The sequence below is a fragment of the Stigmatopora argus genome, chromosome 9 (assembly GCF_051989625.1).
Source record: "Stigmatopora argus isolate UIUO_Sarg chromosome 9, RoL_Sarg_1.0, whole genome shotgun sequence".
Classification (NCBI taxonomy): domain Eukaryota; kingdom Metazoa; phylum Chordata; class Actinopteri; order Syngnathiformes; family Syngnathidae; genus Stigmatopora; species Stigmatopora argus.
The window spans coordinates 16,495,903-16,784,260 of NC_135395.1; the positions used below are offsets into that span (position 1 = coordinate 16,495,903).

At 37.8% G+C, this 288,358-nt stretch overlaps 7 protein-coding genes across 26 annotated transcripts in view; 6 read left to right on the plus strand and 1 right to left on the minus strand.

Moving 5' to 3' along the window:
• The first annotated feature begins 1,148 nt into the window (after positions 1–1,148).
• On the plus strand, positions 1,149–34,337 carry LOC144082715 (pro-neuregulin-2, membrane-bound isoform-like). Of its 4 annotated transcripts, XM_077610034.1 has the most exons (13): positions 1,149–2,297; positions 2,384–2,589; positions 17,711–17,873; positions 18,875–18,993; positions 19,829–19,952; positions 23,645–23,703; positions 25,298–25,321; positions 27,146–27,248; positions 27,390–27,552; positions 27,797–27,924; positions 29,060–29,272; positions 30,262–30,445; positions 31,527–34,337. In XM_077610034.1, the coding sequence occupies exons 2-13, from the start codon at positions 2,481–2,483 to the stop codon at positions 32,001–32,003; spliced, it is 1,866 nt and encodes a 621-aa protein (XP_077466160.1). In that variant the 5' UTR covers positions 1,149–2,297; positions 2,384–2,480; the 3' UTR covers positions 32,004–34,337. The 4 variants fall into 4 exon arrangements, with proteins under 4 accessions (XP_077466160.1, XP_077466157.1, XP_077466159.1 ...); XM_077610031.1 differs by having other exon boundaries at positions 1,149–2,589; XM_077610033.1 differs by having other exon boundaries at positions 1,149–2,589; positions 27,390–27,510.
• Positions 34,338–36,067: 1,730 nt separating this feature from the next.
• On the minus strand, positions 36,068–38,191 carry LOC144082658 (homeodomain-interacting protein kinase 1-like). The gene is made up of 7 exons (XM_077609942.1): positions 38,098–38,191; positions 37,703–37,842; positions 37,455–37,634; positions 37,197–37,378; positions 36,977–37,100; positions 36,748–36,858; positions 36,068–36,088 (listed from the first exon to the last, which is right to left on the minus strand). Exons 1-7 carry the CDS (start codon positions 38,189–38,191, stop codon positions 36,068–36,070), a joined length of 852 nt encoding a protein of 283 aa, XP_077466068.1.
• Positions 38,192–67,656: 29,465 nt separating this feature from the next.
• LOC144082869 (X-linked interleukin-1 receptor accessory protein-like 2) lies at positions 67,657–228,002 on the plus strand. 5 transcript variants are annotated; one of them, XM_077610331.1, is made up of 19 exons: positions 67,657–68,490; positions 94,804–94,915; positions 169,290–169,459; positions 170,994–171,097; positions 181,948–182,134; positions 182,219–182,372; positions 202,272–202,346; positions 210,816–210,948; positions 212,954–213,099; positions 218,706–218,846; positions 219,311–219,371; positions 220,909–221,021; positions 222,166–222,311; positions 222,631–222,708; positions 222,793–222,909; positions 223,824–223,946; positions 224,255–224,497; positions 224,633–224,663; positions 226,175–228,002. In XM_077610331.1, exons 2-19 carry the CDS (start codon positions 94,810–94,812, stop codon positions 226,261–226,263), a joined length of 2,217 nt encoding a protein of 738 aa, XP_077466457.1. In that variant the 5' UTR covers positions 67,657–68,490; positions 94,804–94,809; the 3' UTR covers positions 226,264–228,002. The 5 variants fall into 5 exon arrangements, with proteins under 5 accessions (XP_077466457.1, XP_077466459.1, XP_077466458.1 ...); XM_077610333.1 differs by having other exon boundaries at positions 220,912–221,021; XM_077610332.1 differs by having other exon boundaries at positions 67,657–68,412.
• A 4,419-nt stretch (positions 228,003–232,421) lies between these two features.
• Positions 232,422–261,470, plus strand: LOC144082330 (mitogen-activated protein kinase kinase kinase kinase 4-like). 3 transcript variants are annotated; one of them, XM_077609401.1, is made up of 33 exons: positions 232,422–232,568; positions 233,690–233,755; positions 239,500–239,556; positions 241,079–241,204; positions 241,319–241,429; positions 242,279–242,369; positions 242,462–242,592; positions 242,851–242,905; positions 243,011–243,089; positions 244,349–244,521; positions 244,914–244,986; positions 245,193–245,316; positions 245,701–245,796; positions 245,875–246,009; positions 247,193–247,252; positions 248,279–248,611; positions 249,377–249,508; positions 249,718–249,852; positions 251,054–251,124; positions 251,581–251,657; positions 251,904–251,992; positions 252,320–252,414; positions 252,642–252,729; positions 252,854–253,006; positions 253,282–253,378; positions 253,465–253,620; positions 253,756–253,899; positions 254,035–254,169; positions 254,283–254,383; positions 254,662–254,811; positions 257,227–257,386; positions 258,480–258,619; positions 259,092–261,470. In XM_077609401.1, the coding sequence occupies exons 1-33, from the start codon at positions 232,512–232,514 to the stop codon at positions 259,173–259,175; spliced, it is 3,774 nt and encodes a 1,257-aa protein (XP_077465527.1). In that variant the 5' UTR covers positions 232,422–232,511; the 3' UTR covers positions 259,176–261,470. The 3 variants fall into 3 exon arrangements, with proteins under 3 accessions (XP_077465527.1, XP_077465528.1, XP_077465530.1); XM_077609402.1 differs by having other exon boundaries at positions 254,104–254,169; XM_077609404.1 differs by lacking the exon at positions 248,279–248,611.
• Positions 261,471–261,493: 23 nt separating this feature from the next.
• LOC144082660 (uncharacterized) lies at positions 261,494–268,713 on the plus strand. Its single transcript, XM_077609944.1, has 10 exons — positions 261,494–261,498; positions 261,615–261,698; positions 261,907–261,972; positions 264,998–265,163; positions 265,230–265,289; positions 265,385–265,526; positions 265,759–265,782; positions 266,959–267,078; positions 267,208–267,385; positions 268,641–268,713. Exons 1-10 carry the CDS (start codon positions 261,494–261,496, stop codon positions 268,711–268,713), a joined length of 918 nt encoding a protein of 305 aa, XP_077466070.1.
• Positions 268,714–274,926: 6,213 nt separating this feature from the next.
• LOC144082983 (myotilin-like) lies at positions 274,927–284,627 on the plus strand. The gene is made up of 10 exons (XM_077610503.1): positions 274,927–274,966; positions 275,044–275,966; positions 276,831–276,981; positions 277,064–277,165; positions 280,962–280,999; positions 281,454–281,592; positions 282,185–282,392; positions 282,496–282,661; positions 282,746–282,879; positions 283,517–284,627. The coding sequence occupies exons 2-10, from the start codon at positions 275,050–275,052 to the stop codon at positions 283,657–283,659; spliced, it is 1,998 nt and encodes a 665-aa protein (XP_077466629.1). The 5' UTR covers positions 274,927–274,966; positions 275,044–275,049; the 3' UTR covers positions 283,660–284,627.
• Positions 284,628–288,088: 3,461 nt separating this feature from the next.
• The window catches only part of LOC144082862 (peptidyl-prolyl cis-trans isomerase FKBP3-like), a 2,255-nt gene continuing 1,985 nt past the window's right edge, over positions 288,089–288,358 (plus strand). For 10 of the 11 annotated variants that reach the window (XR_013303367.1, XR_013303368.1, XR_013303366.1 and 7 more), the window contains exon 1: positions 288,089–288,358. This exon is cut by the window's right edge and continues 107 nt beyond it. Coding sequence is in view for 3 of the 11 variants with exons in the window: in XM_077610319.1 (XP_077466445.1) it covers positions 288,195–288,358 (164 nt within the window). In the remaining 8 variants the exon portion in view is untranslated. The other variant, XM_077610321.1, reaches the window with a different exon arrangement.

The following is a 288,358-nucleotide window of genomic DNA, read 5'->3' on the forward strand; positions in this document are numbered from 1 at the left end:
ATGCATTACCAAATGAAATATTTGTTACTGTGCTGATATGTAGGCTGATGTTATGCACCGCAATAGGTTGATTGGGGTTGCAGTACCATTTTTGGTCAAAAGACTTACATTTGCAATTGCATTTTTTGGAACGTGGGAGGAAACCAGAGCACCGAGAGAAAAGCCATGCAGGCCTGGGGAGGACATGCAAACTCCACACAGGAAGGTCCGAAACCACCGTGGAATGAACCCTCGATCTCAGAACTGTGAGGCAGATATGCTAAATTGCTAACCAATCAGCGCCAGTCTTACACATTGGCTATTTAAAATAAAAATGTTAATTAATCTTTAAAAAAAAAGTCCTAAACAGACTATGTTGACATTGGGCAACGCAGACTATCAGTGAGGTCCACGCGAGAGGTTTGCACTAAATGCATGAGGATAAAGAAGAATGATTAGTGAATAAGTAGACAGCAGAGAAGGGGGTGGGTCACTGAACTGATTCCTGGAATTGGAGCAGCAATCCCAGTAATGTGGCTCTCATTCAATTAATTGAGATTTGGTAGTATTCTTTTAAGGGGGGTGTAGCCGGTATTAAAAGCGCATTATTAATTGGATCTTAAAGAGGGCAACCAAACCTTCATCCAAATGATGTTCCTAAGGCCTTCTATATGTGATTGGTATTAGGCCTAAGCGCTTTCAGAATCTTGGACAAGCATGTTGCTCGCGTGATCCTCTGGTGAATCAGATGGAGGAAGCTGTTTAGTTTTGGTACACTCAGAAAATGTCCTTGCCTTCAATTTTCCCATCAGGTGCCCTGTATGACCGTGAATTCATTGATCACGGGATGGTCAATGAAAGGCTTTCTGACCTCTAGTAAAGGACGCTTGGCTGTTGACAGTGTTAAAAGGCTATGTCACGATGAATGGCTCCAGCACGCAGATGGATACAGAAATTGGATATTGGATGGCAAATTGATCCTGAACACATGAGATGTCAAATTCTTTTCATTTCCAATAAATGTCTTTTTGCCCTCGACAACTGCAACATGGCATTTCATCGCCAAACAGCACATTGTGCATCAGTCGCTGCGGCGTCTCTCTCTTTACATCACATGCTGTAGCCGAGGACCCCATTGAAAGCATTTCGCAGCGTTACTCATCGCAACCGCAGTGTGTAGCAGGGAGCACTGGAGAGCCACACTGGTCACCTATACGAGAGGCTTGGCAACACGCTATTGTGTCTGTGCATTGCGTACTGCAACCAGGCAACGAGGGGGGGCTCGACCGCCTCGCATCCACATGCACCACCATCGCTGCTTTCCAGCTGTTTCTCCGGGATTTTAGAGCGTTTGCGCAGGAAGCGGCGATCGGACGCCAGTGGCCGGGCAGGTGATGCTTGCTCACGCAAGGCGCACGCATGCGATGAGGGGCGCAGGGGACGCGGTTGGAGGGTGCGCGCTACTGTTGCACCGCCTCACCGGATAACCGCTATCTCATCCTGTCTGGTCTTCCCCGGCATCCTCTCTACTGACTGACGGATTTGGCGAACAGAGACTTCTTCGTGATGTATACTTTTTTAAGCGGATCAAAAGCCTGAGCTGGCGTGGAGTGTTTATCGTTTATTGTGATTCCCACTACACGCGCAGAAGATTTTTTTTTTCCCACCCGGGGAGGCAATGCGCCCACCCATGCGATGCTAGCCTATTAGCTGGAGAGAGAGAGAGAGAGGGAGGAGAGAGAGAGAGGGAGAGGTTTCAGTCGTGGATTGAAGAGAAGACTAATTTACGAGTCTTGCTTTGCCTTTCAGGAAAGAGGAAAGGAGGTGGAGGGCGGTTGGGAAAGGAGAATGCAGCAGTCACATTTTTTAAGCATGCAGAAGAAGCGGGCCGTTTCCGGTTCCTAGGCTGGCGTGTGAGAGCGTGTGAGTGCGTGCGTGCGTGCGTGCGTGAGAGTGTGTGTGCGCGCGTGCGTGTGTGTTGGAGTGTGCGTGCTAGTGTGTTATTGAGTGTGTGCCCCCCCATCCGAGGCCAGCAGCCGTATGGGGAAAGCGGCGGCTCACACAGATGGCATGGACACTTCCACAAGGTCTGCCGCTTTGCCTCTCCCCTGCCGGAGCTCGTTCGCCGCCGCCGTCTCTCTCTTGCAGCTCCCTCCGCCGCCCAGCAGCACTGCACCACAGCATAGGCTGACGGTATGAGGCTTGATCCAGTGCATTTCTCCATGCTGGTCATCGGGGTCTCGTTCGCCTGTTACGCCCCGAGTCTCAACTCCCTCCAGGACCAAGCGTACCGATCAGCTGTGGTCATTGAGGGCGAGGTGCGCTCCTCCTCCCCGGAGAACGTCTCCTCCCGGGAGCCCTACAGTGTGAATGTCAAAGTGCTGGACGTGTGGCCCGTCAACAGCGGCGGCCTCGAGAGGGAGCAGCTCGTCACCGTCGGGGACTTTAGTTCCGAGGCCCCATGCACCACGGTGGAGAAGGACCACAAATATATCTTTTTCATGGACCCGACCGGGGAGCCCTACGTCTTCAAGGCGTCTTACGCCCCCGTGGATGCCAGCGAGCCGGAGCTCAAGAAAGATGTGGAGAGAGTGTTGTGCGAGGACTGCGGTAAGTTCCAACGCCGAGTGAGTGAGGGCCACTGGAACTGAAGGCGAAGGGGGACCGGCTCGCGCGTGCACGTGCAGAGTCTATACAGGGGTCTGCGCGTGCGCATGCGCCAGCCGATTGACACTTCAATACCGCCATAACCCGGTCACCCATAATCAAATGAGAAGCATGCTAGAAATTATGTGTGTGTGTGCGCGCGTGCGTGTGTGCGTGTGTCATATGAATGCGCGTGTGCTAGTAGAAACTACCCCTTCTCTCTCCCTCCCTCCTTTCCATCCACTGCAGACTCCTGCTGACTGGTGATCAGTGCATTCTGACTCTTTGAGCAGAGCCAGCAAGATCTGCACCATCACAGATTAGAGTGGAGCTTCTGTGTGTGTGTGTGTGTGTGTGTGTGTGTGTGAGAGGACAGCAAGCTTGCTTGCATTGAGGTGACCTTTGTGTCTGTTGCTGAGGACTGTTGCCAGGGGCCAGTATATCAGATGTCAAATCATGACATGTCTAGCAGTTGTGACTGCAGTGACCTGTGAGCACAGGGTTAGGATAGGCCATCCCGTTCCCCGGGTATCTGACGGAAATAGTGTTTATGCAGATGCATCTGTTGCACTTTTAGCTTTTAGCATTTTCAAGCAAACTCTCATGACGTACTTCAGGAATGGATTAGGAACTGGGATGGATATGTTTGGAACTCATGGGAAAAGTTTAGGGAATGCCTCTCACTCTTCTGGCATCATATTGTACATAACCAGGACCATAGAGGAAGAACCTTAAAGCCCTAACAAGTTGAGGTCAAGCATTGGTAACTAATGAAAATGAATTCTACAAACAGAAATAATGTAAAAAGTACTCTACCAACATTGAACTTTTAATAGTCGTAATGACGGAATGTAAGATGCCTATCTTGGACATTTAGAATTATTGGTTTTTTTTCTAAACCCTATTTTGCAGACTTAACATCCCGCCAAAAATATACTATGAGTTGGTTATGGGTAAGAAAAAACGTCACAATGCAGGGTAAATTGCATTTCTAGGGGGAAATTTATGTTATCAGCAAGCAAGAATAAACACTATACATATGTTAAACTCACAAAATTAAAATTGAGAACAATAAGCACCCTGTTGATGTACCATTTGTTCAAATATCTACATAAAAAACACACATCTCGATCTCACTCCAAATCACTAGCCAATCCAATTTCCTTTATTAGTATCACTTCTGTCGACTATGAAAATAGAGGGCTGGACTAGAATGCTTTGTCTCTTTCATCCTGCTGTCACTTGGAAAAAAATAAACATATAAGTCACACCCAAGAATAAGTCGCAGGCCTAGCCAAACTATTAATAAAAGTGACTTTTATTTAAAAAAATAAGGTAATAATGGCAATGAACATTTCCCTACAACAGCCTACCTCTCATTTGTCTTCCTAAAGAAACCAACTCTGTAGCTCGAATCAAATCACTCCATGATACAAATTGTACAGCATGCCATCTCTCACCTAAAAGTGTTTTTTTTTCCACCTTCCAAGTTCTTGTTTTTCTTCAGAATAACATTCCATCTGCCATCTATCTGTCTTTGGTATGTTTAATTTTGAAAGCAAAATCAACACTGCGTGGCATAATTGCGATGAACACCAGTCTGTAAGTGTGAATGGAAAATGCCTTGACTTTTGTTGTGCTGAAAAGACACTGTATAAATCAAAAAGAATCTAATTAAACCCTTGGAAGGAAGTTGGAACAGGAAGGAAGTCAAACGTCTGTACAAAGAGCTCATCTAACAGGCCAGCTAACATTGTGATGTTCTATTTTTAGCTCTGTGACATGCTAAAATGATCAAGTCATTTATTTATGACATAGCTGTTGTAATCAGGGTTCAGTGTGGAACACACTTTCAGGCAGTGCAGAGATTGGCACTCCGAGACACAAAGGCAAGGGAAACAATCCATTGTAGACTTTAAAAGCGTGTGTTAACATTATAGATTGGATTAATCAATCTAATATATTATAATTCGATATAATATAAAACCACATCGAGCTGGCTTTCATTAGAAGCAGCTCAGCGGCTCTCTGCAGACACACACCCTGAGCCTAACCAATCAATGTCCCGGCCTAATACCTGCCAGCCAATAATAGCTGTCTTCTGGAAACACATACAATTCTAATCTATGTATTTAAAACTCTGATTGTGCTTTCGGATTTAAGAATTGATTTGTGCTCAAATATTTTCAAGAACAAAAACGAGTTTATTTTGTGTTGCTGAGACTTGGAAAAATTGAATATTTCATTCATGGAAACTGAACCCTCTCCCCCTGTAATTCCCCCATTTCCACTGAATTGGCTGTTTCTTGAATGAAATGGAAAATAGTGTAGGTCTTCAGCGAAGCAAATCATTTTCCTACAAATGATCATAATTTGCTACTGCAAATGTTTTCAGAGAACTTGTACATCTCTCTTTTTTTCTTGTTACATAGACAGCACCATCAAGGCTTGGCGACTGTCTATTAAATGTTAACATTTACTGTGGAAAACTCTGAAGATGATCCATTTGTAATGGCAAAAAAACATCACAAGGGAGCGTTTTTCTTTGCATTGTAAAGTTCTGCATTTAAAGGAATGGTAAAAGTGATAAGTAGGTCTGTTGATAAATCGAATTTACCACCTGCTTTTCCCTCCAACACCCAATCTTAGCTTTATTACTGTAAACAATAATATGCACACATTTCCTTTTTGTCCAGATGTTCCCAACTATAGTCTTGCATACCATACTTTGTATCAGCAGTGGTTTGAGCCTGCACTTCATTTACTCACACTCATGTTAAAATCTGGAGAAAATAATGTTGTTAACACTAAAAGCAACCATTGCAGTTCCTTATTAATATAGTCAAATCTCAACTCATTTTTAACAGCATGTCGACCTCACAGTTCGATCCCAGGTGGGTCCTGAGTGTGTGCAGTGTTCATGTTCTGCACGAGCTTGTGTGGGTTTTCTTTAGGTACTCCGGTTTACTCCCGCATCCCAAAAACATGCATGGTAGGCTGGTTGATTGATGAGTCGGAGTGTGAATGATTGATTGTCTGTCTCCTTCTACCCTACGATTGGCTGGCCACCAATTCAGCATGTCAACTGCCTTGTGAAGCCACCCGATGGTGCAGTGGTTATTCCGCCTGCCTTTGGTGCAGGCAGTCTAGGTTCAATTCCCTCTCAGTGACAGTGTGAGTGGTTGTCTGTCTTTCTGTGTGCCCTGCGACTGACTGGCGACCAGTCTGGGGTGTAGTCTGCATGTCGCCCGAAGACAGTTGGGTTAGGCTCCAGCAAACTCCGCAAGCCTTTTGAGGATGGGTGGTATGGAAGATGAATGAATGAATGAACCTGCCTTGTGCCTGTAGTTAGCTGGGATAGGCTCCACCACCCATCACAACCCTTGTGTGTATAAGCGGTTCAGAAAATGAATGAATTAAAGATTCTTCCTAAAATACAATTTTTGAAGGCCATAAACTCCCGTCACTTGGGTTTCCTTCCCTGCTGTGGCTGGAGAGTGTTCCAAGTTATGACTGTCCCGCAGTTAGTCAGGAAAATTGAGGAGTGGAACTCAATGGTGAGGAATGATCTGATGCTATGACGGGACCACCAGATGCGACTATGATTAATTCATTCACTCCCATTGACAGTGAAAGACATCAAATCTGTATCAACTGGTTTAGCTGGCTTTAAGGCACCTGCTTCACTGCCATTGATATTGTCCAATCCAAATTCAAGCCTAGGAGGCTGGATTTCTATTGCTTCCAGCCCCCCAGTCAAATTAGATTGGGCGTCTCTCGCCGTCAATGGCAGCCACTAAGTTAATGTCCTAAAGCTGATAGTAGCCAACATTTTATCAAGTGGAAGAACAAATATCATTACTTTTAATATTCTACCATAAACCGCAACAAGCTAGAGGTGACTCAAGGTGAGGTCCAACTGTCACGATTTTTTACACTCTAATTAAATTAGTAAATCTTGTCAAAGAGTATTCATTAATGTATTATCAAGACTCATACAGATCCATAACTATTGAAACTGTACAATAAAAATTCTTTATGGTATGCCTCTGCATAGTTGAAATCAAATCAAAAGCAATGATTCCGGAGGAGGGCATATGTTGCAATGGAAAACAGTAGTCGAGAGTTATTGACTTTGTGCGGTGAGTCAGAAGTCAAAATTGAAAGTGTGCCAGCGGAGGAAGTAAGTCCCAAAGAACATGTTTTCAGGGAGATTTTACCGTACAAGTTCAAACCAGAGGCAGAATGACCATAACACTGCGAGTGAGAAAGGAAGAGAGAGAGGGCCTGACAAGGAAACATTTTGGGTTTCATTAATATCGGATCACGGGCGGCTACTAAAAGCTAAAAGTTAAAAAAAATCATCTGAAAATATTAAAACCGGGATTTTATCTGGTGCTTTTTTGGCGACACCGGTGTCAACAATTGCTAATATTTAATTAACATCACTATTCAAAGCAGTTGTCTGTAATTTTTTTAATACATTTTTTTTGGCTACATACCTGGTCCACTTACTTCTGTGTGCTCAATGCACTCAGTTTACCGATTGGTAGGGCGGGAAAAAAAATTGCCAGTGTTGGACTAATTTCTTACATAACACGTATTAACAATTTTTCGAGATTGACTCAGAAAAAAACAAAAACGCTGCCCACCACAGCCATGAAAGTAAACTGAGGAAAAAAGGCAAGCTTCCACTACGTCATTAACTGACTGCCAATGGTAAAATTGTATTAAAACTGTGTTTTGTGCTTTTTTTTTCAATTTATCGAATTCAGCAAAGTCTCCAAATTCCAAAAAGAAAAACAAGCACAAAAACGATACAAACTTACAAGATGTAAAATTAGCTTTTTACACATGCTTGTATTCCGGGTAGGCCATTATGCTAATAAGCAGTGCTCTCTTAGCTTCTTCTTCCGTCACTGTACGTATCACCTACAGGGCAGAATCCCTTATCAATTGATCTGAGAATTAGAAGATATCTGCCCTGTTGCAGCACGTTTAGACAATTCTCACAACAGGAGTCGTAACCAAAGCCACACCCTTAACTCGCTTTCATCAGTATTTTCTCTTCACACAGACACATTTTTGGTCAGAAAATACAAAGAAGTAGTTGCGATAGTTTTTTGGTGCTTTAATAATTAACACATTACAATCACCATTACGCTAATAGCTTGTCAAAGTGCCACTCAGACTGACAGACACACTGAACATAAATGGGAAAAAATATCCCTGAGGAGTTTAACTTTTATTGTGTGTGCGCATGTGTCTCCGGAGAGTCTTGTCACATTTGTCTCATTGTTGCGTACCTGTGTCTATTTCAGTCACACTGTGTTCTATTTCTGTCGATGGCCCGGCAGTACTCAAGTGGAAAAATGCATGCATCTGGATTTTCTTGCAGGTCCAACCCTTACACACCATTTGGGAATTTGGTTTATCACTGGTTGTTGCAGTGTAGCAAGGGTTTGTGCTCAAAGATACTCTATGTCTGGTGCATTGACAATTTCAAGGCAGAAAAATGATCCAAAGCAGATGGCAAGGTTGGGCAACCTAGTGGGCCAGAAAATAATATCAGGTATAATTGTGGGCCACGAGGGTTAGCATATATTATCAATTCAATACATCTGAGTAGTTGCTGATGCCATTACAAAATAACTTGGAATGATCAGTCATATTAACTCAGTGACTCCCATTCACAGCGATAGACATCCAGTCCATTTGATGGACATTCATTCATTCGCTTCCCGACCTCCAGTTCAAATGTACTGAATGTCTATTCATGGCAAATGTCTAGCATCCTCAATGGCACTGAAGGAGTTATTATTATTGAATAGCATAAGTATGGCAGCAATGTTAAGATATGTTAAGAACCCATGATCATTAATATTATCATCATTATCATAATACAATGAATACAGTAACAATCGGGATTGGATTGAATAACTTTATTCATCCCGTATTCAGGAAATTTCATTGTGACAGTAGCAAGAGGGTGATTAGACAGAACAACAAAGCAAAAGCACAAAGTACAAAGCAAATCAAAGTAAATGGGATCATTAAGAATCACCAAATCAAATCATTAAGACAGAAAAGCAGCAAAAACACAAAAAGGAGCAAGAGTGGGTTGAGATACAGTAACGTGGACACATTTAAATACCTAGCATTTATCACCAGGGTGCCCACTTTTGTTGTCTCGTACCACAATGGCCAGGTGAACTGAAAATGATCTCAACACAGGGGTAGCTGGGAAGTCTTCCTTTGGAGATAGCGCTATGTGGCATGTAAATCCCTCACATTTAAAGGGAATGAGAGACTCGCTTGGATTGGCAGCAAATAGAATCAATTGCACCTGTCCGCACCAACACACCCGCTCTATAACCTGTTTGTGCTGGGTATGAAAACTGAGCCCGCTGTGTTTCTTTCTCTTCTTTTTCTGTCTTCTTCGATCTCTCATGCTGTCCTTGCCCCATGTCCCCTCACCATGTGCGCATCCACCACGCACACAAACACCCTCCACCAAGCCAGTCAGCTGTTGCTGCTGTGCTGCAGATGCCCTAGTGTTCTGTCATTAGTGGGGAGATCTGGGGATGCTATAAATTATGCACACGGAAAAACAGAATGCTGAAAATTTCTCCCTTCTTGTGTGTGTTTGAGACTCCATATGATCGTATCACCCCGACGAAAAGTACATCAATGCTTATGTTCCCTGTGACATTACGCCAATGGCTTCATATTAACGCACTTCTTTGTGGATCTTCTCGTTGATGATTGCCTAACTCGTTTTCTTGTCCTTGCTTGTGTTGTGTGTGAGAGTGTTTGTGTATCGGCACGTGTGTGTGTCCTTGGTGGTGAATAATGTATCGGCACTCATCTTTTTCCAAGAGTCAGCCTCAGTAGAAAGCTCATGCCTCTTAAAGGGGCAGATTCACTGCCACATGGCTTAGTTTGTGAATGAGGGAGGTCTTCGTGAAACCGTGAGCGAAGGCACACACGAGCGCACACGCAGAAGCACACGTTACCCACACGTGCCATCAGCAAAGTGCATCTTTTCAGCAGAGATGGGCTTTCTCCAACCTCCTCATTTAAGATTTTTGCCCTATAGTAGAAGTGCACACTTCATTTAAAATTTAATAAATGTATGAGGTACGCATTTATGGAAATGTGTTTGGCATGTGCTTGTGACCAGCAAGCTAACGCTTGATATTCATGATTGGTCTATTTTATTCGAGCAACAAAATAATTTTATGATGTTCTTTCTTGAGAAATCATCGGCGCACAAATGTATTCTATATTTAGTTTCTTTTAGTCTACTGGTGTTTGATTGTGACAGGCAGCGTATCTTTTTCTGTCTACCTGGTGACATCTTCTCTAGGACCTAATATTGACTCTACTCTGTGGGTACATTGTGAGCAGAGAGATAAAGAGAACATTAAAAATAAATAGAAATACTACAAGCTGAAGAATGAATATATAAAGCAACATTTTTTTTACCTTTCTCTCAGTGTCAGGTATTGAAGTATCACAGATTTTAACACACTAATTAAATGATATCTTGTCAAAACGTATTCAAGCACACTATCAAGACTCAGAAAGATTCATAACTATTAAAATTGTACAGAAAATAAATAATTTATGCAACAATGTGGCTCATTTAAAAAAAAACGATGATGTACTGGGAGAACAGGATCTAGCAGCAGGCATAAGAGTCAATGAAAAAGCAGCAAGTAGGGTTCGATCCCAGTTTCATGCCTTCCTATGTGGAGTTTGCATGTTTTCCCTGGGCATGCGTTGGTTTTCTCCAGGTACTCCGGTTTCCTCCCACATCCCAAAGACATGCATGGTAGGCTGGTTGAACACTGTAAATTTCCCCTAGGTATGGGTGTGAGCGTGAATGGTTGTCCGTCTCTTTGTGCTTGGCTGGCTACAATTCTCATAGACTTCACCCCCCGCAGTATGGAGAACAACTGAATAATTCTAATTAATTTTCATTTTCATTATGATCCATATTATCACTTGTCTTTAATACAAAGTGAACGCGCCATGCTTCAGACATGAAATCTTCTGTCAGCCATAACGGAGGTTTCTCAAGTATCATGCTAGGTTTATTGGTTCATACTTTTCAGGCACCGTATTATTCTTATCTGATCTCCGCAATAAGAGTCTTGACACAAAAACAACATCAGACAACTTCAAACAATTGTTTCGGGTGTTATGCTCCCTTGTTTTTAAAAGCATTTCTAAAATAGAGGAACACCAGTAAGGACCCTGAGGCACACCACAAGATTTATATTGCCTCTTAATGGCACTTCTAAGTAGCAACAGGGTAATCCACTCCCAGTAGTCCACTTTCAGGCTTTTCAAAGGACCAATGGGACATTTTTGTGCGATCGAACCATTCACTACTGATGGAAAACAGATGTGATCAACACCTGAACTGTGCTTGTTAGTCTGCTCCACCTGCCTGAAGCTAATGTTGTGTGTGTGTGTGTACATATAAGGTAGGGCAGGGTTGTTTGAGGTTAAAATGAGAGGTGAAAAAGGGTGAGGTGAGAGGGGGATAAGCGTTAAAGAGGGGTATGGTTGTGGGGAGTTAAGAGAGCAGAATGGATGAACCAGGAATAAGACACAAGTGAAAAAGAGAGGAAAAAATGAGGGGTGAGATTTGGAGGGGGGTGGCTAAAAGAGGATGGCATACTCTTAACCGAGTGTGTGCCTGACAAAAAGGAGGGGGGCAAGATGCAATAAAGTCTGATAAGAGCTACTCTGGAAACAGGTGGGAACCAAAATTCATCCATCTACCCATGGATGGATCAGCAGAGAGGTGAGAATTTCAGTCATTTTTTAAAAAGGACAGACAAATCAGAACTACCAAACATCACACGTTAAATATAAAAAAGAAATCCTGCAAGTGTGAGATTTCCATAATTCTTATGTACAGAAAAAGTCATTGCACTGATGTGCAACATGACTAACTGTTACTTTAGCACATGCATGTGCTCATTTTTTTTGCACAGAAGGGCTCATTGTTTTCACCAATTGAATGTAATGACAAATACTATCACAAATTGCTCACATGGTGAGGGCTTCTTTTCCCCTCATGTTGCTGCTGTGCAGAGGTTAGTTGGGTGGTACTGCATGCAGGCCTTCTGTGGCTGTTATCCAACAACTGACACACATACACAGTGCACACACACCCTCCTTTCTCTCTTTTTCTCTCCGGCTCATTCTCAATCTCATTTTCCCTTTTCTTTCTCCCTTACATCCGCTATCTCCGGCTCCCTCCCTGGTTTCCATGGTGACAGCTGTGCGCTGCAGAAATCACACTGATCGGCGAATGAGATAGAAGAGGCTTCCTCTTTTATACATGAGCAGAGACACAGACATGCGCACAAATTTAGAAACAGGAAGTGTGAGTCGAAACATAACTAATCAGGCTCGTCAATAAGAGAAAAGACGTGACGTGGGTGCTATAAAGCGGACTAACTCACAATAGACACACGTTTATTTAACCTGACTAGCATCTGGTGTTCAGGCCAACAAACTTACGTGAGGCCGTACAAACCCCTGCAACTAGATGATACTTTGACAGGAATTGCGAAAAGATGTCACTTTTGTTGATGTCGACTTTACTGAATGGGGGAAGGGGGCGGGGTGGAGGGAAAGGGGTACAAGCGTCAGCTGACCTTGAGAAAAGGACCTCTTGATGGATGGCTGTTGGGAGCGCTGGTCACGTGTGATTGGCTCGCGTAGAAGGCCACTCACAGACTATTGGCCGCACTCTGCCGTCCATTTCAGAATCCCCTCAACCCCCCCAGTGCTCTTGCTGAGGAATCCTCCCATCACTTAGTGATACAGAAGGCTTGGATCAGCAACTTTGAGTGCTTGAATGCACACACACACACATACACACACACACACACAGACACACACACACGTACATTGACACATTCGGGTGCGCACACTACAGTAAATATTTATAAATGTATGACAAATGTTCCACTTAAACATTGAGTAGTTTCTGTGTGTCACTCGCAGCTGCAGATTGAACCTGGCTTTGGTAAATGTGCTAAACATCAACGTCACACGCAGCTTTTCATTATTGAGCCACTGCAAAATGGTTTCACTCTAATCCGTCTAATATTTCTCAGTACACCTTTGCCAAAAATAGATTATTTCACAAGTCCTTAAGAGAGATTTTGACAGAGTTCACAAGATGGATGTTCTTTTTACTAATCCCTCGGTGGGCTGAGATTGAAAATATAGTTACTCTATATTAAGAGTCATTCAAAGGTCAGCATCACCCAGTAATATATTCTGCGTCACAACACAGCTGTCGCTTTGGTATGACTTTTGTATACCCAACACTGGCAGTATTTCTCTTTTTTTTCTTCATTGTTTAATTGTATAACAACTAGAGGTGTTTTTAAAAAAAAATCTGCGTTACGTCGTCGTATTATGTTGCACAATTCTTGTATCGATTCAAAATCCTTCTGAAACAATCTTTACACGTGTTTTTGATGGAAATAAACAATATCTGGCAGCACTTCTACCCCGTCCACTAATTGGATGTACCCAGTCGCCGTGCCTTGCAATCTTCCAAAATAACTACAAAAAGGAGTTTGCTGACATGTAATAATTGTGCTCCTATACACGAGGTCCCATATAAAATTTTACTACATACATTTATTCAATAAGTAATGCCCAAACAATATATTGAGTACATTTATTTTTTATTTTTTATCTTTTGGCCTGGTGGTGGTTGATATACATGAATGCTCAAGCTAATGTTTTGACCTCCCATTTTTGTCTTAAACAACTGTTCGTTATTGAGTGCTATTCATTCTCTAAAATGTTTTTTCCCCCTAGTATTTAGAATCCTTTCTTTAGGCAGGTTTGGACTAAAACTGGTTTGCACAAAAGCAGGTATGCACAAAAAACTAAGAACATTTTATAATGAAGGCCTTGTGTTGTTCAAATATAAAAGAAAAAAAACATGTTTACTTTGGTGATTACTGAGGTTTCAGAAATAAATTGATATAAATGTATTTTCATGTAAATCTCAATACTGGTCTTAAAGTGTAATATCGGGATTAATCGGGACCGGATTGAATCATCACTTGTGTATCGTGACATGAATCGCACCGCCAGATATGAGGCAGTACACACCCCTAATAGAGTCTATGTAGATAGCAATTTAAGATTGTTTTTATCTGCAAAATTGAGATTATATATTGTATTTTAATGTATAGAAGGCTGTGGTAGGAAATGGTCAGTTAAAACCCGCCAGACTAATTTTTGCATGACCTTAATTCTTACTCAATTATTATTGTACCATTTCGTTGATCACATCATAACCTGGTTGGGACATCTGAACATTTCTCAATTCTTTCCAAGCACATTGTTGTGAAATTGGTTGGGAGATTTATGGATTCATGCACTTTCATATTTTGAGGATACTATATTAAGGCATTTTATGGGACTCCAAGAACAGCAGTAGCTTTGATTACTTAATTAATACTCACCTGGAATTTTTAACAGCTTCTCTCTCAATATGACACATTTGCCTGACATAGGTTTTCCATAAAACCTTACTGATACCTGAATTAGGCTGTTTGCTCTCCGAGTCACATGCAGATGATTTAATAGTAGGATGATTATCGTGATGCGTCCAGTCTATTCGCTCTTATTTTTCATCCTTGCTTTGGAGAAAAAGCAAGAAATTTCTGCTACTCTTCCACAGTTATGCATGAAAAAAACAACTCTGATTTGCATCACTGCATGGAACAACCACCTCACCTGGAAACTCATTATCACAGTTGACATTGATTTCTGCAATCTAAACAAAGGGAAAAAAACACGCAAAAACCTCTACTGAAAAACAAACTCAATTCGTGATTATTCAACTTCTAAATCAAAAACAATTTAGTCTATGCCACCTGTGTCAAAGTGGCGGCCCGCATCATTTTGTGTGGCCCGGGAAAGTAAATCATGAGTGCCGACTTTCTGTTTTAGGATCAAATTAAAATGAAGAGTATAGATGTATATTAAATTTCCTGATTTCCCCCCTTTAAATCAATAATTGCAATTTTTTCATCCATGTTTTCTTTGTGTTTTTAGTTCAAAAATCATTTTATAAAATCTAAAAAATATATAAAAGCTAAAATAAACATTGTTTTAGATCTATAAAAAACTGAATATTCAGGGATTTTAATCCAGTTCTTTTAATCCATTTATAAAAAAATATCTAAATATTATATCTAAAATGGTCCGGCCCACGTGAAATCAAGTTGACGTTAAAGCGGCCCGCGAACCAACCCGAGTCTGACACCCTTGATCTATGCAATATAAAAGGTGCAAACAATATATGGAATACTGCATGTTTGGAAACGTTCAAATGAAAAAAGTCTAAATAAAGCCTTGATAACCACTATTATTGCTCTGATTAGGATGTTGAGAGTAAATAAAATGAAATGTGTAATATTACCTCTCCTTTTGCATGACAAATTGGAGGTTATATGTACGGGTCGGGTTCAGCGAACATTTGCCAGCCGACAAAAGCATCATGGTGCCCGAGGAGTGGTACCTCGGTAAAGGATGAGCACATTTGTAACAAGATTCACCTCCTCTTCCACCTGCTTCAGTTGTACTACTCTTCATTTTCACACTCATAAAGACATAAAAGTCTCCTCTGAATGACTGCTTAGGGCAGCCTCAGCATTTCAAGCCAAGATTCTAGAAAATGCTAATACCGTAAATTTAAAATGTGCAACATTACATTATTATTTAGGACCAATGCCTATTTTGAATAACTCATCTTGCTTGGTCATCAGGACAAGATAAGAACATTAATATCATGGTAAATGACATGACACTTGATCCAGGCCACACATATATGATTTTTGTAGTCTTGGCTTTATGATGTTTAGCCTAAGGAAGGAAAATCTCAGTCCTTTGGTAGCTTATGGACACGTTTTTTTTTTACCCAAGATTGACATGTAATGTTTTGATTTGTAATATTCACAATATCATATATGTCGCTTTCCAGTTGTCAACATTTTCCTTTTACTTGTGAAGGATCATCAGAATTTTCTAATATATTTACTGACTTCCTAATGCACATTTGAAAAGTCCAATGCAAAGAAAAATTATTATTATCGGAAATATTTTGTCACTGCGATGTCTAAATGTCACATCCATATATCTGGTCCTCCCCTTTCCGTAATGAAATCTTAACTGCACGTATGGTACATTGTTATTAAATTTCAGTTTCCATGATGCCCTTATTGTGTCCTGCAAAATATCCAAGTAAAACACCGGACCAAAACACCAGACAGACTGCTCAATGTAATTTATAAAACAATTTCTCATGAGATTAAATTTCAGGCGCTGATTCAACATATGGGACTAACCAAATGTCAATGTTTCATTGTGATGCTTTTAGCTTCTTTAACGTCGTTGATAATGAATAATTTGATTTGTTAATCACCTGATAAAAATGACACAGTTTTGATGCATTAATTCATCATTTGGTTTATGCTCACAAGGGTCACGGGGGCGCTGGAGCCCACCCTAGCCAAATATAGGCAGGTGATTGGTTGCGTGCCAATCGCAAGGCATGGTGAGCCAAACAACTATTCACACTCACCTAAGGACAATTTAGATTGTTCAACCAGCCTACAATGCAAACTTTTGAGATGTGGGCCGAGTACCAGAGTACCCAGAGAAAACCCACACAGGGATGAGAAGAACATGCAACAACTCACTGTAAACAACAAAGGAAGACTGATTTTTTTCAATTGTATCTGGATCCCTTGATTCAATGGCTGTTGTTGACGGTACTCGGACGTTTGGTCGCTGGACGTTTGGTCGCCCGGACGTTTGGTTGCCCGGACGTTTGGTCGCCGGACGTTTGGTAGCCAGACGTCCGGGCGACCAAACGTCCAGCGACCAAACGTCTGGTCACGGTTGTTGACCGGGGTAGAATTCCAATCCACTTTCAGAGGGGGGTATGCTGGAATAAATCGAACAATCTCTGCCAGACCCTCCCAGTCAAAATGGATTCAATGCCTACCACCTCAGTGGCAGAAAGAAACGTGCATTCTATCCCTTTCAATGGAAGTGAATGAGTTAAATAGTTGTATACTAGCCCTTTGTTAAAATAGGAAGAAAGCTAAATTCGAATCGAAAAGCCTGCTCTAGCAATTAACAAGACCATAACACAAGAACATCTGGACCTACCTCCAAGTAAATATTCAAGCAGCAAGCAATTCAGACTCTAACCTAGCAGCTCCCTAATGTGACAGCAATGATATTCTCTTCTTTAGTACAGCTCGTTTCAAGGCAGAAGTCATAAAGAGAGGCAGCATCTGCTCATATTGAAATGATTTACTTTGGCATGACTGGGAATTATACATCACTAGTGTCTCGGCACAGAAACAGCATCATTCCTGGATATAACAATGTGTTGAAAGATTGAATTCCTATAATTATGATAGAAAGGGTGTTTTTTTTGGCTTGTGATAATATCTCTGTGGCCCACCACCACACACATACATACAAAGGCCATGCAAAAGGAAATTTTCTATTGGAGTATACAGTACATTTATTTCCTGACTGATTTTGAGTGAAATATTTTTTTCGGGACACACACATTCAAATACAGTTTAAATGGAATATGTGAAGATTTCTATTTAAAAGATGGAATATTAAAGATTTTTTTCCCCCCTGCGGCCATCAGCAAACTTCAAAGAGAAGCTCTCCACTAAGTCAGTATTGGGATTTACTAGAGATTCTATTGTGCTTTTTGATGCTACAAAGCTGTCTTCTTTTTTAGCTTCAGTGTTAATCTGTAGGACAAAATGTACTTGCGGCAAACTGCCTTGGAACTTTTTATTTTGCCAGGGCTACAGTGTTTTATTCTCTGTCGAGGAAACACATTTGATTGTTGTGGCATAAAGTGAAAAACGTGGTTACATCTATCACAGAAGCATTTTGTAGAAACAGCACAGTGTCTTGGATGAGTGATAACTTTTAGTGCAAATTGTTTATTCGATCAAACGAAATCTGACGCTAAGTTTTTCTTTGCCAGCCTCTGTTCCAAAGCTGCGATTGATGCAAGGCCAGTCTCTGATGGAAGGGGACAAATTGTACTTGAAGTGTGAGGCGTCAGGGAATCCAAGCCCTTCCTTTCGCTGGTACAAGGATGGACATGAGCTTCAGCGAGGGAGAGACCTCAGAATAAAAACCAACAAGTAAGTCCACCAAACTCTTTGGAATTTTAATTAGTTAACATTTACATTTAAGACCTACCGTATGCATGCATGTACATCTGTGTATGTATGTAAATATGTGCTTATATATGTTTATGTGCATGTATGTATATATATGGTCGTCTTATCGAATAAGGCCAAACAACAAGGCCAGAAAGTAATACATTTCTCTTTATATTGATGCAAAGACATGAGAAAGAGATCATGAGCAGAATTACAATGTGGTAACCATCATTTTCTGAAAATGTCGGAATTCTTAATTTCTTACATCATAATTGCAGTGATGTACATTCATTCATTTTTAGAACCGCTTATGCTCACAAGAGTCGCGTAGAGTGCTGGAGCCTATCCCAGCTACCTAGGAGCACCAGGCTGGGGACACCCTGAATCGGTGCCTTAGCCAATCACAGGGCACAAATAGATGAACAACCATTCATGCTCACACTAATACCTGAGGGCAATTGAGAGTGTTCAGCCAGCCTACTCTGTATTTTTGGGGGATCTGGGAGGAAACCGCACTACCCGGAGAAAACCCACATGCAAATTCCACACAGTGAGGACTGACATGCATTTTAAACTGATTGATATTTTTAGATTCTAACACAAACTAGCTCGATTGCTGTTGGTGGCGGTCTGATTGTGGGCGTGAATGGTCGTCTGCTGTTCTGTGGGCCCAAAGGCTGACTGGCGACCAGTCTAGGGTGTAGTCTGCCTTTCTCCCAAAGTCAGCTGGGATAGGCTCCAGCAGCCCCCGCAATCTTTATGAGGATGCGCGGTATTAGAATATATATACTATAATACATAAGGTGTGATAAAATATGGAATAGGAATAACATTTTGTCTTTTTGTATGCTTTGAAATTTTTTATATCACCAACCCTCAAAATAATTAACATATTTTAAGTATCAAATCTCAATTGGGTCTAATCACAGATAACATCTGCTTCTTTTCTTCTATTTTTGCTGTCAATATTGTTTTTAAAGAAAAAATTCCAAGGTGCTGATTAGTCGGGTGCGTGTGGAAGACTCTGGAAACTACACCTGCGTGGCTGAAAACTCAGTTGGACAAGAAAACGTCACAAGTATTATCAGCGTGCACATATGTGAGCATTAATCAACTGAAGTGTTACTTTTTTTTTATTACCATTTTTTTGGTTGAATTGTGTTACTGTACTGGTTTAGAGCAGAAGATTGAATATAGTTCTTTACAACTCGCACTATAAAAAGTTTAATAAAAAGTTAAGGTGCTTTATTAGCCACGAATACGCTCTATACTTTTAAACTATCTTTAAGCACCAGTGGGAATAAAAATATGTAACCTAACGGTTCAGATTTTGTTTTAGTGCTTTGGTTAATGAAGCTGAACCTTGAACTAACTGTGCGACAGAGGACCCCATAGAAAGCCAATCCTGGGGAGACTAAGTAAACACAGAAAGGCCTTTTAAAGACCCTGAGTGTTAAATAAACTGTTAAAATTTCCTGAAGTGTCTCTATTATGTGGACCTACATTTTCAGTGAGGTTTTGACATATTGGACGAGCCTGCCACTGAGTTTTAGCTATAACAATTAACAATTAATGTTCTAAACAATTAACTTTGCTTGACGTTCCTCCGTCTTGTAATGTATACGTGACAACGTGACAAATTTAATTCATCACTACCTCGTTTCATGCGTCACTCAGCGGTCAAGTGTGCCTGTAGTCCACAAAAATGATACTTGCGCAGTATCAAATTGTTCAGAATTCTCTGTTACTTATTTTAAAACATATTTAGAAACAAATCATCAGGGTCTTTAAAGTCACTCTGGGTCAAAATGGAAGTAAACATTGTCCCCTATGCTTTGTAATACACATTTTGAATAAGTAGTTACAGCTAGTAGCAAGACATGCAAGTGGCTTTCATTGTAAACTGAAAAAAACGTTTACCTTGTACCTTTTAGTAACTACCACCACTTTGTCATTGGGTGTGAGCCATGTGAGGCACTGCAACGAAACGGAAAAGGCCTACTGCAGCAACGGTGGAGACTGTTACTTCATACATGGTATTAACGAGCTTTCTTGCAAGTAAGTTGACTCTGTTGTTTCCATCTTCTCAGTCAGTCCTCCAGTCTCACCTCTTGTTGTCTAGCAATCTTTTGTATTGGGCCAAGGACTTGCTTTATGTCATTCTTTTCTTTGTCCTCTGTCCACTGGTCGAAATATACCCACAAACCTCTGCAATGCCTTTTTTGTAGTGATTCTATTAAATGCAGTAGACAACCAAAGTCCCAGCCATGAAGGATACCATTTTCAAAGTGCTGTTACCACGAGTCTATACATTTAGTGCATTGTAATAGTGATTGAATGGCACAGCGTTCTTCAGCTTTATGTCCAATGAATAGAATATCAACTAAAGCAGGGACAAAAGCATATGACTTGCAGAGAATATATATGTATGTAGTCTCATAAGTCAGTCAAACCTATGTTGTGCCTATGTTTCAAGTACTTCAAACATATGTAATGCATTTAGAAACAATTCAAGAAAATCCCTTCACAAGGTCATTAAAAATGTATTTATTATAAATATCATTGAGCTACCATTAACCGTTTCATCAGTTCACCACTTTGCACAGGGATTAAGAATTGTAAACTGAATTCACCTTTTAATACACTATTTTAAGATAGTTTACTGTACATCTCTAACAAGCCAGATTATTTATAATTAATTAATGAATTAATCAGTTAAAAACGCTTTAAAGATAATTAGAATGGGATTCTGGCACCATCAACAATCAAACTACTTTTTTTGTTCTTAGTTTTTTTTTCCTCACAGAATTACGGAAATAAAAATGTGATTTTGGTGATTTCGGGCAGCTGTGGGCGAACCTTACAATTGCTTCTGTTGATATTATACTGTTGCAATGCTAGTTTAAAAGTAGTTAATCGTATGCTAATTATGATAGAATGAAATTTTCACAATGTTTCTTTTTACGTGTTTGGCTTCAGGCAAGAATGAATTGTATAATGAATGCAATACCGCACCAAGATAATTTGACATGCTATTCATATGGGCAGACACCACATTATGAAAAGTTGAGCTCACGTAGAAGTTTTTTCCTGTTATCCATAGGAAAAGAATTGTTCATGTGACCACATTTCTTGAGAAGAAGAAAAAAATACATGACTTGAAAGTAAATACAAAAATAAATAAAACTACAGTTGCCTTCCAAAATATTTTTTTTAGGATCAAGGTCGTTAGACTACCTTGTTCTTACAAATTATGACAACTTTTAAACCAGCTCACATACATTTTAATTTTATAGTAAGGTACTCAATGGGTCTATACTGTAAACATGATTTTACAGGACCTGGGGTACTCATGATTATGTAAAAAAATATTATATTGCATTTTACAGTATTTGTACATTGGATTATTACATTTGATTACAAAATTTAGTCTGTTTTTTTTACTTGCAGTTATAGATAGATAGACAGGTTTTCAACTCTTCTTGAAGAGTCCTGAAGACAGAATGCTTGCAAAAAACAGAACATAAAAGGTTGGAAAAAAACACAAGAAAATAAGTTCTGAAAGCCTCAAATACAAGCAAAAACAAGAAGAAAAAACATTTTTACTGTTGCTTAGAGGAGGATAATGTTTCCATTCTATTTGACGACACTAGTGAAGATTATGACAGGGTTAGGGTTTCAAGGAATTATCTGCTGGCTATAACTACTGTATGTCGACATTGAGGAAATGTACGAGTGATTGAGATCAAAGCAAAATTACCAAATGGATGGATGAAAAGCACACCTTGACATTTCAGAAAATGAGGGGTCAGAATGTGTACGACTTCACTAGCTTGTACCAGTAGTTGTAAAACCGGTGTCGGGATAAAATAACAAAATGTGGACAAAGAAAGCAGTGGAAGTTAAATGGTAAGGAGTGAGAAAAACAACAACAAAACCTATTAATTCCATGTTGGTCTAAGGCTTTTTGTGTCTTCCACCTCACTCTGCTCTATTTATAACTCTGAGAAATTGCTGTGCGGACATTTTTAATGGTTTTCGCTGTAATTGATTAAAAATGCCAGTTATCTTTAAGAAAGAAGAGAAAAAGGGTACTCAGCCAATTTTTTGGACCGCATATATATGCATGAGGGGAGAGTGATCCTTACAGTTTTAATCTCGTTATGTTGACAACATATTGTTTAGGCTATAGAAATGTATCGCGTGGCTGGCTTGCTCTGTCGTGCTCTGTTGCTATGTAGTGGATTTTATGTAGTAGGAAGTTTTGTCTGATTGGGTTTTCTCTGCCCCCCTGCAGGTCTGGAGGGGGGCAAGTGCATCTTCCTGTTAGTTGACTTGACAGTGATAATTATGGGGGAGCCAGCAACTTAAAAAAAACAACAACTTGTTTTGTATTACCGTATTTTCACGACTATAAGGCGCACTCAAAAGTCTTAAATTTTCTCCAAAATAGACAGGGCGCCTTATAATCCAGTGTGCTTTATATATGGAAAAAAATGTGTCATTCGTTGAGGGTGCGCCTTATAATGCAGTGCGCCTTATAGTCGTGAAAATACGGTACATACAAAAACTTTATCTGATACAATTGGCGGTATGCGTCAATTTATCTTAAACCTGGGACAGCACAACTGGAAAACTAATCTGGTAATGGCTAGGACCAATTATTACAGTGATGTAAAATTATCCAGACATTAATATATGCAGACTTTTTTTTAATAGATCAAATGCCATGGCTCCTACTTGTGGCTGGCCCCAAGCCAACCCTTGTATTATTCAGGAGCTTCAGAACTGAGGATATACCATAATATTTGTTTTATGCATTCAAATATATATATACATCAGCCAAAAAGTTTGTTCTCTTCATCTAACCTTGCCTATTTGCAATGTGGTGCCGTTCACAGCTGACTTTCAGATTTTAAGATGCAAAATCAGTTCTCAAAATTTGTCCGAGGCTTTATCAATCACATGCTAACTTCACCTTTTTGCATATATTGTACTTCTCCCAGAATGTACAAAATAAACTACATGGAATTTCAAGTGTTTGGCAGATTTAGCTCCCGATCTTTAGTGGATCAGAAGTAGTTTTATCTCTGTTTTTGAAACTTAAAACCTTTCGAGAATCTATTTCTTGGTGTCTGTTGGTCATTGTCTTCTGTTTGGTTAAGAGAAAGTCCTGCACAAGAAATTAAAATTCCTCATTCAGTGCCAATATAATACTAATTTTGTGAGGTACTGATTTAAAAACGTATTATTCTATTTTCAGCCCGTCGTGGATTAGGAGCTGCAGTATCAAAATTACTTTAGTTATTTTGATCATTTTGCTCACTAGGCAATGCAAATGTTCCTGTCAATATTTGCACTTTACATGTTTATGTTCGTCTGTAAATGTACCCTGTAATTGTAGTACTAGTTAGGTGTTTGCCACTGCCACATTAATTTCCCATAGTAGCATCACATGACCTTCATTACTGTGATGATATCCTCATTGCATCACTGTTGTCATATATAAATGACAGTTATGTGATAGTATACAGGTCATCTTTTTCCTGTAATTAGTGAATTGTTTTTGTTTCTAATTCAGCATTCTCTGTGCTTTCTTGTGTCTCCTCCCTCCCCCTTTTCTCCTCCTTTCTTATCTGTCCGTATTTGTTCTACTCCTATTTATTCCCAATATATCCCCTCTCCCGCCACTGTTATCCTTTACCCCAAACCCTTTTCTTTCCCCTCTGTGTCCTGTTTCTCTCCATCAGGTGTCCCAATGACTATACGGGGGACCGCTGTGAAAACTCTGTCATGGCCGGTTTCTACAGTATGTTCATTTGCTCTTGTCTGTCTCCTTTCATTATAATGCAGCATGCTACATTAACGGGGTGGTGCATACTGTAAATACTCTAAATGTGTGTCTGCATGCTTTGTGCTCACTTGTTTCTATGCTACCCTTTGAGACAACAGTCGTTGTTATACTTGATACGTGTACAATTTCAAATAGTTTCAAAGGTTACTTTGGATTTCACTCAAAGTTAAAGTCCAATTTGAAAAAATCAAGGCCAAATTGCAACCCTGAAGCACAGTACGCTACTATATTTCTTTTTTCCCCCCTCATATAGTCGCCAGAGGCTTTTTATTTTATCCGAAGTTACACTATTTAATGGGGACGCTCTTTACATTAATTCTTCTATGGTTTATTATATTTTACTAAGTATTGGATTGATTGAAGTATTGGTTGGAGAAGGATAAAGCCTAGTACTGCGATTGTTGTTTTCATCATCACTGTAAACACTTTATCTGTTATGTGCTGTCATATTTGCATGAAGCTAAATTGTCACATCTTGCTTTGGAATAACATTAAAGTAATTGTAAAACAAAGATGAAAACTTGAATCACGGAGCTGGTAGTTGAAAGTTATCTTTGCATAAGCAGCAAAAGTAAATCCTTAAGCTGGGCCTAAAAGCACATATTTTTTCGGTACAATTTTGAGACTTCTACTGTACATGTATATTTAAGTAATATAACCGTAATAGACTTATCTCTGTGGTTTCATTTCCATTGCTAATCCCCACTGCTTATGTGAGCTCACTTTGTTTGGGCAACTGTTTTCTGTGTTTTCTTCTCTGAAATTAGAAGAAAAAACAGATTGCCAGAAAGTACATAGACTGACAAAACTGTCACATTTAAATGTGATTAATATAATATTTGATGCCATATTCAAGACTTGCCAGTCTTGTTCAATATTGCTTGTGTCCCCTCCCCCCAAAAGTATATAAAAATATAATATATATATATATATATATATATATATATATATAATATAAATATATATTATATATAATATATAGATTTATATATATATATATACTATATAAAATTAGTCAAAGGAAACAGATCTCCATAGTTTGTACATCATCTTTACTTAAGTAAGCATTTATGTTTTTCACTTCACTGTTATCTTCACTTTATTGTATTTTTGTACAAATGTCCAATGTTATATGAATAGGCTTTTGTCAATATGCCAGTCAGTGATGTGGCTGTTTGCCTTATCTTGGTCCGTGTTTCTCCGCATGCCTTTTCCTGCCTGTTTTTTTTTTTTTTTTAAATTTTGGTTTGTTTGTTGTTGATTTGTTTCATTTTCTCCCTTTTGTCTTTCATTTCTGCGTGTTTTAGTTTTTTTCTGACATTTTTGGGGTTTACAGAACTGAGGCTGTGTGACTTGTCTGTCTGTTACTGGACGGCACATGTGTCAGTTACCCTGACTGACAGATTCCACAGCACTAATTAACTTCCTGGTTCAGCAAATACAGGGAAGGAACATAATATACAGCAGATCCTCTCCAAAGTGGACATTACCGCTGACCCTTGTCTGTCTCTTTCCTTTTTTTCACCACAACAACTTTCTGTGCTGGCAGAGCTTCTCAGAATTGAATTTATGGGTATGGAACATTATTATTTATTTTGCTGTGCTTTAAGCGTTTGCCAAGATTGTGTCAAAGTCACACATTATTGTGCTACCTTCTTTGTTAAAGCAACAAACCTGTCCCTCCTTTTTTTTCCGCCCAGCAACCTGATGTTAAGACATGCAATCCCTCTTCTTCCTTCTCTGCATGCACTCCTTTATAGACTAACTTAGTTAGGGAGAAAGAAAAATGATAATTGAAACAAATACCTTCCAGCTAGAAAGGCAGAAGTAATTTCTAAGGGGTTGTAAAGGGCCTAGAAATGGACTGGATCACTTGGAAGATTAGAGCCACAACCCAAAATGAGAGAATCTGAAGAAATGCTATGGGCCAAACAATTTTGAAAAGTCTTGCCAAAGACTAAATAAGGCCATGACCACATTGTTTGTCCTAATTTTTGTGTCCTTGATTGAGACAGTGTCAGAGATAAGACCAAAAGCGAGTCTGTCCTAAATCACAAATGCTGTCAGCTCTGCTGTGCAGGCGAGGTTGCCTTCCCAATTCTCTTTGGTTTTCTGTATCAGTACACAGAGACCCATGCACAATTCAGGGTCAAGGCTACTAACGGCTCATTAATTCACAATTAGGTCCTTCATTTCTAAACGATAGCCTCCCTCCTAAAGTTAAATTAATAAATTGGGTTAAAATGATATGGACTTACCTCTGGTTATGTCGAATAATAACAAATTTATGTACTTTTCAAAATAGAACTCATCTTATATACAACACTGAACTCTACTTAAGTAAAGTAAAGTAAAGAGGGCTTGACCGACAAGCTTTTCAAATCCTATTTAGGTAAGCACAGTCTTATGTTACAGCTTCTGGGGACCAGTTCATTTTCCTGGACTATTTTGTTTCTCTGTAGACCCTGTCCCTATCCTGCTCCCATAATGTTTACCGCTGATGCTTCTTATCTTATTTTTCTCCTTTCCCCTCTTGTTTTCCCAGTTTGTTTCCCCCATCATTGTGTTTTTGCATGTGCATCCTCAGCTTTCACTGTTACACCACAGTAAAGCAAATTCAAATTACTACATTGATCTCAGATATTTGATCTCATAAATTCACATGGGCTGTGGACAGATTCAAACAGCATTTTATTAAACTTGGTTGTACTTGACTATGTCATTGTAGTGCAGAATAGTTTTCATGCATACTACAACACCACCACCACCACCACCACCAACAACAACAACAACAACAACTACTACTACTACTACTACTACTACTACTATAACTAATAATAGTAGATAAAACATAATTGGTAAATTAATCTGAAAATATATGTTTCCTATTGCCCCAAATTCAGAGGTTTTACAGAGCATGAGCAAATTTAATGCTATTATTGTGGTGTAAATAATTTTTCATTTAATTTTTATAATTTTGCTTTGCATCGATGCAACTGTTTCTGTTCCCTCTCATAATAATGTGTAAATGTTGTCTTTAATGTGATAGAATATTTTTTTAACCGGAATATACATAGAACTAGTATATTATATAAAGCTAACAACGATTTAACAAATTTGTAAATACTTCATACACTATGATTTGACTCTGGTTGAATTTATTTGTTCAATGTAATATAGGTGAATGAGACATTACGCAAAAAAATCTAAATAATATCATCACTTTTTAAAAAACATTAGTATGTATTATCTAAAGCACTGCAACTCATTTATGATGTGTTCATCATGCTCATGTCTTATTTGTGTTCTTGTGTATCTGTACTGTCTCCAACACATGAATGTGTGTGTCGCGTGTGTACGAATGTGTGTATTTGTACGTGTGCCTTTCATTTCACAGAGGCCGAGGAGCTCTACCAAAGGCGGGTGCTGACGATTACAGGAGTCTGTGTGGCCTTGTTGGTGGTTGGCATTGTCTGTGTGGTGGCCTATTGCAAAACGAAGTATGTCCAAACAAATATTACACACTTTTGAATGTTGTTAAACCTTCAATTGGACTGATTTAGAAAAAAATAAATAAAGAAACCCACAAAAACAGTCATCTGTCATTTAACCACTTCCGTTGCATATTTTGTGACCTACAGGAAGCACAGGCAACACCAACTGCATCAGAACCAGAATCAATGCGTGGAACAACCTAACCGCATGTTGGCCAACGGGCCCAACCACCCCGGGCCTGGTCCCGAGGAAATTCCCATGGTTGATGTGAGTCCAAACAGTAGAAACTTACAGCAGAGACAGGTACAGGTAATTCTAATGTCAGACTGGTTCAATAGACAGGACATTGAGTACAAATGGAAACATACAAAACAACCCATAAATCGGCATTTATAGTTCCATTGTCTGTTGTTTATCTTTTATATTCAAACATAATGGAAGCATAACCAATTAAAACCACTTCATATCCTAATTTAACTATAACTTAAAAAACGTCTAGATGTTTATCTTTTTTTTTTATTACTAAAACTAAAACCTGGTTACATGTTTACAGTACATCTCCAAGAGTGTCCCTACCACCGAGTGTGTCATCAGCCACGGAGCTGAAGGTGCTGGCAACTATGCTGGCAGCAGAATGTCGACGCGCTCACATCATTCGACCACTGCCTCACATGCATCCAGGTAGCTCTTACATGCACTTTTTCAGTGAAAATGTGTTTTATTCACATGCTCCTTGCACCCCCAAACCAACTAATTAATTTAATTTAGATAATCTAGGAGCCAAATCATATAGTATGGGGAGGTCAAGTCTGATTTACACACACATCTATGTCATATTTAGTGGTACCTCTACCCACAAAATTAATTCGCTCCAGAAGTGTTTTCCTAACTTGGATTTTTTTGTAGCTAGAGACACATTTTAGATGTAAAATCTCTAATTTATTCCAACCAATGTCAAGTCCCCACTACCACATCCGAAACCCTTTAAAAAATTATAAAAGTAAACCAGTTTTGTACTAAATATGTGCCAAACACAAAATATGGAGGAAAGCGATAACAAAATTATTCATTAAGCTGTTAAAATTAATGAGACACGCAGAGACATTTTCCATTGGGATCGATGGGCGAGTGTGTGTTTGAGGGTGGAGGAGGAGGCAAACGTTTGGCAGCTGAGTAAACATATGTACACATGCATATAAACATACAACTTAACAACTTAAAATTATGTTACAATTGGTGGAATATCGACTGCCATTGATGACTTTTCATAATTTTCCTAAAATGTTCAAGGCATTCCTCGTCAAGCTGGGTGATAGCAAGACTGATGGACACTTTGATAACAGCATGCTTTTTCTTTTCCCTCGTAGCATAACTTTCCTTGGTAAAGTGATGAAAAACAAAGAATAAAGCTTAATTAAGCACACTAAGAAAAACAAAAGAAAAAAACGTGTTAGGACTCTGCGACTAACGAGGCTTGAAGGCCCTGAAATTCTCCCCTGTCCCATATGGTGGCCACTACTGCCCTCGGCCGGTTTTTCGTGTTCGCATACAGCGCACTACCCTCTGGTTCGGCATCATGTAGAGGCACCTCCCTTCTAGGCAATGGGAGGCCAGCATAATGTTGGGAAAGTAACCCTATCACGAAAATTTCAAGATAAATTACAGGATGATATAAGAGAATGTCCGAATAGAGAGACATTCATATGTAGAAGTACCACTGCACCATAGTCCCCATTGTCATCTTGCTTTAGTCTGTCTATCTGGTTCACCGGTGCTACTGTAACCTTTTAAAGTAGGACTTCGCTTACATCCACAGACATGAGGAGCAGACATGGAGCATGGAGCGAACAGACAGCATGAATTCGGACTGCCAGTCAGGTGGCCTGTCCAGCTCTGTTGGAACCAGTAAATGCAGCAGTCCAGCTTGTATGGCAAGGAGGGCACACTGGGGCTGCACAGATGTAACTAGTCCGGGAATGCACTACGGAGATTCCTACGAATCACTAAGAGATTCCCCTCACAGTGACAGGTAGCGAAGTTTCATGTATGCATTCGGTGACATTTTTGTGAAATGTATACATTACACAAGTCCCTCTATTTATGTTGATAATAATTTGGAAATGTGTGTCAATGTGTTACAAATGTATTCCATACTATTACAGTGTTATCATATGAAGTTAATTTCAAGACACCGGTTCCCTCCCACTTTCTTTGGTCTAATTTACTATCATTATTATTATTATTATTGTTATAAGGGCGGCCCAGTGGAGCGAGTGGTTAGCGTGCTGGTCTCACAGCTCTGGGGTCCTGGGTTCAAATCCAGGTCACATCCACCTGTGTGGAGTTTGCATGTTCTCCTCGGGCCTGCGTGAGTTTCCTCCGGGTACTCCAGTTTCCTCCCACATTCCAAAAACATGCATGGTAGGTTGATTGGACACTCTAAAATGCCCCTAGGTATGGGTGGGAGTGTACATGGTTGTCCGTCTCCTTGTGCCCTGCAATTGGCTGGCCACCGATTCAGGGTGTCCCCCGCCTCTGGCCCGGAGTCAGTCGGGATACGCTCCAGCACCCCCCACGACCCTAATGAGGATAAAGCGGTTCAGAAAATGAGAGATGATATTATTATTTTTATACCTATCTTCAACTCAGTCAGTTTTTAAACAAATGCATTTGTGTTGACTGGTTGGCTACATGAAATACACCCTCCAAAATTAAAGGGGGTGCCTGAGAGTGTAAAACAAACACTTATTCTGCACTGTTTCTCTAAAAATGTGTCTCTCGGAGACAGTGGTCGCAGAACTCTATTTAGTTTCTGGCGACATCAAGTGGCACGAAATATGAACAGTTTGATTCTTTATTCTGTGGTTTAAGTAGGCAGTAGCAGTTGATAAACTAATAACAGAGAGAATGCTAAAGTGAGGCATGCACAATTAGTTTTTACTGGACTGCATATATTATGCTCAATGACCCTTTTCAACTCTGTCGGTGTCTGGTGTTTTCCCGTCTTTCCCCATTCAGATACGTGTCTGCATTGACCACACCAGCTCGCTTGTCACCAGTGGAGTTTCACTACCCACCGCTATCCGCCCATGTTCCAACTTTCCACATCACCTCACCCAACACAAGCCACGCTCTCTCCCTACCACCTGCCGCTGCAACCTATCACAGAGATGAAGACCAGCCGCTACTGAGATGCCCTGATGTACGTTCACAAGTTATCTACATAATAATCATCCATGATAGGACTGTATATAAAACATTCACTTTCAGGATTCAAATTACATGCCATAAAACCTTGAACAATTGATTTTTTTCTGTCATAACAGTAAAAAAAAATCAATCCAGATTGTAAATTCTGTGTGTTTTCAACACATATTGTTAAAGCTATAATAAATAATGATAATAACAATATAAAATGAAGAGAAAATGTTCCAGATTTTATGTCATCTTATGTCAGGTTAGCCACCTGATGGTGTGGACTGTAGAGGTTGACTCGCCTGACTTTGGTGCGGTTCAACTGCCGCTCAACAAAATATTTTTCCCTCTCTTTTGTTCCTGAGAATTTCTCAAACTGTGAACTTTAAAAATTCTCAAACTGTCAAAAAGGACACATCAAGTCTTGTCACTCACGGAATGACTATTTTGAGATTAGAAACATATTGACACATTCATCATTCATTCCAATCAAAGTCAATGAAGGCCAGAATTATTTTTTTAATGTCTGTACGTATGTTACCCAACACTTAGTCGTGTGGTGTTTCTGGTGGTACTCGGTCGTTTGGTCGCCGGTCTTTTGGTCGCCCGGAAGGTTATTGATAATTACCATTTAAATTGTTGCTCAAATTCCCTAAATACAAACTGCGAATTATTATTTAGTCATACTTAATGCCCTATTAATTATTAGGCCAAAGAAAAGCTCCAAATTTCCCGTACTTTTATTGTGTTTTTTTGGAGAACTTGTTAAGACCCTGACTGACGCCGCTTCTTAAAGGGACAACGCATGTACGTACAAACTCTTATACACTCACACGTCCACTCAGTGAAACTGCTCAGGACCATTGTTGGCTTTTATTGATGCGTAGACCGTGTTATTTTACCTTGTTTTGTCGCCGGTCTTTTGGTAGCCCGTTGTTTGGGTCCGGGCGACCAAAAGACGGGCGACCAAACGGCCGCACACGGTTTCTGGTCATGTAAAAAATGTGTAGCCCAATTTGTAGACATCTAGCATCTGGGTTAAATATGCATCAAATACTGGTGTAGCAAATCTATATTTTGTGTTTTAGGATCGCAGTTTGTACAGGCAGCCTCGACGACCGCGTCGACCCTACCTGACAGAGAGCACAGGAAGTCTCCCATCCAGTCCCTACCGACTCCCCGACGAAGAGGCCTACGAGACCACGCAGGAATACGCTTCCTCCAGGGAGCCCATCCGGAGTCGACGGCGCCCACGACGCAACCGCCTCAACGGACAATCTCAGAGGTCAGCGGGCCTACGGGACTACAGGTCACAGAGCTTCAGCCAATCAGAGGAGGAAGAGGAAGAGGAGGAGGAGGAAGACGAAGCTCAGGGGGAGAGCACACCTTTCCTCAGTATGCAGAACATGAACATGGACCTGCCTTTAACCGTGCCGGCTTTCCACTCATCGACGGGGGCCGACACGCGGACTCACCGAGGGCTGAGTCGGCCGGGGAATCGAAGCAATGGGCACAGTCGGAGCTCACAGTCGCAGCGATTCAAGTCAGACAACATGCCCCTTTAAGATTCCCTCCCAAAGCCCCCCCACTTGTCCACCCATGCAGCCCCCCACCCCCTCCCACACCACACACCACTCCACCTCGCACACACCTCTTCCTTCTTCTGGACTAGAGACCTGCACCAAGGAGAAATATTTTTATTTTGTATAACAGACAGATATTGTAAACAAATGAAATATTTATTTTCATTTCAGCAAAAATTGTCTACTAGCTAACAGCAAAGACTTTTTTTATAAAGGGGGGAAATATTTATATGTAAAGGTTTTTTGATTTACAGCAGTACGAGAGATGAAAATACGAGAATTACGTGCCAATTTTTTCACAAGTTAGATAAATAGAATAATATTGTGGTGCCTTTTGCTGTACGCTGAAGTCGGAGGTCCCATTGAGTTTTGTAGCCTTTCTTATAAAGACTTCTCATTTTTATAGAGACCGATCCTCTTCCTTACTTTTGCTTTGTTTTCTTTTCTCTGATTTGGGATCCTCCTCTTTTTGAACTGTGATCTGATTATGTCATCATGCAATATCCAGTCCTTCTGTGTAAAAAGTGTCTGTTTACATAGTTTTGATTCACGTAGCGTGCTCGTCTCACAGGGACATCGCTGGGTAGTTTTGTCACTTTGGCTGAACGCGCATCCTTCATTTTGCGTCTCTCCCTCACTGCCTGATGTGGTTATCCCGTGAGAAGTGGAATTTGAATGAGGATGCGGCATCTCATTCTCACGTACGCGATCAGGGTGCTGTCATAACACAGGGGTTGGTTTTGAGAGTATGTGTGTACAGTATGTGTGCGCCTCATCAAGCCTCATGTGGTTGGTGTCTTGTTTCATTTGCGAGTTCCTTTCACCGACCCTCGCGCTGCCAAAACTTCCATTGCACTGACCCTTTCCACGTGAGCAGTCATTGATTGGCCAGGGAGCCGTCCGTTCAAACCCACCAGTTGAAATCCAGCCTGACTCTGGCCTCCTGTGGACTGCCAAGCCCACATCTTTCCTATGCCAGCAGCTTAGAGCCGCACTGTGTCTCAGGACTTCCTCATCACATCACACCTAAAAAGACTTGAGCAGAGAGAGCCCCTCATCTCGACAGCCTCTCCGTTTGCAGGCAAGAATCACACCCCCCCCCCCCCCTCACTTTCCTTGACCAAGTCTGATGCGATCAGGTCAGGGCAGCGGTTTAGGATGCGTGGGTAGAAAAAGTGGACAAAAGCTTCCATTTTGAGTTATCATTTCCGTTCTCCTTAAAGTCCAAAAAGGCTGCGTGAAAACAGGCATGCATGTTGCAAATGAGACTACCCCATTCTTACTTAGAGTTCAGTTCTTTTTTTGCACTACTGGAAAGTTTTCTGTGTGAAGAGTTCACCTTTCACTGCTCGGAAAGGTACATTATTACTTTTAAGGCAACTCTGGCTTGACTTTTCAGTAAGCTCAATTCCAAACACTGGTGTTACACCAATTACTGCATCCTTGATATGTATTTCAATACTTTACTTGGTAAATTTGTGTTGCTTGGTCATATTGACTGAATGCTCTGTTATACACGTCTTCGCCCACCCCATTCCTCTCCATCCATCCACCCGCATCCACATTTTTCTTTAACCCTTAGACAATTTCTGAAGCATTGGCGAATCGAGGCCCCATCTTCTGCGCATTATTATAGTAGGGCGATAGTGCCGGAAACCCTTACATTTCAGATATGTACAGTGCATTGGGTCTAGAGAGCCCTCCGGGTTCTATGTGTCAGATACAATAATCTTCACTCTTATATTATTTTCACACAGGAGATGCATGGATCACGGTTAAAAAAAAAGTATTTTTAAAAAGAGAAACCCATTCAATTAAGGGGAATCATATTAGAATTATATAAATATATATATAAAAAAAACATTTGGCTTTAATGGCTCCAAGGTCTGCCTAGTTTTGTCTTATTATCACTGTAATCAATCTGGGATTTGCAATGTGGAAATAATGCAAGTGAGGGTAGTGTGCTTCTAGAGCTAGTTGAATTGTTAACACTCCAACCCTTTCTCCCCAAACCTTTCAATCTAGACATACGTGTGACACACTTCGCATACACAATCAAGCATACATGTATAAGAACAAACATGAAGCCCTTTCACATCTGTGTATGTCACGCAGTTTGGCGCTACCATTTTTGTTTCTTTTTAACCAATTCCCTTTCTTCTCTACTCTCAGCTCCTCCCCCTGCATGTCCTAGTGGTACTGGTAGTTGGGTGCATGGATAAAGCCGTCAGCAAACTTTCTTTTTTTCACTTGGTGAAAAAAAAATGTGTCTTCATTTTAACATTCAGCAATAAATCCCCTTATCTTCATGCCCGACCTTTTTGGAATATGCTAGATTTTTGTTTGTTTGCAAGTTTTACCGAGAAACAAAAACCTGTAAAAGACAAAAAGTCTAAACTCACTCAATTCATATGGAAAAAATAAAACTTTATTCCTACCATTGAAAAAAAGCCTGCCATCTTTACAAAAAGTAAAGATAATTGTTTCTTTTACTTCCAGTTTCATCTGATAAAGTTCAGTATAGTAAATTAAAGTATTTTTTAAAAATGTTCTGATCCAAGACAAGGTAATCAGTACATCTTGCCAGTACTCCAATTGTAAGACGAAAGCTAGTGATGGGCATAATCATTGATTAGTCGTCGAAATTGTTTTTTTTTAACGCGAGTGATTTATGACCAGTATATACATTTTCTTCCTGTTTTTTTAAACAACTTTATTTTTAATTGTTTAAACAGTTGCTCATTCGGACAAACATTGTTGGCATAACTCTACCCTACACCCGGGTTCAAATAATACATAAACGAGAGTATTCAAATATTGAAAAATATATATACTACTGCATTATATAAAAATATTAACAAAATCATAGAAACATGTTTTCACAAATAAACAAATTGGCAAAGGAAGAAAAAAAAACCAAGAATGACTTACTCAAGTGTTGACCAATACACCACATGATTCATAATTATCTAAAGTCCATAAACCTATAGCCATAATAGTCATAAATGGAAAGGGAGCGGTTTGGAAAATGAATGAATGAATGAATGTTAGCACAGTTAGTCTATGATAAGTAATTTAGACTGTGAGGTTTATGAATGCTAGTCTTTCAGTGCTATTGACAGCCTTAAATGTCCAATTCCTTTTGACTGGGAGGGGCGAATGAACAAATGTTCTAGATCGAAGATCCAGCTCTGTCAATTGAGGCAGACGAGTAAATAAAATGACCATAAAGCTGCAGTAAGATTAAAAAAAATCTGATCGTGTGTTAGTATAAATGTTTTATGCATATTTGTGCAATCGAAGGTATGTTTTGAGTAGGTACGGAAGAATATTCTGGCCTTCTGACCTACTGGATTTTTGTTGAACAAGCACCTTCAAGCAGGAACAGCAAAATGTTTCTCTTCATCCAGTAAAATAATCGTTTGATACAGTGCATTTCCTTTTTCTTTGCATGTCTCTTCCTCTTGTGTGGTTTAGGAGGTGGAGTAGCAAGACATCTGCAACCCAGTTTGGCACATTTGATGGCAGCCTGGTTGGTCACTGCTTGCAAGGCCCGGTGAAATTCCTGAGATAAAGTGAGGTGGGAGCGCTTGTAGATGTAGCTTTTCTTGATGAATGGGTGCTTGAGGATTTTGCTGGGTTTGATTCTTTCTCTGGGATCCCACTTGAACATCGCTTTCAACAGTTCGAAAAAACTATCAACCTCTTTGTCTCTCTCTGGAAACATCTAGCAGGCAAACAATGATAAAACTATTAAAAATGACATTCAATTTTTGATGTAATGCTGTCTGTGACCAACCTTGATTAATTCTTTCATAGAACGAATTTTAAATTTTGGGTTGACACCGGACTCTTCGGAATATTCTTTGCGCTTCTGAAGGAGAAATTATTAAAAATTATTAGTTGAAGATACAGAAACACCAACTATTTTGCAGTCCAGCTGTGATGAGTTTCACTAAAACTTATTATGGTCACAGTAAAAGGGTTTGTGTGTCCATCCTTGGAGCAAAAATGTTAAGGTGTCCAAATATGTTTGGATGAATCTTTCAAAGTGCAAACCTGACATCCTGGGGTTTAATCAGTTAATATTTTGAGTACTTCCAGGTACAAAATGAATGACAAAATTGGATCAAGAAAATAATTTTGCGATTAATATTTTCCGTAGACCAGGGGTGCCCATTTTTTTTTCTCTGCAGGCCGTTTAAAAAAAAAATCTAATGATGCAAGGGCCAACATGACATCGTTTCACTTGTATATGTTACATAGATGATTGGAATCAGTTTAAAAAATGGCAGGGAACAAACTCAGTGGAATTGGATTGGACATCTATCACTGAAAACTGACTCAATACAAACATTTGAAGTTAAAATTGATTTGACGTCCATAACTGCCAATAGAAGTGTATGAGTTAAGGATTACAGCAACAAAATAATACAGATATTAATAACAAACAGATATTACAATATATCTAATCTGGAATCTACATATATTCCATCTAATCGCATTTACACTTCTCATGGAGAGGCATTGTTTAAGTGACTAGCTCCATGTACTGTTAACGATGAGAAGTGTGATATAGGCTGAATTTAAGTTTTATGTGCAGGACAAATTCAGTGATATTTTTATTATTTTCTCCCTGTACATAAAAACTAGCAGGCTGGAGTTGGCCCATTCGCCGTAGTTTGGACACCCCTGCTTTAGACTAACAACTAAATTCACATTTTACCTTGAAAATCCACTGACCAGAATCTGAATTGTTGAAAAACTGCAATGTTTGCTTCCCACCACTTAGAACATTATCTGGTGGCAATCCTAGTAGACCAATCATGCATTCCAGCTAGACGGAAAAAAAGATTAGTAAAATAAATTTGATCAAAACCTACCCGTATAGACAAAGAAAATGTCTTGTAAAATTGTCACACGATTAAAAAACATAAACAAATCAATATACGTACTAAGTCATAGTCTGTGCTTCCCAAAAAAGGAAAAATGCCAAGCACCATCTTCACCGCTACAACTGCAAGTGACCAGATGTCAATGTCCTCTGTATATGGATGTTGAAGAATAATTTCCGGGGCTCTTTTTTAGGGTAAAAAAAAAAAAATATATATAATACAGAATAAAACAGGATACAGAGAAAAACAAAATCACAGTAACCTTTGCACGATAACCTACCTGAAATAAGCAACCTGTCTCATCACGACCCTCTTGGCTTCATGTCGTGTAAGAGACACACTGAAGTCAATCAGTTTTACCATAAATGGCCGTTTTCCATGATCCACCAGCATGATGTTGTCTGGTTTAACATCCCCATGGATCACTCCCACAGCTTTTAGTGCATCAAAAGCAGTGGCTAGCTGGTCGGCCAAATATGCAGTACATATTTATGGAGAAATCACAACAGCAACAAAAAAATAGCACATTCATCCTCACCTGCTGAATGACGGCTCTTATTTCTCTCAGGGGCATACGGCCTTTTGCATGATAATATTGAGCCAGGCTCATGTCCAACATTTCAAAGACGAGAAAATTTTCACTGGAGGAGGAACCAAAGTACTTTACAATATTGTCCCTATCCAGTTGAATGTCCATCAATAGCTGCAGTATGGATGCCTAAAATTCAAAAAGAAAAAAAATGATGTCAAACTGATGTGTAAATAAATAAATAAACAGTTACACACCTCGCGTTGGATGTTCCTTCCTGGCCTGGGAATCTTTATGGCAATTTTTTCTTTGGTTTCCCGATCCAAACACTTGAGTACAACTCCATAGCTGCCTTTTCCCAAGACTTCGATTGCCTTATACTTTGGAGGAAGGATTTCTGAAATACGGACAAAGCCAGAAATATGTTCAGAAAATTTCTTTCGCAATATTTAGGATAATATTGACTTCTGAATTATATTGATATTACTTTTATATAGCATACTTATGTATTACTTTTTAAAGCTAGGTATCTCAAAGTGTATACCTTTAAGTTTTAAAGTAATGCCAGTTTTTTGGGTCATTTTGAGCTTGAATTAGTCATTTTATTTTAAGTCTAGTTTAAGACAATTACATTTAATGCGGGAAAATTGACTATTGGAGAAGCGAGCAGCATTGTTTGCAATTAAGTCTTTAGGTGATATATCAGCTTTAATTGACTTTGATTCAAAGTTACGAAGGAATGTCATCAATCATGATGCTCATGATGTCAGACGGCTAACGCCTTGTTTCCCATCTGATTGAATTCAGAGTGAATGCTGTGTGTGCTTATTCTGGTAAGAACAACAGCTTTGAAAAATCTGGGGCAGAGTTATCATATTATATTAGCTATTCGATTCTACTTATAGTTTAGAAGTTAGTGTACCATTCATTTTTAAGTAGGGTGATAAAGAACCTCTCACAAAAATTATTATTTTTTCCCACCCTGTACTACAGTTGGCTTATATACAGCTTGGAGCTAATCATGACTTCTGTTATTTAAGGACTTCAATGATGCTCAGCATTATTTCAGAATGCATATTAATTTTATTCATTAATATACCGTATGCATGCACGTACATCTGTGTATGTATGTATATATGTGCTTATATATATGTATGTGTATGTATGCATATATGTGCTTATGTTTATGTACGTGTATGTATGTATATATGTGCTTATATATGTATGTGTATGTATGTGTTTATGTGCTTATATATATGTAACCTAATCTAACCTAACCTAGTGTGTCATCTTTACAGTTCTGAGATCAAAAACTCAATCTCAGATTTGGACCTTCCTATGTGGAATTTGCATGTTCTCTCTGGGCCTGTGTGGGTTTTCTTTGGGTACTCTGGTTTTAGTTGACTATAATTAACTCCTTATACTAAAACTCCAGTTTCCACATGAAAGCAGAAGACAATGGAAACTAGATTTTGCTATAGCCCATTTTACCACTGGATGACAGTAGAGCACCACAAAGACGAATTAGAGCATTTTCCCCAGTACTATATGTACTGTAAAATGGCATTAAGAGTCAGGTAGGAATAAGTCATTGTTATAGACTTCCCCTGACAGGATCCCTAGAAAAATAATAAAGAAAAATAATACAATTCAATATCTAAAAGGGGTAGTAAAGAGTGTTACCAATCCTGACAAGTACACAAAATAAGCCTTTTTAATCGGCTTGTCCTGTCAATGCTAAGTATTCTGTAGGCGTGCCCAAGCTGTTTGTCAATCACACTCACTAACATTAATGTTAATGCATTTAGATTCCATAGGTTAAATGTCCTAAGTGTCACCTTATGAATAGCTGTCCATGTTAATTTCAACATTGCCACAGTCACATTAATGGAACAACCATATCTCTAGTCACCATTAACCAAAGGGAAATCTGACAACCCCCCTAACCCCTAACCCTAACCCAGGGGTCGGGAACCTTTTTGACGAAGAGAGCCATAAACAATTCATATTTTCAAACATTATTCCTTGAGAGCCATACTCAGAATTTAAAAGTAAAAATACATGAAAATGTGTGCATTTATTAATCATTTCACCACTTTGAAAGTAAAAAAAAGTCTCTGAATTCTTTTAAGAACATGTTTTCACTGTTGCTAATCAATGAGTATCAATGAGAGTATGCATGCAGAAGAGTATAATGAAGAAAAATTATGATTAAAAAGGCGCTAGAGATAGTGTCAGCGCCACAGTGTGACGCTCCCATTGGTGCGTTCGGGACTTAGGTGGTCTCTCACCAGCGGTTCCCATATTTTACCACACAGGTTAGCAGAGAGCCATATACACCCATCAAAAGAGCCACATATGGCTCCCGAGCCATAGGTTCCCTACCCCTGCCCTAACCCTAACCCTTTAACAACTGGACAAAGAAATTCAACCCTCTCACATCTTTGTAAAAGGTTTGGCCATGGCAGAGGTCTATATGGGTTTAACTAAATGAAGGGTAATGACTTTAGTAAAACATACACTGAGACTTTGTGATAAAGCATCATGTTCAATCACTCTTTTTGATATTCAAGATGTTCAAGGTGATGCAATATGGTAATATATTTGTTTTTATTACTCCTCCCAAAAGTCTATCGAGGAACTGCAGTGAAATGTTTAAAGTGAGCATTAAAGATTAAAGGACCAGAGATCAGGTAGAAACAGATGCTTTAATTAGCCGTCTAGGAAATGCTCATAGCAATGTATTTGTATGTGTGTTTGATGGCTTTAATTAGCTGGCAAGTCAGACGAAATACGAATATCCACAAAGTGGTTCTCTATAAAGGTTTTACAATCTCCGGTCTTTTTATTTAATTTTATTGTTTCTCGCCAGTATTGCCTGTTAAAAGATAATGATAGGATTCAGATGTAGAAGTGATAAGTAGTAGTTTAGCAGGCCATTAGAAATCATTTCATTCAGTTAAAACCTCAGAAATACAATTTTTTCGTGTTTTACAGTTCCTTGGTTGACCACTGAAGTAACTGTAAATTGGCTCAGGAACTGGACAATGGAACGTCGTTAATCAAAGCACAGAAAGCCATACAATTTGAAGTTCACAAATAGGCTTTCTAAGAAAATACATTTTAAATTAGTAGACACATATAAAGAAAAACACCTCACTGGATATGGTGTGCCTTACCACTCAATTACGACCAATTTAGGGTGTATTCTGGCTTTTGCACAGACAGATGGGATAAGCTCCAGCACCCCATGACCTTGACAGGAATAAACAGTGTTAAAAATTAATCAATTTAACTGGATTCATTTTATTATCCTTTTTAGCCTTATTTTACTCTTGTATAAGTAAAAAAGTTAAATATAATATAAATGTAATATTTAGTGATGTATAACAAAAATGAAAATGTAATGTAAAAATGGAGAAAAAATATCAGCTTGTGAGACATGATTTTTGTGAATCTGGACGACATTCAAATTGATATAACATCATGTGTGACAATTTAATTTGAATAACTTTGACTTTATCTATGATTTTCTATTTCTTAGTTATACCAAAACAACAATAAGTAAGAACCTTGATAGAACAAAATATATGAAAAATAATAGATAACCAACTTGGCTTAGCATGTTGTCATGGCCCTCACAAGTATCACATTTTCTCATTTGGCCCCTTTGAAAAATCAGTCGGCCACCCTTTTTGAGGGCAAGCTCAGCCTTCGAGTGAAATTGTTAAACCGAGTAAATCTTTTGTAAACTGTCCATTACAGAAAAATATATCAAGTGAGCATGTCTGTCTTGTGAAACGTTACAAGGGCAAAGCTAAAAATTCTGATGCAAAGGTCAAATGAAATAACAGTTTTGGCTGTCAAAATGTTTCAAGATACTGCAATGCCATCTGACTGGAAAATAACCCGTGTCATTAAAAGTGGCCATGATAACCCAAGGGTGTGTTATAGGTGGATTAAATCTTTTGTTTTAGTTCTTAGAGGTTAAAATGTCATAGAAAGTTTTTTACCCAAAGATGGGTAACACTGCAGCTATAATACATACATATACACACATATATACATATATATATACATATATATATGTATATATATATATATATATATATATATATATATATATATATATATATATATATATATATATATATATATATATATATATATATATATATATATATATATATATATATATATATATATATATATATATACATATATACACACACACACACACACACACATATATATATATAATACATACACTACTGAAACAAACTTTGGAGAACAAAGAGAATTATTTATTCGTGAAAATCAAAATTCTCAGCTAATGGAAAGGTGCTGTTTAAGTAAATCTTAGATGTCTTTTACTTGGAAAGATTTAGGAAAGTGTTTAGAAGAAAATCAAGGACAAGGCAGAAGTTGAATCGGGTTAAGTGCGAACACTTTGTGTATGTGATGAGGGGAAAGGTTGACAGGCTTATGATGTCATCAAGTGACATTTAGTTGACAGGGGCCATGCAACAGATGGGCTATGGGACCAAGAATGAAAGTTGATATGTCTTGCATGCGTGTGTGTGTTTGGAGGATGCGGGTGTCTCTGTGTGTATCTGTACTCAGGGACACCTTTTCTTTCAGAAGTGAAGTGACACTAATTGGCTCAAAAGGTCGAAGTTAACACACCATCGTATTGCTTACAATCACCATTTCCAGTCCTCTTTTTTTTGTTTTTTTGTTTTCACAAGAATGTCCTTTAGTGGTTTTGTTTAGAATCAGAATGGCAGATCCCCGCTTGAAAGGTATAAGAAGCATCATATTTCACTTCCAGTTTGTTTTCTATACCTCCCTCCTCTACCACACAGCCAGGAAGAACATGTAAACTCCACACAGGAGGATTGACCTGCGGTCGAATCCAGGAACCCAGAACTGTGAGGTTGAAGCGCTAACACTCATCTGCAGAGCCACCCTACTAAAATGTCAAATTAGATAAATAGTAAATAAATCAGCAAATTGTTCAATCAAAAACCAAACTCATTTTACGAGTTGTCTAGGTAGACCAAAGTGCCATTAAGGTCTTTTACTATTTAACTGGCAGCGTTTGGTAAGTAATATAATGTTTTGTGTACCCTCAAGATGAGATGTCCAGATATCAAATGACTTCAATATAGTAGAGGAAAGGAACAGGGGATAGGAGTATGTTTAGTAACCAAATCATATTGTGGCACGCAGGGTTGTTGCTCTAGAGTCTACATAGGCTATATAGGCTGTCATTCTAATTCAATCTCCTTCTGGGCAAGAAAATTTATGGGACTCATAGGGGTGCCCTGGGAGTTGGCCAACATTCTTTGTCCAATCGTACAGACACAAGCATGCTAGAAATACCAGAAGGTACATTCTTTTGTGTGCCTTATGCTAAAACTGAGTATTTTTAGTTGTATTTTATTATTTTTTGTGATGGTGGCGTGGCGGCCGAGTGGTTAGCGAGTTAGCCTTATAGTTCTGAGGGTGTGGGTTTGATCCCAGGTTGGTCATCATTATATGAAGTTTGCAAGTTCTCCCTGGGCTTGCGTGCCTTTTCTCCAGGTACTCTGGTTTCCTCCCACATTCCAAAAATATGCATATTAGGCTGGTTGAGTAGCAGGAAAGCAATTGGAATGCAATAGCAATGCAGGATTTCAACTGTGAAATAAAAGCCAAACAAAACATATATGTACAGGTCTCAAATACTGGAAAATCAGCATAAAATGTGCATTGCAGGAATCCAGCCATGAAAGACTGCCTCTAATTGCCTATTTTGTAAAAAAAAGGTCCTAACTACCTTATTTATGATAACTAATTTTAAAGTTTAAACCTTGAAAATCCAGGTCATCACAGGGATCACTGGGGCCTCTCTGTTTATTTTACTTTTTAAAATGTATTTATTTTTGCACAGCAACAATGAATTGATAGAGACTGTGTCAGGCCCCAGACAAGACTGGTGGCTGGTTGCGCCCGTCACCCAATCACAGGTCCAGCCCCTAATGACTCGAGTGCTGCCAGGTGTGAGTCATTACCCTACAAGGAGTATTTAAGGCCACCAGGAACATGACCATGTTGCTGGGTTGTCAAACAGAATACTGTGAGGTACCCTCCCGTGTTTTACCTACCTGTCTTATTGATACTCGACATCTTGTTTACACCCAGGATTCCGACCACGCTCTGCCCCCTACGACCACGGACCACACCCAGGATTCCGACCACGCTCTGCCCCCTACGACCACGGACCACACCCAGGATTCCGACCACGCTCTGCCCCCTACGACCACGGACCACACCCAGGATTCCGACCACGCTCTGCCCCCTACGACTACGGACCACACCCAGGATTCCGACCACGCTCTGCCCCCTACGACCACGGACCACGGCTGGTTGAGTACTCTAAATTGTGTGTGAATGATCGTCCGTCTCCTGGTGCCCTGTGATTGGCTGGCCACCAATTCATGGTGTCTTCCACCAAGTGCCTGAAGTCAGCTGGGCTAGGATTCAGCAACGAATGAATATTTTTTTATTAACTAAGGCATGATTTAATAACAGTTCTACTCCTTTGTCAAACAATTCCCCATTAATACCAATCATATAACTCTTCAATTCAACTATTCAATTTCATTTGAAGTCAAGGTGTCTAACTTTATAGTTTATGATGGCAAAAAGTACTAACTGTGTGCTTTGTTTAGGAGATATTTGTTAGTCGCACATCTGTTTCATTGTGAATATCAACCATTTCCGTGACCGGACGTTTGGTCGACGGACACCATTTGCACTCACAATCATACCACCACCAATGGGAATCGAGCCCCCGCCTGCCTGCTCCGAAGTCAAGCGGGTGGACCTCTCCACCATCAGGTGACTTTGTATTTTTAGGTGGAATATTTCTATACTATTTTCTATCTTGCTGTAGTCATCAGGGTAAGCAGAGTATATTTTCTTTTTTTTTTTTTTTGCTTCAGGGGGCCCAACCAGTCTTCATTAAGTAAACACAAATATTGCTTCCCTGTGGTTTTCTACTTGCCTCTAAGACTTAACAGCATAACAGCGAATATGCTTATGTTTAGTAATTTTATTATATGGAACTCCTGAGATCATAAACATAAAAACTGGAATAAATGGAGCCCCAGGTATCTACTCATTGTTTCAAAGGTTTGATATACCGGGAGATTAATCACTGTACAAATTACTGTGACGCAGTACTCATTCAGGACATGCAGAGCAAAACAATTAAGCCATTAGACAAGTAATTATCTTTGTTTTACACTGGAGAGGAGAATATACAAATGAAGTTAGTTTCCATTATTTTCTCTTTTTTTAATCATTCTTTCTCCTTTGTTATTTAATTACTGGTCGTGTTTATCTGTGCAGCCTGTGCTGTAAGAATATGACACATTTCACACATCTTCATATTAATTTGGAGGATGAGTATAAACCACACACTTGTTTATTCTTGAAATCAAGGTTCATTTACACAGCTGTAATGGAATATAACATATAAACAACAGACTGAGGTACAGAAACGCACACACTGTCACCAAAGATGAAAATGTAAGGTGACAACACGTACGCACAAGGACGTCAATGCATTGTGGCATGTAGATCAGCCGTGACTCTGACCACTTTGGCACCTGTCACTTTTTGTTTTCCTGCCCCGTTCCATCCTTCATTATTTTCCAGCAGGACCATCTTCATTTTTTTTCAATTTTATTTACAAATGCTGACCAACTACATTTTATGCACTCCTGGGACTCCAACTCACTCACTTAAGTAATCTCTTGTTTTGACACTACATGTGTTATTTATTAAAAAGTATGGCCAACTTCGCTGAAGCAAGAGTTGATCTTTGTCCCACTATGTTAGTCTTCCTATCAGTTAAGAATCATTTGTGCACCAAAAACTTCCGAAGATTTGCAGGCTACTTGTTGTTGTGTTTTTCAATGTGAACATGTTAATGGTAAATGACAACCCTTGACTTACTCAAATCCATGCAAGTAGTGTTTATAATCATATAGTGGAAATATTTGTTTTTTCATACTTGTATAGCACAATCATTTAAAACAATTGGGCTTTCACCATAGAAAAATAAGTAGGAAACATGCAGACAAGATACTCCTTTTGTATATTACAAAGTCTATTAACAAATAATTATTTATATTTTCTCATTTTTGCATTTGTGGTGTTGAAAACCTTCGCCAGCTCCCCTCGAAAATGAAGTTGAACTGCATTACAAATGCAATTTATCATACTTTGGGGTAGTCGGCTGAGAGACCAAATATATAAACACACAAATGATTGTGTTTTTGTTAGATGTTTTTCTATCTTTGCAGTTTGATTTTGTGAGAATAGTTCCTTTTACACTAGACTATGAAATGGAACCCTATTCATACAAAATATTATATTTTGTGAATCAGGAAATGGCCTGTTACCCTCTTGCCTCGTGCATTGATATTTAGAGATCACTCTGCTTCAGGCTAATCAGAATGACATTTTGATGTGATTGCCTTGTCTTTAGTTCTTAAGTACACTTTGATTTAACACCACTGGCAAACTCCATTTGACAGCTCAGAATAATGATGCATGACCAATGCCATTTAAGCATGCTACCCCACTAGACATTGTAGAAATGTGTGCAACACTACTCTGATTTGTACTTGAAAAGCACCGAATGTTTTTAGTACATTAATTCATTTTCAACACTGGTCATCCTTGTCAGGGTCACAGGATGCCGGAGCCAATCCTGGCTGAATTCGGGTGAAAGACGGACTACACCCTAAACTGGTTTTCTGTCAGTCGTAGGGCACACACAACGACAGACAAATATTCCACTTTGCTCAAATCAATGCCAAGCAAACATATCATTAGCAAATTTTAGTATGTACTGTATACTAAACTGGGAAAAAATGATCCATTAAGTGATGTAAATCCCAACCCATTTTGTTGTACACAAAATTGATACACAGTAAATCAACAACTAAATTTTCCGTATTTTCATGACTATAAGGCGCACTTAAAAGTCTTAAATTTTCTCCAAAATAGACGGGGTGCCTTAAAATCCAGTGTGCTTTATATATGGGAAAAAAATTAAAATGTGTCATTCATTGAGGGTTCGCCTTATAATGCAGTGCGCCTTATAGTCGTGAAAATACGGTACCTAAAAAAAACCCAAACGCATCCAAGTAGTCTAAAATTTGTAGAAATAGCTTCACTATTGTGGAATTGTTATTATTATTATATTTTTTTAACTGTGTTGGTATATACAATATTGGCTAATACTGTCATTAGCTATATACTTCAACACATGGAAGTCCCAAAGGGCAAACCACATAATGGCTAATCTGACAAAATAGTAAGGAAATTTAAATTAGGTAAGCAACTCAATTAAAACCCTGAATGTGTTTTCCTTTGCCCTGAATTAACATAGGTGCCAAGAATGTTAATATGGTGTTTGATATAGATTTATAGCTTTGACATTTTACAAAATTTTCCAAGATAACATCTCCAGACACCCGAACTATGCAAAATCTTAATATGGCAGCAGCATGAGGTGAATATTAACTCAGTCATTGCCACTGAGAGTTAAAACTCACTCAACTGAGCTGTCTGGGATTTAGCGATCATGTTTTACTGCCATTGACAACGAGAGGCATTCAAACACAACATTTTGGACTGTATTTTCTCTTACCTTGTCTTTACTGTTGGGGACAAGGTGATATGGGGGTGTGTCGGTGATCGATGGATTGCAGATGCTCTGGGTCTTTGTCTAATTATGCTGTGACACTGGCGAAAACCCAGCTTAGAAGTCACACACATGGACACACACAAATAGACACACACTCGCACTAAAGCCCGTTTTGAATTGCTCCTCTTTGAAATTACCATTTACTATTTTTACATTCACACTTCTAAGACACTCATCGTGCGTAAAGAGGAGGATTTGTGCGCAGCCACCAAAAATGCATGACTTGTTTATTTTGAGGATAGGGCGGAAATCAAGGTGCATGCCATTTTCCTGACACTTGTAAATGCAATTGAAATACATTTGAATAATGGAGGATACTTACATACTCATGAGATTTGACTGGATTGCCTAAAGGCCCTCAATGCCGTGGGTCTGTCCTGTTGTAATGCCTCTCTAACATTGCGTAGACGTGGACGGGTTTTAATTTTCCCCAATGCAGTTTTTGGTCTTGTTTGATCTTTTGTTTAATCATTTTTTCTGCCCACCTTCTTGTGGAATTATTTCATGCCTACGCCACATTGGTGGTCATTTGTGGTTCTTGGGAAATCGTATTGGGTAGTGATTGATTTAAATCCCTAACATAAAGCACATCCTCCACACTTTATGAGTTGTCCTCTTTTATCTTTTCGATTAAAGGTAGTGTGGTCTCATGGCGAAAACATTTCCCCTGTCATATTCGGTCTGCAAAGACAAAACCTCCCTGGTGCCTGATGAAATAATTAGCCTACAAGTCCCGTGTACATGTGATATAGACACGTTTTCTGTCTCGTGTCTGAGGCAAGTATATGTATTGCAGAAAAGTACAGATATGTCGATATTATGAGTCCTTTCCCCCATAAATAACAAGTCATTTAAAGAAACTATGACACTAATGAGGCTTACAGGATTAAGTATTGTTATAATGTTTGGTTGCCGAAAAGAAAACGTTGCTACACTTTTGATTTTGTATATTTGTGAACATACAGTCAATTAATAATAAAATAAATCTGAAGAACCCTTAAGAACTTTGACTTTTGGTGGTGGATTTATAAACTCAACCCATTGCCCCGTTGATTTTGTTTGTCCAGAGGTGTCTACGTACTTTTCTTTTTAACTTTTGTGGTACACTTGACTTCATTAATCTTCCCAATTAAACCGTCAATACAATACTGTGTTCGGCATACTTAGTTTGTGTGAGAGTGCATTTGCATGGTCGTCATGAATTGCCACTCTATTAGCATACCCCAGGTGTACATCTTGTTTGCATCATTTGTTTACTGTTGGCACGTGCTTCAAAACATCTTAACTGCCCGAAGCGTCAAACTGTAAAGTGCAAACAACATGCTGATTTCATGTAGGAATAAAACAAAAACCCTGAGGTGAAAAAAACTTGAAGTGACATGAATGCAAACATGCATGAACCTTAGCAGACTTGGCCGACCATTAAATATTTTCCAGTAGATTATGTTTTGTTCAAAGCAAGTTACTGCACACAATATGCTAATCAGATAAGACAAAATAGAGTAGAGGATCATACCAGATATGTTCATGAGTGTTGATGGGAGCACAACTTTATGATAGTTAATCCTGCTGTTAGGACAAAACAAGCACTACTGTAAATTTCATATGTATGCTCAATGCTTTGTTTTTACTAGTATTTACCTAAAGAAGAAAACATGAAGAGCAGGGACTATGTGCAAAAAAAAGCAATTGAATGATGATTAATTTTAATCCTGAATATATATTCTGATGTACCTTTCTAAGATATGTATTGTTAGGTTAATTCATTTGTTAGTATAATTTCATCATCCCATTGAATTATTTTCCTCCTGTTTTTTTTTTTTTTCATTTGTGGTGGAATAGCGGTATTGTATTACCAGCAGGCTTAACATAGCTCACAACATGCTTGTGAACTATATGTGGGAGGAATTGAATTCCAATGATAAACATTGTGTACCTACTGTAATAACAACATGTAAAAAAAATGTACATCAAAGAGATTATATTAATCATCCACCTGTATGTATGACTTGGAAAAAGTACAAAAGAAAAAGAAAATACAAGAAAATGAACAATTCCGTCACGACTATAAAGCGCAACCCACACATGAGGCACATCAGCATCATTCCCATGCAACAAAATTACAAATGCATACCTATATTTCCCTCAAAGTATGCAATATAATTTGTCACACACAGTATGCCCACAGCCTGTGTCATTTCTTGGAATTGGCGCAATTAGACATTCAAATTTGCATGAATACCAGCATGATAAAATATAAATATGCATGAAACATTTCAGGAGACATGGAACCCTCAATACAGGGGAGCAGGAAAGCAATTGGAATGCAATAGCAATGCAGGATTTCAACTGTGAAATAAAAGCCAAACAAAACAAATATGTACAGGTCTCAAATACTGGAAAATCAGCATAAAAAGTGCATTGCAGGAATCCAGCCATGAAAGACTGCCTCTAATTGCCTATTTTGTAAAAAAAAGGTCCTAACTACCTTATTCATGATAACTAATTTTAAAGTTTAAACCTTGAAAGTCCAGGTCATCACAGGGATCACTGGGGCCTCTCTGTTTATTTTACTTTTTAAAATGTATTTATTTTTGCACAGCAACAATGAATTGACAGAGACTGTGTCAGGCCCCAGACAAGACTGGTGGCTGGTTGCGCCCGTCACCCAATCATAGGTCCAGCCCCTAATGACTCGAGTGCTGCCAGGTGTGAGTCATTACCCTACAAGGAGTATTTAAAGCCACCAGGAACATGACCATGTAGCTGGATCGTCAAACAGAATACTGTGAGGTACCCTCCCGTGTTTTACCTACCTGTCTTATTGATACTCGACATCTTGTTTACACCCAGGATTCCGACCACGCTCTGCCCCCTACGACCACGGACCACACCCAGGATTCCGACCACGCTCTGCCCCCTACGACCACGGACCACACCCAGAATTCCGACCACGCTCTGCCCCCTACGACCACGGACCACGGACCGCGGACCGCGGACCGCGACCCTCGACCCTCGACCCTCGACCCTCGGCCCGCGACCCTCGACCCTCGACCCTCGACCCTCGACCCTCGGCCCGCGACCCGCGACCCTCGACCCTCGGACAGCGACCGCGTATCACGGACCAAGGACAGCGACCGCGTATCACGGACCAAGGACAGCGACCGCGTATCACGGACCAAGGACAGCGACCGCGTATCACGGACCAAGGACAGCGACCGCGTATCACGGACCAAGGACAGCGACCGCGTATCACGGACCAAGGACAGCGACCGCGTATCACGGACCAAGGACAGCGACCGCGTATCACGGACCCGCCTGTGCCGTCACCTCCTGTGCTCGCCCGCCTCGCGGACGATCGAAATAAAGATTTGAACGAACCAGACTCGCACCCTCGCCTGCTTTGGGGTCCTCCACCCCCGACCGTAACAGACTGAAAGAAAGAAAGCAATTGATAAGTTAAATAGGACTACCTAGACTCGGTATGGGAGTCTGAGGAAACCTGATTGGTTAAAAAGAGAAAAGGGTTGACAAGAACAGGTGGGAATTAAAACCTAACCATTCAAGACAGGAACTAAAAACAATGGAAAACCAGACACTGGTGTCAGCCAGTACGCCATCACTTAAAATGACTATGAGCCAACTCCAGTCCTCGAGGGCCCTTATCCAGTCTGTTTTCAATATATCCCTCCTCTACCACATCCAAATGAAATGATCAACTCATCAGCAAGCTGTCGAGGAGCCCATTCTGATTAGGAGAGATGCGTGGACAACAGACTGGAGAGGTCCCCTTGAGGACCAGAGTTCTTGACCCCTGCTAGAGGTAAATTCAATGACTTCTTTAGTGATCAGGAAAATATTAATGTGAAGCCTCCAAAGGCTAGTCAACTTAAGTGGTAGTCAGCCATTAGGTCTTGTACAGTAGTGGCCACTGCAGTAGCTTACAATTGTTCAAGTCCTGCCATAAAATAACAGCAGACCCTCTGAAATATTTTCCAGTATTTTTGAAAAGCTGTCTTCAGCACTCAGCTATCACCTCTGAACCTATTTTCCCGAGTTGCCCCTCATCTTCTTGTATGTTTTTTTTTCAAGAAGCCAGCAGGAATTCAATAAAAGTTATATCCGATGATATGTACTGATTTATTGGCTGACTGATAGAAGAAGATGTAGAGGCCGGTGAATGTCAGCTAGTCTGAACTTACAATCAAATTCAACAAACTCTCCCAGAGAAGTAGTTCTTTCATCCAGCTATCCATCAAAAACGTTAACAACTTGTTCAATCATCTTTCACGGTAGTTTAAAGGTCCATATTTTACCAGAAGTTGTTCAATTTGTGGCATTCGCACAAAAGTAAGGGCAATTTCCATTAGGATTTTCAGGAGACTTGATAAGGTCTAGCCATTTTAAAAACTGAACTTGAATTTGCTAACATTGGCTTGAGCTTTTTCTAATTTGTCATAAGTTAAATCAAAAGAAAACTTTCGCCATTGTTGAACTAAAACCAGAACTGTTGTCTTCCAAGAAAAACAAATCTTGTAAGAGCTCTGATTGATGATGTATTATTTATTAACTTGCCTTAAATTCAAAAACCACAACCAGTCATCACAAAAATTCATGTACACATCTTTACTCATTCCGGATTCAATCAATATATCAAGAAGGCTAGTACTTATCAAAGTTACTGCAGGTGCTCAGTTTCTCATGTATTCTTATGGTGAATTTATAGAGAAGCTGATCATGAAGATACAATACTTGGACATAGACAATTTAAAAAAAAAAGTATTAATCTGGTGAACTCCAAAGGTCCCAATCCGTACAGCTATGTATAAAACATGATCATAGAATCAACCTCATGATCAAAGACCAACTTAAAAAGATGTCTTTGTTTAATTCTAATAGCTCACACTTCAGTTTTGGAGTTTCCCCCTAAGTCTGTTTACCTCTAATAGAAATATCCTTGTTTCCATGCAATTTCCCCGCAGGAATTATTTAAGTTTTATCACACCTAACATAAAATACCTGCAGTTAAGCATGGAAAAACTCATCGTGACCCGCTGTTCTTCCCTGACAGTTTTAGTCTGACAGCAGGGATGTCAAAGGTCTGTTAATGGCTTGACTTCCAGCTGCTGAAGTTTGTCCTACATGTCATCTCCTTCTCACTGAAGTGAAATAGTACAGTCATTAAAGGGCATGATTCACTTTTATGGCAAAGGCATGTCCTGCTCCAACTAAGATGTTTACTGCTTATATTGATACTATCGATGATTTATACTAACGTTCACCCTGTATACAGAACAAAACTATCTTGAGTGAAAGATTAAAGGGATTATGCAAATGTAAATACACCATTTACATATGCACACACTCCAAACTGAGGATATTAAACCACACATTTATGTGATTTGTGTATTACAGCTGATATTTCAAAAATACTTTCTGTAGAATAGTTTCAGAGCATATAAAATCCTGCCCTGTTTGGTTCAGGCTAAACTCATTAAGTTTGTGGTGCGCACCTTTTGGGTTAGTGTGAATACAAACCAGCAAAGTCTAGTGTGAAGTGGTCCAAGATGCCGACAGAAAAGGGGCCTTGGTTCATTTCTGATCGAACGGAGATGTGGATTGCTATTGGCTGGAAAAATGACTGCTCTTTGGTTTGAATTAGTTCTGAAATCACAGGCATAAAAAAGTGAACTATGGAAGTTCAGAGTGTGAATATGCTGTGAGCAAAATATGCTGTGTTAGGGAGGCAATTATAGCAAAGTAAACTTGATTTTGTCCCCCAAAATAAGTTTTAGAGACTTTATTTTCAATAAGGAAAAGGCCCAATAAGTTTTCTGTTCTTATGTATGATGGAATAATATTGACAATGGAAATCAACATGCTCTCTCGCATCCTTGGTTTAAATATTTAAATGTCTGTAAAATTCCGCTCCAAGGTAAACATTTACATAGCGTTTGATAATTATTATTTGAACTAGCTAGCGATCCATTTCTACCTTCTGGCAGAGCCGCACACTGTTTACGCACGCTTGGGCCAGTCCATTGGCGAAACATCATCTGTCGCAGCATGTATCACTTCAGTGGCTGCACAAAATTTTCATCAGTGTTAAAAAGGTGCTCGTGTCCTCACCTCCCATGGATAACACAGTCTGCAATGTCAGCCACTTTCAATCTCTTCATATCCTGTTCTCTGACCTTGTGATTTTTGCCATGAACTTGTGTGAAAAATACATCTTGTATTTTGTTCCCAAAATGGCTTAATGTACAGTGAGTCTAGTAATATTATATCCACTTTGGGGCTGGTGTTGAATGAAGGTGCAAGGCTAATACTTTAGAAAAGCATTAGTTCATAGACCCAATTCACATACAGTAAGCATAGCAGAAAAGCCACAAAACGAAATTCAAAAATTTCTATAAATGTCAAAAAGAAAAGACGTATACCCTGAAAAACATATTCCTATATTATGTTCATTTGAGAAAAGTACATCTAGTTCCTGAAGGGTAAAATGGATGAGAACAAACTTTGTTTTTGGTTGTCATATTAATCAGCAATAAAAAAATAAAAAAACTCTTCCACTATACTGCAAATTTAGCAACACAAAAGACACACTGGTCCCACCAGTGCTTATTTTTATTTACTCTGTACTTTACTGTTTTACAAAAAGTTGGAGTGTAAATATTTGGCAAAATCATACACTTCTGTCAGGATCAAACAGGTAGCTGTGGGGCAGGTGAGTGTACAGCAGTGATCAACTTGCTGCAGCACGTTCCCTGCAGGCCCATCCGACCTCCGCTGTGGCTTTGTGCCAGGAGCCTGTCTGGCTCGGCCAAGGCTGTGTAGTGCGATGCGGAACAGGATGCGGCTTGAGAAACCTGGTGCTTGTGGGCTGGCCGCCATTACTACCTGATTGGAGTTCTTTATACATTCGAGCATACTTAGCAGGAAGAATTAGCATTGTTGTCCTCATTTACCCTTAAAGTACCTCCACGTGACTCATCTGGCTCCTGATCTAATATCGATGAGTACGATAGAGGTGTGGGATCGGTATGGATACACATAATGAGATCGGTAAAGCTTCATTTAAGCTCTGTTTTATTTTGTCTAGCACGTCCGTGGAGGAGTGGTTAGGACGTCGGCTTCAAAGATGGACACACAATCCCTTCAAATGTGTAATAACTTCGGGGTGAGGTAACAGATAACATGAAAAGACGTTGGGCGGTGATCTGCCTCCTACTGGCTGACCGAAGGTAAGTGAAAGACAGTGAGAGGTAAGTGATCCGCTCTGGGGGTGATGTGATGTATCCAGTCTGAAATTATTTTCACTTATTTGGGTCTTTTACCGGGGGAAAATGCACGTCATGGAGAAGCACCACCAATTTCGTCATACGCAGTTTTTGGGTATGATGACAATTAGGCTTTTGTCGAGTCAATGATGATGACAAAGCCTATGTCCGATTATTAAATGGGTTCGATACCAGGTCCAAAACTTCCTGTGTGGAGTTTGCATGTTCTCCCAGAGCACGCGTGGGTTTTATCCGGGTACTCTGGTTTCCTCGATTTGCCGCTAAAAGATGACATTTGTTAAGTAAAGCATTGCCATTTCTGTTTAGTCCGCAGCACATTTTGAGTTTTAATTGGGCAAAGCAATGATCTTCCACAGGCTGTAGCAATGTAATGCTTAAGATGAGCACAACATCTGTGACTGCTCTCCACAGGCTCCACTTAAGTGTGACATTGATATTATGTTCATTCATTCATTTTCCATCCCACTTACCCTCACAGGGTAGTGCTGGAGCTCATCCCAGCCAACTATGGACACCAGGCAGGAGACACCCTGAATTGTTGGCCAGCCAATCACAGGGCATAAGAAAACGTACAACCATTCACACTCACACTTATACCTAAGGGCAATTTAGAATGTTCAACCACCTGTACCAACTCTCCTCTAATCCGATTTCTCTGTTGCTCTCATTTTTACTTCAGCTTTTTTGCCTACTTTAACTTTGGAGTACCTGCAACATTGCTTGTAATAAAACAAGCAATAAAACGTAGTTATGTGTGCATGATGAATGTATGGATGATAGAATGATGGAAGAGACTATGAAGTCAGACTTGGTAAAAGTCGACAAATATATCATTTTTTGTTTTGTGTGTGCAACATTGCAAATAGGCCTTCTGCAATCACATTCTAATACAAAATTTTGCATGTGTATGCCTGATCTTTTTATGTAAATGTGGCAACGCATGTGTTTTTCATATCACGGGTGAGGTGTTATGTAAAGAGCTTCATTTAGAAGAGGCAGTGCAGGATGAGAAAGAGTGGAAAGGATGTAAAAGTAGAAGGAGGAAATGGAGACAATGATGAAAATCGGAGAATAATTGAAATACTACTTTTAGATATATCTTCGCTTGAAGGTTGGTTATCCGCTGGGTTTTCTAAAACATCACAAACCAAATTATACCCGCAACTGATTTGAAATCTGTTCATTGTAATGTAAAATATCATTTTCTAATTAATAAGTGATTGGCCATAGCCCAAAGCATACAGAAAGCATTAATCCATTCATGTTCTGTATTGCACTTCCTTTCAAGGGTTGCTGGAGCCTATTATAGTGAACTTGGTGTGAAAGGCTTATGACACCCTAGACTGGTCACCAGTCAGCTGTAGAGGAAAACAGAGAGACAGACCACCAATCGCACACCCAATCATACCACCGCCAAGCAGGAATCGACCCTAAGCTTACCCACACTGAAGTCAGGCAAGTGAACTATAGAAAGCTTGTAGTAACTTAAAGTCTTATAATTCTAATAATGTACAAAATCGGGTGTTAACATTGAGTAGGTAAAATTTGTTGCATAAAGGTGAACATAAGAAAACGGGATACGAGCATCTCACATCAACAGAATCCCCCATATGCCCACCTGCCACTAATCCATGTTGCCTAATTTTGTATCAAAGTTCATTCCAATGATTTGTGCTTAAAAGTAATCATAAGCCACGTGCCCCCAGTTAATTACAACAAAAATAATGCCTCATTTTATTACATATGCTATACATTCTATTATTATATGCATTATATATACTATTATTATTATGCAGGGCCAACATAGGGGTCATGGGATGTGTTACACAGCATGAGTGGTATTCACTTATGTATTTGAGAGACAATGAATTCATTTAAGAAGTACCAGGTCCAGGATGAACGTTGTTTCTGTGGTATGTCTTATGTTGGAAAATCTGACTATAAAGTTGAACTTGACTTAGCTTCATTTTATGAGCTTGGTTGTGGAATGGATTATGTTCGTATCATCAAGACATAAAAACTATGTGACAATGAGCTTCCAAAACTTAGGTCTGAAGCCAAGAATGGCGAATCCATGGAATAGAATAATGTCACGCAAAAAGGTTGAAGATTCCACAGCATGTTAAAGACAATTGCTAGATGGATAAAAATGTCCAGACTGGTTACACAAGCACACTGTTGCTAAGTGAGCATGCAGGCGAAATTGAAAAAAAAAAATCAAACAGTTGGATCAAAAGATGGAATGTGATTTTTCCTCTGTTTCAAATTGCTGTTTTGTGTATGGAGCCTTATCTCCACACCGGAAACCAGTGTGGGCTGTAAACACTCTGGGCTATTCCGGCTTTCCTCTTGTATCGGTACTGTAAGCATGCGTGTGTGTGTATATGTGTGTGCGAGCATGTGGGTATGTGCAATGATTCGCCCGAAAGAGTGTGTATTGTGGTGTGGGTGTTTGCCAGAGAGATGTGAGCAGGTCTTTTCTAAAGCAAGGGTAGAAGAAAAGATCAAGAGAGGGTTCGTCACTGAAAAAGATACAGTGGCTTCACAAGCCAGAATTTCAGAGATATTTTACACTCTTATGCGGATGGTTTATCTTTTTGCTTCTCATTGTGAAAAACGTAGCTGCTTGGGTTAGCTGGTTTCATGCAATGGTCCAACTTCATTGGGGTCTAAAGCATAAAATACATGCTAAATTAATGATGCAAATATTCATCTTCAATCGGGGAGAATTTAAATGCCTTTTGAAAGCATTTTGTCCAATAGGCAAAGAAAGAAAACGAATGAAGGCAAGAACATTGATGCACGAGTTGACCCACAGCATATAAATGCAGGAAAGAAAACATAAATACTGGTGTTGAGAGGTGGTACATTGAAAATTGGATAACCCAGTGAGGAGATAAGGCAGGTTCCATTGGGCAGTGAAGTAGTGGAAGAGTGGATTTGAATTGCAGGGGTGTAGGGGTATTGAAGGAAGCGCAAAAGCTTTTACAAGCACCATCAGGGAGGCTCTGAATATATCCCCCCTTAACAAAGCAGGATGAACATGTGGGAAAAGAATTGCACTTCAAAGTATTAACTCATCAGAGAGCTTTGTGTGTGTCTGAACATTCAGCACACTTGCAGCCTGCTTCATTAGGTGCTGCACTAACCTGATGTAATCACATTGAATGCACAAAAATACATCTATGTTAAAAACTTTTTTTTTCTGAATTCATTATACACAGGGCTGTGGAAAAAAAGCAGCTCCCTTCCAAAATTTATATAACTGCATAGTTTTCTCTAATTTTCTGTTCTCGCTCCCTCGTAATGTTTAGAATATGGCTTTGTAACCAATTCTAAACCAATTGATGTCATTTACTTTTTTTTAGCTTTTGTTTTCATTTACGGTTTCATAGTTGCATATGTCCATACAAATATTCGATTGTTCGTAAATAACCTTGAAGTACACGTTGAAATATCTGCACCAAATGATAAAAGTCTTTGCCGCCTTTGGTGCTACTTTCATTTGGATGATAAGTGGGTGTTCACTTGTATGTTCAAAGGTACAGAAAAGTCTGTGTGGGTGCTGTACGGAGCACAATCTCCCATTTTGAAAAGTGCCCCTACTTTTTCTCACTTCCATTTCAGTTCACTTCTAAGTGTTTTCACACAGTTTGCCTGTGTTGCCGTTGAAATGTTTGGTCTAACCGGAAATTATTGAATTGGAGTGACAGATAGAAGAGCAGGGGGAACTTTGTGCACATCCATCACACACAGTGATATTCTTATTGTTTTAGCTCTTTAAAGCAGTACTCAATGATGTTAAAAATACAATTGCATGCCTCATAGGTAAGGAACCCCAACAAAGTGTCAGTGAATTGTAGGCGTTTTATCCCTCAAACAATTCTTCCCACTAAAATCCATTGGTAGTTTCAAAGTGAGCTCCATTTATTCATTTTCAACACCACTTGGCCTTGATGCTGGAGTTTATCCCAGGTGACTTTGGGCGAAAGGCATACGAGACTGGTCGCCAGTCAGTCGTAGAGCACATTTAGAGACAGAAAACCATTCGCACTCCCAAATACACTGCCACCAAGTAGGAATTGATCCCACGCTGCCCGCACTGAAGTCAGGCAAATGAACCACTGCTCCATTGGGTTGCGTGACCTAAAGTTAACAAAATCAATTCACCAATAGGTCTTATGTAACATCTTAACAAATGTCAGGCATGAATTTGGAATAATATTCTGTCACCTCAGAAAAGGCTGTTCAATTATTTTAGTTTTTAAAGAAAAGTTAAGAAAAAAAAGAATATCATTTAGCTCATGTACGCTGTTTTAACTTAGCTTTATAGGGAGTGGAGAAATTGATGAAAAGAATTACATGTCAAAAGATATCAATGACACTTGTGGTACAAATAAAAAGGCTTTTAATAAGGCTGCATTTTATTTGCATAACAATGAGGAAAGGTTTAATAACGGTGGGGCTTCCCATTGTATGTGAAATATCATTCTCTGAGTCTGTAGTTCTGCTAGCAAGGTTGAGCTTTCATGTGTTGGTGTGAAAATATGTGTCTGTTTCCAAGAATATGAAAATGAAATCCTACTGTCGAAACAAATTAATTCAATTCATGCTTCTCATATGGCAGGCTGCTGTGTGTTTTATGGTAAAGGATATTTTTAGTGGGTGACGTCAACTTTGACTCTTTCAAATGGGGAACGAAATGCTGTGTATTATGAATCAACATATGAAAGGAATAATTTGCATAATTCAAAGCGTAAAACACGTATCTGAGTTTTCTTACCAAGCCTTTTTTTCACTTTGCTTTTTCACGGCTAAACCAGTGTGTTGGGTGCATGCTTAGACTAAGATTCATCAGAGATTAACTGTGATACATGAGTTCCGCTTAGTCTTAAAACAAAAGTCCACTGTCAACATTTAAGACAGACACGCAATAACGCAATTTGCATTGACTTAGGAGGATTAGTTTTCTTCCTATTTAAATAATGCTCAATGAATAGCATTGAATCTAATGCTGCGTTCAATAAATAAACCTAAAAATAGCATTTTGTGCGCCTTATTTACGTTGGCACCTCTACTTACAAATTAAGTGGTTTTGTAACTTGAATTTTTTTTGTCATTTGAGATGCATTTTCCATGTAAAAGTCCTAACCTGTTTTAAGGTCTCCCAAACTACCTATGAGTCACAGGGAGAAATCACAGCTGTTGGCGTTAACATTGTTTATGCAGTGCATGTCACACAGGTCAGCGTTACGTTGGAGAAAACTTGGTGATGTTTGCAACTAAGATATCTTTTAGAATCTAATTAATTAATTAATTAATAATCTTCAGGTAAACACCCTTCTCCAACATTCATCCACACCTTTCTTTCTCCCTAAACTAATTTCAACTTCCACTACAGTACGTACTTCATCTACTTTCTGCCGCCTTGCTGTTTTTCTATATTCATTGCAAGCTCAGCTGTCCGGCAGGGCAACTTGCTGTTTTAGCTTTCAGCTCACTTTGCTCTGTCATGCATTTTCTATTTTGCTTTCCTTTATATTCATCCATCTTTTACTTTGGCCTCTAGCATGGCTCTAAAAGCAGAACTAGGCAGTCAAGTGACTGATCTTTCTGTAGTTATATACGGAAATACAAAGAAGGAAAATAAATTGAAAAAGAAAAATTGGGTAGGAAATAACAACAGAGGCAGTCCATCACCAATTTCAACTATACTTCAATTGCAATTCACAACACACAGTGTTTTTCTTTCTATGAAGCGTGGTATTGCTTCAGAAAAAAAGATGGATTGCTTTAACAATGGGAAAATTGCCTCTACAACATGTTGGCGTATCTATGAAGGACATTTTGAAAGTGTAAGACCACATCGTATTCGCAAATGTCTTGCATTCAGTATTTATTTTGTATAAGATGGATAGGCTCTAGCACCCCCAAAGCCATAAATTGCATAAGCAGTATAGGCTGGGTGGGTATAATGTTCCAAAGTTTCTCAGCATAAACATTGGTACTAGCAAGTACAGTATAACCATTTGGAAATAGCAAAAGCAAACTATACTGGTGTACTAAGTAATAATCGGGATAATGGGTAGGTAGATAAATAAATAAATAAAACTGGCAGTTGTTAAAACATACTTTGTAGCAGTGAGGAGGGCAATAACAAAAATAATACTTACAACAACCTCGATAAAAGATGAGTGAATGGAACCAAACATATTGGACATTTCCTCCTCCGAACTGCGTGGGTTTTTGCCGGTTAGTCTGATTTCCTCCCACATCCCATAAAAGTGCATAGTAGGCTAGTTGAACGCTTTAAATTGTCCCTAGGTATGAGTGTGGCATGGATGGGTTATCGTCTCATTCTGCCCTGCGATTGGCTGGCAACCAATTCAGGATGATCAGGATAGGTTCCAGCACCCCGGCGACCTGTGCCGCTTTGCCCATGAGTTCATTCTTAAAATACACTTGAATTTTTTATTAGTTTGTTTTTCCCTGATTCAGATATTCTAAGAAAAGTGGAATTATTTCAAGTTGGCCCATGTTTTTTTTAAAGGGGGCCTTAGGGCAAAAAAATGTGGACATTCTTGATCTATTTTTTTTTTACATTTTAAGGGTATGAAGAAAAAAAAGTCTATGTAAATTACTTCAATATTATATGGAAGAGCAGTATGAGAAGACAAAATGTGACAAAAGAAACATCAGTTGATCAATAGTGGCTATCAACAGTGATGAAGTCGGGGAAGGCAGACCAGCATACACTTACACTTATCTTTTAAGAATACTTCCTAAATCTAATTTCTGTTTCATTGTAATGTGTCCCCCGAATAGTCTTCTCTCTAAATGGATCAAAGTGATTTATGACTCCTTTGTGTATCAGAGAGAGTCAGATATCCTTTAGCTCTGTTTTTTCTCAACTGAGATCAAAATCTGGCCACGGTGAAATGTTCAGATCTTTCATGTACACAGCTGACCTACTTTTTAAAATAATAAAAAGTACAGTAACCATCCATTTTGTACAGACAAACAAACAAACAAAATACTAATACAATTTCTTGCTTTGTTTTTTTTGTTTAATACTCAACTGCCTATGCAGTGTCTTTTTGCAGTCATATTGCATTGTGCTCATTCTTTTGTTAGGCGAGGATCAAAACTGAGTGGAACGGACATGGTAGACCAGTAGATGAGATAAAGTATATTTTATAGGTGCTTGGTGGGCTCGTGATGGCAAAATAGCATACCTGCAGTATCTGATGATGATGATTGGATGCCTCATCTAATCAGCATCAAGAAGATGCCAAATACCAACTGAGAGTCTCAGATATCAGCAAAAGATTTAAGTTAGGGTTTGATTTCCAACAAATGTGAAAAACACAGGTTTAAAATATGTAATATAAGACAAAAAAAATTATCATTATCACTCTCAAATGAAAATGTTTAAGTTTAGACTGACAAAGAATTATTGGACAAAATGAGTAAGTTGACTAAGTTTCCCAATCCTCGCGTTTGCTGTTTTTATTATTACCCATTCTGTTCTCTTGGGTATATAATTTTAAACATATATATATTAATTCATTCATTTTCTGAACCCTTCATCTTCACAAGGGTTGCGGGGGACACTCATTGGAGCTTATTCCAGCCGAATTCGGGAACGAGGCAGGGGGCACCCTGAATTCGTGGCCAGCCAATCGAAGGGCACGAGGAGAAGGAATAACCATTCATGGTATGCTTTGCAATGTGGGAGGAAACCAAAGTACCTGGAGAAAACCCACACAAGCCTAGGCAGAACATGCAAACTCCACACAGGAGTACCGACCTGGATTCGAACCCGGGACCCCAGAACTGTGAAGCTGACGTGCTAACCACGTATCTGCCAGGCTGCTATATTTTTTTCTATAATCCTCTCGAAATCTTTTTGCCACCTTTTCCTGACACCACTACATTTGCCAATAAAAGAAGGCAGATCACTTTAAACCTGTGTAAAAGAAATTCACCAATGCTTACATCCCTTCTCTTTCTTGAAAATGTCACACCAGAGGCAGTGACTTTTTTGGGTGAGTGTGAGTGTTTGTTTGCTTAGAATCAATAGGAGCATCTAAAATCCCAAACACAATGTTTAATGCTTACAAAAACAGAGATGTTAGCATGTCCCAGATATGTCTCTCAGTCTTTAGACGACATTGTAGGATTTTTTTTTTCTGCGCTCAGTGGGCATTATGCTTTATTTTCAGCTTTATAAGACAGACACAAGGGAGAGCAGAAACAGCGTTAAAATCTGTCTCAATGATTTGGGCGTCAATGCTTTTAGAAATACTTCAATGACTATTTCCACCTTTGTGCAAGTTAACAACTGTTGATCGTTGGTATTCTGAGAGCCCTTTTGTCCAAAGTGTAGTAATTAAATTTAGTTTTTTTTTTAGAATACTAGTGTATTTTGAAGGGGACGTTCACTGGCATGATCAGCTCGGTACGTGGCTATGTTTCAAGACATCGGATTACATTTTATGATCGATTATAGGAGAAATCTGATACCAATCATTCTGATAGTAATGTAATCATCATTTCAACAGTTTAAAGTCACAAAGCAGTCTGTTGTGTTGCCTTTACTATGCAAATGAAGGTGTTAATTCAATGCTGAGGACAGCATGTCTGATAGTTGACTTGTATTCATCAGTGGTATTTGTTTTTGCATTTGGTGAAGGCATGATCTTTAATTGGTATTATGATAAAGATATAACCTCTGGGAAATCAAGACCTCCATGATTGCCAAGTATGATGGCAGCCCAATGCCAAATGATACGTATATTAACAAGTCAATGAGGCTCATTTTCAATTTAATGCCAAAGGAATACTTTATCTTGATAGAAGCAAGTAAGTTTGACTTGCTTGCCAGATCGTAAGATTTCTCATTTTAAAATGAGACAAGTAAGTTTGACTTGCTTTTCAGAGATGTTCAATTAACAAATATCCAAAACCAAACAACTGATTTATGTGTTCAGATACTCAAATTTGTGGGTCATTTCGGTTGTCCAAAGCGCCGTCTACTCTCTAAATAGCTTGCAGAGTTCTCTTAGTGCTAATTAGAATTAAAAACAGCAAAGAGTGTGCATGTGTCAAAGCAAGTGAGGGAAAACAAAATGTTAACCACAGACGAAGGCAATTAAGCCCCCTTTCACATGTCTGCTTATGGCCTGTTTTAAGTCTTCTGTTTCATGTTCTGCATCACCAATTTCTTGTCTTCATTCCATCTGTGACTGAAAAATCTTCACTTTATCCTCCATAACAAATAAATCCACACAAAATGATTCAGTCAGATTTATATTCAAAAGGATGGTGGGCGGTTGATTGGTTCGAATAGCAGTTTAACAAATTAAGAAGAACACAAAAGACAGTCGTTTTGCCAGATCGTAAGATTTCTCATTTTAAAATGAGGCAAGAAAAGGTTAGCAGATGGAATGTTGGTTTTAATAGAAAATAATATTTTACCGGCATCTACTTTGCACATGCACTAAAAGACACCACAAGGCAGCCAAAATGTATTTATTCTTTTTTTACATTTTAACTCATTTGCTGTCATTATGTCAGTAAAAGACAAATCCAATTGACTGGGAGGGTGGAGGCGGATGAATGATGTATATTCATTCATTCATTTTTAATGCTGCTCAATCAAACTGGATTGGAATTCTATTGCTGTCAATGGCAGTCAAATAGGATCACTCAATGTGAGCCTTTACAGTTGAAATGGATTTGAGGTCTACAATTGTCAATAGCAGTGAAAGAGTTAAGGGCTAGAAACAACAATTAATCCTGAGGTATATTGCAAAAAAATCTCCACTGTGACAGCAGCAATTTGGGAGAAGACCGCCTCCTTAAGCTGAGTGAATAGTAAGTTATCAAAATGGCTGAAACATTAATTGCTAGCAAAAATTCACTTCTCTGAAGGGAAAAATTAATCATCAGCAACTTCAGGAAAATACTGTATGTTATACTAGTTATTTTGAAGAGGAAGTTGATGAGGAAATGAATGGACTGGCACTATTGAGACTAACAAAAACAGTGACGTTCTAGACAGGAGACTGTAACAAGACACTATCACACTGCACCTACACAATCAAGTGAAGGGAATTAGCAGATTAGTAAACATATTCATTCATTCATTTTCTGTACCGCTTTATCCTCATTAGGGTCGCGGGCGTGCTGGAGCCTATCCCAGCTGACTCCGGGCCAGAGGTGGGGGACACCCTGAATTGGTGGCCAGCCAATCGCAGGGCACGGACAACCATGCACACTCACACCCATACCTAGGGGCAATTTATAGTGTCCAATCAGCCTACCATGCATGTTTTTTTGAAATGTAATGATCCCCCGTTATAATCTGACAACTGTCTCTTTCCGTTTGGATTGTCTCTGCTTCCTCGGGTTCCAAGGACCAGATCCAAAATGTTTTCTGCATCATTGAGTACTTTGCCTGTCTGGTAGACTCTTTCGAGGAACAGCATGACACCAGGGTGAAGAAAAGGGCAGGCAGTATTGACAGTGACCTTTTACATCTATTTAGCCATCTGTTCAAGTTTTCACTTTTGAATTGACATCCTCAATCATCTGCACTGGCTATAACTTGCTGCAGCTCTCAATCATTCTTTTATTTTTTTAAATTACTTATCCTCACGAGGGTTGTAGGGATTTTTGGATTGTATTCCAGCTAACTACGGGCACCAGGCGGGGTGATGGTGGCCAGCCAATCGCAGGGCACAAGGAGACGGACAACCATTCACCCTCACACTCACAACTAGGGGCAATTTAGAGTGTTCAAGCAGCCTAGATGAAACCCATGCAAGCCCGGGGAGAACATGTTAACTCCACACATGAGGACCAACATGGAACCACATTTGTGTGTTTTTTTTTTAAAACATCCAAATGTTTTATTGTTCTTATTGTTTGAGCCTCTTGCTAGTCAAAAGCTGGCCAAACCACGTTACTGTTGTATATAAAACAATGTGATCGTGGTGTAATTGATATGGGCACGGGCAAATTGATGATTTAGGGCAAATGATTTGGGAGTAAACACTTTTATGAGCAGTTTATCATCATCTCACAGTCATTTTATTTCATTGCAGTGGCCACACTGGCAGACTGTGGTCTGGTGTAAACACCATAACTGTAAACCATGAGTACCCAAATATTTAAATGCCCGCTGGCAACAGAGAAAAAAAAAGAATATTGTCACACTGCGTACCCTGTTTAGCAAGGCAGACGATAAGTCGGCGCCATTAAAAAAGGAGTTCATAATAACCACAGGTGACTTAAAAATTCTAATTATTTGTGTAAAATAGTTCACGAGCATTATGTTGATGATTACAATGTCACTCTCAGCCTCAGGCCTCTGATTCATACAATTGTTTTCCCACCTAGTCCCTTAATGTTTATCTCCCAAACCTGATATATTTTCAGGATTTTCTGCATCAGTGACTTAACAATCATGAGAGATGATCTTGGATGCTGCGGGAAAGTAGTGAATTTTGCTGAAGTAGTTTGCTTAAAATGGAGAAAAATTGTTGATAGATTTCAATATTATGTACTTATGCCACAGACATGTAGAATATTCACATTAACTATATATGCAGTAGAAGGAACAAAACAGCTTTCCACTTGTTGTCATTGATATTATAGAAAATGTGATGCCTGCCAAAATGCTTATGTTCGACCAAATGAGGCTAGAAGTACCGCTCAGACAGAGAGAGTGGGGGGATAGAGAGCGAGACAGGGAGCGATAGAGAGAGAGAGTGGGGGATAGAGAGAGAGAGACAGGGAGAGATAGAGAGAGAGAGAGAGACGGGGGGAGATGGAGAGGGAGATGGAGAGGGGGAGTGAGAGGGAGAGAGAGGGGGGGGGACAGAGAGCGAGAGAGAGAGAGAAAGCAAGAGAGAGAGAGGGAGAGAGAGATTGAGAGAGAGAAGACAGAGAGAGAGAGAGAAAGAGAGAGAGAGATACCGACAGAGTGAGAGAGAGAGAGAGAGAGAGAGAGAGATACAGAGAGAGCGATACAGACGGGTAGGGAGAGGGAGACAGAGGGAGGAGAGAGAAATGGTGGGAGAGAAAGAAAGGGAGTGGAGAGAGATGGTGGGAGGGAGAGAGAGAGGGACGAAAGAGAGAGGAGATAAAGATAGAGATGGAGGGAGAGATAGAGAGGGAGAGATAAAGAGGTAGAGGGAGAGAGGGAGAGGGGGAGAGGAAGAAAAGGGGGAAGAGAGGAGAGAGACAGAGAGCGAGAGAGTGAGAGAGGGGGGGGGGAATTGAGGGAGGAAGAGAGATAGAGAGAGAGAGTTTGTTAGCATGTCGGGTGGGAAACTCTAATCTATTTTATAAAGATGTATCACCCATTAGATTTGCATGGTTTGCTTGGAAAGATATGGGCATGTAATGCTGCCTTTTGCAAGATGCTTTACTGAAATACTGAAGAGCTCTGCAGTCTTGACCAGCCTGCCTTTTCAGCTGTTGCCTGCTTCATTGCTTTTGTGGGCCACAGTTGACTATGTGGTCCAAAGCATATAGAATTGTCTTATAAAGCATTGTAAAACCAAATGAAGGGATGGGGGGAGTTCAAGGGGCAGTCAGTAAGAGTGTCAACCATCTGTCAACCACTATAAAGCCTTGTTTGCATGCTCTGTTAAAACAACTGATTTGAAGCAGTTATTCTTTATACAGTAATGGTCCCTCACGGGTTTATAACGTTTTGCAACCAAAAGGGGGCAGCACAATGGCACTTTTTCCTCCTACAACCCACGTACAAAAAGCATCTCCCCTCTCCTCTAAGTTGCTCTGCAACGTTTGAGGTCAAAATGATGAATAATAATTTTATGTGTAAAAAAAGCCTTTGGGAAAAAAAAACCAATGCAAAACCCTAGCAATCCCTATCAGTCAGTTTGTTGTGAGTAGGGATGCCCTATCTTTTAAAGTATTCATAAAAAAAAACTATTCGGTTGCAGTGAACATAAAATGTCACATTTAAATTCTTATTTCATGGTGCCTTTCTGCGGAGTTGAAGTTATTTAGGATTGGCAAAAGGAGGAGAGAGATGATGATGAGGAGGAGGTGAGGAGAAAGAGGGGGCGGCACATTCCTTCACTGGGAAAAGTGGAGTTGATCTGTCACATAGTCACTGGAAGAGGTCCGTTGTGTGGTCGAAAGCGAAGACATCCATCCTCTCAAAATCTCTCAGCATCATCAGGACAAAAGATGTGACTCGAGGCTTGTTAACATTTTTTTTCCTTGCAAAAGAGCGCCCAATCCAGTGAAGGGCAGAAGACTGCTAATCGGGGTTTTCAGATGCGCTTCTTGGTGGAATTTGGACGAAAAGGGTAGAAAAAAAGCGGACAAAGCGTCTAAAAGCAGAAAACTTGGAGGTGGACATGGTTGAACGTGTTTTTGGAATATACATTGGGAGGCGCACGTTTGCATGAAACGCCACTTTTCACCAGGATTTCATTTTGGCATGTTTGGGATGTTACGGACTGAATTGAAGACGACTCTTATAATAAATTGCCCAATTTATTGGCAGTCAATTATCACTTGACTCTGAGGACGCGATAAAAAAATACGCATGGAGAATGATTGACTTAAAGTTCTATATTGCGAAAATCCCTAGCTTCATTGCTCTGTATAGACATTGATTTTTTTTTAATTGTGTACGCCTCACACTGAATGCATTTTGGATGCGTAAAAGTGGACGGACGGCTACATGGTAATACGCGGACACAGACGGATCCAAGGGAAGATTGCATGAGGCTTTATTCATTTTGAACCCCTATATTTTGAACCCAGAAAGTTCGCTTTTTTGTCAGAGGAAGGCGACCGTCTGGAAGGAGAAACGCTTGACTGCAGCGTTGAAAAGAGAGGAGAGGTTGGATTATTTTTATATGTGATTGTCCTCGTTACCATCATAACATTGACGGGTTTTTTTCGGACGCCGGACTTGTAGGTAAGATGCTCTCACGGAGCAATTTTACGCGTGGCTTTCGTGTGTGGGGGGGCTACTTGGCAAGTTTATGTGTTGGGGGGGCGCGCATGTGTGCGTCATGGCCGGTAAAGTGGGCATGCATGCATTGCAGAGACAGTTTGCGTGTGTGCATTGCATGGAAGCCAACACAAATATATTTTATAAATAAGTATTCGTTGCTTTACGTTTAAAAGCCGCCCACCCACACACACCCCATGCACACCCACCCCTTGAAAGTCATGCAAGTATACTTGTGTTCCTCTTACATTCCTGCATTAGTGTTGTGCACTTGCTGAAAGGTAAAGGTCACAATATTAGGCATACATTTGCAGTTTAAGAAGAACTCATGTAATTGTATGGTATAGCTGATAGTGTCAAATACTTATTGTAATGTAAAGTTTATGCATATTTGCGTGTTTTCCAATCTGGCTACTGCAGTGCATCATCAGGTTCTTCCTAAAATCTGGCCTTTACGAACACATCTCCTTATCTTTCAGTTTGTAGGAGTACAATTGTGCACTGCTACAAACTACGTAGAAATCAATGAACGTGCTAAACTAAAAATAATGTTTTAAATTGATATTGTTGTTCTCTACTATTGGAGCCTTTAGAATGTACACTTATTGGCTTCAGAATATAGGGATTAGTAGTATATATTTAGGCTCTTCTACATTCAGTCAAGCGGCAAGGAGGAAAAAACATCTTTTAGGGGATTCTCTGTATAATTTTGTCATTTGTTCAAGTCGTCCAAATACAGACACTGTTTGTCTGAGTGCTCTATAGCCCAGCAGGTGTTTTCCCTTTCCGTCCTCCTCCCCACCATCTTCTTTTCTGTATGAGCATTAGAGGGAGGTTCGGTTCAGAAAACAGTGTGTGTTGGTCATGCAATGGTATACACGTTTTTATGAGGAATGTGTTGTTTTAAGATGTTCTATTTATCTGTCAGTCTGTCTTTCTGTCTGTCTATCTCTCTATCCATCTATCCATCCATCCTTCTATCCGTCCATCCTTTTTTACCTTTGCAGATGGAAAGTGAAGTCAAATTTGAAATGTAAATCACTTCTGGGATGTAGAACTTAATGTTAATTGCTTATCTTAGAATGGTGCTGATTAAAGGTTTGTAGGAACAGTAGGAAACTACATTACGGATGAAAGACATACAGATTGTAGAGGCATAAAACAATCAGAAACAAAGCGAACACTGTAGTGGAGAGACAAGAGAGCAAAATGTATGTAACAAATTGATGCTGGAAGATGTATTTGAAGACTGCCCGAGAGATTCGCATAGTGACCTCAACAAGACGGAGGTGGGCACCGAAGGACAGTAAAGGGTCAAAAAGGCTAAATACTGGATAAATGGTGGACCCAGACAACGTTGTAGGTCACAAATAGTTGTCTTGGGCACAGCATGATTTGATGGAAGTAACTAAAGTCAATAGTTGGAGGTTTGATGCTCTGTTCTTTGGACATGCCCCACAGGTTGTTTTCTTACTTCCCGTCGGCCAATCCTCCCGCAAGTCTTCAACCACAATCTTCATCCTCACTGGGGGTTAAGTTCATGAACCCCAGATCATATTTTGGCAAGATAAAAGAAAAAATCATACAGTTCATATTTACCCATCGGTCAAATTCTCTTTGTTTTGATGAAAGCATACTATATTTTTAAAATTAAAACTGAAACATAATACAATCAAATAAAATTACAAAAGTAAGTAATAATACTCTTGGCTCTCTTAGCTTCACAGCATTGCAATATTTAAAAATCCTTCTTAGTCGCTGACTCTTTGCTATTTTGTGATAATTATTTTTCCACATAGCCTATTACAGCAGAGTAGTCAGCACTTGCCAGAAGGAAAGTGTTTCAAAGGCAGAGAGAATTGGGATCATTTCACACTTCCTATTACCATATGCATTAGCTTTAAAATATATACATTTGGTTGCCACTTGGTAGCTTTTGTCTAATGCGATGGTCCTGAACATCAGCCCCTAGGTAAATGTAAATCAGTGTATACCGAAGATGTAATTTAGCCTGCCTCAGTTCATTCTATCAGCATTTGTTTAAATAAGGTGCCCTTCATTATTTCTCCATTGAACATTGTCAGAAATCATGTATTCATAATTCTCTAAACCTCTAATTTTTCATTTTGAAATAATACACATAAGTTACAATAGTTTCAATTTGTATTTGATAAAATTAATGACATACAATAGGCTAGTTTGATGATTGGCTCATGGGAAACTGTGACATTTTGTTTCACGCATAGAGACTTGATCAATGCTTCTTTGTCTTACCACAGGAAGGTTCTTGATTAGCATTTGCTCTTATGGTTAAGTGATTTTTTTAGACCACTTAAATCAAGCACATATCGTAATAGCACACACAGGGATATTTTCAAAACACATTTATTTTGCCAAAATATTTTTTATAACAGACTTCTGACCCTGATTTTGAAAATTAATGGAAAATAGGCCCAATATTTCTCATTGTCGAGTATTCCGTTGCATATACGTTGAACAAAATTCACGCATCATTCTAGTCTAATATTTAACTTTGGCACAATACTCCAGTTCATTGTAATTAATGTTTGTCAACATACAGTACTTGATTGCTGTGGTGCTGCTACTGTTGCAACAACAAAAAAGCCAGAAGTTCTGAGCCACTTCTAAATCTGTTCCTGCAGCAAATGATAATAACATTCTTAGGAAGTGTTATGGTGCCTGTAGGTCAATTCACAGTGTTGTGGAGGACAAGCTGAGTTCAGAATGGAGCCCTGCAGCTGATAAGGACTTGGTGATTCAGTATATTCTCTGTCAGAAGGGTGGCTGTCTGCTGACAAAGGGTTTGGATGAGGATCCTTCACTTGAAGGTTGATTATTCTGAAGAGCTGATTCACTGTTAATGATATTTTTATTTCCCTTTCATCATTGCCAGTGATGATAAGAAATACTTTTGGTTGTGTTGCATGACTACAGACAATATAGCTGTATAGGTACCATCAACAGAGGGTGGAGGTGTCATTTAATGCTGTCCAGATTCAATGTTTTTTCTTACTCATGGCATTCCGACAGTTGGAGAAACCCCAGGCAGTGTTAGCCTTCTTAGCGGTCACAGTGTTTAGATTGCAACTATCAACTGTCCTTGTATTAGCGATTTTGGTCACATGCCTCTTTCTGTGCCCAAATGTGATCGGGTATCTGACTCAGAGGACTTTTTTTCCCTGTAGGTTAGAGAAGTTTCTAAAACCTTGGCAACGGAGCGGAACACTAAAGGATTTTATCTTGCTGGTGGCTATTTCAATGTCCATTCTTAAGATGGAAAGTGTACTCATCTACGCACAGTGAAAGCCATTTGCCTGTAGACTCTCAAAATCAATGTAGATAAGGAAATACATTGTCTTACCAAAGCACTTGTAAATAGTTTATCTTATCAAAATTAAACAATATATTGTAAGATAAATTTCAAAATGTTACATTTTCTACAGTTTTTGACCGATTCACACATTAATAATAAAAAGAAAAAAGTAATCACAAAATCAAGGCGCAAAAAGTTATCTGCTAGTTTTTGGCAAAAAAACAAATTCTAAATTTTTTTACTTTTTTTTTATTTTTACAAAAGGCTCCCAATACATATTCACATTCATTGCCAATGGCTGATCCAACTGCCACAAAAAAAGGTTTTTATCAACTTGATTTAGAAATGAACAGGATGTAACCTGCCAATGCCCCAAAATAAAGTTATTCAAAATACACAGTAACTTATACAGCCAAAATGTGTAAGAAGTGACTCAGAGTAAAGGGGAAGTGACTGTTAACACTCTAAAATGAACATAAATGTGTTCCAAAATTAAATCATTGCTTGATACAGACAAAGACTGACATCCACTTAATTATAGATGGGAGTATTGGCTGTGAACACACATTTTCAGCGTCATTGACGAATGAATGAATGTCAAGTGATCCACAAAATACACAGGAAGTGACATTGAAAGACCCCAAAATGCTTAGGAAATAATCCCAGATTATTATTTAGTACCCTAACATTAACAGGAAAGTGTCCCCAAATTAACTCATTGCCTGCCACTGACAAAGATAAACATTTGAATCATTTAAACCAAGAAGACTGGCTGTGAATACTCATTTTTCATTGGCATTGATGGCTCAAGATGACAAATTCATTTAAACTGGGAGGGGTGAATGAACAAATTCATTTGTCTCTCTTAGTTCAAATGAATTGGTCATCCTGCCCAAAAATGGTATTCAATGAGTTACAGGAGATTTAAAACAAGTCAAAACTCTCTGTGGGACGATGTTAAATGTTTATATAAAATCATCGCTATTCTATCCAATTTTAGTTGTTATCAGTTGTCAGTTGTTTTTTCTTTCTCTCAATTCATAAATGAAATTGGTAGCAGTTTGTATATGAAATAGAAACATATGCCGTCTCCTTCTTTAACTCCTCGCCCCCTCCTATTCATTACTGTGGCTCTCTAGTACACCCCTCAGCAAATCTACCAGTGTCTGTAGCCTCTGCTTTGTTGAAGTAACATTTTCTGACAGGCTCGTCCCTATGGATTGTGATCAAATAGAGTAATAGTGTACACAGCAACAACAGTGCAGTTCAAGCTTGCTAAAACAACAGCCGTAATATGGCAAAGATCAGCGTCTTGCCAAAATGATTTGACATATTTTTACACTCATTCGACTACATTACGCTGACAAAAAAGCATGTAAGTAGCTTTAAAGTACATGAGCAGTTGAGTTTGTTTTTTGAAAACAGCATTGTTTAAGACTACTTAAACAGTTTCCATTACATGGTATTTCTTGTGAATTTTGGTTTATATTAAGATTGGAGTTTGTAATTATTTACTTTAAATATTTTTATATAAAACTACTGATTCATTTAGTTAATTATTTGAAACAAATAAGGAGAATAAAACAATGAAAAATGAGATTAATACCATCATTAAAAAATTCAATCTGTTACATCAGGGTATAAAAACATTTTTTGTGCCAATGTGAAATCTTTCCAATATTGAAATTGTGATCTTAAAAAAAGATCAGGTTTTGAAACTTGTATTTTTAAGTATTTGACTCATTGGTTGCCATTGACGACAATAAAGAACCATTTCATTTTGACTGGGGGATGTCTCAGATCAAACATTGACTGTAAGACACAGCTAAAATTGAATTGATTATCTATCGCCAGTACTCCCAGTTGAAACTTGATGTCTATAACTGTATTTGGCAGGGAATGGGTTAAGAACTACCACCAACAAAATGATATTGTAGAACATATAATCATTTTGCATGTAAAACATGAAAAAAACAAATTAACTGGAAGTTATTCATGGTCTGATTTCCAGAATATCTATCTATCTATATCTATATATATATATATTTATATGTATATATATATATTTATATATTTATATATATATATTTATATAAGTGTATATATATATATATATATATATATATATATATATATATATATATATATATATATATATATATATATATATATATATATATATAAAACAGGCATTGTGTAAGTGTGTGCGAAGTGGTCAAGTTGAGAATTGCAAAACAAATTAGGCTGTATTTAAGATTTTTTGTGGACCATATTCAAACATATTCTAATCATTTGATAAAATGATGGTTAAATTACTTCGGTAGAACAACACCCATGTATAATTTCACATTTGTTAAAAAAACAACATGGCTTTTGCATTAGCTTTTCACTTGAATCAAATAAACATAAAGCAGACTCCCCATGCCTAAAATAAAAGCAGTTGAATGAGAGCAGGGTCAATATGTTTTGTCAAATTGCCTTCCTGGCTCCCTTTCTACCACCCCTGGATTCTCCTTCTCATTCATTGGTTACCTGGGAGCACCGGGTGTGACTCATTACAATCAGAGTGCCTGGTCATTCTAACAATGGAGTTCTCACTGTGAAACACATGTTTTACCAGCAACCCAGACTGACTACAAAGAAGGCAAATGTTGGATTTTATTCCCTTTAAAAAGGAAAATGCCACTCACAATCAGGATTGAAAACAAAGAGGAAAATGCTCTGCATGGAAACCATCCTCTACATAAAAGAAGAGCTGGAAAAGGGTTAGTTTTCTTGAGATGTACTATAATTTGCTTTAATCATGAATTTGTGAAATGTATGGCTGTTCTGAAACATTGCATGTTTCCATACTGCATTTGTATGAGAAATGAAAACCTTAACTTTTGTTACCAAAATATTAGAACTCTCAGAACTTCCAAGAGTTAAAAAAAAACATGTGCTCATATTGCAATTAAAACTTGCATTTGAGGCTCCTTGACACCTAGGGATGACTTAATTTACATTATTTATTTATTTAAAATGAACACAGACTAAATGTATAATATTGCCAATAATCAATATTTCAAAATAGCAAACACGATTGTCCCAGATTACATGCAGAAATGAGCCTCTTAGGTAAATAGTAAACCAATGTTTGATATTCATTGAATTAAAGGTAAACGAAGTTGCCTTATTACTTGATTTTGGCATATGAGGGATAAATTATCTCCCTTAAAATTCCATGCATTCTAGTTCTTTCTCCTTCTCATTTCTTTCTTCTCCTTCTGCGTTTTCCCCCCATTCATCTTTGTCAGCTAGTGTTCATAGTAGCCGTGGCTTTATTAATGTAGAGGGAGGTGAAAGAGAACGGACTTGCAGGTTCCACCGGACTGAGTACTAAAGGGATTCATGCGGTTTCCATTGAAGAAGGAAAAATAATGCCATTTGTAAATGTCACATTCTGATATACAGTTGTGGTTAGAAGAGCGAGAAATTTTTGGGAAACAGGTTGAAGTGAACTGTGCTGTGTTGCTGCAGCTGGAACATTATCATGCAGAACAGCACCTCCATTTTGGCCAGCTCGTTCACAGCGACATGGGCTCTGCAACTGCCTGAATGAGCCGAGATGATCGTGTCTTTTCCTGCCAGAAGGTGTTTCCATTTTATGTTTTGCCGGACTAAATGTCTCGGATCAGTGAGCGACATACTGTGTCCATGACCATGAGCTGGGACTTTGGTTACATCCAAAAGTCGAACTTCATGTTCCTGTTACACTTTCTCAAAGTCAAAAAATATTCAGACCGTGTCCATAGTTGAATAAAGTTTCTGACTAATACTCAGAAGCATTTTTTTCTTAATTATCTTTTTTTTTTAAAACTCTGACAGCCTTATGGATGTCCTTCTAGGCGTGCCCGAGTCGCTAGTTGTTCAGAAGTGATAGTGAAGTTTAATGTTTGAATGGATTTGATTGGTATTTTCAATGAAATAGAGAGTTTTGTAAATTGTGCAGTGCTGTTTAGGCTCTAGTAACTATTAATTTGACTTTGTTAAATGCCTATTTAAGCTTTTTTCACCCACTGTTTTATTATTCCAATTGTAGTTTTTGTTCTTGGTCTTTAGTAAAATCCCTCCCCCAATGCAAATGCGACTTCTATATAATTTCTGTCTCTCTCTTCATTGTGACCGATACGTGGGTGAAAATTACTAATTCATTCTCTCATTTTCTGTACCGCTTAACATCAAGGGGGGAACTGGAGCCTATCCAAGCTAACTATGGACAGCAGGCGCAGAACACGTTGAATTGGTAGCCAGCCAATGGACAACCAATCATGCTCACATTTAAGGACAATAGCTTACCATGCATGTTTTTCACATTCTGGGAGGAAACCAGAGTACCTGGAGAAAACCCACGCAGGCATGGGGAGAATATATATAGGAATATACATAGGAAGGTCGTAACCCACCGGTTATTGAAACGTCAATCTCAGAACTCTGAACACGATGTGCTTCAACCATTCTGCTAAATTATAGTTTGAAAAATACAGTAATAGTCTTATATTCTTTATTGTTGAAGTTACCACTGTTCTTTAGAGTGCTGCATACTGTTACATTCGCATGTCATGGTGTGATGCAATGATGAATTTAGATACTTTTTTTTGTTATTTTTTAATTGATTGTGAGTTGAGGTTGACCTTCCACATGCAAAAACATGTGACTTGCAGTGTTAACATAATGCAGGTGTCTGGTAACATGCATGCAAAATCAAAAGGATACTTTGCAACGTATTTTTGAGTCTGTATCCGTTTTAGCTACCGCAACCAAGATGGCGCCGTTCAAGTGTCAGCCGGCGGTGGTAGCTCCGTCCACTCTTGCTCGTTTTGTGTTTTTGCTGCTTTTCTGTCTTAATGATTTGATTTGGTGATTCTCAATGATCCCATTTACTTTGATTTGCTTTGTACTTTGTGCTTTTGGTTTGTTGTTCTGTCTGATCACCCTCTTGCTACTGCCACAATGACATTTCCCGAATACGGGATGAATAAAGTTATCCAATCCATATGTCACAGTGTTTATGGAAGTGGCAGTGAGCCACTCATTCTCACAATGAGCTGTTGGGGTGCTGGCGTCCTCTCCTTGTGAGTATAACATAGATTAAACAAAGGCAAAAGAGAATTCCAAAGGCGATTCTGGGAACACAGCTCAAACCTGTTTATGGAAATGTGTCATCAAATCTAAACAGCAGCTACATGGTCTTTACAAGCAAACATAGTAAGGTAATCCCACCTCTCAGTAGACATATTTCTGGGAATATCACCCATGGAGAAATGAGGCCACTTGTAATTAAGTTCTACATGTGCAAATCTATTTGTGAAACATTGCTTATGAGATCCTTTGTATAATCACATAGCCCCAAAAGGGAGACTGCTTACTTAGCATTTAAATAGGTTCCTTTTCTGGACGAATGTGTTTGTGTGTTTGTGTGAATCACAAATATTGCACAAAATTCAGTTTCTTTAAGTATCCTCTCTGTGAGTAATAAAAGGATATTTCTCTACGTGCACAAGTGGACTTGTTTGCATGTATTGTGTGTGTGTGTGTGTGTATATGCATATGTGAGCAATAAATCTTGCCTTCATATTATCTCTCGGGGCTCCCAGTGGACTATTGCACTGTCAATAGAGCAGGTTTCCAAATGGGTGAAGAGGGAATATTAAGGAGAATTAAATGTGTGTGTGCATGTGCTAGTGATAATGTCTGAATATTGGTTTCACGATGCCACTTTCAGGGATAAATTCTCATTAGTTTAATATCCGTCGCGGCCCCCCTCCCCCCCAAAAAATTGCCAGGTTGGTTGTTGTGTACGTATACACGTGAGATCTCGATGTGCCCGCTGGGAAACAGGCAGCTTCACGCAGGCAATATTATTGAGATGAAATGTAATATTGGTATGTGGCCTGGATCTCATTGCATTTAGAATCCACTTAGGGATTTGTATGTATCCTCTCAACTATTCAATTCTCTTTTGTCAACATTTATTTAAGTCAATGTAAGCACTAAATGAATGGTCTGGTTCTCTCCTGAGAATGGCAGTGGAGAAGTTGTGAGGAGACATTGTCGAGTTTTTTTTAGTATCGTATTGTTGCACTTTCATTACAAAAAATATTTGCAGTGTTATGTGAAAAAGTACAAGGGTAATTTCTCTACCAAGTGGGAATCGATCCCACACTTGCCCACATTGAAGTCAGGCGACTGAAACCCTACACCATCAGTTGGCTCACCCCCTTTTAAAAATGATCATCAAAATTAAGATAAGATGCATCAGATGGAAAACAATTTTCTTGATTATTTTAAATATGTATCCAGACTGTTAACTGGGCGGCTCGGTGGTGAGTGGATAGCGCGTCGGCCTCAAAGTGGTTCAAAAAATGAGATGAGATGAGACTGTTAACATGACAATTTTCAATTAGGCAGCATAGATAAATAAACACATTAGACTTACCTTTTTTAATTTTTCATATTAAACTCTTAGCTGAAGCTGATGAAACAACTTTCTGATTCATAGATCTCGCTATATGCATATAATTTGTTTAAACATGATTTCTAATCTGGATAAATTCAGTATGCCAAACACAGTGCCTTTTCGTAATTCCTTTGAAACTGGGGTTTTTACAGATTAAACAAATCTTTTTAGGATGTATTTCTCACTATTACATCACCAAATAACTTATGGGGAGTCTCCGTCTACATTTGTTCTTGGTTCCACAGTTTAGAAACTCAATGAAAAGCAGGCGATCGCAATGAGTGAAGGGAAATATTCATACTTCAATTGCTGCATTTTAAATAAGTAACAAAGTGATCAAGACAATTCTAGGGAATCCCTTTTCCCCTTACTTTATTCATTATGTATTACTACCCAAAATGATGTTTCCAGCTTGTATTACAGCCCAAAATGAAAACAAGAAAAGCAGTACGTACTGTTTACATCCGTTGCATCCACTTTCATCATTGTTGTGCAAAGAAAATGACACATTAAAGTGTTTCTAGTCAAAATCATGAAATGAGTCTGAGATCTGTAAAAAAATATTGTAGCTCTGTTGGGGTGTTGTCTGGGACTGCGTTCAGAACAATGTACCAATTAAGTAGATATAAAAATACATGCACGTGTTTAAAAATGTGGTTGTGTGGTGATGCATTTATTTTTACCATCTGGGAAGGGGTCAAAGGACATTGCACAACTACACCAATTAAAATGGAATTTTGCAGGCAATGGTGTTTTTACCTCAATATGCCTTCAGCAACAATTTAGTTCACCCAAGTAAAATTTGAAGGCATTTTTAAATGCATTCGTGGCTGGTCATCTGTCCTTGCATTTTTACTAATCACATATTTTGTGCTGAATGGAATTTAAAGGCCCCATATTACGTGTGAGGGTACTGAATTTGACAGGACTGTGTTGAGCCACAACTCAGTCATTTTCTTTGGAAAAAAATAACTGTACTGCTGAATTGACACAATTATTCTGCTTATTAAAACATCTTACATGCCTTAAATTTTCAGCACTTAACAGAATAACTGCAAAAGTTTTGGTTCATTCATATACTGAATACATTACATGGTCAGTAGGTGGTTGAAATAATGTTCAAAATAACTGTAGTAGTTAGAGCAAATGAATTCACACCAGGCAACAACACTGAAACAAATTCCACACCACTAAACATTTTTTTTATTGTTTCTTTGATATATATATTTTTTTTAGTTGTGTATATATATTTTTTTTTTTTAAATAAATCGGATGGTTGATGATGAAGATGCTTTTGCTCTGCAGGTGGTAGAGCTTCATGTAAAGAAGCATGTGAAAGCATGTGTCCCATATTGGGACATGCCGGCCCTTTCCATAAACATTTGGTACTGACTGTGTCAAGGAGAAATATATTAACACCCGCAAAACACATTCACAACGTTTTCAATGCCAAATGGGTCATTACACCAACAAACCATGTGCGTGTTTTCTGAGGTGTTCTTTGTCTTTCAGCAGACTGTGTGTGGTTATTTGTTATGCATTTGGATGTTTAATTGATGAGCACATATGGTATTTCAATATGGGGCTGTCATGGCTGTAATGTCTCTATCCTGAGACTTGAGCAAGAGTGATTTTGTGTGTGTGTGTGTGTCTGTGTGTTTGAGTGTTTGTGTGTTAAGACAACACACTAAAATAGTAACAAACCTGCAAACAGCCCACTTGGAACCTTTTGTAATGACTCTAGGTATATTATAAAGATAAAATGACCTCTAAAGAACAAATCAAGGTATTTGACACAAATTGTTCAAACTAGGTTGGACAGTGTTGACTCTAACAAAGCCTCCAGAAGACATTTACAAGTGGGCACTAACCCTAATCCTGCATGCACACAGTATTGTATACAGACATTATTATGGTCTGAAAGGCTTTGTGCTGAATGTGATGTTATTAGAAGTGGCGTAATGGTGCCATATTGTGTCACTTCTCAGCCACACACACACTGAGACTTTCACATTAAGATGGATTCAAATCACAGACCTTACACTAACACATTCCCACAGAGTAAAGTTACAAAATCACATGCGATGGGTGAGGCATTTGCTCAACGCACTGAGACAGTTTGGGTTTTTGAATCTTTCTTTGTCTTGAGTGATGATATAAACAAACAAACAAACAAACAAACACAAACAAACACATGCATTGTGTCATTTTTCATTCAGCTTTCTATTACCTTGCCATTCTTCCACACTAATTTTACCTACCACAAAATAGCCTACGAAAAGCCATTATTTCTTCAGTTTACTTGGCCTCTTTGAAAATTGCAGTTGATGGGAATGTATGAGAATGGAACAACCTACTGAAAATTAGCAGTCAAATCTTGATTTCCTGTACTGTACAGAGGTTTAAGGACATGCCCCCCTGAAAGAAAACCGGTATTTTCACCCCAATTTATTGTCATAACTATGGATATGGTAATGATTATACCTTTCCTTATTTGGTCAAAGTACAGTAATATTTAAATTGAAACAAACAAGCTGTTGGCTACATGTCAACACCTGTACAGACTCAAAGAATAGCTCTTGTAATTGCAAAATACCCATTTATCAAACTACATTTGTCCTGTTTGTGTGAGCTCATTTCATAACCTATTACTCAATGCAGGCTAATACTTTGTAGTCTTTCAGTGGATGTTTATTAGTTCAAAAGGCAACAGCACTTTTTCTTCCTTTTTCTGGCTGTGTTGCTAAGACAACACGTCTGCACCCTTTCGGGGTTGTGCATACTTTCCAACTTTTGTGTCTGAAAAGTTGCAAGTAGTATTAGTGAAACACAAGTGCAAGTAGTATTTGGGGTTTAATACCTCAGACGCATTGTCCTTGCCCTTGTGTTGAAAGTAATTGACAATACTACACCGAGGTCATCGCACATCTCATTATCAAAACAAAATATTGCGTCTCAACCTGGATCCAATTGCAGTAAACTCAGTGAGCTGCATCTCTAATGAGACAGGTAAATAAATCCCTAATCCACAGTAACGCCTCTAATGCGCCAATTTGTGGGCCATGCAGTGTGAAAGTAGACTGAGTGCATCAAAAAGTGCTCCTCTGTGTATGTTATTGCAACCATCTCACACCCTAGTCCCTTTTACGCACTCAAGGAAACACTTAAGGACACACAAACTATTACTGGAACAAACAAGATTGGGCGTGACGAATGTGGATTCAGTGTATGTATGCATGAGTTTCACAGGTGTTTGTGTATTAAGTGTATGGAGTTATGATGTCATATGTTCATGTTGTGGTAATAGTGTTATCTTCAGGCACATTAAAGCTGTTAATGCAGCAGTTTTACTCTGTTTGTGTATGTGTGTGTGTGTGCGTCTGTGTCCCAGATGTGTGTCAAGGCAAGCTAAATGACCTGCAGCACATTGGCTTGGAAGTCATAAAAAGCTTTGAGTATAACAGGGCATTAAAGTGAATACACCTTGAACACATGTTGCATCTTTATCTTGAACATTATTAATTTGGCATAATGCATTGTATCAATAAGGAAGATAATTTACATGCACAAAGATTCTAATGATGTGAGAAATCTTTTGAGCATTCTGAAATATGACTGATAAAAGTATTTTTTAGGGCTGTTTGGGCTATTGAGTCAGATTGGAGTTTTGTCAGTGAAAAATACTTTGATAACTGCTGATAAAATGAAAATTGAAACTTTTCCATGAGCGTGAATATAATTTCATTGTGAAGATGGAAAATCAAAGCCTTTGCCCAACCATTTGCAATGTGCTGAATATAAAATCTTTCTTCTGTTGTACTGATGTAGGCCTGCTAGTTTTTCTCTTATCATCCTGTGGCTTAACAATCTATCCAATAGTCTCTCATCTCACCTCATTTTCTGAACCGCTTTATCCTCGTTAGGGCCGTGGGGGATGCTGGAGCCTATCTCAGCTGACTCCCGGCCAGAGGCGGGGGACACCCTGAACCGGTGGCAGCCGATCGCAGGGCACAAGGAGATGGACAACCATGCACACTCTCACCCATACCTAGGGGCAATTTAGAGTGTCTAATCAGCCTACTATGCATGTTTTTGGAATGTGGGAGGGAACTGGAGTACCCGGAGGAAACCCACGCAGGCCCAGGAAGAACATTCAAACTCCACCGGTGGATGTGACCTGGATTTGAAACCAAGGACCCCAGAGCTGTGAGGCCGACGCGCTAACCACTCGCTCTACCGGGCCGCCCCTATCCAATGGTATTAAATGCAATCCTTCATAGTTGTCCTGAGTTCTGGCCACCCACTATTTGTCTGTATGGTATTTATTTTTTACTTTTTTCCCTTTTTTTTTTTTAAAGCTGGCATAATTAAATGAAGGAAATCCAGATGGCCCACAAACACAATTTCACCAAATGTGAAATCCTGGATTCAAGGCTGTTCTTCTTTGGCTTTATATCCAATCAAAACATGCCTGAATGCCAAGCAAATCTCAATTCATCTCCTCATACAATTGACCTCATCATATTTTTCTATAGTCTCATTGGGGGCCTGCATATTGACATGACCTTAGAGTCAAATGACTGATAATGTTTGAGTTTGATTTATTTAATAAGAGACAGCACATATTAATGAACATATTCATGTAGATGTTAATGAACATATATGTGAATATTTAAGATTGTACCCAAGGGCTAATTTCCATCTTAAATTATTTTGAATTATTACATTTATATTTATATTAAATTATTCAATATAAAGTTGTGATATTTTAATGTACAAGTTGACCTGCATAGCATCTGATTTGTATATTCAAATCACAGCAGCGCTTTGGGCTGCATGTCGAGAGCTTAGTTGTTTAGGGGTCATACTTGGAATGTGCTTACTGACGTAGGGCATTTTAAGCTTTCATAGTAGCCTCAATCACATACATAACTAGTCGACTTATCTTGAGAAAATTCTACAAAAGGACTAAATCTTAAGCAGTTGTTCCCAAAGTCAACTAGTGTTAATGAAGTATCACTGGATAAATGTTCAAACTTCCGTAAACTTTCTTAATCCACTAACTGCAGTAAATTCATGTACAGTTTAATTGTTTTTAACATTTAAGTGTATTCTTGAAAACTCTTCTTTTCAAAGATTTAGTTGGGTACAATTTCCTTTGATCTTGTGTGGAATCCAATTTCATAGAATCCATATGTAAGGAAAATTACGTATTTTCCTGTATTTCAGCTTTCTATGCTATATTATTTCGGCTAGGTCATGGTAGTATTATGAGACCCACGTAATACTTGCTGGTGGTTTGATATGATGTATGTATGTATATATGTGTATATGTATATACAAGATCCAATTTCGAGGATATTAACCTGAACTAAAGCAATGATTGAATTAGAAATTACCACTACAAATTAGGTTGCATGTTTGTGGTGTTGCATGGTAAGCATAAATATTGTAATGAAGAGGACCATTGAAAATACTTGTTTGGAAACGCTCCACAGCACATTTTTGTTTGTTCCTACATAAACAGCTTCAACTCAGCAGTTTGCTGTTTGCGTGGTTCTCTGCTGTGATTTGCTCTCTCCCAGGCACTGGAAAAGGTCTTGAATAAATATTGCATGAACAAGCTTCAGCATAACCGTTCCAACTGTGGAAGTCGATTCGAAATTTCAATGGGGCACATTGGTGCAAACTTTAATTTTTAAGATTATACATGACAAGGAATAACTGGGTGTTTAAGGATTCAAATTAAGTAATTCAATACAGTGGTACCACTACATATGACATTTTCAGGTTATCAAGCCTTTGATATGCAAATTACTGTTCCTCTATACGAAAACAAGATCCTAGTAATAAATACATTTCCTGTATCCTTAATTTTATTTTGAAATTTTTGCGGTCTGCTTGACCGTGCTTTGCTTGTCAGTAACAGTAGCTTCCTTCTTACACTTTTGCACCTGCACGAATAAATGTTTTTTGCATGTTTGTTATTCATTTTAATACATTAATAAATTATGTTTTCATCATTTTCTCTCATTTGTCTGTTTCTTGCATCTTTCGTACAATTTTTTTGAGGACTGTGGAATGAATTACAGAATTTACATATAATGTACTACGCTACTTAAGAAAACTCCAAGTTACGAAACAAGTTCTACAACCCATTAATTTCATAAGTAGAGGTACCATTGTATTTTCTTTTAAAACTTGATCATTGTGATGCCAAAACAAATGGAGCGTGGAACTTGTGCTGTGAAGCCCGAATACAATAAAGCAGTAAAGGTGCAAAACATACAAAATATGTGCAGATGCACAAACTAGCATACGGCTGACATTTGAAAGTCAAGATAGAATGGGAAGATTTTATAATCATAGTATAATAAGTTTTCTTGTTTGTTTGTTTAATTTAACCCTTTATTGCACATTACACTGAATTTGGTTGTTAATCTTTGCACGATGGAAATAGTAAGAATAGAATAATTCCTATATATACGGATTAGTTTGTTCAAGCATATCAAGATGCTGTCCTCTATGCCAAAATAATTGAGGTGCATGAGTTATTCCATTGTTTTGGTTTAAAATTAAATGTAGAATGCTTAGTCCAGCGACCCGGCGACTGAGTGGTTAGCGCGTCGCCCCCGCTGTGGGGGACCTAGGTTCAAATCCAAGTCGGTCCACGTGTGGAGTTTGCATGTACTCCCTGGGCCTGTGTGGGTTTCTCTGGGTACTCCGGTTTCCTAACACATTCCAAAGACACGCATGTAGGCTGATTAGACACTCTAAATTACCCTAAGTTTGAGTGTGAGCGTGTATGGTTGTTTGTCTCCTTGTGCCCTGCGATTGGCCGCCACCAATTCCGGGTGTTCGAAGTCAGTTGGGATAGGTCCAAAATCAGTTGGGATCAGCACCCCCTGTGACCCTAGTGAGGATAAAGTGGTTCAGAAGATGAGATGAGATACTTAGTAAACTAATGTGATGTTTGTTTGGACAAATATGATTATGACCAGAAGAATATCCACCAGAATTTAATTTAAATCCTTTTATCTTGCCATCCTCTGGGATTTTCTGCATAATGAACAAAATTACTTATGCCCTACCATTGTTAGAAATTGCAGTGCAATGTCAAAATTGGTGTTTTATGTTTTTTTTTTTTTGGGTTCCTAAGTTACTGTGTGCAATTTTAGTGGCACCACCCGTTAAAATGAACAAGGCCCGAGGAAAACACAATGCCCTAATAATTTTCCCCTGACTGTAAATGACAGACTTGAGGGTTTACTCTGCAGCCAGAGACAAGTGTATCTTGTTTCTTTTCTAAAAGGGCTCAACGGACACTGTAAATTATGTACTGAAGCCTTAGTTTTTACTGCTGCTTGTTTGGATGGCAGGTGGCTCAGTGGTGAGGACAGTCTTGCCATGTAGTTAATCCCTTCTCTGTAGATCTATGCCAGGCAAGCAAACACCCAATCCCTACAGAGGAAAGCTCAGACATTGTCATTTCTGTTAATATATATTCTGTAGAATTCTACAAGAAACATTTATTGAAACAATTTTTAGATCATTTACATGGATATAATGATTGACATGAGGCTATTATTTGTGCAGTAGCTCCCAAAGCAGACTTGCACACAAAATTAAAGTATGAAAAATAGTAAAATGGAATTACTGTACTTATTGGACTATAAGTCGCACCAGCCAAACAATTTACAATGAAGAAGAAAATAAAATATATAAGTTATACTAGAGTATATGTTGGATTTTTGGAAGGTTTCTTCTTTGTTTTATCAGAATATATTGAAAGTAATATTAAAACAAATCCTATATTTTGGCTTTTTGAAATTCATTTTATGAAAAGCACCTGTTCAAACAAAGGTCAGATATTGAAAAAAAATCCCTTTTGTGACGTATTCTAAATTTATTTTCTTAATCAATTAAACAAGGGTATTTATCAATCCATTCAATGACACCAACTTTTGTTGAAAGTGAAGATTAAGAAAGTTATTTAAGTTTTGGGGTCCTCTCTTTTACCAGTAAACATCTGCGAATTGGCTTAGATGTGTCAAATGGATGCTCTTTTATAAAGACAGGAGTGTGGTTTATGCAGATTTCAGCGCCCTGACATGAGCTCTTTAAGTATAGTGTATTTTGATTCGTCAAAATTTGCATGGCGGGATAGAAAAAAAAAGTGGATGCCTTGGATGAATCATGTTCATATGTTCAACATATTTGCATTTGTACACGTTTGTGAAAGAGTTTATGTCGAAATGTAATGGTTTCCTATCCGCACACTCATGCAAATCTTTAACTTAGCATCAAACCCCCATCCCCATTCTTTGATTTGCCACTTTAAAAGCTAGCTTTACCTCTCATCCCTTTAACCCTCTTAGTTTTCTTATTACATAAAAGCAACTGGTGCTGTGATCACAAGAGATGCTATTAAATGTTGAATTAGTGAAGGTGCGAGGGTAAGGACTGCTCAAAGCCTCACAGCCTGACTTACCTGTTAAATGCTGCTGTTAGTGTGTAAAAGTGAGAAAATGTGAATCTGCTGAGAGCAATTAAATCATTTACTGAACAGGTGGTACTGCATTCATTAGCACCCACCCCATGCTGTGTATTACTCAGTGCATGCATCCATGAATGTGGGTCTGTTTGTCAGTGTCATGTTGCCTCGTATTCATACTGTGAATGCCTTAAAGACCCTTCTTAAAACTCTGCGTGCCCATGCTGTACTTCATAAAATCACAAATGTAAATATTTAGTGATGTATTAGCATTTAGTGGTCACGTGAGACTTTTGTTGCATTTGACTTTTTATTACTGTTATGTTGACAACATTGAAGGAGTGGTTAGTGCGTCGCCCTCACTTTTCTGGGGTTGAAGGTTTGATCCCAGGTCCTTATGGTGTGATGGTTGCGTGTTCTTCTCGGGCTTGCGTAGGTTTTCTCTGGGTCCTCCGATTTCATCCAATAAACAAGCATCCTAGGTTGGTTGAACACTCTAAATTGACCCTAGCTATGAGTGTGAGCGTGAATGGTTACGATTCTTTTTTTTTTTTTTGTAAATCTCTACTGACCACAGCCTGTTATGTTGTTGTTTCAGTTATCGGGAAAAACAGTTATCTTAGCAGATGCCTATTTAGTTTTTTGTTCTCCATGTTACTATTGTTACTACTAAGTAATCTGGTTCTTGGTCTCCGATAAAATAAAAAATCTTCACTAGAATGCAATCTTTATTCATTGAAGAAAAAAATACTTGGGATAGCAAAAACCGCTATGCTATTCTGTTTTTTTCTCACTTTAATTAATAAATAAATGCCTAACTGCATATGCATAGGCTTATTAAATTAGGAAATAGAATAATCAAAATTGTTCATCTATGTCCATTAAACTCATTTCTCTTGCAGTGTCACACATGACCTTGGAGTTTGTCTCTGAAATCACCCAAAACAACTTTATGGCAAAAGAGCTTTTACACTGTGTTTACCAGCTGTTCTATTAATGCAGTTTGTGCTGGATATTGTTGTTTGTGTGTCCACATGTGTCAGCTGGTGATCCTGGGTGTCAAAAACAGCTTTTTGTGCTTCTTCAAAATAGCTGTAATATTTGTGTGGTAATGCCTTGAATTGTGAGATCTTTGAATCATAAGCACTTGCAGTCTCCAGGGTAGAGCATGTCATGTTGATGAGGAATGCCAGGGAGAGTTGTAAGACTCACTCAGTATACAGATAAACTATCTTGACAGTGGCGGTCAAAAGGGCAGTTTAGCAAGCGGAGGTCGAATATTCAAGTTAGTAGGTTTAACAGAATATCATATCCACCTGCGGTCTTCTTAGTTACTTAGAGAATAGTAATAATCTCAATAAATTTCAGTTGAGATGCTGCTGTGTATATATTGGAAATACTAGTAGGTGTTGAGTGTTGAGCTTTAAATTGGCGTAAAGTTTAGTGCGGTGCCAATCTCCCTATAGCCAAATGTGCCCACTGTGGTTAGGGGGATGATGTGTGAAATATGTCTTTAGCTCAAATTCGTTTTAAGGTGCCAAACTAAGAAGAAGACTTCAGGCATTATTGGTATTCAGACAAATCTGGGTATTGGCCCTCCTTAAACTTTTGTTTTCCTACAGGAAGGTATAGTTATGAGTTTTCATGTAAAATGTAAAGTCAGCTGTTGGTGCAGGGGTTGGAGGGATGGATGGATGGATGGATATATCATTCTTACTATTATGTCATATTTGTCAGCATGTCATTGTTAAAACAGTAAATTAATTGGTGGTACCTTCTGCCCCATCTTGTAGATAGAAATTTCTAAACAAATAAAGCTTGATCCTGATATCTTGCTGTGTCACAGCATATGTCTAACCTACACACGGCAGTTGCTCCGCAAGAGTCCTTTTCTGGATTAAATCAACATATCATTAAAAGAGGTGTGCATAATTGGACTGGTCTTAAAATAAGCACCGTGTCTTTTAAATTAGGGAATGCAGATGGGATGGTCACAGCTTTTATGCCTTCTCGTGTTGCATTTTAATGTAGATTTTATCAACGAGAATATATTCCATTACCACACATGTTGACCATAAGTATCTTTACATAAAAACATGACAGTATAATTTGACAGTTTATTCAGTTTTTGGTTCACTTACATATAGAGGTCACTTTGTTCCATTGAAATACACTTGTAATCTTTTGTTCAGCAGCCAAGTGGTTAGACTAGAGGGTCAGCCTCACAGTTCTTGGGCCAATGGTTTGATCCCAGGTTTGTCCTCACTTTGTGGAATTTGCATATCCTCAGGCTTGGGTGGCTTTTCTCTGGGTACTCCAGTTTTCTCCCACATTCCCAAAACATACACAGTAGTCTGCTTGGACACTCTCTAAATTGCCACTAGGTATGAGTGTGAGCGTGAATGGTTGTTTGTCTTCTCGTGCCCTGTGATTGGCTGGCAGCCAATTTAGGGTGTTCCCCCGCCTGCTGCCTGAACTCTGTGGGGACAGGCTGTAGCATCCCCCACGACCCTTGTAAAGATAAGCAGTTCAGAAAATGAATGAAATTAAATGAATTTGTAACATCGGTTAACTCCTGGTTATTGTGCTTTTAAAAAGAATACATTTTCTTTATTATTCTACTTACAAAGGCACCTGAAAATTAATGTATGTTATCATTTGTACATTGAACAATTTAAAACAGCAAAAACAAATGTAAATGTTAAATGAGTATCTCTGTGACAGATATCAAAGCTAATATTTATCTTCTGAAACAGAGAGATTAGCGCTGGATATGGTCATATTAGGTAGATATAATTGGTTGTGTAGTACATTATTGTTTCTTTCTTTTAGCTCGATGTTTAGTGTTAGTGTTCAATTAGTGTTCAAACCTTCTGCCCGAGAAAAGTACCTGCTAGAGACCTAAATTCAGAAAGTGCAATGCAACTTTTTCATTGTTTCAAACGAGACGATGGAGTGTACAACAGTCACGGTGTCAAAAAGATTACATGAAAATGTTGAGTTCCAAAATGATGTTGTGCACACGAGTACACTAAAACGTGTGTCAAGAGAGCAAAAGGAAAGTACTTAGATATTAGATGCCGCTCAGCCTCAGTGTAATACACAATTTATATCCAGCCTAAATGGAGTACGGTGCCAGACTTCAATCCAGATTCAAACTAATTACACATCCTGATGAGGAGATTAAAAGGACAGATATCACATTTTTCTTAATGATGACAACGCAACTTATGCTTCCATGTAAAACACAGACTGCCTCTGTAACTAAAACAGCATGACTCATGCAGTTTGGGAGAGAAGAGATAGTGTGACAGAAAAGAGCTCAAGGCTGTCTTTAATATTGGATGTGTGGCTGATGCACCCTAATGGCTTAGCATTGGTCTATTTGAGACAAGAATAGCTTGCTATCTGGGCTTGTGTGTGTGTGTTCACACAAGTTTGCTAAAGTGACTCAAAAGCAAACTAGTTATAATAAAGCTATGCATTGTAAATAACGATTTACGTTTCCACAGTTAAAACACTTGAAGCATTATATGACAATGTTTACATCACCTTACATGAATCCCGCATGACGGCTACAAAAATTAAAAAAATATCGAGTATGCTTGCGAATATATCCCAAAAATATAGTACCTACTTAATTTCATTCGCATCCCTCCACAAACAATGGCAGAGTAGTAATTTCAGTAAGTGTTCTCAACAAGAAGATAGTGAACAAAGTGACCTTTTGAACCTGCCCCTGGGTGTCTTAAAATAAAGAACTACATCTACTTATTTACCATATATACTGTATTTGCTTTAACCACATTTTTTCCTTTTGTGATCCTTTATTTTATCATACCACCAATTATTCAGAAGCTATAAAGATGTAAATTACAAGATCAAAAATACATGAACATAACTGACTTTACTACATCTGCTTGCAATTCTTGAAACATCACATCATTTACCATCAGACGAGCACATAGTAAAAAGCCAAAAGAGCCCAGGGATGATAACACACTTAAAAATACGCACAACAACACAAAAACAAGCACAAAGCAAAGGTCAGTATTTATAAGTGGATGTATTCTGTGACACAATGCATAGTGTGCCTTAGATCATACACGTTGACCCCGCTTGGCTCTCCCCATGTTGGCACATTATTATCACAGACTGACAGACATAAAGCAAGGCCACCGAGAGGATGAAAGATTCGTGAGGATGTGAGCAATGCTCTAATAGTATTTGTTCTGCCCTGCTCTCTTTTTCACTCTGAGTCCTCCTCCTGTGTGTATTTACCAAATGTTGGTAAAATGAGCAGTTTCAATTTGAAGGGAACTTCATTTAGATGCACAGGGGTGCAATATTCATTTCTTTCAACTGATCACTTGTAATTTTTCATGTTAATGGTGAATTCCAATGCTGCCATTCTGCTCTCTGCCTGTGAATGCTTAGTTTTTATGTAAATGCACAGTGGCTTTGTTGTTTACGTTCTTTAAAATCAACCACCTTACAAGAATGTATTCATTCATTTTCTGAAATGGTTATCCTCACAAGGGTCGTGGATCCTATCTCAGCTGATTTCAGACACACTGAATTGGTGGCCAGCCAATCGCTGGGCACAAAGGGATGGATAATCATTCAGCCTACCATGCATGTTTTTTGGAATGTGGGAGGATACCGGAATACCTGGAGAAACCCACCCAAGCCCAGGGAAAACATGCAAACTCCTCACAGGTCTCACAGTTCAGAGATCAATGGTTCAATCCCAGATCCAGACCTTCCTGTGAGTTTGCACATTTGCTTGCGTGGGTTTTCTTCCAGGACATTACAGCACAATCAATGTATTCCACTTAAACAGCGGTTACTTTTTTCATCTGCTGTACTTTGCACATCTGTGTCCTCATTCCCAAAACATGCATGATAGACTGACTGATCACCTAGAATTATCCCTAGATATGACTGCATTATTTTAGTTTTAGTTCATGTAACCTGCAATTCATTGGCAAAAAATTCAGGATATACCCCGCCTACTCCCCGTTGTGGGGTGGATAAGCTTCAGCACCGCTACAATCATCTTGATAATAAGGGACTCGCAAAATGAATGAATGAATTATTATATACAGTAACATTTTATTTACTGAGGAATAACATTGCTAAAAGGATCAAGTTATAACAATCCACAGGTGGTCAAGGAAAGACACAGACGACGATACAATTTCAATGGCTTTATTGAACAAACTCTTAAGAAAACACTTAGTAAGCGCATTGATTCACTCGCTGCCACTGGTGACATTCACGCAGAGTAACTCAGCAGGCAAAATGCCTTTCACTAGGCCTAATAAGTTAGCCAGTTAACATGGAGCAATCTCACACTCGCATTATCTGACTTGCTCATGAAGGGCACAGATCTCTAGTGTTACAAGAACAACGATTGTTTAGCTTTTTTCAGAGGGACATAATTTAGACTTTTAAGATGTGCACCTAGTGCAAATTATCCAAAGAATGCTCAAGTCACCACTTGAATGCCAAAGGAGGTGTTGTATGTTGGGTTAGGAAGCACTGGGTAAGAGAGCATGGTTAATTAGACAAGCTGGAAGCGTTGCTATTTGAGCAACTGGATGATCCAAGCTTTCATGCTCCATGGTGAGTCATATGCTGTCGTCTAATGCCATAGTAAATTTTATATAACAACAAATATAATGCTGTATAAACAAACCCATCATTGTTTATTTAACATATACTAGATGCAGTGTACAGTTTGTTAAAAGAAAGTGACGTCATCTGCGGTAGAGAAATATAGTTTGCACGCACACTTCCTACGGAGAATGGAAGTAGGCTAACGTCAGGTTGCCAGACAACACACAAACAGTGTAGCACAAGCCAAGAGTGCTGAACTCTTCAAAGTGTGCCTCCTAGAATTGCTTCAATTTACAATGAATAATGCATCATTTATAATTGCTCCAGTTTTGAAAGTGATCAAACAATCCATGTCTGATTTATTTGAAACATTTGGTGTTTGAATGTGAATTCGTTGGGACGCTCAACCTAGTTTTTGAAGCGCTACAGAGAAACAAATATTCCAAAAAAAAACTGCATGGGGAGTATCATGCAATCCAGTAACACATGCTACCATTTAGCCTTCATCTAAATGCATTGCACACTGTTTTTCACACTTTGGTGCTAGTCCAAACACAGTAGTTTGTGTTGTCTATTATTTACTTTGGCTTTGACCTTTGCTCAGCCAGAACTAGTTTGGCGCTGTTAGTCACCGTTGAAATCCTGCTGTGTTGATTTCTGAGTTTTTCCTAAACCAAGTCACATATGCAATAGAACAACTTTATTGCAGACCACCAAACAAAAATATGATCAAAACACATGTACTATTCTTGAATATAATATTGCACATTTACTGACTCGCTGCATAATAATAACCAGGTATTTTAATGTTGTAAGTTTACAGTAGTAGGAAATAGGAAAATAACACACTTCTTTAACCGTCTTTTAGGAATTTCTGTTCTGAAAGGACCAGTATAGTCCTCTTTATAACCCTTTTAATTCACTTTGATTTGAAAAACATTCTGCTTTCAGCTTCAATTGATGAGAGGCATTATACATCCAATATGACTGTAGGGATCAGTAATATGCCACTTTCCAACAATAATTATAATTTAAAAATATATATAAATACTGTCATATTTTGTTCACCACGATTGTCTCATCACCTTAAGTTCTTCTGTCAGTCTTTGATACTAAACCACTCTCTCTCACTTCGTAAATATCACTCATGTCGTTTTGATCAACTACACTGTCCTTGAGAAACTGATGCTATTTCACGGTCCGGCTGAAGTATATGTTTCTGTTGTCATATTTATGGAGAACACAGTGGAATGCACGCTTGCATGCCAACGCTTCTTTGATTTTACCCTTCTTTTGGAGCTTTACCCTCCCAGCATGTTTGTATGAGCATAAGAAAATCAATAGGATTCGCCACAGGTTACTCAAAGGCTGTGTGTGCATGTATGTGTGTATGTTAGTGTATTTTCTTTTTTTCTGTGTTTATTTTAAAGGGAAATTATATGTATATATTATATTATATATATATATATTCTATTTAGTGATGAATATGGGTTTGGATCAAGTGTTTCAATCAAGATCAAAACCTGTTGGTGTTTTACCAGATGAGAAATAATGAAATAATGTATTGAGACTACATTTTCAGATCATTATTATTCAATGGAATTCCTATTTATCAGCTGGGATAGGCTCAAACAATACCAGTAGAGAGGTAAAGAAAATTAATGAATGAATGAATACATCTTGGTTTCGCCAACTGATGGTGCAGTGGTTCTGTCTCACTTTTGTACGGGTAGCCTGGGTTTAATTCCCACTCGGTGGCTTAATGATTGTGAGTGCGAGTAGTTGTCTGTCACTGTGTGTACCTTTCAACTGACAGGCGACCAGTCTAGAGTATAATCTGCCTTTTCCGCATAGTCAACTGGGAGAGGCTCCAAGACCTCGCAACCCTGACAAACCTAATGGTGATGGAAAATTTAACCTTTAATTGCAGCCCTGTCATTTTGTAAGATTATTGCAAATATTTATTTTTCTAGTCCTGGCATGTCAAGGGAATACATAAAAAATATGAACGTTTTGAAACACAAGCTACATTTTTTGGGCTTACATTTTGTGCCCCAAACTGAAATTTCACTTAAAAGAGGTGAAGCTATGTTTAAATAATTAGATGCAGGTATCAATGTAAGGTCATACATAACTCATCACTGAATAAAACATCATTTAATGAAATATAGTGGGGTATGCCAAGTGGCCGTGGTCCGAAGGACAATCCTCTTTACATCTAAACTTAACTTCTTTTTGATGATAATTTCTTGTTTGTTTTAGTTGGAAGAGTGACAGAATTATGCATGCTGTTTTATGTATAACATTTCTGTCCTGTTTGTTCTTAAGGTCCCAATGGAGAGGAGAGCAATGAAGACTTCACTCTTTCTCCTTCTCATCCTTGCGTTGCTTGCCTCAGGAAACGGTGATGATGTCAAGTACATCTCCAAAAGGAACTCTGGTAGGACCGATGCTTTCCTCCGGTTGTTATGCTCATTGGTCTGTGAAGTAATTAAACCCAGGATTTCTAGTTTTGTTTCTGGGAGCAACACTTATCATAATTCTCCTTTTTTCTTTATTCAGCTTCTATTCAATCTAACCATCTTTCCTTTCTTCCTCTTTTTTATCCACCCTTGCTTTTTTGGGAGTCTCTTGACTTGGCTATAGTGTTGCTGTTTTTAACAATTTCCATTTAATTCTCTGACGGTGTCTTGTTTCTTGCTGTCAGTGATTTGGATCTTGAGTTGGGTTCCCAACAATCAAAAGTGATTTTTGCATTTGTTATTAATAATGGTGGATCTGCTTCGTGTGTAGCCTTGAAATCAGCATTGTGTGACTTCAGTAAAAGTGGTATGCTATGATTGGGCTGTGATTATAAAACAGACAAACAAACATTTTTTGCCGTTCAAGAGTTCATATACTCATCTTCCGTACTGCACATATTCATAGGGGTTGAGCAGTGCTGTAGCCTATCCCAGCTAATTTAGGATGTATGGCAAACTACACCAGAGACTGGTCGCTAGCCAGTCATAAGGCACACAGAGAGACAGATGACCATTTGTACTTACAATCATACTTCAACTAGCGGGAATCGAGCCTGCACCTGGCCACATTGAAGTCAGGCGAGTCAACCCCCACACCATCAGGTGCCTGTGCAAGAGTTTTAAGCAAAAATAAATGCACAATTTTTGGTGTGTAACTACGCAAAAAACACAGTTCAGTAAAGTTAAAAAAAGAAATGGCTTGCAATTGATTCGGAAACATTTAAAATCACACGTTAAAATATTTTCTTTTCAGGAAAGTTCAACATAAGTGGTCTTTCTTTCTAGAAACTGAAAGTGCAGGAGTAATGTTTAAAACAGAAGTAAAATATTTAAACAAATATTGGTTTGTGACAGAGTGATATTTAAGCTTTAAGAAGTGTGAGAGTGTGAATTGAAGTTTCAAATGTCTTTACTCCCTCTCTTCACTGACTCCTAGTATATTTGTCAGACAGAAAGCATCACAACCTAATTTAGAGGTAGCTTACTGTTTTACAATTTCACACCGAGTGAGCCTTGAAAAAGAATGAAGGCAGGCAAAATGATTAAAAATGTTGGAAATCCTGGCCTTGCAAGTGCATCATTCAATGTAATCCTGTCCAACAATGGTGCTTGAAACAGGGTGTCCGTGGTGTCCCTTGTATTTGTACTAAATTCAAATTATTGTATGACCCTGACCGCTTTACTGACTGGTTTCATTTGTTGTCGACACACTACTTACTGCTGTCAATCCAGTAGACGTTCATGTTCTTGTGGTCAAATGGGCAGACCGTAAAATAGGAAAAAATTGGAACACACCCTACAGTTCCACCATCCTGGTCTGCCAATTCAGAGGCACTCTCTCCGATTTCCACGCGATATTGCAGAGGCGTGTCAGAGAATCCTCCTCATATTCCCCCGGCTGTGCTACCTCATGGGAAGGCGTGTCGTGGAATTGAGGTCTTCAAAGTATTCGGCCCATCAATTCATAACATCCTGAGGTGAGGTCAGCAGTGCCCCTTCCCCACTGTCTTGATGGAGCACTGCTTCCCTCTCGAGACGTTGGATGTTGGACCAAAGAAATCAAGAAATAAAATATATTGTCACAATTCAGTCATTCGTGGAACGTGGTTGGACCCAAATGCAGAGAATCAATCAAGGACGTAGAGTGCCCAAACAAAACTATAATAACCAAGGAAGAATTCTTCAGAAAACAACAAGGACTTAGAAATCAAATCACAAAACCAAACCTGACGGGAAGACATGGGGAAACAAGAAAAATGGAACATGGCAGGGCAACTTGGCATGAAGTAAACATAGCAGACGATCCGACAATGGCTAACAAACACATGGGTTTAAATAGACAGACAAGGGTTGATCACAAAGTACACGCAGCTGGTTCCAACAGGAATGGAAGCCCAGAGGGACACGAGGCAAAAAGCACGCAGACAGGACCCACAGGGAAAAAGGCATAACAAAACCAACCAACACCCCAACAATATGCCCTGACATATATGGTGATAAATGGAACTGCAGGTGCAGTGTACTGTACCTAATATTTTAACTGATATTCATGTTTCTCTCAGTAGTTATGTAATATTTCTCTTTCGAAGAGGTATCCGCTGAATATAAACCCCTCAGGACATGCATTTTAGTTTAACAGACTTTCATGTACCATTAATTTAATATTCAAGTTTGCAAAATGCTCACATCCCCTTCCTATCTTGAAATAACAATGATGTCAGGGGTTGAAGTAAGGTCGTTCGAGCCTCCTGTTTTGTTTTAGATATCCTTTGTATTGCGCATAAGACAAGCTGCATATTCTTCACCTTCAACGTGTAAATATCCCGTTAAAGGGAGGATTTGGTTTTGTCTTTGCAAAGAGAAAAGAGGTTGTTTTTACTTTGTTTTTTCACCTTTTGGCTGGTGCCCTTGCGCTAGTGTCTTGTAAACTCACTAAAACTGGACTGTGTAGGTGGTGAGCTGGTAGGAGTAGTTTGGTATTTTTCAAAACGCGTAAGATCACAGGCATACATGCATGCTTGTTGTGCATGTTGTGTGTTATGGCCAGTGGTGTGGAGCTCTAGTGTATGTACTCGCTCTGCTCGCTTCCGAGTATTTGTGCACTTGTGTGGGTGAGGTGTGTAGAAAGCAATTATGTGATCAGAGCAGAGCCAAGCGGACATTTATGTGGGCGACTGCTACATCCAGTCAAAGATAGGCTTGCTCGCTGCTTAGGTGTCTTTAACTGGACACACCATGTGGAAAGGAACTACAATTTTCCCGTGTCAGTTTCTCCACTGGACCTTGTCGAAGTAGGCAAAATGAGGACATGCCATGATAAGAAATAAAAGACACAGAGGTGGCAGTGATAATGGTACACAACATAAATGGTAAAAATATCCAACAGCCGGGTGCATTGTGTATATGTATTGTCAAGAGCGTCTGGCTCAAGGACACTTGAGCATTGTTTGTCTTTGAAATTGCTTCCCATGATAATGTTTTCTTGTCATAGACGATCTAATTTAAAGAGGGAAAGGGCTACAGGTATTTGCATTCAATCACATGGCATTTAGAATGAAAAATGGCTACAAGAAGTATTTTGGTATGTATAGAACATACAGAAAATGCAATGTTAGCTAATAGGAGTGTGTATTTTTTTTTAACATGAGAGGTACATAAAATGAGAGGAGGGAGCATTTAACCATGACCGGCCAGCAGCCAGTCCAGTGAATACCGTGCCTCTCGCCCAAATTCAGCTCGAATGGTTCCGGCTCACTTCTAACACTAATTTGTACATTTGGTAGCAAAAATAATGGTCAAATTGGAGTAATTGAAAACTAAACCAAACTAATTTCTCAAGACATATGCATTGTTCTCCTTCCATAATATCGACTGCTACAGTGGAACATAATTCGAACAGTTCTGCTGGAAAGCATCTTAGTTTAACTTTATATTTCAATGACTAAGCAAAGCAGCAATTAAAACAATTTCCACTGCTAATTAGTAGAGCACTTTCAACTGAAATTCACACAAACAAACAAAATATCTTGCCAGCAGCTCATGGCAGTTTTGGCATCACAGCAGTGTCTACACATTCTGTGGTGAGGTGCACATTTAATACTTTTAGTTTTATAATTTCTTTTTCAAGATTTTGCCAGCATCAACCTACCTCCTCTTAATCTGTCCCACAAACCCGCTTAGTTTTCATGGTCTATACCACACCTTAACACTTTCATCATCCGAGACAAAAGCAATAAATTACCAGAGAAGGTGAACAGAGATAAGATAAGACCCTTATCTTCATTCCAGCAAGGGCAGAAGGGAGAAATAAATTCAACCACTAACTAGAATAACATTGCAAATGTCCACTAAGACTTGACAATTCTCAATATGTCCATTGGACATGTGCCAGTGGGTACCACCCACTGCAGGCTATTTTCATCACGTAGATCCAGTTAACTCATTTATCCTTTCTCCATCTCTCTTTAGAAAAAGTCAGTCTTTAGATTTATATCCATAGATTTGCAAAGGTGTGTAATTTTGGTTTGGCATTGCATGAAAATGAGAGAAAACATTGTTTTCTTCATTTTATCAGAAATCTGTAGGACTACCAGTGTTGACCATTCTGCCCAATCACATGTTTTTTTTAATATTATATATTCAATTTGAGCCAAAATAAAATAACAACGTGAAAAAGTCAATTAGATGAATTGAAATAGTCCCACTAATTACATTGAGCAGGATGCAATGTTTGTCATATCATCACAGCTCTCCCCACATTCAACTGTGCATGTGTGTTTGTTGGAGGGTGCTCACCCACCAACCACCACACTGCACATTTGTTGCCTCTCTAAGCCAAAGATGACAGGCCGTCTGTGTGAAGTGGGTGTTCTCCAGCTCGCAAAAGACCTAGAAGAAATATTAGCAAAGGCTTGCTTACTAACCAGCTGCTTTGCAGACTGATCTGCGATGTGAGCGTTACAAAGAATCAATTCCAATTTTGAAGATGTGTATCAATTGATCTACATTACAATGCCATGTCCAGCCAGAGTTATCATATATTTATATATATTTTCCATTTTCAGTTGTTTGCACCATCTACTTGCATAGTTGGTATTCTTTAAGGAACAGGGTGGAAAAAAGGGATATCATAAAAAATACCATTAGTCTCGAATAGTAGACTTAATAGTTCTTGTTTGTTACAAAAATGTCTAGTATGTAACATGTGCATGTTAAACATATTCCAATCCAACTGTATATACCACTTTCCTACATGATATTTAACACTATCAAAACGTCTAACCTATTTATGCCGAGACTGTGAATCCCTTTTGTCCCTCTCACTTTCTGTCACCATCACTCTTTTTCACTTGTCTCCGTGTCTATGTCAAGTTCCAAGGTCGTATTAAAGATTCATCCCTTCTCTTGTACTGCATTCAAATATTGATAAAAGCTGACACGGCGTTGACTCCGTACACCAAGGGGTTTTGCTCTACACATACCCACCCACCCTAAAATCTGATTTTAATTTGGCACACAGACAGACAGATACAGGCTACCCACACCCCAAAAAAAGGGCTCAGCCGGACCTGCATCTCAATTAATAGTGTCTTCAAATGGCAGCATTGTCACTTTTCATTATTCATTTATTTTTTTGAACACACTTAAAATGGGCTGCATTTCATGTTTCTTATTGTCCATCACAAGATAAGCTAATCTGGCTGGAGATCTATCAATTTTAACATATGATGAGACAACAATATTTAAGTGCTGTCAATTTCAATAGGTCAATTGAGTTGAGCCAACAGTTTCAGTGGCACTATTTTGTATTTTGTAATAATATGAAGTGACACCTGAGAATGCATAATATAATATATAATATCGAAATTCCGTTTGACTAATTAGGGGTATATTTTTAGCGCAGAAATGCTACTAAAACAAAGGGTGAGAAATAAATGAGGTGTAAAACAGACAAGTCGATTAGGCGACATAGTGGCGTATCTACTGGGCTTTTAATGGCAGCTGATGACAATTGCCAGCTCTGGCCACTCCACCCATTTGATGTCCGACTTGCAATCAAATCAATTCCCCCAACCTGCCTCGGGTGAGGCATGCCTCAGGAAGAAGATAACCAAACAAGGACCTAACAGAAAGTAACTTCATACACTGCAGGAAATAGCGAGCCTCGCCAGACATTGATGAGAAGGGAGAGAACATGCTGTAATTTGGCACTCTTCGCACACATCTTAAGGCTAATTTGCTGAGATGCACAAGAAGCAGGAACACAAGGAATAGTGGAGTATGTTGTTTAAATAGAATAGGGTTTCGTTGTCTCATGTGGGAAAGAAATTGATTAAATAATGTGGCAACATGTTTCAACAGCGGGGTACAGGATCAATTTTTCTCCATCAGTAAAAGTTAAACAATGAGTACAATAATATTGGACAATATACCGGTAATGGTAAGAAGCACATTTAAGATCCTCCCTGAACATATCGTGACCACGTCAATAAGCAAGTTCCCCCAAAGTGGAATGTAAAAACTTTTAAGTAACAATCAGAGAATAACAAACTTTTCCAAAGAAAGTAAGGAAATAGTTGAAAGTTGAAGCAGCTGGAAGAGGAAAAAGAAAAGAAAACCCAAAGACAGTGCTTTTTGTCAGCCAGCATGTAATTAAGTTCAGCACAGTCTGCAATGGCTCTGTACAAGTGGTAATTTAACACAGAGCACAGAAAGTAGATACAGAAAAGACAGAAAGAACAACACTGGAGGTGGGAAAATACAAGTGCAGGAGTATTACAGAAATTAGAAGAAAATTCAGAGATACATATCTTTTAAAAAACTGAACACAGGTAACAGAAATGAGAACATCTAATTTAAACGTATTTATCCTCGCATCACCTGTGGAGGTAAGAATCTTCACCAGAAACATATTAGAAGGTGATTTGACTAAGTAGTAAAACCAAAACCCAGAATCTTTAAAAGGTTTAGGGAATTATTGAATTAAATCAAAATCAAGGGAGCTCACAGTGTTAGTAAAATCTCCAATCTGGAATATGACCTCTTTCACTGTCTTAAGAAAGCTGTCTGAACTGCCATTGCCTGTGACAGTAGAGCTTTGTAGGTCTGAACTTTATACTCTGCTGCCAAACATGACTGGACTGGAATAGTGCTCCTGTATGTCATAAGAAAGAAGTCAAACTATCACTGTTCCAGGTCACCAATATTTTTTTGCGGATGTTCTGCTCTTTCATTTCTTGTTTCTTTGATTCATATGTCTAGTACAAACCTCTCTACTTCACATTGTAGCTTTATCCAACAGCTGCACTACATAGTCACATATCCCTACTCAATATTTATAAGCATTTAAGCATTATATTTAACATTTTTATTCTTTTTCCAAACTGATCTGAAAAGTACTTTGACGGAAGCCATGTCCATTTGATATTGACAAATTTGTGGGCTTCTACAGGATTAATCCTTTACAAAAATAGCGTAGATTGGTTTTGAATGCACATACATTTTGATTGGGTGTGATTTTACAGGTATATTTTTTGGGATCAGATGTGTATTTGTAATGCATTGCAATTTTATGTCATATATTCATCTCGTGTTTCGTGTGTGAGTTTTTGCAGAATTGCAAAAAAGGCAATGCACAAACAAACATGTATATAGTGAAAGAGGGAATGATTGATTTAAGGCAAGAGGTTGGGGTTAAATAAGAGAATCTCAAGAGAGTGTCGGGGATAGCGATGAGGAAATGACTTTTCAATTTGTGAAGCTCTTGGGGTAGCAGGTAGAGAATAAAATCATGGTGTGTGGCTTAAAAAGAGTGAGTGTGATGCGACACTGATGAACCCACTGCTTTATTTACCCACAGGGAGTCTGAAAGTAAAAATGCACCAGTGGGACTGTGTGTTGTGCTCTCTCTCAAAGTCCTAAAACATTTGACTGACTGATGGGACAATTAAAGGCTAGCATTGGTCTGCCTATTAAGGAGATGGTCAACATAATGCTGCATTGCTTGCTGTGTATTGACAATGTAATTACCACTGAATAATTTGGGACCAGATGTGTGTCCATTCAGAGTTTTTTTATTGACTCTATAATCAGATTGAATGATACACTCCCCATATTAAAATCAATGGATAAATATACGTAATGGCAATGATGTATTATTACTATTTTCCCATTTCAATAGCACTTACTAGGTAATTGATGAATTTACCAGATAAGCCAAATACTATAATTCCTTTATTGCAGTTATATAATTTATTGGTGGTAATCATAAATAACATCCTGACCAGAGTTCACTCATCGGTGTACATTTTTGTGCCAAGAATATTGAAAACCAGCTATCATGATGATAAGCTATGCATTACTTTGTGTGCTTTTATTTTGAAGTTGGACACTATTGGATATGAGGTTTGTGTTTTGGGTAGCTTGGCTTGGTTAATGTGACAGCAGTACAGTGCAATTGAGGCACTTTTTTTCTGTAATTATTTTTGTAAACTAATAATTGTCTTGATCATCATCCAGAGCTGTTATTGTCACATTGTAATGGATATCACATTGTGATGGAGATGCACAACCCTAGTGTGTAATGTAATGTTTCACTGGGAGTTTCCTATTTTTGCCCTTCCACTCTTTATTCCTTCACTTTTGTGGCTCCTTCATTTACAATTGAACTTGACAGAAAATCATTACCCGCATAATGAAAAGCAGCAGACCAGGAATATATATATACCATCACTGTCCATTACAGATCCTTAGCCTTAGACCTTGAATGTAAATGAATCCATGTTATATACTGTTAATGTGTTGGGCCGCTGAAGCAGATTGCTTTGCTTTTGTTTTCATCCACGGCAAAGCATTGATCATTAAGTCAAGTGTTTTTCAAGTCGATGTCTTTCACAATGTATGAGTGCAAAATAGTGTTTATGAATAGTTGGATAAATGCACATAGGAATTCAAAATCAACAGCCGATTGATTGGACATGATTTTTTTTACGCCATGGTTAAAGGAAGGCAGCTGGAAGATTTATGATCTGCATTCTGGATTATTGTGATGGAAGAGCGATATTGATTTTCAGTTTCACTAATATCCGCTTATGCTTGAAAATAACTCCTAGGATATCACAGGATAATCATATTTCAGACATATGGAAATAAAATTAACTGACAATGTAAGGAAAGAAAATTATGAACAAATTATCAAAGTAAGTTTAATTATATATACATTTTAAACCTCACGAACATGAATATAACCTATGTGCGATGTGTCCTTGTGCTTAGGGTTTTCTGTTTTTTCTCTGCAAATCCAGAATTACAAGTTGTATGATCATTTTGCTGTGTAATGACCTAACTCATTCCATGCATTAATTGCTGCATTCAAGATTTCCTTTAAAGTACTACACCCAGAAGTTCTATTATTTTCCCAGTGTTTTTTTCTTTTCTCCACGACTAAAAATTTGGTGAGAACAACTGCAATGAGTAACAAAAAGCTTATCGAAAAGAAATGAAAGTCAGATCAGCAAAAGTATCCTAATTATTTCTATCTTTTTTTACTCTAAACACTTGGAAATCATTCCAGCCACTGATTCTGAGCTGCTTGGCAGATGAGGACGGGAAACATAAACCCAGATCTTTGTGAAAATACTGATTGACTGGAAAGAAATATGTTCAATATACCCAAGTACAAATGTGAATCGAAGACAATTTTGTCTTTGCTGCCAAATCGTGTACTTCTGTCTAATTAGAATCACATATCCTTCCAGCAATGTGTTTTCCCATCTTCATTGTGTTTACTTGACATAAACTGATCATTTACTTTCGGAATGAATGATAAAGTAGAAAGCAGAGAGCTGTTTATTTCTTCATCCCCCATGGCTCACTCGGTCTCTTGTCTGCCTTTTTAATGAGGTTTTCTCTAATTACATTTTAATGGACTGGGAACTATTCTTCTTCCACCCCCTTCAGAGATTCCCGGCTCATGTTTGAACTAACATTTAAAATTTTAGGGGCAGACAAACTGTTGATTGAACATCATCAATTTGATCACAAACTGATTTTTAACATTCATAAACCTAGGGTTGTATTTACATGACATGGTTCAAGTAACACACGTTTGAACTGATTTATTTGCTTGTGGCACAATTTGAATATGGGGCGGATGCCCCCAGGTCACTACCAAATTCTGATTAAAACAGAGCGTTATTAATATTGCTCTCTATCTTCTCCTCTCTTTTTTTGGGATATATTGTTCTTTTTGCTTCAACTTCCTTGCACATTCCAGAAACACATATTTAAGAAAAGATAGTTGAAATTATTCATATGTATGGTATAAATGGGGTTTTCCTAAGTGTGCTTGCAAATATTCCTGATTTGTTGCCTTTTTCTCACTAATCTATAAACTCAATTTTAGAGATTCTGATATGATTAAATATGATAACTCGGTGTATTTAACTTAAAATCCACACAGCCACAGGCAGAACATGCACCCTCCACATAGGAAGGTTGAAACCCACCAGGGATTGAGCCCTCGATCACAGAACTGTGAGGCAGATGGGATAATCACTCAATCACCATTCTGCCTGCTTTTATCTACCTGTTAAATACCAAAGAAATAATAAAAAAAATCAGTACCCAGCTCTCAGCTATGCTGATCATAAAAGCTATTGAACAAATTGCAGATACAACACTTTCTTGTCAGCTTTAAAACTTCCACAGAGTGGAGGTGGTTTTGATTAACTTAATTAGATACTCCAGGCAAAAGAAAGGTCTGAAAAACTCCACAGCTATTAGCCGATATCGATTGAGTGAGTGTGTGTGTAAGGAGGGAGGTAGTAAAGAAAAGAGGGTGAGGGTGGGAGTTTATTCAAATAAACTTTTAGGGCTCTAATTCTGCAGTGAGCATATTCGGAAATGCTGGTGCGTCCAAATTTGCATTATGTTAAAACCTAAATTAACAAAAACAAAGCCCTGGGAGCTGCAGCAGCTTCCCAACCGGGTTAATACTAGCAGTGAGACTGAGGAGTCAGAGCCACCAATACAAAGGACATTCCATGAGCTGAGCCCCTAACTAAAGAGTAGGCAGGTGGGATTCAGTGAAAGTAGGACAGAAATAGTGGAGCTTGACCTGCTTCATGTTTGAAAAAACAAATGGAACAGACTGTCATAAAATAAATGCGACTGAAAATTATTTGTATTTGTTGTTGTTCTTTTAACCACCTTTGCTAAAAATGTTAAACACTTAAAAAGGCAAATGTGACAGCAATTAATTCTTGTAAGGTATTCTTCCATTCATTTATCTTCTGGACTGGTTATCCTCATGGGGGTTGCGGGTGTTCTGGAGCCCATCGTGGCTATGGGGAGCAGGAGGGGTACATTCTGAACTTTTTGCCCTGTGAATCATAGGGCACATGTAAAACAATCATTCACGGACATCCTGATATCTAGGGAAAATTTGGAGCATTCCGTCAGCCCAGCATGCAATTTTTTGGGGATGTGGGAGGAAGCCGGAGTACCCGGATGAATGGGTAGAACATCCCCACACTTGAAGCCCAGAATTGAACGGTTGGTCTCAGAACATTGTGTCAGAGTGCAAAAGAGCCTTAATGCCAGGAGAGAAAATAGGACTGCTAGAGTTTGCTACATGATCGCTGTTAGTAACGGAAAAGGTAGCTGCTCAATTGTCGCACTTCATCAACCACTCTAGGGATTTTATCGACAACGAGGGCCTCATTCGCTTATCTAGAAGAACACTTTAAGGACAGTCATGGTTGGTTATACAGATATTAAAAGGAATGAAATCCACACATCAAGCCAAAAATGTCCCTAACCATTTATCAAGCATACAGAGTTTTAAGTGGGATTTATCCACTGCAAGGTAAATCAAAGTAAAGTCAGTCTTTTCACTTTTGGTAATTATAGCAGCTTGGTTTTATAATGTTAATTTGGGTATTAGAAATTATTATACATCTTTTATAGCCCATATAACAAATCAATTACAACTTCTCAACTAATACACTTATCTACTTTCACCCATTTCTGTGTCATTTATTTCAATTATCCACCTAATATCTGTTTCCTTAAATTTCATCATGAAGCAGTTTTTTGGACAATTACTTCCCCTGACATTACATTTGATAACATTTTAAAGAACTTTCCATGGACTAATTTAAAAAATAATTTTAAAAAAGCTACTCTTACAATGAAGCATAATATAGCCTTTGAGTATTCATGTTGAGATTAATGGTTGCCAATACATGTAATGGGATGGATCAAAAAGACCTAATAAGAGATCATATAGAAGTATGCCTGCCAGACTTGATCAGTTCGAGTTCTGCGTGTGTTGGAGCGAGTGTGTCAAGGTGACTGTTTGAGGGTTAATAACTAGTGACCCAAAGAAGAGAGTAAATTGGAGGGCTTAAACTACACACTCGCACAGACATTTCATTTTATCAATACATTAGTCATACACAAATTCTTAATTCATTTCTTCATTCTAAATAATCCCGAATGTACCGTAAAACTTTTTTGTTCCTGTTATTTTATTTTATTTTTTTGCAATGAAGTGTTTAGAGTGTGAGCATGAATAGTTGTCCGTCTCCTAGTGCCTTATGATTGGCTTGCCACCAGTTTGAGGTATCCCCCTCCTGTTGCCTATAGTTGGCTGGGAAAGTCTCTGGCAGCCCCCGCCAGGATAAGCGATATGAAAAATGACTGAATAAAAAAAAAACATCTATTCAGAGAGACCTCTAAAATAAGATAAGGTTTAAAAAAATGTAAAAACAGATGGCTATTTGTAGGATTCTGTTTGGATAGAGCACCATTGAGGTTTCATACCGTATATTCTCCAGATAAAAGATGAATAGTGTAATTAGGTACATGCTGAAATAGTTTTTTCAGAGTCCTTCTAATACTGAAAATAGCTGCAGGTTAGAAAGCTGAAACACTGACCTCTGTTATTGTGTGCATTTAAAAGAAACCACAGCAGTGAGTGGAAAGTGCATAGTTTGAAGGATTTGCCCCAGAGTCTAATTGAATTTTGGAGGCTCTCTCATGCTCAGATTTATTATCTTGTAGTTTTGTATTTATTGTCAAAAATCAATTTACCCTCTTACAAGCTATACCAGGTGCCCCGGCAGATGAGTGGATAGCGTGTCAGCCTCACATTTCTGGGGTCCAAGGTTTGAGCCCAGGTTGGTCCTGCTGTGTGGAGTTTGCCTGTTCTGCCTGGGCTTGCGTGGGTTTTCTCTGGGAATGTTTGTCTGTCTCCCCATGCTCTGTGATTGGCTGGCCACCAATTCAGGATGTCCCTCGCCTCGTGGCCAAAGTCAGCTGGGATAGGCTCCAGCTGCCCCCACGACCCTTGGGAGGATAAACAGTTCAGAAAATGAAAGAATGAATAAACAAACTCAAACTAAACTAGCAACTAAAGATATCTGAAGCTTAAGAACTAATACATCCTCCCATATTTGTTTCATCATCATCATCCCCATTATTTTATGAATTACATTATTAATAAATACTAAATATCATTTATTAAACCTTGCTGGTTGTTTGCGCAAAGCTACAATATATTCTGCCATTCATGTACAATTGACAGGCTCACGGCAGTTTGCCACAGTTGTCCTTCAAATGCATGTTCAAGTTTCAGAGAGAACATTCTAAACTTGATGGCTTTCTATGACCTGGCCTTAGGCACCTTCTTACTAAAAATAAGATCAAGTTGTGGTGGTGTGTGTATCACCAGTAAAATGTCAAAATTTCCTAAATTAAACATTTATAAAACAAACTAATGTCCCTGTGCAAATTTTATTCCAACAATTTTAGAAATTACTGAATTAAAATTAAATTTGTTGCATGTGTACCTTTTGCATCAACCCTAAGTCCTTAGTACTACATTACACTGAAGGCCCAATGATTTTTTTCTCGACCCTTACATTTTTATGTTTTTAGTTGGTCTTCTCATGTATCTATAGGAGCTATCATAAAACTATACTTGTAGTCAGTTTGGCTGTTGACATGCTACAACTTGCCGTCCTGGTTTTGATGTAGAAGGAAGAACCTCGTACAGGTTACAACGTTAATGGATTTATTCTTTTCACGTATCGAAAAATTGCATTTCACCAGCAATAAAAGTAAGCATGCGGCAGTTGCGTGTCGCTATTAAATGAAATGTCATACTATGGCATAAAAAGAGATCTGGGCATTGTGACAATATACACAATTTTATAAAAGTTCTGAAACATCATGGAAAGGTAATGAGCTGTGTGACAGTACTGCCAAACTGGTACATAAAGCTATTACAATGGCAATTTTATCCTGTGTCACAAAGTTGAAAGCACCAACAAAAAAACATTGGAACGTTTGGGTGAGTGTAAAATTGTACATGTGGATTGAAACATAGAAAAAGGGGTAACACCTGCAAATTATTCGCATTATCACAGTTGAGATCCAATCCCACACACATGCACAACATAACCTGGGTGGAGGCAAGTAAGACTCCTGACTCCACATTCAATTCCAAACACAAGAAGAAATAGCCAGTCAAATGAAGGAAAAAAAATGTGCATACGTGCATACGTGTGTCCAAACTTGTTTCCCCGAAAGTCGCTGTCCCTAAAAAATCTAAGACTCCATAGGCCATACTGACATCCTTTCACTTTTTCTTATAAATAGATGTTCAGAATTAGGTAAGAATAAGATCGGGTTTAGAAATGTAGTTCAAGTATTAACTAATTTGCTCCCATTGGGGCACTGGATGTCAATTCCATTTTACCATGAGAGTTGTCACCACTCATTCAATTGCAGCAAGCCCTCCAGTAAAATTGGATTGGACCTCTATTGCCATCAATGGAGGTATAAGAAATGATTGTACAATACCAGCCTTTCAGGTTGAAATGGATTTTAAGGTTTATACTAATTGTTAATAGAAGGCTACATGCAACAAAATAATCCAAAATTATATCACACTAATAGAATTCCATACAGTTCTCGCCATATTTTGCAACATTTGTCAGGTTTTGACCTCTGAGCTATAAGAGAGACCGATGTTTAAGTGACTAGCTGCAAAGTGCACTGTAGGACTTATTTAACCATCTTGTGTGGGCCACATTTAATGATGTTTCCATAATTTGCTGCAGGCCAATAACTGGGGTTTGGTCACCCTTTCTTAATCCAATAATTATCAACACATCTTATCCTTGTCAGGGTCGAGGGGTACTGGAGCCTTTACCTGCTGACTTTGAGTGAGAGACATACTACACCCTAAACTGGTGACAGACCTTTTGCACTCACACCACCACTAAGTGGGAATTGATCCCATGCTGCCTGTGGCGAATGTGTAAAGGAAATGGAAGCACAGACAATCAAGGAGGATCTAGGTTTTAACGCTTCTCAATTTGATCGAAACTGTGCATACTTGCGCACAAGCACATAAAACGAATCCTTTGCAAAATCTCAGGTTTACGCAACACCTAGTGAGCCGTTGCATTGACGTATACATCTTCAGCACAGGAAGAAAAGATGCAATAGTCACTATCACCCCAATGGTGCACTAGTGTGGAAGAAGGTGTGAAGTAAAGATGTGAAAAAGCATCTGGAAAATTGAGAAAAGGGTCAAGAAGCACAGGACAATTGAGTTTAACAGATCATTTATTCTGAAAAGAAACTAGATGGTCAATTTAATGTGGTAACAAAAGAAAAATCTCAGCGTGCTTATAAGGAAAACTTCATAGATTCATAGAGGCTGTCTCACTGTGTGCATAAAAGGTAATGTACCTGTGTCTCAGTGGAAGAGAAACGTAATAAAGCTTACCCATAAACTGCTCTGGCTGCTAGAACTATCAAAACATAGATAAAAGACCAGTGTTAAATATTTGTAAAAGTGCACAAGAAAATTAACTAGAAGTGTGTTGTCATTGAAGTCTTTAATTTGCATTGCTTTGCTGACTTTTGCAAAGCAAAGAATGGGTGGTCATATTCTGTGAACCTTTTTGTGTATTTGTCAAATTGTACAACTCTCTCTACATTCCTCTACGCAAATGATTTCAGCATCTTTTTAGGAAGGAAATAATGACCCATGTTTGAATTTGGGTCATCTTGTAGCTTAATACACCTACGCTAATAGTTCACAAAATCCCTGCCCCAGATACTCAATGTTCAACATTTGAGTACAAAGACCTTGCAGAATGATATATGCGACTAACCAAATAGAAAAATATGCTGACCAACACAGCAGCAAATTCTTCAAAGCCTCACCACACCCATGCAGCTCTCTCCAAAGAAATCTGTGCCAGCCATTGTCATCACCGAGGACATCAATTCTTTGCGTGCCTCATTCAAGCACAGAAAAATGGAAAATAAACAGACCCTGTTATTACAGTGTTGATTATTAAGTATTAAAAGTTTAAATCAATTCAAAACTTTTTAAAGTCTTCCAACTACTTGGCTCATTGTATTCATTATTGGATGTGAGCGGTGCAAGATTTATTAGAAGCTGCATAAATACAACAGAAATGATAAACCTACAGGTATATAATGATGTAATGTACTGATTGTAGGCAGGCCATTCTGCTTGAAAGACTAACCACATAAGCCACTTTATCAGTTTAGCTAAGACATCCCTAAGGTTCAATTAGACTTTAGAGGCAGAGGCGGATGTAGTGGCAGACATATTGGGGGAGTTATGAAACCAGCAGACAATAGATGATAAGGGAGGTGATGCATGGTCACCAGTGAATGGTCTTGAACTAGTGGCAAATAGAAAAAGAAAATGCTTCCTTATTGACCAACCAGACAGGCTATCGCACAATTCATTTTCTGGTTACAAATGTTCTCTGAACCTATGCTTTTGTTCATTATTCATGGGAATTTAAGTTCCCAGTTAGATTATTATTGTTATCAATTTGTTTATATTCATTCATTTTCAACACTGCTTATCCTTGTCTGAGTCACATGGTGCTCAAGCCTGGATCTGACTGGTCGCCAGCCAGTCGTAGGGCACACATTGAGACCAGCAACCATTCACACAACCACATCGCCACTGAATGAGATTTAAACCCAGACAGCCTGCACAAAAATTGTAAGACTGGGTGGCATTTGTTTTTTTTAATATTATTATTATTTTCCTTTTTGTTTAAGTTTGTTTATACCAGCCACAAATTGTAGTTTCATAGTCCTAATGCAGGTGTGATGAGGGGACTTTTCCTTGAGACTCAAGTCATTTTTGCAGCCTCAAGAGAATGTCATGGCTAAATGCCAAAATATAGTGCTATGGGTTTATTGGTTGTTCAAGCAAAGAAAATAATAAACAACACATTAATCCTGGCAATATAAATGCTTTATCAGCCCTTCTTCTAAATCTGATATCATCTAAATTATTATTATTATTTTTTGCAATGGTCCACATTACCACAGTAGATTTTAAAGGCAATCGAATTTATATATACGTGAACTGCCCTATTTCAGCTCTAACAAAACACATCATTGTTGTAAACTTGTATTTGGTACTTTTCAGATTTTTTTAAATTACTATAAGAATTAACAGATATGTTTTTGAATGATGTCATTCAAGAAGTGCACAAATTATTGAAACCTTTCTGAAGCATCTTTAAAAAGAACTTTTCCCTTAAAACTATTGGTTGTGCTACCTTTGCCAGTAACTGAACTGGTCATTTGATTTGACTTAATCATCTTCCCATAAATATTGGAACTTTGGCTATAGTACAGTATTTCCAAAAGCACTGAGACACACTTCTTGGTAGATGGGGCCTTTATTGTTTTGTCTGTCATCAGTGGGATTTTCCCTTGGAACACTCCTATTGATGTCATTTTAGGCCAGTGACTTTCTGATGAGTGAATGGCCAGCAAAGCTTGCAGTTCTTTGGATGTAACCCTTGGGTTATTTTTTATGCTTTTGAGGCTCTGCATACAATACGTGGTACTGTATGACTTTTATCAACTGAGTTGCTATAGAGAAAAGAATGGGGCTAAGAGTAAAAGTGTGAATATTTTCAAGGCAGTTGGTGAATGGAATGATACCATTGACCTTAACATAGATAAAGTGTAACATAAATTACTTGTGTAAATTTTAGTGATGATATCAAATAAGAAATAATGGTTAGTGATCAATATGCATGTTAATGTTAGTTTGAACATTTCCACTTATTGAAGCATAAAATATTCAACATTACTATTTTTCCATGCAGATTTACTTTCAATCTAAGTGAAGAATTATCAGTCATTTAACCTCTCGAGATTAATTAACAGTAGTAGTTTTAAATCCGTAACATACACTGTTTTAACCTATTCTGCATAATTAGGATGTAAATCATTAGCTTTTCATATGGTTAAATATTGCATAGGAGGTTAGTTTACATTTAACTATATTAAAATCTCATTCCAAAAGATGTTCCCTCTGTAATGGCTTTTCTCATGACAAATGGCACAATCCCTAATTTGAAGTGCCCCAAAGCGAGAAACTGTATCTTTAATATTTCAGTGACAACATCTTTGTCTTGGGTTTTTAGCTAGCATAGCAATTATAACTGGAGTAGTGGGAGGAATTTAGGTAAAGTAATTATAGTGACAACATCCACTTGGGGGAGATCTGGGAGGATGAATAGTTTAACACACATCTGGCTTTTTAAATGAGAGGCGGAAAGCACTAATCAGGATCATAACGCCTAAATAAAATTATGTGCTTGGTCTTGTAATTCTGAAGTTACCAAAGCCATGAGACTTGTATTAAAATACCTTTTACCATAAAATAATGGAAATTGTAAATGCCAATAAAATCTATTCATCCATTGATATGGGTCAGTGTACAATCAACGATTTTGACATTTTCACTAATATTTTCTCTCACTCAGGCATTTTATAATACGCCAATTTCAGTATGAATGAAAAGAAAACTGAATCCCTACAGATGTGCCAAAATTATTTCCCAATAGCCTTTACAATAATAAAAGACTGATATTTGATGACATTGGCCAACCAATGGATCATTTTATGTTCTATTTATCTTACAGTCAACCCGCAGAATCAAATTCAAACAAATAAAGTCAGGTTGGAATTTTCTGTTATTGACCATGAGAGTTTCAAGCAAGTTGAACCATCACTGCTATTTTCCATGTGCACACAAGACTGTATACTGTATTTTTGCTCAGACAACCAATTAAGATACGATTTTGAGGATTGTGTGTGTGTGTGTGGGTGTGTGTGTGTTTGTGTGTGCATGAAGGTGCTTAACTAAAAGTTGGCCAGAAGCACGGTGGATCTTAGCTGAGGCCTCGGATCGAGCTTTCACTCTCAGCGGGAGTGAAAGCCATTCTATGAACATATCAACTCCTACACAAATAAACACACAGACCACACGTGTGCATTTGCACATTCGGAAGAAATATTTTCATCTGTTTCATACATACTAAACAGACTTTCTTGCGCATTAAACAACTGTTTCCGTATGATGAATGCAGTGTTGTTCACAATCTCCGCAATGTTTTTCCTGGTGAAGCCAGAAGTTTGATAGAAATTCCACATAACGGAAATGTGAAATGGAACAAATGTATATGGATGTCGTAAAGATGTGAGATGTGGGTAAGTGATGTTTTATCTAGTCTTGGTTGACTGTTGGAAGACTTAAGATTTTATGTTCTGGTTCTACTGCGCTTTTAATTTGTTGTTGTTGTTGTTGTTGTGTGTATCAGAAGCCAATACCTTTCAAAACACAAATCTGTTTTTGTTGTGGATCAAATACAAAAAAAACTGCAAAAACTGGAATGAATAAATAATCAGTATTTGTATTTATATACCAAACTGACATTTCAAATAGCATTGGAGTCAATCAGTATTTAAGTGTTGTGACCTTCCAGCAATGCCATCATGCGTCAACTGCTTCGTTGGCATCACTCTTGCTATTCTAAACAAAAATATATAAAATAGTTTTACCATAGCTATCCAGAAAATCTGCAGATTGACTTGTAGATGTATTTGAGAACACAGTAAGCGATCATGATGATGTTGCTAGCCTTTTTATACTTGGAGAACATGAAAAATCCCTTTTACTATTGTCGTAAAACCATGATGTTACATTAGCGTACGTATCTCTCATTCTTGAAGCAATATTTTTATAGACAGATTTGCCCTAACTAAAGGTCGTGTTGTATCACAACGTAAGTTACTTACCTATCCAATTAACGCACACATACTCTATATGCATAAACATGCATCACCGTGTTGATTTTAAATCTCATGCTCATCTAATCAGTCGCACTGTCTGGGATGTAGTATCTGCATTTGTGTGATCACAACTGTCTTCTCTCAGTGGCAGGTGCAGCAATTTCCTTTCCTTCTTTCCACCTCTCGCTTTAGCATTTTCTGCATATTGCCTTATTGCACACCTGCTAATTATCCGTGTTTACTTGGGAAAAAAAGAAAGTGTCCTATTGGGTGCTAAGATACCATTACATACCAGCATGCACACACACACACACCACAAAACATGCACACACTGTGTCACGTTAGGATCAATTATGGTTTGTAAAACCTATTCTGGTTTTGCAGCTAAAATTCAATTCGTATCATAATAAACCTGATAATGTAGTACTAGATATGTTATTATGATAACTGTTCAGACATAGGCTTTATCATCATCATCGAATCATCAAAAGCCTAATGTCATCATACACAGCTGCGTATGACGAAATTGGTGGTGCTACTCCACAAAAAGCGCTTTCCCAGTAAAAAAAACAAAACATTGAATTTAGTAATAGTTTTTAATGTGTTTGATAATATAAGGCTTGAATTCCGGTGTATGCCTCAGTGCTTATTTAGTTTTAAAAGAAAATAAATACAAAGTTAAAAAAAATATGAATACTGATACAACTGTGATTTATAGCTCCTTTGTTTCCAATAATACCGTAATCCTGAAACCAATGGTATTGGTGGAAATTTTTAATATTGCATTGTTTGAAAAGGGATAGTAAAAACGGAAGGGGAAGGGGAGCATTTTTAGCCATTCATTAGAAGTGGGATACCTTGTAATGCTTTAGTTAATGAGGCTTACGTTTTTGTTTTTGGCTGTTGAGTCCTTCAAGTCAATCTGTTGTGTCTCAGGTGTTTTGTTAACAGCCGTCTCCCCTCCTACAGAATGTTGTAATGTAATTTCCCAGTAGCAGGCAGTCAGTGGTAATCAAACAGAATTTAAGGAGGTCCAGTTAATGCAGTTTTCATAAAGACAGCCTAAGTTAATTTAAACTATTTCAGGTAATTAAAAAAACACACTTGACATTTTCAAATAACACAGAACTGGCCATTCAATACCTATTTGTATGCTGTCCAATATCTACAGTTGTGCTAATGCGTGTTTAATCCTGGCAGAATTGGAGAAATTCATTCATTCATCCATTTTCTGAATCGCTTATCCTCACAATGGTCGCAGAAGGTGCTGGAGCCTATCCCAGCTGACTTCGGGCCAGAGGCAGGGGACAGCCGATCGCAGGGCACAAGCAAACGGACAACCATTCACACACACTCATACCTCGGGGCAATTTAGAGTGTCCCAACCAGCCTACCATGCATGTTTTTTGGGAATATGGGAAGAACCTGACATTTGAAACCCTAATTTTAAGTCATTATCAGTTGTGGCAGTTTGATAAGGTTTTTTTAATGAATGTGTCCCACACTGTTCAGATCCAAATAAGTTACAATCAATTTTATGACATTGTCATGTTATCGCTCAATAATGGAATTTTAATAAGCTGAATAATGCCAGTACTTCTTTTTTTACCTACTTTCTTACTAAAACAACACGAGGTTAGCATAACGTCAAAAATATATATCTTCTTACCTTGCATTAAGAAATTCCACTACTGTCTTATTATTAAGTTATCATGTAAATCATTTAACCTTCATCCCTCACTATTTTCTGTTGGATGAAGGTTAATTGATTACATTAAAGGCATATTTTACAGGATTTATTGGGTACATTGCACCAATATAGCCAGCTAGGTTTATTCAACGAGATAATTTATCGATTACTTGCAATGGTTGGAACAAGTCTCCGGGGCACGCATGCATCTGTACAACCTGGCAATATAACTGTCTTCTGCTTAGACTTCAGAGTGGATTCATAATTTTTCACTAAATATCTTTGGTCAATGAATATTTCAGTAATCTTCACATTCAAGCATAACTGTGTCATGGCAAAAAAAATCACATGTGGAGAGACAGCAAGTATTGTGTTATTATTATTATTCACATTCTTATTTTTGTTTGCCATGTCAGTTGGTCTCGAAAGCACTTTGGCACATAGCTGCTACTTTGAAAAGGCAATATAAATAAACATTCTTACCTAGAATAACTTTTCCCATTCCATCAAATCATACTCGGACATTTTATTTAACTTTTCTATTTGGGAATTCTAGGAAAAATGTGGGTAAAAGTTCATGATATTTGCAGAACAATGCATACTTGAGCCCACATGCTTTTCTACCCATCCATGTCCAGACTGCTGCCCTTTACTCTTCTCCACATCAGCTCTGTCTTTCGTCAAAGGTCATACTGAATAAGTGCGGTTGATAAATGAAGTGCAGTAATAAAGAAACCAGCGCGTAAAAATCTGCCCGCGTGTTTATTGTCAGAGCAAGTTAGTAGAGGAAAACAAAATAAAATACAGTAAGATTGGCATTTTCATTTTCTTACAGACACTTGAGCGCTTGAATGGCTCTAATGGACAATAAACCGCCTTGAAAATGTACACACACGTGCCTGTGCATGCACTCACATTCACGCAGACGCACTCAATCACAGAGAGATATGACATTTACCAGCCATTGTCTTTTATAAGGAGAGTAAATCCAGTCCATAGACTGGGATGTGAGAACGACCAATGTTAGTTCGTCATCCAAATGTCAGCTGTTGAATCTAAAATGCAAATGATTTTTGAGTTCTTTTTAATTCCATCTTTTGAACTTAAAGAAATCATTACTGAGTCCGAGACGGCTGTTTACTTATTGATGAACAACAGTCAGGCATCTCCAGAAGCGCCGACGTGCTCGCCCTGCTGGTAGGAAAGTGCAACAAATCAAAATGTGCAACAGGGATGGAACGGTTCAGCTCGAGATGGTCACTAATCAAAGTGTTTAATGTGGGGACAGAGGATCAGAGCACATAACAAATCAACCCCTGTCCAAAATGTGCTTGCCGACTGAAACAAATCAGGCTGACCCGGCCTCATGTGAGACGTGTTCTTGTCATGGAAAAAAAGGGCAGGAAAAACACACTCAAGCTGCTGACATAAAAAGACAGATCAGGCATGAAGGTGATCATTGACACAAAGATGGAAACAAGACGGAAAAAGAGGAATCATGCGTTGTCTAATTAGTTTTGTTCTCTGTGATTGATCCATTGGTTTCATTGCAGATGTGCGTGCCCTAAGTATCCACTTGTGTGCCTCTGTGTTTGCCTGACCAAGTGTAATGGTATTCCAATTGGAAGGCAGCCATGTAGAACCGGAGAGTAACTGCCTGGGAGATTCTCAGCTTTACTTGCCATCGATGACAAAGAAAGAGAGAGCAATTGTTTGTCGAAATTCTTAGCCATTCCTCTAAATCTCCCCTCCCTTTGTCATCGCTCTAGAGGTTTCCTGTATGCCCTTGTTTAAGTGTGAATTCACCTGTGAAATGTCTTCTTGGATTCCAACAGCATGCTTGACAAGCTTTGTAGATGGAGATAGAGAATGAGGAGCTGATGACCCTGGTCCCTGCTTCCATGTCAGTCAGAAATGCTTCATCAGACAGATGAATTGCTTCCAACAAGGAAATGATGCATTAAGCGCTTTGTGGGATTTTGAAATGTTTTCATGATTAAATCATTCAAATTGGCATGATGTTCGCTGCTACCGGCACCAGAGGCTTCACAATGCCAATGCAGCCCTCGATTATTGGTCCTGAGCCATAATGGATCAGTAATGACATTTGGCATAAAAGAAAGACAACCAAAAGACTTGCAAAATGATGGTTCACTAGTTTCACAATCCTACATAAACAATGAAAACATTGTGAACACTAAGTCTTATTCCTCTACTAGCAAAAAGAAAAATGAATAACATTACACAATATGAACCCATAATATCTTGTAGAGCTCATAAACCTTACCCAACAACTGTGTCCAACATTTCCTTACAGGATTTTCAGGTCCAGTTGACAAATTGACTTAATTAAATTTATGACATTCCAAGATGTGCAAAGGCTATATAATTACAGTTGACTTAACTTCCACTTGTAGTACTCTAGTTAAAATTACTCCGAGTGCTTCTGTCTCAAACAATGAGCATACATCTTACCTCCTTACAATGCAGAGTACAGCTTCCACTCTTATACATGCGTGTATATTTGTCATGTCATATTCAACGTATTTATATTTTGACAACATTGCTAAAACAACAAATCACTGGAAGTGAGGTTTCTAGTTTCCAGTCAACATTTTTTTTATATCGAACAGGAAAGAAACCATCTTGATAGATTGTGTTTTTAAATTTACATAAAATAATATCACAGTTGGGCTGAGCGCCTGAGTGGTTATGGCATCAGCCTCAAAGCACTGGGGTTCTGGGTTCAAATCCAGGTCCACCTGTGTGGAGTTTTCATGTTCTCCCTGGGCCTGTCTTGGTTTTCTCCGGGCACTCCAGTTTCCTCTTACACCCCGAAAACATGCAGGGTAGACTGGTTAAACACTCAAAAGCACCCCCGCGACCCTTGTGAGGATAAGTGAATGAATATTTAAGATCAACTTGAAGTGTAGTTTGAGTTTATCCGTGCATGGGCGTCAAATACAAATAAATATTGTCATTCACTTCGAAAGTATGTATTACTGACTTGCAAGACTCTGAATTCTCAGTTCTTTGGTGAACCATTTCTAATGACGCAAACTAGTATTAATATTGAAGCTTTTATTTAGTGTTATATCTTGATACAAGCATGTGATGACTCAAATAGATTTTAATATTTCATAAATTCTGAGGCGAGCAGGTGGGCTTACAGAAGGCATGTGAATCACACCTACAGTAAATAGAAAAAAAGTCTCACTTTATATTTTATCTGCCACACTTGTGGAAGGAAGGGTTAGAACTGTAGCTAATTCCAGGGTAGAAGCCAAAAGAGCTGGCAGGGAAAGTTTAACTAAAGGTTTCACAGGCTAGTAACACATTACAGAAATTACCACCTATCAGTACAGCTATCAAATACAAACAACAATTTGAGAAAACTGTGAATGAGCTTAACCAAAGAACTTACATGCTGTTCCCTCAGGTTTAGGTGTGTACAGCTTGAACATCTTTAACTAAAATATGAATTATACATTCATGCAAAATTTGTCGTTAGTGAAATAAGTGAATCATCGGTGAAAACAAATTAAGCTCATAAAAAATGCAATAAATTTCAGTTCACCTAACATCATTTGGTCAACTTCCAGATACAATAGATGTGTTAAAAATACACATTATATTGCGTATTTTGAATTCCTTTCTGACTTATGCATTTCAATAATATTTATCTTTGTGTTGGCAGCAGTTCTACAGTCAGTTTTAGTTTTGCTTATGTATACCTACCTATATAACTAACAATTTTTAAATTAAATTGTGTAAATGTATACAACATATTTTTCTCAAATCCTTTTCATTTTCATCATTATTTGTCTACATAGTCAGTATTTTCCCCCTATTTTATGCAATGCATTATTCAATGATATACAATAGTCGTGGAATAATTTCATTTGCATTTTCTTGTAAATTCTTATTGAATAAACCTTTTTCTGGCGAGATGATATCATGTCACTAGATGCAGATCATCGTTTTCTCTCATTTCCCATGCATAACCTCCGATAAAAACATTATAATTTGATCTAGCAGGTGTAGATCACACGTTCAATGTCAACTATTAAAATTTTAGCAGTAGCCTAAGTAGGTTTTCACAACAGTTATTGTTTGCAAATATTATGCCACATACACCCCCGCAGGAGGAACTCGCAATGTGTGATACTATCTCCCACAAATATGCCACACTCCCATCAAACTAAGACCACATCACAATAAGCTCATATTAAACACAGCTGTAGTCTTCTGCTTTAAGGGACTTGTTTTAGTTCTTTAGCATATCTACTAAGCATCAAGGAAGTTAAAAAAGCAATAAGCTAACAATATCAAAACTCATATAATAATATAAGAAAAGAATATAAAATGCAAAAAACATTGATTTTTTATGGTTTTGTTTTGAATTTCATAGTTTCAAAAGACCAAGGTATACACAGAAGGAGATAGGAAAAGGCAGTTTATAGGGAAGGCTAAAATAAATAAATAAAAAACTTTCATGGAATTCATGGAGTGAATCTCTACATAATTTGGGGTTTCCAGGCATATTGCTATTCTGTTAGCCCAATTTAATGAACTAATTTCATTTTGTTAAACTGTGTTCATTTTAAAAATATGATTTTTTGCAAAGAGTATATGAGCATCATTTAGATACAATCAGGCCATCCAGCTGTGTTTTGTCTGATCGTGGATTAGCCTTGTATTAGTCATGAATCATATTTTATTTTGGTGTTTTAGTGACAATAAACACACTATTTTTTTTCTATGTAATGACACCAACAATAATTGGAGATTTACTCATCTGGAGAAAGAAGCTAATTTCTTCTACTTTCATTCTGCATTCCAGTGGAAATGGTTTTCCCACAAACTAAAGCTGCAGTTAAAAATGACTTGCTAATGCTTTAAATTTGATATGCAAAACCTTTAAGTTTGACTTGTATTTTATTCACTTTTCATGTCAGTATACTATATCCCCGGGAACATTATTCTAAACTCACATTCAAATATTGTTAGTAAGTGTTAAAAAAGCAAGCTTAGCAAAAATGCTTTCACTCTATCATCCTTCTCCAGCTGCCTTTGAGGCACGCTTGCCCTGCCGTACCCTGCGATCTTGCCTCAGTCATTCATGCCCAGAATACTGAACACCACCAACAGTGACTCCTCAGTGATATAGTGCAGGAATTAGGCAAATAGCGGGTCATTTCAAACTGCTGTTTCTTTAAGTCAATCTGGCTCAGGGAGCACAGAGGCTAAAAATAAACGTATTTGTTACATTCATTCATCTTCCGAGACACTTATCGTCATGAGTGTCACAGGGTGCTGGAGCCTATCCCAACTAACTGTGGGCAGTCAGTGGTGGCTAACCAATCGCAGAGCACCAGGAGATACACATGTAGCATAGGGTCGAATCCAGGTCGGTCCACCTGTATGTACCCCGGGCCTGCGTGGATTTTCTCTGGGTCCTCGGTTTCCTCCCACATTCCATAAACATGTATGGTAGGGTGGTTGGACACTCTAAATTGCCCCTAGTGTGAGCGTGAATGGTTGTCTGTCTCCTTGTGCCCTGTGATTGGCTGGCCACAAGTTCAGGGTGTCCTCCGCCTCGTGCCTGAAGACAGCTGGGATAGGCTCCAGCACCGCACACAACCCTTGTGAGGATAAAGCGGTTCAGAAAATGAATTAACGAATACATGAATTTCCTTTAGACTTACCCATATATTCATTGTTCTTTCTAAGGGGACTTTAGTTTTTAATTCACTTGAGTATTATGAGGCACGAATGCAAAGATGTGCCACTGACTCTCTATTTATATCAAAATAATGCTTATTTATCTAATTGATTTTTTTAAAGTTTAAAAACTCAGCATGTCAACATTTTTAAGTAATCAGTTAAACATCCTATTGTGCAACTTCATATCATTTATTTGGCGCTCCTATGTTTGTAATATTTCACATACGATGACTGGCACACTACAAATGTGCTTGTTATTTTAAATGATGAGAGTTGAATCAGCATACCTCATTTTCCTTTTCTCAGCATGTCCATCTTTGTCTCACTCGACCATCATCTCATTCAAGCTACTGTCTGTCCTTCTCCTCCCTCCCATTTCTCTTAGTCCCCTCTCTCCTCCCCGCTGTTTGCTAAAGATGACTGCAATATGATGAAGTATTTCCTGTCATGATTATGAATTAGCCTCTCCATGTATCCACAATACACACTGCTGCAACCACATACACAAGCGTTGGTACACACCTCAATGGGCCCATGCATCATAGCAAGGTCTCTTGAGTCAGTTGAACAGTGATGTCATTGATCTCAGTCGGCTTTCAACGAGGAGACTGGTACACAGAGGAGCCATGACACACTCATAAAAGAAGACAAAATGATGTTTTGCTACTTTTCCATGGCCGTGGTGTTATTGATATTTTGGTGGCACTAACCAATTAGGTAGGGCACATAACAGGGGATTCTACTGTTTTTCTATTGGATTTTTATTGTTAACATTTGTCTTCAAAAAGCAAAAAATCATTCATATTTAATTTTCATGTCACTCCTTGCACCACCAAACAACACCATGGGGACTTGTGGTTAAGCAGGTGGTTGAGTCATTTTTTTTTACCAGGTCTACTCAAAAAGGCAGAGTACAGAATGTCCAATCAAAACTGGCTCACAGCATCTTATGATAGCTTCTTCTTCCAGGCTGTATGTATAATGACTGGGGGGTGAAGGGTGGTTGGATTGGTGTTAGACTAAAGGGCATGTCCCTTGATTTACTGCCAAGAGAAAAGGGAGTCAGATAACCACGTACCTGGATAATTACTCCCAAACAACAAATACCACATTATTTTCATTTCCAACCCCCTACTTTCCATGAATTATAAATTGCTTACCACAAAGAGAACAAATGCAATTCTCCATTATTAACCCAAAGATTGACTCACCCGAAATGAGGAAGCAATAGAGGTCATTATTCAAAAGTAGCCTTTCATCGAATTAATAACTGTTAGAAACACACCAATTGAGGTACTGTAAATCATACCACTCATTTTAATGTCAACAAGTCAGATTTAAATATTAATTATTCATGATTAACATGTATATTTATGAAAAAGTAATTAACCACACATCTGTTTGGACATGAAAGAGTTTAAAAGTGTTAACAAGTACAAGCTGTGTTGTAATGGAATTTTTCTTGGTGAGACAGAACATTGTTTTTCAAGACTGCAAATTTGCTAGGAACATTTTGTTAAAAGGACATTATCTTGCAGCATATGTCACAAGTCAGGTTAAAGAAATCATTCAAGCTAACATTATCTAAAGACCCTGAATCTAAAAGCCGTAGCACAACAGTTTCACTCATGCGTGGCGTGGTACTCCCAACATGCAAAGCCTTTGGCATGCAAGATACAATGACACACATCATCTGTTTTTAGAATTTGAGGTCTCTTTTCCTGGATGTTATTATTTTTTTTAATTATATACTGATTTTACCTGCTTAGAAAGTATATGCTTCGCAAATTAACAACCGGGGCAGTTGGTTGTGTAGTTGTAAAATAAGCATGTTTTTGTGATGAATAATTTGTTTTAGCAGCAAACCGAGTAAATACAATACATTTAATAAAATGGGGCCACTGCCTGAGTTAATGAAACACTGAAAATAATTCATGCTGAGTATTACAATCTAAATTATTTTACTGTGCCATGATATACCATACTACAAATGTTGTTGTTTTTTCCTAAACAACATAACACACAGGCACAGATGTGTTCCGTCACTTTGCTGATGGTGCTAAGTGTAATATTTTCAGCATGACCTGGCAACTGGCTCTTTTCACACTTTTCAGCCTTGCGTCACGCACTCGAGTCATTTCGTGTCAAAAATGCTCAAAATAGTGTTATTTGATTGAGTTGGTCCATGCCTCAAGCTAGGAGACCCTGAGCCATTGGCATGTACTATGTTTCTGAAGCCATTTCATTGCCTGCAAAAATGTCAGCAAAACAAAACGAATGGCATCCCAACTTACTTTACCAAATTATCACTTGTTGACCTTTGAATTGTCTGTCTACCAACTCAGAGTTGGCAGATTCTGTAAGAAAAAGAGAAAACAAATCAATGACGTGCAAGGACTATGAAAATGCATTGTTCCCAATGATTGTTCCTTTTTTTGGGAATGAATCTCCCCTTGAAGCAACATGAATAAACACAGCGCATTACTTGATAAGATACTTTATTCACCCTCTGATTAAAATTATCTTCCAACATGGTGCCTTAGGTAGATAGGTTTAAACTCGTAGGATTGTGGTGATTCATTCATTTTCTGTACTGCTTATTCTCACAAAGGTCGCAGGGGGTGCTAGAGCCTGCACACCCTGAATTATTTATTTTATCATTGTCACAAGCAGTATGGTGACACTGTTGGCTAGAACTTTAAACCACATGAGATGTTGCGGTGTTAATCCTGGCTGGCACAACCACAAAAACCACATCTGTCAGATAAACCATATAGATGACAGTGACAAGATAATACAAGTCCCTGAATTTTGTATTCCAATAGATTTTTTGAAATATTTTATTTTTTAATTGTTAAAATCTATGTTTCCCATTATACTAAATGCTCATCACCAAGAGAACAAAAAAATACATTTCGTCAACAGGCACATTAATACAAAACATTAAAGTTGCACTCCTTCCATTTTTTTACATTTGATGACTGTGTTTTGTAGTTTTAGAGCCACTGTATATACAGATTTTATCCATTCATCTATGCCAGAGTGGGAAATCTAAACTGTCCCGATCTGCCCCAGGCGTTAACTCTGTAATATACTGTATATACTTAGTTTTGTTTTTGTTGTATTGAAACTATAATTTCTTTCTCATATTTGTTTCTACAACCCATGGTCAAATTTCCTATAGTAATAATTCCTGCCAACTTTTTACAACTTTGGTCACAGAGTTTTTCCCAAACAGTATGGTGGAAACTAGCCCTTTCTGAAAAATAGCCTCAGGCATAGAGAAAATGGGCATCCATTCCTGCAAAGTTAATCAAATAAATGCAAAAGGTCACATTCAAGACCAAACATAAAATAAACAAACACATACAGGCATTTTTGTCGTCCGAGCAGTAACGGAACAATGAATACAAAACATGCTGTCAATTGGAGACCCTTGCGTCTGAACATCCATATCAAAAGATATATAATTACAGGTCAGAACAGGGAGAGAAACAAGTTTGCTATCAGGTACGTGGGCAGCCGGTGGCATTGTAAGAAAAAAGGCCAACAAGACTCAAATTGGCGTTCATTTCAATTCCACATCAGTCAACAAAAAAGAGCCCTCTTGGTTTCCATAGTAACAAGTCTTACAGGTGGAGCCACTATCTATCAGGGTAACTACAACAAGCTGAATAGTAAACTTAATGTTTAGATAAATAGACTCATCTAGTGTCATGCAAATATGCTTGTTTTCCAAACAGAGGATTTGGTGACCCCACAAATACCACGAACACACAAATCCCAAGGTTTTGTTACATTAATTATTTAATAATCTCCTTTGAACAATAATGTAATGACAGTAGCCAATAACTTGCATGAATACAATCCCTCTTTATCGTCCCATGAATGATTCATCATCCCTGAACAACAAAGCCTGATGGTTTTAATAACAAGATACCATTTTCAATCTTGCAATTACTGATTGCAGTATGGAAGTGACCATTATCAGCCTATCCTAAATTTTATTTCACACACAATTTGATTTGTAAGTACTGTTGTTTCCTCTAATGAATTTAACTGTTGATATACTGCTAATTTAAACCTACATAATAATGGATGATGTACATATACAATAGATTGATTCATCAACAGTGCACTGTCTTCTGTGTGTCTTGATCGCAGCCTAAACCCTGAGACAGGATCACAAAATCCATTTTTATTAGCAAAAGTTCCGCTGAAGTCATTTACTGCTGTGTTATAACCGTGTTAGTACTTTTTTATTTGAAGTGATCACTAAGGTCATTCAGTAGACTCGGCAGCTCTGGCTGATGGTTTCTGTCAACAGAAGGCACTGTGTATGTTTTCTTTTTTTATTATTTGTTTAGGTTTTTTTATTTTTACAACATTCACCCAATAAAATGCGAGAATGCAGTTGTTGAGGTTAAAAAAAACACAAACACTTTGAGTCATGCATGGATTGATGATTGGGTATTGAGGCTGTGTGTTAGAAACCGTCCTGTCTACCTCCAATGCATTTTTTTACATAATATTCAGAGCGGAGAGTGGCAAAAATAGTGTTGGTTGCAAGAGTGTGCAAACATAGTAATGTCACTAGGGAACCAACTGTAGTGATTCACAAAACACTCAACTAGCCTACACTGGCAAACACTAAAATGTACTAAGAGTACTGTAGGGTGACCCTCGAGACAAGGCCCAGTCTAATATCAGCTCTAATGTTCACTGTGTACTGGTAATCCTTGATTTAAACTACGCATAAGTATTTGTTTGAAGAGGTGCTAATGTTCCAGTGTACCTGGGGACAAAATGCCTCTGAAGTTGCACTGATGTTTTGCATTGTATTGAATTCTCAGGTTGGAGGTTATTGTTCACACTTTTATCCGATTTAAAAATACACTTAAACATTTCCCATTTCCCAACATGCTTTTCTAGAATTACAAATATGGAAAGTGCTTATCAGAGCATTTCATGTTGTTGAAGTGTTTTTCCTCTTTATGAGACGTTGTCAAAAACATTGGATTAGCTCATGTTTGAAAATACTCCTATCGCAGAGGTTGTCAGGCAGATTAAGAAACTGGCAAAGTTTCTAAGAGTGTCATCATTAAAACAGAACATTTGGCCTTTGTATCTTCATGGTATGTGGTGAAAATGTTTGGAAGAAGAAACCTGAATAGGCTTCACTCTGAATCAAAGACGTGCCTGCAGGCATAGCAGTACACCAGGCCCAGATTTGTCTTTGTCCCATGCTAGCATTAAGAACGCTGCTTGCCTCTTATTCCACACAAACAAAAATAGATAATATGCACCCATGCAAACAACCAGTCTAGATGGTCTTGCCAGCCGTTGGTTACTCAGCTCACAAGACATTTGATGACTAAAACTAGGTCAGACGATAGTTTAAACACCGCTCAAAGGCTTCAGGTTGTTCCGGCCTAACAAAGAGTGCTTCTAGTCAATCAGTTTAATCCATGACGTTTGCTAAAGCAGATTTATGTGTGAATCCCCTATATTAAAAAACAATCCATACTTGGCATCTGGTCCCCATATCATCTGCTCAGCTTTACAAAATGGGTTTTCTATAAAAAGAAGGAAATATGATGAAAACAAGGGAGTCATCTTTGGATTCCATTCTTGTTAAAATTAAATGCAACTTGTTGGGTGGCCATGATGCAGATGGTAGTGTAGGGTGTCCAAAAATGAATGAGTCAGCATTTAGTCATAGTTTGGAATGATCCACTTTTTGAAAGACCTAAACTAACCATTTAACTTTAAATAGTTTGCAGGGGGCATAGCAGTCTTTGCATGGGATAAGCACTGTCCTCACATGTATATGGTGTAAATATCTAGAAGACTTTCCATCTCCTTGTCCCTCCATGTCTAACTCATGTTAGCTGACTTAATGCAAACCAAACATTTCCTATAATGCCTTTACCTTCAGAAGCCTATTACATGCAAATAGTTGTGTGATTTAATCATTGGTCTGAACAACGGCGTGGTCGCTTTCACTCATCAACCGAACCATATCACGGCTTGCTTCTTAGCGAACCGAGACCACGTCCAGTGCAAGGTCTCGGATTGGCTGTTTGGTGTGCACCAGAGATTGCTGGTTTGTGTTCACACAAGCCCAAATGGTGCGTACCACAGATCTTACAGGGTTTGGTCCGTACCAAACAGGGCCGGTGTAAATAAGTCTTTATTTTTATTTGGAAGTTGTTTTTCCAACAAATAAAGGTGTCATACTCTCATATTTATAAAAATAATTTACACAGTCTGAATTAGTCTACTATGGCCAAAATTCTTGGTCACCTGTGAAAGCTATTTAAACAAAGAATGATGCTGACGTAATTTCAGATTAGGCACTGAAATAAAAGGATACCCACATTGTAGTTGACCACCATGGATGCACAAAAACACATTCATAGGCTGAGTCCAGAACATGCTATCTAAGCAGAGTTTTCTGACGGGATTAGTTTGTCACAATGGTGAGGTCAGCAGTTTAGAGATAGAGCTGGATTCTGATAGTCAAAGACAGCGCTGACACTATCCCCACTAGTCAACCAGTTTCCTACTGTACACATGCTCACGGCGTGCATCTGTGCGCAACGCCACTAAAATACATGACCTTTTAATGACTGTCATACCTGTCAACTTATAAGTTTTTCCCGTATTTTACATGTTTTTTGATCATTTCAAATTGTGTACACCGTATAACAACTTTTGTATGGGAATTTTTTGTTTTGTTTTTTTTAAGTATGTTTTTTTTTGTAAAACCGATCTCGTTTTACCCATTTCTGCTCTAATCTGGATGATATCGGTCGCTGGTACCAGACGAAAACACCATTGTTGACTGCTAATTTTGTCATGCTTTGAGCATGATATGCGCACGTGCATTCCCCTTTCACACGTCCTCCTTTTCAGTATGTGCCCCGTTGCATTTGTACGATTTATTATTGCTTAATAAGGGGAATTGCAATCAATAGTAAGGGGAGCAATTTGCCGAGGTTGACAGGCATGCTGTTTTTATTATTTTTTCTTGTAACGTGCTATCTTTAGTTATGAAATTAAATGTTTCAGCAAATCAACATGATGCTAAATTATTGCATGACTAAAAATGTTGCCCTTTCTTAGTTTGTTGCATTGATAATACACCAGAATCTGGTATCTGTACAGGTCAGTTCTAACTCAATGCTCTCCTAAACTGCTCCATGATTGAAGTGACCCCAATTCCCTTAATTGACTTTATTTCTAAAGAGTATGGCCGGCATGGTGAAATAGTGGTGAGCACGTTCGAATCCTAGTTCTGAGATCAAGAATTCAATCAGTTCCGACCTTACTCTGTGGAATGTGCATGTTCTCCGTGTGTTTTCTCTGGGTATTGCAGTTTCTTTCCTCATCCCAAAATCATGCATGAGAGGCTAGTTGAACACATTTACATAGTCCCTAGATATCAGCGTGAATGTGTGTTTTGTCTCTGCTCTCTGATTGGCTGGCAACCAATTCAGGGTGACCCTCAAGACTTAGCCATACGGATGGGAGGGGGGCAATTCCACCTGGCCCCCTCAGATATTTATGGTTTTGGTCTGCTCGAATATTTGACGTTCTGGCCCGTAGCCTGCATTGGTTTACTCCAGCTACTCCATAAGTTCGATACTGATTGTTAATGTGTATTGAGCTCTGCAGTTGGCTGGCACCCAGTTCAGATTGTACCCCGCCCCTTACGCATAGTTAACTGGTGTATGCTTCAGCAACCCCATGAAAATAAGTGAATGAATAAAAACTGAATAGGTTTATGTAGTCATTTTAAAATGAAAGCACATACAATACAATAACTATTTCATTTCAAAACAGGTAGTTCTAGGAAATGCAGTCTGCTTATGATGTGTTAAGAGTTACAGTTGATTCTGTGGTAAGAAATACTATAGCTATTTTCTTGGATTTAGTCTAAAACATCCAGACCTTACTAAACTACAACTCAACTGTACTACTTTCTGGGGTCTCCATTGTTTGCACACAATTCTACAAAGTCCCTAGATACAGATTCACTCTCCACAGTACAATAACTGCTTCTCTATTCCTTCCTATACCAATATGTGTCTCCCAAAAGACAGAGTCGAGTAAAACTGTCAAATCCCAGTGATGTAAGGCTGTGTAGGGCAGCTTGGCAAAGAGCTTTATACAAAAACACATAGACGCCCGCACAACCCGACTCGGCTACACACAGAGTGCAGAGGTAAGCGGGTATTTGACAGTAGACCTTCAGGGAGATAGAGAAGCTACTGCTGCCCTAGGGGAGGGAGGTGAGTTAAGAAGAATGAAACAAGGAAGACAAAATTTGCTTCTCCTTGGCCGAATAAAATATCTTATGTAGCCAATGTGTGACTAGGAGGCGGGTCAATTGGAAATACTCACATTTGATTAAAAATCAAAAGTGGCATTTCAAAATGTGTGACAACAACTGTTTTGTCTACTCTTCTTAAATATATATATTTTTTAATCTGAATTTGCACCATTTTTCAATTCATTGGCTGCCATTGACAGCTTTTGAATTGACCACACAGTAACTTTGTCATATTACTATAATTCAACACTAAAACTAAGGAATCACGTTGAAAAGTTTTTTACTGTTCTGATTCAGAAATTAACCCAATCCATTAGGGCTGGGTGGATCGTTTCCAGCTTCTCCAGGTTCAAATGCACTGGATGTTAGTCGCTGTCAATGACACTGAAATATGACCAGTCAATCCCAAACATCTCAGTTAAAATTGATTTGATGTCTATTGCTGTCAATAGCTGCAAATGTGCAAATGAATCTCCCTGTCTGAAAAATGTCATGTATTTTACTTTTAGGTAATTTTGCTGAATAACAAACCAAACACCAAAAAACCCAATCCCAATTTTTTTTTTGAAACGTGCATACAAAGTTCTTTGGAAAGGTCATAATTTCTGAGTTCTGTGAAACAATGAACACCAGAAGTCACGCCAAGACAGAAGAGTGACATATGTGCAAGTGCAAAATTTGCCTTGTTTAAAGGTCATCTGTCACCTCTAGGGCCACTCAACTGCAGCTGGCTTTTTTGTCACAGTTCAGAAATGTGAATTTTACTTCAAAAAGTCTGTAAATACTCCAGTGAGGGACGCGTAGCGTGAGCAACTAGTGATGTGTTCTTTGAATGGGTAACAACAGCACGTCCCTGAAAAGTTTACATTTGAGTTGGTGTCATGTCCTCTCTGACATTGCAGTGTGCATTCATTCCGCTAGCTGCCATCAAGGATGACACCACACAGGTACAAGAATAAAAAAACAAAAAGGGCACCAGGCTCAGACAAACAGAAATGCATGGTTCAAGGGGAGGGAGTAAATCACGTTGTGAGAGTGCATTTCGTGCAACCTTTCTTTTCTGCCCCCTTATGTGTCCTGCATATTAATGAAAATATCCGCCCTGTGTAAAATGGATCATGCAGTTTGCTTTTGTTTACGTGTTTTTAGCAAATGATGCAAAATGTATTTTGAATACTAACATTTGTGTATTAAAGAACGTTATTCACTTGCGGTTTCAATGCTCCAAGATGTTAAAATGTCAAACTTAAAGCAACATTGAACAACAATGTTTAATCCCGCCAAGTTCAATAGATAGGCTAACTGTTTTGCTAGACCGCTTCTAATAGTTTTCAGTCATAAACGACTTTTCGATCCATCCTGCTTTAAAATATAGCCATAAGAAAATAACAGATGTTTTTGTCATCTGAAGATTTCAAATTAAGCTCGTACAGTAACTCACTCTTCTCGATTGCTTTATTCTTTTCTTTTGTCTTCCTTTTGGCCTCTTTCCATGCACCATTTTATTGCCAAGGACTTTATAGGTCCATAAACTGTCACCCATCACATTAACTCTCACACGCACACACACACACACACACACGCACACAATTACAAACAAACCGGATCACGGCGGACATTTTCCCCCAGCCTTTATGGAGCTATTCTGCACTCTGTCTAATTCTGGGAGTCCAGTGTCTAGTCTCTCTGAGTGATGGATTAGTATACTCCGAGTAGGTGGAGATGAGCAAGGTCAGTCAAACTGTTGTTTTGACGTTGTGCTTGTAAAAGCATTGCTACTGTAAGTTTCCATGTAAGAAAACAGTGCAAAGTTTAACTAGACCGTAAGATGTCTCCTCTAAGAAAATGTAAGTTATATCTATGTATATATATTTACATATCAGTAGCAATTAATTAGGACATTAAATTATCCATCCAAAGTTAATGAACACTTCCATATATACAAGACCTGTTCTAAAAATGTGATTTTTTTTTTTTTCCCCAAAATATAATACAATGAAACAGGTTCATTGTTCATGGACCCCAAGATTGGTTGTGTGTAAATGCAAAACCCATTTAAACAATTTTATTTAAAGAAATAATTTAGGCCCTTCCCTTTGGTCTCTTAAGTTTTTCCTTTTCTCCCTTTTTGTTCTGGACTACCTCCAAGCTAAGTATGTCCAATAGAGTGAAACAAAACAAAAGTGTCCCATAAAACACTTATTTTTAGGACATGCATGCCAATGCATGCACTTGAAAACTCACACACTCAGAAACATGCATCCATCACGAGTGATGTACTGATAATTTGCAGTCAAGCTATCCAAATTCATTATGCTATGAAAGCAGATTGAATACATTTATGTCCTTAGCTTTCAAGGAAAAAGCACATACTCCAGTTTCTTTTTAAATTGTAACAATTTCACTCGGTAAGCACTGCTCTCAATTGCATTTACTTGGCATGTTTGCACTTTGTGCAATATCTCAAACATTTACAGTAAATGGATTTAAAAATAATAATTAAAAAACCGCATGCTAGGATTCAAATTTACAATGTCTGAGCTGACTACTTATGCACTTCCTACATATCTATGTTGTTGACTAATTATTATGTTGACTACTTATTATGTTGACTACTTATTTATTCATTACTTATTTATTGATTATTTATTGTTATTATTCATTGATTATTTATTTATTATTGTATTATTATATTATTGATTATTTATTGTTATTATTCATTATTATTCATTGATTAGTTATTTGTCTATTTGATTATTTGTGCACTTTATAATAATAATAATAATCAGACATAGGCTTTGTCATCATCATTGACTCGACAAAAGCCTAATTGTCATCATACTCAGCTGCGTATGACAACTTCACAGCTTCGTGGTGAAGCTTAAAAATTAATTATGTATAATGACAAAAGCATTCAATCTAATGTCAACCTTGAAACATATTGCCTTGAATAACTACAATATGAAGTCAAATCTTTGCACAGCTGAGTGGTTGACATCAACTTTCCAGCATTAAAGTCTATCAAACTTATGCAATATTTTTGCTACTTTCAAAATCATTCAATTCAAACAACATACTTCCCCTGTCTTCAGCAAAAACACCCCATATTTATTTATATTTCCTTTATTTTGTTCGTGTCCAGCAGGCATTTTATTCATTCATTTTCTGAACTGTGTCTCCTCACAAGGTACCCTGCCCGCTACACACAGTTAACTGGTATATGCACCAGCAACCCCGTGACAGTCGTAAAGTTAAAAAGTATGGAAAATAAATAAATGAATAAAAAGTTCACCCTGAATCAGTGCCCAGCCGATCACAGGGCACGAGGAGAGGGACAACCATTCACATTCACATCATGCTTAGGGGCAATTTTGAATGTCCAACCCACCTACCATGCATATTTTGGAATGTGGGAGGAATCCAGAGTACCTGGAGAAAACCCACATAGGCCCGAGAAGAACATGCAAACTCCACACAGGAGGACCGACCTGGATTAGAACCGAGAACCCCAGAACTGTGAGGCCAACGTGCTAACTACTCGCACCGCTAGATCCAGCAAGCATTTGAATTTTAAAAGTTAACATCTGTTAAGGATGTCACATTGAATTACCTATTAAGGCTTGTAGCTTATGTTTAATGCACTAAAGTTGTGTATGGTGTCAAGGATGGGAAGCATCTACTCTTGAAACCACAAAGGCAGGCATGTTCTTATTTTCATCATATGAGTGGCCACACTGGCAGAGGGATTGCAGCACTTTCAGTTAAAGTGATCTAAGTAAGGTCCAAACTGCCTCCCTCCAGCACTCAACACATTGAAAAACTTTAAAAACAAATCTTTGAGAACAACTTCAGACCCAATTGCCAAAGCTTTGTCACACATTAAAACAAAAAAAAACATCCCCAGTTGAACAATAGGTGCACTTAAGCGACTGTACTAATGATGCTAATGATAACTAAATAGATAAATGAAATGATTGATTGTAAAAGTGTGTATTTATCTATTCGAGCCAAAGTTAACTATTTACAATAGAACTTTGAAATTTTTATAGTAAACACTTTGTCGGCTCCAAATGTGGTTTTTATTTATTTTTACATGATGTCATATGACCTTTACATTCTTGGATTTTTGTCAGATAATTTGCATTGAAAACGCCCAGAATGTCCTTTTTTTTAAAGCCATGTTTTGTTGCTCATTTTTGCTTGCCTCAGCCAGTTTCTCATTAATATATAGAAGATTGGGTTGAATTTGAATATTTATGGTTGATATTTAAATGCTTTCCTCTGATTGGCTGTTGCCAAGTGTAGAAAGAACAACGACAACGTGGGCAGGCACTTACATAATGAGTGGCGTCAACTGACACTGATTTAAAAGCAGTTTTATTTACAGAAGTGATTAAAATCAAATCGAAAACCATAGAAATGACAAACTTCCGGCACTACCCTATCATTTTGATCTATATCATGCATGAAATTGGAATTTGATGCATGGTCCCCTTTAAGGAGCTGATCGGATTTATTCTGTGGGAAATGATTGGTCCTGTGTTGGTCCAGTTTTTCAAAGGAGAGTAACAATGCAACAACAGTTAATTTACGCATGCTGACACATGTGCTATTATCAAATTAGGTTGTGTTTATTGTTTTCATTGGATAGATGGGTGGTTGTGCATGTTGTTTTTATATCAATCGAGATTGTCTAGCATTTGTATGATAGAATTTGTAAATCAAATTTTCCAGATTTTTCTTCTTTTACTGCTCTCACTCATTTTCTTTGCCACTGTATTTTTTAATATACACTCCTGTGTCCGTTGCCTCTTGCTCTCTTTTGCTCATATTTCTTTCTTCTCTGCATGTTTGCTGCCTTGCCGTCCTTTGTTCAGTGCAATGACCAATCAATGCAATTACTGCCCCTCACATGTGGCTTGTAGAAAGAAATTGAGAGTCAATGGGCAGAAATACTCATGCCATCGTGGCTCAGGTTGTTTACTTCAATGACCTGGCTCTAAGAGCTGTTAAAATTGTGAGTGACGAATCACTAGAGCCAAGACAAAACCTCACTCTAACAGGATACAGGATGAAACATCAGACAGAAGTAGACCTCAGTTAGGGATGCTATTTGTCCCAACCTAAGGGTGGGATGCCAACTGATCCTCCCAAAAAATGCTGACTGGTCTGCATGGTAGAATTTAGACTGTACTATTTTGTTTTTTTGTATGTTTTTTGGGGGGGTTAAGGTATTATGTAGGGAAACCTAGGCAGAAGTGGTAATATTTGGGGGTGCTTGGACGTTTGGTTGCCGGACATTTGGTCGCCGGACGTTTGGTTGCCCGGACGTTTGGTCGCCCGGATGTTTGGTTGCCGGACGTTTGACAACATCACAGAGAGTTTACTGTTGAAACCAGCTCTCAAAATTATATTCACCAGGGCGACCAAACGTCCGGGCGACCAAACGTCCGGGCGACCAAACGTCCGGGCGACCAAACGTCCGGTCACGGTATTTGGGTGTGATATGCATTTTTTGAGCTGTCAACATATACCAATAAACACATGTAAGATGGATGTCCCAGCCGCTGAGTGGTTAGCCGTTAGCGTGTCAACCTCACAGTTCTGGGGCTCTGCGTTCATATCCAGGTCCGCCCACCTGTGTGAAGTATGAATGTTCTGCGTGGGTTTCTTCCGGGTACTCCTGTTTCCTCCCACGTACCAAAGACATGCATGGTTGGCAGGTTGGACACTCTAGGTTGCCTCTAGGTATGAGAATGTGTGTGAATGGTTGCCTGTCTCCTCGTGCCCTGCGATTGTCTGGCCACCGATTCAGGGTGTCCCCTGCCTCTTTCCCAAAAGTCAGCTGGTATAGGCTCCAGCACTCCCAGCGACCCCTGTGAGGATAAAGCAGTTCAGGAAATGAATGAATGAATGCATTCATGTAAGATAGTCTCTGAAGCTCAATTGCTCAATTTTTTTTAAAACCTGCTAGCATTTTTTGTACAACCATAAGTAGACAAGGTCAACCCCCACAGCAGTAAATGTGACATACTACGTGCAGGAGAAATCCACTGTCAGGATTGCTGGTATGAGTCGTACTATTAAAATTAATGAATGAATCAGACATGTCGCCAGACTCCAATTTTAAGGAGGCAAATAAAATCTAAGAGGCAGTTCAATCTGCTTTATTACAGACATAACTTTGCTTCATAGTTTTGGTGATTCAATGACGACTGAATTATTTTTGCACAGTGCAGCCAAATGAAATTAATCGTCTTGAATTCATTTTCAATTTTTGCCCTGTGTAACAAGTACTTGCGAATGTTAACATAGACATTTAAGTAGAACTATATGGAGGGGACAATTAAACATTCAGATTAGTACGTTGATTTCACAGCTATTTTTGATGTGGTGAAATTATCAATAATTATTTGTTTTCTGCTTATATAATGTATAAAAAACATTGTAGACTAGAATTTATGGGATTGCGACTGATTATGTTTTGGTTGTACTTGGCCTTTCCTTAACCCCTTTTATATTATTAATTTGCAATAGAAATGTAATTTTTAATAGTAATTCTAATTTGCCACGTGAATATTTTACAAGATATGTGCAATTCACATTACTAATATATCTTGTTTAAGGTAGGAGCATTATAATTGAATTTATTCAATGTTTTCCCATCGGGGTAGAATATTTTTCAAGGATGTTTCGACACCACATGGAAAAGTTGTCTTGCACATATTATTTCTGTGTTTTTTTGTGCAGGAATCCATTTTCATTCCTCACAAAGCTTCACTTTGAAGTCTATTCATTATTACCACGTCACATGCCATTTATCTATTGACTGACACCACTATACTAAATGCTAGACTGAAATAACTGAAAATATTATAATTATTGTCACTAAAGTAACAAGAATATCTCAAATTCTATCTTCAAACTGCCGCTCAAACAAAAAGCAATCGTTATCAACCTACAATTTACTTCAAATACTAGTTTTCAATCAGGTGTCAAGCAGTTCTAGCACAATTTGTAATAAAGATTCGAGACGCAAACTTAAACTGTTTTCAGGCGATGTGTAGCCTTATCAAGTAAACGACAGCCTGACGATATTTAAAAACCATAAAGAGCACTCAAGTGAGAAAACAAAAATTAAAGTACCTCAAAAATTGAACTCAAGTTAAAAAAAGGAAAAAAACTGATGCTGCAAAAAAAAAATACAAAAGCTGTATATATCAATTTATGATTGTAGCGATAAATTAAATGATGCTCCTTTTACATCTAGTAAATCTATACCTAAATCTGAAAAGGATATACTTTCAGATATGTGTTGATTGTGATTGAAGACCATTGAGAGGTTGTCACCGTAACGGCCTTAACAAGGAGCAATTAGTTACTGTTTTTTTTAATTATTTTTTTTTGCAATAGCTTTGGGACTTAGGCTAAGCTTAGTAATAAAGTCAAACTCAAAGGCATATCGTTTTCCCTAAGCGTGGTGCCCCTAGCTTTACCCTTGAAGCACAGTGAGATCGCTTTCTGTTAAATATAATAACTTGAGAATGTAAAACGATATTAAAAATATATTTTATTTCTTCTTCAGCGGGAATGATTCTCTCCCTTTTTTGCACACTAGTCAAAGCCAACTCAGATGTGACACCTAAGACATTTTAATGGTGCTATAATGATTCTGTAGTTCAGAGTAGTATGTTCTCTGTCTTTTGAAAGGTTTGTCTAGAAGACCAACAAGTAACAGTGATCCAGAAAGCTAATATATACACCAGGACTTCATTGAAGTCAAGAAAAATCCCAATTGCAATTGTATGTGAAGTTCCTTCAAAGACTTTAGATATTGGTTCAGCTCATAGCTGTAATCTGAATGCTGCATTGATTCTGCAGTAACTTTAATGAGAATAGTGCTATTGATTATTTAATAACTGCAAGTGTACTCAAGGGAGGAATGCATTGATTGGGCATACATTGAAAGAGAAAAAAGGCCACTGAGTCTGTTCACTGGAGCTGATGTTGATGAGGAATGCAACTAAAATTAATAGATTTTCATTTAAGTAAATTTAAAAAATCTAACCTGATTTGGGCATGGATTAATGTTCGAGAACTGACATTTTAGAAAGCCAAAAATGTGGATACCAAAAGTGGATGAGCATTGCAGCCTAAATTCAATGGGAGTAATTAGGAGTGTGTATTGCCTCATATATTGCGATACGATTCATATCATGATTCAATTAAACCCAATAGTACGCATTATGACCAGGGGTGGGCAAACTAGGGCCGCAGTAGGTTCATGTTTTTGTTCCAACCCATCAAGAGGACACATTTTCATCAATCAGTGGGTTGCAGTCAGGTGGTTCTTGTTTCCACGGAAACCTCATTGGTTAAACTGCTTGTGCAGAATCAGTTTCAACAAAAACCTGCACCCTTGAGGAACAGTTTGCCCATCACTACATTAAGAAGATTATTGCAATTTTTAGTGTAGCTAAAAACACGTGTAAAGATTGTTTCAGATGTTTATAGAATTGATATGAAAATTGTGCAACGTGATACCAATCTAGGGTGTTGTCTGCCTTTTGCCCAACATCAGTTGGGTTAGATAACCATTCAACAGTGATAGTTTAGAGCAGGGGTGTCAGACTCGGGTTCGTTCGCGGGCCGCTTTAAAGTCAACTTGATTTCACGTGGGCCGGACCATTTTAGATATAATATTTAGATTTTTTTATATAAATGGATTAAAAGAACTGGATTAAAAGCCCTCAATATTCAGTTTTTTATAGATCTAAAACAATGTTTATTTTAGCTTTTTTAATATATTTTTGGATTTTACAAAATGATTTTTTGAACTAAAAAAAACAGAAAAAAATGATTAAAAAATTAAAATTATTGATTTAAAAGGGGAAAAATCAAGAAATTTAATATACATCTATACTCTTCATTTTATTTTGATCCTAAAACAGAAAGTCGGCACTCATGATTTACTTTCCCGGGCCACACAAAATGACGCGGCGGGCCAGATTTGGCCCCGGGCCGCCACTTTGACACATGTGGTTTAGAGATAAGATATTATGTCAACACCACTGAAATTTAAAGTTTTCATACTGGTTCAAGTTTTACAGTTATTTTCCTTTTATTAATGTCATGCAATGGCCTGTACTTTTGATTTAAATTATAAAATCATCATCAGAATATTACTATTGGTTCATTATTAATAATATTGCCTCACACTCCCACTGACAGTGCTTTCATGATGATTAAAAATGGTGAAAAATGTTTGATTTGGCCTCTGTTTAAGAAACAAGCCCTCTCGGAACAATTGTTGCATTTTTTTGAACTTTTATTTTAGTTTTTTTTTCTTCTTTTTTACTGGCTCAATTCCAGAAAGCAGAGTACATTTAACGTCAAGGAAGTTAAAAGCACTTCAACATTCACTTTTCACAACAAACATAAAAAAAGTGTTTACTGCCAGAGGAAGCCAACAACATAAACTAAATATAACCAAGTAATTACTCACTGTACTGCCTTGTACAGACGTTAAAGATAATCTCATGGTGCAATAATAGGGCGATTAATGTGATTGCGTACGTCGCAATATCCATGCAAATAAAGAAAGATGACATTGTGGTAAGAATCGGCTTGCAATGAAAGACGTAGTACTTTGTTTTTTTTTAGCATGATTACTATTCTTTGTGCACATACCGTCTTTCTAAATACACTTAACACACATTTGACAAAACTGCCCTTTTAACTTTGACATTTTCAAGATTCTTTAGGTACGGTCAGGTTTGGGTTAATACATAGTGGTATCTCTAAACACTTGAAAAAGGATCTTATTCGTTCTTATGTTTGTCACTTCTTTCCTTGCATATTATCTACTCTCCTTCATTCTTTTGATTCGTGAGAGAAATTGTGCCTTTCCTGTCAATACAACAGCTACCCACGCTCTACACTATATATAGCACTTTTAACGTCTTCCCACGAGCCCCACCGCTACCCGACCCCCCCAAATACTTGATATCATCCACCTCCTCCACCTTTACAATTCAGCTTGCCATTAATAATGTTCCAAACTAAAGTGTTGATGAGTTAGAGATGAGAAAGGAAATTTTGGAAAACAGACAGAAAAATGCAAGAGGATAGGATTTGAATTAAAGGGAAAGGAAGAGAGGGGGAGTGCGTATTTGGGGATGTTGTTAGGCTGAACTGTGTGAGAGGGGTTAAATATTGACTGTTACCAAGCAGATACAGGAACATCCTGCTTTATTTTTTTGGATGACAAACAATACATTTGGAAAATATAACTCATGCAATCACACCCGGGAATTGCCGACAAACACAGGGAAGACGGTATAGTAGATTTTCATTTAAATGATAATCGGGGATGATGATGCACAATCACATTAATATACTCAATATCCAAGTCAGGTTAACCACCATTAGAAATAATGTCTTGTCTCTATTCTTTCAAATCAAAACAAGATTACTATCATGTTTAACTACTTGCATATGACTTATAAGAGAATTTAGAACTTATTCAGATTGCATTGAAGCTAAAAATGTTTTCTATTTTTAATGCGGGAAATTTTGAAATTTTAATAATGAATTCCGATGTCTGCCTGTGTTTGTTTGTGCATGGATGCATGTTGTTTAATTATGTATCCATATATGAACACCTTCCTTGTGCATATTTTTCACCCCATCCTAAATAGAAAATGCTGTTTCAATTTTGTCCTTGGTCTCATAGTCATATTTTCAAATTGGCAAGTATCGGCAGCAGTAGGTAAGGAAAAGTTAAAAGTCAAACACATCTACAGTCCTGGTCGACAGCCAATTTTGCTGTACTTGCTCGCCAATATAATGTCAGGTCCATAAATATTGGACACTGACACAGTTCTCATACATAAGCCTCTAAGAACCACCACAATGGTTTTGAAATGAAACAAACAAGCTAAGCATTGACAGCATTATTCAACTAATTTGAATGTATTTTCAAGCAATTCCGATGAGCTTTATATGAATCACAACCATAGAAAATATGTTGGGATATAAATAAAGAAATAACTGACCTCTGTGCGCCAGACCCTGTTTAATATTGCATGTGTCAAGGTCCATAAACCATGCATGCATGGGGAAAAAAAATAAGGGGGCAATATTTGACTCCTCTCACACAGACAGGTGAAAACATAAAATGCTAATGAATAAAGTTTTAGGTTATATCTTTGGAATCTACAACTATATCTGTAGTAAATCTTTGCTTTCATATCATGTCAACAAGGAAGATTCAATATTAAGCCATCTTTGCACGCTCGTCCGAAAAATATAATTGCAGTTTTATGTTATAGGAATCTCAGCTGGGCAAGGTTCCATTTGTTGAGCACATACCATGTGGCGATTATCATGTTTGTCTCCATGCATAATAGTGTCGTGAGAGCATGAATGAAGCCTGTGAATGAGTGTTTTTTTTCTTGGATATGGTCAAAGCCATAGTTATCAGCTTTCATGCCAAGCACTTTGAAAACTAATGAATGAATTGACTTGAAGACTGATTCCTAATCATTGTTTTATGAGAGCTATAATCAAGGACTTAACGGAAAATTTTCCAATTTCACTGAATTGGTTTTTCTTTTCACTACCAGTAATCTGCTTTGCTGTATGCAACCGCGAGATTCAGTGACTGTTAGAACAATTACTAAGTGCTCTATTGCTCCAATGGATGCTATAGGTTATAAATAATATATCCACTTTGTACGACAGGTTCCTGTGAGTTTGTTTCTCTTGTAAAATATGTGCTTTGCCTCAAAAGATTGGGATTTACTGGTTTAAAACACACAATGTAGTAAATGGAAATTAATTATCTTACATTCAATTCAAGTATTTGTGTAATTTTGAGGCTATAAGGCACGTCTGAGTATAAACTACACCCAACACATTTTACAAGAAAGCAACATTTGTTCTTTTATAAACCGCACTTGACTATAAACCACAGATATATTCACACCAAAGAGCAAATCATATATAACCCGTGCTGGACAGTAAACCTCAAGGTGTAAAGCGCAGGAAATAAGTAGTGCCTTATGATCAGAATTTTTTTTCATGTAAATTTTTGGTTGGGTTTGTCATATTCTTGATGGCAATTACAATAATTTATTAGTTTTGGCATTTAAAAAAATCCCCTTGATTGACCATATTAGCCAAATGCTGAATGCCTTGCAGTTTTAGCCAGCTCAAGTGTTGCACATTTTCATAACAAAGGCCATCTTTGTATTGTTTGTTGTACGACTTCTTAAAAAATCATATATTATTCAAATATGCCATGTTGGGTTTTTTTAAGAGAAGGAAAGTGTGTTTCTTTGTTATTACAATCTCACTCAGTGTGTAGCCCCAAAGGTATGCCTGACATCTAAATACAGGCAAGCCATGTCTTCCCTAATATTAAAGTCTGTGTTAATTTAACATTTACAAATGAGATGGTGTTGTTTTTGAAAGAAACAATAGTACTCCTCCCTGAGGTGTACAAACGACCCAGATAACCTTGTGGCTGCCGGTCAGAATCAGGAATGTGCTTCTTTTTTTATTAGAGTACAGACAAGAAAGAACACAAGATAAATGACTAAGTTCAGAAAAAAAAACATATTGTACAAAGTATAAGATGAGCATATTGAGGTAACCGTATAAAACTGATAACCAAGGACATTTCTTTTAAGACGTCCCTTCTAATTAGTCCCTTATTCCTCCAACAGCACGGGATTGTGACTAAATGTTCCCCTGAGTCTCAGGTTTTTTAACTCCATGTAGAAAATTAAAACTCAGACATTTTACGTTGGGCGGCCCGGTGAATGAGTGGTTAGCGGGTCGGGTCTCATAGCTTTGGGGTCTTGGGTTCAAATCCAGGGCTGGTCCACCTGTGTGGAGTTTGCCTGTGTGGGTTTCCTCCGGCTACTCTGGTTTCCTCCCACATTCCAAAAAACATGCATGCTAGGCTGATAGGACACTCTAAATTGCCCCTAGGTGTGGTTGTCCACATCATTGTGCCCTGCGATTGGCTGGCCACCGATTCAGGGTGTCCCCCGCCTCTGGCCCGGAGTCAGCTGGGATAGGCTCCAGCACCCCCTGCGACCCTAATGAGGATGAAACGCTTCAGGAAATGAGATGAGACATTTTATCTATGTTGTGATACACATGTTAATTTTATTTATTGGCTGCAACAGATGAATCAGATCAGTTTGAAATTTATCTTAGACTTTCCTTGACATGAGTAGAATTTCAAGGTAGCATATAGACAATGATTAAAGGAGTCAGGTTGCTCACTGCATAAACCACCAAGCCATACGACTGTAAGTAATAATGACCGCTCTTGTAGTTCTTGACAATTAAACTTTTAGTCACTTGGTTGCTGTGGCTCTCTGTTCAGTCTAATGATAATAAGAATACACAGAACCATAGTTCAGTTCATTATGAAGTACCCTGAAGCTAAAATAAATTGTGCAAGTCCCATGACTTGGTGTCTCACTGTGGCTCAAAGGACAAAATTAAGAGGCTGATGTAAGTCAAGATAGGAGTTTATATTCAATAGAGATTACATTTGTTTAAAAAAAAGTGTATTCTTACATGTCATGAAGTCTTTAGAAGAAACTCATTTAAGTACTATTGCATTTTTGACCTTAATCTTATTAAAGATCTCAACTTCATAATCATGAGAGTATTAAATTAATTATCCACAATTGTAATATGGAGATTATAATTGTTTTCATCATCTTTTTCCTTATGTTCAACATTGAAAAATATTTCTGCACTCGGGGCTCGATTGACAACTAAGACAAAATTGTCTTTATCTTAATATTTTTATTAACTATATGCCCAATTTTCATTTTCAAAATGACTAATTTTCTTTTCTCCTTCTTCATCTCATTGAAGTGGGAGGAGTGGCAATTAATGAGAAAACGTTCACTCAAATGGAATGGATGTCTACTAGCGATATACATACTCATTTAAATTCACTGTGCAAGAGTGATTAGATAGCAGTTCATTGTCATTTGCACTGAAATAGTTCATGTAAATTAAATTAAAATACAGTTGGTGTTTTGTGTTTATTTTCAAAGTGTCTGTTCATGTACCCTTCTGAACTCATGACCCACTGTTCTCAAACTAAAGGGATAATAACCCGTATTAGCAGCATCACATTGAGTTTCAAATCCAATGACATGATTGAAGTTTCGGTCAAATGAATCACTTTGGCTCAGTTAATTTTCCCTGTCTTCGAGCAAAAGGCACAAACATTTTTCCCCACAAAAACTGTGCTTGGCTTAGGTACATTACAATCGAAACATTAGACACAATTCACTTGCCACATTATGCATTGACAAAAGTAGAAAATATTCTTTTTAGCATGTCTCCATTTTTTTCTTGGAAATACTGAACTGAATTTGACCCCTATTTTGTAAAGGCATCTGTAATCATCCATTCCTGTCAGTGCATTTATTGCCAGGCAGGACATATGTGCATCTAAACCTGTGTGAGTGTGTGTGTGTGTGTGTGTGTTCATTCCTTGAATTCAGAGAAATAAATATCACTTCTCAGCATGTCACTCATATACACTTAAGACACACTCATTGCAGAGCCCATTCTCAGTTCACGGAGTAATCAGGAAGACATCAAGAGTCAAGCTGTGAATTTAGGAAACAAGATGCAGATGAATTGAGGTCTTGCCAAGACGAGAAAGCTATCAAGCTGTTCTATTTATTGCTGTCTAATCTACGTGCAGACACATGGCGGTAGCGCCAGTAGCACTATGGATGGTTTTCAAAGGTGCAATGCATAGTGCATTCAGAATTAAGCAAATTTCTTTCTCTCTTTCTTTGCTCGTTATTGTCTGATGACGTTTGGATCCAGACAGTAAGCTTTGGTAAGTTTTATCACAGCCTGAGGATTCGTTTAAAATAGCTGTGTTCTCTATTAATTTACAAAATAAAAGACCACAATCCGATTTTAGCATTACCATCATGACCATAAAGAAAATAAAAGGAGTTATGTTGAGTACACCAAGAAATCACTTCTATTTCAAGAATGCTCTCACTGTGAACCTTAAAAAACAGAATTTCCTTGCAGTAAACACTATAGCCATAAATATTAATGTTAATCACATCCAACAAGAACAGTCTCTTTCGGAGTCTGTGGAGATTTTTCATGGACTTCTTACTGGATCAATACTGAGGATGATTATGTGATCAATAACCTATCTTATTATAATGAATATGGGAAACAGTTGGGGACAAGATTGAAAGAGAACAGAACTGATAGATGTGGTTCTGTCACTGTTTTGAATGAAAAGAAAGAAAACCATTACCCTCAAAATTAAATCAAGCTGAAATGGGGCCAGTTTACATTGTTGCATGGTTATCATGTAGAAAAATTCATTCATTTCGAGGGGCGTGCTGGAGCCCATACCAGCTGATTACGGGCCAGAGGCGGGGGACACCCTGAATCGGTGGGCAGTCGATCGCAGGGCACGAGGAGACGGACAACCATTCACACTCGCACCATGTAGAAAAATGTCTAATAAAAACAATGTATCAGTTAATAAACAAACAAATCATAGTACTTATGAAAGATAGCAAAACAAAGACTAAATGAGCAGATATCATGTATATTAAAAAAATCTCAAGATTAAATCAGTCAAAAAAAGATTGAATACAGAGTTTAGTGCAAAATATTTGAGTAGAAGTAGTAATTTTTATTTACATCGAACCCCAGCCAGAGCGTCCAGGTGTTATTCCCCTGACCACCCATGGTACTTATGATTAACTACTTGGGTGCTGGAGGGCAGCCACTCTTCAAGTTCTGTATGTCCCGAATGCTTTGTTGCAATTTTTTTTTGCTAAATGCAGCAGGATATTACGATGCATAACCAGGTTACATCGGATACCATATATTTCAACGAATGCCATTATCTCGTACAGTCACCAAATGACTGCATCAATATTTCACACTCAAATCAGCATAACCGGCTAATTTATCCAGCTAATATCGCCAACCGATTATGACATTCTTTTCACGGAAAAGCATTGACATTTTTTTCTAAAACAGAGTAACTTGATGCTCTTTTTCCCCCAAAACAAACAAGTTTGACTAGACCTTGACTGTCAATATATAACTGAGTGCTGACAGATTTGAGTGTCTTAGAGGAACAGTTCAGCTACTTTGCTAAAGCAGCTGCCAGAGTGGAGGGTCCTTTACCAACCAGGTGACAGGATGGTGCCCCTGTAGACCCTCTTCTTATCTGACTGCAATAATGAACCCTTTGCAGAGGCACAGTGACTCACACTTTGACATTCCTAGTTTTTATTTTACTAGTAATGACTTCTGACATAAAACTCTCTTTATATCTGCGCCATCCATATTTTTAGAATAACGACGCATCCCAACTTCTTGAAACTGATGACAGTTGGAGGCCTTTTCTCTACATCTGACACCAGCTTCTATACCAAATTAACACACAAATAATTGGCCAACTTTTCGAAAGATGTTATAGATCAATGTACTAATGCCACACTGTTATTTTTCCTTCACACTTTTCAGGCTCAGAAGACACTGTTTGTGTGATTAGCAAAACACAGTTATGTTTATCGGTGGCCCAGTGTAGAAGTGGTTAGCGTGTCAGCACCACAGTTTGGAGATAGAGGGTCCGATCCCAGGTCCGGACATTCCTTTGGGGAGTTTGCATGTTCTTCTCTGGCTTGCATGGTAAGCAGGTTGAAGACTCTAGGTTGCCCCTAGGTATGAGTGTGAGTGTGAATGGTTGTCTATTCGTTCCCTGCGATTGTCTGGCCACCGATTCAGGGTGTCTTCCACCCGTAGTTGGCTGGGATAGGCTCAAGAACCCCCCGGAACCCTTTGTGAGGATAAGCGGTTCAGAAAATGAATGAATATCATGTTTCTCCCAGTTGTAACATACTCTTGGGTGGTCTTATTTCTCAAGTAAACAGCGAATGAATGTGGCATTAATTGAAGAATAAAAAATCATTACATGTACTTTGTAGAACTTAACTTCAACCACCTGTAATATGGATGTTTCACTAATAACGTTTACTGTTATTGCAAGATCCTTCTTTGGCACCTGATACTGTACGGATACCATGCCAACCAATTAAGAATAGCTTTTCTCATGATTTTTAAGCGCATTTATGGTGGTCAGAAACATCTTGAAGCATATATAACCGCGATAGATTGGAGCTGAAGTAAAAAACTGTATGGTTTAAGTTTGTGTTCTGGTAAGGCTTACATTCATTCATCTTCCATACCGCCCATCCACGAAAGGGTTGCGGGGGATGCTGGAGCCTAAACCAGCTGTCTTCGGGCAGACTACACCCTAGACTGGTCGCCAATCAGTCGTAGGGCACACAGAGAGACAAATGATCATCCGCACCCCCAATCATACTTCCACCAGCGGGAATTGAGTCCGCACCGAAGTCAGGCAAGTGAACCTCTACACCACGAGGTGGGCTGGCTTTAGTACAGTTGAGCTTATATCAATTAACATGGGTTGATAGCATAGACCACTACTAGTTAACTCTCTTACGTTGGTTATGCTCCGAATGGTTTTCAATGTCAATTCGTTCCATCCCTCAGCATCTACTCGTATGCGAGGTCCTTGTTGAAAGTGTTTACCACTTCTACTCAAACTCGCTCTATCTGTTAGCAGTTTGTACCACAGCATTGCTAGTGGGAAATGAGGATTTTAATGGCCCTTCATAATGCTGTGATTACATTTTCCCATGCAGAGTCCTTATTTCTGAGTACCCTTAAGCATTAGTTTCTTCTTGTCTCAACAGGAGCCAAAGACCACTGATGTTTCCCTTTATTCACTCAGAAGGCGATAACAGTGGTCGCAATGTGGCTTATAGATCTTCTTTAATAACCATATGTAAAAAAAACTGTTCTGAAAAGACTGTAGTACTTCATGGAAAGTCATGACGGGAGTAGCTCATGGTAAGAAATAAACAGTCAAACATTTCTTTAAGTAAAGTATTGTGGTTTTCACGTTCATGGTGGATTTCTTGCTGAACTTTTAAACTTTTTATCTTAGAATCTGTGCATGAACAGCAAAAAAAGAGGAATGTGAAAAGAAGAGTCAAAGGTTTGATCTGTGAGGGAAGGAAAAATAGATGGAAGCAGACAGTAGTCATAATGTTAGTCAGACATGATAAAGAATGCGGATCACGACTCAACCTGTCTTCTCAGTCTGTTTCCGCACTGAATGGATGGATTGGTGATTAATTGACTGGCTAACTAGTGGTGGACTGCTAATCTCCTGTATGTTAGGCTTTATTCTGGCTAGATGGATAATAGATGATGAATGCTGAATACTCACAGTCATGCATTCATTGATAATGAGCTATTAAAGCCATAGCAAATCATCAAACCGAGCAAATAATTGAATCTATTCCGTGTCCTCTGGTATCAAGTGAAATGCTCTTCATACTTTTTAAAGGTGACAGACTCAAAGTTGAAAAGATAATATTGCAAAGGTAGATTTTGATTAGGAAGAATAAATCAAATATTGAGGCTGACCCAGGGTTATGGATTGTAATATTAAATTATATTTGTAGTATTTCATGCTGGTTACCTATTATTTTGCCCGACGGTCAAACGGAAACATACCTGTTAATTTGCGGGCCATAGGGTCAACTGTGCCTTATCCACTGCAGATATCTAATGCACCTCTACAGATTCAACTAAATACAATTAAAAGGAAAACGGTACAGTTCAGTAGTTTCGTTTGCCTTTTGTGATGGCAAGCTTATTTTGATGTTAAAGGTCAAGAATAAAATAATTTTCTGATGAAACCCATAATTCACAACATTTATATTCCAAATATGGTATTTCAAAAGGCTGAATAGTGCAACAGGTAAAATAAAAAAATATTTCTAAATGCAGGCTTCATACAAATTATCTATTCAATGTGTTCATTGTGTGAAAAAAACATTGTTAACTTGGTTTCTAGCAAACAGACACAATTAAGCATGATCAGATACCAGACTTAAAAATCACACATAATAAATGCAATGATCCTGAACACTGCACACATTGCTTCGCTAAACACATTACTTGTTCCCAGTATTAAAGTGTAGCTCAACTGCACACATTAGGAATGGGCCATGCACCAGACACATTTCACAATACCATAAACACAAACTATTAGTCAAGTGAACATCAAAATGTAATGCTATACTTGATATAGATATGACTATTAATGTTTGAACCAATCTAATGGAGAATGTGCAGTTAACAAGCTGGAGAGTAGCCAACCACTGTTAATCGATCGATGCTTGGAACCTGCAGTTAAAAGACATTGATCGGTGATCATTGATCACATAGTTTTCAAGCCATATTGGGTGATAATGATCAATTGATCGTACATCTTTAGCTAATGCACTTATATATACAGTTTTATTTGGTTCAAACTGGCACGATCAATATTAATAACACTGCTTTTATTTCATTGAATTTAAGAATATCAACAATAAGACTAATCTCGTATTCAAACACATTTCAGCTCATTTATAAAATACTGGAAGCTTTGTGATAGGAAGAGGAGAGTATAAAAAGTGAGTAATAATGAGGAGGTCACATTGGTAAATTAGAGTAAATTGTATCTGTCTGCAATGACTCAGAGTGACACGTTTTTACCCCTTGTCTGATTTAGCATCAATCAAACGATGGCCGGATGGGCCACTAGTTTCATGCTCCCTGAAATATTGCGAGACTTAAAACATAGACAAGTTATGCTTTCTGCTTTAAAGCAAATCCCTCATTATTTGCTTAATGAATTCATTTCATATCCATTTCAGATCCTATTCATTTCAGTCCATATTTGTTTTTATATATATATATATATATATATATATATATATATATATATATATGTATATATATATATATTTATATGTTCATATGTGTGTATATATGTGTATATATATATGTGTGTATATGTGTATATATATGTGTATATATATGTGTATATATATGTATATATGTGTGTATATATATATATATGTATATATGTGTATATATATGTGTGTATATATGTGTGTATATGTATATATATATGTGTGTATATATATATATGTATATATATATATGTATACGTGTGTATATGTATGTATATATGTGTGTGTATATGTATATGTATGTATATATGTATATATATATATATATATATATATATATGTGTGTGTGTGTATATATATATATATATATATATATATATATATATATATATATATATAATGCATGCGGATACACATTTGTGTTTGTGACACCTGCAATTTGTGTAATTCAACTATTATTGCAGTGCAATGTTAAATCAAATGATATGATTAAAATGGACAGATGTCTGGACAGGTAATAAGATTATGATTAGCTGGAGGGAGGAGAGGGAGCATCTTGAAGGCAGACAGAATGTGGCAAGGAGGACACCTACAGCCCAAAGCTTGCGTGAGTGATAATGGTTACGGAGTGATCATTGCTGCGTCCCTAGATGTCGAATACTGTATTTAGTGTAGGGGCCATTGCCCATACTGATGTTGAAGTTAAGTGTTTCAGTCATGCTAATTCGATTGCTCTGACAGCTATGACAGAAGTCTGGAAGCAAAGAGGGTTTGCCATACGATAAGTGACTGAGCTGACACCCCGTTGGCTCTTTGAAGAGCCCTTCATTTATTTAATTAGCAGTCTTGATACAGGGTATCATGTTGGTGCTCAAATCTGGCTGCCAAGCACACAAGGTAGAAAAGAAATCAATGTTATACAGAATACCTGTCATTAGCATCCACAGCCACTGCCTGAAAAAAATTCAGCGGTTTGTGATGCCAGTATAGGCAATCCAATATATAGTCTGACATTGGTTATATGACATTGCCATTGGCTGCTGGTCGACTGCCACTCTAAATTTCAACCACTGCCTGTAGGCTGCTATTGTAGGCTGCACTTTTGCAAGGCGGATAATCCCCCTTGGAAAAAAAAACAGTAAATCGATTTATACGGTTTGCATGATTACATTTTATATATATATATATATATATATATATATATATATATATATATATATATATATATATATATATATATATATATATATATATATAAATAATATGTAATCATGCAAACTGTATAAATCGATTTACTGTTTTTTTCCAAGGGGATTATATACCTTGCAAAAGGTATATGTGGAGTTTGCATGTTCTCCCTGGGTCTGCATGGGTTTCCTCTGGGTACTCCGGTTTCTTCCCACATTCCAAAAACATGCATGGTAGGCTGATTGGACACTCTAAATTACCCCTAGGTATGGGTGTTAGTGTGCATGGTTGTCTTTCTCCTTGTGCCCTGTGATCGGCTGGCCACAGAAAATGAGATGAAATGAGATCCTCTCATGCGTAAATTGTCACTGGTTGCTTGTTTTAACAAGCACGAATAATGTGTATTGTCTTAAGTCTAAATATTCACAATATTAAAAATCTATTAATTTTACTGGCAAGTATAAAGCAACTGGTTTTACAGTTATTGTTTCATGTTATCACATAAATGTGATAACAGCAGTGGAGCTCATTTTACTCTCAATGAAACATGACATTACAAGCTTTCATTTTTATTTCTCCGTGTCCAACAGAATACACAAACTAATATTGCAACAGGTGGAGCAAAAACATCCCATTGGGACTGTCTTGCACGGCTGGGCTGTCTGAGGAACTGACTCGAAGTCACATTGACAGCACTTGCCACAAACCATTCAACATTCTGAGGTCTTATATGGTGAACCTCAAAGAGAGGATTCCTCTCTCAGAGAGACTGGAGTATTTTGCCTCTGCGCTCTGTCTCGGGTAAATACCCAGATTATCGGACTTCACCATGTCTCTGAAAGGGGCTTTTCATGCAATAGCGCCTCTAAAAACACATGACTTTTTTCTGATTTAAACAGTCAATTTTCCGGAATTGGTCATGCGCTAAAAATGTCCCTCCATTAAATCCAGTATAATGTCAATTTCTCCAATCAGCATATGTATTGAAATTCAGTTACACACTTGAGGTTTTGTTGATTCTTGAAGCAAGTTGTTTGTATCTCCACAATTCTCATTCGCTCGAGATGTGTCCATAAAGTGTTTATTTATATACGTACCATTTAGTTTGACCTGCTTCCTACCAGACTGACCTCCACATTACTCCACGAGCTGCTACAAATTGTTGTTTTGAGTATTTGATTGTCTGCAATCTGTGAGCATTCACTGTTGTGTCTTGGTTGTCGTAGGTGTGAATATACTGTAAATATGAATGGCTATTTCTCTCTGTGCCGTGTTTCACCCACAATCAGCTGGGAAAATGCTTCAGATCATACATAAAATGGATTAATGGATGGATGGATCAAAGAATGGTGTTATTTATGTCGGTGCGTGTGAAAATGTAATTCATCGCCTCCTTTTAAATGACTCCTGTCTTAAAATTACTAGGTATCACCATGGTATACACTGCAGTTACATATCCATATGTTGTGGGTAATTTGGCCCAGGCAGCAGTGATTATGCAAACAACGGGATTACTGAGGCTGTGACATCATCTTTTTTACTCATTCCCATACCATGTCATTAAGAAATGACAGTCTCATTTCATTTTTGTGATTCCTTCCTGTCTACTCATCTCCTCAATTGTAAATGTGGTGGGAGTAGAGGAGGTGGGACGGAGGATGGCACAAATATAGAAATGAGATGATCCCACGGACAGACATGCAAGCAAGCATACACAAGAAAAGGAAGCTCATTTAAAGTTTTGTGAAGCGGTTAATCCCTGGAAAAGTATTATAGTGCATGTGATTATTTAATAGAAGTCACATGGTGGCAATAGAGTAATTGAAAATTTAATGTTTTTAGGTATGTTAATGAATAGATGGATGCTCATCAAGGCTCTCACTTATCAATCTGCTGAGATTTTTCCATCAGTAAAATATCTCAAAAAATTTACATCAATCAAAAAAAAAGAAAAAAATGATCAAGGTTTACTTTTCTGGTGGCGGTATGATTGGGAATGCGGATGGTCATTTTTTTTCTCTGTTTGGCCTACGACTGACTAGTCTGCCTTTCGCCCAAAGACAGCTGGGTTAGGCTCCAGCAACCCCGCAACCCTTTTGTGGATGTGTGGTATGGAAGATGAATGAATGATGAATGAAAATTTAATAAACAAATATTCCCCCTTTCTGTTTATCTCAGTATAACTCCTTTCTTCCTCTCCTTAAACAAATAGTTTCAAACCATGGAATTCATCGCTAAAAATGTTGAGTGAGTGTGTACATTGAAGAAATGTATATACTTCTTTTTTAAATAAATTGAGCAACGTGATTTCCATGACTCTCCTGTTGGACAAAAAGGCATTAATCTTTAACTGCTGCCGCTATGAGCCTCAACAATGTGTCTTTCATGAGCAGATGTGCTTTAAACTGCAATGTTTTAGGAGACCAGTGCATTATCAAGCAATCACCACTGCATGTTCCTACCATTTCAAACAGATTGCTCAGTCACAGAAAACTGATTATGTAGCACGATTAGTGAGGGCTGCACATTACTAGGGCCTCTGCTAAAGGCTCCAATTCATATCCTCATGTCTGCTTCGCTGCATTCTGGAACAAGGAGGTCTTCTGACCTCAATTTGGACTTTGTGTCTTCAGTCCAGCCTGTGAACACCCACCCACACACACACACGGACCCCATACCCCTCAAAGTCCTTGCGTAGGTGTAGATTGGTCAGGATCTTCAAAGGACAATACCAGCACTTTTGTATTGTTTAACCACTCTAGTTTTACTTTTATTTTAGACTCTATTAAACTTTATCTTACTTTTCACTATTACACTGTTTTCAATTACGGAATATAAATGTGTATCCCTTAAAACAGTATAACGCTACAAACTGTATACAATAAACATATTTGGAAAATTTAAGTTAAAATGGACACAAAGAAGCTGAAGAATTAAAAAAAAAAATTACAGTGACCCAATAAGAACATGGCCAGGTTGGCCTAAACATTTCATTCGCCATTTTAAATATACTTTGCACTAGGTTAAAATTCTTAGTTTCTTGAATTATGTTGACACAGCCAGTGTTGCCAGATTAATCAGATTCCTCCCCAATTAAAGTTGTAAAGTTGATTATTGTTTTGTTTATTGAAATGAAACTAATACTCCCATTAATTTTATCTGTGAAACTGAAAAGACTCTAGCCTAAGTTGCCTTTTTCATTAATATTATAATAGGAAAATATAGTTATAGTTGGGAAGAATATCATCTAGAACGAGAAACTGTCATCTGGAATTATTTTTATTGAAGTGGGTAGGTATGACTGAGCTTTCTTTCTGATTTGGCAACTGTAAACACAGCACCATTATTTTGTTTTCCTTTTTTAGGAGGCCCTTTTATGCACCACTTGTATAAAAGGATTATGCAGGTGTAACTGATCTTTTAGTTGTTAAATTATTGATTATTCCCTCCTGGACATTCCTTTCGTATCTACCAAACCTTTGTTTTATATCATGGCTAATCTTTGCAACAACTGAGTCCTCAGGAGCTTTAAAAAATGCATCTACTGTATATAATTCAAACTGTAACAATCTTACAGACATCATTTTTCTGTCTTGGTTTTGAGGCTTTAAAACCTCCATGTCATTCCGTTTCTCTGTTTCTGTAGCATTTAATCCATGTGTTGAGTGAAGGGTGACCACACTTGCTTTCAGTCTCACACGGCATTGAGTCCTACTATAAGCTGCTTTTCACCTCAATTTAACACCAATCGTCCTTTTCATAATGCTGTCTTGGCAAGTAAATTTACGTAACATTTGCATCACATTCTTGCGTCAACTATAATTCCATTGCCTTTCTCTGCACCGTAACATTGTGAGAGTGTTCCTTCTGATATTGTCGGTTGCCAGGGAAATGCAAATCTATGGGTAGCACAGGGTCATATACAGATGGACAGAGGCAGCAATAATATTATGATTTATCACAGACCACTCACAAAGCATTTGTCAAATAGTTTGAAATGTTAATTTCTAGCAAAATCTTAGAGAATTTAATTTGGATATTGTAACAGTATTTAAATCTCAATGTTTTAGATTGGTTGTGATCCATTACTTCTGTAATATAAATAAAGAAAAATCATAGCAAATTATTTCAGAACAATAATGTTGAGTAAAAGAGATGTATGTGTGATAAAGAAGCTTAGTAGTATGTGCTGCAGCCAAGAAAGTGATATAGCTAGTGAGATGTGTGGGGGATATGTTGTGTATTTCAAAACTAGCCTCAATGGCCATTCGGAGAAGAGGCATCTTTTGATGCCGCCCGCTCAGTTTTAGCCTCAAGCCTTAACAGGCCTTCAATTCACACATGACCAGATCACTGTTAGATTTACACAGTGATTCAGTCTCAAATTTTAGCACGTGAACCGGGTGCATCTCTTCTCTTGGTGCACGAGTGTATCGATGAAGCCCAAAATGAAAGTTTTCCCTGAGTCAGACTTTTGAGTTTCCATTGAAAGTTTACGGGTAACAATTCAAAGAGCAGAGTTTAGTTCGATGGGGAGCCATAGTTGTGTGTGTAACTGTGTGTGACTGCACACCAGATAAACTGTGAAATCAAACTGGTATCTAAATGACAAAACTGAAATTGAACTGTTACATTTGGGGAGAAAGGGGAAATCTTGCGAGACTGAGATTGCTATTGCAAAGTAGAAATGCTCTGTTGGCAGCATCTTTTTCTGGGCTGATTGTGGGGAAGGGTACGCTTGGCGACATTATAATATGAAGTAAAACCTTGGCCACAAATGTCTCTTCCAAATTGGCAATGACCCAAAGCCTACTTTCAAACTGGTTAAAAGGATCACTTTAATTCAGAATAATTTTAATTATAATGTGCACCAAAGACATAATATAAGAGAATAATTTCCTGGAGAGTAGACTGTAAGCCAAGGGCCTAGCTGTTAGTGTTTTTGCGTCTGTGTGACTGTGAAGGCTTTCGGAAGTGTGTGGCCTCTAATTGGCTACTGTAACTGAATTTCCTGCTGCGACTCAAGCTGACGGTTCGGGAGGGCTCATGCTCTTACACACCCACAAACACAGATAAGGTTCAAATTAATGATGACAATAATGTCAATGCAGAAACAATCCCAGGGACAGAAATAGAGAGCAAAACAAGAGTAGAAGACAACGTATTATTGATTTGATGGTGTGTCTCGGCTTCACTCCCTGCAGATTTCAATTCAAATTGGAACAAAGCAAGCAATGAAAGGCAGAAAGAAACTGAATATTTTTGAAAAGTAATTCCTGTATATGTCGAATGCTACTTTGAGATGTTTTAATTGTTGAATTATACTGTCACATATACAGATATTGTCAATAGAAATCCCTGGTGGGTGACTCACCCGCACATCAAACAAAGATTAGCAGGCTTGGACCACCACCTGCAATTATTATTTATTTTTTAAACTGTTCTATCTGCCATAATCAGTGGCATAAAATTAGTTTTTAATCCGTATTTAACATGTCAAAAGAAGTTTTCTACTTTATAATTACTGATATTTTTAAAAGTCGACACAATTTTAATTTATCACTGCATGTATTCTGGATGCAAAACATTTAACAATTTACAGCTAACCAATTTCTTTTCCTAAAAGGAAGCCATAGTAAATACTGCGGACCAGGTGTAATATGCATTTTTTTGTGTGTGACCTTTAGAATTTTTAATTTGATTGAATAACTATGGAGCCACCTCGTGATGTAGAAGCTCACTCGCTTGACTTCGTTGCGGGCAGCCGCGGGCTCGATTCCCGCTGGTGGTGGTATGACTGTGAGCGCATAAGATCGTTTGACCCTCTGTGTGCCCTATGGTTGACCGTCGACCATAGGGTGTTGTGCTGGGTGAGGCTCCAGCAACCCCTGCAACCTTTGCGAGGATGCGCAGTATGGAACATGAATGAATGCTTCAAATGTCTGTTTTTAGCAAAATCTTTGGAACTTTAATTCGGATATTGTAACAGTATTTAAATCTCAATTAAAAATAACTATTTGGGGCGGTCCGGCGGATGAGTCTTTAGCTCATCGGCCTCATAGTTCTGGGTTCAAATCCAGGTCGACCCACCTGTGTGGAGTTCGCATGTTCTCCCCGCGCCTGCGTGGGTTTCCTCTGGGTACCCCTTTTCTCTTGTAACTCTTCAAAATATAACTTTCATTTATAATTGAAAGCATTTTGTATTTTTCCCCACTTAAAGTATTGTACTGCAGGTGTTCAGCTAGTAAACAACCCTGTTCTGGCATGCATGGTCCTTTGAAAGCTATTCCCCGAGACCAAAAAGATACTTTGACTAAGGATGGAGCTATGTATGCAGTTATGTTGAAAAAAATGCAATTTTTTTCCCAGGTGTGCAACTTCTTTTGCACGCAAACAAAGAAAGCACCTATACTCATTCTTGAGCACATTCCTGCCCTATTTAAATGATCAAACTAATGCTTGCTAAAGAGTATAGAGTATTTACAGAGGACCCAAGGGTTCAATCAGTATGTTTTTTTATTTTTATTTTGAGACGCAGCTGAGTTCCACCTGAAGAGTACAGACACTTTTTTGGAACTACAGTTTTTGACAGACTTTCAAAGGATAGGGAGGAAGTCAATCTCATAAAGATCATCATTACCAGGCTATTAAAATGTAAATTGTCGCCAAAGACTCTCATTCAGGTACAGTATGTGAGTTGGGCACACTATGCACATGTCTCAAATTGCATTAATATTTTGTTGGTATTTGTATATATGCATGTGCTAGCACATACTGACCATTCGCTTGAATGTGAGCCAATATAATATAGTATTTTTCTAAACTGGAAGAGACTATGCTAGAGTTGTATATCATCTAATGTATACATAACGTATACCAACCACTACGTTTACTACGTCTATGGCGCCTTATAATGCGGTGTGCCTTATATATGGAAACCCTTTTATCATAGGACAGCCAGTGAAGGTGCATCTTGTACGGCAGTGCTCCGTATATTGCGGAAAATACAGTAAATGTTACATAATTATACTTTTGTCTGACAGAACATCTCCACTTTTCTTCTGCATTAGGCAATTATCTGCTGATTTTCCACCTCTCAAAAAAATCATCCCTTGCTGCATTGTCCCAAATGTATTTTAGAATAACTTCATTTCCTGTCTTTTTTTTCTCATTACACATTTTCTATCAACTGCTATTCGAACTCTACTCATGTTTACTCATTTAACTGTACTTTATCAAGTAAAAGTTTCTTTTCATCAATTGCCTTCTCACTGCACCCAATATATATCATTTTACTCTTCGACCTAGGACCACTGCCTCTTCTACTCTGACCGCCCCTTTCCCCCCTCATCTCCGTTCTCTATAGTTTTATCATATTTGGATGATTTTGCAGCAGTAGGGAGAGAGGGAGCATGTTGATAGTAATCACCCCTGTCCGATTAGATCTGGCTGTGCCATTGCTGAACCATGAGATGATTTATTGATATTTTGCAAGCGTTTTCTGGAGATGAGAATGTCTTGATTTTATCCCTGATCTAACTAGGCAACTTGGGGATTAACGGCTCCTTTCATCTAAAACATGCTTTAGGGCTCTTTGTTAGGGAAAAATACTTTAACTTCAAGTGGCGTATCAGTTTACTCAATATTTATGGGTCACAAACCAAAATGTGCAGGGATACATTTGGTTTAGAATGTTAAAAGAGCATTGCTTGCTCTAAATGCTGAAGAGTTTAATGTTGAAATGGACCAATATATACCAGTTTAAACTGTGTGTAGTAATGATCAACACAGAATGCTCACGGGATATACTATAAATTAAATACTCCCAAAGTATTAGCAGTAGCACATTGAATGAGACTGCCTCTGAGAGCAAATCAGAACATTGTAGATATTTTGATTTTTATTTGGAAATAACAGTGGTCCTTAATTTGAATAAAAAATGATGTAACCTAAACTATAGAGACCAAGAAACAATATGATTAGACTAGCGCTATATAGTTGGTTTTCTTGTATATATATATTTAATTATGTATAATTTTACAATAGTTTGATTGATGATAATCCTCACTGTATGGAGTCTGCATGTTCTCCCTTGGTTTGCATGGGCTTTCTCTAGGTACTCCAGTTTCCTCTCAGAACCCTAAAACATGGTAGGCTGGTAAATTGCCCCTTAGGTATGAGTGTGAGCGTGAATTGTTGTTCGTCTCCTTGTGCCCTGCGATTGACTGGCCTCCGAATCAAGGTGTCCCCTGCCTGGTGCTTGTAGTTAGATGGGATAGGTTCTAGCATGGCCCGTGTGAGGATAAAATGAATGAGTGAATAACCCAAATTAACCCCTAACCCTTTTCACAATCCATATCATCTTTTTGTGCATTTTAAACATTAACCACACACCAAAGTTTTACATTTGGTATGTATGTTTACTACTGCGACTACTACAAATTCAGTTCATTTTATTTAATGATGCAAAAGTCCAATAAAATGATTATACAGTATTTCTTCCATTACATATGGTCCGATATATTGGCTCGGATAATGTACAATAAACTTTTTACTAAAGGCTCATGCATATGCAAACATTAGCTTAATAACAGTAATGAGTTACAGATTTACAAATGTACCTCCTTATTTATTGAAGAAAAATCACTTCATTCCACATTGCACCACCTAAATTCATTGTTTGTTCCCAGATGTCCTTCCATCTGCAAGATAAATGAGCCTATATTAACGTTAAATCCCCAAAACAGAACTTGTTATGGTTTGTCCCCTAAAACTGGCCAAACGTGAATGTCCAATAGTGTTCATTGCACAATTTTAATCTGTTCCTGACACATACACACCCTTCACTTACACACATGGGATGAGTTGTCAGTCAAGATAGATGTTTAAGTTTGGGCCAACATTCCATATGGCATTGTGTCATTTCTATGTTTGTGCAGAAGCACTGTGTACAAGTATCAGAGCGAGCTCATCCCTCGGGCTATGCCACGGATTTTTCCATCGTTCACCTCTGCTGCGTTCAGTCTGCTTTTGAGTCAGATATACAAAATGCATGCGAACACTGCAAGTACCAAAAACAACAAGGAGGAAAAAAACTATCTTGTGAAGGATATTTTGAAATATAGCTGCAGGCCTAAGCTTCATCAGCTTCTAAGCTGGCAGACTTTTGGACTCTGCTGCTGCAGAATCATTTTATTTTCCAAAGGGAGTCTGGACTAGAAGTCACGTCTGCAGGAGTGTTGATTTGTTTAGGATTAGTATTGAAACTTCCCTTTGAATAACAATTATAGAGGTAAAGTAATATTTTGAGTTCTATGACAGTTTCTCTGCTTTCTACAACCAGCTACTAAATAAATCCCGTGAATTTGTTTTAAGCAACTTTGTGTTCAATGCGTCTAATATGCTATTTTCTATTTTCATTCTTGTTAAAACACTGCATTTCATAAATCCAGTTGTGGAAACATTTTGTTTCCTTTTAATGTATAATTTGGAAAGAATGCCTGCTTTGGTATTAAAGATCAGAGGTTGTAATGTTAAATCACGTTCCATCCAGATCTTAATCAGATAGAGAATTCTATTTAATTTGAAAAGTGCAATCCTATTAAATGTGTCCACATGATCTCTGCTGAATCTCATCAGATCAGTTTTTAATTAATTCTACTTTCATGGAATCTTATCACTTTTCTGTTGCCGGAACTTTAGAAAAGCTATTGATAAATGATTGCTGCCACTCACTCATTAACTCAATGCTTGCCATTGACAATTACAGAGGTCCAATTCCTTTCAACTAGGGCGGGGCCCATGAATGCTCATATTCCAGTGAGATTGATGGCGCTAGACATCCAATCCATTTTGACTTAAATGTTCATTTGCCTACTCCCAATAAATTTTCAAAAAATATATATATTTTAATATGCTAATGTTTCTTATTTCTTATATAAATCACTACTTAACCAAATCCATGGCACTTTGCAATTCCCTCGTAATCCTAACACATACTTTAGTTCACTTTTAGTCGTGCTATGCTTTTGAGGAACTCACCATTTCTAAGACTCCGCATTTTTGCCCTAATTTAACTGCAGAACCCTTCAATGCACATATCCGATCTTAAATCTTCATAAATTATTCAAAATACACTTGCTGTGTGTCAGCAGTGATTTAGCAGCTTGTGTCTCACACTGACTCATCAGCAGAGTGACACAAGCCACACTGCAGCCCGCCCACACATACAGTACGTTGCTGCTTACACACGTACCGTACTTTTCTATGCTCGCAGGCAAACACACTGTCACATTCAGGAGTGTGCACTCACTGTGCCTGATTTCCCACACACATACATCGAACCTAAACCTTGATGACTGAGGCTTTTCCTATCTGATTAGAAGTGCAGTGTCTGCAACTCTTACTTGGTCCTTTTGAGAATCACTCTCTGCTCCCCATCTCCGCTGTCTATGTGCATCTGTTCATTTCTCCTATGGAAAAAAAAATGGGTATTCTAGCAAAAAAGTAACACTTTAAGAGTCTCTGCTATCTCCTGAAAAGGAGACCCCATCAATGGCAATGGCAGAGCAATGTCAGTTGAAAACGTTCTACCATGAACGTTGTTGACGTCTACTCATCTCTCTACTCTAAAGTAGCTCAGTTCATGTGAAAATTTGAAACGGAATTAACAGATGGCAATAAATCAAGGATGACACGTTATGATCATATTCTGTACACCGAACAAGTAACATTTGAGCACAAGGCTAAATCCCAGTGGAAAACACAATCCTAGTTTATGCCAAATTGCAGGTTCAGGCCAATTTAAGTAGCAAAACTATCACAGAGCTGATTTTTATCTGTGCCTAATGCAAAGGGTTATCTTTTTTCTTCTTCTAATAGCTTCAAATGAACTTAAATGGAAGTGGAAGGACCTGGTTGAAAAGTCCTAATCTGTGGAATCAGCATAAAGTTCGATTAAAGTTCTATAAACACAGGTTAAATCTTTTTCTTAAACCACGGCATTAAACGAAAAAAGGTGACGCTGCCTGAAGACAAAAGCCTAATTTAAAAAGCTCATCCTTGGAGACATGTATTTTTTGGGAGGAAATTCTAAGTTTGCATCCATTTTCGGACACTTGGGTGTTTCTTACTATTTGTGGAGAAATGCTACGATTGATTCTCCCTTGATTTTTTTTCTGATCTGAGAGACACTGAAGGACCAAAATAACATGATATCAAGCAAAGATGGTCACCAAATAACCCTTCACGCTCACACTCATACCTGGGGGCAATTTGAGAGTGTCCAATCTGCCTACCTTGCATGTCTTGCATTTCTCAGTTTTTGTATATAGCTTTACTTTCCCAGGATATACATAGAAATAAAATAATTGCATTGAAACTCAAAATGGAAGCTGAGGGTTCCATGGGGGCATTTTTGTTTTTATTAATGATAATCCCGCTAAAGCAGAGGTATCCAAACTATTCTAGAAACAGCTGCAGTGGCTGCAGGATTTTATTCTGACCAAACAAGATGACATCTTTTCACCAATCTTGTGTTTTATAAGTGTAATCAGTAGATTGCAGCTGATTAAAGAGTCAGCTGCTACTTGTTGTAGTTATTGGTTAAACTTTCTGTGCTGGATTGGATGGGACAAAAAGCAGGACCTCCTTGAGGACCGGTTGGGACATCCCTTTTCTTAAGTGTTCTTAAGTTTATAGTTACGAACATACTATGCCACCTGGTCACCATAAATCATTGCCTGCCATTGACAAAGCTAACCACCCAACTTATTTAAACAGAGAGGTGGTTGTGAATGTTCATCTTTCAATGACATTGACAAGGCTAGATGTCCAATCCAGTTTGTCTAATGCCATCAATGAAAGCCAATGTGTTAACAGACTGATGCTCACCCATCACCCTCAGTGCAAAGTATCCGAAATTTTGCTTACAGCTACTCATTTAGGAAGCAACACATTGTCACCAGATGGGAAATTTGACTAAAGCGCACAGGTGATTTATCTATGTTTGCACAGATCCAATCATTGCTTTCTCATTGCTCCATTAATAGCACTCCCACTGTCACAAGCACTTTATTTCATGAAGTATTGCACAAATTATCATTGGTATTTAATGATGTGCCTGTAATTGACAGTCCCCATGTTTAATAATGTATGGTCTCATTATAACCAGCACTTGTTTGTCTACAAATGCCTTTCTTTGATGCAATTAATGTGATGTGATCAAATTTAAAAGTGCACATAAAAAAACACAGGAAATATAGGAAATATAATTTAATACACTGCCTAATTTTTTTCTTAAGTGGTTTGTATGCTACAATATAGATTGAATTTTCTATTGATATCAGGTGCTGGGCCAAGTTAAAAAAAGAAAAATCCTTGAATAAATAAAACCCTGCTAATGTGACGTGAACCTATGTGACAAAAATTGTATTTTAGATCAGGAAAAATGATTTGTACTATATATTGCACAGAATCAATGTTTACATATTAGAGTGATTGGCACGTCAGCCTCACAGTTGGGGGGTCCTGGGTTTGATCCCAAGTCGGTCCTCACTGTGTGGAGTTTGTATGTTCTTCCCCGGTCTTACCTGGATTTTCTCCTAGTACTCCGCTTTCCTCCCACATCCCAAAAACATGCATGAAGGCTGGTTAATCACTCTAAATTGCCCCTACGCTTACACTATCAGGGTGAGCGCGAATGGTTGTCCGTCTCCCTGTGCCCTGGGATTGGCTGACCACCGATTCAGGGTGTTTCCCCCCCTGGTACCTGAAGTCAGCTGGGATAGGCTCCACCACCTTGTGAGGATAAGTGGTAGGGAAAATGAATGAATGAATATCTAGGCATTTGGGAGGAGGCTGTGGGCCCGACCAACGACATGCTGGGGAGACTATGTTTCCCTGCAGTCTCAGAAATGCCTTAGGATCCTCGCGGAAATCTAGGCTTCCCTTCTGAAGCTATGGGGACACCACAAGATAACTTTGGATAAGTGGGAGAAAATGATGGTCGTCACATTTTTGTGTCCTTGCTCTTATGGCCTTTGGATTCCTGTATCAAAGATTTAGCAGGGGATCTGCACTTTTACTTGGTCTTTCAGCATTAATCATGGATGGAATTTCTAGGCAGCATTTTTGACAGAACTTAACAGCAAAGCACACTGTGTTTCTGCTTTCTTGCTGTTATGCTGATATGATTTACTTGTTGGAATAAGAATTTCAAACTGACAGAAACACCACAGATTTTCTTTTCCATGTTTCAATGTGCTCTAGATAGACAAGAAACTGTTAATAAATTATATTTGTCTTTAAAACAAGGGAGAAACAACATTTTTACTATGTTAAAAAAATCACTTCATTCTGGGGAAAATTATCCTTTTAGGTTTATTGCTAATGAAATCAACTAACAAAAGGATCGTATAATTAGATAATTACTGAATTAAATGTTACAAACGGATGCAATTACCTGAGTTTTAATTAAATTAAAAAGTAAAACTGAGATTTTTGTTGTTGTTTTTGAAAAATAAAAGGAAAATAGTGTATTTTCACTCAGAAGTCTAAAATAAATCCTGGAACACTCATTTAGTGGTTAGTTGTCTTATGGTAGTGGGAACAACGGGGAGACGTCATCCATAGATGAGGGAGAAGTCAAATAAGAACAGAGGGATGAAATGGAACAAAAGAAACCACTCGGCGGTTCACTTGCCTGATTTCGGTGCTGGGAAGTGTGGGATCGATCCCCGCTCGGTGGTGCCATAAATATGAGAGCGAATGGTTTTCTGTCTCTCTCTGTGCGTTATGGCTGTCTGGCGACCAGTCTAGGGTGTAGTCCGCCATTCATCTGAAGTCAGCTCGGATAGGCTACAACACCCCCACAACTCTTGCAAGGATGCACGGCACGGATGATGATGAATGAAACAACTCAATTTGACGTTCTCAGACACGACTTTAGATTGGGCTAAACTACAAAGGCCAAATCAACCTCTGTCAGTGAGGTGAATAAAATATTTTTATTTTAACATGAAAATACAAACCAAATAGTTCATTATATCCAATTTGTATTCATCAGTACAATTATGACCACACAAAAAAACAAAAAAAAATCCAATATCCCATGGTCTGCATTTGTATGCTTGTATGAAACGAATATTACTGAAAATGCTTGACTCATACGCTCACTATTTGACGCGCTGGTTGAATATTGTGAAAACTTTGAGATGATTGAATCTTGGGAGCACAAGCTTAAAAATTGACAGAATGACGGATGAAGGACTGTTTCGCTACAGATTTTAATTATAGAGCGCCTTTCTATGTCAGCTGCTTAGTGAGGGTGGGGCTTTGCTCTTCACAGTCAGTTCGAGAGGCGGTGGTAACAGAGCTGAAGAGACAGATTTTGTTTGATTCAACAATGCAATTGTCTTAGTTTTGCAGTTAAGATTCTCTCTGAAATTAAAATACAAAAAAAAAATTTGGAAACTAAGTTTCAGCTACATCACGAATCAAATGCTGGATTGGTGTATAGAGTCATCATACCTGTCAACCTCGGCCAATTGCTCCCCTTATTAATGATTGCAACTCCCCTTATTAAGCGATGATAAATCGTACAAATGCAACACGGGATTGTCTGATTGCCAATTGAAGCCAACAAGGCCTCAATCCTGTGCGGTCCTGCCAATCATGGTGTTAATGCCCTTCAATCTTAACTCACTGGTTAAGACACTAACTGTGCACATAAACACTGCACATCTATCTTCAAACACATGGACAAGCATGCCTTAAATGCTGAGTACTACACTAACCCAATCAGGTCGATACAGGTCAAACTGGGTGTCGAGGTGTTGTCTGTTTTCTATTGCATGTTGCTTTTTAATAAACCATAAAACTGCATATATCTTTAAATTAGGGGCCTGCTTTCTGTTTGTGTCTTTCTGTCAGTGCCATTAGGAAACAGTCCCCCTCCTTTGCCACCCTAGTGCTATCAGATATCCAGTCTGACAGACCAACGTTGATATAAGACTTAAGAATACACAATACATGCACAGCCTACGGAAGCCACTGTTAGCAAGTCTTCCTTTTACATCTTTTTTTTTCTTTTAAAGATGGAATCAAATAATGAGATAAGCCTGTTCGCCAAACATTCCTTGAGTAATCGTTTTAGATGTTAAGAATGCAGAATGTGTCTCTCCTACTTTCTGATATGGATTAAAATTAGCATATATTCAATGGATCTTTATAGGAAATAATACACAGCCCTATCCAATTTAGTATGTTGATGGCTAATGGTGTTCGGGTGACTAGCGACCATTCTAGTGTGTAGTCTGCCTTTCGGCCAAAGTCAGTTGGGATAGGCTTCGGCAACCCCCGCAACTCTTACAAAAAAAAGCGCTGTACGGAAGATGAATGAACAAATGAATGAATGTGTGTACTTGCTTGATTCATGCAATTTTTTGAAAGAATTTGTAATGCAGACTAGTCTAGTAGTACTAGTACTTCCCTGATACCTTGTAGAGTAAAAAAAGATTGAGTGCAAGAGAAATTTCGAAGTGCCGTCACCTAACTCTTGTTTACAGCGGAAAGCAGCAAAAACAATAGTCTTGGTTATTCCCAGAATAGAAAAAGCTAGAAAAAGAAGGGTGAACTTCACTTGAATGACGCACTGACATGCATGAGCACACACAGTCCAATCCTTGGACATAAACTATGACAGTGACAGAATTAAATGGAGCCAGAATAATCGCAAAAAATAGACATGGGTGTAAAACAAGGACAGGTACTTGGCCCATACTTAAGGGCTGGAGTGGAGATTCCAAAACGATGTAATAAAAGTGAAACAAACATCAACAAAGGCTGACCAGTGCTATTCATCAAAGAGTAATGAAAATATATAATTGAACATACTATATAAAAACTATACTGTAAATATTTCAGGACATATTTAATAGAGGACTTAAATATAATGTATACATTTTCCAAGGATGAATGGAGAATTAATAATTCTTTGTGTTTTGAAAATAATAAAATAATGAAAATTAAGTGCTGTATATAATAAAAATAAAATCAAAAAGTATGTGTTGCAGTGCTGCGTAAGAAGAATTTTAAAGACTGAATGTCCATTAAACTCATACTTGTGTAATGCTTAGTGCTATATCTACAAATGTATCCTGAGTTAGAATAGGGGCTTAAATACATTCTAAACAAATGAAATCTTTAAATTGCCTTTCGTAACGTACACAAAATATTCAACCAAATAGAGTATTAACAGAATTTATTGTGTGAACTGAATCCCCTTGACATTCAAGGTCTTAAAAACTCCTTGTAAAACCGTTTAGGAATTGGTGCTTTATAATTAGTAAACAAAATTCCCCTATCAATATAGCAATGCTTTCTAATTCTATTAAAGCAGCAATATTCCGTTACTGGCCATATTGAGTAATTTGCAGAAAGCAGGTCTGCTTTTCAAAGAAAAGTGTCAAATGGAAAGCATGCAAATGTCCCCCACTCTGGCATCAATCAAATGAAGGATTCTCTCGGTGTCAGAATGTCTATATCCATTGGGGATTAAACTCCATAAATTACACTTAAAAATTCTCTTTCTTTGTCAGTGTCATCCATCTGATTGGCTATTATCCGTTTCAATGGCCCATTTTCACATGTACTGATTTTACAATATACAGTGCACTATATGTTCCTAAAGGCCTTTGGATACTCATCAATCATTAGATGTTTGTAAGGAAATACAGACAGCTGCTTTGCTTTGCAGGGTCCCCTGTGTATGTATATTGGCTGTGGCCAGTAAACAAAGAGGATGAAAACAATAAGGGTATGAAGCTGATGAGGTGTTCTGGAGTGGATGGCTGTCCACAGGTTTTATCTCGTGCAAACAGGGCAGGTTTTAATTCAAGGCCTCAAAGCAAGCACTGGTGTTTGACGCAATAAATGGGAAATCCTACTCGACATGAAAATTAAAGGAATGTGTGAATTCCAGCAACATGAGAATGTAATGAATGACAATAAAATATGACCGAACATATTGACCTTTACAATTCGACAACTCTGTTTTACAAGTGGTACTCATTGCTGGTTAATTGTACCTGAACAAGTCTATCCATATATCAGTACACCATATTTTGTTATTCCACTCATTTGATCTGCAGTCCAGCAATGCACCCTTTTTTTCTTGAACATCTTCCATATTTTTTAAATGTCCCTTTTGCTTTCCTTGAATTTTTTCGCCATAACACTCACAACTTTGATCAAGTTATCATTTATGAACGCAAAACTCCAATATCTAACATCTGCCTAATGTAGACACTAAGGTTGTAACAAGTAATCGCTATGGATCAATGTGTTAGTTTGTTAAACTCAATTCAATCAAAGTCGATCAAAATGCAAAATGATTATCATTGCGTTTTTGCTTTTATTTAAAAAATGATGTCTCATCACCAAAATCATTATACATTTAAAAACTGATTTCCATTGTTTTATTTTATTTAGTCAAATTGTAGCTGATTTGTATTAATGTTTATAATTCTGTGTTAAATCATTCAACTCCTTTTGAAATAAATCAAGGCAGAATAGTGTAATCGTCCAAAGAATTGATAATGTTTGAAACCATCATTAAATATTTACCCGACCCTCAAAACATTTCTGACCCACCTCATCACCCCATACATTTTTTCTACATACGCCTCTGCTTGTACATGAAAAAAAAACATTTTAATGAATTCTCAAGATGCTGATTTTTTTTCTTCATTCCTTAAAAATGACCTGCATGTCATTGGATTATTCTCTCTTCTTTCATTCCTTAGTTGATGGGTGCATCGACTGGTCAGTGGATCTCAAGGAGTACCACGTTCTGGCTGGTGAGCCAGTAAGGGTGAAATGTGCCTTGTTCTACAGCTATATTCGGACGAACTACACCATGGCCACCAATGCCAAGCTGCGCCTGATCTGGTATAAGAACAAAGGAGATGCTGAGGTAAAATTGTTCTTTCCCTCTTTTTTTGGTCAGAAGTCAAAGTAATGTGTGGTCTCGGTCTCCAATGATGACGAAGAATATATAGATTGCTAAATTGTTCGGCGGAAAAGATTAAAATTATGCCTGATTGGCTTGCAAAACCAAAACTTATTTAAAAAGTTAGGTCTGTAGTAGCTAAGAAACTAATCGTGTTCCCAGCTTGGGGGTGCACTTGATAAACAGTCTAAATTTGTCCAACAGTTTGGATTTGGAAGTCTACAACTGATTGTTAAAACATTTGTCAATGATGTCATCATATTCTGCCTTAGCCTAAAGATGGCTCTTGCAAGTTCGACCACAGAGCAAAAACAGCAGCTGCTTTCCCTGTTTTCAGAAATGTTATTTCCGTATCAGAATCAGCTTCAAGCTGTTTACTAGAATGAAGGGCCCATGTCCATGCATCTACTATGTGGAAATGCTTTGTAAGGCTTCCCAGCTCCGTTCTGCACACAGCCAACTACGAGCTTCGACTACATAGCTAGCATAGCTTAACAGTATTCTTTCACTATGGATTGTCTTCAGAGCCACACTTCAAGACAGTTGGGTGGGAGACAGGGAAAGTTGTGAGGAAATGATGAAAGAAAAAAAAGCCACCCAATGGTTTTTGTACTGGCATAGCCGCCTTGGTGCACAGTTCTCAACCTCAAAGGTGTGGACATACGGGGAGGCTTCCAACAGAGCAGAAAGTAAGGATTAGTCGAAACGGGGGATAAAAAAAAAAGAAAATGTCAGGCAGGGGATCAGGTGGTTTGCGCCACATATAAGTGCAGTACCTTTAGCCAAAATTGTGTAATTGCAGATGGACAGGCAAGTGAGAAGTGACTGATGAAATGTTGGGAGGAAAATAAGGCAGAAAACTGGCACACTTCACACTTGGGAAGTCATACATATATCGATATATATACAAAGTATAATGGTAGTAAAATGTGGTTAAAGCACAGAGTAACCAACTACTAATAGCAAATTATTGCCTATCAAACAAATAATATAACACAGCAAACACACAGGAAAATCAACCATGTATGTTTTTCCCAAATCAGCATGAAGGAGACTATAACTAACTATATTGTATCATGATTTACTTGTGGACATTTTCACTATAATGTGCCAAATGTATTCTGGTTTTATAATAGATATTCTGAATTTCACAGTCTTGTTTTAGGCATTTTTCTTTAAAGTTGGTATGCATCAAATTCATTTTAACTGGGAGGGTGGCAGTGAATGATTGCATTTTACTGTTATTCTATCATTTTCCTAATTAATATTTTGAGATTCAGATAGAATGCACCACCAAGAGATGATAATAATTGTATGGTGATAAAACCACACAAATTTCATTTTCTTACTCGTACTTAATTACACATTTGGAGAGCAACCAGTTTCCATGGGCACATGAATGTACCTGAGCAATTTGTTACATTGAACGGGCGTTAATGAATACAAGCCAAGTCTTTTTAATTAACATTCCTAAAAGCATTCACTCTGCACCCACTAGGAACCCATCATCTTCTCGGGGCATAGACTGAGTAAAGAAGATGACTCCATCTGGTTCAGGTCTGCTGAAATGGAAGACAATGGTTTCTACACTTGCGTGCTAAGGTAATTTATGTTTGTGTGTGTAGGTGGAACAAAAGACACATGTACAAAGTTGAAAACAATATTATCATGAATGTTCCAATTGAGCAGTAGCCTTCCTTTGCTTTGCATCATAAACTAAAATCATCTATGCCCACTTGCGCATTTGTGCTCCCTCCTCTTCACCTTTTACTACTGCCTTTCCCTCTCGTCAGTTGATCTATTTACCACACAGAAGCGGCTTTCCTTCATTTCACAAGGTGCCTCCATCTTCCCATCTCCTGCAGATCTAGTGCATTTTCAACAATTGCCTCTTCTTTCCTGCTCTTTCTGCACCAAATTCCCTTTCACGCCACCATCCCACTCCTCCACACTCACCGCCTGCCACCTATTCCTGCCAGAGCCTGACACCTATCCTCCTTAATAAGCCCCCTATGCTCTCTCTCTCTCCCTCTGTCGTTCCCTGCTCTTTCAGCATGACAACCTAATTAGAGCTTGGCGTCTGTCATTGTCTCAGGGTCTGTTATTAACACTTTCTCTTACTCATTCCCTCTCGCTTTCTTACACATACACACACACACACCAAACTGCAATACCATTAGGTTCAAGTATTACACAAAGCTTGACAATAATCTGCTAATACCCTGTGTACAAGTCACAGATATTATTGGAATTCTTGATGTTGCTCATGTAAATCAATGAAAAAAAGCAGTTTCAAATTAAAGCAGGCTTCACAGGAATAATCGATATATTTTAAAACCCGATATCGGTATGTTCAAATATGATAAATGTCCATGTTTTTCCCCCCACAAATATGACATGCTTGGTCTTTCTCCACCTAATGTTATTTTTGCACATACAAAAAAACCAATCTACCGTGAAAATACCTTGAGAAAAAGTCTACGTATATACTACACTAATAACTGACCTAGCAATGACCATACGCACTCACAATCAACCCGCCACCAGCGGGAATTGAGCCCACACCTGCCTGAGAAAGCAAAATAAAAAACAAAATGTGAATAATCCTGGGAGCCTTTGGCTCTTGTTTTTTTTTCTAGTTAGCATGGCTGCCTTTAACTAGGTACCTGGCAAGCATCCCAGTCGATCGACCCATATGTGTCTATTGCAACTGTTTTCTTTGGCAGGTTTTAGCTTGGTGCTGTTTTATTGCTCTACACTTGTTACATGTGCAATTAGAATGACTATATCCATATCCTGGACCCTCTAACTAATAAACACAAGTGGATGTGGTATATTGAGATTTTAAATTAATATTGCCTACTTTTTTTTTTTTACTTTTCTTTGAACTATTAACACTAGGTTCGCACAGGACTGTTTCTATTTTAGCCCTTAATTTGCTTTCTTTTCAAATAGATTGCTTTGAATGTTAGGTTGTTGTTGTTTTTTTTCTCCTTTTTTACCTCCCCGCTGTGCATAGTCTCTACTTTCTCTTAATTTCACTCGATATTTCTTGCAAACTCCACAGGAAGTACATCTCCTACCTGCAAGTTCATTTTATATACATTCGTTAGCATATTCTTGCTACTTAATTTCAATCATTCTAGCTCACATTGGTCCTGGTGAGTCTTTGGAAATGTCCTTTATTTTTAGATGTTTTCTTTCAATGGAATAGGTAATTATCAGTTCAAAGAAGATAATATATTTTGGAATAGTTTTAAATTTACATAAATACAATAAACTCTTCAGAGTGATTAATATATATATATATATATATGTATGTATATATATATACATATATACATATATATTTTATATATATATATATAAATATATATATATAAATATAAATAAAAAGGCAAGATGGTTTGCACTTTTCTAACTATAGATTCTCTCACCGAGTTTTATCATAATCTTTTTCACCCTTTGCATCCTCCGTGTAAGAGCAACCCTAAAATCTGAATTGCATGCTTTCTCCCTTTTAATTTCCTTTTTATTCTCTGCGTGTCAGAGGCTGTAGTAAGTCAAGCACCCCTAGGAGGCTTCAATACAATATTGCACTTTAAATTGGGTTGTGTTACACACCACGCATACTAATGCTGTAAGACTTTACTGCACATTTTTGGATGATTCGCTGCATCTCTCGTCATTGTACTTACGCACCAATTGTATTTTTACATTGCTAAATGGTTCAATGTACATAGACAATGTGCAATGTTCTGAATGTATGTATTGTTTTTTATATTGTGGCTTGCTGTGGTTATATCAATATTAGAGATACATTTCAGTGTTTTCCCAGCCGACTTCCGACACGAGGCAGGGTACACCCTGAACTGGTGTCCAACCAATCGCAGGACACCAGGAGATGGACAATCATGCACACTCACACCCATACCAATTTTGAGCGTCCAATCAGCCTATCCTGCATGTCTTTGAAATCTGGGAGGAAACCGGAGCACCCGGGGAAAACCCACGCTGTCCCGGGTAGAACATGCAAACTCCACACAGGTGGACCGACCTGGATTTTAACCCAGACCCTAGAAATGTGAGGCTGACGCTCTTTCCACTCAGCCGGCACCCGAAGCATTCATATCGTATACACAAAAAATGTTCTTCACAATTAAACTTTAGTATAGAGCTACACCGCACCTTTTGCTACAAAAATGTGCTCTAGGAGGAAGGTAATCCCCGTGATTGCAATGCTTTGTCGGTGAGCCTGTGTCTGGCTCTGCGTGTGTGTGTGTGTGAGGACATATATCGACAAAAGCCACAATATGAAGACACAATTATCAAGGCAGAGGTCCCCAGGTGAACAAGCAGTTATTCTCAATCCCTCTCAGGAGACGGGAAAAATAACATTTGCTGAGTCCTGAGCGGCAGCGAATAATGTCCATACATAACACAGTGAAATCTAATGGATTCTTGGAACTGGCAAAGAGCAAAATTATATGAAAGTTGAGAGGGTTATTAGGAAATAGCATTCATTTGACATGCAAAGATTTTATATATATATATATATATATATATATATATGCATGCGACTTTCAGCATTTAGCTTTTGTCAATGAATTGCACTGAACAGCTGATTTATGTTCGCCATCTGTTTCTTGGGGACGTTTTCTGCTCAGTAGCTTTCTTCTAGTGTTATCTCAGATGCTCCCTTGTGGTCTTTCTAGTAAGCAGAACCACCTGTCTTCATGTAGAGGATGAATCCACTTAAATGGTAGCTCACGCACAAGAAAAAAAATCACACAGTCTCAGGGGTGTTTTGTGACGCCAGATGAATGTTTAACCTTTCTCTTCATCAGATTTTTAAACGATAAATCTGGCGAACAAGTGCACGCACATACAATAAAAGCGGAAGAGGCAATAGAGGAGAAAAGGAGAAAGCGGTCATTTGGAGTCTCTTTGGCAGTCCTCTGTAACTTGGCAGCCATTGAGTCAGAACCACTCTCATGCCTGTTAGGGCCTCATGCCAGGTAATGCCAGCTTGAGCCGTGGTTTTGAGAAAAGAAAAAAAAAGGTTTCATGCATTGAAGTACAATGTGTGCATGTATGTGTGTGTGTGTGTGTGTGTGTGTGTGTGTGTGTGTGTGTGTGTGTGTGTGTGTGTGTGTGTGTGTTAAGGTGTTCTGAAATAATGTAGAATTTGAGGTGGAGTGATGTGGAGAAAGGCACAACACTTTGAAAAGTCAAATATCACCTGAAATGTGGTTTATTGTTGGACTAGGATATGTTGTTTTTTCACAGTTCATTTTTAACGAATTTTATTAATGGCTTATCCTCACATGGATCGTGGGGGGTGCTGAAGCCAATCCCAACTAAATATAGGCACCAGGCAGGGGGCACCCTAAATCGGTGAGCAGCCAATCACAGGACACGAGAACCATTCATGCTCACACTCATTCCCAGGGGCAAATTAGATCCTCCAACCAGCCTACCCTGCATGTTTTGGGATGTGAGAGGAAACCAGGCAAGAACATGCCAACTCCACACAGTGACGTCCCACCTGGAATCAAAACCTCGACCCTCGTATTGTGAGGCCGACGTGCTAACCACTTGGTCACTTGGCCATCCTTATATATTATTTGAAGTAAAGTGAAAATGCTAAAATGTGCTGAAAGCAAATGAATGAAAATTGAAGAATCTGTTCAAGCCCTCAGGCTTGTGGTCATTATTTAGACATTAAAACCCGGAGGTCTTATCACAACTTATCTATGACCAATATCCAATATTTTAATGCTGTTTTCATGTTCTTATTTAAGCCTTCTCTTCACAGCACCAGTGTTAATATCAAAGCTTAGTCAGAAACACATCTTTGAATCTTTGGAAGATAATTTGACGTGCTGAGTGCCAATTTAACGGCAAAAAAAATTTGTATAAAACTTTCATTGCTGCTGTTTGCTGTATGAAGTGAAAAATCGAATGATGGAAACTTAACCCATCATTATGTTGCAAAATTACAAATGCCCTTAAAAATGCATTGACATCTGCATAGGCATCTATAAATGACTCCATTTCTGTGTGGACAAGCCCTAAAAAAGAATTTTGTTGGAGCCCTGCTTTATGACCACTATAAACAAAACATTCAGGGCTCAGCAGGGATCGCTGACTGCATTGGCACCCAATAAGAGGAAAGCAATGACAAATTCTTTCATCGTCACTCAATAAATTATACGTGTATTGATTGTCTTCCCAAAGTAAGAAAAAAAAAACAGAAGAGTGCAATCACTTACTCATATAATAGAAAATGCTATTCATAAAACCTTGCAGTGGCAACATTTATGGCAAGAGGTATAATATAGTTTAAGTTTATGCACGTTTTAGCGTAGATGCCTCGGTGTGTGCAGGTGTCATCCTCTCCCTTGCTGCCTGTTAGTTAGATTGATAGTCAAATTAATCTGCAGCTCCATCCAGGTATAAACACGATGCCTGCTGGCTAGGATACATCCCCCTCTATTAGCACTATAACTCAATGCACCCTGCAGCAGCCTGGCCTGATCAGTGGAAAGTAATTGCAAAGAGGGCTCAGGATTTATTGACAAGGTGGATATTGAGGTTTACAAGATGATTTGAAGATTAATTCATTTTCCATTTTACAAAATTGGCATTTTTCTCTTGATAGTTCTGCAAAAGCACAATGGCGCAAAACAGTATTCAGTGTGGTCCAATATCCCTCAGCTTATTTCTGCTGAGTCACTTTACCTTTCTCCTAGTCACACTGTTACTGTTCAATGTTGATTTAAATTGGTTTTCTTTTATATGTCATTTGCGATAGGAAAAATGTTTCAGAATGACAAAACAGTGCTTATTTCTTTAAGCATGTGTCAAGTAAGACTGCGTCAAGCAAACAAGCTGAACTTTTGTTCACTTTAATGTGTGCAGTCTGGTCTACTGAAATACAAATACAGGCAATCAACAGTCCACTTATTAACTTGCTTCATAATTGATTTACGATTGACAGAAAACAGAGACGTGGAGGCATTACCATTTGAATGGCTAATGATTTTTTCGTTCAATGTGATGAAAGTCAGCTCCAAGTCATTTAATCGATAATGTTATTGATATTTTCTCAACCCTGTATCATGGGCCCCAATCTTTTTTGTGCCATTGACTGGCTGTACATCAAGACTCTATTTCAATGGTCAGCTAAAACAAAAACATCGAGTTATTAACCAAGCAGCTAAACAGTAGGTAAGCAGCCAGCTTCTTTTCCACTTGGTATGCCAGTGAATGAGAATGTTTTTTTTTCTCATTTGACAATATTGTTTCAAAATGAAAGGAATTTAAGAGCTAGTCAAACACATGTACCATGAGATCTACACATTTACAAGAATATTTTTACATTAATGTTCAATTCTAATCCCAGCAATGTTTTACCAAAATTGAATTTCAGAATCCTCCACGTTGGATATAAGAGCAAGATAAAGCGCAATCCCAATTTTTTTCTCAATTTTCCTCCTTCTTACCTCCTAATCCTTCTGTTTTGATGGTCAAAATGATGGGTTTAAAAAATGCCCCTAAGAATTGGGACACCACTTGATCCTGCAACGTCATCACCCCTTGCTGGCAGGCAGACGTGAAAATTGCTTTCACTTCCAAAATGCCATTTATTGTCAAATATTACTCATTTTATATTACCCGTTGCTTTTTATTGAGATTGTCTGGCAATGGAAATAATTTTTGTACAGTCTGCAGGTTTCAACTGGGACATTTGCGAATTGTATGCAGTATATTTAAATGTTTCTTTCTTGTCGACCATCAATGTACTCCCTGCAATTAGCCCTTTAAGAGACAGTGGGAGGGACAGTTGAGCCATAAAAGAAAGTGTATATTTTATACTTTTACTCCTTACCCTTTAAAGACCAAGTGGCTATTCTTGGTCAATAAAAAATGCTGTTAGTAATTATTATGATATAATTTTTAGCAGTAATTATTATGATATAAATTTGTTTTATATCATTTTAAATCATTAAAGATTCCACATTTAATTTTAACATGGTTATTGAAAATAAACAAAGGCATTACATAACAATGTTTTACATTGTGTGCATTTTCTGCACCGCTTATCCTCACAAGGGTCGCGGGCTGCTGGAGCCTAACCCAGCCAACTGTATCTGTACACGGGGGACACCCTGAATTGACTGCCAGCCAATTGCAGGGTGCAATGAGACGTACACCCATTCATCCCCATTAATGTTAAGAAACAACTGAATGAATGCAATTGGAGGGACAAATAAATGTTTGTTCATTCTTCCTTACCAATCAAAATTGATTAGTTGTCTACTGCTGTCAGAGTTAAATAAGTGTGTGGTAAGATTTTTTTTTAAATCACAGGGTTGAAATGAAAGGTCTGAATGAAAGGCATTTGGATTGGACAACTTTATTCATCCCTTATTCGGGAAATTTCTTTGTGACAGTAGCAACAAAAGGCATAGTCATAAGTTAGACAGTACAGTCGCAAATGCCGTAGAACAACAAAGCAAAAGCACAAAGTACAAAGCAAATCAAAGTAAATGGGATCATTAAAAATCACCAAATCAAATCATTAAGACAGAAAAGCAACAAAAACGCTAAACGAGCAGGAGTGGACAGAGCTACCGCCAGCGATGAGATGCTAGTTATGGTTGCAGTGTCAGAATGAAGTGTAGGCATAAAAAGCCAAAGAAACATCAGCTTGAATTTTTGCAGGACATAAAATATTTCAGACAAACAATTCAATTGGCTTGCTCACTTCACATTCCACTCTTCTGCTATCCCCTTCTCTTTGAAATAGCATTTGATGGATTTCACTTCTTCCCACACCTCCCTGTCTCCTACAGTTTGTTTTGCAGCTTCTGGGTGTACACCCATTCAGTTGAACTTTCCACATCCCTTGCATATTCCATATCGCTAGCTTTGTCTTCATCCCTGAAGACACTTATGTCGTGTAGCATTCCCTGGTCAGTTGTGTGGAAACAGTCTCCTAGGCTTCATTCCCTCAGGGGACCATTTCCTGAAGAAGCCTGGCATGCCGGAGTGTCTCTGTACCTATGAACTGTAATATGACAGAAAAACAGGCCAAGATATGGGACGGCATACCTCGTAATGTTCGGAGTAACACACAGCAGGCACCCTTCGATCACTTTGGCATACCGGCATAGTGGTCTGTTCCCTCTAGTGCAATGTATTTGTAGATGCCCTGGCTTGAACCATCTGTTGTTAATAATAAACAGCCCAAGTTCACTATCTTTTAATTTTCTGCTCATACTGGGGTCTTGGTCAAATCTGGCCATGTGGTCAGGCCGACATTAACATCCAGACATCTTGGACACTCTAGATTGCCCCTAGGTGAGTGTGAGTGAATGGTTGTCCCTCTCCTCGTGCCCTGCAATCGACAGGCCACCGATTCAGGTTGTCCCCCGCCTCTGGCCCAAAGTCGGCTGGCATAGGCTCGAGCACCACCCCACGACGCTAGTGAGGATAAAGTGGTTCAGAAAATGAATGAATGAATTCTGAATGGCAAAAGACTGATAGCATTGGACAAAAAGTAGTGAATATGTAAAAAAAAAAGTTAACAATTTGTCATGATTTACCCACCTCCGGTATACAATGAATTTTGATTCAAATTCTGGACTCTTAACCTCTGTTTTATAAAGACAATACATTAGGTCGTTGTAGAGGTGCCAAGTGGTTCAAAGTATCTATGTAAATTGTCCATCTCCAATGATGGAAAATGGTGTAAGCATGTTACCGTATCCATGGAAGAATAAAATGTACATTGTTAGCCAAAAGGATGTTGCCACTTTTTGGTGAGTTTAGATAAGCAGAGAGCTGGCTTGTATGGGTCCTTGAAATCCTTAAAACTGCTTTATTTTTTTCTCTGTCGTGTTTTCAAGGTTTGAAAAATTTAAATACACTTTAAATTTTGTGCACAGTCCTTGAAAATGCTTTAAAGGGCACACAGTATTTCCCAGCACCCTGTCTAAATATATAAATGATCAAATGAAGGAAAATAAAATATATGAGCTTCATCGTTGCCATACGCGCCTTCTGAAGTTGCTTTCCCTTGATCTTGCATGTCGCAGTGCAACTCCCAAGAGTAGAGTGCAGTGTTTCAGTAAAGCTGCGGGATTCGTGCACTTTGTGGTATATTGGCAAATTGAGAAGATGAATCCGCCAAGCCAGCCACACTAATTAATCAGTTGGCGAAAATCTGACAAATGAGTGCGCCAAATATAATAATATGTGTAATATCAATCAGTATTGTTCCGTGTATGTGGGAGCACAGCATTCTTGCGCTGAAGTCAAGATAACAGTTAGCAAATAGAGTAGCATTTAAATGTATACATGTGCATTTGCTGTGGTATAGTAATCCCTTATGAATCGGCCTATGCACCAGGCTTTGGATCAACTCCCCTTGTTGCACAGGAAAACAGCCACTTATCTTGTTTTAAGGACAAGGAGAGATTGTAATAGCCATGTAAAGAGCTTTACTGCTTTCAGTGAGAATAAAGTAGTTTATTGAGAGCTACAATTAAACACAAACATGCATTGAGATATCATTTAGCTTAGCAATTGACTGTGTGAGAGCCATTTTTGAGTGTCCCAAACCTCAAGAAAGCATATTTACAAAGGTTTCCTTGGCCCGACTTGTGTGTGCCCGTCCATTGAACACCATATCAGCAATACTACAGGATCCCTGCTATTGGACTCACTGTTGTCAAGAGAACACAACCCTTCAAATCAGGGGTTTTTAGAATTGGCACCTTTCAGATGAAATTTCTCGCTCCTCTGGGGTCACAGAACATTTTTGAAGATGTTTACGTACTTGTGAGAAGGCACCATTTTTTATTTCTGCCTTAGCATAAAAAAAAGCCATGAGAAGAGGCAAGACCATGACACACGATCAGAACCTTTCAATAAAAGGAGGGAATTGAATCAAAGCTTTTCAGTTCTTTCTAACTCAGTGTGCATCATTGATATAAATATGCAAATACCATCAAACCATTAAGTTATATTTGAATATAAAATATATGGGCTGTTTCAACATGAATATTTATATTTATTATGTTTTTTCTTCATGTCACGATCTGTAAGGGTTATCGGTTCAATGATTTTGGGGGTGCTAGATCCTATCCAAGAAGGTCAGGAGCCAGAGTAAAACCTGAATGGATTACCAGCCAGTGGCATAATTATTATTATGAATTATTTTCTTGCAGTCCTTTAGCTGAATACCAATATTTAATACCAATCTCAAACGTAAATCAAGGAAAGATGAGCTTTTTTACTGTTTACGTTTTGTCAGTCATTTGAAATAGTTTGCGACGTCAGGCAATAATCCATCTCATGTTACCTGTTTTAATAAAATCAGGGATTGGCAGGTTTGAAGACTGGATTATTATAACACCAACAGTCCTTTTTAAAAGTAGATCCTGCATTTCAATTTGCACTTAGTTTGAAAACGACTTGCACTGGATTATGTTGTTATGAACAGAGAAAATCAAAAGAGCATGCTGGTAAAGGTAAGTGAATCACTAGAGGAGAAAACAAGAGGCTTCAGGCTGGGGACGAATTGATGACGAGGACACAACTGAGAGAAAGATGGATAAAAGGCTTTTCATTCCCCAATTTTAATGCTCAGTGGTCCTGTTTAGGTCGCTGACTGGAAAAATGCCTTTGTGTGTGTCTGAAGTGCGAATAATAGAGGGATCAATGAGATCTTTAGTGCCTGGAGCTGAACTTGGAAGAACCACACACGTGGTGCTTCACACATATTGTACCTTGAGTTCACCCTAATTTAATATATGGTGTTTTAATCAAAGATTTGAGCGGCTTTCCCTTGTCAATTTCAGCTGTTGTCTGGACCTTCACACTTTTCATATATTCTCATAACTCTTCAGCTCTTAGATGCACAATACATGACATGGATTTAAATCAGGGGTCACAAAATGGTCCTCAAAGGACTGCAGCGGTTGCAGGTTTTCATTCAAACCAAACAAGAGGTACCTTTTGCAAGTGTAATCAGTTGATTGCAGTCAGGCGCTACATATTTCAGAAGACACCTCATTGTCACTGGATTGATTTAAACAAAGACCATGACCCACTGCGGCCATTTGCGGAATGGATTTGAGACCCCTGATTTAAATATTATACAATGTGATACCTTGACAATCCCAATGCACACTGATGGGACATGTGTTGACCAAAAATTTACTTACATTTCTCAAGAGCTATTTGCAAATGCTATTTTTAGGCCCAATTATTTAGGCAATTTGAGTTGGATATCTAAATCTTTATGATAGACAGCCAAATACACATCTTCGTTTCCATATACAAGTTGTATAGGAAGATATCGACATTGCACCTCTAAAATGTTTGTGAATGAATATTTCCTCAGTATCATTGAATCTTGCTGTTCATTGTCTTTTTAGGAACTCCACATACTGCATGAAGGTGTCAATGTCAATGACGGTTGAGGAGAGTGACGAAGGGAAATGCTTCAGCAGCAATATCCGTTATCTGGAGAAAGCAGAGATTACCCACAGCAAAATGATTACATGTCGTGATCTAGATGACTATTTAGCTCCATACAAACAACCTCAAATGACCTGGTATAAGGTAGGTCACTCGGCTACATGTGAGATGAGAGTAACTCGCCCATTGACTTTGATGGTTTGACCAGTCGGATGTGTACCCTGTTAGGAGTGTGAGCGGGCTGAATGGAGAAGCTCAATTTTCATCAACAACACTCACATTTGGATCCCTAAAGTGGAAGAGGAGGATGGGGGTAATTACACCTGTGAGTTACAGTATGGATCCAGACTGGTGCGGAGGACAACACAGCTCAAAGTCACTGGTAGGACACAATGTAATGTTGGAACAATGCAGACACTTGCTCATACATCACCAGTCACTTTATCACTTTAAAAAATCCCCAACTGTTTACAATGTGAAACTTCCATACTTAGAATCCAGCATTGGCTCAAATTTGTGCAGCCTAATTTGCATTTAATTCTTTTCTCACCACATTTTTTTCACATTTCCAGATGAGACATATATTGACTTAAGTCCGATTTGGCAGTAGCATTTGACTTCCTTTTGCTGTTTTGTTTTTAGTGAACGGTAAGTGTTTCATAGAAGAGATGAAAATTCCAGTGCCAGTGATTGAGTGCACGACTGCTTGAACTATGTTTTGGCGAGTGCATTTTTGAATATTGCTGTATACCAATGAAAGTATGCTATTATCTTCTCTGGCACAAGCTTGAAATTGAGCTATGCCTTTGTGCTGCAGGCATGTGACAATATTATGGAAACAAAACTTTGTGTCAAATGACACAAACATTTTATAGATTGAACTATTCTTCAATTCTTTTCATAGTTGTACTTGAGCTTTTCTGGTGATTAACAAGAGCCATGTGAATGACTGAATTTATTCATTTTTTTGTATCGCTTATCCTCACAAGGGTCACGGAGTTGCTGGAGAGCCTATCCCAGCCAACTGTGGGCAGTAGATAGGAGACATCATAACTGAATGAAAGACATGAATTGCTATTTTAATGATGAATTGGCATGTTAACTTAACTTACTAGAATAAAAGTGAAGCATGACCAGATCCATTGGAAAATGAGGAAATAAGAGAGGGCAAAGTTTGCCGCTAACAGCTAATTTATGGACATGCTCCACCTCGGGGCCATTAATCATTCTAACTGCACCACTGGCAAATGATAGCCAAAGGCCACAGATGGATATTTCTCTAGGTAAGATTGCGATATAGAAATATGCTCGCAGAATTAAAAAAAGATAGTGGTTAATTTCCTTTTTTATTTCTTTGTCTATCTTTTTGTCCAAGTCTCCACTGATGCATTTTAATTATTGTCCTCTATTTATTTATCATTTAATATACAAGTTAGACTAATGTTACTACATGTGACGCTTCTATTTAAAAAAAATGGCTCACCACTAATTCCGATGCATATGAAAACCATTTTGCTCCCTCTCACTGACTTGTAATTGTTTGAATTCCTTTTTTCTCTGTATTAAATTGCTGGGGTCCATGACAAAATGATTCTTCAAAACTGCAAAGTTCAATTTGGGAAAATATCAGTTATTACAATAATGTGTGCCTTTTTACACCAGGAAATTGAATATGACAGTTAAAAACAAATAGCATCCATGGCACTGGAAAAGAAATGTTAGATTAGGATAGAGTATTGATCCCAAAGCACATTCTTGTATCCAGTTGTTGCGACAATAACTAAAATAATATAAAAAGGGTTGCTGCTGTGTAACAATAAAAATAGAATAATAAAAATGACAAGAACCATAAGGTCTCCAAAAATACCTGCCAGTATTGTAGTGCACTAAAGGTATTCATCTGGGGCTATGGACAAATGTTGGTTTGGTCACAAAAATATGCTGTTTGTGTCTAGCTTTAGTATATCATCACAAATTCTACAAGTTGGCTGCAGACACATTTACAGGGCCTTCCTCGTCCAAATACACACTATAGCCGCAACATTTACTAATTCCTTCCATCTCCAATTCTGACTCGAGGGATTTTGTATTAGTACTCAATAATGTTTTACATGAATGACTCGGTCTTTAAGACATCTGCCAATGTGTAGCAAGACTTAACATCTTTTTGCTTGATCCTTCAGTTACTTGTGCATCATTTGGCAGTATCTTTTAATGACTGTGCTTTTTAACATTAAAGAGTGAAGAAAGACACTGCGGCTGCCCGTTGATCAGCCGCTGACTATGATGTTGATTCCTCCAAACTCGTTAGCTGGAATGAGCCCTGGAATTAGTTGTGAACTAGAATGCGTTTAATAATACTCGTCTGATTTGCTTCATCTTTTAATTAACATCCGTGCCAGAAGGAAATGGGTTTATCTCGCTTGTTTGCAATAGTAATCAAATGTAAATTCCCCACAATGTCCGACTTAAAAAATACACAATGTGGAAATCCAAATGGCTTAGTTGCTTAGGTTCACATAGCAATTGGTTTTCTACAAATGAAAAGATTTTCCAAACTCCTTAAGCTTTTGATATGATGTAATTTCAATGCCCTATGAACCCTGTGAGGCTAAGCGATGAAATGAATACATAATTTATAATTTACATTGGCATTTTTCAATTTTCTTCCTATATTGCCCTTACCGGTAATGCAGACATATTGCCTTTACAGGCAGTGCAGACAAAAACACTGACAACATTACCATGCTACAAATTTGACCAAATGAGAAAAAAATGATTATTTCCAAATATCCTGGACAACTACTCTAACCGTGTAAATATTAGTCATTATACAGGAAAAGGTGACATTATCATCAAGTCTTGTCTGTTACATCCCAGACATTTCCACAATTGCTTTCTGGTCTGCTCTATGCCTCTTTTCTGCACTCCTTTCATAACCCATGTAAAAACAGAGTGAAAAAAATCAGGACAAAAGGAAGATTCATGCATATTTCAGAAGCATTCTTTACTAAAATGTGCATTGGTTAAATATGGGAATACATCATTCTCACTAAACTTAAACCAGTCAGAATTCCTGAGTTGAAGCTCATAAAGGTTTGCATCTATCAATTTGAGCGACAGACAACGAGGGGATTACAGCGCAGTGCAAAATGTTGTAAAACCTCAATGGAATATGTTCTTCTTAATGCTACAATTCGAACACACACCCACACATGAAAGTGTGCACAACTGCACACATACACCCACATGCACAAGGTTCATCTCTCTTTGACAAGGGTACATTTAAAAACACACCATTTATCCTTTCTAGACTACTCTGAAACAAAATATAAATGGTCAAAAAGGGCCAATATTTTTGGCTGTAATGGTATTTTTCCAAATATTTCCTGATCAGTCTTTTGATTAGAAAGTTTTGTCATCTAAGTTCTTGAGTTGTATACATAATTTACTAGTCCTGCTACATGGAATAAAACACTTAGATCTTCGTAAGGCGGGCCGAGATCGTTTCAATATTACTAATAACTGTCTGACCAAATTGTATTTTCTTAATATCCATGCTTTTTTCTGTCATTTAAATGAAACAAATGTTAAAATCTTCACAAAAGCTAATGGTCTTCACCGTTGTAATATGTTACCATCTCACCATCCCTTATTTGTTTCTTGATTGCCCATTTGTTTCCATTCCTTTGCTTACGTCTGCCCCATTTTTCTTCTGTTTCTGCCTTTTGGCTCTTTTCTCAGTTTTTTCGTTCTTTTTGCGACTACTACTCTCACACTCCTTCACTTGACACCTTCTCAATTGGACACACTACGTAATAACAGTGTTCCCGTACGTACGTGTGTTTGTGTGCACACTCGGCCTGTGACCTAGTTAGAGACTCACCTCCTAATTCATTGTGAAATTGTCTCTGTTCTCCAAAGACAGAGGATCGCAAATGAGATTATTCTGTCCCTTGCTTTCTTCTGCCTACTTTTGTTCTTCCTTTTCCTTTCAAGAACACATGCATTGACCAAGTTGGGCACGAGAGAGCAGGAGGTAAACAACACCAAGAACAGACTATCCTGTAGATGTTTGGGTTGTTTCCAGGGTTTATTTTAAAGTAAAGAGCCTCAGGGTTATTCACGCCAAGATTTAAATGATGCATGAAGACAATTTTAGCTCACGTTGTCAGAAGTTGCTTCCTAATTCATGGCTCGTCAGGTATGGGCCCTAGTTTTATTTGTATATATGGTTTCCTTACCTGGCAGCAAGGGCAGATTATTTGAAGTCTTGAAACATTTTTTCCGCTATCATTCATACATTTTTCAAAACTCTTATCCTCACAAAGTTTGCAGGGTTCCTGGAGTCTATCCAAGCCAACTATGGTATGGTAGGGGACACTGAATTGATTGCCAGTCAATCGCAGGGCACAAGGAAATGAACAACTATTTAAACTCACATTCATATTTAGGGACAATTTAGAGTGGTCAACCAGCCTACTACACAAATTTATTGGGATGTGGGAGGAAAGCAGAGTAACTGGAGAAAACCAACGGTGGCATGAGGAAAACATGCAAACTCCACGAATTCGGAATCTACTAGGGATTAAACCCTCAATCTGAGAACTGTCGTGACCGGACGTTTGGTCGACCGGACGTTTGGTCGACCGGACGTTTGGTAGAACAGACATTTGGTAGAACGGACGTTTGGTCGCCGGGTTCGCTCGCTGTCAAATTATGACAGAGTTTACTGTTGATATTTTGATTATAGATATTTAGATATTAAACTCACTCTCTCTCTCATGATTATAATTTTGAGAGCTGGTTTCAACAGTAACAACCCGGCGACCAAACGTGCGTTCTACCAAACGTCCGTTCTGCCAAATGCCCGGTCGACCAAACGTCCGGTCGACCAAACGTCCGGGGACCAAACATCTTTCGACGAAACGTCCTAGTACCGAGAACTGTGCAACGGGTTTGCTAATCTCTCTTCTGCCATGTCACCATGCCATTATATTTTGCAAATAAATTTTACTCAAATTGAACTGCATTTTTCAAACCTTTTAATGGCATGCTAAATGTTTGCAATATACTTGTCAGTTTTGCGCATCCATTAATGCATTTTCTTTAATGCTTTCCCTCAATGACCGTAAAAATTGTGTCGTACACCCTGGACTAGTAACTGACCAAAAGCAGAGACTAGTATTCACACTCAAATTGTCATCTTAAATTCTTTTAAAAAACTCACATAACTAAAAAATAATGTGGAACAAAAGACACAAAATGTAATTAAAAAGAGCAATACAGCAGTTATTTAATTAACTATTGTCATTTGATGGATAAAGTGGACAAAACAGGGTTGTGTTTTTCTTCTGTGAGTGAGTATAAGTAACATTTTTGTGACTACTTAGCTGAGGTGAGTTCAGGTCATTTGTGTTTTTGTTTTTACAGCATGATTTAACATAATTTGGCCACTGGTTTGGAAAACAGAAAAGTCAAGAGGATCATTATGTACACATTCACACAAGATTAACTTGTCCATCGATGTTGAAGACAAAAACAATGTATTTTTCCACCTTCTTAGCGCATGCACACACGCAACGACACAAAATCCCAGAGGTGAACTTAATTGCATCCAGTGTTCTTCTTATACGGACCCTTCTGTCTCTCACACATCGATACCTCTGGAAAGATGTAAACCACAGAATCACCAAATTGAAGCAAAAGCAAGTTCAGGGAATACACTTGCAGCAATTATGTAAATGCTTGTCTGACTTGCTGCACTCGACTGAATAACATGCTTCTGACCTATGGTAAAACTTAACAAGCTTTGGGTCGATTTGTCTCATTCAGAAAATATCACTTTATTGTCTGTTTGCAAAACAATTGTGTAGAATAATTATAAAGTTCCCTGCAATTGGCTGACCACCAATTCAGGGTTCAGGGTGTCCCCTGCCTTGTGCCTGACGTGAGCTGGGATAGGCTCCAGCACCCCCCAGTGAGGATAAGCGGTTCTGAAAATGAATGAATGAAAGCAAAAACCTGACTTATCATTGTGTTGGGGCAGAATGCTCTAAGGGTGGTATACATTTGTGCACTCTGCTTGTACTAGACAGAGAAAAAGAAAATGGTTTGGACAGTCAGAAGGCAAAGGTGTGTTTGTATGAGGAATAAGAAGCCGACATAACCGACATATTACATAAAATATTAACTAAGGGGAAATCACAAATGTGTGCTTTAAAATGGGATACTCAAGAGACCGCCTTCCACCCCAATCGCTAGAGCGCACAATATGAGGTCTAAAAAGTCCCAGCTGGATCACCTGAAGGAAGGATGAACAATTTAAAAAGACTCCTAATACTTCAAGTCACTGAATATGTTTGTTGTGTTTTAAGAAATTCTATTAAAATTACATTTAAATACAAGCTTATTAACTACCAGAGCAACAACATAAGTCACGGAGATCATGTTTGTGAGAAAGAAGAGGAGTAAGAAAGTGACATAGGTCATTAAACTGGAGTTAATGAAGTCTGTTTGCCTTGATAACCACGCATTTCATTAGCTTGCCCTTTATAACAAACACTACTCAAAAACTACACCCATTCCTTATTGTCTGGATCCGTGATGTGAGGAATTAAGTTAGACGAGAATGTGAATAATGAGCCGACAATTGATTACAGACAAGTACAAGTACTCCTCACTAACTTTGTTTTGTTTTCTTTTGTTCCATCCTATTTAGTCACGACTTCCCATCTTCAGTCATTTCGTTGAATTTTTTAGTCACAGATCATGAAGCATTGATGGACCATTATGGACATAAATGTGAGCTTAGACTCAAGTGTGTTTTTATGTGGTAATAATTAGCTGTTGCCACATTCATTCATGGACGTCTATTTTATTGTGAACAACATTTAAGGCATGTTGTTTTAATTAGAGAGAGTGTTTTCAACATAATATGTATGGTGGGAACGTGAGATAAAAACGTGGGTTATGCAATACTTAATCCTTGGTGAATATTAGAATAAAAATATATTTTACAAAAAGAAAGCTTTTCCTCTGCACAAACAGACATCAAATTGGATTTGAATGCCTCGTTTCTGATTTCAATGACTTGCCTGGTATTGCTGGAAAATAAATGAAATAATCTATTAATACAAATGTGTGTAAATGAACATTGGTTGATTGAATGTTTCCACCTTTTTTTGCTTTTGTTGTTGTACTTTGAACAATTTAGCCATTTTAATCTGAAAAGTGATGCAGTTATACACTTAAAACTAATTAATTAAACTTCATCCCGTACTCGGGAAATTCATTTTGTTGCAGGAGCAAGAAAGTGAAAACACTGACAAAAGACATTGTAGACTTAAGTAAAATAAATAAACATGTTACACTATATATATATATGTATATATATATATATATATATATATATATATATATATATATATATATATATATATATATATATATATATATATATATATATATATATATATATATATATATATATATATATATATATATATATATATATATATATATATATATATATATATATATATATATATATATATATATGTATATATATATGTAACGAATTTGAATTTGTCCATATATAAATGGACAAATTCAAATTTGGATCAAACAGGCAGATCATTGGACAAGTGTCAAAAATTCTCAATCTCACTGTCTGACTCACTGATGGAGGGCAAGAAAGAAGATGCAGGGCAAGAAAATACTGAAATATCGACCTGGTAGGCCATAGTAAAAAGGTCAGCACGTAGTGTGTATTGATGGACAGGGCCTGAAAACATAGTTAGTGTTTATTAATTTGTCTATAACCTTAAATTAAATATCATGGTCTCTATAATTAAAGACGGTAAAAATATCCTCAGACAAATCTTACAAATGATTCATTTCCAAAGGTTAAGATATATATATATATATATATATATATATATATATATATATATATATATATATATATATATATATATATATATATATATATATATATATATATATATATATATATATATATATATATATATATATATATTTCTGCTGGTATGAAAATGTTACAGTGACCAAATGGCATCATTTTTTCATTGTTTTTCTTTACAAAAAAAATAATATAAAGTATGCTACCTCGTTCAGTGTTACTGGCAGTGATGTGGGTTATAAGAGTTTATCATTAATAGACTCTCCCTCTCTTGCTCTCTTAATAAGAGCACAAGGAGTCATGCTTTATTGCCTCGTGTTGGAAGAAGTGGCAAGGAGTTGCACATGTTAATTAGTTCGCAATTGCTCAATACGTATAGCCATGATCTGCCACCAGGTGATGGCTAAATGGATACATTTTGTTTTCCCATACTGGCATTAAACAACAAGCCTAACGCTTTGAGGGGTTTTTAAAATATGAATGGGGAAAATGTTCCAATTACAACATGTGCAAGGTCACATTTCTGTGGCTGAACTAACTAATTGGCAGTATTAACAAAACAGACGTGCTATGTTTTAAAAATGTTTTTTTTTTTCAAAGCATTAATGGAAAATAAACAGCTACTGGATCTGTTAGATTTTAAAAAAAAAAAAAGTACAGCATTCACTAAAACACCAGATGGACTCATATTTATTTTGTTGATTATGACTCGTTCCATATTTACATCATTCATATGTGAAAGCTTGCCTCCAACATACTTTTATCATTCTTGCAATTGGACTTTAATTTTAAAAAGTGGCCTTTCTTACTGTCACATATGTTTAATTCATATCATTCAGTTTGAAATATTAACACACACAACTCAATTAAAAGTATTAATACATGGCATTAAGACATTCCCGCAGAAAGAGGTCGCGGAGCCTCTGGCTTTATTGAAATAGAATGAGTGAGGAAACATCCTGAAAGGTTATGCTATGTCAAAAGTGCCATCATTCTTCTACCATCTTATTTACCATTCACAAGCATTTATTCATAGTGATATTCATAATGGAACTATCATTCCTGATGAAAAATCTCTTCATCCAAACAAGTTGCAAATTCCTGTAAGCTTCACTAACATGTTTTCCTGGCTTTCTCACTCATGTGAAAATCTTGACTTCGCTTTCCGCTCGAGGCTCTCTCCTCCCCCAGGGCTTTTTGTGTCAGCACCGCCTTATTCCATCGTATTATGTTCCACTATTTTATCCGTCCCTCATTGCACCGCAGCAGCCGAGATATGAATGCTGGACAGATTTTGCGTAGAAGTCTTGCTTTGGGTTGCTGAACTAAATAAGACGATCGTGTATTCGTCTCTATGTATGTGGCCCTAGGTGGCTTTCAACTACAGGATGCGAGCTGAAAAAAAAAACGCCCCGAGTTGTTTCCAATACATGTCTTGCCCAGCTGTAGCTCTGTGCTTGCTTATGTGTTTGAGCTGATGCTCAAAGCAGAAAAAAAGAAAAGAAGCATTACCATCTGTCTGAAGCATGTTCGTAAAGAAAAATATATATATGATGCATTTCTGATCTAAATTACTGTTGCTGCACATCTGTAGTATTACCTATGTGATGCACACTAAAATTAATCTCTCAATTTTCCATTATATTATATTTATATATTATTAGGTATTATAGGAAACATGAGATTTTACATTTAGCACAAATTGTGTTTGGAAAATCATTGATTCATTTTGTCCTAACTGTTTAAGCTGCCGTCCAAGATATTCTAAAAAGATCTTTGTCACCTTTGTTATTGGGATAAATACAGTGTGCTCTCACTGTGTCTCTCTCTTTGTATCTAATACATGTTTAATCATTTTAAGAGCTGTTTAACCCAGTTACTATCTCGTATTGTTACCATAAATATACCATAAGTATTGTCTTCCTCTTACATCGCACAAACCAAGCTAAATATTAAAATAATTCATTCAATCATTCATTTTCCATACCGCTTATCCTCACAAGGGTCAGGGTGTGCTGGGGCCTATCCCAGGCAACAATGGGCACCAGGCAGTGGATTCTCTGAATTGGTTGTCAGTCAATCACAGGGCACAAGGTGATAGACAAACATTCACACTCGCACTTACTATAGCTATGGGTAATTTAGGTTGTTCAACCAGCCTAACTGCATGTTTTGGGGATGTGGGAGGAAATCGGAATACCCGGAGAGAACGCACGCAAACTCCACATAGGAAGGTCTGGACCTGGAATTGAACCCTCGACCTCAAACTGTGAGGTTGACCCATTAACCACTCTTGCGTCAGGCCGCTTAATAAAATAATTTATCATTTTACTTAGGAAAACCAAATGAGGTGTGTCTTTTGAAAAGTGGTACCCGAGTTGATATGCTTGAAATGTACGACATAATTTGACGAACATTCCCTTCTAATTCTGCAAGAACATTCAGCTCTAAAAGGGAACAAGGATAACATTTCCCAGGGTCAGATTTTGTGAATAGGGAGTTTTTTTCCAGCATGGTGTCCTTCTCTTCCAGGAACTGTCAGATGCTGAGGTTGTTTTGAGCAGGCATGTTGCCATGCTGGAGCAGTTGTCTTGCCACAACGAGTACCTTTTCAAGCACACTGACACAACAAAAACACCAGAGGATATCTTTGTAGACATTCTAGTTGATCGTCAGACCCACTTTAGAGGGGAAATTGCCTGCCCTTCTGGCAAGAGCCCACAGATGACAATTTCCATCGAGTGAGAAGCTTTTCTTCGGACATTAGAAGAATGGATCATGCCTACAGAAGCGCCATATTGCAAAATTACCAACACCCGGTGTAACCCACCGCACGCTGTCAGACTTGCCTGAGTCACAAAATACATAGGCCACCATCCTGTAAACTGCCACACGGTGGGCTTCTCGTCTATGTTTTTCTTTTTCCCCTCACAATGTTGGTGACGAATGTTGACTGCTTGACACCCAACGTAGATGAATTAACATTCAATGTAGATATATGGCTAAAACTCTTGGGTAGCACAAAATAAAAACAAAAAAAATGCATATTGGTGTTATTTGATTTATTATTGTATCAATTTAGAGATATATTACAATCACAATGTCATACTACTTTGTATTAAGATTTTATTTCTTATTCTCTAATGTGTAGTCAGCCAGCCTGCTCCTTCTTTGAGCAATGTTAAGTAATATTGGAAAAGGCCTTTAGGGCGAACACAATTAATTTTGCAACTAATTTCCCAATACACCCCAGCTAAGTTAAAAAAAAAAAATCTATTAGCACACATCAGTAATGACACACTCTAATGCATACACATGAGGCCATTGTCGCAGTAAGGTACAATATTCATGTCTATAATATAACATTCCATTTTATGGATTCATTCTCGATGATTCATAGTCGGCTTTTATAAATGCACATTGTTTAAACATTTTAAAAAGTAAAGTAATTTAAAAAAACAAAACCACACACACAATTAATGCAAATATGGTTGAAATGTTGACTTAATTACTTTTTTGCACCTAATTCAGTTTCCATCGATGGCAGAATTAACCACAGCAGTACATGTGTGTAGATTTGCAGTGTTGTGTGCTTGTGATAATTATTGATTTCAGAGCGGTTTGCAACTAGGTTTCCAGTTTCCCTTGACACATAGTACTGACCCCTATGGAAGAGTGTTCATATGCTCAACTTTCAACATGAAAATATGCTTGCGGCTAATTGTAATGCTTTTTCTTCTGCAATATGCGTGTAATCTAATCTAAATGAGCTAATATTAACATTTCATCTCATCTAATTTTCTGAACTGCTTTATCCTCATTAGGGTGGCGTGGGGTGCTGGAGCCTATCCCAGCTCTTTACGGGCCAATGGCGGGGGACACCCTGAATCGGTGGCCAGCCAATCACAGGGCACAAGGAGACGGACAACCATACACACACACACACCCATACCTAGAGGCAATTTAGAGTGTCAAATCAGCCTACCATGCGTGTATTTGGAATGTGGGAGGAAAGGCCCGGGGAGAACATGCAAACCATCCTATTGATTTCCTATTTAGTTTTTCTTATCTGCATTATGTTTTCATGACCAGTCAGCCTTCACCCCTTATATTATATCTTAAGGGTGTGATTTTTATCAGATTTAACATTGGAATAAACTAACTAGGGTAGCACAATTTTCCAGTGGTGAGCACATCCACCCCAGAGATCTAAGATTGTGGGTTCAATGCTTCCTGTGTGGAGTTTTCAAATTCACCCAGTGCCTGTGTGGGTTTTCTTCAAGTACTCCAGTTTCCTCCCACATCCCAAAAACATACATGGTAGTTTGGCACCCAAGTTTTACGCTGGATGCTCTTATTGACGCAATTTGCAAATTTTTGTTGATGATAAACCATTCCATTGTGAGAAATCCAAACACAACACAAGATGTTTGCATTTGAGATATGTCCCACTATTACCTTTGAAGTTGAATTGGAAAAAAAATTATCAGCATGTGACCAGCTTGCCTGTATCAGCCTTAAATACGTTATTTGATTTTGGAATATGTTTCAACCCCATTGCATCATGAAACCCATTTTCCTATTAAACAGAATAATATTTAGCCATGTGCAGCCCTCTGTCATCTAATCCCCAGAGAACGTCATCATTAGCCCAGAGGTTAGTGTTTGGAGCTATATTATCTTGAAGTTTCATATTAAAAAAAAAAAAAAAACTAATCAAAGTCAAACAAAAGACAGTTAGGAATCGGCGATTGCAGTGAACAGATGCAATATTTCACAAAATATTGCAAAATCAGTTAATACGCATCTAAGGTGGTTACGCATGACTATAATCAGGATATTTTAAAATACGTTTAATTCCCCAACTTTACTCATTTTTTGTTTGGTGGTAATATCACATTGCAAGTTTATCCTCAACTTCATATTATAAAAATCCCTTTTCAAATCTCTAAATCTAAATTTAAAAAAACACAATTACTATGTAGTTCAGTATTCCAGGTATAAAGAGACCTACTGTAAATATATTTGTCATATGATCTACAGGTGGACGTGCCAAGTGGTCGCTCAGCCATCCCTCCCCCCAGCATCTTAATCTGCAATATGGTCACTGGCTCGTCTATTAACATTTCAGATTGCGAATGCACCTCAAACAAGCAAACATGCAGTATGCTCATTTTGGCTGTTTGCCTACTTCTTCATGTGGTACTACTGTATTCATTTGAGCATAGTCGGTACACAGTAAAATATATGCAATATAAAGATATGCATAGAAAAGACAACAGTAAACAAGACAATGGGTAGAAACTAGACCAAACAAAAAAGATCACATGCACAACTTCAAACACAGTCATTGACTTAGTAATCAATAATTTTAACTGCATTAGTACTGTAGATTTTTTTTTGTGGGCTAAGTTTATTTCATTAAATACCATTAGCTTACAAATGACAATTATTTCATTTGTAGATAGTAGATACACCAATTTAGCGAATAACTGACGTCTGTGTGAGTATTTATGTGATTTAAGAGGGACAGGATCATAACTTGATGAAATATGGAATAAGAAGCACGAGTAACCATTTGGATTAACCAAAATAGCATTCTGGAGTAGTACATGAGAGAATTGCCATTTTCTGGTTGATTTCAGCCAGTTTCTGATTGAGTTCGGCTCCAATATATTCCGACCAGGTTTGGCCTAACTGTAAAGACAACAGAGAAACTGGTTGAAGGCCAGCAACTCACAGGACTATGCCTGTGTGCCAGTGCTATGAAGCTCTGACAAAGTTTACCTTCTCCTCCAGCCAGCAAAGTTCCTCTAAACTTTGTATGAGACACATACAGTGGTGCAAATACGTATTTAGTCAACCATCAATTGTGCAAGTTATCCTACCTAATCTAAAGATTAGAGGCCTGTAATTGTCAACAAGGGTAAACCTCAACCATGAGAGACAGAATGTGGGGGGAAAAAAACAGAAAATCACATTGTTTGATTTTTTTAATAATTTATTTGCAAATCATGGTGGAAAATATTTGGTCAATACCAAAAGTTCATATCAATACTTTGTTATGTACCCTTTGTTGGCAATAATGAAGGCCAAACGTTTTCTGTAACTCTTCACAAGCTTTTCACACACTGTTGCTGGTATTTTGGCCCATTCCTCCATGCAGATCTCCTTTAGAGCAGTGATGTTTTGGGGCTGTCGTTGGGCAACATGGATTTTCAACTCCCTCCACAGATTTTCTATGGGGTTGAAATCTGGAGACTGGCTAGGCCACTCCAGGACCTTGAAATGCTTCTTACGAGGCCACTCCTTTGTTGCCCTGGCTGTGTGTTTGGGATCATTGTCATGTTGAAAGACCCAGCCACGTCTCATCTTCAATGTCCTTGCTGATGGAAAGAGATTTTCACTCAAAATCTCGCGATACATGGCCCCATTCATTCTTTCCTTTATACAGATCAGTCGTCCTGGTCCCTTTGCAGAAAAACAGTCCCAAAGCATGATGTTTCCACCCCCATGCTTCGCAGTGGGCATGGTGTTCTTCGGATGCAATTGAGTATTCTTTCTCCTCCAAACACGAGAACCTGTGTTTCTACCAAAAAGTTCAATTTTGGTTTCATCTGACCATAACACATTCTCCCAGTCTCAGCCTTCCCAGCCTGGTGCAGGTCTACAATTTTGTCTCTGGTGTCCTTCGACAGCTCTTTGGTCTTGGCCATAGTGGAGTTTGGAGTGTGAGAGACTGAGGTTGTCAGTGAATTTAGATGCAAATTGAATATTTACATTTAATAGAAAGTACATCACAGTCACTCAGAATGCAACTTATATTCTTGGGGCCCTCTTTTTATAAGATTGAATAGGAAAAATGCTCTTTTTTTACAGCTCTTAAAATATGTCTCATTGTTTTTGTTATTATTTACCCTTTTCCCCCCACAGACAATAACCATTTAACGCAAATTTCAAAAACCATTTCCTTCTTCCCTAAACCTTGATCATTTGGGGTGTGAGCATACAAAGGCCCAAATCTCATGTTGTGTCATTTTGGAATTTAGAGCAGCATTGGGACAGAGCCCTGAAGGTGAGACTAAGTTTGGACTTGATCTACTGTGAAAAGATCCTGCAGGGAGCCTGATGGGAATTGGGAATGCTCACCATGCAGCTGTCATATCATCCCTCTACAATCATCACTTCTAACCAACAAATGGATGAAAGCTTACAGACAGGATATGCCAGTTTGATACTAATAAGCATTTGCATATCACTGAAGTCATTTTCTGCTATTTTCTGGAAATCCTCACGACACAAGGTGTTCCCTGAGGGTGATGGTTTATACTTGGATAAAAAGACAGCAAATTAAGTTATAAAGTTGTTAAGCTATCGCTCCTTGTTTTCTCCCCGACAATACTCCTCAAAAGAATCCTCAATGCAATAACAAAAGGAAACTTTTAACTGAATGAACTACTGAAAACATAGAAAGACTGTTGAACATGCTATGATTTCTGTTCCAAAGCTATCAGATCTGAGGGCGTATTTACACCAGAGAGTCCATTGTTCACCTCCTTTGGTACAGACCAAAATGCAATGGACCTATTTTCTTTTTGGTGTGATTCCTTCTTAAATTGCAATTTTCACCAGAGTACCAGGCATTGCAACATCAAGCCCACGCATGTGCAAACATCGTTCAATAATTGGACAAAACAATCAGGATAGGGTAACACTGTAAAAAGTGCAAGTAAAACCCCACTTTTTGGGTTTAGTCCGGACCAAACAATGCAAGTGTGTAGACAAAAATGATGAGTTACAAAGGGTTTGAATTACAGTGCTGATTGGACTAATTAAACTCCTTATCTCAAATTATCTTTTTAGATTTCCCTTGAGGGGACAAATCAATTCTAAACCAAATGAACAGATTTTACTATCCCGCAATTTTTTATATTGTTTTTTCAACAACAACAAAAAATTACACAGCTTTTTTGTACAAGAGCAAAGTACTCGTCCAGATGTACATGCATCCTTGTTGTTTGAAAAGGGGGATGGGGGCAGTCTTCACCCGTCAGCTGGACCACTTGAAGTCGCTATTTCCTTCTTTGACACTTGGTAAACATTGACAGCTGGAAGGCCAGATAGTGGAATGGATTGATGGACAGATGGAGAATTTATCTGTCGCTCAAGTGCAGAAAGATACTCAAGAAACACTCACAAATCTAAATATGAGAAGGCTCAGCCGATGTGAGTATTTTTTTAAATTAGTTTTTTTCTGGGTGAATTTAATTAGTTGGTTGAAATCACTCTCACCTTACTGCTGCTGGCTCCATTGACACCAAGGATAGGAACACACTATTTCCAGTATCAAGGCTTTAGGCGACTCCCATCCATGGAGATTAAGTTAATTATCTTGCTCGTATCTGCAATCATCTTGGTGTTCTTACGCTCCTCCCTGCTGTCTTTCACTCAATCTCACTAAGCACTCAGGAAAAGTGTCAACACGTTAAAACTGTCAAGTGATGCATCACCTTTTTCCCCATTTCTCTGTTTGACAGTTACAATGAACAATAAATTCACAAATTCAGCAAAACCAGGATGCCAAATCATTTTTAGGATTTTTAAATTCTTCAAAATGCTTGATATTGGATGTTTTATTGACTTTTACGCAAGCTATTAGAAGACGATAACACTGATTTAAACCTATCTGATTTTTGATTATTTTGCTATATTTTTTGTATCTTATCGGCACTTGTGGCATCAACTTAATTGTTTCCTGAATTGAAAATTGTTTCCCGATAGCAAAATTAGCATATTTGGCAACAGCTGCAATTGCGAATCAGCCATAAGACAATAACATTCATATTGGGCAACAGCATTCATTTTCTGAACCGCTTTATCCTCACAAAGGTCTCGGGGGTCCTAGAGCCTTTCCCAGCTGACTTTCAGGCACGAGGCGGGGGACACCTAATCGGTGGAGCAACAGTATACAAATTTCATTCAACCACTGAAAAAAAATAAACTAGCAAAATGTTTAGTCCAGCATTAAAGGCTTTGAAGGCCCTTTCAGCACACTAGGGCCTGGTTAGCTTTGCGCGTAAAAAGCTTTTCTTCTATTCGAGGTCAATGTCATATTGTGCAGGTCCATGTTGCCCAGAGAAGTTGTGCAACAGCAGTGGTTTGCATTGGTGTTTTTTTCTCTAAGCACAGTACTGCAATCGACTTTGCATCTATTATTTCACAGACTAATGAATTATCTTTCACCTCTCTGAATAATCTTCATGCCAATACTGTTTTAAATAATAAGAAAAGTTATTTTTATATTGCTTTCAGATTGGTAGGTTACTACTACACCATTGCCACTGTTGACATTTCCAATTCTATGCATTATAGTTGGCGACAATTGAATTTCCACAAGACAATGACCTACAAAAGTCCTTAGCTAGCCTTTTCAAAGAGAGTGCTACCTCTATGATGTAGATTATGATGACAAATGCATATTTTGACGTTAGCCATGGACTGCATGTGTGCCTGTGAGAAATTTACCGCTTCTGCTGAGAGGTGATAAGACCTTTAATAATGAGCTTCTTCATTCTGTCATTAGTCAATGTACTGTCACTATCGCAACCATTTTTAGTTTTCATTTATACACAGACCATAACAGAATGAGTGGAGCGGTTGGAGTGTTTGAGTATACAGCAGCGGCTTATTTGGAGTTAGTAAAGAAAAAAAATTGGTTTAACTCCAGTTTTGTCACGTCAGCATTTGTGTCATGCTCACATTAGACCTTCAAATACACATTTACTTTTGACAATTTGATATACCCTCAGGTTTCTCCAAATTTGTGTCCCAAGAGGGGCTTTTTCTATGAAAATATGCTAATTCATATTTCAGAAAACACCAGATCCTCATAATAACATTACCTTCTAAGATATATTTGCATAATCTCTGTGCAAGCGTCAGCCCTGTGTTTATCGGAGACATTTTAGCTATTTTTGAATGACTCATCTATCAGATATTCTTGGCACATGCTCAGATGACATCAGAGATTTCCGGTGTCAAAGCAGCTTGGTAATGACTTTTTAAAGAGGTGCATGAAGCGGTGACACTACATCAGGGGCAAAGGGACAATGCTCAAACGAAGCAGTTGGCACTTTTTCTTTCTTTTCACTTTGTTTTTTATACATAATCCAAATAGAGTTTGTATTTTCTTTAGGCACAAAACTTTTGGTTCTGATTTAGGCAAATATCTTCTTAAGAATGACAACTTGCCTTCATGGGGAAATTTAGTTTTGCTTGCACCAAAATGTACCCAATGCATGTCCTTTCAAACTGAGCCCCTGTAGTATGAAGTATACTTTTCCTTGATGTTTGTTGCCTCAAATATCTCCATTTAGATAGTACTGATGTTAAGTCTGTGATATGGATTTCAAATTTGCTAGAATCTTTTTATGGGGCCCATGACCTACGACAGAGTGCATGAAAACAAAAAACTAAATACAATCTGATGAGGCAACATGGCAGAACTGATGGAAGGATACAATTGGAGCAGAACTGATGAGACTGCCTGCTGACGATGACATGAACAAAAACAAGAAAGCAAAAATGACAAAACAGGAACATCACATTTAAAGACTAACGATAAGATAGATCTTGACAGGTGTTTGATTTACCATCCCCATGCTGAGTCTATCAATTTCATGCAAACCCTAGGTTTCTTGTCTTGTCTTAGTGCAGAAAACAGACCATTATTAAGGGATCATATTGCATTTAAGTCTTGTTTTTTCTGGACTAGCAGGGATACAAACTTCCCATTGCTTTTTAATTCTACTGCAGTGACGAATGATGTCACAGTCCAATAGTTCTTTTCATTTCCTAATTCAGGACCGGTTTTAAAAGAAAAGCTGAAAAACAAAGTTTGGTCTGTGAGTGTTGACTAAAGAGACAACAACACAATTCGCATCATTTGCCCGTGTCAATGAAAATTACAGTATATTTTTCAAATCAGAACGCTGAGTGTGATTTTTTTTTTTCCTGGTCGTGACTTGTACTTAAAGTGAGAGAATGACATTGCATATCAGACAAAGAATTCCATGCAATATAACAAGCTTAAACATAGTTGGTAATTCTGTTATACTTAATGTCAAGGAGCGAGCCCAAGAGAAATATTCATTTCATTTCCAGTGAAAAACATTATATGCCACGGAGCATGAATAATTTACATCATGCTGGGAAGCTTGGTTCTGGATTCTGAACATTGTTTCAAATTTAATTAACACCCTTTGTCTGCTTTTTTATGGTTTCTGTTCCGAGACGTAAAAATTGAAGCATGGAAGCAAGCTCACATGGTCAAACTGAGAGTGGCAACTACAACACAAGATGGTTGGTTGTAGTCTACTTGGAGCATCTGGTGTTGACTTCAATCATGTAAAAGTAACTTTCAGTGCTCTAAAACTGCCAAGCACTAGCATATGTTCATAACTGAGGACTCGCATATACAAGTACTGGCTTTTATGCACAGCAAAGTATTAAAAAAAATGTAATTTTCTAATTTCGCATTGACTGCTGTAGAATCTATGAAGGCAGACTTGTGATTATTGCTCTGTCTGACATTATGCTCTGCACTTCCTGCGTAGAAAAGGTCAGACTTGATTTGACAAGAAAAGTCTATTTGAAATAGAACTCCTCTGAGACATTATTACCCTGGTCTTGTAATTAACTGGGCTGGTCAATAAACACAATTAGGGAGTAAATCACATGTGGGTCCAGAGTTATAAAGAGAAATAAATACAGCATAAGTAAAATCAAATGTGTGTTTAAAACATGAAGTAAACAATTATTGGAACAGATAGGTCGAAAGGCTTCCAATAATTCAAGTAGGATTACTCCATTTTTACCACACCGTGAGCATGGTTGCACCTATGCAATAATTGGCATGTACGACGCAAAATATGATCTCGATTTTGACGTCTAAATGGCATTTTTAATGAAAACTGCAAGCTGTTGTATAAATTACATGTTTTTTTGTGTTTGTGTAAGCCCAAAATTATCTTATTTGCAAACAACTTTACTTAGAACAATAAGCCACAATTTTGCCTATTGTGTGACATGCGACCAAACCAAGTCAATTATTTAGCCAATTATAATCAATATATCTGTGAGTGTTCTCCAGTGTCAAAAACTTCATTGTTTTAGAATAATAAATTGAAGTTAAAAACCAACTGTTGTTATACATTCTGGTTATCCACTGCAGAAATATATGTTTTTATACAATAACACAAAGAATCAATAGGATATTTGAGAATCCCCAGGCTTATTCATGTCGGATTTATGATTTTTTAAAATGCTCACACGCTACTAATCTCTCCTTTCCCGCAGCTCTGCAGACCACCCAGCCACCAAAAGTCCTTTTCCCTCCAGAGAGACAAGATTCAGTGATAGAGATCACACCCGGTAAGTACCAACTCCTTTAGACTTATATTGCATAGCAGTAGTCTTCTTCTGTTGACTTTAACTGGTATCTGCAAAACTTATTTCTTTTTCAACCTTGACCATTCTTAGAACTGATTTCTTGTTTTATTTCTTCTCAAGGTGCCTCTTTTTACCATGTTCCTCAATTAAATTTTTACATGTCATTTGTATTCAAACAAATGGTAAAACGTTTATTACACATTCGTACATGACACAATACAAAAGTGAATACATTTTGCTGTTCCAGTATCTTTACACAATACCAGCAATCTATCAAAAAAAAATCAGTTTGAATGGGTCTAGGAAAAGGTGTAAAACTATTTATCTTATCCCACCCCTTTTTCTTCGACATTTACTAAATTTCACCCTGAAACTCAGCTTTAACCATTTTGTTAGGAGCAATTTAGAGTGTCCAATCAGCCTACAATGCATGCTTTTTTTGGAATGTGGGACGAAAATGGATTACCCAAAGGAAACCCACGCAAGCCCAGGGAGAACATGCAAACACCACAACAGAATTCTTAATTAAATTTATTATTCACCTGAGATTTACATAAATTCAGGAGAACAATTGTTTACGCCCATGTGACATAATGTTTGAAAATAATTTCAATTTTATGATTATACATACAAAGAAAAGTGCTCAATTCCATTCTATTCTTTTTTGGGTTAGGGGTTACGATAAGATTACACAAAATAAAAAGTAATTAAAGGAAAAAGATTTAATGTCTGTAATCATGGTGAAAGACACAGACAGAAAGGGGCTCATTAGGTCTGTTTTGGATGTGCACTGGTTGACTGAGTGCGCATTCACATGCTCACATGCTGGCAAGTCCAGCTGTGCTGCGATATTCGCAACAGTATTAGCACTTTAGGCAGAAAAGTGTTTTGGTTTATGTACTGGTATTGGCCTTTGTCTGTTTCCATTATATCTGAAATCATGTAATTTCAAATAGGCCTTGAGCTCCCTTGTACAATGATTGAACCTTCTATTGGGAACTGCACACAACCTATAGCACTATTTAACACATTTGTGTTGACTGTAAATGCTCACATGATGGTCTGAACCTTGCATACCTGACTCACGCACTATTTGATATATCTTGTTTTAAATTTAAAAGATTTACATGATTAAATACAGATGTGCTCTTGATACATTTTTTCCACACTTTTTTGGATTGGATTGGATAACTTTATTCATCCCGTATTCGGGAAATTTCATTGTGGCAGTAGCAAGAGGGTGATTAGACAGAACAACAAAGCAAAAGCACAAAGTACAAAGCAAATCAAAGTAAATGGGATCATTAAGAATCACCAAATCAAATCATTAAGACAGAAAAGCAGCAAAAATACAAAACGAGCAAGAGTGGACGGAGCTACCGCCACCGGCTGCCACTTGAACGGCGCCATCTTGGTTGTGGTAGCTAAAACGGATATAGACTCAAAAAGATGTTGTAAAGTTGGCTCCATGTAAGTTATTTCTCTATTTTTCTATTCTGTTCCGCCTCCTATATTGGCAGGTTTTCTGCCTTTCATCACTCCTGTGGATAATCAACACAATTCCTTTAACTCATTATCGCTATCTAATGTGGGCTAGAGGCAGATTAAATGCATAATTAAAGATTGATTTAAGATATGAGTACACTGATTCCTTTTTTTAAGAAAATCAATCTATGAATAATGAAAGAAGCTTGAGGTGTTGGAGAGACATACTCCACGCACAATTTATCTGCAGCTTAAAGAGGTCTAACACGGTTTTGTAGTATTTTCAAGTTGTTTCCTCAATTCTCATCATGGATCTGATTACAAAATCACACTCAAGCAAGACTGTAGGGTGGAAACGTTAAAGTGAAAGGAGAGACATATTACCCATCCTTTAAGAAAATATTAAACGACTCTGTACATACTGCATGGGGTGGGCAAACCGGTCCTCGAGGGCCGCTGTGGGTGCAGGTTTTTGTTGCAATCGATCCAGCAAAGACACTTTAACCAATGAGATTTCTGCAGAAAACCAGAAGCACCTGACTGCAATCCCCAGATTGCAATTGTAGGACAACAGATTGGTGAAAAGATGTCATCTTTATGGGTTTAATGAAAACCTGCACCCACTGTGGCCCTTTGTGGAATAGTTTGCCCACCCATGATCTAGAGCACCTGTGTCAAAGTGGCGGCCCGGGGGCCAAATCTGGCCCGCCGCATCATTTTGTGTGGTCCGGGAAAGTAAATCATGAGTGCCGACTTTTAGTCTGTTTTAGGATCAAATTAAAATGAAGAGTATAGATGTATATTAAATTTCCTGATTTTCCCCCTTTTAAATCAATAATTGTAAGTTTTTAATCCATTTTTTAACGTGTTTTTAGTTCAAAAATCATTTTGTAAAATCTAAAAATATATTTTTTTAAAAAGCTAAAATAAACATTGTTTTAGATCTATAAAAAAACTGAATATTCAGGGCTTTTAAGCCAGTTCTTTTAATCCATTTATAAAAAGTCTATCTAAGTTTATCTAAAATAGTCCGGCCCACATGAAATCGAGTTGACGTTAACGCGGCCCGCAAACCAACCCAATTCTGACACCCCTGAGAGCGTAGCCTATCACATGTTGCTTTCAGTGGCAGTTCATATGAACAGTTCAAGCATAATAATAGACTGAAAAATTGATACATCCAATTGGATGTGTCTAGCAAATTTGTCTTTTATCAGGCAACCATTTGTGTACGTTGAATGTGTTAACCCCAATACCTAAGTTTTTTGGTTTGGGTAGGCAATGCAAACACTAAAACACCAAAAAAACATGTCTTAATGGAGTTTGCAGAAGTGGCGTATCGGTATGAATAATTGTTGGTGATAATGGTCTTCGTGACAATATGTAGTATTATGATATTAGTGATATACATATTTTTTTCTCATCAAATATTCATGAGATAAGCTAGGGTAAATTCACACAGCCAACCTAAAAGTCTAGTGGGTAATTTTGGGGGGGATTTTTTTTTTGCTTCCAACTCATATTAATGGTGTTTAGACCAAATTCTTGAAAATTAGAAACCACAGTTTGTCTAATACACATTACATCTGGCAAATGTGCCAGATGCTGGCAGGCAAAGTTTCCATTTCTTTTCATTTTCTATGTGTATGGTGTCAGGAAGGTTGAGAACAGATTATTCTCCTGGCTACACAATAAGCACTTTATTTTTTCGGGGTCACTTAAGCCTATTTCTCAAGTAATGTATGTGGCTGCTCCCTCAGGACAAATTCCTCTCTATCCATTCTATGAAGTATATTGAAGAGGAAAATAACACACATTCACACATAGAGGAGTAAAAGATACCAGTGAGAGTTTGGCTGTAAAAAGCGGGTGAAGATAAGGTGGCGTATTTTCTACCCCCACCCCCAGTCCTGTCTGTCTCGGTCTTACCCCCATAGCATTTATCTCAGTGAGGCTGTCGCCTTCTGTCCCTGTGAGGTGTCTGCTTCTATCGTGCCTTTTCCATCTGTCTGTCTTCCATCTAGTACAACCTCAACAGTTTGACTGTCGTCCTTTCAGCTCATTCTATCTCCACATTCACGCCGTTTAAAGTGGTTATGCACCTTGTCAGCATTCCCTTTAAAACCTCAGATAGAAAACTTGGAGTACTATACCTCAAACTCTTCGATTATTTTTTAAGGCCTACATTAAAGACATTGGATATAATTTTGTTTGCAGTGTAAATAATTTACAAAGAGTTTGATTATCAAACAGTCAATCATTTAGATGGCCACTAATGGATATTAGACCTTGAGATGCATGTCCGTAATACGAAGCAATTTGCAAAATCCAAATTTTTCAATGTAGAAATGACAATGGAAAAACCTGAACATAGAATAAAAAAAACATTCAAATATCACAAAAAAGTTTTTAGGTTTTCCAGTTTTAGTTTATGTATTAACTCATTTACTACCAGGCAGCTGCCAACCCCCCAGAAAATCTTTTTTTTCCCCACTAATGTTTTATTATTTATATATACATATTTTATTTATAACTTCTCCAAACCCAAAACCTTTTGGCAGTCCGTCCTTCCTTAGTAAAATCTAGTGATGGGATTCAATGTTAAGTGAAACCTTTTAAATTGAAGAATTGTGTGTTTGAACTGTGTTTTAAAGCAATGTCTAAAACTTTGCACTTTGCTTTTATGCCATTCTAAATGTCAAATAAAGGAATTCACAGTCTGCATCTTTGCCGAAATCAAAACATACAAATGGACAAAAACACTTAGGAAAGTATAATACATCAAAAGAAACACAATTTGTCTTGGTAGAGCGATAGAAGGGATTTGAAAGACAGAGAGAAGCAAAAGGAAAGATGGGCACAAAAGGCTCTTGGCAAAGAATGAGTCATGTTTCATGACTCTCTCTATCGTTAAAATATGCCATAAAAAAGATTCTGTCAAAATGATTTTTTTTTAACTTTTCTCTTACATTTCCTTTTGGATGTTCGTGCCTGGAAGATGAAAGGGCTAAGAAAGGAATCGAAGTGTAAAATCGGTGTTTATCTTCACCTTAACTGCACTGCTATGCACACAAATTATAGGTATCCCCAAATGTAGTCCACATCTAACACCTAACTATTCTATTAGATCTAGTTCATTCATAACAATTATATTGGATTTTGAATTAAGAAAAAAATCAAACGTAAACTAATACAATAGGTTTCTCCTCAAAGTACTTTTCAGAATATTCTGAACCAAATATATTTCTTTAAAGAGAGCTTGTTGTTTGGCCCTCTGTGATTTCATGGGATTTATATCAGTGTCCAATTATTTCGCTCTTCGCACATTAATTCGCTTCACAAATGGTGACTTTCTCTGCAGGATACTCATTCCGCAGTCAGAATCAGATATTTATTAAGCAGGAATTCCCTTTAAAAATGGATCATAACGTGTGTGTGCATGTGTTTTTTTTTCCTTTTTTTGTCTGCAAAAGTATAATGAATGAATGAGTGTGAGCGAGACAGTGCGAGACATTTGGCTATATGCCATAAAGCACCAACAACACCTAGAGCAACTCGCCGGACATATGTTGCAAATCTGCATGTCAGTGGTTATTAAATCATAAGACTGCACTGTTACAGCCTGCTTGTTCACTTGTTTTCTTCTGTTTTGCTCATCTTTGTGATTGGAACACTAAAAAAATATATATTTTATTATTCAGCCTTTGAGTTAGTGTGAATGAAGGACCAATGGTAAAAGCAGTCTATTTTTTAGCTACATAGTAGTTTACATTTTAGAAAGTTAGAAAATTTTGTACAAATACTAGATTGAGTCAACACTTCATTTGCGATTGGGTCATATTTTAGAAGTTAACGCTGTTTTTAAAATCCATTTGGCAACGGCTGTAGAGTGCAGTCTATAATGAACAGGAAAATCAGAGATTTTAATGCAGCCATAGCCCAAAAAATATGTAAGGATAGCCAAATAAATGCAATTTGTTTAGTTGCCGTTGCATCAAAAAACTTAGAATTTCTGTGTCACAATTTTGTCAATTAATTAACCCTTGTAGCTCAGTGTGAATACTAAACATTCTCTGATCTCTGTTGGCAGATGACAGCATAGTGTGCCTTGTATTTGTTTATCAAAGCAGAGATTTGCAAAAATCTGCTTTTATATTGGAAGACGGAATTAAACATTTATGTACACATTTTCTGAGAGAAAAGAAGATCATGTGTTGCCTTCAACAATAGCATCGTGTTGTAAGTCAAGTTTTGGACAAACCAATTAATCTGCAGTTTTTTTAGAGGAAAGTAAACACAATTATTAATGGCTTTTAATGGCTTGTGAAGGATGAGGTTTGTTTTATTTTCCCCTGGGGTACCATGTGTTCATAGCTGTGAGATAAATCCTCACACCTTAACCAAGATAACATTTGTGCTCTTTGAAAATGTCATGTTCCCAACAACAAAACTGTTCCTAAGTAAAATGCATATTGTGTTCCATTGTAAGATGATAATAGCAGCAGGGTATCATACTGTACTTAAAAATATCGTTTTACAGCGGAAAAACACACTGGAAAGTTGAGTGAAAGGGAGCTCTGGCTTCTCTTTAACTGTCAGTTTAGATTTTACAAAGCCCTTATGACTGGTCATTTAATTAACCTTGTCAAGCATATCGCCACTAATCTCCTTTCTAATTTCATCTGTTAATTTAAAACACTTCTTAACGAGGACAGTCCCCGAGCCAATCAAATGTCTAGAATAGGTATATTAGAGCAAGGAACTTTTTTTTAATTAGACCTGTCAGGAAATTGCCAAATATGGTCAAAGACTGAGATTTGATTGTCTTTCCTTAGAGGGCTATTAGGAATCAGCTCGGCTTTTGATTATTTGTGTTCCTCAGACTAAAAAGGCAGGATGTCTAAAGCAACTGATAAAGTCAATGACAGATGGTGTGATAGAATGATGTGAGTAGAATAGTGAAATCTCATTTTCCTTCTTTGTGGCAGTTTCATTTCCTGTGAGAAAGAAATGTTTTAATATTTTGAGAAATGATTCTTAACGACATATTTATTAACTCCTATCACACCAACAATACACTACTGTCAGATATTATTGCTATCTAAACTGACTTCTTACAGCTCGATGAGGGCCCACATAGATGAAGTACGCAAAACGTAGATTTCTTTATATTTTATAAATGGTTGGAGGTAAACATAAAATATAAATACCTTACATAACATATAACAATAACCAACTAAACACATTTCCAAGTATTTCTAATTACTAATGCCATAGGTGAACACCACAGTGGTTTTAATTAAAATCTTTTGATATCAGCTGCTGTCCTATCACTGAGTATTAGAAAGTACTTCCCTTGTCAAGTTCAAACCTTAAAATGAGCCAAAAAATCCAAGTGAGAAACAGAAAGAGCGTAAATAGAACAAAAGCAACTAGAAATGCACGCAGAAAAACAGCACAGTTACTCATTACATAAATAGGGCAAACATAAACAGGGAAAAAAAGATGTTGGAAAATCTTCAAAAAGGATTACCACTGACAATTGTGGAAGCTGCAATTGGCTAAAAATGATGCGATTTTGGAAGGTGTCACTGCCATGTACACATAAAGGATTTAATACTGAAGCATTTGAGGATACGAGAATGAGAAAGGATTTAACATTAACTCATTTGTTGGAGGCAGGATGGGAATGGATGAAATGGGAACATGTCGTCACATCCTCCCACTGATCCAAAGACCCAAAGCTCAGCTTTTACCAAAACAAATATGCACATTTTTCAAACCACCAAACACATGAGACAGGGATTGAATGTTTTAGATTGAAAGGGTATGTGTTGTTTCATATCAGTCTGTTTTTTTTTTTCCTTTTGCCTTACATGACATGAACAGAATCTAGCCTGGACATTAGAGTCAAACTACACTTTTGAATTGGTTGCTGCTTAGCCACGATCACATGACAGCCAAAAAGCAACATTAGTTGACGATGTTCATGTCCATGTTTTGGCAATTAGGGAAGCAAAAATGGAGCAAGTCCAGAAGAAGCAAAGCCGATTTATTGTGTCAGAGACATGAACATATAAATGTTTTATGGTTTTATAAACATATTTACACAATGACTACATTACTGTTACATTAAATGGATTTTCCAAAAAACGTGATTATTCCAAAGAAATATGTGAATTTCAATGCACATTGCTTCAGTTCTCAAGCTCTGTCATAAAATGAATCAGTGAGCAAAGAGGAGTTGTTTTGTCTGTCAGATTTTGAAAGATCGAGTTTATGTTCTACCGCTATCCGCTAACATCGATGACCTTGCTATCAACTTGACAGGATGGATCGTAAAGTCGATTGTGATACACTGATACGCTCTACGGGGGCATTAGTTTATTGCATGGATGTCGCCCATACTGGAGATGTTGGCCGCAGTGAACACTTGTAAAACTGAATATAAAAGTTGTGATTTTAACTTGACCTTGCTGGAGTTGTCTATTGTTATTATTATTGGAAAGGCTTGGTCAATTCATTTTGTTGCGTACTAATGGCATTTTGGATGAGTGACTGACCACAAATTGACCGGTGACTGGTCCATGTTGGACCCCATCTCTTGCCCAAAGTCAGATGGAATAGTGTTCATCTTACTCAGAGCCCTAATGAGCACAAATGCAATGGAAAACGGGGCTCCTTACACTTTGTCATAAATGACCCAGCCTTCACATCATTGTACACGGCTTTATCTGCTATGCCTTATGTATCTCTGCCATAAGCCAAAATGCACAATTAATATTTCTCATCGAACTCTATTTATTAAAGAAAAGTAAATAGAAATTCTACAAGTATTTTTTTATTAAGATAATCAAAACATAAGTTGGCTTGTGTGGAGTTTGCATGTTCTTCAATAAATTGCCACATTTTTGTACAGTTTTGTCTGTATACTCTGCATCATGAAAGCCGTGTTGTATGTTTCAGGCATGCCTCTAAGTCTGGACTGCAAGGCATTTTTTGGATACAGTGGAGAAAACAGGAGGCCCATAATCTACTGGATGAAAGGAGAGAAGTTTGTTGAAGAACTTGCTGGACATATTAAAGAAAGTGATGTTAGGTAATTGAAATCATCTTACATTGTGGTGAACTCATTGTACTGGTGGCAATTCAGTTTTTTCTTGTGGAATTAAGAGCTCATTTCCCTTGTGAAACGTGCTGTCGTGTACAAATTGATTGATCCCCGCCACTTATGACTGTCGACATTTTTGTGCTTTTTCCATAATGCTCCATCATGCTGCCAAAACACCCAATTCCTTAAAAGGCACGTTAGTTTTATACTCTATAACCCAGGATTAAACCCAGGTCCTTGTAGTATTTGATAATGGGCTAACCACTAAGCCATTGATTAGCCTGAGAAAGTGTTCTCAGGATAGTAGTGAACAAAAGAGGGTGTATTTAAATTTGAAACTAATCATACCCTGTGGTATTTAATTAACCTGTGCCTGATGAGTTCTCCATCTCATGATTCAGTCCTCTGGCTACAAGATCCAATCATTTACTGTTCCAAATCCGACATGCTACATTAGAGTGAGACTCCTGATCTGATGTTTAGGGGATGCATATACATTACACAATTTGTTTAGGCATGTTGCTAACAGGATTTGTTGACCTCAAGCATGATTACAACAAAGCTTGACAACACCCAATTTAGGCAAGTTTTGATCTGTTGAATGTTGTTATATTTTTTTTATATAATTGTTATATAAACATATTTTATTAAGTACAACAAGATATATTAATTTTGCGTTTTGGCTTATGGCAGAGATAGGCATTCTAAAACTCAGCCACCCTGCTGCAAATTTAAATGAGTTTATCACTAGATTATGATGAGTAGACATAATCAATTTGAATTGGTACAATGGCATGAATCAATATTCTTTTTTATACAAGCCCTCACTTGAAAAAGATTGGCTGTGTAGTGCTGTCAAAGACAGCCAATGAGTTTAAAAAGAACACTTTTCTTTAAATAAGCCCAAAAATCACAGTGACAATGAAATTAAAATGATGCTATAATTTGTCTTTCCTCCTTGTATATTTAAATACCACTAATTGACAGTATTTGTAATGCAAAACCTTATTCAAATTCTCCAATTTTGATTTCACTTCCATTCATATGACAGCAGACAAAAAACACAAATGCTTGAAGTGAAAAAAAAATTAGGTTCATCATTTTATATCTACATAGAGAATAGAATAGACTGCGATTAGCTGGTCAGCAATTCAGGGTGTCCCCCACCTGATGCCCGCATTTAGCTGGGATAGATAGGCTCCAGCGGCCCTTGTGAGGATAAGGGGTACAGAAAATGAATGATAAGAATAGAATCATTTTCTCCTATTTAGTGCATATATCAAGATTGCATTTCCAACATTCACTTCAAATGCAGTATCCTGCTACCAGCTAGGAGACTGCAGGTACCAAAATCCACTTTGCAAGCCTAATGTTTCTGCACTTTCCAGCCTTTAATGTTTCTATTGTTTTCAGCCATTAGGCTTGGCTGTCATAGTACAGGACTTTGGACCAAAAGTGCTGTTTCAGCAAGCACCACCAATGTGCCTTTCAGTAGTAATAGCTCATTGCGACCCTAAATCAGGTTCCAAAAGAAGGGGTCAACCCCCGATCAAGTTCAGGCTGCCTCCTGCCATCCGCCTCCTTGCAGGCTTATGTGGTATCTGACCTTACCGTAAGGACAGAAGCTTTTTGCACCTGCTGCACTGTTTTCTACAAATGCCTCATACTCCATCTGTCCTACTTTTTAATGCACTCTACTCTGCTGCACTTAACTACGTTTCTCTATGCATCATTTACTCCTTTCTATGTTCTTAACATATTCCACTTCTTTTGTCCTGGCTGTAGCCTATTTGTGAACTTTAAATACGTCTCCTTAAAATGTTGTTCGAGCAATTTTCGGAACACGGGTCTCTAAGAGTGTATTTTCTCAGTTCTTGTAATCTTTGTCTATTTTTTTTTACTCCTGTTCTCTTTTGTTCAAAAATTATGAAAGGTTTCCGACGAAAAAAAAACACTGATGACATGTAATTTTACGTTTTGTTTGATTATCCAGGGTTTTAAGGGAGCATTTGGGGGAAAAGGAAGTGCAACTGTCCTTAACTTTTGACGCTCTCGAGGAGACCGACCTGGCTAATTACACCTGCTATGTGGAGAACCACATAGGGCGGCGCCGTGGGAGTGTGTTACTACAGAAGAAAGGTACAAATGTTGCCTCATGTTGTTCCTCTAATGCCTGACTTTTAAAAATGTCTACCTTGATTCTAATGTAGGAGTTAAGTAAACTGGTTTCATGACTTTTTAGGTATTTTGGAAAGCTATCAAATGGTGGTGGTGTTGAAATTAGGGTGTTTTTTAATCTTATTTTAGCAACGGTTGTCCAAGATCCCCCTCCTTTAACATTGTATCTTTTGCCCTTAGTCAAACTATTTGTTTTGGTGCTTCTGTCTTGCCATTGACACTCACTAAAGCATCTCCACTTAAATGATCACCACCCACTCGAGCATCACCAAGTCATTACCGAAATGAAATAGGTTTATAATTACTCAATATATATATTGCCAATATTTATTTCCACTTACAGCTCCACTGTTTTTTCTATTTCCCCACACATCATCTTTGACTAGAGTAAGCTTACCAATAGGTGATCCCTGGGCCTTTTTCTGCATCAGACAAACTGTGTTTTTATACTATATGACAGCCTTGGTGAAAATATACAACCAATGTATCGTTACTATTTGCATTCTTGATATCACTATTATTATAAGAATTAACCCTTAATACGGCAAGTAATTAGTTTGGCAGTTTAAAATTAATTTAAAAAAAAGACCTGCCATCCACATACAATTGCGAGTCATTTAGCCCTTGCATTTTGTTTAATGTGTCCTCTACCTCCTGCCATGACCAGGGAGTATAAGAGAAGAAAAACATAATCTCACTAATGCCACATTTAAGATTTAACTGAAATATGAATGAGTTCCCAGTGTAAAACATTTAATAGATGCCTTGTGGAGTCTGTGGCCACAAGCCAGAAAAAGAGAGACAAAAAGAGATGAAGGATCGTGACACAGCGTAGGGGAGGGGGTACTCTCTGTTACCTCGGGTTCATTTGATAACAGGGCTGAAAAACCTTGTGCAATTGGATATAAATGTGCAGGGACATGAGCTTGGGCATGAGGAAAAAGAACACGATAGAAATAGCAAAAGAGACTGAAGACTATGAACAAAAAAACAAGCTCAAGGTATACTTTCGATGTACACAGGGACAAAAATGAAAAAAAAATGAATGAGTGAAAACTGAGGCACTGAACTTGAACTTAAACCAGATCCTTATGTCTTTTGCCGTGGGTGTCAAATCTATCTTAAAATACTTACCTCTCACACTGGGTACTGGCACGCACATATAAACATCCACAAGCAATATTATAATGATACACTCTTGCAGTGAGGGTCAACAAGGTCGGTCATCGTTTAACACAGTAATAACAGTGATAAAGAGGAATGTGTTTATTTGTGTGTGTTTGAAAGCAAGGAAGGAGCAACAGTTACGCAAACAACATCAAAACCTAGAATCTTCATGCCGATCTTCATGTTTAGTACTATTCCGAAAATAGTACTAAAAATAACAATAAAACAGGAAAAGCTGTATTGACATTTAATGTTGGTGTCCAATATAATGCATGCAAATTATTAATAGAGAAACTCTCTCAAAATTTGTAGAGGTTTCTTGACATATATAACCTATTTATACAAGAATACAATTTCAAGACATCGGGAAGATCTTTCAGGTTTTCTGTATCATTTCAGTCGGAGCACTATGACCAAGGGCAGGCATTAGTGGGTGCTGGCCATCCGGGACACAGCCTAAATATAACCTCCCCATCCCCACTTTGCAGCCTATTAAATTAAGGGCCCATTGACACTCAGTGCACCAGGATCCTGTTCACATTCGTCCATCGTCCACATCCGCCACCGATTGTGACAACTGGAACTCTCAGGTGTTCTGTCATTCAAAGTTTGAAACAGTGACGCAGAATGATCTAATTTACCCAACTGCCACGAAAAATCTTTAAATAAATCTGTTGGAAGGGCCATCTTTACATTGGAGTGTACAGCTTGAGAACACCTACATGCTCCAGTTTGTTTCTGTGACGTTCAGGCTACATGGTGTTGAAAGCACTCAGGAAATTAAAGAACATGATCCTGACAATGCAACAACGCTCTTCAGGTGAAAGAGAGCTCAGTGGAGTAAGATGACAGCATGATCTACTCCAATGCCAGGCTGGTAGACGAACTGCAGCGGGTCCATCTGGACCTGTCGCCGACCATGCCTTTGTCCTTCGCAGCTCTGTTCTCACCTGGTTAGTAGAGAGGAACAGATTGTTGTAGCGGGAGTGGGGGCTTGAGGGGAGACATCATTTCCTGGGTGGTGGCAGAGCTGCCTGTGTGATCAGACCAATTGAAGGAAAGGTTCAGATCATTCACCCACATTTGCCGCACCATTGTGTCCAGTCATCTGTGGCCGGAGATGGTCGTCGATCAACTGCAGTGGAGGCACCGTATTTCTCCTGCAGGTGGCTACCAAAATGCCCCATCTGATTTTCCTCTTCAGCTCATTCTGCACAGTGCTCAGCTTTTCCATCTTGACACTTCACGAAAGGTCATCTTATGTCAGTGAAAGAGCTTTTATGATCTTAACAATTCCAAGCATTTCTGCCCGTAGTGTGGGCTGATTTTCTTTCAGGGTTCAGTAGCCATGCTAAGTAGCAATCTTTCTGTTTCTTTTGCCTTCTGGTGCGACGCCGTAGCGAGGTCATGTCAGAGCTCCAGAACACAACACGACAGCCGAAACAAAGCACATGTTATGCTAAGTAAGCACACATTATCAAAGCTTGATTTCACACACTATGTGTGATTGAATTATGAGTGCGCCCAAGCTCCAGTCACCCAGTTGTTAAATTGATGAATGCATCCATGTTTTATGTAATCCGCACGCAGAGATAGGGTTTGTAGTTATGTTACTAGAAGGAGGAATAAAAGGAGGTTAGAAAAAGAGAGTGGTAGAACAGAGGAGCAACCTGGGATGTTTGATTACTTAATTTTGTTCATTATAAAATATATCAATAATAAATTTCTGATTCTATTAATCCAAGTATTGGTTTTTGTCGCCTTTGGATTTTGTTATTTAACCCCGGGACTGACGTATTTTGTCGGATTTTTCATGCCTTTTTATTTCAAAGAAAGACTAAATTAAAATGCTAAACTGTAAAATGCCCTTTTCTCAGGACAACATAACCTACTAAATTAAAATGTTAAACTCTAAAATGCCCTTTTCTTAGGACAACATAACCTACATGTCCACTTTTTTTTTACTCTGACAAGTTATATCAACAATTTCTCATCTCATCTCATTTTCTAAACCGCTTTATCCTCATTAGGGTCGCGGGGATATCAACAATTTGTTTGGCAACATTTTTAAGATTTCCTCCTACGTTCCAAAAACATGCGTGGTAGGCTGATTGGACACTCTAAATTTCCCTTAGTTATGAGTGTGAATGGTTGTTTGTCTCCTTGTGCCCTGCGATTGGCTGGCCACCAATTCAGGGTGTCCCCTGCCTCTGGCCCGGAGACAGCTGGGATTGGCTCCAGCATCCCCCGCAACACTTGTTAGAATAAGCGGTTCAGAAAATGAATGAAAGAAATAATTTATTTGTGAAGGAAAATTGTGCAACAGTTTGATGTAGAAGATCAACAAAAAGGGAGAAGTACTCTCTCGTGGAAATGAAAGGTGGAGGAAGGATGAGAGGCTGATAGAGTAATCTGATTTTAAGTAACCTTCTTGCAAATTTCGTTTGCAATTAGTGAAACCTCAAAGTTCCACCACTACTCCCATCTCCTCTGTCACTCTCCTAATGTGTGCAAAACTGCCAATTCAGAATGGAAGTCAGCTATCACAGGATTGGAGAGACGTCTACTGGTGAAAGTTGGTAACACGACATTATTTAAAGCAATCTAAGAGTAATATTTTCATGCATAAACTGAACGCTTATTAAATGCAAAATATGACTGAAATGCATACCTCACAACGTTGAGAGGACAAGCGTAATACCTTTGACATTGTTCTTTTGAAACTAAAGTATAGGCACCCCTAACCGTCAACTTTTAAGTTTGTCTTTACTTGCAGTTTTTTTTCCCCAGTAAGCTTTTAGTGGTTTAACAAATGATGATACTTTAATTGTGCATTTATAGTTCTATCATTCATCCTATTTTGTGTGTCATGAAGGATATTTTTGTACTGTTTGAAAAAAATGTTCTCTCATTTTGATTAATCCGTGATAGAAGTCAAAACTTGTTGTCTAAAATCTTGGCTTTGTATCATGTGCTGAAAAACCTTTATATGTATTAGCTATTTAACTTCAGTAATGGAGATGTCCTTCGAGGAACCATGCTGGGATCAATTCCAGGGTCACAGGCAGGAGGTCGGAGCAGGGTAGAAAATAAAAGGAACAAAATCATTATTGAAAAAGAACCTCTTTTGGACTATTCAACTGCTGTGACTACTAATGAAAATTACTTTTAGTGACAGACTTTTGGATTTAAAAAAATCTACTCATTTAAACTCAGACAAAATTAATCCCTAATGCCTTGTCTGTAGTACTGAAATGTATTTTGTTGTTGTTTTTAACATTGTGTAACCTCGAGCTTAGACACTGAATACATATATATTTCTCTTCTCTGGAGTATGAAATGAAATGTGTGAAAAGTTGTGCAGAGATATGGAACATCCGCAAATCCCCAAGTACCTATCGAGTTTTAAAGTGGCCGGCATCGTTGTTTGTGTGCTATGCGGGAGATTTGTTTGTGTGGAGGGAAGAGCAAGACAGTAATAGATCACATTTACAATCATATCTTTCAGCAACTGAGTGCTACCAATCTACCATCCATCCATTCTACTCCTGGAATCATAACACTGTCATTCAAACCCATTCTTCTAGGACATTTTATGGGCTTTGTACTGTAGTTTTGCAGTATGTCATTTTGAAATGGTCAGTCCCACATTGTAAACACAACTTTTTGTGTATTGTGCACAATTTTTGTCATTTTTACTATTATTATCTGATTATTTTAAGGATCTTTATGTAAATATTGTGAAAATTTTTATCAAATTGGTCAATTTAAGAATGCGTTCTGGATGAAATTGACTTTAAATGTTCTAACGGCAATGGGTGGATGAAGAGGTTATGTTACGTCATTGGCATAATAAATTCAGTTGTTGGATCAAATCTTTTGGGGTGAATAACAAAATAATTAGTCCCACGACGCACCAAATGATCTTCACAAAGCAGTGAGTTTGATTTGCTTGTTTCACTTCTAACTTCAATTATGTAATGAACAAAGCAATAATAAAATCATCTCACCATTCATATAATTTATTTCAATGTGAACTTATTGATTTGTCACTTACTACCTGATCTAGCTGTCCACAGTCGAGGGCAAAGGAGACAATTATTAATCAATAATTTAAATCAACATGATTTTTTTTGTCATCCCACCAATTTAACATCTGATTCAGTTTAAATTTTTTGTTCAAGGGTGGGGCTTTTTTATTATCATGAATTCTGTAAAAATCTCTGGTATGAAATGACTATAATATAATTTACTTTGTTTCTGCAAAAATAGGTGCTTCCGGAAGTTAGAGGTTCTGTGTTCTGGTGTTAAATCTGAGAAATGATCTGATTTTTTTTTTTCTTTCCCACTGATATGAAGTTTTATTTTCTTTTTCTCTCTCTTCCTGTCTGTGCTTGTAGATATGTATCGTCTAGAGTTGGCTGGTGGTCTGGGAGTGATATTACTGCTGCTAGGAGTCTTAACAGCACTTTATAAATGTTACAACTTGGAAATTATGCTGTGCTACAGGAGACATTTCGGCAGTGATGAAACTGAAGATGGTGAGTTTTCTTTTGTCTCTGTTATGGCACAGCTGCTGTTAGAATCTGTGAAGTTATGCTGTAAACTTTCCAGAGTCATTCATGCAGCTTGGATTTTAACCCTACTGTACTAATAGAGTCACCGTGGCTGACCACCAGCTTGCCACTTCTTCCAAAATGCTGCAATCTGTAACGATAGACCAAATCAACATGAATCAATTAAAAACAACCCTTCTTTTTAATGAAGCCTGAATCCAAATGTTCCAAACAAATTACTTCAGAGGATTAAACATATATATTTTACATTGGCATAGAGAACATTTAACAACAAAACCAATATATTTCTTGTATAATAGTACTATATATATTATGGTACAATGTCTCTCTGGGTTTGAATAACTGCTGTAATTTACTAAAGTATGTCAATAATAGTGTTTCAATGAATGTTTATTGTGTGATATGTAACCTTTTTTATGTCTTATCAGATAATAAGGAGTATGATGCCTATCTATCTTACACGAAAGTGGATTTGGACTCTCTGGGCAGGTAAGGACATTTTATATTCAATAATATCCTATGCAGTGCAGTACTTAATGCAGTAATATCTGCTTCACCGGTTAAGTGTGGCATTAGTTAATTTACTGTACTAAAAAGATAACATGGGTGGCCCAGTGGATGAATGGTTAGCGCGTCGGCCTCACTGTGGGGGACCTTGGTTCGAATCCAGGTCGGTCCATCTGTGTGGCCTCTGGCCTGAAGTCAGCTGGGATAGGCTCCAGTGACCCTAGTGAGGATCAAGGTGTTCAGAAAATGAGATGAGATGAGGAAAAATATGCCATATTTCAAATGTAGAAACTTTTGACTGTTCTTTTATTAGATTTTCCATGCATTTGGCTTTTTAATCTTCTTCCGTAACGCGCATCCTCGTAAGGCTTGCAGGGGATGCCGGAGCCTATCCCTGCTGCTGACTTCTGGCGAAAGGCAGACTACACCCTAAACTGGTCCCCAGTCAGCCGTAGGGAGCATTCTTTTTTAATCTCTAGATTAAATATGTTCCTGTAGACACAGGCATTATAGTAAATATTGATTGGTTGGTTAGCAGTATGTCAGCGAACATGAGTCAGGGTTTGACATGGAGCGATGAGGAAGCGGAATGCCTTCTTGATATTTGCACGTAAAATAGACGTTGCATCAATACCCTTTGATTTGTCAAATCTCTCGTAAACACTTGTAGTTGGATGAACCATATTAATATGATTACGAGTGTTTCAACCCCCATGATTGTTTATTTCTGTATTTTACAGTGTTACCCCATCTAGCCTGTTTTGTTTGATGATTTAATGATGTTTGCACATGCGTGGGTTTATTGTCAAATCCTGGGTCGCTTGCAAAAAATTGCAATCTGAAAAGGAATCGCTCCAACACAACAAGTCTAGACCAAAGAAAGTCACCTATGGACGTTCCTGTGGCGAATTCCGTGACCGGACGTTTGGTCGACCGGACGTTTGTTCGACCGGACGTTTGGTCGACCGGACGTTTGGTCGACCGGACGTTTGGTCGAACGGACGTTTGGTCGAACGGACGTTTGGTCGACCGGACGTTTGGTCGAACGGACGTTTGGTCGACCGGACGTTTGGTCGAACGGACGTTTGGTCGACCGGACGTTTGGTCGACCGGACGTTTGGTTGACCGGACGTTTGGTCGACCGGAGAGTTTACTGTTGATATTTTGATATTAGATATTTAGATATTAAACTCACTCTCTCTCATGATTATAATTTTGAGAGCTGGTTTCAACCGTAACAACCCGGCGACCAAACGTCCGTTCTACCAAACGTCCGTTCTACCAAACGTCCGTTCTACCAAACGTCTGTTCTACCAAACGTCCGGTCGACCAAACGTCCGGTCGACCAAACGTCCGGGGACCAAACGTCCGGGGACCAAACGTCTTTCGACAAAACGTCCGAGTACCGGCGAATTCGCCCTTAAAGTCCCAAATTGGATTTCCAGTAAAGTCCTTGCAGATTTTCCAATATGTACAGGATTTGCCATCAGAGTTTCATGAAACATCTTCTTCTTCGCAGTAGAAGTAGCAGCGATGAGGAAACTCTTGCTTTGGAGATCTTACCTGACGTCTTGGAGAAACACTATGGATACAAACTGTTTCTGCCAGACAGAGATCTCATTCCGAGTAGTAGTAAGTATCCATCAACTCTCATCTGCTGATTCTTTCTCTCTCGTGTTTGCATATATTCGTGTAAGTCAGGTATAAGTATCCCTCTCTGACACGAAAACTCTGTCTAAAGCATTAAACTTTACTATGTTCAAATATATAAAACATGTAGGACTCACCACAGTGACACTGTATCTACTGTATGTGCTTGTACCTATTGTCACAACTAGTCATATGTCATGTAAACCATAACATCATTATTCTTACTTTCCCAAACAACTACCCAACACCTACACAAACACACACACACACCATTTGTCATAATTCTGGGGTTATGTGTCACTCTCGGACCAATTCAAGTGGGAAATACAACGGTTATTGCTCTATCTGTCAATGGACTGACCTCATTTTCACAAACACATTACAGATACATGGGATTTGGGTGCCATGGTCTTTTAAGGACTCTAAAGCATTTTGACTCAAAATGGTTTTTCTCCTCTTTGCAGTAGGGATTATGATTCTTGCACTCATGTCTCGTTTTACACTCAATAGCTGCTTTTCTGTGGCATATGACAAACTATCTTTGCCAGTTTAGATGGTAACATGGCTGTTGTTCTAAGTTTCCATAATGACAGTTTGAGGGCGGATCATGGAAACAGTAAAACAAAAAAGTTGACAGAAAGAGTAACCATACACCTTGCTTAAAATTTGTATGCCCTCATTTAATTTTAATTACTAACTCTTTTTTTTGCTTTGCTGCTGACATAGTAACAAAACCCAACATATATAGTTTGAAAAATATACATATAGTTTGAAAATAAATGGAAATGATTCATTATTTATATCAAATATGTTTCAAGGGCATTTTAAATATTAAGAGAAAGATGGAGAAGACTTCCATTAAATAAAAAGCCAGTCGACCTAATTTTACCAGTGCTGCGTCTTATTTGTGGTATTTAATTACTCTGTGTGAAATTGCAGTAGGTTCGCTGGAAATGTAATTATTTCAGCAATTCATGCAGATCTTCTTTTAGTGAATAGCATTAGGGATGCCACAAACATAAATCCAAATTATCTGCGAGTTAGGAAATATCTAGTATTTATTTATGACAACACATCCAACTCACTATTGAATCACTATGTCTTTGTCTCTGTTCTGCTTACTCAGCATACATTGAGGACCTAGCTCGTAGTGTACTGCAGAGTCGACGTTTGATTATTGTTTTGACACCAGAGTTTGTGGCCAAGAGAGGTTGGAGTATCTTTCAGATAGAAACACGCCTTCACTCCATGCTGGTAACTGGAGAAATTAAAGTAAGTCAGCATTTTGAGACCTTTCAAAACATTTTTTTCATGTTTGAGTGTTATTGTACTGTATGTTAGCATGAAAGCAAAGTCAAACCCAATTTCAACGGGCACACAAATAGAATGTGAAAAGGTTATAGGGCCGCCATAGTTCAAGGATTCAGGGAACCTTTTTCATGTTGTTTTGTACATTGAATGACAAAAAGTAACAACAATGCAGAAAAGGCAATAGGCAGCCTTGGCCCAGACCTGCAATACAAGGTTTTTTTTATACATAGAAAATGTTAGTGCATGTCAACTCCTTAAGTGTTTATTTTTTTAATATTAGGTCATCATGATAGAATGTGCAGATCTTAAGAGCGTCATCAACTTTCAAGAGGTGGAAGCACTTAAACACACAATCAAGGTATTCAGAAAACAGTGAGCAGAGAGTTTGATTTTCCATCTAAAACTATAAGATTTATTCAAATATCTACTTTTTTCTTGTTAGGTTTTATCCATCATCAAATGGAGGGGTCCAAAGAGCAATGAACTATCGTCAAAGTTTTGGAAACAGGTGGTCTACGAAATGCCTGCTAAACGGAGAGAGACTTTGTCACGGCGACAGGTAAAAATATCTGCGACTACCGCTCCCCTTCTTTCCCCTGATTGGCTTGCCATCAGAAGGTGACTAATCGACATTAGGCAACAGTCTGACGCATTGGTTCGGAGAAGACCACCGACATCGTTTGCTCTCAAAAAAAAGAATTCCGGGAGTTCTGTGTTCGTCTTTTAATGACAAAATTAAGAGCCTTTCTGACTTAGGAAAACGTAGGAAACTGACGTACCTACAAGAACCACGTTGCATTCCGCAATATTATTAAAACAGGCAGTTGCTTCATTGCACCATGTCTTTCTCTTGATTGGCTTGGTAATCAGATGGCCATGAAGTGGTTCAACACTTGAGTTTGGATAGACTGTACTACATGATGAATGAATAAATCAGACAGGACCATCATGTTTTCAAGGTTACATCAAACTTTTGAATTGGGCTAAACATTTTTTTTAAATGCTTGCTCGTTCATTCATGTGAAGTCTGCTTCAACAGTAAAGACCAAGAAAAAGTGCCTTTTCAATTTTTAGGCCAATGAGCACCCATAATGGAACCTTTTTGCAGAAGAATACTGAATATAAACCATTCATCTCGCTCAGTAACAGATTGTAGGCTGAATAGCAATAGTAGTGTGGATTTGGCCCTTCACCTCAATACTGCTCATAATATGTGAAGAATATTCTCAAAATACAATCTTAAGGTGGGGGGTTTAGATGAATGAAACATCACTGATGGTGTAGTGGTTAATCCGCGTGACTTCAGTATGGGCAGTGAAGTAATGAAATTAAGATCACAAAACATCACATTACTATGATAGTCCCTAAAAGGCAAATAATAAGTAATAAATAAATAAATAATGAGTCAGTTCTGTGGCTTCTCATAAAATTAACGCAACCTGCCCCCGCCCCGACACCCATCCCCCCAAACAGGTGATGGACTCTGGTGAACAAGGCCTATTTGGAGACCTACAGACATCTGTCTCCACCATTGCCATGACAACCACCTCAGCATCTCTGGTGCCTCAAAATGAAAATCGGCATGGACATCAACAGGTCAGCTGTTGCAGTTAATCTACATTATATATATTATCTTATGCCTTGGAGTATCTTTTTTAATTGGTTAGGGGACATTTTTTCTTAAACATAAATTACTTAAACACACATCCCAGGTTGCTCCTCTTCTTAGTATTGTCTAATCCTACAATGACTTTCTACTTAGTACATTCTGTTTATTTTTTATTTTTTTAGCTTCGAATGTAGGACCCAACAAACCATATTGTTACAAGGTCAATTGAAATGCAGTTTTGAGGAACACTGCATGACAAAAGTTTTTAAAAAAATGGTGTTTCTCTCCTCTGTAGGTTTCCTTGGCAACAGAAATTCCTGACTACAACCAGATGACCTTGCCTCTCGGAGGGGGTCACATGGCTGCAGCATCCCAAATGAGGCATTTCTGCCGTAGCTACGAGTTTCATCTTCCCCCACAGCCTCCTCCTGCCCTGTCGCCTCCGCTCCCACCTCCATCCACCATGCAGTTCTCCACTCTGGGCCCCGGGGGGCGCCACGTCTACTGTAACATTCCCATGACACTTCTGAATGGACAGGTGGGGAGAAGGCACATTAATGTTTATTGGTAGAAAGCTTGTAGCAAACCAATCCTAATTTTTTAACCCTCAACTCTCTTGTTTGTGTGCACGTCCCCAGAGATTTTTCAACTAAAACCCCTCTTTTCTCCCTAGGGGTTCAGGGCGGTTGACTGGGGAAGAAGAGGTCTGTTTGGATAAAATAAATATACAAAAAAGAAAATGCATCCACATTTTTTTCTTTAATTTTTATCAGTCTCTTTGTTTTTTGGGGAGTCTGGGGTGCCTTGTTCTCTTTTTAATGCTCATATCACACACAGTTGTTCCAAAAGCATTGGGAATAAGACAAGTTGTAATGTATATTATATTAACTCTATATGCACCATCAACATGGATTTCCCCAAATAGACAATCAGAATGAATGAGAGGAAATGTAGATGTTGTTTAGATGTAGTCTTTATTATTACAATTTTCAGGCGTTTAAGAGTTTTTTTTCTTCATCACCTTATTATTAAATGTTTGGGTGAAAATAGTGTCCTCCTTCGAGATACTTTGCCAGGCAACTACCTTCCCATTCGTCCTCATTAAATGACTCGCAATGTCAATCCACCAGACTGCAGAGTTAAGCACAGCTACATTTTTTAGTGCGTAGAAATACCTAATTGTAGTATCAACTTTACGTTTAAACTGACCATTTATCCAAACAGTGGGCACAGTGGAGCTCTATTTGTGCTCAACAAAGCCGTTCGCCACAATGCTGCCTTGAATGTAGTGGTTATTAAAGATACAATTTAATCTCTGTGGGAGTTCTACATATTGAGAGTGATGACTAAGGTAGCCAGTGGTGGCTTTGCGTAAGCAGCAGAGGGATTGTCCTTGGACATGTGCCTGGTAGAATGACAATTTAGTGGCAGAAAATCCATCTCAATTTGCGCCTGTTCAGATGGCATCTAAATCGTAGCACAAGGTAAACTGCCAGATGAACGCGATTTTGATTAATTTGATGTAGCCACAGGGAACTAGATTGTGACCACCCGCGACAAGCTCTTTCTGAAAGTTTCATCTTCAATCTTTGATTGTTTTATTTATAATCCACATGTGTCAAAGTGGCGGCCCGGGGGCCAAATCTGGCCCGCCACATCATTTTGTGTGGCCCGGGAAAGTAAATCATGAGTGCCGACTTTCTGTTTTAGGATCAAATTAAAATGAAGAGTATAGATGTATATTAAATTTCCTGATTTTCCCCCTTTTAAATCAATAATTGTAATTTTTTCATCATTTTTTTCTGTGTTTTTAGTTAAAAAATCATTTTGTAAAATCTAAAAATATATTAAAAAGCTAAAATAAGTATTGTTTTAAATCTATAAAACACTGAATATTCAGGGCTTTTAATCCATTTATAAAAAAAATGTAAATATTATATCTATACCACGTGAAATCAAGTTGACCTTAAAGCGGCCCGCGAACCAACCGGAGTCTGACCCCCTTGTTATAATCCATTGTGATGGTGTTTCAAGCAGATCTATAAGTATGTTATCCTCAAAATTCTTCTGGATGCAACTGTAGGTGGCGTGATACACAGTTGCATTTTATGGGTTAATAATACAACACAGCACCACATTTCTTTTTTAGGGATGCACAATAAATTACTGCCAAGGCAATGACTGCTTTAACCATATTATATTGTGTGTCTACCAGGTTTCTCAGAGCAGCACACTTGGAAAGAAGCCCAATCTTCACCTGAACAGCACCTTTGTCCCAATCACCAGCAGAGAACTAAGCTCTGATATCTGGTAGAAACACTGTTAATAGTGGATTAAAGACTCCTGGTTTACAAAGAAATACTCTCTGACTTAGGAACTGGTTTTTTTGGACCTTGTACAGCTATGTGTTGGGGTCTCATCATCCCACATTGTGAAAAAAAAACTGCTATAAACTCTTAAAATGTGGACCAGACAAGATTTGGACTGCTCATGGACCAACACAGATTACAAACTGATTGTATATTTGTATTGAGCCCACCATTGAATTAGAGACTTATATACAGTATGTTACAGTGGTGAGTAAGATTTTAAAATCACTCCTATGCTTGCAATACAGGTAGATGTGCTACTGAAGATTTTCGCCCACATCAGAAGCATGATGGACATGTTGGATTTCTTTATGTTTTGATCTGGAAGTATCCTTGACAAAGGTCCAAGAAATTTATTTTTAAAAAAAATGTGGGTCATGCAGATGTATTAAGTGTATTAAGGGAACACTAAAATGAACAAAACTGCACATGCAGTAATATTTTCATGACTGACTGTTTAAATTCCTATTTAAACCAAATGCCACTGTTTGTCTTTGTTTTGCAATAGAACAGAAAATACAACATGTTTGCTTGTAATACTACTGCTAAACAGGAATACTCATAGTAACCCTTTTTCCATCTTCTTTCAACTTTTCTTTCTTCACGGTAGACCTATTTCTCCTTTCTAGTAAAAATCTTGTGTTTTTTTTTGTACCTTACCAATTTGGAAATTGTAGATGTTCATAGGAAATCCATGACCCTCATGGATATCTCTCAGTTCATGAAATGATCTCTAAAATCTTGGAAACCAATTCCATCCTACTTATAGGTGAACGTGATATATTGGCCTCAGACACTAACATTATGTATTTCTACAAAATAATTCTATTTCTAAAGTTATGGCTATGACTGTAAAGCTAAATTGGTGGTGGACTTGGATGTGAACAACATCCATATTAGCTGATTTTTTTTTTTCCGAAGAAGGCGGCTAGCAATGAAAATGAGAGGCTAAATTACGTATTTAGCTATTTGAACTGATGGAGGTAAACTGGTAAACCTTAACCCCAAATCTGCAAGTATAAATTAAATGGCTTTTTCTATTTGCATGGTCATCCATTTCGATAAAATAAAGAAATAATTTTAAAGGAAATAGGTAGACTAAAAGGCACAATTGTTTGTGTAAGGCTCTTTTGACCAATGATCTTTAAATCATAAGGTCATGAATGTCTCGCAAATGATCTGATTTTTATTATTTATTTTGTTTGACTTTGTTGACAGTTTTATTCCTCTAACTTTAGTGAGACTTTTACCTGGTTCAGTTCTAAATGTTGTTTTGCTACAATATTCTGTACAGCTTCAATAATGTGCGCATAAATCTATTACAGGAGCTCTTTCTTCCCTAGAGTTTGTCCTTTTATTTCTCTTTCAAGATGGACCACTAACAGGCGACAGGCAGCACCACAGAATTATTGTCAGCTTTAAGAAAAAAAATGAATTGTTCTTACCCTGATATTTAAGCAAAGAGAACCTGTTTTGAATTTATGCAAAAGTACTGTCATTGTATTTACAGTAATAGAACCAATGAATTCTGGACATTTGAGATTATTTGATACAATAATTATCAATGACTTGTTTTATCAAATCGCAATATGAAGTCTAGTGGTTGTCTTATGATTTAAGATTATTTTGTTGAACAATCCTTGGATATATTGGTTGGAATAATTTAAACGAGAATAAAAGTCACGCAAGTTGTTTTACATATCGTGGATGAGTCTTCCTCCCATCATAATGATCTCTCCATTTTTCTCCATTATCATCCTCTTAGATCGTTGACGATTCCATATCTTCCGCCATCTTCTGTTGTCCTCTCTTATTCGCCATTTTGGAGAGCCACCAATAATACTCCTGGTTAGACTGATTCCCAGGTACATGAGCCGGCTGACTGCCTTTTCATATTTAATGTCATACCCTGCAAATTCATTTTTCCAATTATAGCGTGTCACAAAATATAATTAGTGTCAAATGGGTTTTCTTTCATGGATCTAAGTGCAGGTAATATGAAGGGACAGTCAGTACATTTAAAATATTTATATTTCCTTTTATTTAAATGCGATGGTTTGGGGTTATGCTTTTAATAACCCGACAGACATCATGGAAAGAAAAAAAAAAGCAATATAGCATTCATTCATTTTCTGAACCGCTTATCCTCACAAGGGTCGCGGGGGGTGCTGGAGCCTATCCCTGCTATGTGCACCAGACCCTGAATTCGTGGCCAGCCGATCGCAAGCAGTGATTTATATGCTTTAAATCTAAAGTAAACAATATTATGAATGGTCGTATGCCGTACTGCAACTGTATTTGCTTTAGATTTTTCTAGTGACGCCTTCAGCAAAAACTATTTTATGGCTATAAAACCTCTACTGCAGCTACAGCTGTGACACATAAAAAAATATCAATAATAACCTCATACAATTGAAATATTATTTAGGAATATAGCCATATTTTACTCACCAAAAATCCTTTTTAACTGTACACAATATTCATCCTCCTTTCTTTCTTCCTTCTTTTCTATCGACATCGAAGCTAATGCTGAAAGTCGAGCCTGTCCTGTCGTATTTCTGGCATACGTTTTTATTCGATTTAATGCTGAAAATGTTCGTTCCCGGTTGTGACAGGCTTGCTTGCTTTGGAGTTGTCCGACCTTTCTTAATGATGTCCAGCTTTTTTTCTTGAAAAGTCCATCTTGAAAATGGCTTAAAATCAACACAACAATATATTTGCTTGTGCAGCTCGCTCCTGATACAGTTTGGTAGCTCTGGCTAGTCCACTCTATCACTAGCCAATCATAGTTGGTGAAAGCGATGACGTATCCCTACGCCTGCGAGAAGGCATTGTGATGTTGCCAACTTGAAATCTGGTTGGTTAAAGCAAGAGTCTTATCGACGCTTGTATAATGCAGCAGAGCCTGCAGAACTGATTGTGAAGGCCTTGAGGCAGATTTCTGACCCTGGCAACAAATAATAGGCTGAAATGTGATTGGTTAAATGCTTCAATATGAAAACACACATCTGGAAGCAGTGCAACCAGGGGGAAAGCAATGAAAGGAAGCTAACAGACCATTTGGAATTATTTAATAAGTATTCATGGACAAAATATAATTAACATCAGTCTATGATTTAGATATTTCTTAGGCCAGCAGAGAAGGCCTTGAAGGCCTTGACGGCACACCACTGGATGTACCGTAGTTTCATTAAATGATGTGTCCCTGTGTTAAATGAGTGTATAACTTACTATAGCTTAGCACTGGGTACATCATGCTTGGCTCATTACGTGAGGATGTATAATGATGATTTAGAAATGTAACGTTCATTTCACGGCGCAGCAGCTTGTGAAATTCATTTCTGAAATTTTCTGGGTACTCCACAATGGATATGTGGCCTGGATATTTCCAATTTGTCACACTTAGGCATAATTTTCTTGGTGTCAGTGCATGCAGTATCCTCAAACTATGTGAGAAATACTAATTTTTCATTAAATGAAAACATAGTGCTCAAACTACATCTGGAGAAGATTGGCACTATTATTTAATTGCATTGCATACAAAAATAAAAATGTTAATCATTAAGCAATAGTTTTATTCATCGTACTTACCAATCAAATTTAATTAGTGATTTGCTATGCTCTTGTGGCATCTATTGCCAATTATAAACCAAACTACACGATACATACTGTCTTCTTCATTAATCTATGTGAGCCACAGACCAACGTACATTGATTTAATTTATTATTTAATGAATTTGTCCAAACTTTAGACATTACGTTTTTGAGCACATAATAATGTTCTTTAACAAGTAAGGGGCATCAAGCAAGTTGACAAATTAATGTAATGAGGTAAATATGAAAGAATATACAGACAATGAGTATGAGAAATCCAGGAGGTCCTCAAATGACCCTTAAACAAATACTGAGATATACACTGCGAAATGGGCGATGAATTCCATTACAATCACTCATGTCTCAATGTGACACCTACACCCACACTGGGGGAAGTGGGATCATGTTTAAAAAAAAAAATCATGCAGCGTGATTATCCCCTGTAACAAAAATCCACTTCAGGCCGTGTTTTACGGCAGAGGGCACCTGCACACTCTGTAAAAATAGAACCCTTGCAGTCAAATGAAACCAGTTTTCTTACAATGCTTTCCAAAATCATACTAGTTGCTGCGACCCGGCGGCTGGAGTGGTTAGCGCATTGACCTCACAGCTCTGGTTTCTTGGGTTCAAATCCAGGTCGGTCCACCTGTGTGGAGTTTGCATGTTGTAACCCGGGCCTGCTTGGATTTTGTCCAGGTACTCCGATTTCCTCCCACATTGCAATAACATGCATGGTAGGCTGATTGGACAACCCTAGTGAGGATAAAGCGGTTCAGAAGATGAATGAATACTAGTTGTTGATCACATGATAAAATGATAATGCATGGACTAGTGTTTGCAAAACTACAGCCTCCTGAGAATATGCTTAGACTGTGTTGAGGGTATTTATCATTTGTTGATTTCGTGTCCCTGTTTGAAAGAACAAAAATCAAAGAAAACTTTTACATACCAATAGACCACAGTTACTCACTGGAAGGCTGTTTTATTGTTTGGAAGAATGTTGTGTAGTTTTAAACTGCTTTACCGCAAAAGACACGTGGATGAGTGTGTAGGCAGCTGACCCTGGTGTGAACAGGGCCACTGTGTAACATTACAGAGAGAGCATTCTTTGCGACAGAATACATGCACGGGTGCACGCATTAACGCATGCGCACATAGAGGCTGCAAGCGAGTCCCTTGCCGTCGGTTGGCTGTGATCCTGTATTCTTATTTTTCTCTCTCCTTTAAATCAAAGACGCATAAAAGCAAATGCACATACCAACAGTGCACTTCATAAAGATCGTATTATTTTACCATGCTGGCCATGACTCATCAATTAAGGCATGACTTTTTCCCTCAATAATTTCCATTTTCATGTCTCATCCTAAAGTCTTGCTTCATTATATATGTATGTATGTATGTATGTATGTATGTGTATATATATATATATATATAAAGAAAAAAGATATATACTATATATACGTATATTTAATTGAAAAATTAAAAACGCATCAAAATTTAAATGGGCTGGCAGTGATTTAACATTATTTTATCCCAATAACGGGAATAGATGACAAACCCCTTTGGGCAGAAGAAACTGGCTTCATTTTTTTTTTAAGTAAAAAAATATGAATAATGTGACAGTGAATAATTGAGTTTATGTCCAATCCATATGTTTTGGGCTGACAAAAAAAATAATTAGATGGAGATGGACGTCCAATCCATTTCAAATGGGCTAAAAGAGTTGAAATATTTTTGGTAGTAGTTGTCGTTTCTAATGTGGCAAAAATCCTTCTGTCATACGAAACAACGGAATTTTCTCTTCAAGCGAAATGTTCCTATTTTTGGTTAGCGCGTAGGCCTCACAGTGGGAGACCTGTGTTCAAATCCAGGTTGGTCCACCTGTGTGGAGTTTGCATGTTCTCCCGGGCCTGTGTGGATTTTCTCTGGGTACTCCGGTTTCCTCCCGCATTCCACAGACATGCATGGGCTGATTGCCCCTAGGTATGTGTGTGTGAATAGTTGTTTGTCTCTTTGTGCCCTGCGATTGGCTGGCCACCAATTCAGGGTGTCCCCTGCCTCTGGCCCGAAGTCAGCTTTGATAGGCTCCAGCAACCCCCGTGACCCTAGTGAGGATAAAGTGGTTCAAAAAGTGAGATGAGAAGAGATGTGACATTTTAAGAGCTGCATTTCATTTTTTTTTTTTCAAATATATTGGGTTGGGGTAATGCATATCATAAAGTTTTACCTTGAGCTGAGATGTGTTGACTGCTGTTTATCAGATTTTATTGGCACTGATCACTGAAGGATTGTTGTCTGGTTTCTATGACTTTTGATAGAAAACGTTGTTGAAACAAATTGTTTTGCAGTAGTTACCTAAAATGCGTGAAATATCTACCGACCTGGTATACCTTAGACTTAGCATCCGGTAGGAATATTATTGTGAAAGGTTTATCCGGAAATGGTTGGCAATTTACAATTAGACTTGATGTGCAAGCAAAAGTTGAGAATGGACTCAAGAGACAAGTCCGTTAGTTTTGACGAAGACCAAACGAGAGGTTCCATGACTTGCCCGAAGTTATCAACACTTTGACAACATTATTGGCAGCAATGTTGAGAGAAAACACCACTAGAAGTTTGGACAGCATAGACCTTTCTGCACTGAGAGTAAGATCAGACAAATTTTGTCCAGTATTAAGGAAGCATTACTGTTTACGCCGTTGTGGGTACGCGGAAATGTTAACGACAATTTTAACTGGTTATCACTGTTTTTGTCGTTGTCACTATTTGCATGGTTTCGTGCTGCAGTTCTCTTTCATCATGTTTGAAACTGCATGATGTCTGTCAACTTGTTGAATGCTTTCTAAGAGATCTTTTAAGTGGTTGTTGTTGTTAGGCAGAATCACTTGGCTTAACTTTACGGTATTTACAAGGCGCATTTTTCTTAAGTCGACGCTTTGGATGCTTGACGCAAATAAGACAAACTACTTGTTTGCATTGACAACCAAATAGAATTTCATTGTACTATACAGTTAATGAATACAGCATTGTCAGAACGAAAAAAGTGGCCAGTTTTGGAGAATGTAAGTGATAATGTCATCCAGATTTGCAAATCCACTTCAATGGTCACCCCTTGGGAGCAACTGCATTTTTTTTCAGATGGGCCACAACTATGGGATACAGTTTTGTCCCAAATTCGAGGATTCGACTGTTTAATTCTTTGGATACCATTGACGGTGCTGTACGTCCAATCCATTTTCGCCCGTCTCAGCAAACCTGAGCATTTACTGCCAGTCCTTCCAGTTTAAAAAAAAAATGAACATCAATGGGGGTGTGGCCCGGTGGATGGAGTGGTTAGCATGTCGGCCTCACAGCTCTGGGGTTCTGGGTTAAAATCCAGGTCACATCCACCTGTGTCGAAGTTTGCATGTTCTCCATGGACCTGTGTGGGTTTCCTCCGGGTACTCTGGTTTCCTCCCACATTCCAAAAACATGCATGGTAAGCTGATTGGACACTCTAAATTGCCCCTAGGTATGTGTGTGATGGTTGTCCGTCTCCTTGTGCCCTGCGATCGACTGGCCACTGATTCAGGGTCTCCCCTGGAGTCAGTTGGGATAGGCTCCAGCACCCCCCGCGACCCTAATGAGGATGAAACGGTTCAGAAAATGAGATGAGATGAACATGATGAGTGATGTGCACCTATGATGTCAATTCTGCATGTATGTATAATGTGCACCTATGATGTCAGTTATATGTTATATATTTTTTTCTTTATCCAATTTTGAAGGATCCTGCAGGAATTTTTGAGCTGGTGGAAGTCGTTGGGAATGGAACCTACGGTCAAGTGTACAAGGTGAGTCCCTTGTAGGATAATATTATTAATGCAAAAAAAAGTGTGTGCAATAAGTTGTTGAATGTATGTAGGCCTTTGGCTATTTAATATTTTTAGTAGTTTTTGACAGAAAACATTGATTGTCACATCTGTTAACATTGGTTACCATTGATATAAATAGAGGTTTAATCCATTTGACATGGGAGGGCTTGTTTTGATAGCAATGAAAGGCCTTCTAAAATTAGATGGCATTGATATCTTTTGATCGTAGATGTGCAGCTAGGTATGGTTAGTTAGTTGCTTGGCTGTACGTATAGACATACTGGAGACACATTTCTTTTCTTTCTGTCTTTTACACACTGTTTCCTCTTGGATAGCTGCCATGGCACCATCTTGTCTCTATTTCATTTCTACACATCAGCACAGATTGATTTAAAAAAAAAAGACATTACCTCAGGCAACATGAATTTTAGCTAATCCGTTTGCAGGGGAAGAGATGCATGTTAGCTTCTTACACAAAATGGGTCAAACACTTCACCAGGACCACTGATGTCACATGTTTAATCGTCTTGGTTTAGTTGACTTCCTTTTAGCAGTATATTTTTGGTATCACGTCTGTCACCACAAATCACTTTTTCATTTTAATGACTTGAATGGTGAAAATTCCAGTAATCCGTTAAAGTTTGTTGTAATTTGACAAATTTGTTGCGAAAAAAACTTTTCTTTCAAAAATCTAGCTTTTAATATTTTGACCTGATTCAACTTGTATATTCATATCATTCTGGCACAGTACCAAAATGAAACACAGAAAACATAACACAAAATAACAATAAAACCATCAGCAAACTAAATATATATACCTGTTCATTCCAACAATATCTTTGCTTTTTGAAGCAGTCACAGTTCAAATGGGAGATTCGAGTGAGTGTTATGTAAATTTGAATGCGTGTAAGAAAGAGGTTGGCTGTGAGTCATGGTAAGATTTCCTGAAAAAGGAAATGTGGCAAAAGTGGCACAGTACAGCATGTGAATTTGCACACACTTGTTTTCTGACACAACTTTAGAAAAGTATATATATTTGATCTCATGACACACATTCATTGATTTCTTAACCAGTAAAAACAGGATGTGGAAGTATGCCCTGAGGATTGTGATAACCTTTGCCCTAAGATATGTTAAATACTTTGTTTCTACTTCCCTTCATAGTAATGAGCATATTTGCTTGTATGAAATACCAGCACTCTCATTTTCTTTAGTAAGGCAGAGACATTGTTCTGCCTAAAGTGATAAAGTGTTGTGGCATGTGCAATGGAGAGGACATTGTTTATGTTGCAACCACGAGCCCTTGCTGGAATTTCTCTAACACTAAATGTGATGCCTTGTTGTGTTGTGTTCACACTTTAGTTAAACCAGATTCTACTGGCACCGTACAGCTAAGCCAAAGTGTTATGGTGTCATCTCAGATATCTGTAGTGCCAACTCAATCAATCACACAAGTATGGTTATCATTGTGATGGTGGGCTAATTACACACTTTAATTATTTCATGATTAATTCAAGTTTTGTTTTAACACTAATATACTAAGAAATGTGTTGTGTTACAGAGTATTTTAGTTGATACATAGTAGAGGAATTGATCAATATGATAATGTGCCTGTCTCAGTTTGTTTTCTGTAGCTGTAATTTAAAAAGAAAAGATGCACTATGCAGTTTTCAAGCTGCTAGTTAGGATTTTAATGTAGCATTCTTTCACTCTGTATTTTGATCACTAATGCTTAGTACAGTAAATACAAAGCTACAAAGCATCTCTCAGCTCAAAGATTACCCCTTCTTGTAATTAATATTACCACTCATCAGATAAAATGTAAATTAGTTTAAAATGTTCAAAATGTTTATTAAGTTTGTATGTGTTGTTTATGAAGCAGGTGAACATGCTCAGGTTAAAGCAATGAGGGGGGGGCTAACAAAAACATTAATCGCAAAGTGATTTGAATGATATTTTGTGAATTATTTAGCATCTTGGATTGGAGTATGTTTTTCCTCTGCATTTTCCGATGCAAGATATTTTATGTTGCTGCTTCGTTATGTCTTTACGGTCAAGGTATAGGAGACAATTTATTTATAGACAATATATTTTTGACTAACATGTTTTTTTTCATAAATTAAGTAACACAGTTCTTGCTGGTTAACAATTTTTTTTAAAAAAATGATAGCAGAATGTAGCAACTTTTCATACACAACCCTATCATCAAAAGGAACAGTTTTATAAAAACTTGTAGGTTGTAAGGTACAACAGGCCATTTAAGGTACTTTTTGTGTCATGCTATAAAGCAATTGTGCATAAAAAATTGCAAAAAGGAAAATCTAACAAGAATTGACTCAACTCTATTGAATAGGACAGGTTTAGAAGCACTAAAAAAGTCTACCATGTGATTGGGACATTAGCTTTGCATCCACACAAGAAAGAACTCACTGTGGTAATCAAAACTGTCACACTATTACTAACTTATTTTGTCCCGGATAATAAATCAAAAGGGGGATTTCACGTCACACTATCAACAACAAATTAATGCTACCATTGTTATTAAAAAATCTATCGTCTCATTAATGTGTAGATGACAGTACCGCGCGTTTTGCGTTCAACATCTTGGATATTTGAGCCAACGTCTTGAGATTAGGGTTAGCCAGCTGTTTTTTTAATTATTATTATTGAATTTATCATTAATAAGATCATTTATTTATATAATTTTTATTTTAATACGTCTCCTCGTGCCCTGCGATCGGCTGGCCACCGATTCAGCCTCTGGCCCGAAGTTTGCTGGGATAAAGTAGTTCAGAAAATGAATGAATGTTTTACATTTCATGATTTTATTAGTATAGTTTGGATGTTTTAGCCCTACCCTAACAAATAGGAATGACTATTCTTGTTGACCTTGCGAACTATTTATAGTTTCTTTTTCATTTCTGCGTAAGCCTTTTCCTCACGGCTTCCATGTCCAACATTACATGGTAAAACTATTGGATAAATGGGACAAAGAACCTTTTTATGAAAGTTTGATAGTCTTAGAAAAATATTATCGAACAGAAATTCTATAACTGGAGTTCTGTTTCAAGCCATTCTTGATGGGCTGCATTTTTGTACTCTAATAATTAGGGATACAGCCCGACTTGGTTTGTCATATTTGAGAATGGGGAAAAAAAACATAAAACAAGAAGAATTGTAGCCAATTCCAACACTCAGACACTGTTGAGGAGGATTGTGCCTCAGTCATCGTCTTGTAATCGTTTTTTCTCAACTCATGCATGCATGCAAACGCATACACACAGAAGGGCGTTTCCCTGTTTGCAAAAGGAACTTCCCTTCTGTGTGAGAGACAGCGTTTCTCTGAGTATATGTGTGTACAGAGTACGTGTGTAAGATATTTTGTCTCTGTGTTGTAATGTAAACATTGTTTCTTCCCCAAAGCATTCGACACACCACTTTTGAACGTCCCTGTTGGTTATCAATAAAATTAATGATAAAAAAGAAATGCAAATGTGCAGCATGAACGTATGTTGAGATGTTTTTTGGTCAGCCAAAGGTCACTTATACTAACCCTTCCTCATTATTCTGCTCTCACAGCTGATGTCTTTGACATCATTGTGAAACGACGCACACGCAAAAAGCCAGGCTGTACCCTAATGCAATCCTTAAACATGAATCACTCAGAGTTGCTTAAATCGTGTTGGTTTCAAAATTTTTACTTCCTCTCTTTTGGGACTGAACGGTTGGGAACATCTTCCAATTAAAGTATTTTTTGTAAGGAGCATAAAAGAAAGAAAGACTAAGTGGAGCCATGGGAGAGCGCAAGGGAGGATAAAGGAAGGAAGACAGAGGTGAAAGGCAGAAAGTCTGAGCACACGGGAGGAAGGAAGAGGTAGAGAGCATGATGAAAACTAGAGAAGAGAAAAGCAGCTAATAGCCTGCATGTGTTGCTTTCACGGGTAACATTTTTGATTCCAACATCCGGCAATAAAAGATGGGACCAATATTTTTTTTATTTTTTAAATTTTAATCCAAAGAAGCACCAATTGCTCCTGGACATCGTTGATCAAGTTGATCCCAAAAGAATTCAACCAACCTTGTCCACTGATCGCTTCTAGAGTCAGTTAGCCACATTAAACCGCTAGCTTTGAGTCACAGACATTTATGGTCATCAATATGAGCATATAAATAAACTTGTTTGGTTTTATCATCTTTCTGAGCACAATATGTTGATGTGTGAAGCGGTGGAAATTGTATAGTTATTTAATAATGACACTCTGGTAATTGTTTAGTGGCTGGGACATGGCCTCATTAGTATACTCTGTCTTTCTTGGTGACTAAATCAGAAATACCTGTTTAGTGAATGCACAGATTTGGCTGACATTTAAATCTTTTGCATGTGTACGTATGTTTACTCAGCTGCCAAACGTTTACATCTTCCTCTGCCCTTGCCTGTAGACTCACACATCCACCCCAATGGAAAATGTCTTTGCAAGTCTGTTAATGGCTTCATCAATAATTTTCTTATCTTTTTGTGTGTTTCGCACAGATTTCATACAAAATTAGCATACTTTTATTTTATTTTTTTAAAGGGTTTTGGGGTAGTGTACTGGAGACTTTAGAACTGTTAGAATGAATTGTAGCTTTTACATGTAAATTGCGTCTACTTATGAAAAATCCAAGTTACGAAACTACTTCTGTTACAAATTAATTGACTATATTTTATTCCAGTCGACAATGAACAGCAGTTGATTTGGAAAATGTTTTCCCTTTTGTCAACTTGCTGTCTGTTTTATGAATGTCTGTATTGTATCTAATTAAAAAATGTATGAATATATTATTGTAACCTTTTTGCTGGCACAATATTTATAGAGTACTCTGACACAATGTAGCTGTGTGTGTTTGTCATCAGGGACACAATTTGTGTTCATCTACATGTATGTTTGTGGCTATGTGTCAGATTTCTCCAGCATTTCCATAAATGTGTAGGATAATTCTATTTGAGATATATTGAACCGTGGCAGAAAGTGCTTGCGCTCATTAATTCTGGTTGAGAGCTGTGTGTGTGTGTGTGTGTGTGTCAGTTATGCATGCGGTTAATAAGTAGAAAGCTCCGCATTCATAACTTAAGGTGGCAGCACTGTTAACAGACACAACTGAGAAAGAATAGACAGGAAGGCCTTTTCCTTATTTATCACTGGCATACTCATATGCCAAAATTCTGTGCCATTATGGAAATAATGTCAAGCATGGAATGAATAAGGAGTAGGAGGCTCTATAGTAGCTCTCACACCTATTTTATTAATCCATGGTGTTCCTTGTGAGTAATATCAGCTCTCTGTCAGATTGTCTCTTTAGTGGGTACTCGTTCAGTAGACAGGCGCAGTGTCATCGAATTAACCACTGCGCCTGTCCATCAGGCCTATACTGTGACAGATCGCACATATATGTAACTATGTTGTTTAGATTAAACAGTTTAATTCAGAAAACTATGCACTTCTTTGAAGCAGCCTGGCGACTGAGTAGTTAGCGCACCGGCCTCACAGTTCTGGGGTCGTGGTTTCGAGTGCAGGTTGCGAAATGTATTTGTTTAAAAATATTTGACTTTGCAATCAGTCACTATCAAACATTAGATCATGAGTACAAGCTTCTACCAGCTAAAATGACTATTATGTTGTTATGTTTAATACATGTTATGGTTCAAATATTCCAATGCAAATTTCATCCATATTTTCCAACAGGGTCGTCATGTCAAAACTGGCCAAATGGCAGCGATCAAAGTCATGGAAGTCACAGAGGTAAAGTCATATTATGTCTTTATTCATGGTAAAGAAAAAAAATCAATAATGATCATGTTTTTATTTTGGACCTAAAGATGGCAGATATCTGCCATAATGTTAATATATATGTTCACTTTTGTTAATATATACTATATTCACTTATTTTATTTTGCAACATTTCAGTACCTGTCAGTACCTTCAACATTTCAGTACCTGTCAATTTCATATTAGTGACAAAAGCACTTGATTTGTTGGGAAAAAAAATCCACACCCACCTGCATAAGGGTGTTTTCTTGCCCATTTCATAATATTTTATAAAATATTTCCAGCTAATTTTGGGGGGGCTCCGTAATGCAGTTCACAGAGCACTGTTGTTGTTTTACTTTTTTAAATCTTTGAATCTTTACTGGAATCAAATACGTACAGATTTTTACAAAAACTCGATAGAGTAACTGTAAGTTTATAAACTTATCGTGGTTTACAGTCTGTAAGGTGACCAATTAAATTTGGCAGGAACTGAGCTGTTGCAGCGGAGATATTTTGGGCCGGTTTCCCCCGCATTTCAAGGTGCGCTGCCACAGTGGTGTCGCTATCTCGCTATCTTCGGCACCATCTTTCTCAAAGGCCCCCGCCCCCTTTTTTTTTCTTCTCCTGAATCTAATTTTAGTATGAGCAGATGTCAGTCATAGCCAAACTGGCTGCAACATTTTTGTATCATTGCAACATCTTTTTTTATTTAAGGATTTTTTGGGGGGCCATAGATGTATAGCGGACATATTTTTTGTGCGTTTCTAGATTTCAATAAAGATAACATCATTTGATTGCTATTCTTACTTGACACACCTTGATATTGTGTGCTTGTCGTCTTACAGCTGTATATTGGAACAGACAGGTGAGAAAAGACTAATTGAGTGACGTTGACAAATAAGTAAAAGGTGTGTTAATAAAAGCATGTGGCAGCTGGATTTTTACCCCAAATCTCTGGGTTCACTAACCCTTGAAATTGTTGAGATTTATTTTTTTTTAAATTAAAAAATTACATGATTACGTTATACAATTGTCAATTTTTAGAAGATGTATGACTAGATCCAATTTGTTTTTCGTGAAATCAGCAATAATGAAGACCCGTTTAGAGACCTAGTAATTTAGAATTATGATATAATCTGTCAGACTCAATTGGTGCTTAGTGTTGTTTATTGACAAACCCAAATTGTAAGTAAACCACAATCATCAAATGAGATTGTGAACACTGTTTCAACCCACTAAAATGTTGCTGATGTCAATGTTTTGTGTAATGCCCAGCTGTATCTGGGTCCAAAAAGCATTGCAATACTTAATATTCGCCTGCCTTTGTCTCAACACACACTCCCAAACAAATACAGACTCAAAGCAGGATGTCTCGTGTTTGGGATAGGGGTGAAAGTTTAACTTCTAACCCCTTCTTTTAACTAGTTATGTTAATAGACTTGACTAAACTAAAGTATACCTTTCTTTCTGTAAAGACACTTAACCAACCCTCTCCCTTGTCACTTTTATATAGGAGGAAGAAGAGGAAATAAAGCTGGAGATCAACATGTTAAAGAGTTATTCTCATCATAGAAACATTGCTACGTATTATGGAGCTTTTGTTAAGAAAAGTCCTGCAGGACAGGACCATCAGCTCTGGGTTAGTCCCTTCACAGCCAGTGTTTTACATATTTATATTCCTAAATATGGCAGGTCTACTATATTCTTATACTTGTTTTTTATTTTTTACATGTGATGGCATCTGTCTATTTAGTTGGTGATGGAGTACTGTGGAGCCGGCTCGGTGACGGACTTAGTAAAAAAAACAAAGGGTAACTGTCTGAAAGAGGACTGGATTGCATACATCTGCCGAGAGGTGCTCAGGGTAAAGTTACACAAATACACCAGATGAACGCATGACTAGATGTTGATGGAATCCATTTTTTTAATGTGCTGTTGTGCATTTTTGACTGCTTACCGAAACCTGTCAAATCAGAGTCAGACTTTGTGTCCCATCTATCACTTTCATTGCTTCCAGACAGTGAAGGCATTGGTGCTTGGGAATACACACTTAACACATCTATAGAATGCATCTTGTTACTCTATTTCTATGTGGACACATACATTTCATAGTTTGGACTCTTGTGGAAGCATCCGAGAAAGTCTAAACTGACACGAATGTTTCTTGATTTTTAAGGAAAACATCTCCTCTCATGTTTTCCCACTGTGACTTTCACAGTGTAAGGGATTTGTTTGTTATTTTGTCATTGTTATGATTATCCTCATAAGCCAATGCAAGGTCCTGAGAACCACTTTCTCATTAAAATTTAGAACATTCTGAGAAATTATACTGCTTGAAGGATAAAGACCTCTGGAATTTTGCCAGTGTTTTTTTTGCTGTTGTCAGCCATACTCTCTTCATATTGTTTCAACATCATAACAGACACAACCACAAGACACTCATCATTGTGGGATGAAGTCATTGTCACAATGAGGACTCACTTCCTCTGTTTATTTAACCCCCTTTGAAGGAGTGAGAGCCCCCACATGCGTAAAATTGTGCCATTCATTAGTATCCTGTTCTACTGCTCTCCACCACTTAAACTACTAATAGTTGTTGGTATTTTTTCCTGAAGGGGAAAAGCATCTCAACAAGTTTGAAAAACTGTTCCCTTATTGAGCGAATGTTTATGACCTCATTTGTCATCTGACTATGTGCATATTTGTCCTCCAGGGTCTTTCCCATCTCCATTCCCATCATGTGATTCACAGGGACATTAAGGGACAAAATGTTTTACTTACAGAGAATGCCGAAGTAAAACTTGGTATGACACATGGACACATGAAAATCAATGCAGGCATAACAATACTAGCTTTATAGGTTCCCTTATTGTCAGTTCTATTTTGTGTGTTCTAGTGGATTTTGGTGTTTCCGCACAATTGGACAAGACGATTGGTCGACGAAACACTTTCATAGGAACTCCTTATTGGATGGCACCAGAGGTTATTGCATGCGATGAGAATCCAGAAGCCACATATGACTACAGGGTATGACAAAAAAAACACATTTCTGAAGTTAGAGGTCGACCATTGAACAAAAAATGAAAGGCACTTATTCATCACAGGTTGTTCTTACATAAACATTGGCGGATTGACCAAAGTGCCGATAAATGTTAAAAAGTTTCAAATACTTGTTTTTGTTCAACTTTTTTCCGCTTGCAGACAGTCACGTAATGTGGCGAGTTCATCAAAAAGTTGTGTGTGCAGTGCACCCAATTTAAACTTATTTTCTATCTTTCTTAACAGAGTGACCTCTGGTCTTTAGGCATCACTGCTTTAGAGATGGCAGAAGGAGCCCCTCGTAAGACATTTGATGCATATTCCTTTTTTTTTCAAATTATTTTCCCCACTCAGGATTCATTGTGTGATTCTTTTTCCTTTGTACCTCATGAATGTGTGTGTGTAGCGCTGTGTGACATGCATCCTATGAGAGCTCTGTTTCTGATTCCACGCAACCCTCCACCAAGGCTTAAATCTAAAAAATGGTGAGTTTGAAGATGCCTACACACACTAGAACGTTGCACCGAAGTGAATTGATCCCACTCCCTTGCTTCATGACGCAAGATTCAATGCAATCCCACACTTATTCCTCATTTTTTATAGTCAACAGTCAGGTTTTAAAAATGCTATTGTTTTTAATCTTTTTTTAAATAATTATTGTATTTTTTATATTCATTTTTTTATATTATTAATACACAATTGGGGTGGCCCAGCGGATGAGTGATTAGTGCCTCAGTGCGTCGGTCTCAGAGTTCTGGGGTTCTGGGTTCGAATCCAGGTCGGTCCACCTGTGTGGAGTATGCATGTTCTCCCTGGGCCTGTGTGGGTTTTCTCCGGATACATGCATGATAGGCTGGTTGGACACTCTAAATTGCCCCCTATGTATGCGTGAATGGTTGTCTGTCTCCTCGTACCCTGCGATTGGCTGGCCAGCAATCAGGGTGTCCCCCGCCTCATGCCCGAAGTCAGCTGGGATAGGCTCCAGCACCCCCCACGATCCTATTGAGGATAATGCGGTTTAGAAAATGAATGAATGAATGAATAATAAGCAATTTGAGACACGTTTGAGAAAATGTGAACGTCTTCAATAACCCTGTGTTGCCTTTCCAACACAATAGTAGAAAAAAGTAATTCTCATTTAAGTTCCTAGCTTGCGTCAGACTCATTTCCTTCACTCTTTGTATAATAAATGTACCCATCAAATTTGAACTGGCAGTAGAAGCATCCTGTCCTTCATTCACTATTCATTTCATAGGATACACATTCATAGCATTCACAGCCTTCACTAGCTTGAACAGTCGAAGATAGGTACGTAGTTCTCTGCCATGGCCAGCTTCTTTGCAGTTCCATGTATATGATTATTATTTTTTTTAAATTACCCCTATACGAGAGGTTTTAGTCCTTCAGCCTTCCGGTGTTTTCAGCTGTCCTCTTTACATTGGATATAGTACTGCTTGAGACTATGATGGAACACGAATTGCCAATTTATAAAGGGATTTTTAAATAATAGGTCTTAGTTCTTACTACCTAATTCCAGGTAAGTTAAAGTTCTCTGGCAAAATATTATTTAGAAAATGTTTGAATTTGCAGGGAATGAAGATGAAACCATTTTACTGTATTTTAACTACAAAATAGTGACAGTTGCATTGCATTTTCTCAGACCAATTACCATTTTCGGGCCACGTTTTATACACGTTATCATTTTTGAAAAATTATGTGTTTTGCTTCTTTTTATCTTTCACAGGTCCAAGCGCTTTCTGTCATTTATTGATACCTGTCTAGTTAAGAACCATCTCCACCGAGCTACAACCGATGTTCTACTGAGGCATGCCTTCATCAGAGATTTGACTAATGAGAGACAAGTTCGCATTATGCTTAAAGATCACCTTGACAGAACCAGAAAGAAAAAGGAAAAAGGTAACTAATGCTTTAATGCACTAATTATGATGATTTTTTATATATTTATTTTTTTATACAGGGAACACTTAACTCATTCGCTGGCATTGATTGTGCTAGGTGTCCACTTCGTTTTGACTAGATGAAAATGAATTAGACGTTTATCAACATCAAATTCATGCAATGAGTAAACTACTACTAAAAAATAAAAAGTATTGCTTGGGGCTGTGACCAGTATCTATTTTAGTTTTTTTGGTAGACTAAATACATTTTAAATGTATTAGTTTTCTAGAAGTAATCGTACTAGAATTCACTGTAGGAAAATTGGATACCCTAATTCAGAGCATTTCTTTTGAGGTCTGTAGAAAGAATGGTTAACTAAAAAATAATATATTATTTTGCTCACTTCTCAGATGGCCCAGAGTACGAATACAGTGGAAGTGAAGAGGAAGAAGATGAGGTCACAGAGGAGGAGGGAGAGCCAAGGTAAGTTTGACAACAAGAGGAGCAAAAATAAATATATACTACGGAATAAGATGAATTAAGTCACTATATTAAACAAGGCAATAATGCAGAAGTTTGTCTTGCTATTATTTAGTATCATGGGCCATTCATCTGGTATTTGGGACTAGAAATGTACTTGGCTTAATATTTCTCTTCAATGATTTTTGTCTTTTCAATGCGTCTTCTAGCTCAATAGTGAATGCTCCTGGTGAATGGACTTTGCGGCGGGAGTTTCTGCGTTTACAGACTGAAGATCGAGAAGAGAGCAGCCATAGAAGGAACAGAATTGTCGTGGATCAGCAGAGACAACAGGTCTAAATGATTAGATTTTATGGTTAACTTTTTTTAAACACACATCACAATGTTTTAATACAATCATGAATTTTCTTATGCAAAGTAATTTACATTTACGTACATTAATTTTGTAGTTCATCAATGCAGTTTTCACTTTTGGTTACACCTTTTTAAATCCAATTTAATTGCCGTTGGTGCTGATGCAATACAGTATCATATAGCACGATGGCAAGCATGCTTTGCTGTTTGCTAAATTTTGTGTCATTGTGCCTCTTTACATTCAGGTTTTACCATAATTATCTAACATACAGCATACATTTGTTGTGCAGTGTTAAACATACGGGGAAACACTTGGTTAAAAAAAAACATCATATCAATTCGGGTTTTGTCTTGCCGTTGCAGCAAGTAGCAGAGCAAGAACTATACAAGCAGCAATTACTCGCTGATAGACAGAGGAGGATTCAACATCAACTTGAGAAACGACAAATTTTGGAAGATGTAGGTGCAATTTGTTAGATTAAGATAACTTTTAAAGCCAAAATGAAATCAACTTGTATTTTACTGGAATCTTTCCAGGAACAGATGCGAAAGTTGTCTGATGGTGCCTTCCAGTGGGCAGAACTACAAGAGCTTATGCTTGGTGAGGAATCTGAAAACCATGACAACAGGATGGTAAAGAATGACAAATATCAGAGAAATGAAAGAACACAGGTAAAGATCATATTTTTTTATTCTACGGCACATTGTCTACCAAAATAGGGCTTCATGTAACTACACAATTCCAGGGGAAATGGTTGTGAAATTTAATATGGGAAATAGCCTCAGACAAATTGCCCAAAAGTAGTGTAACATTTGTTTTCTTTATAGTTCAATTAAAATTTGTGATTTTTTTTTTTGTTAAAACACTATCCGGCGCATCTCACCATGTTAGGATTTTCTAGAGAAAGTTGAAAAGAGGTGACTGTAAAATATTTAGAACATCAGCTAACAGCCTCCCACATCTTGCAATCTGTGAATATTTTAGACCTCACCTCTTAGAAGTCATCTTTAGACTACTAAGTATTTTGTGTGTTTGTGTGTGCATGCATGCATGACTAAATATGTCACTAACGTATACAAATTATTGTGTGTTGAGAACATATTAGTACATGCATGCATGACTCAAAATTCCCCAAAGTTTGGTTGACAATTGGAATCTGTATTTGACCATTACCTATAAGGTCTAGAGTTGCTTTAATCTATAAAATCCAAAATATTGGGGTAAAAATAAGTTAAATATTTTCAATATAATACAGGCTTTTGATGTTGGTAAAAGTCCAAGATACAGTGGTACCTCGAGATACGACCTTAATTCGTTCCGGGACAAAGCTCGTATGTCGATATTCTCGTAACTCGAACGAACGTTTCCCATTCAAATGAAATGAACTAAAAACAAATTAATTTGTTCCAACCCTCTGAAAAAACACCAAAAACAGGATATTGGATTGGACTTTTAGCACCGGTGAATCGTAATATAACATAAACAAATTTAAATGAACTTGGATTACGATGCAGACACACTCAAAAATAAATTTAATCTAACCTTACACTAAATTTAATCCTAGACTTATCCTAGAGATAATTATTTGCTCGAAATTTTGCTCGTATGTCTGGGTGCTCGTATGTCGAGGTGCTCGTATGTCGAGGTACCACTGTACTAATAAATGTCCAAAAAGTATGAATCTTAATTCTGTTTATTGCTACTGTATTTATCATTAGTATTTAGTGCACGTCAGCCTCCCAAATTCATAATATTATTAGCAAAAAGTAATTGTAATCCCCATGATAAGTGACTGTCCTGAGATAAAAGCCAACACAGTTTTATGGCTTTTTTGTATTCCTTTGTCTAAAACAGGACTATGCAGATAACCAATGGAAGGCTGATGTGTTTATAAGACCTGTGGACTCAGAGCAGGTCAGTCATTTTCAAGACTTTCGATGTTTTTTACATACGCACGAGATAGAGTCAGTGATTGCCTGCAATCCACTTTTGTGTGTACAACGCAATGACCAGTGAAGACAGTCGTGAGCAAGGAAATGGAGTTCAACTTCCATTTGAATGTGGCACATTTATTTTACATTTAAAATATACAAGAGACAGTTGCTATGTGCATGTATGTGTCTGTCCCTAGGCTACAGGAATCAGAGTCAGTGAGATCAAAATGGGGAAATAATACAGCATGCTCCTATGAGCAGTTGTTAATTTAGAAAAAAAAGAATTTAGTTCAGCCATGCATTTTTAGACCTTTGGTAGTACAGTCTATGTTCATCATTTTGATGTCAAGCGGTGAGAGAGGGCTTAGTTTAGAATTTCTGTGTTTGCGTCGGACTCCTGTTAAAACTGTGAAAGAAGGCCGTGACATGCACAGTGGAATTTTAGATCTTGACAAGCTTTAAAGCCAATGTTTATCACAGCAGGCGTTTCATTTTGTTTTAGAGCCCTTTCTGTCTCGACTCCTTGCTGCATGTCTTCTCTTCCTTTCCTTGTTTTCTCACTGTTAGCCTCCCTCTGGCATCACAGTAGGCAACCCTCTTCTTTTTACAATTTAGTTTTCCTGTCAAGTATTTCTTTTAATATGTTGCTATTATTGTCAACATTACAGCAGCATGCCCCACTAGTCTGTTAGGAGTGGATGATACATAAAAAAAAAATCATAAAAGTGTTGTGTCGTGTAATGCCATACCATAATATGTCAGGTATAATACATTCTTATTCAAGGGTTTAAAATATTTTGGATGATCATCGTAATATTTTCAGAAGTTGACATGAGCATAAGTGTATCTGACCATTGTAGAACAGAATTAGAAATTGTTTTAAAAAAAATGATATACTGCTGATAAAGCAAATGGGGTGATAGAGTCCCTCATAATGTTCCGAAATGATGCTTCATTAGTCGCTTCCTGGCTCTTTCTACGTGTGCTTTCCATGTTTGCTGCACAGAGAGCTGTGGCTCCAAACCAGCTGCTTCAGCTTAAAGACAAGCATTTGCAGCCTCATCTTCAGTCACCAGCCAAATCCCAGCCACTGAGCCAGCATCAGCAGCCCTCATCAGGCAGGAGATCCCACCGCACCCTGCCTAAAGACCAAACGCAGCTCCTCTCCCTGCAGCATGACCACAGACACAGAGAAAGAGAGAGGGACCAGGAGAAGCAAAGAGAAAAGCCAGAGGCATCTGTCCAAAAGCTAATGGCTAACAGCGGGAGCAAAGGCTCTCCTGCCGCTACCACTGCTGCTTCCTTGTCCAGCTGCCCCGCAAACTGCCAGCGCTCAGTGGTAAAGCCCTGTGTTCCTTGGCTATCAACACCTTTTTATCACAGCCATTCCCTGCCTTGTGTTACAGTCTGCCTGTCCTTGGTTGTGTCCTTCTGTGTGCGCAAGTCTCTCAACTTCTCTTTTGATGCTCCTGTTTCCACCTACTCTGCCCACCCTCAATCTTTCTGATTCATGCTTGGGAAGAAAATTAGTGAAATTATTTGGTAAAATATGGTTAGGTTGACTGCTGGGTACGACCAAACGATATTGGAAAAAACTGACAATGTGTCGTTTGGGGGTTTGAGATCTATTGCGAGATTGAAAATTGAAGATCTTTGCCCAAATGACTTGAATAACTCTGTTTGAGACCCACTTTGGTTGACCCACCATGGCCACATTGTGTTAGTGTAAAAGATATCCAGTAGATAATGACTGCACAAAATAGACGATGTAGTATTTAACGCTGTATTTCATAGCAGGAGGCTGTGCGGAGCATGGCGCAGCTTGTATCTTTTCTGAAGCAAAACAAAAGTTTCAGGGGAAAAAAATCTCAGGTCCTACATTGGGAATATTTCACGATGGCGATGGATAAAACTATATATCTTGCAGGCTAACTTACTGCTGGGCATACAAATCTAAGGACTTGGAGGCTTGGAGCCCTCATTCGAAATGAATGAATGAATACAGATGTTCTTGACTTCTCTGAATTTTTATTCTATTATAGGACTCCAGAATAGACTTATTTATAACCACACACTTACAACTACAATCTGCTTCACGTTTTAGATGGACCAGGATTCAAATTTAGCCAAGATGCTTCTAGCTGCTGGACTTCCCAGTGAGATGCAGTCAAAGTTAGGCTCTGGTAGCAGTTCTAGTCCTTGTACCCCAGCCATGCAAAGAGCTCACATCTACCAGGTATTTTACACTTATGTCATGAACATCAACTTAATTATATTGGAACCCTTAATATAATCAAAACTATCCCTGCAATGCATTTTTCTATTTAAAAAAAAAGTTTTTGTTTTATTTTCAGAGATTTTTTCCCCAGTTCTTAAGTTTACAAGACATCGGTTTTTCTATTAATTCACCCAATGTTATTTTGTTTGTTTGTTTTTCTCCCCCAGAATGCAAATTTGCGCTCAAGTCGAGTAGCGTCTCACAGCAGCTCTATGTCAGATATGGCTGTCTCTGCTTTGTCCCCTTTCACACCTGTGTTGCCCTCTGATGATGTCTTCTGGGACTCTGAGACACCACCCAAGGTAGGGTTTCTCTTCTGTTTTTTTATCATTATTTTTAAAAATAGATTTCTGATCATTATCACTGAAATAAGCACTTAATTAATTCAGGTTTGGGTGAATGAATAAATAAATAAAGTAACATGCATACACACACACACACGTTTATTTATTTTATCTCACACAGTTGGCACCCTGAACATAGTTTGTAATTAAAGTCATATGCAAGGCCAGGTTTATTGTGTTTGTAACCATGTAGCTGGCAAATTTCCAATACTAGAAGGAAGTCTTTGTGGCTGGGATGTAAACTTTCACATAGTTTTGTCTTTTTGTGTGTGCTAAGCATCCTGTGTCCACCAGCATGAGGTTGGCATGAGTGAGTGTTTGAAGCTTGCAAAAGTGCCTTGGATGGCAGGAGACCTTTTATGCCTTTCCTAACTGTTTACAAACGAACGTCTATGAGTCAAATACACGCTTCACACTTTTTCTCTCCACTGTTCTCCGTCTAATAGACCTGCTATCTCGCTACTTCCTAACAAAATACACCATTAGGTGTATTTACTAACAACAGCATATGGATTTAATTGGACAACTCATAACTACAACAGCAACAGCACCGGCAATAGAGCTGTCTATTTGCTAATGTTATGTTGTTGAACTAGCAGGAGGCCATATGGAGTCAATAGAGCAGTTAATAACTCAATCTCTCCCGTGATTGCAGTTTGGCGTTGAAAACAGTACCACATGCCGTAACCTGACACCAATGTGTGTGTGTGTGTGTGTATTGGTGCATGTATGGGTGTGTGGACAGGAAATAGAAAGCTTGCATTTAAACTTTAGCTTCCTTCGCTGTCTTGTAAGACAGACACTGATGCATTCCAATTTTTCATAATTAAATGCACATCAAACTTATTATCATTCAATATTTTTTATATCACTCTATACTCGCCTCTCTGCCCTCTAAGCTCAAACTTGAATTGAAAATGCAAAGCACCTCATGACTGAGGAGACTGATCGATCATCAGTATTTAAATAGCGAATTGTTCGGGGTGGAAAGGCAATATTTAAACAGCACAGACAACTTAAGTTTTGACTTTGCTTAAACGTTGCCTGTGTGAGCCATCCCCAATTGGAATCTTTCCACACAAAATGTGCTTGTTCAAAATATAGTTTGTTTAGGCACTGCTTTCAGTATATGTAATAAAATATTATTGGTATTTCACAGGTTCCTGAACGAACTACCTCTAAGTTCTACTGCAGAGAACTGGTGAAAGCACACAAGAGGGCTGCTTCCAGGTAGCAGAAGAATCTTTTTATATTTTTAAAATTTTTCACATAGCACTGGTGATGCGAGAGCTCCCTTTAGTGGTGCTGCAAAAAAAATCACTGAAAAACTGGAAAAGTTACAGTGAGAGCGACTGAATATTTCTAAATGTGACTATGACATTGTTTATTAATGTTGATCTCTGGTCACTCATATTATGCAGGGAGTATTTGAATTTTTTGTAAAGTTTGACTTTTAAAATACTGCAAACTTGGGCTATTGTTTCACCTAAATTGTCTTTTTAAGAAAAAAAAGACAAGAAAAACCTTTAGGCTTTATTTATTTTTATTTTTTTTATTTCACTTGTTAACATTATTACAAAAAATGGTTAATTCTGAAATAGGGTTTCCCACAAATATGTATACACGGGAAATTATGGCTATTGATGTTACACTTCATCTTATCAGCGTGTCTCTCTCACCATCTAGTGGCAGCCCTGTTCTTATGACAAATAAAGGTTTGAGGTCTGTGACTCTTGGGGTGTCTATCAGCAATAATCATCCAGGTCAGTCTGAAGTTACTTTTTATAATTGATAGTTTAAAATAATAACCATTATTGTACAAAAAAAATGAATGATTACGTTCACTACAAAATGTTCTCTTTACCTTTATGAGCAGAGATCAAGAATACAGTGTAGAAAACCATTTAAGATTGAATATTGCAATCAGGAAATTTTCCTTTTAAAGCTACAGAATTATGATATCTTCATATCAAAAGTCATCGGATTTATTGTTTTTTTTTTAATGGTAGACCACTTCAAGCTGGAGAGTCCACGTATGCAACCACGTGTACAGCAGCACAGCCGGCAGCAGAAGGACATCACTGGCAGACCTGTACATGTAAGATATTCTTAAATGTGTAAATTGTTTCTGTAGACTATCACATTGTCTTATTTAAACACAGCAACCCAAACGTAGAGAGGAAAAACAATACACTTGGAAATTTAAAGTTAAAAAGAATGTGTATATCATTTTATTTTATGATTCATTATGTTCTTTTTATTTTACATATACATTGCAGGTCTGATCACTGGTCACCCTGTTCTATTTTTTTCTCTTAATCTGCTTCTATGTCTTATATTTGCATATTTTATCAACTTGTAACTTTCTAATTGATTTATTTTATTTTATTGTTGTTTCTTTGCTTTATCACTCTCAATGATGCAGAAGGTCAAGACAGTTCTGAGCCCGTTCAACAAGGCCACAGAATACTCCTCCTCCAGTGATGAGTTTGGGAGTAGTGATGAAGAAGAGAGGAATAGGTGAAATATGATAGTTTGTAAAGCTTCAATTTAAATTAGTAGAGAATGAACAAATTAGACTGTGGGCTAATGTAAACTCTTATACCTTTGCTGTCTGATTTTACCAACTCATGTGTTTAGTGTTAAGTATCTTGATTTTACCAAATGATCAATCCTTTATAAATGCATTAGATAAACTGTGATCATGTTGTGCTCTAACTGCTTGAATCCCTTCTATTTTTTTGTAGTTGTGGCTTACCCAATGAAAAGGGAAATAGGTACCTAAAACAAATACCAGATGGCATAGTCCTGCAGCCTCATCACAATCTTAATCAGGTCCTTAAAAGCACTCTCATGCATTAATTCTTTTTATGATATTATCCCTAGTAAATTTGCTACAGCTATGGTATTTTGAATTATCATTTTAGATATAACTTGAGCCTTTCTGTTTGCTCCATAGATTACTCAAATGGCATTAAGTGAGACCTACATGCTGCCAGACCTTTTACAGAAAATATCTTCAACAAGTCCTTCTTGCAATGCACTAAGCCAGCAGCAGCGAATGCGAGAACAAAGTTACACACAATCACCCACAACCCCTCGTTCCCCCACAGTGAGTATACCTAATGTAACGTGACATAACATTTGTAATGTAATTACAATACTTTTAATGATGCCAATGTCACAAAACTGAACACGAACACAGATTTTGCCACACAGGTTCCAGTTTTCCAGAATTTATGTATACCAGGACTCAATCAGGGCCAAATTTATATTACATACTTGTGAAGTACTATTTCAGAGTTTGTTTATCAGTGTTTATAGAAGCACAATCGAATGAGATGAAACTCAAAATGACACATATTCTCTTTATATCTCTCCCTTCAGGTGTTTAGAAGTCCTGGGAGTAAAAACTCATCTTCCTCTTTCTCCTCTTTGATCGATCCAAGATTGATCCCAATATCTTCACCACCACAAAGCCCAAGTAAGAACATGTACAAATACAAAAACTTTACTAAAAGTAGTTTCAGTTATAAGGTACTCAAAGGGAAATGTTTGAACTATTTTCAGCATGCGGTAAAGGTGAGCCACTCAAGAGAGAGAACCACAGGAAGGGCTCTGTGGTTAATGTGAACCCAACTAATATTAGGCCACAAAGTGAAAGTCCTGAGATCCGTAAATACAAGAAGAAATTCACCACTGAAGTGCTTTGTGCTGGACTTTGGGGTTGGTTGTTTTCTTTTTCTGAATGTGATTATGTGGAGAACTACTGTTTTGGTTCGTTTCCAATCAGTTCAATTGTATTTTGTATTTATTTTTTTATTTTCGTCAGCGGTGCATATTGTTGTGTTTTCTTTACAGGAGTAAATTTGTTGGTGGGGACAGAAAATGGTCTCTGGCTGCTGGACAGAAGTGGTCAGGGGAAGGTTTATTCACTTATTAGCAGAAGAAGGTTTCAGCAAATGGACGTACTCGAAGGACTTAATGTGCTCATTACTATCTCAGGTTTGTCAGTTGTATTTTTGAAATTGTTGGATTCAACTACATTGGCAAGCATTGGTTTATTGTGGTTGAACTGGTAAACATGTAAAAGTGAATAGGCAACCTTTGAACATATATCTGTCATCTCACTGTATCAAGGTAAAAAGAACAAGCTGAGACTGTACTACCTTTCCTGGCTAAGAAATAAAATCCTCCGAAATGATCCAGAAGTGGAAAAGAGACAAGGTTGGACATCTGTTGGGGATCTGGAAGGTGCTATCCACTACAAAGTGGGTAAGTAATAAAAGACGTTAAGTCCAGGCCAAGTTAGAAGGGACTCCATGGGTTACAATTTTAATTTATTTGTTTTTCATAATAAAGGCATGCATTTGTGTCTGTTTGTGCAGTACGCTATGAAAAGATCAAGTTCCTCGTAATAGCTTTGAAGAATGCAGTGGAGGTTTATGCCTGGGCGCCCAAACCCTACCATAAGTTTATGGCTTTTAAGGTTTGTAATGTTTTGGTAATTTTATATTGTATTTCATACTCATGGGAAACAAGGCCCAGGTTGCCAAAGCTTTTTTTTGTGCATCTGCCATCGTTTGATAGATATGCTCTATTCAGGCTATGAAACTTCATCTCCTGGGAGATGTTATGCCCCATTTCTTTCCATCCGTTGTGGCCTGAGCTACTTTTGTTTCTTTGCTCCGAAAAGGCCAAGCATTACCTCTTTTGGTTTGGTTCACTGTGTCCATTCATGTCCTCATAATTGTCATTTCTCTTCAGTCTTTCAGGTCTTTATCCCAAAAGCCGTTGTTTGTTGATCTGACTGTGGAGGAAGGTCAAAGGTTGAAGGTCATCTATGGTTCCTTGTCTGGTTTCCATGCAATTGATGTAGACTCTGGTACGCCATATGACCTCTACCTGCCCACACACGTAAGTATATTCTCTTTCTGTATTGTTGTCAGCCCATGTGACTCGAACAATGAGCTTCCCTCAGCTACTTGTGTCCTCACCAGGTGTTCAACTTTATTGGATTCAGTTCCCTGCTTTCTTTTAGTCTTTTTTAATTCTTAGCTTTCATGTTTTGTCATGTGATTTACTCAGTTTGGTGAGTTTTCAGCTAAATTTTGTTTGTTTTTCTCATACCTAGTTTTAATTTAGCATTTTTAGACTCCGAGAGAACTACTCACTACTTTTGTTGGCAATTCCATCATGGTCCCAAAGAGCTTATTGCACAAAATGATCAATAATATCAATACATTTTGGAGCAATCTTTAAATAGCCCCTGAAATCACAATTTCAGTTTCTTGACACACTTTTTTAAAGGTTATACTAATTTATATTGCTACATACACTGTCTAATACTCACATTAACAAAACAGCACCCTAAAACAATGTTCAGTCACTAATTTAGTATGCTAAAAGGTTGAGAATTTATTATTTCGTCTCTTAGCTTATCTCACACAACACCACCGCTATAAAAAAAATAGCCTGTGGCCTTTCACATTGTAATAGCAAACACTTATGTTTAACAAGATCTTCCCAAACCTTTTTACAAAGATTCAATATCACTACAATTAGTGAATTAACCCTTTAAAAGTCGGTGGTCTCCCAACTCAGATATTCCAGAAACTTAAGAGTGTCAATATTTTTTTTAGCTTTTGCCATTGACAACTTGACTTCTGTTTGTGAGCAAAAACATAATACCCACAATAAAATAAAATTAAGCTGCTGCAGATCTGCTTATGACGTCTAGCATGTACTCTAGTAGATGCTAATGGTTGTTGCCTTAAACTTGCATTTCTCGTTCATTTCAAGAATAAAACAGGCCTCAAAAACAGAATTATAGACTGTTTGTTCTTCAGCTTAAACAGAATGTAATCGTTTTACATTTCCATGCGCAGATGGATCACTTAACTTCTGTTTCAATTAGAGCAATAATTGTTTTTTGCACTGCTATGTGTGGTCAGATTTGTGGTGGCTAGTCTTAATCTAAAAAACCTTGTATTTTTGTGTGCCATATAATCACCGTCAATGGCAGCCGATGATATATGTAAAATTCTCTAAATATCGTTACGCGACACTGACACACATTCATACTCCATCACCTCGAGCCTGTGCTACTTTCAGTAATGAGTGTTGGATGGGGGAGAGTGGTGATGTCGGACATTAGGATAGAGAAATACACTCTAAAAATACACCCTTCCTGTCCTCCTTTTCTTGTATGTGTGCCTCTAGTACATTAAGACAATTTTCTTCAGCCGTCTACCACACTGGTGCCTCAACCTTTCACACTATTTCCTTTTTTCCTCCTAAATTTTCTTGCTTTTGCGCGCTCACTCAAACACACAGGGAGGTAGAAATTGTTAACTGTCTTTATGGACTTTTGAGAACCATTCACACCCACCTGAGCACCGCCACTTGCACAAACACTCATAATGCGTAAGTCCCCCACACCAAGTAGCTGACATTAAAATTCACACACAGTCAATGGTATCGCCTGGGATGGTTTGTGAGAACAATGTTACCATGCTGATTCCAAGACAAAGGATTAAGATTGCGTTGCGTTTGTGGATGCCCGTGCTAATGCTGAGGATTGTGGTGGCTCACACTCTGGTAATGTATATCTGTATTGACTATAGCATGGTTATTTAACTATAATTAATTTTTGTAAAATACTGACCTTTCTTTTTTTTTTTCTCTGTAGGGCTTAGTAATGAATATATTATCATTTCTTAATAAAAGTATTGTTTTATTAATGAAGACATAAGCTATAAAGTGCCTACGTGGGCAAACATTTTTGTCTTTTAATGTAACAAACAACTACTGACAATATACTAATCGCTTGTATCTGCCATGCATTAGTACACATACTGTATATAGTTTGAATTTATTGACCTTATTCCAGGTTGTATCTTGTATTTTTTTTCTTTTACTCTGTTGATAATTGTTACAATGGCTAAAATGTATGTTTATTTCAAATCCAGTGAATGAAAAAAATATTTATAGAAAATGAATCAAGTAGAATTGAAAATGCCATTTGTCTTCCCAATTTACTGGCGAAAAAGTGGAAGAAAACAGTCACTCCACACCACATTAAAACACCATGTACTGAGATAGCACCAAATGAGAGAAACAGTTAATGTGGCATGTGTACATGAATAGTAAATACCATATCTGCAGATGTACATGTTTTACAATTTATGAAAAAATCATTTCTTCTGACCATTTGCTATCAGGAAATCATTCATTGTGATATAAACTTGTTGTGATATTTTTTCTCCTATTTTTATCTTTTTAAATCAACTATATATTAAAGTTCCCAATGTATATGTCTGTGTTTGACAGATCCAAGGTTCCATCCATCCACACGCTATAATTATTTTGCCAAACAGTGCCGGAACTGAGGTTCTTGTTTGCTACGAAGACGAAGGCGTCTACATTGACACCTACGGCCGCATCACCAAGGATACGGTGTTGCAATGGGGAGAGATGCCCGCATCTGTCGGTGAGATTTAGAGTTCAAGATGATTAGAAAGTTATTATTTTAATCTTCAATATTTGTGGTTTTACTTTACAATTGTTAGTGTTTAATGGTTGTGTACTGTGTGAAACTCCCCATTTGTTTAACATACTACTGCTACCACTACTGCTACTACTACTAGCTACTGATAATTTAGCTCAAATTTATAAAGTACAGTGGTACCTCGACATACGAGTGGCCCGACATACGAGCAATTCGAGATACAAGTAAAATTTCGGGCAAATATTTATCTTGAGATACGAGACAAATTTTGATATCCAAGCAGACAGCGGATGCGAGATGCTGCTCATAAGAACATCATGGGCACTGTCTCTCTCCCCGCACCTCCCTCGTATAATGTCTCTCTGGTCGCAACTCCCTCTTCTAATGTCTCTGCAAGCACTGGGAAGAGCGTTACATTTTTTCAGTGTTTTTTTTCCCGTTAGTCCCGAGGCGATCGTTAATACGAGAGTTATATATATATATAAATTTATTTTTGAGTGTGTCTGCATCGTAATCCAAGTTCCTTTAAATTTGTTTGTTATTTTACAAGTGTGTTGCCGTGCAAAAAGTCTCCCCCCTCGCCTCCCTCTCTGTCCCTATCTCTCTACCCGCCGCGAAATCTGTCTAATTTTAGTTCTATTTAACACATTTTAGTAATATTAAACCAATAGTTATGTGTTACTTTGTCAATAGATGGCGAATTAGAACAAATAAAACATTTTTTCCAATCCAATATCCTGTTTTTGGTGTTTTTTCAGAGGGTTGGAACGAATTAATTTGTTTTCTAGTTCATTTCAATGGGAAACGTTTGTTTGAGTTACGAGAAAATCGACATACGAGCTCAGTCCCGGAACGAATTAAGCTCGTATCTTGAGCTACCACTGTACAGTGGAACCTCTGAGAACAACATGGTTCCTGAAAGTTTGGGTTTAATTAAAAAAAAAAATCCTCAGCAACACAAATGTAGAATGATTAGCTTAACCTATCATAACAGCAACCTGTATGTAAGTGCATATTTGCACAGTCTCACCTTTCTCATCCTATACATTTACTGTCCTTCTTATCTTTTGTGCAGCTTACCTTCAATCCAATCAAGTGATGGGATGGGGAGAGAAGGCCATCGAGCTCAGGTCTGCCATCACAGGAAACCTGGAGGGAGTTTTCATGCACAAAAGGGCCCAGAAACTCAAATTCTTGTGTGAAAGAAATGACAAGGTATATCATTACACCATCGATTTCCCATGAAAACTTGCAAATCCTGGTCATAGAGTCACTACTGGTGGTGCAACATGTTTTGAGCAAAACAAAAAAGTTATGTGTTATTATAAGCCATTCATTTACAATACTTAAAAAAGGCAGTTTTGAAATACAGTTTTAGCAAACCATCAAAAATACAATGTAATTCAGTGCAATGGCATTGCGCCGACACAAGTTTGTTCACGTCGACCATAAACTGTTGCCATTTCTTTTTAAAATGTTCTATAGCCGCAGATAAAATATGTATACTTTTCAGCCTTTTTGGGGGGAAAGCCTAGCGGCCCGCCAGGCTTATTGTGTGCAGGGTAAAAGAAACCTGGTACACATTCGACAAACTTTCTCAATGAAACTTTTTTAAACGAACTAAGAAGCAACTTTTGGGAAAAACTAATTTGTGCTGGTTAATCCATATAATTCTTTTCTCTTGTAGGTCTTCTTCGCATCAGTGCAGTCAGGAGGCAGCAGTCAGATTTACTTTATGACTTTAGGTCAGAATTCTCTCTTCAATTGGTAATGAACTGGATGTGTGGCACCAAGATCAACTGTATGTGAAGGCCTTCATCATCACAGATGTTCACGCTATTGTTTTTTTTTAACTTCCTGAATGAGAAATTAGGCCAGGAAGTGCTGCCCAGTGAGATCTTGTCACAGGTAGCAGCACACTGACGTTGTTTTGGAGATGCTGTTGTCAACATCTAAAGCTTCAATCCATCACATTCACTGGATTTTGTTTTTACTTGCCCGTCCAAACTGCAGTTGATCTGCATTCTTTTCCTTTTGTCTAGATCAGTCAGTTTCTTACTGGATTATCCATTGTTTTGTGGCAATGCCTCAGTGCTTCTAAAAACAATACCTATGGAGTGAAGTAAAAGGTGGAAAATCTGGAACGATATCCCAGTTTGCTCTTTAAAACTGGGTCCCTTCACAGAAGTGAACAGGGTGGACAATTGACTCCTAATTATGTTCCTAGTAATATAGCCCAATGCTTGAAACATACACATCATTGACTGTGTAAGATGAGCAACATATCCAGGAATTGTATGTTTGAGTTGCAGAGATGTAAGATACACTTTATTTGGTATAAGGTGTATATATGACTAAACGAATGTCATACGTTGTTTTGTTTGAGTGATAAATATGAAGACCGCTCTAAAATAGGTGACTTTGGCAAGTAAGTTTTAAATAAGAAATTTACTCCCATTTAAACTGTGATTTCGATGGAGTGTCAAAAAATGACATTTTTCAGGAAGTCAGGTTCACATGAACAGTATTATTTTACCTAAAAATAAAATCAGCTTAATCAGCTGATCAAAATCAGTTTGGATTTTTTATTCCCCTAATGTGCTAGTATTTTGTACATTTTATGGATTTATATTGAAGCTTCTTCTGTCAGGTGACATTTTAACTGGAAAAAATAGTTTCTGCAGTAGTATACAACTTTTAGAGTAAATTCCCGCTTTATGCTAAAACATTCCAAAAGATCCCCAACATACCAGTATTAAGTTTTGTGGTGTCAAACGTTGATGTACTAGTGTACACAGTACTGCACAATATGTACACTTTGTTACACAAGTGAACATGCTGCCTTTAAATAACAGCTAATGATAAATTGATAAATGCATAGACCACTTTAAAAAGCTGTCTTAGCATGTATTCCATATCATTAATATTCAGCTAAAGGTTCATGTAATACTTAGCATACTACTTTTGCCTCACATATTATGTAATTCTCCTATTAGTAGTATGCCAATAATTTTCATTCTTATAGGAATGCAATCGTTAAAAAAATGTTTACTACTACATGAACCTTTTGCCGGATAAATAAATGTTCAATCAACTACCCGTAATTCCCTGTTGCAATAATCGCAAATTTCCCTGGTGTTTCATCTCAGGCATGCTGTCTTACCAATTACACCCCTGCACATTTCTGCCTACACCTTAACTTAGTGAGCCCATGATGCGCTGCATGCTGCTCACCAAAGTCTTTTGTCAAGCTTTTTTTTCCCCCTTGCTACATTCCATTCCCTTTCCCTGCGTTCCTCTTTGATCTTCCTCAAGTTCGCATTCCTCTAATCTTTGTTCCCAAGTGTTGTTCGTTCCCTTTCCTGAAGAACCCTGAATCTGCATCAAATTAGTTTCTGGTCGTGTCACTAAATGCAGTCATGTTGCTGCACTACAGTACCGTTTGAGAGGAGTTTAGGATTGATTTGAGATAGTTAATGTATTGTTGGACCTACCTTTTTGAATGTTGCATTTAAAGTATAGTTGCACTAAAAAGACAGTCACATTCTAAAACAAGCATTAGCCACTTAACAAGGCTGAAGTTGTAGTTGTTAGATTTAACTTACTGGAGGATTCTCTCTTCTTGCCAAAGTTTTATGGGAGTCTGAGCAGACTAAACAAGACAAAAAATATGGAATGAGTAAGTAGTTGGTGGCTCTGGAAAGACTTTGATTGTTGGTTAAATGTGTCAAGAGAGGGTGCCGACGTGAAGAACTGATTTTTTTTAATTATACGTACAGTATAACAATGTCATTTAAAGTTGAAAACAGACAATATGGACCTAAATGTGTTTCCAGGATAAAAACAACAGTGTTTGTAAGTGTATCTTAATTACGAGCGGCAATTGAAATGTAATATTTTGTAAAAAGATAACTTGTGTTTAAACTTGTATTTCTATGATCCATTTTCAAGATTTCTTTCTTTCTTTTTGCACTGGATTTATGATTGTTGGAGGTAATAATTGCATGCTAACATATGTTTGCATGCAAAGTGGTGGAACAAGACAATAAACTTTGAATTAAATTCATTTCTGAGCATTTTGTGGATATAATGTGGTACTTCAATTGTCTTTAATGCTTGTCAGAAGTTTTTTATTTCCTTTAAAATCTCTTAAATAGCATGTAGGAGTTTCCCTTGAGAGTAAGTCTTAAATCCTGCCTTGTCATTGCAGTCTCTACGACAGATTTCCTTCTGAGTTGTTGCGATGGACCGAGATCAACCACCTCTCAAGTCACCCTTTATTTCGGCGCTGTGGGTAATTTTCTAGGTTACCTTCTTATGTCAAGTCTGCACTTGGTGTGGACAAAAAAAGTGAAAAAACAATGTTGTAAAGATAAACAGCAGTGAGTAGAATTCAAGTTCTGTTCTCTTTTGCCCTCTTTTCAACCAGTGTCAAAGTTCAATCTTGTCACAACAGCCGTGAGCCCGGTTTGAAACTTCCAGATGAGTGTTTTCTTCTTTAGGATGCCATGCACTAAATATGCCTTGACAGAACACCCTAAACTGCCCCCTCTCTCTGCTAGCCTCAGGTACCTGTTAAACCCAATTTCAAGCCCTCATACACACACCTCTCACACATACTTAAACATTTCTGACTTTTTGCATGATAAAGTCAGCTCCCCTTAGCCCCCAAGCTATGACTGGCAGCTCCACAATCAAAAAGTAGCAGTGGACATTTTGGATTACTGGCACTTCCTCTTGGGTAAATACACAATTATTAACCCGCGGTGACGCTAGACAATGAGTGGAGAAGAGTCTATCTGAGGCCCCCAAGACAATGAGTAGTTACAATTGAATATGTGCATCATAGTGGTATCAAGTGTGTATCCAGTCATTTTTGGGGTGTCATGTGTAGAACATTTAACTCATATGTTGTTAACACTTAGCAGTGCAAAGCTCAACATGCTTTTACGACACAGTGGTTGACGCTCACATGTGATTGGCGAGGATCAGGTGACTGGATGCCGGCTAAATCCGTCCTCCCCAGTTGACGAGTTGCGGTGCTTGGGGGAATTAAGAGTGGAGGGTTTTGCATTTTGCAGTGATGCAACAGTGAGAATGTAAAATATTTTTATCTCCAGTAAAACAACATTTTTGCGGAACATTGAATTGGAATTGTCTACGAGTTATCAGGTTTGAATCTCAACTGTGGCCTTCCTGTTCTACTTTGTATGTTGATGCTTTTGGTTACTTCAGCCTTCTTCCCCAACCATGCATGTTAGTTTAATTAAGGACTTTTAATTGTCCACGCATGCGAATGTGAGAGGAAATAGTTTTCCAATTTGTTCCTAGCAATTGGCGCGTAATCAGTCCAAGTGATGCAGTACATTATAATTTATTTAAATGTGATGCTTGTGAATATGTGATTTATTTAGATAGAAGTCATCTTCCAGAATATTACTTAAGAGGGCAAAGCATATTTGATATGTTGATGGCTTGCTGAAAAGCAAATTTCTTACATCAAACATGCAAAATAATTAATTTTTCTAATAAATTAGTGGTGAAATTTTTTTTTGTTATTTCAGCTGACTTCAGGGTTGTAGTCAAATACTGCTAAATTGTACCAGACATGCATTAAAATGTTAAGTATAGTTATCGAAAAGATATTTTCACTGACTATAGAACAAAAGTCACGAGAATACTTCAGAATCACCACCAGTGAAATAGTGGTAAGTCAAACTTGTATAACACCAAAACACTATATAGACTTCAAATGCAGGCCAAATCCAAGTGCAAGGGTCGTTTTTATTTGTGATCATCACACTTATGTAATAAAAAAAGACGTGCCAAATGTGCTTCTAAATGTGTCCCCTGTCCAGTGGTGCCTGTGCTGGATGTAGGCTGGAATTACACTGTGATAGGCTTCCTTAAAGTAAATTTAGTAAGTTTGACAGCAAAAGTTTTTGTGAAGCTTACATTGGGACAAACACAGCTTTTATGTTTTAGAGATCATATATACTGTACGTGCGTACTGTCTACAGTTTTGCAGTATAGATAATTGTAAAACTGTTTCCTATAATTGAAATCTAGCTTTTTATCTTCCAGTTAAAAAAAATATGTTTTATGTCTTACAGATTAAAATTATGTAATTGTTGATTATACTTTCAAAATTGAAAGGAGTAGAACACATATTTTGCATATTAGGAAGCAACTGGTATGATTTATTTCTCATGCTATTTTCTGCCTATTTCAGTAAAGCAGTTTAATCAATGTTTTTTTTTTTCTTTAGCATGATGTATTGCATTTTTATAAGCCCCTCTTTTTATGTTATTAGAGACATATTGAGTGTGAACTCCTCCGTATGATACCCATGTTACGTTTTTATATTTAAGGTTTCCTTGACTACAAACTGTGATTGTGGTATGCGACGGTAGATTGAGTACCAAACATTATTATGAGAGATTTACCTCGGCTCTGCTTTGCCTGGGAGGTCACAGTTTAATTTAGCTTAGAAACCTGACCCTCAGTGTTGTCTGTCAGTTGCCTTCAGGGTTTACAGGACAGAATCATGCTCACTCTTTTTGGTGTGAAAGACCTTATCAGCGGATATTTGGCTTCAATAACCAGTAGCGTTCCTTTGAAAAGATAATATATAGTTCATTTCTCGGTTCACAGTTTTTCTTGTTTTATTTTGTTTGTTTGTTTGTTTGTTTGTTTTCCAGAAAGTACAACTCACACTGTTAGTGCCTCCTGGAACGCCTGAAACATGGCCCAGTAAGTTGCACAATATTGCTAGGGTGTCGGCCTCACACTTCTGGGGTCGAGAATTCCATCCCAGGTCGGTCCTCACTGTGTGGAGTTTGCATGTTCTCCTTGCGTGGGTTTTCTCCGGGTACTCCGTTTTCCTCCCACTTCCCCAAAACATGGTTAAACACTCAAAATTGCCCCTAGGTATGAGTGTGAGCGTGTATGGTTGTCCGTCTTATCGTGTGCGGTCGATTGGTCGCCGGTCTTTTGGTCGCCTGGACCGCGACAACGGGCAACCAAAAGACTGGCAACCAAAAGACCGACGACCAAAAGACCGGCGACAAAACAAGGTAAAACAACACTGTCTACGCATCAATAAAAGCCAACAATGGCCATGAGCAGTTTCACTGAGCCGACGTGTGAGTGTAGAAGAAAGAGTTTGTATGTACATGCGTTGTCCCTTTAAGAAGCTACATCAGTCAGGGTTTTAACAAGTTCTCCAACAAAACACATTAAAAGTATGGGAAATTTGGAGCTCTTCTTTAGCCTTATAATTAATAGGGCATTAAGTATGACTCAATAGTAATTCACAGTTTGTATTTAGGGAACTTGAGCAACGATTTAAATGGTAATTATCAATAACCTTCCGGGCGACCAAAAGACCGGCAAACAATCGACCGTGTACCCCGTCTTCTTATGCCCTGCGATTGGCTGCCCATAGTTAGCTGGGATAGGCTCCAGCAAACCCCCATTACCCTTGTGAGGATAAGCTGTTCGGAAAATGAATGAATGTTTGGGTTGTTCAGGTCACTAAATGATCAGTATTTGTCGTATGATTCATTTCCCTTTGCATGTGTTTCTCTGTAGCGTCCAGATGGCGCAGAAGAAGAGCAGTTCCATGTCTCTGACCATCGCTTCATCCTCCTCTGTATCGTTCACCAGAGAGCTCTCGTCCTGCTCATCTTCATCGTCCACAACCCACGTATCAAGACACTCCAGCCTGCAGACACAGCCTTGTGTTAGCCCTCACTGGGTGTTTGGAAATTAAATAAATAAAATGGCACATTCATCACTAAATACTCTGTATGATGTTTTCTAGACTGAGAGTCCCGTCAGCACTGAACTTTCAGGAAGTGAAGTTGCTGCTACATTTGTCAAGGTACAATATATTCAACTGATTTGTACATATTATGCAAATGGACGTTTTTGTGTTCATTTTTTGCTGACTGTGATCACCATCATCCCATTCTGCAGTGCCTCAACGACGTGTGTGCACTGAAGGGCCAGTTGGTGGTCCTGGAGTGTCGAGTCAGGGGGTCTCCTCCACTGCAGATCACATGGTACAGAGAGGATGAGCAAATTTTGGATTCTGACGACTTCAGGATACTGCGCAAAAGTAAGTGTTAATCACTGAATGTTTCAAGCAGTAAAATAATAATAATAAAAATATACTACATCAGAATATTTCTTAGGGAGAGTTAGCTATAAATTGCACACACAATAATGCAATGGCTGAGCACAATTTTATCATTCAAATGTATGAAGCTATAAACCTAGATCATGGTATTATCATATCTTTTTTTTTTACTCCAAAACCCCCCTTTCTTTCTGTTTTTTTTCTTCCTTAGAGGCCAGTTCTGCGTCTGTGCCAGGTCAGTATATGGTTTGATATTAAACTTCATTATTGTTGTCAATATTAAAGGGCTAGTAGTTTAATGGACTACAAGTCCCACTTTTTTTCATATTTTGACTGGCGAGGTATGCTCAGCTCGACTTTTTTTTTCTTTCTCTTCTCTGACCACCAACACCCTTTTACCTTGTTGATTTTTTAGTTATTGAAAAACTTCATTCGATGCTTATTTAGCCTGTTGTTCTCCATTTTACTATTGTTACTTTAACGCAAGGGTGTCAGACTCGGGTTGGTTCGCAGGCCGCATTAACGTCATTTCGGTTTCATGTGGGCCGGACGATTTTAGATTTAATATTTAGATTAGTATTTTTTATAAATGGATTAAAATAACTGGATTAAAAGCCCTGAATATTCCGTTTTTTATAGATCTAAAACAATGTTTATTTTAGCTTTTTTTATATATTTTTAGATTTTACAAATTTATTTTTGAACTAAAAACACAGAAAAAATGGATTAAAAAATTACAATTATTGATTTAAAAGGGGGAAAATCAGGAAATGTAATATACATCTATACTCTTCATTTTAATTTAATCCTAAAACAGAAAGTCGGCACTCATGATTTACTTTCCTGGGCCACACAAAATGATGCGGCGGGCCAGATTTGGCCCCCGGGCCACCACTTTGAAACCTGTGCTTTAACGTATGTTTGTTCTTGGTTTCTGATAAAATATAAAGTTGCCCTCACCAAAACTGCAACTTATATTCCAATGTGACTTATACACATCTTTATTTTTTAACTTTTCATTGTGTATCCTTTGGAAAACGACGATTTATCCAATGCTAAATTATAAGTTGATATATTACGTATTACGTTACTCCGTTAATGCGAAATATGATGATGAAAAATTAATTAAAAATGTAAAATATTTACAAAAAAAGTTAATTGAAAAATACCTGAATACTGAATGATGAAATGAATGTATTGCTGAGATATAGAGGGGGGGGACTCCATGTCACTTTTGACCATTATTTAAATAAAAATGTGTGTGTTAGTTTATGTAAAATAAGCATAGAGCATTTAAATAAATAACGCTTTTTCCAGACTCCAGAGAGACTGTTTAATACTTAGGACATTAAATCTAAGTGAAAATGTGATACAATTGATGACTTAAATCTTTTTATGTTGCTGCCCACAGAGGAACTCTGTACATTGGTGATAAGTGAAGCGTTTCCAGAGGATTCTGGTGTATTTAAATGCATTGCCCACAATTCCTTCGGCACAGAATCATGCTCTGCCATGCTGGACATTTACAACGGTTGGTTTATTTATCGTCGCAATATGAACTGATTGAAGCCCATCTGAATGACGGTGTCTTAGACACAGCTACACAAATGCCAAGTTAGGCCACTAACTCTACTTCCAACTCCTAAACCCACCCATTTAGACCGGGAGGAGCAACTGGAGATTCTATCAATTGGTCAGCGGGAAGCAGAATTCCACCATGAGGGTATTCCTCTTCATACTGGGGAAGACTTCCCTACTGTGCTGACTGACTCCATGAAACTCCCCCCGTCCGATTGGCCCAGCAGCTCCCTGGAAGAACATGTCACAAGTGAAGAAGGGTAAGTGTTATGTACAGTAACCCTACACAAGTCATAGATTAACCCTGGGGGAAAAACAGTATACTTTGGTTTCTCTACTAATAAAAATGGGAGGGAAAACAACAAATCCAACAAAACCTTGACAGATTTTTTGGTATTCATGGATTAAAAGTTTTCCAACCTAGCAACAAAAATCCGTCAGCAGGGGGCAGTAGAGGTCAGTATGTATACCTGCTGGAAACCCCTTAATTACCGAGATTTATTTTATTTTATGTTTGACTGTTTTTTGTTCCTTTTTCAGAGACATTGATTTGTAGTTGATGGTAGGTCGTTTTTATTTACCTGACATGTTTCGCCATATTATTTCCATCTTCATCACTGAGTTACATGGCCTGGCGGATGAGTGGTTAGCACATCGGCCTCACAGTTCTGGGGTCCTGGGTTCAAATCCCAGTCAGTCCTCCTGTGTGGCGTTTGCATGTTCTCCCCCGGTGTGCATGGGTTTTCTCCAGGTATACTATGGTTTCCTCCCACATTATGAGTTGTCCAGCTCTTTAACAAAACAAATGGCTGAGTGTTAAGACCTACCGTATGCATGCATGTACATCTATGTGTATGTATGTATATATATGCTTATATGTATGTGTATGTATATATGTGCTTATATATGTATGTGTATGTATGTATATATATATATATATATATATATATATATATATATATATATATATATATATATATATATATATATATGTGTATATATAAGGACATGAAAATACATGAATACATATATAAATAAATAAGCGTGTTGCTGAAATATATATATGTGTATATATATATATATATATACACATATACACATACGTGTACATATATATATATATATATATATATATATATATGTACATATATATATATATATATATATATATATATATATATATGTACACGTATGTGTATATGTGTATATATATATATATATATATATATATATATATATATATATATATATATATATATATATTTCAGCAACACGCTTATTTATTTATATATGTATTCATGTATTTATTCATTAACTTACTTATTACCTATCTATTTATATCTAAAATGCCTTTCCTATTTCTGCATCCTCACCCTCTTGCTACTGTGACAACGAAATTTCCCGAATATGGGATGAATAAAGTTATCCAATAAAAGTTATCTAATCCAATTCCAAAAACCTGCAGGGTCGCCTGGTTGAACGCTCTAAATTGGGTGTTTTTGTTATGAAGTTCAGGTGCCAGGGCTTGAACACAGGGGGGCGGTGTAGCACAGCCATTGGGGGCAAAAGAAAAATACTAAGCAATTAGGTGGAGCTCTGTTGCTCTCAAGGCTTGCTTGTCTCGACCCGGTCGAGTTATCGAGTTTGGTTCAGTGTCACTTGTTGGCTGGCATTGGCTCTTGGCTCGGCTGCCTCCGATGTTAAAGTCGTTTTCCAAGGTAAGAAATAATTTCTATTCATTCTCTCCTCGAGCTTTTGCTGGTTTCCTATTCTGTTTGAATGGAATTAATATAATCAGTGATTTAATACGTCATTTTTAGTTGTAAATTGAGATCCAACAAAAACATCCAATATATTTTGATTGAGACAGTTTTGGCAATCTGCAAAGTTGAATACAAGAAACTTGTGAAACATGTTTTTGTCATCTGCATTTGACTACATTACAAATGTTAAGCACACCTGTTGCTCAAACTTAATTGACCTCATTAAAATGTTTGAACTTTTGTCCCTTTCATACACTTTTAACTTGCCATGTGTTTAAAAGCAATGCATTATGTCATTTTATATTATCCTTTTGATTCTTCTTGATCTAATCAGAGTTGCCACTTGTTAATGTCCTGTGTGCAGACTGCATACCAAGTGGTATCTTGAAATAAATTATGAGCTCATCTGACTGTGGTAATATCTCCCTACACTTAAGCTTGTGCCTCTTTGAAAATTTACAACCAAAATGTATTTTATTCTCCATTGAAGTGTTTTTGTTATTTTGATTTGATTTCATAGAAACTGTGAACTCCGTTTAAAATGTCTGTCGTTAAATCACTTTAAAATGGTGTGATCACTAACATCTGAAAATGTCAGCAGCTCAACAATTGTTCACATGTCTACAATCTATTATCTTCTTGGGTTTATTATTCATTTGAATGAAGTGGGTGCCTTTATTGTTTACTTTATTTGGTTTGCATCCTGCATGCATCTATCCATTGAAGAAAAAAAAAATGTCAGGACAGTCACAGGTGAGTTGGAAGTTATGCCATTTGACTTTAGTGGTGGACGTACAAAGCAAAATAATAATAATAATCCTTATTGTCTTAAATGAACCCAAAGAACGAACATCCAAACTCAATACTTGCTAATTAATCACAATTTCAATGAAATGTATTTTCTACATGGTTAAACTGTGATACTAAAACCCACATAATACAATATATGGGTAATTGCAAAATCAATTGAATGGGTTTGCTTCTATTTTTAAGGTCATGAAGACTGACTATAGCAGAGCACAGTGACGGATCGTTTTGTTCACTTTGTTTTTGTCAGTCTTAGAGGACGAAAAAGATCGTACAATGTTACCCGTGCCGTGCAAACGTTGTGTGTAGCATGTAAGCATTCATCCATGTGTGTCTCTGCACCTGCCAGCTGATGTCCGAATTCCTCGACCAATATAGCTTTGCCCACTTAATCTTTCTCCCTTGCACACAGTCTACAAGGCCTCAGATCTGCCTCACATGAACTGAAACCAAAATGTAAACAAATCAATCATTCAGTAAAATACCCACAGATATTGTGGTAGTATGTGTATAATGTTGATGAAAATGTATACTAAATCTATTGTATAAAATTAATGGAGGGATTCTGTTGAAATATCAGTAACGCTTACAGGCTTTGTTTTTCTTCTTAGCTGCGAAATTAGTTCATAATTGTAAAACCTAATGCAACAAAGGACTTTTATGTATATCTTTGTTTGCAACAGTGTGGTTCAGTTAAGTTTCCATTAGTTAGGGCTGCCATGAACACCATAAACTATTTTTGATATAACATATTCATCATCTAAAGCTGCAATTGTGTCAGATGTCTCATTTTGTACACTGAATATTAATCGTTGCAGACAGCGTTGTCTCAGAACAAAAGGAATTCTAAAACACTTTGCATAGGGAATAGATCACTTTGATCAATAATATATTCCGTGCTAGAAATATACTAATAACATTGAAAAGTTCTGTTGGAACTAAATGACACTATATATATATATATATATATATATATATATATATATATATATATATATATATATATATATATATATCTATATCTATATCTATATCTATATCTATATCTATATCTATATCTATATCTATATCTATATCTATATCTATATCTATATCTATATCTATATCTATATCTATATCTATATCTATATCTATATCTATATCTATATCTATATCTATATCTATATCTATATCTATATCTATATCTATATCTATATCTATATCTCTATCTCTATCTCTATCTCTATCTCTATCTCTATCTCTATCTCTATCTCTATCTCTATCTCTATCTCTATCTCTATCTCTATCTCTATCTCTATCTCTATCTCTATCTCTATCTCTATCTCTATCTCTATCTCTATCTCTATCTCTATCTCTATCTCTATCTCTATCTCTATCTCTATCTCTATCTCTATCTCTATCTCTATCTCTATCTCTATCTCTATCTCTATCTCTATCTCTATCTCTATCTCTATCTCTATCTCTATCTCTATCTCTATCTCTATCTCTATCTCTATCTCTATCTCTATCTCTATCTCTATCTCTATCTCTATCTCTATCTCTATCTCTATCTCTATCTCTATCTCTATCTCTATCTCTATCTCTATCTCTATCTCTATCTCTATCTCTATCTCTATCTCTATCTCTATCTCTATCTCTATCTCTATCTCTATCTCTATCTCTATCTCTATCTCTATCTCTATCTCTATCTCTATCTCTATCTCTATCTCTATCTCTATCTCTATCTCTATCTCTATCTCTATCTCTATCTCTATCTCTATCTCTATCTCTATCTCTATCTCTATCTCTATCTCTATCTCTATCTCTATCTCTATCTCTATCTCTATCTCTATCTCTATCTCTATCTCTATCTCTATCTCTATCTCTATCTCTATCTCTATCTCTATCTCTATCTCTATCTCTATCTCTATCTCTATCTCTATCTCTATCTCTATCTCTATCTCTATCTCTATCTCTATCTCTATCTCTATCTCTATCTCTATCTCTATCTCTATCTCTATCTCTATCTCTATCTCTATCTCTATCTCTATCTCTATCTCTATCTCTATCTCTATCTCTATCTCTATCTCTATCTCTATCTCTATCTCTATCTCTATCTCTATCTCTATCTCTATCTCTATCTCTATCTCTATCTCTATCTCTATCTCTATCTCTATCTCTATCTCTATCTCTATCTCTATCTCTATCTCTATCTCTATCTCTATCTCTATCTCTATCTCTATCTCTATCTCTATCTCTATCTCTATCTCTATCTCTATCTCTATCTCTATCTCTATCTCTATCTCTATCTCTATCTCTATCTCTATCTCTATCTCTATCTCTATCTCTATCTCTATCTCTATCTCTATCTCTATCTCTATCTCTATCTCTATCTCTATCTCTATCTCTATCTCTATCTCTATCTCTATCTCTATCTCTATCTCTATCTCTATCTCTATCTCTATCTCTATCTCTATCTCTATCTCTATCTCTATCTCTATCTCTATCTCTATCTCTATCTCTATCTCTATCTCTATCTCTATCTCTATCTCTATCTCTATCTCTATCTCTATCTCTATCTCTATCTCTATCTCTATCTCTATCTCTATCTCTATCTCTATCTCTATCTCTATCTCTATCTCTATCTCTATCTCTATCTCTATCTCTATCTCTATCTCTATCTCTATCTCTATCTCTATCTCTATCTCTATCTCTATCTCTATCTCTATCTCTATCTCTATCTCTATCTCTATCTCTATCTCTATCTCTATCTCTATCTCTATCTCTATCTCTATCTCTATCTCTATCTCTATCTCTATCTCTATCTCTATCTCTATCTCTATCTCTATCTCTATCTCTATCTCTATCTCTATCTCTATCTCTATCTCTATCTCTATCTCTATCTCTATCTCTATCTCTATCTCTATCTCTATCTCTATCTCTATCTCTATCTCTATCTCTATCTCTATCTCTATCTCTATCTCTATCTCTATCTCTATCTCTATCTCTATCTCTATCTCTATCTCTATCTCTATCTCTATCTCTATCTCTATCTCTATCTCTATCTCTATCTCTATCTCTATCTCTATCTCTATCTCTATCTCTATCTCTATCTCTATCTCTATCTCTATCTCTATCTCTATCTCTATCTCTATCTCTATCTCTATCTCTATCTCTATCTCTATCTCTATCTCTATCTCTATCTCTATCTCTATCTCTATCTCTATCTCTATCTCTATCTCTATCTCTATCTCTATCTCTATCTCTATCTCTATCTCTATCTCTATCTCTATCTCTATCTCTATCTCTATCTCTATCTCTATCTCTATCTCTATCTCTATCTCTATCTCTATCTCTATCTCTATCTCTATCTCTATCTCTATCTCTATCTCTATCTCTATCTCTATCTCTATCTCTATCTCTATCTCTATCTCTATCTCTATCTCTATCTCTATCTCTATCTCTATCTCTATCTCTATCTCTATCTCTATCTCTATCTCTATCTCTATCTCTATCTCTATCTCTATCTCTATCTCTATCTCTATCTCTATCTCTATCTCTATCTCTATCTCTATCTCTATCTCTATCTCTATCTCTATCTCTATCTCTATCTCTATCTCTATCTCTATCTCTATCTCTATCTCTATCTCTATCTCTATCTCTATCTCTATCTCTATCTCTATCTCTATCTCTATCTCTATCTCTATCTCTATCTCTATCTCTATCTCTATCTCTATCTCTATCTCTATCTCTATCTCTATCTCTATCTCTATCTCTATCTCTATCTCTATCTCTATCTCTATCTCTATCTCTATCTCTATCTCTATCTCTATCTCTATCTCTATCTCTATCTCTATCTCTATCTCTATCTCTATCTCTATCTCTATCTCTATCTCTATCTCTATCTCTATCTCTATCTCTATCTCTATCTCTATCTCTATCTCTATCTCTATCTCTATCTCTATCTCTATCTCTATCTCTATCTCTATCTCTATCTCTATCTCTATCTCTATCTCTATCTCTATCTCTATCTCTATCTCTATCTCTATCTCTATCTCTATCTCTATCTCTATCTCTATCTCTATCTCTATCTCTATCTCTATCTCTATCTCTATCTCTATCTCTATCTCTATCTCTATCTCTATCTCTATCTCTATCTCTATCTCTATCTCTATCTCTATCTCTATCTCTATCTCTATCTCTATCTCTATCTCTATCTCTATCTCTATCTCTATCTCTATCTCTATCTCTATCTCTATCTCTATCTCTATCTCTATCTATATCTCTATATCTCTATATCTCTATATCTCTATATCTATCTATCTCTATATCTCTATATCTCTATATCTCTCTATCTCTATATCTATCTATCTCTATATCTATCTATCTCTATATCTATCTATCTCTATATCTATCTATCTATATCTATCTATATCTATCTATATCTATCTATATCTATCTATATCTATCTATATCTATCTATATCTATCTATATCTATCTATATCTATCTATATCTATCTATATCTATCTATATCTATCTATATCTATCTATATCTATCTATATCTATCTATATCTATCTATATCTATCTATATCTATCTATATCTATCTATATCTATCTATATCTATCTATATCTATCTATATCTATCTATATCTATCTATATCTATCTATATCTATCTATATCTATCTATATCTATCTATATCTATCTATATCTATCTATATCTATCTATATCTATCTATATCTATCTATATCTATCTATATCTATCTATATCTATCTATATCTATCTATATCTATCTATATCTATCTATATCTATCTATATCTATCTATATATATATATATATATATATATATATATATATATATATATATATATATATATATATATATATATATATATAAACCCATCATCTAATATGCTTTGGAGGAAGATCCAAGAAGTCAAAACATTTCGCCACGCTAACAACTACTCGCACAGAATTAAAGCCGATGAATGATCATAATCCTCATCCATCTATCACTGTTTTTGTCTTTATATTTAAACCATTTCAAACTGATGGACTGTTTTTCCCCAGGTTCCGCTGTCCTCTGCTAGGCAACCACTCTTCTGAAGATCACTTCAGCCGCAATCAGGACGAGCCATTCCTGCAATCAGAGTTCCATCAGTCACCAGAAGTCCCAGCCTCTACGCCCAGCCCTGACTCACCATCTTCACCCCTACCACCCGCACAAGTTAAAGAAGAAGCACCAACACCCAAGCTTTTCACTCCAACCAAGCTCAGTTTCAATGTAATTACTTTTTATTAAGTACCTTCTTGTCCTGATTAAGTTCTACCTTCTTCACTGGTTGTTCTTCTTTCGTTCAGTCCTCCATGTCAGGAGGCAACAACACAATGAACCTCTCAGACCTACCTACTTTTAAGCCCGGTGCCTTCCCTCCCAGTGCCTTCAACTATGCACGTCCAAGACACTTCATTCAGTCGCAGTCTGCCTTCCAGGCACCCAGCTATGATAGTGTGGTTAGGGAGGCTCAGGAAAACCAGAATAATGCCCAAGAGAACGTGACGAGTTCCAAGCACAGTTCAAATGGTTCTGAATTCCATAGTCAAACTAGAGCCACGTCTTCCCAAAACCAGTCAGTGTCAAAGCCCTGGTCTCCGACTCAGTCGCAATTTCAGTCATTAAGCCTCACTATGAATCAACCCCAACCCAATGGGACCGGCAAATCATCCCCATCCTCATCCAGTCTGAGCTCGCCCATTTCCACTACATCTACCACTCCTCTTCATTCCTCTACGTCACGCGTAACCATGCGATCCACCATAACACTCACCCCCAGCGTCCCGAGTGCCAGCGGGCTTGGCAGCGCCACTCTGCCGGCCAATCAGGATGCCATGTCAGCTCCGGCTGCCTATCTCTGCTCAGTGTTGCCCTCCCAGTCTTCTTTCTCAACTTACTCCAAACTCTCTCCAAAGTCCACCCATCCCTGTTCCTCCCCATCCCGCTCACCACTAGCACCTTCGAGCCCTTGCCTTTCCATCAAAGAAGCTTCTCCTTCCTCCATTCTTCAGCAACCTCTTCCATTGTCCCCTTCCTCCATTCTTCAGCAACCTCCTCCATTGTCCCCTTCCTCCATTCTTCAGCAGCCTCCCCCATTGTCCCCTTCCTTCCCTCGCTCCAACCTCTCCCCCACCACCTACATGCCTCTTCAACCTAGTACACTTAGTCATAACATTGGGTCGCCAGCTGCAGTCTCTTTACCAGCTAACTACAAGGGAACATCCAACACGTGAGTAAACATCACTTTCACATCCGTGTTTTCTACACTCAGCCGTTTGGTTTACTTCAGATGCACACAAACCAAAGATGATGGACATGGAAGTGTTGGTTTTTCTCTGCTGATCCAATATGTATTTGAGGGTGTAGTCACATCTGTCCTGTTTGGTTCAGACTAAACCCAAAAAGTTTGTGGTGTGCACCTTTTAGGCGGATGTGATTACAAACCGGCAAACTCTGTTGCAGAGCAGGTAGCCGGTCAGAGACCTCTTCCAAGCGAACCGTGATGCGGTTCATCTTATGTGGGGAAAGTGATCGAACCATAGTTTCAACCAGTTCTGACATCACACACCTTTTTGCACATAACCGCCTTGCTTAGCCACGGGCATTATGGGAAATGCTGTTTGGTTAGTGGGAAATACAACGTTAGTCTGTGGGTAGCAGTACATCAGGTAGCATGAGGGTTTCACCATGGATCCTTGAAGAGATGGAATGCTACACGATATTATATTTGGGGAGAAGCAATATAAAATCTATGCTGAAAAATACTCAAAAATCTTGATATATTTAATGTTTCGCACTAGGATGAAGGAAAGGCTTATGCGCACAAGTTCAGCAGGCCTGAAGGCTGTGATTATTCTTTTTAAACTCCAAACCAGACATTGTGCCAAACCTGAATTTTTGGGGGGTTTCTTTTGGGTCTACCAAGTTTAAAGATCCATTCCACTATAAGAGTTCAATCAGTCAAATTCCACATGATAAACGGAATGTTTAGCAACCAGTAATTGATGTAACGTCATCAATTTTGTGCATTTAACTGAATGAGCTCACAGATAATTTATTCTTCATGTCTTTGCATTTATTTTACCATTCCCAGCCTTCCTAAGCCTGTTGTCAAGAAGACTGTAGTTTCTCGGCCTTCTTCGTCTCGCTCTACAGATGAAGAAATCCAGGGTTCCAAAGATGCTCTCATCCAAGATCTGGAGAAAAAGTTACGCTCCAAAGAGGCAAAGAGAAGAAACAGCCAGGTAAATGTTTGTTTCCCCCTCCAAAAAAAAAGCATAATGCATATCAACACACTGATTAATGTAAACGCCCAATGCCGAACAGAAACTTTCTTATGAGGAGCGTATGGCTCGAAGGCTGCTGGGTCCTGATAATGCCAACTGCATGTTTGACCAAGATGCTCTTTCAGACTCCCAACTAGACCAGGTGCTGTTAATTTTTCTGAAAACCTTTACCAAGTATACGTATATGGCAGGGGTCTCAAACTTGCGGCCCGCGGGCCAACTGCGGCCCTCGGGACGATAATTTGCGGCCCCCGTCTTAATATGAAAGATCGATTTTTTTTTTTAATTTTTTTTTTTTTTTTTTTTAATTTTTTTTTTTTTTTATTTATTTATTTATTTTTATTTTTTTAACCCCTTTCCCCATGATGGCGCCGTTTAAGTGGCAGCCAGTGGCAGTAGCTCTGTCCACTCATGTTTTTCTTGTTTTACAGCATGTTTTACATGAAAAATTAGAGGGAACATTGACATGCACCTGCTTGTGGCAGGTGTGATACTGGTGTGCCGATAGCGAGCAATGATGATGTCGTGACCGGATGATTCGCCTAAAGACGTTTCGCCGACGGACGTTTGACAGACGGACAGGTCGTACTAGTATTTGTTAGTTTAATGATTAAATACAAATACTAGTATTTGTATTTAATCATTAAACGCTGTTTTCAGCTGGATTTGACCGAATTTGAGAGCATTTTGAGCCGTTTGGCGAATGGACGTCTATAGACGTTTTTTTGCCTCCATCGCGATATCATCCAGTATTTGTATTTAATCATTAAATGCTGTTTTAGGATGGATTTGACCCGATTGCTGTTATTTTACGGCTCGGTTCTGCTACATCTGCCTGCCCAAGAGTGCTTATTCCCGGACTGCCATTGATGGTAGACGAACATTGATTTTTACTATAATTTGGACAACACCGGCGGCGGGCCGGATTAAAAATCCTAACGGGCCGTATATGGCCCGCGGGCCGAGGTTGAAAAACTTGTACACACACGATCCGGCGGGGCGAGCGTTCGAATCCCGTTTCGGCGAAACCTCCGTTCGGCCGAATGAACGTTCGGTGGAACGTCCATTCGGCGACCTGCCCGTCTGTCAAACGTCCGTCGGCGAAACGTCTTTAGGCGAATCATCCGAGTACCGATGATGTCGCTCACACTGGTACTCAGTGCGCTCAGGGAGGTTGTCTTTCTGCTCAGACCAACAAAAAATTAGAGGGAACTTTGGTTCGGAGCTGAATGAACCAATCACGGTGAGGTATACGGCTCTGGAGGGCGGGACATCGGCCGGGCTGTCCAGTGCCTCGCTCACTCACTCATTCATTCCTCCAATCAGCTGGGCGGAGGAGAAGCCGTGAGGCCGATCACTCCGCTCGGCGCGCACACTCCTCCGCTGCTCTCAGCATAGAACTGAATGAGGCGCTATGATCCGTGATCCAGCCTGTGTCAGTGTCTGTAGCCATCTCCGCGATTGAAACGGAGAGCGAAAGTGCACATGCGCACATGCTCATTCCAAGTGGAAAAACATATTACAGAGCCCCAGAGATGTCTCTTTCAAAGCCTGCCGTGAAGAGAAAGGTCGGTGATGAGCACAGACAGTTTCAAGAAAAGTGGGGAGTGCAATATTTCTTTGTTGAGCACAGGGGCACCCCGACGTGTCTCATTTTCACTGAAAAAGTTGCGGTGCACAAGGAATACAATTTGAAACGTAATTGTACTACGAGACATGCTGAGGAGTACGAAAAATACCAGGGAGATGAGAGAGCCAACCAGGTTGCCAGTCTTAAAACACGTCTTCTGAGGCAACAGGATCTCTTCAAGAAGGCTACCAAAGACAGTAATGCAGCAGTCAAAGCTAGCTACGCCGTTTGTGAGTTGATTGATCCTGTGCTAAGTGATCCCAAATGGCTCATGGACTTGGCTTTTCTTGTTGATATCACACATGAGCTTAATGTACTGAACAAGAAGCTACAAGGCCAGGGGCAACTTGTCAGTGCTGCCTATGACAACGTGAGAGCATTCTGCACTAAACTTGTGTTATGGAAAGCCCAGCTCTCTCAGACAAACCTTTGCCATTTCCCAGCATGCAAGGCTCTCGTGGATGCAGGCACACCATTCAGTGGTGAGAAGTATGTTGAGGCCATTTTGAAGCTACAGGAGGAATTTGATCACAGATTTGCAGACTTCAAGACACACAAAGCCACATTTCAAATTTTTGCGGACCCCTTCTCCTTTGATGTGCAAGATGCCCCTCCTGAGCTTCAAATGGAGCTCATTGACCTGCAGTGCAACTCTGCACTCAAAGCCAAGTTCAGGGAGGTGAGTGGAGAAGCAGACAAGCTTGGGCAATTTTTGAGAGAGTTGACCCCCAGCTTCCCTGAACTTTCCCGAAGGTTCAAGCGGACCATGTGCCTTTTTGGGAGCACATACTTGTGTGAGAAGCTCTTCTCCACCTTGAACTTCAATAAGTCCAAGTACAGGTCCAGACTTACTGATGAGCATCTTCAAGCTCTACTGAGGGTCTCCACTGCTTCCTCCCTCAAGCCAAATGTGACTATGTGAGAAGAAGCGCTGCCAGGTCTCTAGCAGCAAGGAGTAGGCAAGAGAAGCCGTGTTCAGAATATTTCATGTTCAATGTTCCATTCAAGTTCAGAAAGTTAAAGGTTAAAGAGCTGTTAATACAGACATTTGAAACGGAATAAAAATAATTCATTTTCTCTACTTAGCCAGCCAGTGTATATCTACTGTATGCTCATTAGTATTATTTGGTTTTGTATTACTGATTGATTTATTTTTTATTCATCTTTAAGTTAATTTATTTAATTCATTATTTTTTGTTAAAAAATAAAGATATTTGATAACGTTGGAATGTTTTATCAGTGCTTTTCTTGTGGAAATCCTGATGCGGCCCAGTCTCACCCAGACTCGGCCTTTAGCGGCCCCCAGGTAAATTGAGTTCGAGACCCCTGGTATATGGAGTTATTCAATCACCCTCTCAATATCAGAAGGAAAGTGGATAGAGATTTGAATGCTGTATATACTGTGTATGCTGAGTGATTGAATAACTCGATGTCCTCTCGGACTCCTGCAAGCTATTTTTGCCCACTTTCTGAGAATAGCAATGTGTCTTCAACCACACTAAGGCCACGTTCACGCTGCAATCATTTCCAATTTATTTGCCTATAAGCGATACATAGCATATTTTTTTCATGCAGTGTGAACAGTTCGTTAACATATTGTTTTCCTGGGCTCAATAATATTTTCATAATAATCTGATGCCTATCTGACACCTCAAACGCATATGAATGCGACCTACATAGGTCATCAACGGATGAAAATATGTCCCCACGGTTCAAAAATAGATAACATACGCCAATGAGCAATGGCAGGCGAATATGTAAAAAATAGCGTTTCCTTCATGATCCTGTAGGTCAGGGGTAGGGAACCTATGGCTCGGGAGCCACATGTGGCTCTTTTGATGGGTGCATCTGGGTCTTTGCTAACCTGTGAGCTAAAATATGGAAATCGCTGGTGACAGAACTGAGATATTACATCTAGAACTGCTTTAATCTTCATTTTTTTGGAGTAGACTCTTCTGGAATACATCCTCTCATTGATTAGCAACAGTATAAGAATCTTTTAAAAAATATTCATTTTTTTTTCCACTTTAAAAGTGGTGAAATTACAAAAAAAATGAAAAGGCACTCGTTTACATGTATGTATTTTGACTTTTAAATTTGTAGTATGGCTCATAAGGAATAACATTAGAAAATATGAATTGTTTGTGGCTCTCTTCGTCAAAAAGGTTCCCGACCCCTGCTGTAGGTGAAGCTATCAGGTAAAAAAAAAAATGTTGGTTCCATTAGCAAAAAAAAAAAAATCCTCAAAGTTGTCACAAAGGCTGTGGCTTGAATCTAACAATGAGCTGTTCTGTCTATCCTCTTACAGCCAGATTTACCAGAGGGAAGACACACTGGTGGGCTATGGTAAGTACAGTCACGGACCTGAGAAGTATGGGATATACCTAGTAAGGTGTTCAGTTTAATGGCTAATCGTACGAGGCCTTAGAGGTTTTATTGCTTCGCGCCAATATTGTCCTAATGTCAACAGAGAATGCAATAAAACAAACTTTCATTTGCTGCTAATTCAAAGGTCAGTCATTTGTTTATGAATACATTTCATTCTTTAGTTCATTTTAAAGTACAATAACTGAATATCACATGGGGTTTTAAAAATCATCTGATTCGGCATACACAACACGCGCTCAATCACAGGGAGACCTTTTTTTTTTAAACAAACTTTCTAGTGTTTATATCATACAGTAGGGAAAGTTACAAATCAGCAAAACTTTACATGTGTTTTCTAAGTAGATTAGTCAATTATTCTTACTGGATGATGAAGCATATTGGTCATATAAAAATAGTCAGTTGCTCCATGCAGGGGGAAACACCACTCCGGGACAGATGAACAAGGGAACGAGGGATCGGCTATCCAGGAGAAATGTTATGCCCCTCGCTTTCTGCAGACCCCTCAAGACCTCACTGTGGAGGAGGGACGCTTCTGTAGAATTGATTTCAAGGTGAGGCATGTAAAACGCTTTTTTTGTACTTCATTAACAAAAAGTGGAGTGGTTTTTTTGTTGTTGATGTATTTTTCGAACCATAAGTCGCACTAGCCAAAAGAGACACAAAGTGATGAAAACATATGAGCCCCACTGGAGTATAAGTCGCATTTTGGGGGGGGACGTTTATTTGATAAAATCCAAAACAAGGACCAGACATGTCATCCTTAAACACATTTAAAAAAAATAATAAAAACATGAATGGAGGCTCAATGTAATTTCTTACAAAAATGTTTTTAAAAATATATATTTTTTGGGGGGGGGAAGCCCTTCTCAATTGTTTCTATAAGCTGCAGGCGATTCTACGGCTTTGCCGTGGTGACCCCTAACGTGACAAGCCAAAAGTACACCCAACTGCCAAATTATCAAAACAGGCTCAGAGCCCCCTTTTAGTGTTCAGTGTAAAAATAATGTGAAATGATATAATTTCGCACATAATTCGCACTGGAGAATAAGTAACCACGCCCCCAAACAAACAAAAGAATTGCGATTTTTAGTCCCGAAAATACGGTTGATCTGATCTACAGATGTGTTCTTGATTCATGTTCAGGTTGGAGGCCTCCCAACTCCAGATATCTGCTGGCACTTGGATGGTAAAGCTATACGTCCAGATGACTACCATAAGATGCTCGTGTGCGAGAAAGGGCTTCACTCATTCATCATCGAGATTGTCACCGCCCACCATGCTGGTGTGTACGAGTGCGTGGCAAAGAATCGTGCGGGGGAAGCCAGATTTACCTTGAGGCTTGATGTCATAGGTAAACTGATGAAATACGTGGTCATGATTTAAATATACTGTGCTCCAAGATTAACTTGGGATTTAGGATTGTAGTGATAATGTCTTGTTTTCCTACATTGTAGCCCAAGAAGCTCTCCGTCCTCCGTGCTTTATTCAAAAGATGTCAAACTTTCGAGCTCTGGAAGGTGACACGGTGAGGTTAGAATGCAAAATTGATGCGTCTCCTCCTCCGCAACTCTTCTGGAAGAAAGATAAGGAGATGTTACGCATTGATCCGGCCAGAATGAGGTGAGCACAGTGGGTATGTTGTCATCTCTTAGTATTCCAACATTTGTGATGATCTCTGCTATAATGGGTCAACTATGAATGCAGTTTGTACCAGGACGGCTCGGGCAGGCAGTGTTTGCTGATAGAGAGGGTGGCCGTGTCCGATGCGGGGTGGTACACGCTCTCCGCTATCAATGAAGCAGGCATGTCCACATGCAACGCCAGACTGGATATCAGCTGTAAGTTCTTTCCTCTCTCAGCTCTCCATTGTTGTTACCTTGGGAGCAATACAAATCATACAGCAGATGGGGGATTTCCTGCACTTAACACCACCATGAACTCAATTCTCAAGCCTGAACGGAATCAAAGAAATGCGGCATTGCGCCATCGAAAGGAAATCTGACGAGGTCGTGAGCACTAAATGCTGCACGTGGATCTTGAGGATGAAGGTTGGGTTTGTCCACAGGAGCAAAGTACAAAGAAGCTATTAGGTTACATGTAACTCCCAAACCATCTGTTGTGTGCTTGTTTTCAATGAAAGTGACCTGCCTTCTGCTGTGTGTTAACTTAAATGTAGTCAAATAATTTTAGGTCATGTGCTTTATTTGATCAGTACACCATTTATTATAAAAATAAATCTTTTTAGGTGAGGACCAGTATTGTGTTCCTCCATGTAAGTAACAGTTGAGGCAATGTGGAGACCAAAAGTTATTTTCAGGCACCTGGCATGAAGGGAATGTTGACTCGGTGTCGGTCCTCCAGTGAGATCTGTCATTGCACTCAGTTTTGTTCTTTAAATCACATTTTCATGCGGCAAATCATACAAAGGTTGAGACAATTTCCATTAATTTTTTTTCTGTCTTCTTCCCCTGGCAGGCCGAGCGGTTCCGCCATTGAAAACGGCACCTCCTGGTTCCAAGGCGTTGAAATTGCTGTCATCTCTGAGCCACGTGCCTGGCCGGACAGCAGAGCCCCCCACCAAACACTCCGCCCCCCTCTATGAGAGTGAAGAGCTGTAGATCCTTTGAGAAACACACACACACACACACACACCTCAGAACTGTCAAAGCGCTTACACAGTGTATTAGAATTTTGTGTTTGGATGACACTGCGGTGGTCCCTCAAGTTAATCTTCAGCCTTGTGTTGTTGTTCATGTGTTCCTGCGTTAACTTTTTCAAGCTGCAGAGCTCATGTTGCATACAAACCAGTAAGCCTCGCAATCCATCATGGCGTCTCTCCGCAAAATGGTGCGTCGAGGTCACTTACTGTAAGTTTATTAATAGTTGCGGAGTAACAGTCGGCTGCCGTGACACTTTTGTGGTGGAGGTCAAACACAACGGTTTACCGCAAAGTAGTTGCACATCTAGTAGTATATTACCCTTAAAAGACACCCGTTGGTTAGAATGTGAACATTGGCCTTACTCATCACAGTCCTGACAATTTGATATCTATGGAATACAATAGCCCTACTGTACCGTATTGCACTTTAGTCATCCGAATACTCTCCTTTCCTCGAATCACTATGATGGAAATTATATACTTTCAATTTTATTGTGTGACTGAACCTCCATGTGTCACTAAACACTGCGAATCATCAGTTTTTAAAGTGAATTGCTTATACTATGTATGTGTGTATGTGAAGGAAGATATTTATTTGATTATTGATCTATGCTATATGCCTCTCAAAGCCCTGCAAATGTTCAATTTTGGCTTCATAAAGGTTAATTTCCTTGGGCAGGCAAAGTACACCCGCAGTCATTAGTTTTGAGAATTTTTACCATTTAGTGCAATGATAGTTTCAAAAAATTTACCCGGGGGGTGTTATATATGTGGACTGCACTCAGTGATAATCATCAATATTACTTTACGAAATGTCACAAGCCTAACATTGTGGTTTATCCAAGTAGTAGATTGAGGAGTGGCTGCAGGAGGGGAGTGTTTTATCTCGAAACACTACATTTTTTTGTTTGTCAATTGAGTGGATGAATAAAGTCAACATTAACTAGGCTTTGCCTCCTGCATCAACTGTACCTTATGATGTTTTGACAGTTAAAATCTGAGTCATATTTGTCTGTCTATCTTTTGAAATCCATTATTTTATAATTGAGCATGCCCAATAATCTCAAAGTAGGTACCTTGTTTTGAACAACTGATCATTTTTCATCCTTTTTTTTTTCTTTTTAGACATGACTAATACGGACATAGTATAGTAAGGCTTTTTTGTAAAAAACTACATAGTATAGTAAGGCTTTTTTCTTAAAAAACAACATAGTATAGTAAGGCTTTTTTTCATTAAAAAAACTACATAGTATAGTAAGGCTTTTTTTCTTAAAAAACGACATATTATAGTAAGGCTTTTTTTCTTTTGAAAAATGACATAGTATAGTAAGGCTTTTTTCTTAAAAAATGACATAGTATAGTAAGGCTTTTTTCTTAAAAAAGACGACATAGTATAGTAAGGCTTTTTTTCTTTTAAAAAACGACATAGTATAGTAAGGCTTTTTTCTTTTAAAAAACAACATAGTATATTAAGGCTTTTTTTCTTAAAAATGACATAGTATAGTAGGCTTTTTTTGTAAAAAACTACATAGTATAGTAAGGCTTTTTTCATAAAAAACGACATAGTATAGTAAGGCTTTTTTTCTTAAAAATGACATAGTATAGTAGGCTTTTTTTGCAAAAAACTACATAGTATAGTAAGGCTTTTTCGTAAAAAACGACATAGTATAGTAAGGCTTTTTTTCTTTTAAAAAAACGACATAGTATAGGAAGGCTTTTTTTCTTAAACGACATAGTATAGTAAGGCTTTTTTTCTTTTAAAAAACGACATAGTATAGTAAGGCTTTTTTCTTTTAAAAAACGACAAAGTATAGTAAGGCTTTTTTTCTTAAAAAACAACATATTATAGTAAGGCTTTTTATCTTTTAAAAAATGACATAGTATAGTAAGGCTTTTTTCTTCAAAAATGACATAGTATAGTAAGGCTTTTTTCTTAAAAAACGACATAGTATAGTAAGGCTTTTTTTCTTAAAAATGACATAGTATAGTAGGCTTTTTTTGTAAAAAATTACATAGTATAGTAAGGCTTTTTTCGTAAAAAACGACATAGTATAGTAAGGCTTTTTTTCTTAAAAATGACATAGTATAGTAGGCTTTTTTTGTAAAAAACTACATAGTATAGTAAGGCTTTTTTCGTAAAAACGACAGTATAGTAAGGCTTTTTTCTTTTAAAAAACGACATAGTATAGTAAGGCTTTTTTTCTTAAAAAACGACATAGTAAGGCTTTTTTTCTTTTGAAAAATGACATAGTATAGTAAGGCTTTTTTCTTAAAAAATGACAGTATAGTAAGGCTTTTTTCTTAAAAAAGACGACATAGTATAGTAAGGCTTTTTTTCTTAAAAAAAACGACATAGTATAGGAAGGCTTTTTTCTTAAAAAAACGACATAGTATAGTAAGGCTTTTTTCTTTTAAAAAAACCAACATAGTATATATATAGTAAGGCTTTTTTCTTTTAAAAAACCCCGACATAATATATATAGTAAGGCTTTTTTTCTTAAAAAACGACCATGTATAGTAAGGCTTTTTTCTTTAAAAAAAACGACATAGTATAGTAAGGCTTTTTTTCTTTAAAAAAAACTACATAGTATAGTAAGGCTTTTTTCGTAAAAAACAACATAGTATAGTAAGGCTTTTTATTTTAAAAAAAACGACATAGTATAGTAAGGCTTTTTTTCTTAAAAAACGACAGTATAGTAAGGCTTTTTTTGTAAAAAGAAACTACATAGTATAGTAAGGCTTTTTTCGTAAAAAACGACATAGTATAGTAAGGCTTTTTTTCTTAAAAATGACATAGTATAGTAGGCTTTTTTTGTAAAAAACTACATAGTATAGTAAGGCTTTTTTCGTAAAAAACGACATAGTATAGTAAGGCTTTTTTTCTTTAAAAAAACGACATAGTATAGTAAGGCTTTTTTTCTTTAAAAAAACGACATAGTATAGAAAGGCTATTTTAAAATAAAAAAACGACCATGTATAGTAAGGCTTTTTTCTTTTAAAAAACGACCATGTATAGTAAGGCTTTCTTTCATAAAAAAAACGACACAGTATAGTAAGGCTTTTTTTCTTAAAAAACGACATAGTATAGTAAGGCTTTTTTCTTTAAAAAATGACATAGTATAGTAAGGCTTTTTTCTTTAAAAAAAAACGACAATTTATAGTAAGGCTTTTTTTCATAAAAAAACGACACAGTATAGTAAGGCTTTTTTCTTAAAAAACGACCATGTATAGTAAGGCTTTTTTCTTAAAAAACGACATAGTACAGTAAGGCTTTTTTTCTTAAAAAAACAACATAGTACAGTAAGGCTATTTTTCTTTAAAAAAACGACATAGTATAGTAAGGCTTTTTTCTTTAAAAAAAACCAATATAGTATATATAGTAAGGCTTTTTTTCTTTTAAAAAACCCCGACATAATATATATAGTAAGGCTTTTTTCTTAAAAAACGACCATGTATAGTAAGGCTTTTTTCTTTAAAAAAAACGACATAGTATAGTGAGGCTTTTTTTCTTTAAAAAAAACTACATAGTATAGTAAGGCTTTTTTCGTAAAAAACAACATAGTATAGTAAGGCTTTTTTTCTTTTAAAAAAACGACATAGTATAGTAAGGCTTTTTTTCTTAAAAAACGACATAGTATAGTAAGGCTTTTTTTCGTGAAAAAAAAACTACATAGTATAGTAAGGCTTTTTTCGTAAAAAACAACATAGTATAGTAAGGCTTTTTTTCTTTAAAAAAATGACATCGTATAGTAAGGCTTTTTTTCTTTAAAAAACGACATAGTATAGTAAGGTTTTTTTTTTACCTGCAAGCCATTGCATACAATTTGTAATAAAAACTCCCATCTGTGAATTCCCTTTGCACATAATTTGTAAGTTTGTATTTGTAATTTTTTTACAGAATTTGTAAGTTTTACTGCTAGAATTTTTAAGTTTTACTGTTTCAATAAAAACATCATCTGTGAATTGGATATTTTGATGTTTGATAAAAATGACCATCTAATCTAAAGTATTTCAAAATTGCAAGTTCTCCCAGAGAGAATGAAGGTTCATTGGACGCCTATGACAGTCAATGGCAGCAGCCGATGTGTTAAATGAGTGCTCTTATTGATATTTTGATATTAGATATTTAGATCGTTTCAACAGTACTTAGATTGTTTCAACAGTATTTAGAGTCTAAATACTGTTGAAACGATCTAAATACTGTCTAACTAAAAGTATACTAATACTTTTATTTGTTTGATAAAAATGACCATCTAATCTAAAGTATTTCAATCAACATTGCAAGTTCTCCAGAGAGAATGAAGGTTCATTGGACTGCTTCAATAAAAACACCATCTGCTATTTAATAAATTGACAGTAGATGGCAGTAGCCGATCAGGCGAGTAAAATGTGGCTATATTCCTAAATAATATTTCAATTGTATGAGGTTATTATTGATGCTTTTTTATATGTGTCGCATAATACACATTAGTATTATGAAAACAATGTACTTTTATGTGTCTTTTTTTGATACGTATTACCCATGTCATAGTTCAAAGGTCGGCTCCACCCTTCAAAATGGCGGATGAGCCAGCTGCCAGTCCTTTGGTAGATTGCAGGCAGCTCAGAAGTGACGATTTACCGAAGAAAGACCTGATAAAGTTCTCACAGGACACGGT

Bases quoted from the DNA above. Each gene is read 5' to 3' on its own strand.
- LOC144082715 (XM_077610031.1), top strand. From the start codon at position 2,175: ATGAGGCTTGATCCAGTGCATTTCTCCATGCTGGTCATCGGGGTCTCG. The intron at 17,874-18,874 runs GTAAGTCCACCA...TTGTTTTTAAAG, and splicing joins CTCAGAATAAAAACCAACAA to AAAAAATTCCAAGGTGCTGA. The intron at 30,446-31,526 runs GTACGTTCACAA...TTTGTGTTTTAG, and splicing joins CGCTACTGAGATGCCCTGAT to GATCGCAGTTTGTACAGGCA.
- LOC144082658 (XM_077609942.1), bottom strand. From the start codon at position 38,191: ATGACATTCCTTCGTAACTTTGAATCAAAGTCAATTAAAGCTGATATA. The intron at 37,843-38,097 runs GTCAATTTTCCC...TCCGTATTTCAG, and splicing joins TGCTGCTCGCTTCTCCAATA to AAATCCTTCCTCCAAAGTAT. The intron at 37,101-37,196 runs GTAGGTTATCGT...ACCCTAAAAAAG, and splicing joins AGACAGGTTGCTTATTTCAG to AGCCCCGGAAATTATTCTTC.
- LOC144082869 (XM_077610331.1), top strand. From the start codon at position 94,810: ATGGAGAGGAGAGCAATGAAGACTTCACTCTTTCTCCTTCTCATCCTT. The intron at 182,373-202,271 runs GTAGGACACAAT...CCTTTCCCGCAG, and splicing joins AACACAGCTCAAAGTCACTG to CTCTGCAGACCACCCAGCCA. The intron at 210,949-212,953 runs GTAATTGAAATC...TTGATTATCCAG, and splicing joins ATTAAAGAAAGTGATGTTAG to GGTTTTAAGGGAGCATTTGG.
- LOC144082330 (XM_077609401.1), top strand. From the start codon at position 232,512: ATGTTGAGAGAAAACACCACTAGAAGTTTGGACAGCATAGACCTTTCT. The intron at 248,612-249,376 runs GTAAAGCCCTGT...TTCACGTTTTAG, and splicing joins CAAACTGCCAGCGCTCAGTG to ATGGACCAGGATTCAAATTT. The intron at 254,384-254,661 runs GTTTGTAATGTT...ATTTCTCTTCAG, and splicing joins ATAAGTTTATGGCTTTTAAG to TCTTTCAGGTCTTTATCCCA.
- LOC144082660 (XM_077609944.1), top strand. The intron at 261,973-264,997 runs GTACCTGTTAAA...GTTTCTCTGTAG, and splicing joins CCTCTCTCTGCTAGCCTCAG to CGTCCAGATGGCGCAGAAGA. The intron at 267,079-267,207 runs GTTGGTTTATTT...CCACCCATTTAG, and splicing joins CATGCTGGACATTTACAACG to ACCGGGAGGAGCAACTGGAG.
- LOC144082983 (XM_077610503.1), top strand. From the start codon at position 275,050: ATGTCAGGAGGCAACAACACAATGAACCTCTCAGACCTACCTACTTTT. The intron at 281,000-281,453 runs GTAAGTACAGTC...TGCTCCATGCAG, and splicing joins AGACACACTGGTGGGCTATG to GGGGAAACACCACTCCGGGA. The intron at 282,880-283,516 runs GTAAGTTCTTTC...TTCCCCTGGCAG, and splicing joins CGCCAGACTGGATATCAGCT to GCCGAGCGGTTCCGCCATTG.